Genomic DNA, 288358 nt, shown 5'->3' on the forward strand with positions numbered 1-288358 from the left:
AGTTTTTGAACAACTACTTTCAGTATTTTTTTTTTAGTTATTTAATTAATTGAACATGTCAAAAAGCTAGTAAAGCAAGCTGAAAATGGGACTGCTGCTATGATAGTCAGAAAACAACGATCCTGTAATTTAAAAAGAAGCAACAATCAACTGGGCTTGACAAGCTGATACATTATAGCACTTCCTGTAAAACAGCTACATCAGATAGCCTAGATATAGATATAAATAAAACACTACATTCTACATGTCCGCAGTGGGCGCCCTTAGCACGCTGTGTGACCCAGTGATGACGGGCAGGGCTTTGTTTCATGCCTGCGAAGCCTGTGGGACTAACATCCCGCAGGAAGACAGGCATACCCTGTGTGCTGTGTGCTTAGGCGCCGAACACGCCACCTCAACCCTACAAAGCTCCTACAGCATCTGCACAGCTTTTTAGCCCCGAGTGCTCGCCAATCGCCTGGAGAGAGTTGCATGGGAGCGTTCTTCATCCCCTGTAGCAGGTCCTTCCCAGCCTCGCCTCTTGACGCCGTCACAGAGCCCCTCTGGATGGATTCCTTGTGCGCAGGCGCCTGTGTCCAACCGCAGCCGATTCCCGTCGTCTACGGCGAAATGGGTGAAGAAGTCTCGGCAGATGCAGGACATTATGGACATGAAAGCCCAGATTGCTCATATTATGGAGCTTCTGGAGAGGCAGCAGGCCCTGGCGGCTCAGACCGCTGCCCCGATTAAGGCTCTGCCCTCAACCCCAGTGCCATTGAGGGTCCCTATACTACCCCCTGATCTCCCCGTGGAAGAACAGGGCGAGCAGGAAGACCGAGCGCTGTGTCCTGACGAGGACGTTCTTTCCATCGTGGCCTCGTGGGGGGAGTCCGCCTTCCCAGCGGAGATGGAGGTCGAGGCACAGCCCTAGTTCCTGACTGAAGCGGTTCCTAGTTCTAAGGTGTCCTCGGTTACTAGTGCGTCACTGCTGTAGGGTCAGTGTCCGCGCTCATGGGGCACGCGGCAGCATACCTGCAGGTCCCCTGGGCAGCAGCGGCAGAGCCACGTCACTCCATTTTTCGGCTGCATGATGTGGCTCCTCCGCCTCAGTCCTTCTCCGCCTTCCCTCACTTTATGGAGGAGGTACGCTCCTCTTGGGAATGCCCAGCCACTGCGCCTAGTCAGTTGAGACATGCTTCTCAACTGGCCTCGTTGGAAAGGGCGGAGAAGCTGGGCCTGGCGGGGTTTCCCCCTGTAGAGTCCACCATTGCAGCCTTGGTGAAGGCTCCACTGGTGGGAGGTCTGCCCAAGGACCCTATATGCCCGAACCTGCAAAGCAGGATTACGGAGACACATGTCTGTAGGGCGTACATAGCGGGGGCTCAGGGTACCCGTCTGGCGAATACATCCAGTATGCTGGTTGCATACATGGACGGCATATTGCGTGACTCCCGCTCCCAGAGCCCGTGGCCACGGAGTTGTGCTTGCTGTCACATACGTTGCTCCAGCTCTCCGGCTATAGGGGCAAGCCCTGGGAAGGAGCCCGGCTGGCCTAGTGGTTGTGCGCAGACAGCTGTGGCTGGTGCGGGTGCCTGATGCGGATAAGGCTGCGCTTTTGGACGCGCCTATATCGCCAGGCCATACCTTCGGTCCAGCAGTGGAGGAGATCCTGCAGCGGTCTCTCCAAGAATGCGAAGCGTCTAGGCAGATGGCCTCGTTGCTCCTGCCTCCCACTCCGGTGAGGGGTAGGTCGAGCCGCTGGCACGCACCTCCAACACGGACAGTCACCAGGATGGTGTCTGTCCCCACAGCCCCTCTTGGTGACCTTAGGCGTCGCCTACAGGCCTCACCACAGGCAAGAGACAGGGTTCTCCCTCAACGTGGAGGGCGCACAGGCCATGGCCAGTTCACACAGCAGCACCCTAGAAGAGGCTTCCAGGGCAACCACCCTAGGCAGCCACCTCAGTCAGCCCCGCCTCAGCCTCAGCAGCCCTAACAGGGCCCCTGAAGGCTTGTGACACAGTTCACGGCACAACAGCTGCACTACTGGCGAGCTTACACCTCAGATGCTTGGGTGCTCGCGACCGAACAAGATGGTTATGCGCTTCAGTTTCACTTGGGATCTCCTCCTTTTCGCAGCATCACAACTATGTTCATGACGGATCCGCTCCAGGCCTCGGTGCTCCAGACCGAAGTGGCAGCCTTGCTGTGCAAGCGCGCCATTTGTCTTGTAGACCCCACCTCTCAAGGGGAGGGGTTCTACTTGAGTTACTTCCTGGTGCTGAAGAAGGACGGCAGCTTTTGCCCCATCCTGGACCAGAGGAGGTTCCAAATGCTGACTCATCGTCACATACTCCAGTTTGTCCGGCCAGGCGAATGGTTTACTACGGTGGACTTGCGGGATGCGTATTTTCACGTCCCCGTTCATCCAGAGCACAGGAAATACCTCCGCTTCGCCTTTCAAGGAAGCATTTACGAGTTTTCCGTGCTGCCGTTTGGGCTTTCCCTAGCTCCCTGTACGTTCTCAAAGTACATAGATGCTATCCTGGCCCCCTTGCGGCTGCAAGGGATCAGAGTGAACTACGTCGACGACTGGTTTATCTGTTCCCAGTCGCGAGAGGGAGCGGTGGCCCACATGGCGCTTGTGACGGAGCATCTGGTGAGGCTGGGCCTCACCATCAACGATGCCAAGAGTCGACGGATGGCTGTGCAGTGCGCAACGTATGTGGGGCTCTGGCTGGACCCATCTTGTCATCTTGCAGTTTGTGCTAGATCTGCTTGAGGCTGGTAGATCACTTCCACACTAAAGGTATACCTAGCGGCTATTTCTGCTTGTCATGCCCCCGTTGACTCAGTGTCCCTGGGCGTGCATTTTCTGGCTACCTGGTTTCTCCGAGGCGCTTGGCGGGTGCGCCCTCCTAGGAGGGCTACTCTCCCCAAATGGAGCCTTGAGATTGTACTGGAGGCTCTCACGCAGGCCCCGTTTGAGCCAATATACTCCATTGAGTTGAAGCACGTGTCCATGAAGACAGCCTTCCTCTTGGCTATCACCTCCGCAAGCGGGTTAGTGAGCTGCAGGCACTGTCTGTGCATAGCTCCTGTATGCATATTTGGGATGGTGGTAGCAGAGTGTCACTCCGTGCAAACCCTGCTTTCCTCCCTAAGGCTGGTCACAGCCTTCCACATTAATAAGTCTGTGGAACTGGAGTCCTTTCATCCACCACCATTTACTTCGGAGGAGGATAGGAAGTTGAATTTCCTCTGCCCGTTGCGGGCATTGAGATGCTACATGGATAGGACGAGAGCATTGCGTCATTCTGACCAGATCTTTATCTGACACGGACCCTGTGACAGCCCCTCTCCAAGCAGCGACTGTTGCATTGGATTGCGGACACAGTCTCGACTGCGTATGATGGTGTTGGCTTACCCCCCTCCTGGGCGGGTAGCCGCACATTCCACGAGAGGTGTGGCTATGTCATGGGCCCTCTTTAGAGGTGCCTCCATGGCTGAGATTTGTAATGCGGCTAGCTGGGCTACGCACATACTTTTTCCAGGTTCTGTCGCCTTAATGTGATAGATCCCTCATTGCCTTCAATGGGCACAAGGGTCCTTGAGGTTGCACGCTGGCACCGCTGACCTTAGGTCAGGCAGGTCTGAGGCATCCCTCGCGTGCTGCCATTCTTCCCTCCCTCCCTGGTTCCCTGAAAGAGAAGATGGCCACCAACCGCGAGGTCGCGTCGGTCGTCATCATGGTTTTGTCGCGAAAAGAGGTCGATCCTTCCCTGCATATACGGTTTTATTCCCTCGGTAGGCTGGATCAAGGAGGTCAGCGATGAAAGGGGGGCCTATCGGCAGCTTTGATAGTAAGAGCTCAGTGACATCTACCAATAGGCAGGCGTATATCCCATAAGCAATGTTTGGTGGCCAGCTTCTCTTTCAGGGAACCAGGTTTACGGTAGGTAAACTAACATACTCTTTAATCTACAAAATACATGTGCTTTTGGCACATTCCATGGCAAGTGGTCCTGAAATTTAAATAATATAACTGACAAAAACGTTGTATTTCTTTTTATTATAACAAAAACATCCAAATTCCAAGATTTTTTAAAATTTATGTTCACAGATATGTATGTAAATTTAACTTGTATTCAACCCCTTCTTCTGTTCTTTTGATACGCCATCAAACACCTCCAAACTATATTGCTAATTCTGATTTCACATTTGCAATTATTTATTCATCTGAGTTAAAATGTGTAAATGGACATCTGTTTTCAAATTCAACATTCAGCTCTTTTTTCATTCCAAAGTTGAATTAATGCAGGACAGTTCAGTGTAACACGCATTAAGGAAACCTTTACTTCCATAGCGTAAGCTATTATAGCTTCAACACTTTTCCATTAGTTTTGTTTGTTAATGATATATTCCTGCTATAAATTAATATTAATTTAAATGCAAAAGACTGCCTTAATTTACAGACTCACTTAATTAACTTAAATACAACCACTGTCATATTTCTCACTTTTCTGAATGTAACACACATAAAAATGTACTCTGGAAATGTCCAAATCACTCCTTATGAATTTTTAAAAAATTAAATCAAGAAAATCTTCCTTTAGGATGCGTTTAGTTATATCGGCTGCTATAAACATATGTGTTACACTAAGTTTCCAGCCTACAATGCAGGAGAGTGCGCTCCAAACGAACTCACAGAACGTGAAAGGGGCCTTTTTCAAAACAACACATGCAAGACCTACATAGTGAAGGGCTGTGCATGACAGCAGAGATATATGATATGATTTAATTAACTATAACCAGCCAAAACATAAATTCAAATGTATAGCCTTGCTGACGAGTACCTAATCTTTAGTATTATAAGATATACATGGTGTATGTCTGTAAAATACGCTTTTGACCAACACCAAAACATTCTAGAAATTATACAAAGATTCCCTAGTTCAAAGATATACTAATTAAATAACATCACAACACTAGTGTTACTTGTAAATTCAAGTTATAATGGCCCAAACAAAGCAGTATCATGACACTAAAATAACACCAGAGGTCCTAATTCCTAAATACAGTAAGTTATTTATGTGTGCCAGCGCATCTATTCTTCTAAATGCACTACACTTGTTTTAGAGACTCATCACATTATACTGTATTTTATATATATATATAATGCCTATAGAAAGTCTATGCCCCCTTGAACTTTTTTTACATTTTGTTGTGTCAGTGCCTCAGAGTTTCATGCATTTAAATGAGGAATTTTTTCTACTTATCTACACACCATACTCCACACTGTTAAGGAGAAAAAAGTTTTTATTGAGAAAAAAATATATATTTAAAATACAAAACTGAAAGATCATAATTGGATAAGTCTCCACCCCCCCTGAGTTAGTACTTGGTGGAAGCATCTTTTGCAGCTGTAGATCTGTTGGCATAGGTCTCTACCAACTTTGCACACCTAGGTTTGAAAATATTTGACCATTCTTCTTTACAAAACTGTTCAAGCTCTGTCAAGTTCCTTTGGGAGCGTTGATGGACAGCAACCTTCAAGTCATGCCACAAATTTTCGATTGGGTTTAGGTCGGGGCTCTGACTGGACCACTCAAGGACATTTATCTTTTTGTTCCTTAGCCACTGCAGTGTAGCTTTGGCTGTGTGCTTTGGGTCGTTATTGTGCTGAAAGGTGAACTTCCGTCCCAGTTTCAGCTTTCTTGCAGAGGGCAGCAGGTTCTCCTCAAGGGCTTCTCCGTACTTTGCTCCATTCATTTTCCCTTCTATCCTGACAAGTGCCCCAGTCCCTGCCAATGAGAAGCATCCCCATAACATGATGCTGCCACCACCATGCTTGACTGTAGGGATGGTGTTCTTTGGGTGATGCTCTGTGTTGGGTCTGCGCTAAACATAACGCTTTGCATTTAGGCCAGAAAGTTCGATTTTAGTTTCGTCAGACCACAAAACTTTTTACCACATGGCTACAGAATCTCCTGAGTGTTTTTTGGCATACTTCAAAACAGGATTCAAGGTGGGCTTTCTTCAGTAATGGATTCCTTCTTGCCACCCTACCATACAGGCCAGATTTGTGGAGTGCTTGAGATATTGTTGTCTCTCGAGCTATTATATATATATATATATATATATATATATATATATATATATATATATATATATATATATATATATATATATATATATATTTATTTTATAAAGCACCTAAATGCATGCTTCTCAAAGTGCTGAACAAACACAAAAAAACACAGAGAACCATACATGCATACAGCATATTAAGAGTATACCTAATATAAAAAGAAATTACACAAATCAAAAACCAAATTATGATAAAAATGAACGTAAAAGTGTGTCTTTAACTATTCTTTAAAAGCATCAACGGTCTGTCCCCTGATAGATTGAGGAAGGTCATTCCAAAGTTTGGGCGCATAGCAAAAAGCCCTGTTGCCCATGAAGCGAAGCTTAGTTTTAGTACTGCCAATAAAACCGAGGATGAAGAATGAAGATTACGTACGGGTGTGTAGCGTGTAAGCAATTCAGCAATGTAACATGGAGCCTTATAGGTTAACAACAGTATTTTAAAATCAGTCCTTCCCTCAACCAACAACCAGTGCAGGGCACTGAGTTTAGTGCCAGTTAAAATGCGAGCAGCGGAGTTCTGAATATATTCTAGCCTGCTAATAGCAGCCTTGGAGACACCTGCAAACAAGGCATTGCAATAATCGAGCCGGGAAGAAACAAAGGCATGAACTAGCCTCTGCATCAGGCACAGACAACCAGGCATGAACTAGCCTCTCTGCATCAGGCACAGACAACCAGGCATGAACTAGCCTCTCTGCATCAGGCACAGACAACACAGGCATGAACTAGCCTCTCTGCATCAGGCACAGACAACACAGGCATGAACTAGCCTCTCTGCATCAGGCACAGACAACACAGGCATGAACTAGCCTCTCTGCATCAGGCACAGACAACACAGGCATGAACTAGCCTCTCTGCATCAGGCACAGACAACACAGGCATGAACTAGCCTCTCTGCATCAGGCACAGACAACACAGGCATGAACTAGCCTCTCTGCATCAGGCACAGACAACACAGGCATGAACTAGCCTCTCTGCATCAGGCACAGACAACACAGGCATGAACTAGCCTCTCTGCATCAGGCACAGACAACATAGGCATGAACTAGCCTCTCTGCATCAGGCACAGACAACCAGGCATGAACTAGCCTCTCTGCATCAGGCACAGACAACATAGGCATGAACTAGCCTCTCTGCATCAGGCACAGACAACCAGGCATGAACTAGCCTCTCTGCATCAGGCACAGACAACACAGGCATGAACTAGCCTCTCTGCATCAGGCACAGACAACACAGGCATGAACTAGCCTCTCTGAATCAGGCACAGACAACATAGGCATGAACTAGCCTCTCTGCATCAGGCACAGACAACACAGGCATGAACTAGCCTCTCTGCATCAGGCACAGACAACACAGGCATGAACTAGCCTCCCTGTATCAGGCACAGACAACATAGGCATGAACTAGCCTCTCTGCATCAGGCACAGACAACATAGGCATGAACTAGCCTCTCTGAATCAGGCACAGACAACATAGGCATGAACTAGCCTCTCTGAATCAGGCACAGACAACACAGGCATGAACTAGCCTCTCTGAATCAGGCACAGAGAAGTATGATCAGAACCGCTGTAAGACAATGCCAGTAATACCCACACAGCATTCCAAACGGTTCATTAGAATGGTGTGGTTTACGGTATCGAATGCAGCACTAAGGTCTAATAGGACCAGAATGGTCAGTGCACCCAAGTCAGCGGCCATGAACAGATAATTAACAACCTTAACAAGGGCTGTTTCAGTGCTGTGTCTTGACCTAAAACATCTGTTAACATTTGGGGAATGTAGCTTCAAAAGTAATTTACATAGCCTATTTTCAAGTTTCCTATACCTATGTTATTTTCTGTACCAGAATCTCCATGACATTAACTGATAGCCCCTAAAACCCTATGTTGCCAGCTCCTTTTAAGTACTTCCTGATTCCAGATAGATCACATGATGCAATATACAACTTCAGCATCCATCAACCTCTTTGCAAGCAATAGCATAGTCAGCCTGGTGACGTTTTTGTAAAGCACAGTTTGTTCCCATATAAAATACACTGCGGCATTCATAAATTGCATAATAATGTAGTATTTTGTTTTTCAACTCAAATTTCTAAATATAATGTTCAAGAAGATTGGCTGCTGACCAACAGGTGTGATCGAATTATTTTCAGTCCTGCACAATTTCCCTCTTTTCTCCTGTAATATCGCACCAAATTCTTGTTACCCTGTGTCTTTGCTGTTCCCTTTAATGAAATTGAACATAGGCAGCAATAATAACATGTATCCAGGCAACAAGAATAACATGTACGCAGGTAACAATAACATCACATTTTACAATATTATAAATAATATGGCCTACCATCCAGTCCACTCATTTGCTACATTCAATTGGGAAAACAGAAACTATAACAAGCCTTTGAACTTCGAAAAAGGTAATCTAGCTCCCCCCCCCCAATCACAAAGATGTGTATCTTGGGATTTACTACGCACTCAACTTGTGTGTCCAAACAAAACATATCAGGTTTCTCTACCCCCGCTTCATTCCAAAACAGCCACCAATCAGAGGCTGAAAAACGTTCCTTATTATGAATGGCTCCAATGAAAACAAAGGTATACCTCCTCCCTTTGTTGAAACAGCCAATAGGATGAATCGGAATGTTGTCTGCTGCTGGGTTACAGTGTAGCAGGATAACATTCATGGTTTAACGACTGTATCTATTGTAGTAAAACTGCAAATAGCTTGAGATAACAACAACCGAAAACCTAAAATTTCTTTCGATATGAAGAGAACATCGTTACATTTATAAGAATCGCAACAAAGGTTCTGCCAAGCAGATGATGCATTGTAGAATACAAGACTGGGTTTTAAACAAAACTGGACGCTGCAAATTTTCAAGATTTTTTTCAATGAGTCGTTTGCTGCACAAGCTTAGAATACAACAGGGTAAATACAATATTCAGATGAGCTGGTTCAATGGCGCATAAATTAAAAGCAAAACATGTAACATTTTTTTAAGTATTAGGGGGAAAAAGTACACTTTTTTTTCTTGTAAGGCATCACAGTTAATTACTCTGTGTCTGTAGTTTTTTTTTTTTTTTTTTTTTTTTTTTTTTTAATGGACACGATTTTTAGCTACTAGTTTTGTTTATTAGATGCATTTCTATACGTAAATAATACATATATAAATACCAACATGAATACATCCTCATAAATACGTATTAGAATATTAACGCGTTTCTTCGTGTTGCGAGCTAACTAATCACAGCCTGAAATGACCAGGTCCAGTTCGAATAGCACCTGCACAGCAGCTGCGAAAGTGAACAAACACGGTAGATCGAAAAGCACCAACTATCGTAGCTGTCGCGGCAGGGCCGGTGCAGAATCCGCTCCGAGTGCTTCTGCAAACAACGTGAGCAAATCTTTGGGAGGAGGAAAAGAAGAAAAAGATGGAGGAGTGCTGTTTTATGTCAACAAAAGTGGCTTTCCAATAGACAGTCAGACCTGGGAGAGGATGTGGACTCATGTGGCCAAAATTCACCCTGAAGGGAAAGAGATGGTGGACAGATTACGAATTGCTTCATACCTACCTAAAGTAAGCACATTTAAACGCTTTATTCAATACGGTATAATAAACCAGTCGTAGTAAACCCCCTTTCAGCAGTAATATATTACTGTTATAGGAAGCATGGTGACTGTCTTGTTCAACAATGTGCACTTTTACTGTAGGCTCTGTAATGTATTTAGATACATTTGTATTAATATAGATTAGTGGGGCAAAAGTCAATTTGTTTACTTATGGTTCAGACACCGTCAGAATATTGAGTTTCACGTTCATATTGGCGTTCACGAAGTCACTTTAATTCAGCAATACCTGGATTTGAGTCAGTGCACATGTAAGAGAATTAATGTGTTTTATTTGTGTGGCTGAATAAAATGCACTTTCAATTCTTGATGCAGCCTTTATCAAATCTACAGTATGTGACCACTTTTAATTATTAATTTAATGAAAATAATATTGGTTTTTCTCTGTATATTAAAAAGTAAATTGTTATAGCCCTGCTGTACTATGTTTTCTGACACACTTAATCCCTTTGCTGGCAAGCTGTCTGTCCAATTAAAGAATCAAGCAAGCAGCCATTCCAGTGATCCACAGTTTTATTTCCCTTTCTTTTATACATGGCTGGCAAACTGTGTTTCTCACATGCCCTTACAGGAACTCTTTGCTTGACAAGGTTAGTACATAGATGATTTATTCCCACAGATTTCAGTAACAATTTCTTTGACTTGTGATTCATTTTGGTGCTTGCGAAAGGCACTGAATTGGCAGTGCTTGACAAATTACCTCTATTTATTCACAGAGCAGGGATATCTCAAGCAGTTTGATTTCCGCATCTCTATACATCCTTGCCTGAAGCCTGTGCTGGTGGGACCACCCTTTTAGGGAGGAGTTCAGTCACCATGCCCATACATCATACCCAGTACCAACTGTGTTGAATTGAGGGCTGACTGTGTGATGTGGACTGTTACTGAGGGAGGGGTGGAAACCCCAAGATAATTGATTAATGGCTACATTGTCTTATCCCAGTGCTACAGAAGACATGCCGATATTGTACAGCACTTTATGTGGTTTGAGTGAAGTTGTCTGTACTAGATGGCTGTCTGCTGTTTTGATTGTAAGTTCTGTAAGTAGCAGAAGCTTGGGAAGATAAATAAAACTTGTGAGAGAGTCTTGTAATCAGTGGGTTTTTTTTATATTGGTAGTTTTATAGGATGTACTTTCGGACCTGAGCTGGCTTAGTGTCAGTCGGATTAAAAGATTTTTATCATAAGATATCTTTGGCCTATATGCATGAGCATAGCCCTTACACTGCATCAGGCCCCCCTACACTGCAGTGCGTGCCTGATGACATCGTATCGACCACCCCTTGTGTGAAGACATTTCCCCTCAGAAGTATTCAACTACAAAAAACCATACCAAAGCCATAGGGTTATAACTGGCTAATGTAAACTGGGCATAAGAGTTTCATAAACAGATGCTTTGTTTTCAGAACCAACTGCGTTTCACAGCTATGGTCAGCAGGGTCGAGCACAAGGCTGTTGGTTGCTTGCTACAGCGTGTGAGCAGTGCGATTTCTAAAAATACAGCATTTGTACTCTTGCTGTCCCATGTGTGATCCTTGACTTCACAGTTGGAGATGCAGCTGGGATAAAAAAAAGCTCCAACTGTTTAGGGCCCCACTATCATGTAAGCTCCATACCATGTATTTCAGTTATTTTGCATAGTGTTGCCTACGTTTCTAACAATGCGAAGAACTCTAGTAATCCAATAGCAGTAGGTGGAGTTGTATGTTGATGTGCTGCTGTAATTCAGTTTGATGTGGCATTGTATCATACCTTATCTTATACACCTAGAACTGGCATGTAACGTAATAGGATTTTAAGGAGCTGTTCAGTAGACATGCATTTTGATTATGTTAATTAATGTAAATTAAATACTTTAGTAATTTCTTCTTTAAATACAAAATTCCCTTAGTGACGACAGTACATTTATTTAATTTTTAGGAAATTCAATTAACATGAATTTGGCTAATTATGTTTTCCTCTCGAGAACCAAGCTTGAGTTTGTGAAAACAAGTGAGGCTTGCAGTTAAAAGCACAGCTAGGAGTTGCCTCTTGGAAGGAGGAAATGAATGGCTGGAGAATTCTCAAATGGGGAAAACAACATCAGTCGATATGTACCCACAGCGTACTTCTTTAGAATCATACATAAGTTGTGCTTTTGAATAATTTACAATATTACTGCACTGCTATTATTTCTTATCCTGCAGTTCAACATTAGGGGCAGTGTCAGGTGTTGACAGTGATATTTACACAGTTGTCCTTGCGTTGGTGACATCTGTACCATTGATTAGTAAACTGGAGAATCTTGGATTAATTCTAAGTTTTCAGCCTGGTACTCATTGTTATTCCTCTGGGTGAATATCTGCTTGATCAAACAGTATTCATTTGGGATACTCTTCTGGAGGGCTTTTTGTTGAAAGCTTCATTTTTGTATTACTTGCATCTGAGATACTGTACGAAGACTCACAAATGTTAAAGCAGCTTCATTTTTTTTCTGCCCACTTTTGCATGTTTTATGTGTGGTTATTATTTCAATTACTCATTAAACACTGTGTTTTTGTTTAGTTTTTTAATAAGTCTATATTGAGGTGCCTTTCATTTCATTTATAAAAACATCTTGGAAATAATCCCTCTTCAAGTTTTTTAATGATTGTTGGTCAGAGGGGGAAGAACAGCCGTACATGTCATCATTATGCTGTGGTGGCTGTTAAACACATCTGTTTATTTAGAGGATAAATTGTTTACCAAGTGTCCTGTTTCCCAGCTGCAGCCAGTTTATCAGGGAAGTACTGCACCAGCCTGCCTGGGTGTCCATTGATAAATCTATCTGTTTTGATCCAACTTGCACTGAATATAGAAAAGCAATTCAAATACATATAAACAAAGGAAAGACCAATACTACAATTTATCTGGTTTTGGCGGATAGATTTACTACAGGAAACACCTGTGGGATGAAAAATAGTGTAGCTAATCATAGGAAAATGTGAACAAGTTTATAATGTATTTATAATATATAAAAGAATATGCTGTGTAGATAAATGCAGTTTATCGGCATTTAGAAATGCTTAAAGATTATTTAAGATAACTCTTAGCTTCGACATTTAATGACCAATCCCACTTTTCTCCTGTGTAATATATTTTGGATCTTTGCCAGTATTGTATACTTCAGTTTAGATATACAATTATTTCAAATACAACGTTGCAGATAACTTTCTGCATCCTGGTACTTTTCCTGTAGGTCACATGGTTTGATTCCAGCTCGACCATTGAAACAAGTTTGAACTGCAGCACATGAAGTGATTAGGTACCAGGAAACGGCAGCAACTTTTCATCTAAAGTGTTGTCTGAAATATTTGCATGTAATTAACTAAAGAAAAAACAGTAAAAGAAGCAATAGTTAGAATGTTAATAAAGCTAATAGGAAGCATGAACATTGGTCAACACTCTATGGTACAGTATTTAGAGTGTTTAAAACCTATTGACTTCCCAATAATGCATTGTTGTTGTTTCAATTAATATTATGATTCTGCATATGTGTTGAAGGTGAGATGAGTAATCAAAGTACACACTGATGATGCAAAATACCTTTGTGTGGAATTCATTAGAAATATGTTTTGATGCAATGAATGTATTGCTATTAACCATGCTGAGTTCACCCTTTTTAAAAATGGCTTTCAAGGAAACAATACAAGAATTGGAAGAGAAAACAATTACATTTTGTACTCCCTGTTTATTCGACCTTTAAAATAAATCATTTGAAAGTGTGAAAGCTACTGTATGTTTTTAACTGTTACTTTACTTTTAATGGATCTGAACTGGATATGATATTTGTCTACCATTGTTTCACTAATGTTAAGGAAATATATTTAGTCCAAAATAGTAACTGTGAAGTAAATATCCCTTGTAAATCTGCAGGGTATTTTTTTTTTTTGTCTTGTTCCTTGAATTACTGAGTTAGTGGCCCCAAGACAGTCTGGCTTCAGTACACTGTTAAAGTGGTGCTAACAGTATGTTTGCACAGCAGAAACCCCATTAGCAGTTAGTGTTATTTCTGTCTGCAAGATCATAATCCCATACTGATGTACCGAACTCTGGCATTTAATGGGATTATTCTTTCCTTCCAGCCTCCTGTGCAATTAGTACCGAACTTGAAGCCATCGATGTCTGCCCTAGACTGGCTCCTGGTGATACAGAACTACATGAAGACACTGCAGTATCTTTTTTTTATTTGCTTACACCCCTCCCTGTTGAGTCAACACTAGCTTGCATTGCTGTTTTATTTTCCGAGGACCGAATCCAGTTTCTTAAAATGGTTGTACTTCATGGACTAGTGTCTCCTAATACTATGCTGGGGCACTGTCTGAGTTCAAACTCATAGGAGAGACTCCCACTGAGCCACCCAACCTAGATCTAATGGAATCAGAGCACTTCAAAAACACACCAATTGGTGCATCCTCTGTAAATCTATTATTGCAAGTCTATTGCACAGACCAACACTTGTCTTACAATACACTAGTAACATTAATTACAAAACTTTTTTTACCGCAGTAAGCCCTTTGTGAAAAACATGTATTCATATAAATGTTGTATACAACTCCCCAAAAGCATTATACACTACAAAGGCTGAGAATACTTGTATTCATTATTTAGTTGAAATGCAAAACAATTCTTTGCACTAATAAAAAAAATAAAGTAAAAAAAAAAAAAAAAAAAAAAAACTAAACTAGAAACTTGCAGGTTATAAATGTGTTAAAATAAATGGTAAATCCACAATTTTTGCCGTCTGAGGTACACCCATCAACAGACTGCACTTGGCTGCCATGGCAACAGGGTTGTTCCTTTGAATGATACTGAATACTACATCTCTGACTTCATTCCTGTATAAATAAAATAAGAAATGGAAAATCATTTTGACACAGACTAAATGGTGAGAATTAAATTGAACTTGGAGTGCCACCTTAGATAGAAAAGAAAAAAAAAATGCAGGTTTGTGGTGATGCCTGGGTTTAACCAGGATGCCTAAATTGGTGCCATTTACTGTAGAATGTTACTACCCGGTCACGTTCCAGGTCTTCATGTGGAATTGTTGGCCCTATTAATCCTGTCTCTGTCCCTGTTGAATCTCCTAAACCTTATTAATGACAGATACAATCATACAGGAACTCAGTTCTTTGAAATTAGGAAAACCAGACCGTTAAGTGGGTAAGTACCACTGAGCATGACAATTTTGCTTGCAATAACTGCCCTTATGGTTTGCTGTACATATTTGGGAGAAGGAGGCGTTTTAATTTGGTTGAAAGTAAACACCACAGGGTTTCACAGTGTAAAAAACTGTTCTACCTTTATTTACAGTACAGAACATCTCTAGTCCACTAACATAATGCATCAGCCTACTTTCAGTTGGGTACCAGGATTGAAATCTTGATAAAGGCAAATGGGCTGTCACTGGGTAATAGACCAGAAATTGAAAGGGGTCAACGGGCGACTGTATATTATGAAAGAAAGTCAAAGATAAACTACATATACAGTATATTATAGGGTTGGTTACATTTTGCCTAGTGAATGTGATGTAGAATTGAATTGTATTGAATTGAGTCATCCCATGCCTGGCACTACAAACAGAGTGTACACTTAAATAAATAAGTACACATGATTACATTCTCTGATGTAATCATTGCACTCTGCAGCTAGTGCTTTATATGTATAGTTCACACTTGAAGCTATAGCTTAATAAATATAGTATGCTAAACTATGTCAGAGAGGGGCATTTAACTCCTTTAGAATAATCTTTAATCAATAATGTAAACCCTGACATGTTTTTAATAAACAGGGCCAGATTAATCAAGGCCTTAACTCCAAAGTGCAAAACGTATAATATTAGTAACTAACACTTAAAACAGTTTTGTGTTCCTTGTTATAATGTTTTTGTCATCTACAAAGGGCTTGAGACTTAAATCTCATCTTAACATCATCAAGTTACGGAATTCATGTTTCCATACGCTCAGTTCAGCAAGCAACCAGCCTCTCGTGTGTTTGGCCCACCATGGTTTATGATGGTCTATTCCAACACTGTTAGAAATGGTATGCAAAAATCAGTTGTCATAAATGCCAAGCAGTGTTGAAATGTATTTATATTCCATTAGCTCTTTCAAAATAATTATTTAGAAATCATTTCTATCAAACAGATATTGATAGTTTTGTTCATTCATAATGTTCAACAATACATTTCTAAAATAAATAATTAAATTAAACTACAAAAAAATGGCAGAAAATTTCATGGCGAAGTCCGCTGGGGGCCCTGTTTTCACAACCAAGCTGCTGATCCCCACAGCAGAGGCGAGCGATACAGAGACAGGGCCTGTTGAAACAAGCATGTGTGGGCACAAGGGTTCTGGGCTGTGCAAGCAAGTGTGAACAAATGGCTATACTGTCACATTGTCTATCTATGGCACTACTATATAGAGACTCATGTGTTCCAAGTATAACATCGCTGGTCAAAACCGATAAGTCTAGAGTGAAATGCCGCCATTCACAATACTGGTTTCTGTTGTATCTTTTTAGGTTGATGGAGACCGCGAGAGAAATGATCCGGGAATCTCTTCCTATAAAATGCCTTGAAGCTGTGATACTTGGAATGTATCCTTTTAATGGTGCTTGCCTGGATTACTTAATTCGTTATTTCTCCCAGGGGATGAAATCCCGGACAACAGGGACACAGTTGTGGCGGTCATCCGTCCATATGTACGCATGTTTGTCACACCAGCCGTGGCGAGGGATATATATTTTATTCACATACTTGTGGTCATTCTTGTTATCGCGTTGTACTAAGAAGAGTATTCTGTATTTTGTCAATGTCTTCCATGGAAATCGTGAAGCAAGGTAATATTTACTAAATCAACCTATTCGCTATGTTCTTTAACATTTCTATATGATGATGTTCTTTAACATACTTTATATTTCGGCCTTACCATTACAAAGGCAACAAGCATTGCTGTGGCAACAGGCTAGCAGTTAACATGTTAGAGCCTAATATGCTGTCGGGTTGTCTTTTTACCACAGATGCGTGATGGAGATGGATACCATCATTTAGACAGTTTGTTGATACCAAAATATCTTTAGTTTAATATACCTTTGAAAATGACATCAACAGACAGCTGGAAATAGCATCAAATGCAGGGAGACGTATTTTCCCTCCTTTGTAAATGCTGTAAAAATTGAGAAAACAATTATGACTGATTATAATGAGGCTGAGGAAGGTGAAAAGAAATGGCATAACAAAAAGAAAGAGGACAGAGGTGCATTCAATAGCAGAGTGCTGTCTCATGACATCCCGTACCATATCTTACCAGTTATAGAACGGTCTGTTAGGAGCGAGCAGTTTCACATTAGCAGGCAAGAAATCGCTGTGTATTAAAACTGTTGCCTTAAGAGAGTTTTGCAATTTTTGTATATATTTTTTTTAAATGTAATTACTACTGCTGTATTTTTGTATTGTAAAGTTACTGACACTTTTTTGGTTTAGTATTTTGAGTCACGAGTCATATTTGTCAAATTATAAATAGAACATGTTTCCTTTTCTAATATAATCCTCCTTTTAAAAAAAATATCAGTTTTAAAAAGCCAAAACGACAACAGAAATATTACTTATAACCAATGTATTGGTCATACAAATCCATATTTGAAAAAATAAATTTGCAGCCACGGCACTAATAATGCAGGTCGGTCATTTTGAACCTCCAGCGAGGCAGCTCTGAGCTTGACTCACCACTGTTAGGAAGCGCTCACGGCATACACAGAGCTAGTATTCCAAGGCATTTATAGTCGACTACCCAAAGTGCAACAGATTAGTGAGTTGTCGTTGAAGGCAGGCAAGCTGTCGTGTCTTTCCGACAGTTGTTACAGACATGTTTTATATTGTACTTGCCTTTCTGCTTGTTTTAGATCAGTTATGTACTGTAGATTCAAAGTGGACAGTGTTGAACTATCGGTGATGAGTTTAAGTCATAATGGAAATCCAACTGGGTGTTTGTGCCTAAAACAAAGAAAATTAAACATAGCTAACTAGAGCAAGGAAAAGGGACAAGATCACAGGTAATGCTTTTAAAAAAAAAAAAAAAATTGTGGCTCGCTGCTTTTTTGGAGAGCTAAATATCTAAGGCTCTGAACACATTTGATTTTACTATTAAAATTTACTCATTTACACTTAAAGATCCAGTATCCTAGTGTAACTTCATAATGTTGTACATGCAACCGAGTTGTTTTCAAGAGTGTGCTGGAATAAGTACATATTTTGAAGAAAAGGGGAAGTACATATTTTTCATGAGATTGGAATTTCTGTGTAGTCTTCAGATAGGTGAATATGAATTTCTAACATATATACCAAACTAAATATATATTTAGACACATTTTGAAAACAACTGTTCATCATGAATGAATTCAAGATTTACATAGACATTTGGGCCATTCTATATAGAACAGGGGTAGGTGGCTTATTTCAAATGGTTATTAAGGAATATTGTGAAATGACCTTTACTAAATTAGAAATAAACTACAGAAAGATGTACCCCCTGTGGCTGTTTTTAAATGGACTTGCCCTGTGCATTTAGTCTTTATGTGTGATCAGACTGTACCTCACAAGTTGTTGTGGTGCTTAAATCCAACCCACCTAGTGGCAATTCTGAAACAGATAGCCTGCCAATTGTAACCTCAACCCTGGGGCTTGACCCTGGCAAAAAAAATAGCTCAGGCTGGTGTTTGGATGTTAATTTTGAACCCCTGTCATCTGAACAAAAGGAAGGCGCTCAGCTGTGTTGTGGGATTTAATGTGCTATGAACTGTTCACCCTTAAAACACCAAAGAAGCAAGGCTTGAGCTGACACATCAGAACTGATTTAGTTTCTAACACACTCAAAACAACAAGTGGCACTTTTGTGGGTAGAATGACAATTGTGATCTATTTCCTAGACCAGGGTATACGAAATCAAAATATCTGTTTCATGAGCAGTCTAATATGTCTTAATTTGCTGAGTCGTCTTACGCATAATTTCACCAATGGGTTTCACTGTGATATTCTGGTACTTGAGTAAAACAGTTCAAAAGTATCCCCTTAACCGTATAGTAAAGGTTACAAACTAAAACATTTTCATGCAAAAACTCACAATTTAAAGTGCATCCACCTATTTACAATATACTTCAGATTCTCAATGCACCATGAGCACTTGGAGGTCCATGTATAAAAATGAGTAATATATTTTTGAAAATTGGTAAAAACTGAAAGACCCTATTACTTAAGGTCTAAGACCATCTTCTTTTCTCAACCCAGTTCTCATAAGAAGACAGTTAGCCCTTAAAACTATTAAATGCAATTTGTTTTATTAACATTCCAAAATGCAAGATAGCAGCGAGGGTGTTAAAATCCTCCCTGCTTAAAAAAACATGTGAAAATGCACTTTTGGGTGAATGGGCTAAGGGTTTGTAATTGTTTAATTGTTTTATTGTTTAGATAATCCCCTGCACCTGGTGCTAATTGTAAATTGGAGCCAGGTGCAGGGTATTTAAGAGAGGCAGCCAGTCTGCTCAGGGCTGCTGCTGAGTGAGGAGCCTGACTGTGTGTGTGAGCAGTTGTTTTGAAAAGGTATCGTGTAAAAATTGTGTTGTTATTTGCGTATTTTTTTGGCAGGTAAACGGTGTATCCGTCCTGCGAGCTAGTCAGGAACCTGCAACGAATGTTTAGTCAGTGCTCTGAAGGAGCTAGGTGTTTGTTTTGTTTTTTTGCTTATTTTTTGTTATTAAAGTTGCGCATCAGCGCTATTTTTCTTTCAATCTTGTGTGTTGTCTGTGATTTTTAGAAGGGAAAAGAACCCAAGCGGGTCTGTTTGGTGAGCTGGCCGTCACAGTTGGCCAGGGTGTCCTCGGCTCGCTGCGCACCAGGGACCCCTTTAGTGTGGTCGGGTGCCTGCGGGCTTGCCTGTTAGCTGCCCGGGAGCTGCGTTGTCCTCCGACGCTGTAGCTCCTGGGTGGCTGCATGGTGAATCTGCAGTGGTAGCGGTGAGCTGAGCCTAAATAATTATTGGCCATTTCAAATTCGGAAAAAATAACAAAAATAATTGTCAACGACTAAACTAAAAAAAAAAAAATGAATTGGTCAGAACCAAACTGTAAGATGGATAAGCTCTTGTATTGTTATTCTTTCTGCTTGTTTTAAACACAGCTGGGTTCAGATCAATTTAGTACTGTAGATTCAAGGAGGACAGTGCGGGACTCCGAGTCATAAGTTCCAGGAAAAATTTGGAAATTTAACTGTGTCATGGTGTTTGGTCAGCAGTGAGTGAAACTCAATTCCCATTTTGAGACTGTTTGTGTAATTCGTTCTGGTGAAGTCCACCCATGTCCTGATGTCTATCAAATATAACCAGCAACTTGGGATTCAGTTTAATTTCTTAAACATTTAAACAGATTTTAATGTTTAAACTTAATTTTATGCTCAAAAGAGCCAGTGTCGAATGTTTTGGTAAGATTTTGACCTTTCTCAAGAGAATGTGTTTAAAATAGATAGTGGAGGAATTTGTAGGAACTTGTTTATTTATATTTCAATCCATAATTGTGATCTCAAACTTTAACATTGAATCATTGTAACCTATTAGAAGAACCCTCCATTGGAGTGCTGTTATTTTGTTATGATTAACGTGAGTACTGCTTCAATTTACCTAGCGTTAAACAGTTAGGACTACACTTTCCCATCTGATCAATGCTACAATGGATGGACACTGCACTGTACTCTTAGACCAATGTACCTCTCCTCTACAACCTTTCCTCATACTTTACCACAGTGTGTATAAGATGTGTGTTGTATGGAAAAGACTAAAATTAAACAAATTATAAAAATTAAATATAAAATTAAAAATATATAAATATCTCGCTGTTGATGGGTATAGGTGCAGCGTCAATCTCTCATGTTGTAATTCTTTTTAAAAAACATAAAATGTGTGTCTGAATAAATGAAAGAAATGCAGCAAGGACAGTGTTTCTTTTATGATTAAATGGAGGCCAGTTGTGGAATTCAATATTCATAGCACTCATTAATTTTATCTATAGTCCTTTTGCCTCCTACATTCTGAAGCATAATTATTTCATGAGTGCAGCCTAATACAATAACCTGGCAAGCAGAGTAACGATGTCAGTCTGGCATCTGTGAGGGGAGGGAGAGCTACAGAGCATGATTGAGACCCCACTAACAGATGGTTATTCAGAAGGAAATCATGTGAAAAAAAAATCCAGGAGCTGAGGAATGATAGTCAGTATCATTTTTCATGTGCCATCAACTTTGAAGCATTCTAGTGAGCGACAATATGGTCATATCAACAGCATAAAACAGTGTTGATAAAACAGAAAGGTTTAACCGTACTCCCTTTTCAGCCTATTATCAGCCTAAATTAACTACATTTAATGAGCCATGATTTGTACAGACCAAAATTTCTTGAATGTTAAAATAGTCTAAAGGGCAAAGTATACGTTTATTCCACACCTTTTACAGTGTATTGAGGAAATAATCATTCTATTTCTAAACAATACTTTTTTTAATAATTAAAACTCAATGTTGTGTATCAGCTCTCAGTAACAGAAAAAAAATAACTAAAAAGCATGTTTGTGTTTGCTTTGGCAATTAATGATAAAACAGCTATTAGGAATGTGGCCTGTCACATGGTTGTAAGTAAATATTGGTGGACAAATATAACATGTAATACCCCAATACATGAGAACTCAGATTTGGAATTGCATCTAGAATGTGAGTATATGAAGGGCATGGTAAGAAAAAGATGCCATGGTCTGCTGAACACTTGTTGATACACTTGGTACAAACAGAAATATTTTTATTGCCATGGTGCTACTTGTTCAAAGAACTTTGGTGTAAATTTTTGTCTAGGTACAAGCTCTGACCTTTCAATTATTGTATAAGATAGCATGTGAAAAGGGCACTAAGTCTTTGGAATTGTGTGGCATTCTGTAGATCAAATGTTGTGGCAGCTTTTTGTCTTTGTAGATTCTAGTGTTTTTATTCACCCTTGGAGAACGCATTCCCAGATCTTGGGAAACTAATAACACAGTCTTAGAACATTTCCATTGTGCCAACATTGTAGCCATTCACTGAAACCAGCTAAAATTAGTCTGTGTTGGAATTTGAATTCATAATTATAGTAAATGTTTGGAAAAATGCAACATCTATTCTTTAACGTTGTCCTGCTCAGCTACCTGACCAATGGGCTTACCTCTATGGAGCGCTTTCCCATCAGCTTCAAAACGCAGTTCTCAGGGAACTACTTCCACCACGTGGTCCTAGGCGTTTACTGCAATGGGCGATACGGCTCTCTGGGCATGAGCAGGAGGCCAGACCTTATGGACAAGCCGCTAGCCTTCCGGACCCTGAGCGAGCTCATCTTCGAGTTCGAGGACTCCTACCGCAAGTACCTGCACACGGTGAAGAAGGTGAAGATCGGGCTGTATGTGCCTCACGACCCGCACGTGTTCCAGCCCATCGAGTGGAAGTACTTGGTGCTCACCTCCAGCAAGATGGCACACGAGGAGATGCGCAAGGAGATGGAGAAACATGCGCGGGACATGAGAATGAAGGTTAGTGAGCTTTCAGTGTTATGTTACTGTAAAAAAGTAGAGCTTTACATAAATACACAAAACATGTCCTACCTTACGTATATTTACAACTGCTTCTCCAGTTGTGAGCTGTGGAGGGCTATGTATTTTACAAAACCCTGCTGGTTTCTGATTAAACTATGTATGGCTATTTCTTATAGCTTCTGTTTCACTTGCTTTTTTCTTTAAATGATTCCTCAAATATGGTGTTACAGTCCTTGGTGGGGGGTGTATGCTACTGATACCTTGTTCATATGTGTAAAGCTGTTGCTAAGCATCACAAGTAGACAGTTGGATGGCAGGCTGATCTGGTTGTTAAGTGACAGTTGTTCCTGTGGTTTGAAACTCTTCTCAGCAACCAACTACATTCTTTTGGCAGTGTTCATGTGGGTATGAAGTTTGACAAGACAACACAAACCAACAGTGAATACCGATTTAAGAGGTGCTTGGCAAAACAATAAAATCTTGCACCAACTTATATTACTATTTGCATATTATGTAATCTCAATATCTAACATGTTATGCAAAAATAACAAAAGTAAGTTGTTTATTTCTATTCTGGTACACTTCTAAGTTCTGTATATGTAAACTTTAAGACATACTGAGGACAGATTATATCATCACAAATACTGTACAGTTGTCCCTGGAGGTCTCGATTGCTTTCCCTTTTTTAGAAAGCAAGATTTAATTGCACTGTAAGCAAGCAAGTACAACTTTCTAGTCAAACACCTCTCAAATGGTAAAATGCAATCTGTGAACAAAATTTGGTCGAATCCAGCAAATTTGACATGAATGCAGTCTGTCTTAGACAATCTCTTCACTTCCAACTTATTCCCAAAGCAAACTGCAATACTGTATCACATCTGGTTCTGTAATGTTCTGTATGATTTGCGGACAGAACAGCTTGTTTTAGACAGAGGATGCAAAAATCCTGCCATCTGCCATACTATATTTATTTGTTTTCCATTATAGAGAAGGATTGAGGTTTCAGTTCCAATTCAACCCTCCTTATTCTGGCAAATAGCTTTTTTTTGGGGGGGGGTGGGGTGGGGGGTGGGTTACCTTATTCAATTAGTAATACAGACTATCATTGCTTGAGGTATATTATTCTAAAGCAGCAGTATATGCAACTTAGTAGAGCTTTCATCTTTTAGCTAATGATAAAGACTTCATATTTATTAAGCATTAAATATTAGAGGCCTGTTTTAAAATACCATTCCCTCCTCATACCTTTCAATTCTCTCTTGAAATGCTTGAATCCATTTCATTTTTATTCCCTCAAAATTCATAAAGCAGTACAAGATTTAGAATTTTGTTTCTTTTGTGACCCAGTCAAATGTATTTCTTTTTATCGGTTCAAGTTTCTGAAAAGTACAGTGTTTTTTTTTTTTAAATATACTGTATATTTAAAAAATTGTATCTAAAATTGTGGTTTCAGTAGAAACAGTTGATTCAAATAAGAAGAAAATTAGATTCTCAAGAATTTCACCAGGAAATGAAAGAGACAGATGAACAGTACATTTCCCCTCTGGGAGGACCCTTGTCTGGCTATTTACATATTATACAGACATAAATGCTCTAAAGAGAGGCAAAATTAGATGTTATATTTTCATAATTGCCAATTTTATCTCAGTAGTGCGATTTGATCCATTATTGAATTTGATTCTGTTTTTCAAGTTTTCAAGGCATTTTTTTTTTTTATCAAGCTGCAGCACACCTGGCATGACTAAGTCATTCCCTTGTATTGAAAACAAAACCCTTTAAAAATTTATACTGTGCCATTGTGAGCTATTACATTGTGAGTTATTACAATGGTACAGCCCAGTAAACTTTTAAAGGGTTTTGTTTTCAATACAAGACATTGAAATGCCAGGTGTGCTGCAATTTGGTAAAGGCCTTGAAAACTTAAAATAAGCATTGTAATATAAACCATTATAAAATGTACATAATGTAGTAGAAGCTAGGGGAAAACTACTACATATTTACCAAGGGAATACCTCAATATGGTTGCAGGTGGTGGCTAAAACTCCATACAGTAGGCCAGTTTAGTGTTCATCCAAAGACATCGAATTTGGTTCCAAATGTGAAATGAGTTTGGGTAATCTTCCTGCTCAACTTGGAGAAATGTCCACTGCACTTTAAAAATAATTACTACCATCTTTGTTTGTAGAAAACAAGAGGCCAAGGACAAGGTATACCTGAACACTTAACTAAACTTGTACCCTCTACAGTGTGTTCCTTAAAGTGCTTGCTTGATGCCAGTTCTAGCTGTGGGTTAAACAGAGGTGATTATGTAAGTCTGCAGTGCTTTCAGTCTGCCACCTCTGATGAGCAAGACCATTGATCACATGTTATTATGAAGCAGTTTTCGTTATATATTTCTTTCACTTTAAACACTTTTTTCTTTCCCAGATACTGAAGTCCTCAACAGCCCAGTCTCCTATTAAAGAGCGAACAAGAGGCAAGTCGTTGTCTCCACGTCGAAGGCAAGCGAGTCCTCAGAGACGGCACATTCGCAAAAGAGATCAATCGTAAGTACTGGAGCAGCATTTTAGTTTTTAATAAAGAGTTTGAGCTAAAAACGAAGAGTGCTAACAAGATGTGTCATCTCCCTTGAGCACTCCCTGGTATTGTCAGTGCAATTCCCATCAGTCCATGCTCTTACAAATTTAGCTATTTTGGTTTTCTGCTTTGAAATGTATTCTGTCTAACTAGGTGAATGCTGCTTTTTTTCTCAGTTTATATGTGTAACACCAGTATTCCTTAAACAAATGCTTTGCTATGGCAGAAATGCAGTAGCTAAGTAGCTGTGTGGTGATGGGAGGTGGGTAGATACAACAGAATTGAAAAGGGTATGGCCTTATCAACTCTGTAGATGCTTCCTGTAAAGTGCTACCTCAAACTACCTCATGCTTGGTTATAGCTCCCAACTGAACTTTACATGTGTGCTAAATTCTGGATTAATATATTAGATGGATGTCAAAGAGTTGTATTTGTTTTTAGCTTTTTAGTACAGCTTTTGAAAATATCAGAAACAAAATCAAAACTCAAACTCAAAATGAAACAGAAATATTTTTCTTATGGCTGTTATGACAAAGTGGTAATTAGTGCGCAGGTGCAGTAATCCAATGACACAAACAGACCATAAAGTATGGGTGAAATTATTTGTTTATTTGTAATCCAACAGTCTGGATCTTGCAATCCACAGCAATGTGCATTGCACAGTAATGATAAAGACTTGCAGTGCCCTAAATAATAAACACAGTCCAAAGTGAGTGCTGTAGTGCTTGTGGTGAAGTACAATTTATTACGTGCAACAGTGGTGAACAAGTAGTGCAGTGTTGTCTGGGTTTAGTGCTGTCTGTGGCCGGTCTAGTCTAGTGAACAGTGAACATAGTTTTAGACAGACAAACAAAACGAACAAAACACTCACAGTTCTCTATAACAATAGACATGTCCTTCCGGTTTCAGCGAAATCATAAGTAAGGAACAGCTCACCTCACTATGTCCCCTTAATATACCATAAACCATGACCCCTTGGTTAACGAGTGCAATCGCTCCTCCAGTCCACGGATGCCACACCATTAACATTCTTGGTTAATGATTTAGTGTACCGTAGCTCCGTCCCCTTTCTAGATGGCCAACTTCCGCCTAACCCTGGGACTGAACTGTCGGGCCATACAGTCCAGGCTACTCTCTTCCCTGTAGACAGCGCCCTCACAGATTGGGAAAGAGATCTAACACAAAGAATCATTCAGTCTCTGTCACACCATATACATAAGGGCATATGTACATATAAAATGAAGTACACAGCTGACAGGGAGGTACTGAGTTCATTGTTTTGTTTAGTATCTGCCTACATATCTGGGAATTGTCTTTACAGTTTTAAAAAAAAAGTTACTTTGTTCCCAGTGGGGTAAAAAAACATTATAAAAGCTTTGGCATAAAATAAATACATTGTTTTATTTTTATTTTTTTCATCCTAAGAGAAAGCCTGTTTGTCAAGCCTTTGGAGGACTTCCATGTGTTTCTTTTCAAAGGACTGTGCTTTCATTGACGTGACTGTCTTGACTAATGCATGCCCTGTTTAATGAATAGCTTCCACTGGTGTATCTGCAGCTGTTAATTCAATTAGAAATAGCGCCCGATTGCAAGCTACAGCAAGCGAACTGATGCTGCCTGTTCACATTCAGTGGCACACAGCCTTCCTGTTTTATTCAACACAATTCTTTACACAAGTCTTACCACTTTTATGAGGAACTATTACGAATTAAAGTAGGCATGGTATGCAATAGAACCTAACCCAGTGATTTGTTGCACGATCGACTGTGCAGTATAAACTGTTAGTTGACTTTAAAATGAAAAAGTTTGTAACAGTTTAAAAGGGGTATAATAGTGAGTGCTTAACTAGTTTTATATTATCTGTTCAAAAAGCAGGATTCTCACAGTTGGTGACACCTCATAGAAAAGCTTAATACGTCATGTAGGACTGCTGTGAGCGAAAGGCGGTCTTTCTTTAGATTTTTGTTGTGCTGGACAAGCACAGTGTTTCACTTTGGCACTTCATCTGCATGTTGGTAATGAAATGTTGTCATACACACCAGCATGTGGGCCATATTTATTTTAAACAAATCTAACCTCTTTTCCAGACTACAGAAACCAATAGTGCAATCACATTAACAGCCATGCATTAGCACATGTAGTGTGAATGCAAAAATCAGTATCTATGAAATGTTATCCCAATTTCACTGAGGATAAATAAAATGCATATTCATATAGACTTGTTAAAACACTATTTTATTCATATAAACTACAACTCACTGTAGCATGTCAATGTCTTTCACATTCTGTTAGTAGTCTGTTATATGGGTTTCCTCTCCTCACCTCTCTTATCCATACTGTTTTATAGCCCTGCTGTACAGCAGCGCTATAAGTCCATACAAAAAATGCTCATCAGCTACGTGGGGGCACTTGCTGTATAAAAGCAGTGCTACAGTGTGTTACTACAGAGCTGAATATTAGGAGCCAGTGCGGTCCAGCGATTAAAGTCCAGGGCTTGTAACAGAAGGTCACCGCTTCAAATCCCACCTCTGCCACTGACTGACTCGCTGTGTGACCCTGAGCAAGTCACTTAACCTCCTTGTGCTCCATCCTGCAGATGAGATGTTAAATCAGTGTCCTATTGTAAGTGGCTCTGCATATAATTTGTGACAGTGGTCCACTATGAAAGATTAATGTAAAGATATTATATATTGTTATACATCACAGTGTTTAGTTTGTTAATGGTTTAGTTTTATGAGTTAAATGCCAGGCATGTAGACATATAATTACTAGCTCAGGAGGAACATCTGTTTGGCATTCTGTAATGATCCCTTGGCTACTCACAAGCACACTGTAATAACAGGGACACCATTAAAGAAACCTTCTATGACAGAGGCTCCCAAATGTTTTTTTGATGCGCCCTCCACCCTTCCGAGATGCATGCCCCAAGTGCACTTCTCCCTTCTAATAAACAGTACAGTATTTAGAAAAATAGGATTCTCCCAAAAGATAATATCATCTTTTTCTGAAGACAGAGAGCAACATTGCACATTACCACATTCACATGTATAAAATAACACATAATTAGTCATATGTACCTCTGTGAGTAGGATGAGCCTGCTTCCTAGCACATAGTTGGTGGTATATCACTTGATTTCGGGGAGTTTCAACCTCAGATCTGTCTCTATATTCAAGCGATTTCTGTACTTGTTCTTTATCTTGTTCTTGATGTAAATAAGTGAAGAAAAGCTTTGCACAGATATGTTGAGGCAAAGTATTTTGCCAAGTAGTCCAGTAAAACCTGAAAGTGCTGGTCGAATAAGTATTGGTGAAGTGAGAATTCATCAAAAACATACGATGAGCTGATGTATCGAATGTAAACCATTATTTGGGCTCCATTGGTGCTGTCGGTACTCGATTTTGTAGCACAAAAAGTAGCACTGATTCAGCAAGCTGCTCCTCAGTGCCTTTTTCCATGTCTGCAATTCTGCGGCTAACTGTGTTGTCATAATGCAGTGAGACTGATCAGCAACTTTCCTTCAACATACTATCGATTGTCATTTCAGTTGCTGCTGACATCATCACCAATTGCTTGAGCTTTTCCACTTCTTGCGGTTTAGTTTGGTAGGAGACAGCATACGATGCTTCATGTGTAGCGTTGCTTTCTTCGATTAACCTCCTTGTCTTGTGGCTTAACTTTGAGGGCAGGATGTTTGGTCTCTAAATGATGTTTTAGTCTGTTTGGTTTCATCATTGCCAAGAACATCCGCACAAACAACACATTGTGGTCGCTGATGTTCAGAAGCAATACATTTAAATCCCAAGTCCAAGTGAGAGGATTGGTATTTCCTGTTCTTTTTTTGCCCGGTTTTACCTACTCCTTCTTCTGGATCAATATTCTCAACTTTACAGTTTAAAAAAAATGCTCCATTCTTTCCTATTGTTTGCTGTTTAACGTTAGCACAACTGATCGCTAACAAGAACAAATAACATCCGAGGCACGTCTCTACGTTTTCTCGTCGGTTTGGGCGCTAGGGGACGATGACATGCGTCCAGAATATTGTTCAGTTTGAAAACCTCTGTTCTATGGTAAAATTAGCGGGCGATTCGCTGCAGAAATCCAAAAATGGCATGGAAGTTGTAACTTGGAGTCCTAATTTGGAGAAAAGAGTGGAGATATGTTTATTTATAGGCAAAACATCTGTTCCATTTGTTGGATAGATGCAAGTGTTAATTGCTAAGATTTGATTTACCCTTTTAATTAGAAGTATTTCAACTATGGTGTGAAAACAGGTTGAAGGTGTATGTTATGCTGTAGTCAAGACACCTGGTTTAAAAAAAAAAGTGTCAAACATTCTTTTTTCAGTTTTCAGATTGCTTAACTCTTCAACTCCTTTTTAAAGTACAACGAGGATCGCCATAGCAACAACATCTGATAAACAGAATAGAGCTGTCACCAGCCAGTCTTGCTTGGTAAAGAGGTCAGTAGTCAGGGTTGCAACTTGATTGCAGGTTGTTCTAACTGGCATGTGGCAGATTACGATTCTTTTGTTTGTCACAGATTTTGAAAGGCAGCTTAAATAAGAAGCAAGTCAACCACTCCAGTTCATTGCATGACTGTATGTATGATGAAACACATCAATGGATTTTTTCCTCTGTGAGGACCTGATCAAAGGTTGTTGGATAGCAGCAATTTTCCCATTTGTTTGTATTGGGGCTATCAATTAATCACAGTTAACTTCTGCGATTTAACGCAATAATTTTTGGGAGATATTAATTTTAAGGCACATTAATTGCACTCCTGTCTTATCCCTCTTAGCATACTGTAATTCATTTCCTGCAGCACCCTTTTAATGCATGCCAGGATTGAATGAGTTTAGTTACATTTGAATATAAAATTAGTCACCGCATTATGTAGCAAATCACTCAAACTGAAGGACTTGTGAATGGGATGTTTATTTTTTAAAAACTTTCTGACTGTTCATTGGATAGAAAGAGGGTTACTTTTATCTACTGTCAAAGAGAGTTCCAGTATCACAGAAGTGCATCTTGTCTGCTGTACCACCTACATACTAAACATGCTTTCACTTCTCAAAATACACTCTAGTAGTTTTTTCTGCTACAGACAACAATACAAAAAATGAAACCCACCAGTCTCGACAGAGTACTCTTAGAAATTGAGAATCACTGCAAACCCATGAATCAAGCTAAGTATGATACTATAACCAGTGTTGTTGGATAGCTACCGACTGGAGACAGTCATATAACAAATCTAGTTAACATGTTCCAAAATATCTTTCTCAAAATTAACTTCCTCAAACTCTGTGGTATTAATTCACTTTCATATAGAGACAATTTGGATTTTGTAGAGGATCTTGTTGCGTTTCTTCACAATAACCCACAGAATGGTCTTCTTATATAATGGGAACTATTTAAAGAATATCTACTTGGCAGATTCAGCTGAGACTAAGATAGATTTGGGTCGCTCATGAAACTTCCCGTTTAAATGAAAACATAATTTTGTGTGTTTGTTTAATTTCCAAACTGGTTAAGCATTCTCCATGGTTTACAAAAAATATCAGTGCTGATGTAAGCTAAAATGATACCAAGAAAATTGGTTTCAGGCTACAAATTTCAACAGCCCTCCAGTTTTTTTTTTTGCTCTTAAGAGTGTAAGTATTTAAGTTAGAAAAGTGTAGGGAAAAGAAAACCAGCACTCCCAAGCCCTAATTAGAAATTTAAATGCAGGTTGTAGGCAAGATGGCCTGTCAGCAGTATTTGCCTGCAAAGCAATTTTCACTTTCAGTGAAATGTTGTCACATAAATTGGGTTAGAAAAGTGCTGAGAATTGTTTTCAGAATGTAAGCTCCTAAATATTGTTGTAGTGTTGAATTAAGAAGATAAAAAAAAAAATGTAAAGCATAGTCTTAAAGAAGAAATATGCTGCTCAACGTGATATTTGTACTTAAGTGATAGTGCCTGTTGATGAAGGCTCTACCGTGTGGAAGTTGACCACGATGAGAATTGTGTCCGAAGACAAGGTCAACTATCACATGGTAGAGGCGTCATCGAGAGGGCAATATCGCTACTAGAAGGTTATTTTTACCATTGTTGTCTTTAAAAAAAAAAAAAAAAAAACCTTAAAACCTAGTTTTACCTAGAACTTGTACTGATTCATCGGGTACAATTGGCAAAGCGCCGCCTTGGGGGGGGGGGGGGGTCTGCTTAGGTCAACCAGAGTGTCCTCGGCTCACCGTGCACTAGCGACCCCTGTGGTCTGGCCGGGCACCTGCGGGCTTGTCTGCAAGCTGCCCAGAGCTGTGATGTCCTCCGGCTGTAGCTCTGAGGTGACTACATGGTGAGCCTGCAGTGTGTGAAGAAGCAGGCGGCTGATGGCACCCACTTTGGAGGACAGCGTGTGTTCATCTTCAACCCTCCTGAGTCAGCGCAGGGGTGGTAGTGGTGAGCTGAGTCTAAAAATAATTTTTCTAAATTAAGAGAAAATAAAAAAAATAATTGGTGACTACTAAATTAAAAAATAAAAAAAAGAAACAAGAATGACATACATATAAAGAGAAAAACAATGAGTTTTTATTTTATTTTTATTAACTACTTAGGATTTTATAATGTCCCTATTTATAATCTGGATATTGCCTGAGAAATGCACGGAGCAATTGCTGAACAGTCGGTGTACGATGGAGTCTGAACTGCTTGTTATTGGAGCGTCATTTGAGCTAACAGTGGATTGGCTGGTGCGGGAGTGACAGGAACAGGATTCACTGTTTGATTGGTTGGTTTTGAGTCTTATCTGGAGGATCCAGCCGAGGATAGTAGACCAATTGTGTTTTTGCTGAACATTTGCTGTCCAATTGTTGCGAATTGAGCTTTCATTAAGGTGTCCTGCTACAGACATGATTTCTCTTGTCTCCAGATCAACGTCAGATAGAAGTTGAACAGCTGTTGCTCTCACACAGTGATTTGTGTACCTTTTGATGAGATTTGCTTTTTCACTGATGGTAGCCATTAATTTGCCAAGCGTGCTTTTCCCCAGTGATTTATAAGTATACCAAGTAGATGGCAGCATTTGCAGGAGAGAGCAGCTTTAGTGGCTGAAGGACAAAACATGGTGAGCTAGGAGGCATTTTAGGGTGGTATTTAATGTAATTTTAAAAAAGCTGGTGTACACACGGATTAAGTTTTAATTTGGAGATGGTCACAAGTATAAAAGCCTGCAGCTTTTCTTGTTCAGGGTGGGTATACCGAGAGGAGGTACGTGAGAGCGAGAGAAACCAAAGTAAAAACGAAACTGAAAGAAAACAATTGCAACACATGCAGGAAGCAAAGTATGTATTTGGTGTCAGTTTGTTTTCGTGATTTGTTTTTTATATTTTTGCTCTGCGAGCAGTGTTTTTGTTTAAATATTTATTTTATTTTTCCTTTGAATAAAAACGGCGCACAAGCACTTTTTCACCCGTAGTACCTGTGTGTGTGTGTCTGTCAGCTTCCTGTTATGGGGATGCCACTGCTCGGCTACCCTGTCACAGGGCCTAATTTAACTTGTCGCTGTGGAAAAATAATTTTAGGAGATATTTGTTTTCTTATTCAACATCTAAGAGGCATCAAAATAAAAATAGTTTATTTATTTAAGTTTATATTTTCATGAAATGCTTTTTTCCTAGATACATTTTTAATTGAATTGGGATGGTATTTTGTCCAAGCACGATTCGACAAGATGTTGTTTGGATACCAAACTGTGTAGCAGTAGAGATTTTGCAAGGCCATACAAAGTAGGAAAAAAAACCCTGAAGATGAAAAATAAGTGGCTACAATGAACAAATTAAAGAATGGATGCCCTTCTCCTGATTTTAATTAAGTATTAGTATATCAAACCTTTCCACTGCTATGATTTTGAGCCATTATGATAACCTAATAAATCAGGCTCTTTTTATGCAGAAGCAGTAACAGATACCCCACTTAAAGAATCACTTCTAGGCTGGACAGAGGCCCAAAAAAGGTGCAACATTAGCAGATAGATGTTGCCTGAATTCATCAGATGTAACACATATAGGTGAAGTAGACTAGCGATAACGCTAGTCCCCAACCAGGCACACGAGCGGTATGCACTACGAGACTGACTTTCTACTACAATATTGTAGAAAAATGTAATGGTAATTGTCAGTACCACACAAAGCATTCCCTAAAAAGTTGCTAATAGCATTTTGCTTGTTTAGTACATTTCTCCCTAGACTCATTTGCGACTATTGTAACAGGCGCAACGCTTTAGTACATCTACCCCTCAGTGGTCTAAAGCCCCTTTCACACTGGCACTTCTACCCGGGTCACAGTTCCGCATGGTGTGAAACCACATACCTGGGCTATACCCGGGTTAACATGAGTCCTGGCGACCCACCTCAGAATGTGGGTTGACACGCTTTGACTTGGTTGAGCGAGACAAAATGCTTAACTAAATAACAAACAGCCATCCCTGTGTGACAGTTTCACTTCCTCAAGGAACATTTTTGTCTATTCAGTTTAGCCATATTTTTGTTGATTGAGACACAGCATGAGCAAGACTGCAGCAGGGATGAAGTAACATTTGCTCTAATCAACATTTGGGCTGACAGTTCAATCCAGAGAAGGTTGGAAGGAAGCGTCTGTAACAGGCTGCTTCCAGGGCATCGATACGCACATTGTGCACTTGCGTCTGTCACCCAGGTCAAGCCCGCTTTATCAGAAGCAGTGTGAACTCTCATAGCCGATCCGCATGACTCTGGTTCACAGAGGGAGACGTTACATTCATGTAATTGAACAGGACATGTCTGTGCTTGTCTTTAAATGAGAGGTGGGGTGGATGTATAAAGAAGGGATTAAGAAAAGAGTAAATTCATTAAATGCAAACTTTCAGGACTGAATATTTGTACTCTGGCAGTACTCTAACTTTCCCCTGAAAATTAGGGTTATTGCCTGCCTGAAGCAAAGTATGTGTCCTTCTCATCCTGGCTTGAGGCAGTGGCTGGCCTGTGTGTTTCGAAACATCAGATTCCATTAGTTGTGAGCTTCTTCAAGACTAGCAGTTGCAAGGTCAAGTCACGGATTTAGATATTACAATACCTGTTATTTTGCATTCCATATTCAGTTAATTATAGTTAAAATTATTGATGCAATTAAAAAAAAAAAAAAAAAAAAAAAAAAAAAAAAAACATTTATTGACTAGCTAGCTCTAATGCAGACTACAATGACAACAATAAAATGTTTACAACATGAAAAACAGAGACATAGTTAATGATTTTAAGATTCTTGGTTTAACAGCAAAAGCTGCTTCTCCTTACAGTGGTAACCAGGGGGAATAGTCATAGTAGGGGAAATTTGGATCAGTCCCAGGTGAACAAACACAGTTGGAACCTCCTACAACACAGCGATCCATAGCACCATGCTGGGATATTTGTTGTGCTCAAGCTCTGAGGGAAGAGTGCCCTCCTACTGAGCCACTGACACTAGTTTGGTCGTCAGGTCACCTTAAGCAATGTATACGTCTTTTATTATACTGACAGTAATCTGTTGTGTATCCCTCCCGTCACATATCCGCCCTAACCGTTTTCCGCCATGATCAATCTCTTCAGCAATGTTACCCATGTTTTTTTTTGTTTGTTTGTTTTTTTTGTAAACCTATGCATATTGCTACTGTGTAAATTACCCGACACTAATGTAAGTGTATATAGCACTGTGGCAGGCCAGGAGCCCTGCGTATGAAGAGGAGTTTTTGTGTAAATGTATACTGTAAATAGTGTGTTTATTGTAATTAATTAATGAAGTACCTGACACTCCTGGGAGAGCCTACCTGTTGTGTGTGATTTACCAGGTGTAGACTCTAATCAGCAGATATTCACCTCACGGCTGTTCACCTCAGAGCTGCTGCAAAATTAAATAAGCAGTTTATTATAGCACAGTGGAAAATAAGTAACCTCAGGATAAATTCAAAGAAATGAACAACTGCAACTGACCTTCTTGCAGTTATTGGTCGGAAACATTTGCATTTGATTTGTTATCTGTCCCAGTAGACTAAAGCAGATTTATAAGCCCTTAGCCTCATGAAGTCTAAAGGAGTCAGAAGATGCCTGTTGGCCTTCATTTAGTGTTTCTGCTGACTGGGCCCTGGAGTTCTCCCTGGGGAAAGTAAGAGATTACAAGTGAAGATAAATTCTGTATCTTTTCTCCTCCTTCAAGTGCACTGGAGTAGAAAAGAGAAAGAAATATGTTTTTGAAATATGAACTCTGCAGGATAAAACTGCAGGCTCCAAATACAGAGTTTAATCTTTTATGAGAAAATCATGCTTGTGAATATCAACATAAAAAAAAGCATGCATCTTGCGTTTGAATTGTTAAAATAGCTGCTTACTGTGATTGGAGGCACGCACCAGGATTTATTGACTTTATCTCATTATACCAGCAGTGACATCAAACAAATTGCTGTACAGTACAGTATATAGATTTTGACATATGTTTCCAAAATGATATTTGTAAGTAAGATGTTAATTATTCAGTAGTGTATTGCTGTAATGTTTGATGTCAGAGAGAAACAGCTGAGCCATGCATACCTAAGCAGTTTTCTTTTCATCACATTTACCTGCTATATTAGTAATCCTGTCATATTAAATCACAAATTGATGAAATATTTATTATTTGAAGCAAACGTTTTACATTGGATAGTAGACTATGTAATTGTCAAGTAGCCTATACATCAAACTGTAACTTATTGCTTTATAAGTAGCCATGCGACAAGACAGCCGGTTTTGTTCTTGTAAAATATGATGTCAATCTTGCGGTGTTTTCAGTTTTTCATACACATTATATGAACATTGGCATATATTTAAACCATTTCTTTGAAGGAGGACTACATTGCAAATTACTCCTATGATTTTGAACAGATGATATGTTGTTGTATTATTATTATTATTATTATTATTATTGTTGTGGGACCTAGAAAGACAAGTCTGGGAAAATCTGTGATTTGTGTGATGTAATTAGTGGTTTTATATGTAATATCTAGTAATACAAAAATTAAAATCCGACTACATTTCACACAATTCAAAATCTATAATTTAATCAACCCCTTTTCCAATGCAAAGAAGTGTTAATGTTCAAAAAAGAAGATAACTCAGAATGTTAATTTAATGGCTCAAGTCAGCCTATGCTGTAGGCTGTTGTTTATGCACTAACAGTTATCTTAAAAAAAAAAAAAAAGACTATGGTGTAAAGACCTATATTAATCTAGTCCAATATATGTATAGCTGATACAGCTAATGACTATTTGTTATTTGTATGCCAAATCTACAGTATAGTGTAGAAAATACTTTATGTACCATGAAATGGTTCAAAGCAGGGTTATTGTCTTTTTCTCAGAATATATGAATGCTTTTAAATAGTTAGTGTGTCTAGGATTGTCACCTCTGTCTACATTGTATCAAATTGCATCACCATATAAGGGAGATAAGAATTATTATTTCATATGAGAAAATAAAGCAGCCTACTTTTGTTAGTTTTTAAGGGTTCAGTATTAAAAAACTAAAAAACAAAAATCTGTTTTTATCTGTTCTTTCAGGCCAGCAGCGATAGACAAGAAACCGGCAGAACTTAGCACCTTGAATGACGTGGCCTACCAGATCCGGATCTGAGGGGAGACCATTGGGCAGAATCTGTGATCTTCCATGGTGTGCCTACTTGCACTTTACCTTCCAGTCAGTTTTAAATCTCGTATGACTATTTTATTGCTTATGGTATGTGTACAGGAGGTAAGGCAACACATTACACACGAGTCAAAAAAGCACCAAGGAAACTTTAAACTTACATTGAAGAAACTCCTTGGTTGGCTGTAATGGCTGTTAACATTCTCAATTAAATTGTGCTATAAGGAGGCTGTGTGGGCTATTGTATGTGTTTCAGCATAGGGCTGGGAAATGGCTATATTCCACTACATTACATTTCTAGGTTAAGGCAAGACATTGTCAGACCTTCTGTTTCTGCCTCACTGTAAATTACGTGTGGCATAACTGTTACAATACTGGAGGTAAACAATCAAATAATGGTATCAATTTAAAAATATTTTATTGTTAGTTAGTATAAAAAGAAGCTTTTGTATACAGTAAATGGCCAACAAATTAGTTAAAAAGTCCTTCTGTAAACTATTCAGATATATATGGTCCTGTATGAGCTGTTGGGAGTTTTGTGTTACAAACATGTGAAATCAGAAGAATCTCTATGCGTCACATGATAGTGGGTGCCTGTGCACCCAGCTTGTCCATCGATACTGGGTCTGCATTTTCCAATAATGTTCATCAGAAAACCAGCACCTGAAAGCACAATTCTAGTCCCAAAGGTCATGACATGAAGGCCGCGGACATGTGACAAACAAGACATGGTCCAAATCACAAACCTTCAAAATTGGACAGGACACACAACTACGTGGTCCTTCCCACTGTTAAGGCCATTCTATAATTTTGTGGCCAGTCCGTATACAGTATATTGAGCTATATTTTAAAGAAAGGTTGAACAGAAATTGTCTGAAAGATGTAAATCAATGTCAACAGTATAAACCTAGCTAAAAATTTGTGGAAGGGATCTGGTACACTATTCTAATTTTCTTGCTAGTTTTATACTGTTAAAATTATTCAGCTCGGACAATTTGCCTGTTCCTTTTTCACTTGCTTCATTGTTGCTAAAATCACTTGCCGTTTAAGGTATCATTGCTGTTGAGTAATACTAATTTAATCACACAAATATTGTAGTTGAACTCTTATTGTATTATTTATTCTATTTACTGTAATTTGTTGCTTCTAAGCAATGTTACCGGTACATTAGACATGATATTCCAGTTAGGCAGCCTAATTACTGAAAGGTCTTGTTTATGCTTTCTCTTAACTAGGATTTTGAAAATCCGGATCAAATAATTTGTCTCAGAGAATGATGTAGCTGAGCTGAGATTAGAGCACAGGGTCTCCTATCTCCTTGTTTTCAATTAGCCCTTTATAGACAACACTGTCTCCTCTATTATCTCAGACAATGTTTTTATATGTTCAAACAATTCAAGAGGGTGGGAGAAAAAAAACTGTCCATACAATCCTCACAGTTTGTGTGTCCAGTTAATACTTATTTCATTGCTATTTACCTCTATGTATTTAAACAGTGACATTTAACAGTGTGAAAGAATCTTTGTCTTTGTAGAATGTGTAATGTGTAATTGCATACAAGGATTGTTCTTGTTGAAGCAGTTCTAGAAATGAAATGGGTCTTAATGCCTTATTAAACTACATCATATCAAAAGCAAATGAAAATAGCTGCTTTTTAAATCAAATCTTTTTAAACAAGGGAGCAATTTTAAAAAATATTTTGTTAAAGGAAAGTAAATAGGTTTTCAAATTGGCAGCTAATAATGATAAAGAAAAGACTTTCAATTTGAGCCATTGCCCACTGTTTAAGCTAAAATGTGTTTTCATTTGACTTTTAAACAGGAGAAAACAAGTGGCTTTCTGAATTTTTTTTTTTCTTTTTTAACGTTGAAAAAATGAAATAGTAATGTGATGTTTTAGAATAAACACTTTAAAATAATACCAAAGTGCTTTGCTCATTGTCTGGTTCTGTCACTAACAAATTCCAAAGCAATGGCTGCTGGTCAGTATTTTAATGTTATCTGTATAACTAGAGAATTCAGCTAAGTTATTAATGTTATGATGAAAATCTTACAGTTGTGAATTTGCAGCCAGTGAAGTCGTCTAATTGATCTACTGCTATACTCTTTAGATCATTAAAATAGGGCCCTTTATATACCAAAATTATGAGAATCAAACATCTAACCATGCAGACTCGCTGGTGTATTTCTGTTTGTAAAAATATGTAAAATAAATTAGGCATTTAAACATGGGCTTTGTTTACTATACACACCAGCATTCAGGTGAATTCAGTAGCCACATTATTTTAAAGTGTTATGAAAATCAAACACATTTTCAGTCTCACAAGAAAAAGTAAGCATAGCTGCAGATGTTGTCTGTTATCCGATGAAGTGCTGGCATGCAAAATGGAATGCAAAACTTTGAAATAGAAAGCATTACATTGTGTTTTAGTTAGTATGGCATATAAATACTGGATATGAATTAAGAACCATGGATTAATATTCACACCCATGCACCTTCCATTAGTCTGACATACTGTGAGAGTTTTGAGTTCAGTAATGTGTTTAATTAAGTGGCATCAGCAAAGCATGAACTGTCTTCATTTTCTTAGCATAAATTGCACGTCGTGAGAAACAAATAACCAGGAGATGCCAAGAACAATACGATATTGTGCTTAGCATTTAGGACCTTTCATTTTGGATGTCCTGATATTGCAGTTGTAGTGCAGAATGTGTGTGTGCAAAATTGTGATTCAAAAGTAGCTTTGTTTATTATTGAATTTTAATTACAGGACTGCCTTTCAGCTTAAACTAGGATGTTACAATTAAGCAATATTTGCAAAAAGTCATATGTATACATTTTAAAAATAAATATTAGTTACTTGAAGTGAAGAATGACCTTAATAAGCCAAGACTGCAAAAACGGATTTTGTGAAGTAATTGTTATATCTGTTTGTTATATATGTTTTTAGGTCGCAGGACACTTTTTAATAAAATATTCAAACTAGTTGTATGTTGTTTTAGTTATTGTTAAATTAAACTTTTTTAGTGCGACTAGCTTACACTATAATTGCCAGTATGCAAATTGCAACTGAATTGCAGTGTAAATTACTGAGTAAGATTGCCACAAGGGTCATATAGGGTCTGAATAGGAAGAGAAGGTGCGACACGAGAAATGTCGGCAGCACAGGTAAACACACGTGAGTTTAAACAATGAAGCACCATAACATTAGTATTGAAATGAGGGAATGTTGCCCAGTCGTATCTGAATATCTGCCAGTATAAATCATTTCTGCTAATGCTTTCCAACCCCAGGACCCCCCTGAAAAAGATGATCGAAGCTCCAAGGATACAGTCCAGTAAACCTAAATGGTGAATGCTGCTTGTGTCTGGAGTCCCAAGAATGTACCATATTGTGACCCCTCTGGCTTTCTCCATGCAGTCTGATTTAAATATCACCTCGACATCCTACATCCGAGACCATGTGCTGCAGCTGTCTGTGTGAGCTTTGTATTCAAATACACCTTTGTCACCATCTGCTTGCACACACTTAAAGTATACGAAGTTTAATAACTTCACTCAACATAACAATTTGAAATGCCCTACTCTATCTGTGAATTCAGTATTATTTTTCTACCCCTTAGTACCCTAATTATAATTTCAGGAATATATTGGCTTTTATTAGATTTCATTTACAGGCTTCAAGTGGACTTTTCTTATATTCCTTTCTATGATATATTTACCACTTATTGTTTCATATTTTTATTTTAAAGATAATCTGGCTATAAAAAGTTTTCTAATTAATACAACCAACTCACTGAGGTGTGGAAATGTTGTAAGGAGTGGCACAAGTGGCAGAGGCTTCCACTTCAGCTATTTTCTATTGAATAAATCATCTCGATCAAAATGGCAAACATAATACCCAGGCCTTACAGAAGTGGTTCAGCTACACTGTAGTGGGCATTTCCATTGATTTACCTAACTGACATTCAGAACAATATCTGACTGGAGACTACACTCAACTACATCCTATTGAAATGTTGATCATAGGTAGGAGAGGTTAATTCTATCAGAAAAAAAAAAAGTACTGCAAACTGCTGATAAGAATAGGACAAGCTTTTAGAAGTAGGTAGTTCCACTTTATATATTATGGAAATGTGGAAATCTAGTTTCCTAGATACTAGGTAAGAATGTCTTTTAGTGATAAACAGGAATTCATTACCAGGACATGATGAGGACACACCCCTATATTTTACCACTGGCAGAACATAAATAAATTGTGTTAACCGCAGATTAAGGAATCTGTTTGTTGATCTAAACTGCGGCAGATATTTGAACAGTGCCAGAACGTGCAAGTCTGCTTTTTGGCAGATGTTAACCAATTGTATTACTATTGTTTCTAGTAACATTACTAAGGGGGCCAATGTCATACCTGGTGTAAAAAACACAGCAAGACTTATATAGCAAGAAGGCAGTAGTATTTAGAAATGTCACTATTTAAATCATTATAATAGAAACCTGCAGGCTTTCATAAGGTGCATTTGCACAAGATTTTGTGCTTGCCATGTAATGTCTGCGTAGAATGCTCTGCTTTTTGCAGTAGACCTGAATGAATAAAATGATAAAATGTTATTCGTTTGTCAACATGAATCAACTAGAAATGGAAGTTTCTGTGAGCAAGGGATCTGCTTAATGAACAACGACCAGTTGATAGTTCTATGAAATAGTTTAATATTCTGAGAATTGCCTTTCTAGTTGTATAGTTAAAATAGTTTTATCCTCTCTGCCTCTGTACTTCCTTCAAAGTAGTATCCAGAGCTCCCTGTTTAGTCATTAAAAATTGCTATATAATATACCCCACATTAAGATCCTGCTCTATATCACTCAGTGGATGATCCTTGGGCGACCCAGTGTTATTGGCAGTGTAAAAGAAGCATAATAAGAGTTAATTGCTCTGTCAGACTATATTTTCTATTTATAATTAGTATTAAGCTTTTATGCAACACAGCTCTTCCAGTGTGTACACAAAAAAACAACAGTAGGTGCAATCATAAGATCCATCTCTGTTTACAGAAACAAAAAAGAGCATATTGTAACTACATCAGGGAGTTATGCAAGTACTGTGCAGTACACACACAAACTACAAAACCTGTATGCTTACAATAAAAAAGCAATCAAGAAAAAAAACCATTTCAATTAAATCTTTTACATCTGTTGTGTGGATAAAATGTGAAATAAAGTCATTATACTAGCAGGGAGACTTGTCTCCTAGTACATAATATGCACTCTGCCGTTAGAGCTGCAGTACTATATATTTAGGGCTTGAACTTTTCGGTTTTTATTTTGCACATTTCTACCTCCCTTTAAATGTTAATTAGTAATTGTTAAGCTGTTAAGCTCTACACCCTCAAAGAGAAAACTATTAATTAAAAACTGGGTTTAAGATTTGTTTTTTCTTAGCTACTTGCTGTCAGTACACTGTACTGGGTATTTTATGCTGAAAAAAAAAATCTATTCTGTTAAATGATTGAAAATAAAAGCACAACGATAAAAGTAGACGACTGCAAGAATGAAATGCAATTCGGATCAGCGATGAGCAATTCATTTAATTTGTCACGGCTGTTTGATATAAATCAGGATCAGTCAAGATGTGAAGGTAAAAACAAGAGCAATTGTTTTTTTAATGATCAGCTTTTTCCGAGTTTAATTAGAAAACAAAATTGGCTCAAAATAAGTTTAATGGGACGTCATGTAACCAAAAATAAAACCTGAAAACCTCAAGCATAGATGTTTTGGTCTTCCAAATTTATGGTCCTGGATTTTAACTAAAAGAATCAGTTATTTGCAGATTGCATTGACCAAATCTACAGGCAGGTGTGGCTATAGACTCATCATAAAGTTTGTTGATCTAAACTGTACCACATCGTGTTATTACAGAATAACTGGATTTGGAACCTCAAAGAAAGTGAATGGCAGAGATTCCTAACAAGTCATAAATGGGCAATACAAAACCTAACAAAAACACATGCTAGCATTAAAACAGAATGACCAACTGAATATTAAACTGTTGGTATCGTTTGTGACCCTGAATTTATTAAATTATTGTATCTATTAAATACAAAAAAAAAAAAAAAAAAAAAAGTACTAGTTGCTGCTAACCAACTTTTATTAAACACCCTTGGCGCAAAATTTAAGTGGTACTTCTTGCACCATATGCATGGGTCCACTTCAAAGAATGGACTTTTTTTTTTTTTTTTAAATAAAAACAGTATCTGTGAAACATACGTTCCTCCTTGCTAACTGGGTCAGGAAAACAAAGGTCATGGCGCTACAGTTCACTGCACTAATGAGTTGATGTACTGATTCTGAATCTGCTGCTTTGCAGTGAACATCTTGGTACCACTATCTGTGGCACACTCAGTGTCATGCCATGGTCATTAAATTCACTAAGCCAAAAGGAGATCCATCAGAACCTCTGGCTAGGATATCCTGTCGTTTACAACAGGGAACTTAAAAGATCCAAGGGTCCTCAAGATTAAACAAAAGCATTGAAATAAGGTCTTAATGGCTTTAGAGATTAATGTTAAAATTAAAAATCTTGAAATTATAACTAGCAAATTACAACACAAGGTCAAATTTATTGAACTAATTTACAAAAGAAATGTACAGTTTGATTTTCTCTTGTTACAACATATTCATGAAACATCAAAGCAATTTATTACTGGTAAAAACACCGCTGCAACCCCCGGGCGACCTCGGGGAACAGAGGATGAAACGCGTGTCCTCCGAAAAAGGGTTCCTGCCAATCCATAATTTTTCGTACTGCGGATCCTTTAGTGCTGGAGGACAACACAGATCTGAATGGCTCCACTGCAGACGCACAGGCGCCCTATCAGCCACGGGTAGCTGGTGCGCAGTGAACTGTGGATTGTCCTGCCAACCTAAGCCCTCCATACCCGGGCGGCGCTCGGCCAATTTGTGCGCCACCACTAAGGAACTCCAGGTCAAAGTCGGCAATGACAGGATTCGAACCTGCGATCTCCACACTGAGCGCCTTTATTGGATGCACCACTCAGGAGACCCTAAAAACACCATATTTGACACAGTCACATCTTAAATTAAAAACCTGCACTATTATTCAGCTTCCAAGACCACAAGTGTTCAACATTAAACAGTCCAGCTTTATTGTGCTCAAGGTTAGTCTGTTGTATTTATCCAGTTCATAACAAGCTTTTAAAACAATTATTTTACATAATTTTGTCGTATGTGATTGGACAAAACCTGGACTGTGTGGATCACAGCTGAACATCCCAGCTTTAGATCATTAAAATAGGAGAGGTTTTACACAGAATATTTTTTTAATTTGTTTTTACTGATACATCCATGGTCAGCAATTTTATCTTTGTGGTCTGGTTTTAAAGTAAACCCATGTTTGGTGGGTACGTATTATAGCTCTGTAGCAATAGCTAGGGCAGATGCTGAATTTACACTTTTTAAAAGTAAGTCATTGCTCATTCATATAAAATCCACAGTAATGCATCGTCAGAGATCAGGGAAAAATGCAACTTCACTGGTAACAAATCAAACTAAATTATCAAACTGCACTGCACATGTAAATAAGAATAGTTTAAGGTTTTTATATATACACTTTTTTTTTTTATAAAAACAGTACTTTGATATATGGTTCACTTCTTAAATGACAACTTATTAAAATTATCCTTTTTTTCATTAAAAATGATTGCTTAATTTACTAGGCTACATTCTAGAGTGGTAGTTACACTCCCTGATATTTTTGTTTTGAAAAACAAAAAGCAGCAGTTTTTGTAGCAATAATTACCAGATTGAATAGTTTTGATAAATAAAAACATATTGGCTACTGTACAGGGGTTTAGCCTATGGAAAGTTTTTACTGTACATTTTCACAGCGCAGCGGTAAAACAGACACATGCATCTACAATGAAGACATAAACAAACCGAAGTCTACCTTGACAGTTAATCAAAGACCAACAATTTCTTAACCTTCATGGTTGGTTTCAAAAAGCATGATTATCACTAGTCTTGGACTACCTACCGGATAGAATATTGGTAATGACATAAAATTTCAAACATAGGATCACCAAGAAAAAAATGTAATGTTGTGCAGCTTAAAAATCACAGGAATCAATATTCTGTCTAAATATACCTATTCAAACCAAGTGACATACTGTTAATATAGGTTGGATTCTTAGAACCAGGTTTCAAAATAGCGTGTCTACCACTTGCTTCTAAACTATGTCAACTCTATATTCGTGCATCTTTAAAATTACCCACAATATATTCAATAAAATCTTTAACAAATACTGTACAAAGTAAAAAAAGTAAAACAAACAAAAAACCCAGAAAACAATAACACAAGAACACTTTACACTGTTTGCATGGTTTTGGTTAGTTGGAAAGTACAAAGTAAACGCACAGCATGAGGCTCATTATGTTAGTGCAGCAGTCTAAATTTGGCCAACAAAGGCAGGTGATCAGAGGAGTTGTGCTCATTCGGCAGTCCATTAACAGGCCACAATTCATTTTCACTGAGAAGAGATAGCCTGGCAAGAACTTGCAACTGGCCATTGTGGTTTGTGCTGCCCCCTGCTGGAAGAAAAAAGACAGCTCAGTGATCAGTGTAGTATTTTTTATTCTGTTACCTCTCTATTCTCATCCTTGGCACTGTAATCTGTTTATCAATGAGTAGTTCACATTTACAGATAGTAGCCACGAGGTAAAAGGGTAAATCATGAAAAAAAATAAAAACTAACAGGGTGAACATGTCATTATTACAAGAGAGAGACAGTGGAGGTGTGTTTCCCCAGTGATAGCTGCTTACAGGTAAGCCTCTTACAGGTTTCCTTTGAGTTTGGCAATTATTCCATCCACATGCATTTTATACAGAAGCCAACTCTACACACACACGCCTTATACACTATAGATATTTAAGTTCTTAAATTTTTAAAAGTAATTCTTCCTCTCAATCCTCAGCAAATGTAGCAGAGATGGACTATTGTGGCAAGTGGCATGCCTACAGCCAAGTCATTGCTTTCCAATATCTGTTACTGGTCACCTTGCTCCCGTAGCTGCGTTTACCAACTGGACATAAAAATCCTTGCTTACATGCCCAGCAAGCACTGACACCATCTTAGCCAGCCTGTGCCATTATTTCTTTTTACCTGCTTCTACAGGGAGATCATCTTTGGCTGCAGAGTAGAAAATGTAATCCACAGTAGTGGCTGTCTTGGAGTGACAAGTTGTTATCTCTGGCCTCCCGCCCTCTGACAGGTAATGGGAGTAAACTGAGGTCAAGTTAAACTGGTGTTCAATACTTGACCGAACCCTTTAATACACATAAAAAGAAACAAAAATAAATACTATATGTGTTATATACCGTTTTATCCAGACTCTTAAGGCTTGTAAGATTATTTATCATTAAAAGATTCAAATCAAGCAAAAAGTAACAAAATGTTTACGAGCAGTACTTCTTCTCAAAGATTAAACAATTCAGTGAATTGCACTGCAGTCCTCTAGCTTCCCACAACTGTTCACAAGCTGTTCACAATGTGCTTAACACAATATAAAACTAGAAATGAGAGTTTGTGAACAAGAACAAACCATCCCCAGTGTCACATCAGATCGACATCAATCCCCAGTGTCACATCAGAGCGACATCAATCCTCAGTGTCACATCAGAGCGATATCAATCCTCAGTCATACCAGATCAAATATGACAAAGTAAAATGTAAATGTGAAAAAGAGGTTAAAAAGACAATGAGGCACTAACACAGTTAAAAAATGCTCACTGGACCACATTTAATGTTTAAAGCTACTGGACAGCACTAGTAATGGGTACAGTGTGTAGCATTAAGACAATAACTCAAAGTGTACTGTCTCTGCAGCTGTAACATCAAGAGTCACATGACCTCAATATGGAAGCCATATTAAGTCAGATGTCAATTCCATGGTCAGGAACACATTTAGCATGAAGGCTTTACAGTCAGCACTCGCATATCCGACCCTATTATGACTTTGGTGACGGTTAAAAGAGTGTGACGCATATCTAATTATTTAATTTTGGCCTGTTCCAATCCTTTGCTGTTTTTCAGGGAACACAAAAAAGATATAATGTCAACAATGCACAGCTGAAAGGACTATTTTAAAATAAGGTAGGCTTCCATTTAGATGTACTGTTGTTGGTACAATACTATATTTTCAACAGAAGTAGTATTTTAATTCATAACGATCTGATTCTGAAAATATCACTTGCCAAGAGACAGTGGACATGTGGACTGTAATACAGTACATACTGCTACAATACACACCGGATTTAAAGGATGTAAAATTCCCAATTAAAGACCCAACAGCAAAATTAAACCAAAAGGTTACCCATGCACAGAACTGCGTAAAACATAAAAAGCAATGCAACCTAACAAAAGAAAAAAAAAAAAAAAAAAAAAGTTTCCGTAATTAAAACAGTATCCAAAGTCAGTAGTCAAAATTGCAGAATATAGTGATTGATAAGGCCCTAATGTCACAGTTCACTTACAAATGAAAATGCACAAAAGCAACTAAAGATCATAAATTTTAAATACATCACACTATCTAAACCGGTTTAATGATTAACTGTTTTACATTACAATAGTTGGTCTCGCTCGCTTTGTTGTTGCTGCATTTCATGTGAAACTAGATGCAGTGCTGTGTTAACTGCACAATAAAGACAGACTGATCTGCGCATGCATGAAGAAAAAAAAAACACGGGCTGTGATAGTTAAACAAATAAATGTTAACATTGAAGAGATGGGCTTTGTACTAGAAAACTGATGACGGAGTCTGAAATCATGTGTAACAAGAAAGTGCGTTAATATGTTGCACAATAATGGGAACTGATTTGTTCTTAACACAAGGATGGTAAAATGCGCTTGACGTGTACCTGAGTGTCGTATACCCAAGCGCTGAGTGTATATAACCTGGTAAATATGAAGTCCCTACCTCAAATGGTCTCTGAGGCGTCATTGCAAAAAAAAAAAAAAAAAAAAAAAAGGGTCAGGAAAGGGTTAATTTTTCTTGCATACCACCCACAATTAAACCAGATAAGGAATCACAGAATACATGTGTGTACCAAGTATGAAGCCAATATATTGAGGCATTAGGTATTTATCATCTGGAAACCAAAAGGTCATACGACCCCCAACATGGTGGCCATCCTGGTCACAAGTCAACATGATTAGATATCAAAAAATTTGCACATAAGAATAAGAGGCACAGGTTATGTGTAGATTCCCAAATTCATACAGAACTGTTATATAGCAATATGTGGCAAGGTTGAGATTACATGGTCAAAGTTCACAAGTGCAGTTGACATATGCAACAAACTACAGTGTTCTAACAACAAATTCATTTAAAATACAAAAGGGGAATATCATTGCTAGACCTAAAAATATCACTATACCAACTATACAAACATGCTAGCATTGGGAAAGAAGTAAAAAAATAAAGCACATTTGACATTCCAAGTTTTTTGCTCAATGTCTTTTCCCCCTATTCATTACATAAAAAATCATGTGTTCCAATTTCCCCTCTTCACCATAACATATTAAACAAACCAAAACCTACTTTTCACTTGGAGATGATTTATCTTGACTGACAGCTGAAGGCACATTAAAATTGTCTACTGTATCTTCAGTGGATTTGTCTGCAATGATGAGAAATGTGCCATTAATAAAGGGTGTGTCAACAAAAAGAAAATGACATTGTATTTAGGGCAATAACAAACCAACTTGGCTTATGAGAAATGCAGCCATACGAGTGGTACATTAAAGTTATTATTAACCTGTATTGCTATTGTATCCAGTTTCATATTGACAGCGGCAAGATATCCCAAGGCTTTTAGGCCAAAGGGGCACAGACAACATACGCTGGCCTCGAGGAGTCTGTTCTTGTCCAGAAATCTGAAGGAAAAATAAATAATTATACGATAAGGTCTATACAGTAAACCACTACAATAGATTTGAGAATAGATTAAGGTAAATGGTTTGGGAATTGGATGAAAAAAAACTGGTCGGCTTTTATACCCAAATGTTGTTGGTATGATTTGGAATGTTAAATTCCAAAATGTATCGAATCCTATGTAGGCCCACATGGAGAGTTTTGCTCATTTTCCCTACCGCACATTTCATTTATTTATTTATTTTTAAAATGTGAGCACCATTATCTTGTAATATTTATCAGTTTATAATGGTAAATAACATACTGAATACTGAAGTTGTTTAAAGAGGACCTTAATTAGCAAAACTGCACATGTGGGCCTACAATGGATTCTACACACTTGGCAAAAACAACAAGTATGTAGCAACTGACAAGTTAATCTGTGCAAACATACCCTATTGTAGTTCAATTAAAGGTGAAACAACTTCAATAGTAAAGATTTTTGGATGTCACATAGGCAAAATTCCCCATACACCCTTGTCCATTAAAAAAAAAAAAAAAAAAAAAGTTACCTTGCTAATAAGAAGTCCTTCATAATCCAGTTTCCCTTCTTTCACAAAACTGTAGAGCGGTGAACCTGGCACGGAGTTGAAGTCACCACAGAGGATGATGGGGCAGCAGCTGCCATCTTCTTGAACAGAGACTCGACCGATCTCTGCCAGCAGCATTGCTAGCTGGGTCAGCTTGATGTCTCCTCGTCTGGGGTTATACAGCAGATGAGTGTTGGCCACACAGATACTGGGGGCAGGGCTCTGTGTAGCTGCAGGTTTCAGCAGCAGAATCAGTCCCACATTGTCCCTGTCTAACAGTGGGATGCCATGACGGAAAAACTCAACCGGGTGACTTGATACAAGGGAAAATTTAGATTGCTTGAAACCAATGGCACAGCCATCAGGTTTTCTACCTGTCCGCATCTTGTATTCGCAGTGGTAACCTATAGTGGAAAGAAAGCCAAGCAAGTTATCTTTCCAAGTACTGTATTTTAAAATCACAAAATACAAAAGCTGCTCTAAGCAGATGAAGCTAAACATATTTATCAATTTACTGATTAATCCAGTACATATGAACAGGTAAAATAAAACCTTTTGATAGTGTACATAAAAACCTCAAGAAAAACCAACTGCTCCCTCTAGTGATCAAAATCTACAGAATCTAGTGCCCATCTTGATGGCAATCAGATATAAACTGTTAGTACTTCTGAAATCAATAACATTTTCACAATGATTTGAGATGCGCACAACAAATGTTTCAATTTGAGATGTAACTGCAAAAAAGGATTTTGTTAATTAAAACAATTATCCCCATTTCCATGCAAAACTGGGTCTTTGTTACCATGCAGACCTTGTTTGATATCCCAGTTTAAGGTGTGATGAAGATCTTTATTCTGTATATTATACCTTTTTTATTCTATGTTTTTATCAACATACATTCTGGGAATGGGTTGCCAAAATAGTCTTGGCAATTTAACCGCTTAGCAATATATAACAAGGAGGTACCTAAGGACTCTAGACTTGGTTTGATCTGGGTTTCGTAGTGATCCTCTTGAACTTCTTGCAGACACAAAATCTATGAAAAAAACAATTTTAAATGCTGCATAATTAAAAGCATTGTAAATAAACATTCTGCAAAATGAAACCACATATCTTAAAAAAAATAATAATAATAACCTGAATACTAAACAGTAGATGTTTATTAGATGTAGTTAAATTATGATACATCCCTAAATCGCATTCCTGCACTGAAGAAAGGCACATTTTAGACCAGACTGGCAACTTCCGTCCTGCAGAGTTTTCTCTTGGAATGACCCAAATATGAATACTTTACTGCAATTAAATATCCATAACTATTAAAACATGAATAGTGCTTAATTTAGAAATACTAAAATAATCCAATTTAATTACAAACATCTAGATTTTCAGTCTTTTTTAATGTCTTCATTGTTGAAAGAGACTTCTTGTCAAAACACTTGTCATGAATTTCTCTTGGTATTTCTAAATGGTTTTTAATATTAAAATGAAGTTCAGCTCAGCCCTCGATTCAGCCCTGCCAGGAAGCATCTGCCAGACGACACCTGTCCACGGGCCGGATTTAGCCCACAGGCCGCCATTTGCCGACCACTGTAGTAGAGTGCGTTTCACAGACCCTGACACACTGAGGTAACATTGTGTACAGGTGCAGTTTGTGAAACCGGAAGTATAGGTCTGTGGGAATGTTACACAAGGATGTTTTTTTTTTGTTTTTTTTTTTTAAACTCACATCTGCATTGTGTTGTTTGAGTTCCTGCTCAATGTTGGGGAATCTATGACCCCAGTGTAATATTGGACGTCTGCAGTGCTTGTACAAGTGTGCATTATCCTCCAACAAGTGTTGAGAAAGGATGTTGTAAGACATGACTGTAAAGTCAAATTCTTCCCTTTTTCCCCCGTCAACAATGTACACTTCTGCATGCGGTCTTGATTTTTCTTTGTATTGCAAGAAATCTTCCCAGTGTCTTTGTATTCGTCCTGGAAAACAAAGACAGAAAATTACAATTACAGTTGCAGACAAAAGTATCCGCACCCTACACTTACTATAAGATCATTCAAGAAAACATGTTAAATACAGTCATTTAATGAACATTATCCACCAAGTAATATGACAAAGACCAAAATACAATTTCTGATAGTTTAATCTTTATAAAAAAAAAAAAAAGCACTTAAGTAACTTGAAATATTTGTTCATAACAATGTCACCTTTACATTAAAAAATTAAAAAAAAAACATTTTAAATAAATTTTTTGGATTAAAAACCCTTACCCAGTAATTAAGCTGCATTGTAAAGTCAATAGCCAGAAAAAGAGGTAATTATTTCCAACATCTGTTGAAGAACATCACTTTGGGAACACAGCAAGTGTTCAAGATAAAGGAGTTGGATTCACGTTTGAGAAAAACAATAAAAGGAAATGCTACAGAACAGTATCAGAGAAATATGGAATACCAAAATCCACAATCAGAGAAATAATCAAGTACCACCACAGGACAAATTGCACTAAAATGCTTGAAAGAAGTGGATGTCCAAAGAAAATTACAGCTACAGCAGGTAGAAGAATCATCAGAGCTAGATCCTTGTGTCTGTTTTCTAATTTATTTTCAACTAAATATTGGCATTTTCAAACATTAATTTAATTGACTATAACCTTTTGTTGATGTACAGTCATCAGTAAAGTCATAAAGAGTCAAAGCCCTCTGGGTCCTGACTCCTAGCGTTATTTTTATTACATTATGTATAAAAATCTGTTGTCTTAACAGTTATAGCATGAGCATATATATATATATAGGAGAGGCTCACCCCAGCTAATCTGTATTCCAATGTACTATATTTACTTATTTTCATATGCTCAATTACTGGTAATGCAGTAAAACAGGGCAGGCTGGATCAACCAGCTCCATTTAGAAATGCTTTTAACCCAACAGTGTAGCGATTTGATTTGGGAATAAGACAATTTCTAAATAAAAGTTCTGCAATATCCAGACGTATCCAAGCTGTCTGAGCTGAAGGAAATAGGCAAGACAGAAAGTGCCCAGATTTCACAGACAAGACGTCACATGCTAGTTAAGAAAGCCGTAACAGAAGCAAAAGTAGAGCACACTAAATATTAGATCTGGGGTGCCAATACTTTTGTCATGAACAATTATTATAAATTAAATACGTTTTGTTAAAGATTATTTGTTAATTACTAGAAATTGTGTATTTTGCCTTTTGTTTTATTAAGAAGTGGATAAAGTTCAGTAAATGCATCTCCTTAATCTGTTACTGAATTATGGTATAATAAGCATAGGGTGCCAATACTTTTGTGACTGCATTTTCTATTAGTAGCAAGCTTTCTAGTCCCCTTTATGAATAAAGCAAACAGAACAGAAACCAGTTTCAAATGTTGTCATGCCTGTTAATAGTAAGCAATAGCTGCTCATACTGGGGACCCTGACAAAGCAACACACACGACATAAAGAACTCATAGGATCTTTTACAACTACATTTCTTCTTAGGTTTCACAGTACTGTAAATAATTTAAACAGCATTTAATCCGCATTATGTTTTTGTTGAACAGTATTGTGATATTTTGTAAGATGTTTGAGTGGGTTTGTTAGGTTTAAGATGTACATTTAAAAGAAAACTGGCATGCTGCAAATTCAGGTGAGAAATACAAAATGCTTTCATTATGCCAGAGTAAAACATAGAAAAAATATATATTAACAAATGTAAACAAAAACTACAGACACACCACAAAAACAAGATTACAGTACAAGTTGGACAGTTTGTGTTTCATACAGTAGTTTTTGTTTACATGTGTTGTCTTTTAAAATGTGCACTTTAAACATCACAAGCTCTCTCGACTACTTTACAAGCTACTGTAGAACACAAAAGACTACACAATTTATATAAGACACCAAATGGTACAGAAGCTTTGCAGCCCCTATAAAAATAACCTGCATATGCGTAGCCAACAGTTCCTCTTCTTTTCCTAATTTGCTCTGGTGTCGTTTGACTGTTGCCTGAAGTAATTGGTTCCGCAGGTCCATTCTGAGAAAATGAATGGAGGTTTTGTGTTCGGCTGTCTGCCCTGTAAGAGGAATTCCATCCTCTGTGTCCGAGTGCCTCCCTGGGCCTCTCATCCTTGCATCTCCTTTTGAACTCGGGTTCACTGTCCCAAAGCTCCATAAGACCACTGGAACTGTGAAAGGGTGCCACCTGACAAAATTTCTGTCTGGGTGATCTGCTCCAGACAGAGCCACAGCTACAGCTCAGGGGCTTGAAATTCATAGAATGGGATCCACTGTGGTATGATTGTTGCATCCAAGGGGGCAGGCCAGTCCACCATGCAGGGCTACACAGGTATGGGCTCCTCCAGCTGTTATGGGAGACCTCTGTTTGGGTGAACCAACTCCTGCCCAGGAGATTCAAGTTACGAGTGAACATCGGGCAGCTGAAAAAGACGTTACAGACATATGTACAGATTTGTAAATTTACCAGTCAATGCACCAGGCATCATTTACAAATTACCTGTTTAAACCTTACTACTTTTAATTATTTTTATTTATTTATTTATTAACATCTTAATTCATGAAGTCTGTGATGGTATTAATGGGATTTCCAAAACAGCTGGCAATTATGAACCTAGTTACTAGTATACACTGTGGTGTATGTACTACCTTTTAATTCAAATAGACCAAGACCATTTATTGCATATATATTGATGGTTTAATAAGATTAAAGTATATTTAAAACACTACTTATCCAGCACCGACACAGCATACATTTTTCCTTACAATAGATCCTTGGTTAGTTGATTTGTGGCTAGCTTTTTACATTTAAGGACTGAGTGACTTTCATTTTGTTTTCTAATACATATGAGACACCTAGTGGAGACAATTGAAACCTTGAATATCCCTTGGAGCCTTACCCAATTATGATCTTTCAGTTTTGTATTTTTTATATATATTTCCCCTTAACGGTGTGGAGTATAGTGTGTAGATAAGTGGGAAAGAAAATCCTCATTTAAATGCATGAAAAAAGTTCAGGGGGGTATAGACTTTCTATAGGCACTGTACAAGTCATTCTTTAAAAAAGAATGACTTGTAAAGACACCTTTCTTTCAATGAAAACAGTTCATCACCTCGGTTTAATAACATGTTATGCGCGGAGTATCGATCTGTCCTGTGTGCTTAAGTCAACTAATATTTAGTCTCTCTAGTTCTGCATTTTAATCTAAATATCTGAGCTCCCATATAAATATAATGTAAATAAAAATATTAAATGTGCATTTTACTATTGTATCGTCATGCTGCCTCGTGGTAATTAAGCAACATTATCAATGTAACAAAGGTTTAACACTTAACTTACAGATTCATTTCTTTCACTTAAGAGTCAATGTTACAAACATGTAATTTTACTACCAGTACGACTATACTGCGACGACTACTAATAGCAATACTACTACCATGAAATCAGTGTTGGGCTGAGCAAAAAAGAAACGCATATTGTTTAGGAGCACCTAAATATCCACCGACAAATTTTCAGTCCAACGTGATTTTAACCCCTTAAATACAAAGCCAATCATTTAGTTTGGAGCAGATCAAAGTCTGAATAAAAAAACAGGCGAATAAGATGCCAACTTCAGCCTCGCGTGTTTTGCTTCAGTCTTCATCCAACGCAGTCGAGCTATTTGGACAACATTATTTACGTATGTTTTTCAGCCTCTCAAAGCAAAATAAACAACTTATCGTGAATGTGTTCCCAATAACGAGCATACTTACCGTGCCATAAAAAACCCATGACAAATTGTAAATAAATTGCTATAACAAATAAATAAAATACAACCAATAATACTGTTTTAAGTCTCGCACTGCACAACACATTAGTCATACAAAAGTGGCGAGTTTCATTAAAGTCTGAGAAACATCACAAATACGCTTTACTTACCATGCGAGAAAATACTTGTATGCATTTCTTTTACTGTATTTCAAATAAAATCCCCTGTCGTTTAATTAATGTTTACGGCAGTCGTTTGCGTATATATAAGCAATTTATTGTTACTCGGCCATTTTAAAAAGTTTAAAAAATATTCAGTAAACAGCTCCCATATTGGTTTGTACGAGAATTTTTCACCAAAGGCCTCAAGCCAATCCCCAGTATGACGTTCCTCACTGACCAGGATCAGGATAACCCGTGCTGGTCTCAGTGTTTGAAGAACTGCGGCTGCATCGTATATTGAACCAGAAACCGGCTAATCCCCGATTTCACTCTGGGAGATGTAGTTTTTTTTTTTTTTAATAAACATCAATCGCCAACATTATCAAAACGATTCGCATAAACTACAATTCCCCCCACGCCTCCCCACCTTTTTTTTAAAATAAACAACTACGGCAAACAAAAGGGTATAAAAAGAACAAACACCGTAACAGACTACAGATCAATAGATCATATAAGAACTCAACAATAACAAATAATATTTAAAAAAAAAAAAAGTTGCAATATGTCAATTTTGACTAGAACACACACAATTTAACCATATGTAGCTAGTGTACAAAATAAGACAAAAGGTTAAGCGTTCGTAATTTTGAAAAAAAAAAAAAATTATTACTAAAAAAACAAAACAAAACAACTCTACATACCTGTACTTTAGATAATCAGTTGACTTTTTTTTATTACCGATGCCTGCTTTTTCGACATAGATTAGGTGAGGCGACTGTGAATTACGCTAATGATTTGCGTTGCAGCATTCATACGCTTTCATACGATTTCTCCCCCAAGAGTATCCGCCTTCTTTTCAAAGCAGAAATGCAATTACATCAATGGTTTGTGCTGCACTCGTTTCAAAGAGCATGAACGATGTTTTAAGCAGCAGAAGGTTTTGTGATATTACTAGTTAGACCCCACTGAAGTTAAATGAGCTGAGCAGAGTAGACAAGGTCATTCTGCTCAGGACATCCAACAGCTTCCGCAGCCTGCTACCATGTAGACTTCATGTGTTCGCCTTTGTGATAGTGATCACTATCCAAGGGAAAATATACTAATGAAAAAAAAAATACTGTTTTTCTTTCTTTTTTTTTTAATGCATTGAATGAGCTGTATTTACACGAACACAAGGTCTCCTGCTGTTCCATCAACATCCACCCACAGCTGTTGCTGTCTTATTGTGTGGGTTAAATCTTTTTTTGCAGCAATAGAAAAAAAGGTTGGTTTAATATACAATTAGTGCCATTAATATATAACGGTAATATGTAAGGCTCACATAATGCATTTATTGTGTCCTTACTGTGAGGTAATTTCCCATTAATGTCCTTAGAACATATCTTGTGAATGTCCTGCTGACCACTAGAAAATGCATTTATTCGTTTCTTGATGAACACACATATGGTATTTAAAACCTCCAGTACAGTTTTAAACCAATAAGCTTGACTTTATAATTTTACATTCAAAACATTTACATTTTGTGATTTTATTTATTTTTTCTTCTCTAGAACCAACATGACCAATATGACCCAACATCAACATCACTATTAAGAGCTCTGACCTGTGCTGGCCATTTCTGAAATTTTCAACAGGGTGAACAGAGATTTCCAATGATAACGTTAATTAAAATAGTACATGTGAAAGGGTAGCGTCACTGGCAAGGCTAGTTACTGGCAGGAGGGAGACTCAGAGACAGAAAGCTGCAGTTAAAGCGTGTGGGTGAACATCTAATTAAAAAAAAAAAAAAAAAAAAAAAAAAAACCTCACAGGAATAAATAAACAAGGTACAAGGACCAAAATAAAAGGGTTGAACAAAACACAGCAAATCAAGCAACAAGCAATGGAATGGGAAGGCCAGATTCTACACATGGATTTTGGCAGGGATGGAATTAACCCCATCCCTGCCAAACTTAAATTCAAAATAATACATCTTTATTAAAACAAACAAACAAAAAAAAAAAAAACTATTTACAGGCAGGGCTTCTGTCTTGTCACAGTTTATTTCCAAATTAAACAGTTATCCAGTACCTGAAAACTCATTATCTCACCTGACGTTTACGAGCAAAGGATTTTGAACTAGTATTGCATAGAAGTTCTGATAAAATGCCAGTGGTGCTGTTATTATATGATAGTATGCTGCTGGATTACAGTACCTGTGTTCCTACTCCTGGGAAAGTATGTCAGAATATGAAAGTGTTACCCTGTAGTCCGAAAGCCCATGTACCAATGTAACAGGGAAGATCTGTGCTGACTGTCTGATGTAAGCATGGTGCTGCAGGAAGAGGGCAGCAGCACCTGTCAGTCATGGCAGTGACACGAAGAGGTGGGGATGAGGGTGTGTTGGGTTTCCCTCTCTCTGAGTGGTTGAGAGACAGGCCTTGGGGGGTTGCTCGGCCCATAAGTACTGCACTTGGTTGTGCATTTGGGTGGCTGTGATTGAGAATACATAGAGACGCTGGCAGAGAAGGCTGGTAAAAACATAGACCAGGCAGGAACGCCAGTGGTGGAAAGAGTGATCAAAATCAGGCAAGCTTGGCTGAGGAAGACAGCCAGCCTGAAATAAACCGTTTATTAAAATATATGGTTACATACCCAAGGGGACGTGTGTAGTGACAGGGGAACTTAGACCACCAGTGCACAGCGAAGTTTAGGACGGAAACCTGGCTGACCGGCATAGCGGCAGTGGGGGCACGGCGTAAGCAGCACTTTTGTTTTTTACTCTGTTTTATTTTCAGCCAGCATTAACCTGACTGTACCTGAGTTGGTAACCCTGTGGTCCTGCTTACCATTGCCGGTATTCAGGTCATGGACAACAGCTCCCTCTGCGGGCTAAAATAAATCACTGCAAAAAGAAAATATAAAAAGAAACAAATAAAACTGGGCACCTGTGCGGTGTTTACAAATACACTTCTGTCTCCCGTGTCAGTGAATACCCACATCCTTCCATACTATCCTTATAAAGGTTTACTATAATGAAAGGTGTAATAAAGTATAATGAAAAAATCAGCAACTTTAATTGTATATAAAGCTGTTTAAGCCTGTTGTCTACTTAATTATATTTTGCTCACGCTAAAATATAAATGATTTATGTCTGGGAGTTATAGTAAATTTGAAAGCAGTCCAGGTTGTTTTAATCCCACTAACGTTGATTTACTGTATCTCCAGTGAAGCAAGTTTCCTCAACTTTGAAACCTGCTTTCTACTCCATCAGTCTTTTTAGCGTGAAAGAGGCATATCCTGCAACAGTACTTGCAGCAGTAATAATAAACATTAATTTTATTTCAGGATACCCATTAATGAAAACTGTGTGGTACTTTTTACTGTATTATATGTTTTTTCTTTATCGCTCTTAATGATAATTTTGTAATGATATCGTAATGATATTTAGATTTCTAAACCAAGAAAACTGTAAAAGCAAACATGACTTGTTCAAAAGTGAACAGTGCATTTCAGACTGTGCTAAAGAGAAGCTGTTTCATGTTTGCTGTTCATCAAGAACTTGGATAGTGAACTCTTAAGCCTGAATCACCAAGGACTTGGGGGTCAAAGCTGTCCATGCCTACTTAAGGTAAATCAAATATTTTACATGTCCCTTGTGGTACATTTTTGTGAATTGCTTGGGATAGTCAAAGGTGTCAGTCTGAAGGGTGAACTCCTTGCTAAGATCTGGTATAATTAGGGTGGGGGCTTTGCACAACCTCTTTATCATATCAAAGGCCCCCTGACACTCACCTGTCCACTTTACTAAATTTGGTTCATTTAGGTGAGATAGACCAGGGGGTTAACTATGGTGGAATACAGGGATAAAGCAACGGTAATAGCCTGCTAACCCCAACAGTGATCTCATCTGAGACTTGTTTTTCGGAATCGCCGCCTCCACCAAAGCCTGGACTTTAGAGGCTACTGGATTTACCTGCCCATTACCGATAATATAGCCCAGATATTGGGTCTCTTTTTTGCCAAATGCACACTTACCCAGACACTATAGGACGGCCGAAAGTCTAGCAAGATGATCTCTCCAGGTAGAGCTAAAAACCACCACATCATCAATATATGTGGCTGCTTTCCAATGGGGGTATAGAACCTGGTCCATCAGTCTCTGGAAGGTTGCAGTCCAAACGATGAAATCAGGTGTGATAAGGGTGGGGGCCTGGCAAAGTTTATGCTTAATAGTATCAAATGCCCCCTGACACAAAGCTGACCACTTAATTAAATTTGGGGGACTCTTTTTGGTGTGTTCTACTAAAGGGTTAACCACTGTGGCATGCTCAGGGATAAAGCAGTGGTAATAACTGGCTAATCCCAGTAGTGACCTCACCTGAGTCTTTGTTTTGGGGATCGCCGCATCGACCAAAGCCTGGATTTTGGTGACAACAGGTCTCACCCTTCCATTTCCCATTAAAAATTCCACATACAGAGTTTCTGTCTTGGCAAACGCACATTTTCTCAAGTTAGCTGTCACCCGGGCTACCCTTAGAGACTGAAGGATGACTGTAACCCTAGCCAAGTGCTCTTGCCAGATGGAGCTGTAACTCACCACATCATCAATATACGCTGCTGCATGTTCATGATGTGGGTGTAAAACCTGATCCATCAGTCTGTGAAAGGCAGCGGTGCACTATGTAGCCCAAACAGCATGGTTTTAAAGTGAAACAGCCCTTCTGGTACTGAAAAATGCGGTTTTCTCTCTAGAGCTGCGGATTAAGGGGATCTGTCAGTATCCCTTTGTCAGGTCCATAGTAAAGATAAACGTCACCTTTTCCAGGATATCTAGAAGTTCGTGGACCCGAGGCATAATGTATGCATCGAACTTAGCAATAGCGTTTAACTTCTGAAAGTCCACACAGAAGTGGTTGGTGCCGTCTTTCTTGGCCAATATGACAACTGGACTGCACCACTTGCTCCTGGAAGGCTTAGTCACCCCAAGTTTGAGCATGTCCCATACATGTTTGTGAATGCAACTTCGTCGATTTTTCTGGGATCCGGTAAGGTCTCTCTTATACTATGACACCTGAGGGAGAGACAATGTCATATTCAACCAAATTAGTCCTGCCTGGCAGTCAGAAAAAACATGGTTGAACAGCAAGCTTATACAGTTCCTGTTGCTGATCTGGAACCAATTATTCCCCCATCGAAATTATTTTAATGCTAGGAGTCTCTGGAAAGTGGCCTAAATCATCCTCTATATTGCCTGGGACTATAAATAAGACCTTCCTTGCCTGCCAGGGCCTTAATAAATTTATATGATAAATGCCCCATTCATTTCAGGGATCGAGCTGTCTAATTTCATAATTCACCTTTCCTATAGCCGAATCACTTCATATGGCCTCTGCCATTTAACACGTATACCCGGAGTCAGAAGGTATGAAAGGACCCACTATGTCTATTGCAATGCGTTCAAAGGGAGTGGAAATAATCGGCAGGGGAACCAAAGGGTTGGGTGCATTTGACCCGGTGCTACTCACTGGAATTCTGGGCATGTGGCTACATATTTCAACACATCAGTATGAATTGAGCCAATATCCGTTCCCTTGTCTTGTCAGCTCCAAGGTGCCCCGCAAAAGGGATATCGTGCGCCAGCCTCATGACCTCGGTCCAACAAGACGAGGGAACCAATAATTGTGTTACCCGCTGTCCTGTGCCCGAGGCTAGATTTATCCTATATAGTAATTGCCCCTTGATACTGAAGTGTGGACATATTAGTGCCCCAGCGCCATCAACATCCTTACCTTCAATAGATTGGACCTGCCATCAAGTGTGCACTACTGACGGGTCATTATGTTGGTCCCACACTATGTCCATGCTTGAGTATCACATATCTGGTATATTGAGAGGAGTGGGAGTAGCATCTGCCCTATATGGCCAAGTAACCTCGCCCTCTCGGTCACACTGCATTCAAACTCCCTTTGACTGGCGTTTGTTACCATCCAAGTGCTCTCCCACCAGACCCTAGCCTTGTCTCAGTGATGCTCCCTCCCATTTTACGGTCCTTCTTTCTTTATTCATTTTTCTAGGATGGAAAATAGAAGAAAACATTTCAGCTTGAAAATGTGTGTATATCCAGAGTCAGAGGGGCTCAATGGACCCGCTATGTCCATCACAATGCTTTCAAATGGTCTAATAAGGGGCAATGGGACCAGCGGGGCTGGGAGAAACTTCCCCGATGCTATCTGTTGGCAGTCCAGGCTCTCCGCCACAAATTTCCTCACGTCCTCAAAAATTCCCATCTGTGACAGGATGACATCACAACCCAGGCTGGTGAATATCAGGAAGTAGACCCAAATGTGGCTTTTAATTAAACAAATAAACAAAAACCAACAGTACAAACCTTAACAAAACCACACTGGTCAAAATAAAAGGCATAAGGGTCAAAACAAAAAGTTTGACAAAAACCTCACGAAAATAAACAAACAGCAAAGCACAGAACACGGAACATGAAACACTAACCTTCACCACAAACACCGACATTAATTCTCAACACTACCATTTCATCACCTTATTTATACACCTGTGGCTGGAGCTGTAATCACCTTATTTATATACCTGTGGCTGGAGCCTTAATTAATCATTTAAACATGTATTGTTTATGTGTGTTGTTACAGGGAGGATTTTAACTCCCCCCCCATACCCATGCACTGCCACACTGCCACACCATCCAATAAAGTCCAAAGTCCAATCCAAAGTCTTTCCATAACCCAAGTGTCCAGAAAAAGGAATATCATGATCCAACCACTTGACCTCAGGATGGAAAGACTTTGGAACTAATAACTGGGCTTGCAATACTTTATACAATATATGCCCAGTTATAATAAAATAAGGGAATGTGAGCAGTTATCTGAACTCAACTTCCTTCCTCTCAATAGACCAAACCTGCCCCCGAATGGTTCACCAGAGAGGGATCATTATTCTGCTCGCACTCCAAGTCAACGTTCCGGTCCCAGAATTTCAGTATACTGAGCTGGGCTATAGTAGCCTGTGCACTAGGAATCTAGGTAAACGTTTGATTCCAATCCCCTTCAGTGATAAAGAGAGAAAGATTCCATGCTGTAAATCTCCCTCCTGACCAGAAAGGACACTGTGAAAGGTTGATAGTACACTTCCCCATAAACAGGTCGTCTCAACAGTGGGCGGAAATAGGAAGTCGGCCATCTAGGAGGAAGCACATAGCTGCGTGTACTTGAAACGATTCCCATACAAATCAGCTGCGGGCCAGGCATTGATTGGTTACACCGGGGTGCTGGCTGATTGCAGGGAGGAGTTGACCAATACAAAGGGGACACAGCTATGTGAGTACGGCCCACTTCCACTAAAACGTAACTTGCAGCCGGAGCCTTGTTTCATTGACATTTCTTCCCATTTTTCTACCCTTCGCTCTCTTTTTGTCTTTCATGCGAAATTGGGAATGGAACAAATCAGCATGCAGCAGGGACATGTTCCCAATAGCTTCCCTCGCTGCTCCCATGGTCTTACCGGAGACAGTCTTTACTGTTTTATTATTCGTTTCAAAGTGAGGCCAGTCTCGACCTAAAATCACCGGATATGGCAACGTTGCAGCCACTGCCATGATTACACAGCGGGTATGACATCCAACAGCCAAATCTAATTTAATGAGGGGATCCTTGTTATCCCCATGAATACAGGAAATGACCACTACCCCGCGTGACCACCAAGATACCCCCGTCAACAGAACTTGTTCAATTAAAGCGTGCCCACACATTGAGTCCACTAATGCGTGGGTGCTCACATCACCAACCCGTACATCAACAATGCAAGGCCCATTCCAATCATTTCCCCTGGCCTTACCTGGTGCTGATAATTCATAGTGGGAGGCCACACCACATTTCATTGCCGCCGGTCAATTCCTGGTGAGGTGGCCGACCTCATGGTACTGGTAACAGGTGGGGTGAAAGGGCACCCATAGAGCACCCATGGTTTGGCAACGGGGAGGGGTGTTCTGCTCTTGCCCCACTTTTGGTTGACCTGGCTCTCCATTGTTGTTGAGGACGGCAGCCCATGGGGCATCGATGAGGTGTCGATCTGTGAAGGGAGGGGGTGAAGTGCAGTGGTGGTCATGTCCTCGGGCCCATTGGAGGGAGGAGCAGGTGTGACGATCGGTGGGGTGGGTGGTAACGCGTCCTCATACCCTTCAGCCAATCAGTCTGCCGCATCCAGCATGGTGGGACAATGTTGGTGACCCAATTCCGTCCCCAGCGTCTTCACAAATTGTTCAATTGCAACCAATTTGGTTACTTTCTCTGCAATATTGGTGCCGGTGCAGAGCCACCGGGTCACATGATCTACTAATTTTTGCATCACCACGCAGGGTGAGTGCAATACTCAGCTGTTTGAGCTGGCTACATGGCTGCAGCCCCTGGTTCCTTACTCCTCCTCTACAAGACAATACGTAACAAAACAAACAAACAAAGCTCCGGTTGTAAGTTACATTTCAGCGCAAGGGGCCGTACTCACGTAGCTGCGTCCCTGTTGTATTGCCCAACTCCTCCCTACAATGAGCCCGGCATCCTGGTGTAAACAGTCGCTGCCTGGCCCTCAGCTGATCGCATGGGAATCGTTTTGAGTACGCACAGTTACATACTACCTCCAAGATGGCCGACTTCCTGTTTCTGCCCACCGTCGAGTTGACCAGTCTACCAACCGTACACAGTGCCTTTTCTGGTCGGGAAGGAGATTTACAGCATCGATTCTTTCTCTCTTTATCATGTGGCCCCAGTTAGAGAAAGGTACAAGTACCCCTGAATTTGTATCAGAAAGTGCTCTCCCTTTTGTAAGGAATGCTGGGATCCATCTGGGGTGGTTAAAAAAAGTAGCAGCCCCCAAGCTGCTCCAATAGTGTTGGTCCGCAAGAAAGATAGGTTTGGGGTTTTGCGTGGACTACCTTAAGCTTAATGCCATAACCCATAAGGATGCATATCTGCTTCCCCGGGTAGAGGAAGCTCTCATTACTCTAAAGAAAGCGCAGTGGTTTTCCACTTTTGACTTGGCCAGCGGATACTGGCAGATGGAAGTAGAGCCTAGAGTTCGCGAAAAAAGAGCCTTCCTTATCCTATTAGGTTATATAAGTTTGAAAGGATGCCATTCGGGTTGTATAATGCACCTGCAACGTTTCATCGATTGATGGAATGCTGCCTTGGGGACTTGAATACTGAATCTCTGCTTATCTACCTAGATGATGTCATTGTGTATGCAAATGATTTTGATGCCCACCTGAAAAATGCGGAGTTTGTGTTTTCCAGACTGTTGCAGTTTAGCTTGAAGCTGAAACCCGAAAAATGTTTCTTGCTGCGACAACAAGTACACTATCTAGGACACATAGTGTCCTGATAATGGGAAGGTGGAAACCATACGTGAGTGGCCAGTCCAGACAACCATTACTGAATTGGCCATTATTGTCGATTACTCTCATGGCAACCCCGCTCTGCAGGCTATTGACAGGGACCAGCGCCAAGAAGAAGAGACAGGAGTTGCAAGACTGGACAGAAGACCATAATTTTAACAAAGTTAAAATCTGGCTTATTGTCTTAATACATATGCCAGTCATTAGGGGTTGGGGTCAGTACTTGCCCAGCACCTGGAGAGGCAGGAGAGCCATTGCCTACGCAATCCAACTATAGTTCTTCTGAATTTGAGTTTTTCACCCTTAAATATGCAGTTACAGAGACATTTAAAGAATATTTGCTTGGGGCTCAGTTTACCATTTTCACTGATAATAATTATCTCATTTACAGACTGCGACACTAGGAGGGGCGGAGCAATGCTGGGCAAAAGCCAGGTAATTCTAAATCCATCCTGGTTTATGACCAAGAAGAAGAGGTAGAGGATCCCATGTTCGTGGAGGTCCTGACAGCAACTACCCAGATGTGTTCTATGGCAGAAGGGGAACCTACCTGTAACAATCCGATCTAGAACTCTTTCTAAAAATATTTAAAACGTGTGCAAAAATACCAGGCTTTTGACCTGTATGGCTTTTGACCTTCCATTAACTAACCTTCAATTAACTGCCAATCCTCATTCGTAGCATAACTCATTTATAGCATATTTATATTTATATCTCCATTTATTTATTGTGTACTGTCTGGGTAATGTTCTTTTTTGCTTTAGAATCTTCACCTACCTCTGCAGAAGAATGCATTACAAGAACTCATACAATAGTTAGATGTGGACAGGGATGACAACATTGACAACAAGTGAGGAAAATAAATAGTAAAATCTAAAAAAGGCAGCTTTGATCTTTGGTTTGTATGAACCTGTTCGAAATACTTATTTTACATTGGGGAATTTTTGGTCAATATAACTTAATGCTGCTGCCAGCTGACAGGAAGTAGACACTAAGTAATATGGTACATCTCAAACACTGTACAAATGGCTCTGAATACATAAAATAAATAACGCCTTCTGTTGTAATGCAAATGTTTATACTGCAGCTGTGTACTCTTTTTTTCTAACGGAAACAGTACAAGTAGAAATAGTACAAGGAATAGGGAATCTGTCAGAAATGTATTTTCCCAAGTATAAAGTGTTGTAGAACAACAGATGTTTGCTTCTTATGGAATTTGACTAACTTCTTGGCATTATTCCAAGAAGCATATAATTATATGTTGGTATACTTTTTTCAAGTTTTTTTTTTTTTATACATAGTAATATATAGGCTTTTTTAAAAGTTTGTTCATGTTTAGTGTACCTGTGCTCAGACAGAAAGTTGATGCCACATATTCCTGAATTCTTTCACAATTTAGCTAGCATAACCAAAGAAATGCTAAATTTATGCTTTGTCCTAGACAAGGAACTCTTTTAATACAATATTACATATTTTTACGGTTGTTAATAATACACGCTGCTTCCTCTCAATTTCAGTGAACTGTTACAGGGCCAAAATGATTTCCTAGGCAAATCCCACCACGTGGAAAACCAAAAACAAAACGTTAGTTAGTCAGTGGATAAGATGGTAAGTGAGCTCAGTGGCAGAGTGAGGAACATGATTCCAGCAGATCTCAGACATGATTATCTGCCTTCTTCTAAGACAGTTTTACCCCAGAGTTGGCTGATATCAAAATAAAAGCTATAGCTACTATTTTTGACAAAAACAATTCTATTTTTTATATCAAAAAATCTATTTTTGGATATCAAAACATAATATTGGGAATTGTTCAAATCAAAAGTATTACTACTGAAATCAATAAGAGAATTGTTGATGTCAGAAATTCAGAATTACATTTTTAAACGGTTTGTCATTAATTCTACACATCAATGAACAAGTAGGGCTGGACTTCCTGTATCACTCACGGAACAGAGCCGGAGGATAATCCGGAAGTGACTCCAGTGCTGGGCTTCCACGGTAAAAATAATGTAATGGCTTTGCAGTAAACAGAATGATGTCTCAGCGAGACAGAGGGGAATTTGCCCGATTTTACACTGTTACGGACCCCAAGAAACACCAGAAGGGATATACTGTTTACCAAGTCACTGCCAGGGTAAGTGTCTTCCTCAGATTTTTTACTATAGTAAACCTTGGTGTCATTATAGACAGCCAATATTAATGTAAAATATAATTTGTCATTATGCAGAATAAACGATCATTCAAGACTGTTTTTTTTAAATTTTATTTCTGTGTAATTAATTGCAAAATCAAGGAAGTAATAGACGAGAGCCTGTGGTACCGAAAGCCTAAATCTTCAGTGATGCCGGGTTTCTGACACAAACACAATCCCTGTCTAATTCAGACCAATAAGAGTTAGTGCCATCTGTACTACAGTACGGTGTTGTTGTTATACTGCAACGATTTATTTATTTATTTTTAACGCTGGCACTACTTTTAAATACCCTTCAATGTAAATACAGTACAGTAACGTTTTGTTTGGTTGGTGTCGATGTCACTGAGTGACAATTCACATGTCTTATAATTAGCTATAGTGTGTAAAAAATTATGCCAGGAGAGAGATGCTAGCTTTCAAGCGAGGACAGTATGTTTTAATTGGTCAGCTAGAAAGCATTTCTGGGTGATGAAACTTGTACCTAAAAAGACAGCTGCTAAACCAGAGAGCAGATGTTTTGAATTATCACTGCATGCTGTAATACAGTGTGGGAGAGAATATGTGAATTACTATACTGGAGTAGACCAGATTGAACCATTAGTTAGACACTAGAATAATACTAAGTATTATAAATCCCACCCAATCAAATAGTGTATTGTGGTGCATTATTGGTGATTCTAATTGATTTAAAAAAAAACAAAACAAAACAAAAAAAACAATTACCAGTGCAGTACAAGTTATATGACATGGCAAAATCATGTTAAGTCCTAACTGGCTAACTGCCAGGTGCTATGTTGTAATGTTCAGTGAGATGTAATGCAAGATTCCGAATGATTTCAGTTTATTTTTAGGTGAAACCAGAGAACACCCCAGCTGCAATGCTACTCAAATTAAACTGAAATAACAATTCCAGATGCCATCATTCAGTTATTTATACAAACAATGCCCCTACAAATCTAGATGGGTTAAAGCTACTGTACAGCCCCACGATTATGCTAATTTTCTCTCTCTCTCTCTCTTTACAGACTTCCATAGTTTAGCTGCCTGTGCATTCTACTTTTTCAAAAGCCAGACCATGTTGACTGTTCTGTTTGTTTGGTAAAGAAGTAAATGACACAAGTGTTTTCCTCCATGGAACCTACTTTCCTCACATCCTCATGCTACTGCAGTATAGGAAGCTCAGATAACAATCAACAGCATACACTGATATTTCGTTATACCAAATAATGGTTTCAAGTAGTCTGTGTTACATTTTTGTAAGTTAAACTTTTTAATACTGGTTTGTGCCCTTCTACAGTGGGGATGACTAGTGTAATATGTTCTCTTTTTACAGTCATACAGTGTTAAGTAGTGCTGAATATTTGAATTTTAACGAATATTACAGTTTATAAATAAGGCCTGTAACCCATCACCTATGAGGAATGAGAGAAACACTGTTCTGTACAGCATAATATATGTTTATTTGAAACAGTATTTATGCATGAGCTTTCTTTGCATATCTTTGATACAGTAATTTATACATTTTTTCTGTTATAATAACAAATTCAAACATGGCCATTTTTTTCTACCGGATACATTTCAAGCAGTGTTTATCTAAATATTTGTTCCAGCTCTAGTATTATTTGTTATTTGTTTTAACAGCAGAAATGGCAGCTTGACTATTTCGAAGCTATTCTATTATCAATTCAAGAATTGTGTTTTATGATCACCTAGACGTTCAGCATTTTCATGATGCCATTTCTTTTTACACTATAAATAGAAAGAAATGCCAAAAGATCCCAAAGGCAGAAGAAACTATCTTCCTGCATAGCACTTCCCTTTGTCCAAGATTTAAATCTGACAAGGCTGGTTTTCACTGTTACTATGAAATCTCTCACTCCATCTCTATCAATCTGTATTCTTCTAGGTTCAAACAAAACACTCTTTGTGCATGATATTTGAATAGTTATTTCAATAGGCTAGGGATAGTATAGTAAAGTATAAGATACATTATAATTATGCATTGACACAGCAGATCATAATTTTGCTTTCAAATACTGATGAAGCCTATAATTAAAAACAGGGCTTGTAAGCGAATGTGCTGCTGATAACTTATGTTTTAATTACACATTTTCTTCTGTAAATAAAAGCAGAATTCTGGTAGTATACTTGTATTGTATTGTATTGTAGGCGGGATGTTTGCCTGCCTGTTGTTTGGTTGGTATTTATTGTTTGCTAAGAAAGAAGTATCGCTTGAAACAGGAAACGTTATTGGATCTGTTGCTATTGACTTGTTCCATATTTTCAAATGAAGCTGTAGCAAAAAAAATAGGTTGATTAGCTCACCCATCCTACCCTGTGTTCAATCAAAAGTATCCAGCTTCTAGCAAAACAATTTTCAGAACAACTTTTAGGAAACAGTTATTGTGTTCTTATTTACTGTAAACAGAAAGCAAAATAAACAGTAAGACTTCAGTTTAAGGCCTTCCCAGGATAAAGACCCCCTCACAGTTAAGGGCAATTTATTTATTTTTTTACAGTACTCCTGTTGACAGCAATGTGAAGTAGCCTCTCCTATACTTGGTTCACCACCATCACCAGTCCCAAACACACAGTATCAAGCATCTGTTAAATGACCTAATAACACTGACATGATTTATACTAACAACCACCTTTTTTTAAACTTATAACATGGATATATCATGAGGTCGATATGAGGCATCATACCATAATTTGATTTAGTTAAACTGTCAATGTAAATAAATGGGTTAAACTAATAACTTTAAAATAGTAAAATGCTTTTAATTTTAGTTATTTCTTATAAGTAATGTCCCTTCAGTACTATGGTCTACACCTAACAGGGACACATTGTTTGATCCCTTTTATATGAGACTACTCTTCTGTATCTTCATAACTAAAGGAACCAGAGCCAGGTTACAGAAATTACACAAACCACAACATTTTAAAGCATGGCCTTATACAGGTAAATGTTAACTGTGTTCTACTCTGTGTTAGTTATTTTTGTTTTCAGTTCCTGAGTTTCAATTCAGTTTCATTTAAGCCTCTACCCACCAAAACACCCCTACCATATCTATACAGGTCCTTCTCTTTTTTGAAACCGCACACAGAATTATTATTATTTTTTCTTAGCACTCCACTGAAAATACACAACAGTGTCTGTGTTAGTTCAAACAAAAAAATGAAACTAAGGCTTAAAAGTACTTTCACAATATTGCTTTTAAAGAAATAGCTGAATGTTGAGGTCAAAGGTTGCATCAAAAACATTCTTTCCAGTGTAGCAAAGAAAAGAGTAAAATGCCAGCATAGTTACTGTACCTACTGTAATACAAAATAGATGACACAACGTTGTAGTTACTGTTTCTGTCAGTATGACTAGCATTGTTTTGTTACATACAACACATTTTATTTATATAAGATTGTGTTAAAGTATTGCTTTTTATAAACTACATTGTTATTATTTCTACAGGCAAAAGTAAAATGCAGTAAACACGCTGTAAGTCCTTTTTTAAAATACCTACACAGGTAGGACACAAATTGGCTTAGTTGAGTGCAAATAAATTCTGGGACTCAAAATGGCAAACATCAGAGAGACTTGCAGAAAGTTGTTTGTTTTGGGGGGGGAAAAAAAAAAAAAGTAATGTCCACTTAAGTCAGTAGTAGGGTTAAGTGTTATACCCTGTAGTTTTCATTGAATTCCTATACATACCTATCTATATATGGTATATGTAAATAATAAAACTGTTCACTACATTGCCCTCTGGTGGCAGAGATTGGGATATCTAGAGAATGCCATGCCCGGTGGTGGCCTGAACTCTTTATTGAATGTGGAAGATGTAAAAAAAAAAAAAAAAAAAAAAAAGGAAGCAAGAACTGTAATTAAAATATTCAGAATACAGGTATACATATTTGACTTTTGTATTAGGGATGGGAATTTCGAATCGCTTCCTATTTGAATACACAGGGTCCAACATTTTTGCATATTCGATTATCCAAACTCTAGCCCCTACTCTTACGCTCCCAAGAATAAAAGGCACATGCTTATGTGTGCTACAAGCAGACAGCGTAATAGTGTAAGCTGGTAATAAGTTTACTCTTCGGGGGAGGCGGCCGGGTTCATGAAGTGTACTGTCCAAGACGAAATGTCTTCGTTCAATACTCTATTTTCTTATGCACAGGTTTTTCCTTTTGTTTGCTGAATTAAAATACAAATAACTGTGAAACATGTACCAAGACACAGTTGAGCAGCAGCGTCACAGTGCATATCTCTTCCAATTAAATCTACAGTGGCATAATGCTATGCAGTACAAGACAGTACAAAATAATCATTTTTGCTGAATTCAGAATAAAGTAACTTATCATATAGCAATCCAAATATTCTACATATGTTTAATTCTAACAAGTAACATTCATAAAATAATCTGAATAATGCAAATATACCAATAGAAAATACATTCCAACATTACAGTAGTTTGACATTACTACCAATTACAACTAGCCATTAACTACTGACATCCATTCACAGAGTCAACAGTAGATGCTTTACAGTGCACTGCAGTCCAGTATTGTTAAATAACTCCTTCCATGTGCTGTATCTTACTTTTTATTATTAGTCATTGAGTTGTTCTGCTTATCATTTGGTAGGTGTTAATAGTCATCAAAGTTAAATTGTCTTTCTAATTTCAATGTTACCCAAGTTTAGCTAAATTGTATTTATGTCTGACCATAGTTTAAGACTGACTTTTAACACTAGTCAAGTGTTGGCTTTAAAAAAAAAAAAAAAATTTATAAAAAGATGTGTTTGCTTCTACTAGTAACTAATATTTGAGGATTTTTTCTGTAATATAATATGCTGTTGAAATCATTTTTTTTTATTTTTGTGTATTAAACTACACCTACCCATTCCTATTTTGTATTGTAGAAATACTGGCCTTAGGGGGACAGAATATATAATCTGTATATAATCCCTTTGTGTTATGGGCCTGTGTTGATTTCTAATGCATATAACTAAGAAAGTTTGTCCAGACTGTTCATGTAATGTGTGTTATAGCTTACATATGTACTATAATGGGGATGTTAATGGATTGATTGATTAAATGTATGCTGGTAGGCTCTGTGAGTGCTTTGCTTTATTGTTTCTCTACAATCCTGTCCCGATTTAAGGCTAGTATATGGGATTTAGTCATATGAAACAATTTAGGATACTTACGGCTGGTTTCACAGACCCTGCTTAGCGCTATTCTTGGATTACTTTACCTAAAATAACATCAGTTAGTCCAGATGAGTGATAATCGGGATCTGTGAAACAAGCCGTCAAAGTTTTATGAATACCATGAAATGTCTCATTTCACTTCATGTGAATCTCCCATTATGACGTTCAAAAGAAAAAGAATGTACAATGGAAGTTAATTTACCCCTGAAAACCCTTGGAGGGCCCCTTCCATAAAAGAGACGTGCCTTACATCCTTATGTTACCCAGCCTCTTGATCGAAACCAAAAATCCAGCATGGAGACTGTAGCTGAGACGCTGTTAAATTATAGGGAGTTTCTTTAAAATAAACGTATTTATTAACAGTAATTTAGTTATTAACGTGGTCATGACATCATCAAAATGTATAAATACTTAGAATGTCTGATAACATCATAAACTAGTTTTGCTAAAACCAGACTTGCTAAAAGACCCAAGAAAAGCCAGGATACTAAACTTAAATTCAGTTATTTATTATAAAAATCCAAAACATGATCCCTTATTAACATTGACAAGTTATTATGGCTATTGTTTGATGAAGTCTGCGTTCCAGTTCCGCCCAGTGTCAGCACTTTCACAGATAATTTCTTTCACAAAGAACAATGCTTGCATTGTTAGGGTGCCTAAGAGCACGCGTTTCTTATCCATGGATTGCTTGTAGAAAACAGAGGACAACATTTACATTTGAATGGATGCATTAGATGTCTGTGTGACTGTGTGTGTGTGTGTTCTAATGATTTAAAGTCCCACTGGATCTTCCTGTTCTTTGTAGGTATTTCCCAGTTGGTAAAGACTGATTTTTAAGTGATTTGTTTTGGGCTTTATTTGCAGCAGCTGTTCCTCACTGATTATTTCCTTTTTTTGTTCTGTTTCCAGATCATCTCCAGAAGTAATCCTGAGGATGTGCAAGAGGTAAAGGCTCCTTAAAGACTAATTCTTAAAAGAATAACAACATAAAAGAATGCACTGTGGCCCTTACTGGACTGAGCAAAGAGGTGGATGCACATATTGCCTCTTGGGAATTTAGAACCTGAATTTTATCTTTACAGTATATGCTGCATTATTACTCTTCATCAGAGTTACTGTATGTGTTTATTCATCATTAATCTGTTTCTATAATGTTTTACCATGTGGTGTGGTATAACATTTACTTAAGTGTTACAGGACCCCCTGCAGTGCTTGGAACAAACGCATCATCTTTACTGTATCCCGTGTTTTCCATATCGCAGCCATATATTTTCCAATGCCATCCTGATTGTTTTGATATTTCATAAATCAACTCTGGGCGGCACAGTGGCGTGCGTCCTGGGTTCGATTCCGGCCTAGGGGTCTGTCTGTGTGGAGTTTGCATGTTCTTCCCGTGTTCGCGTGGGTTTTCTTCGGGTACAACGGTTTCGTCCCACAGTCCAAAGACATGCTGTTCAGGTTGATTAATCACTCTAAATTGCCTTGTGTCTGTGTGTGTGTATTGTGGGAACAAGAGGCGTTGTTTCTTGAGAGAGCATTATCTGGATGCAACAAGAAATTCTCTTTCTCCTGAAATACACCCCCAAGTAAAAGAGCGATGTATTTCATTGGTGATTTATGTCAAAACAGTCTAGGTTTTGTCATATAAAAGATTACATTACATCAAAGGTAAACTGTAAACTGATCTGTAACACGTTGAGGGGTAAACCAAGGGTTTTGAAAACCTTTTCATTCCTTTCATAAGCAAAACACAAGTCTTACCATTTGTTGTAAATAGTTTTGTTTTTCCTGACTTTAGATTCACTTTAACAACTTTTTAGTTTGCCACTACTCTGAAATTTTCATTTGCAAGCAAGAATTGGAACCTTACTTAACCTATGCAATACACTGGTGTCTGTGGCATGTCAGGTAGGGTCCTAATACCTGTTGCACAGGAAGTGAAAAAAAGAATTGCAGCAGCCTCCAGCTAGAATCTAAGCAGGTGGAAAGTCACAGTGTGGCATGCACAGTAAAATTATTATGATTGTTGTGATTATTATTATTTTTTAAATACACATTTTTAATAGCATCGCTCTGTTCTTTTCTGCTTCACTTGTGTTGTTTGCATGCACTGGGAACTTGACTGGCATTCTGGATACTTGCATGACTTTTTTTTTCCATCAAAACTTAACATTCACATCATTCTTTGCAGTATCTTGGATAACTGTATCCAGAATATGCAGAGTCGTGTGTGCAATTAGGCATTACTCAGAGTACCAAACCCATTCTAACCGATATCCAGGATACGCCATAGAATTCCACATTGCTCCTGTGCAGCTCCAACTCCTCTGCACAATGTTTGTGTCAGTGGACTGGGAAAAAAGTTGGACATGGGACATTCTTTTCTCATTTAACTTGCAGTTCAAAATTTTAATGTCAGCAGTATACTGAAGTATTCAGAATACTACAGTAAATACATGTAAATGTAGTGGGTTGCTGCTAATACAGAAGAACTAATTAAAGTGGAAGCAAGTATAGAAAAAAAGGGACTACAATGTGTCTAAAACTAGCTGTTTAAATTCAAATCTAAGTTGCCACATATATTTTAACTTTAAAAAGTTTGCCTCAGTAGACATGCCGTACAGTATATATAATGCAATTGTAAAGATATTACAAAAACAAAAAAAAAAACTTTTTGGGAAAACTATTTTTAACAGATTCCCTAATGCAATAAAAATAATACATCTTGACAGAAACAGTGTGATAACATCACTGTGGGATGGATTCCCAGTTCTGTGGTGATATTCAAACTTTCCAGAGGTAATTTGTGTTTTCAATTGTTGATGATGAGACTTGGTTTTGCTTCAGTGAGCTGCTGTTTAACATTGGGATTTACCAGTAGACCTGATTCTTTACACTTCAGCACCTTCATAAGGCTCATGCTAGTGAATCTGGATAAGGTGGTATAAGAATGTATATTGTACCTATCTATTTGATGCAGTCAGCAGTAAACACAAAGTAAATCCAGATGTAAAAATCCGATGTAATGGGTAAAATATACAAGGTCATTCTTGACTATATAAAACGGAGAGCTTGTTTCACGGACCCAAATTTATCACAAGTCTTGAATTTTACTTTAATGCTTATTCTATGAAACCAGCCGCTAATGGTAGGTTATGTAGTAAAACTAAAATAACCTAATTTCAATTATTTGACATTGAGAAAGAAAAAAATGTACAAGAGACTGGCAGTTTGAATTGTTGATTTTGGTAATGTCTGGGAAGCTAGGCATGTAGGATGCAAGTCTGGTGAAGGTTTGCTGTGGTGCACAATCAAGGCACTTTTGGTATTCACCATGAGTGAGATGTACGGATAGATGTAATCCATGTAGAAGGGTCTGCATTTTTAGAATGGGGATTGTTAAACCCAGAATGTAAAAATGTGCTGACTGCACTCAGCAGTAATAATGTCCTTGTGACTGAGATCAAGGAGGTTTGTTGACTGAGTAATGAAAGTCAGTTATCAGCCAAATAAGATAGAAACCAGTGCTGTAGGATTTGTGGTGGATTTATTAATTATTAGAGTGAGGCTGGACATATCCCAGAAAATCATTTTCAATTTGAGTGTTTTTGCTTGTTATCCATCTTCATATGAACTGGAAAGTCAACGGGGGGAGATCCGTATCATCCTAGATATTAATTCATGCATATTTATTTATTTAATATGTTCATTTAAGGTATAAATTAGACACACTTTACAGTGACAAGTCCTTGTCTTACATGTTTGTATTCATTTAAACTGAAGCCTCATTGCAAGGGTATCCTGGAAAGACAACAAATTCACAAGCAAACTACATTACAAACCCCACATGAGAGATAAACAGTACATTATCATACACTACACGTTAAGTACTTGTACTTTTTATTTACCAGTGAAGTCCTCAGCATATCCAAAATACATATTCATGAGCGCTGATAAGAAAAGGAGAGTTCTTTCAGCTGTTAAAGGTTAAAAAAAAAGTTATTTTGAAATATGGACATTCAAATAATATAGTATTGTATGTGTGCATTTAAGGAGTACAATGTACAGTATGGAAGAGAATGTTTAAACCTATGTTAAACAAAAATTGTTAAAAAATAATAACTTTTTGATCAAGATACACATTTGTTTAGGACCGCGGCATACTTTGTGTTCACTGACCCCTGTTCATCATGCAATTTGCTGTATTTTGCTGCACTGTAGGTACAACAAGCACTTTGATTCCTATCTATGCTGCTACTTGATTTGAGCAGTTATCATAATGCCTCAATACATCAAAACTCCTGAACTAACTTTTTAAATACATAAATAAATTAATAAAAACCCTGATAAACACTGATTTTGGAACATTATACAAAAACCACAACTTGTCTTAAAATACAGCCTGAATAATAAAAACCCTAAGTATAAATACATTACAGTACAGTGCTCACTTGCTGTAACATGGGTCTCGGGGACACACACAATATGAGCGTTATAACTGAAGAGCGGTGGACTCATGAAACAAAAATGTAACTTACCGTGAATTAACCATGGATAAAGCACCATGTAATCAATGTTATATTTTTTACAAAAAAAAAAGGTAACATTCCCACTTGTGGATCATTTTAATTAGCAATTTTTAAACTATAAATAGCCTGGCTAAACAGCGGTCGGGGAAGCAACAGACAAGCAAACCAAGTGCAAGAAGGAGAGCGGGTCGGGAGAGGGGAAGAGGGAATGGGTTCACCCCAGGTTTGGCTGACGGAGTGGGTCTGAAGCATCTTGTCTCCCAGAGAAAGCTGCAGCTCCTCTCACAGCAAAAAAGTGAATACATTAGGAAAGATAACTACGTGATAGGCCTAATATATTTAGTTATGAAATGCATTCTGAATATGATGTCTGTGTTATAACGTGCCAGCGCAGCTTTTCTTCAGTTCAGATACTCTGAACTCAGACTACTCAAAAGGGAGAGACATAAACGGAAGTTAGACTGAGAAGTTGTTTACAGTTTGAACATCACCGGTACTGTATTTACTGTAGAAATATTGCATGAATCACTAGTAAAGGGAATTTGGGGGCATGCTGTAGGAGCATTATATCCGAGGCGCCTTAACCAATAGCCTTATGGCGAGGGAGCACTATATAATGAACATGACATTGGTTAATTGGAGAAAAATAAAAACACAAGGTAGTTAAGGTACAGTAACCTCATAGGGCCAAGGCAAGAACTTGAGAACACCTCACCACCGTGGTGATTAGCACAGTACTGTACAGCAGTGGGGGTTGTTTTTTTAGTTCTTGTACTCTACTGCAAATATTTCAAAGCTGCTTCGACACTCCTTTTAACTGGTGTTGAACCTGACCTTGGAAGGAGATAAAATGCTGTCTCTTAGTAACACAATCTCTGCAATTGATTACATACTGCAGCAGTGTGTCCCAATGTTACATCACCGGTGTTTCCTTCAACAGTCACTGCAAAACCATGCATTCTGCAGGTTTAGGTTTAGGTTTCTGCATGTGTAGTCAAAGTATGCAGCCAAAAGCTGTAAAAAAGAGGTGCACCTGGAATTCCTGAATCAGAAGCTGGTCAGGCCTGATCATGTCTTTTCTTTCTATTTCAGATAATTGTCTGGAAGAGATATAGTGACTTTAAGAAGCTGCACAAGGACCTTTGGCAGATACATAAAAATCTATACAGGCAATCAGAACTCTTTCCACCCTTTGCCAAAGCCAAAGTTTTTGGTAAGATATCTTGCATGTCTCTTGTCTGAATACAGTAATGCATTAATGTACTGGACTATTATTATTATTTTTTAAATTTGTTTACAATATTATTGGTTAAAATGTATTATCCAAGTTATTTTACGCTAACTGTTTAACGTTACTGTTGCCTTAACAGCACATCAGTTGTCATGCTGCAGAATTTGCATTTACGTACTGCACTGCACAAAGAAACCAGTGCAGCAGAGTGTCTCAAGCTGTGATCTGTGAACTTAGTATCAAATATCAGCTAAACTGATGACTTAACAAGGAGACCTACAGGAAAGGCATTTTTTGTCCTTGTTTGTCCATTCCATTCAGTGGTATTCCGTGCTAATAGGAAACATGGAAACCTTTTCACAAAGCATTTACCCCACTGCTGAGTTTACACCATTTTTTTTTTGTTAAAGGCATAACAGACTGTTAAAAAAGTAGGAGCAAATCTCTAACGAAAAATCTCTATCTGAAGCTTTGTAGCATCATCATTTTGTTAAGAAATTTGGCACAGGGCTAAATGCTCTACTATAGTCCAGCATTATCTAGCTCTCTACACCAAAATGCAGTTTGGACCTAACTACAAGCAAACAATGTTGGCCCACTTTTTGAGTCCTTATCTTAAAGGCACTTTCACACCTAGTTCACTTGCAAGTGATTCGAATCGCAGCTCACTTGCAAACAAACACATTTTTTTCAGGTTTGTTTTGGTTCGTTTCACACCAGAAAAATTTAAGCAAACTTGAGTTTCTTTTAAAGTGCATTGAAATTAGTTTGTTTGGTTCACTTGCAACTCGCTCGGTTCTCTTGCTGATGACTAGAGCGAAATTTCTCTCTGGAAAAACTTTTTCCATCATGTTCAATATGGAGAATACTTTATGTGCTGTGGCTGTGCTGTTGTCCATACTCTCTTGGTTTACTTGGTGCACATGAAATCATTGCGAAAGAAATGTAACATGCTGAAAGAGCGTCAAGTATTTGTCGGGGAAAACGCTTGTTGGATTTGAGGCAATTATGAATATAAAAAATATTTACATATTGTACATTCAACCAACTGGAATTTAGCTGTTAATAATAATAATAATAATAATAATAATAATAATAATAATAATAATAATAATAATAATAATAATAATAATAATAATGTGCACGATATATAGCCTCTGTAGCCTGGATGTCGCCACCATTTCAAGTGATCTCAGATCTTGGTGTGATTTACGTGATTCTAAGCAAACCGAACCGGGCTTCCTTCTGCATCAAAAAGTCAAACGAACTAGGTGTGGAAGTGCCCTAACCTGTTGAGTGCTTATTTGTTTCATAAGATTTTTTTTTTGTTTTTTTTTTTTACTTTAAAAAAGACTTAATTGGATGATAAATGCCAAATGTTAACTGTAGTGACTTGATGCAGTGAATGTTTGAGTGTTTTTTCATGGAAACATTGTTCAGAGGTTGTTATTGTCAGAATAATACAAAACATGAAAATGTGGTTGTAGAATCTAGTTCAGATGGCAAATGATAAACACAAAGGCTTCAGTGCTTTTAAATTCAAGGCTGTGTTGTGCCGCTTCAGGCCGCTTTGATGAGACTGCGATTGAGGAGAGGCGACAGTGCTCTGAAGATCTGCTCCAATTCTCTGCCAACATCCCTGCTCTCTTTAACAGCAAGCAATTTGAAGACTTTTTCAAGGTACACAACAATATTGATCTACAAGACTGTGTGTGTGTGTGTGTGTGGGGGTGGGGTGGGGGCGGGGTTCAGAGAAAATTCTGTTATTTTGGATGCATGTATAAGCTTGTGCGCCTGTATTTGTGTATAATAGCCCCCAGAGCTGAAGACAAGTACAAATGCAAGCTGTGGGGGCCAAGATGTTATTTTAAATCAGCATTTTTTATATATGACAGACCACTTGGATAAATGACCACATTAAAGATTGTACTTGGATTTCTAAGTAGATTTCCACTTTTTACTTGCTCTGCAATTCTAAAATAGTCCGGCATACAAGCCAATGCCTATAACTAGTGTATAAGCCATCCCCAAACACAAGTGCATACTTTAATACAGCCCCTAAATTGTTACAACCCCATTTTCTCTGTTGCTTAAGCCCCACGAGGTCCTAAAAATGTAATGCTTGGGTTGTAGCCAAGTTTAGTATATTGTCACAAACCAAAGCAGAGAGTTCTCTTGGGCTGACTGCCTGTCCAGTTCTGGTGAGGACAGTACCGTCAGTGTAAACCCACCGGAAGCATATAGAAGCAGATCAAAGACACAGTGAGTAGCAACATTTCCAGCACCATGTAAGCTATGTAAAGCAAGTATTTGCTTGTTGAGACACAGAGATGATGATCATTTTAAAACTTTAGAAGCACTTACTTGAAATGTTTTTGTGTTTTACTTGATTAATCTCTGGGTGTGCAACCCATAGCCATCACAACTTTGGGTTTGTAATTAAATTAAGTAATGTTTCTTTTAAACACTGCCAAGCTCACACTTAGTCCTCTTGTGAATCCTCAGGAACTTGCACCATTAGTAGCTGCTGATTGTGGTTAGTGTTACGTGCTAATGTGTCTGATCTTTGCGTTTCAGGGTGGAGAGGTTCATGATGGCTCGGAGTTGATTGGCCCTGCTGAGCCCTTTTTTGACTTTGTTGCAGACAGTTTATCAGACTGCAGTTCAGAAGGTTTGTTAGCATTATAGAAGTAGTCTGCTCTTCCTTTTATTGCATTCCAAGATTGAAACCTATAGTTGAACAGTAAATTAACATTTACACAAGATTATTAATCAGATATTGTACAACAACCAGACACTGCTCTCCCATTGTTTTCTATATGGGTCAATCATTCTATTATTTCTCAATAATGGAACGGCAAATAAAGCATGACTGCGATGACACTAGTTATTTTCTAAAACCATTGCTTACTTATGAAACACTTTACATGGACACTCAAAAACTTTTTCATTGGACTGTAATGGCATTATTGTGGCTTGTTCCTCAGTAATAATGGAACCCCTTGTTCAAATCATGCTTTATTGACTACAGAGTTCCATTATTACCTTGTATCAGGTGACAGCAATGTTGTTATATATCACAATGTAATACAGTTTCTGTGGTTGACAGTAACTCTTTAAAGAGGTTACAAGTAGTTAAACAATTACATACATCTCACCTGTCTTGGTCCTCCCTTTTTTATGTACACTGACTGTCCAGACTCTACTCTCTTGCTTCAGTGTTTTATATGTTTTGAGGCGAAGGCTCCACCCACCCCCCTGGTTGCTAGGGAACAGTTTCATGCAGAATTACACCAAGTGTGACAAGGCAGGCGATTAAATATCTTATTTCAAAAACTGTTTCAAACTACACAAGTTTATTAAGTTGCAACTGTACAAAGCAATATAGTTGTATGGAAGACGGCAATGGTTTTATTTTGATTACATTTCATGCAGCATATAGGAAATTAAGTACTGTGAAGGCTGATATATTGTTAATGAAAAAGTCATTTCAGTGCCCAGTTGAATTTATAACTACATAAATATGTAGTTTTATAGTTAATGATATGAATTTGAATTAATGCACTTAACAACTCCACCCAGCGAGTCTTTATGGACAAGTCAGTTATCTACAGGAAGAGAGAAGAGCAAAACATCTTGGTAGCGGTCACATCATAAGTTTTGCCTTTATGATGATTATCGCTAAGGATCTTTCAGTATAATAAATAATTAAGACAACAAATCCCCATTGATATCACAAGAATCGGTTGTTTTAGCCCTAGCTAGACGTATTAAAGTTAAACAAAACAAACAAAAAAAACCCCAACAAACAGAGCTGTCTCTCTTTTATTAGTTTGGAGAGTATCAGAGAAACAAGAAAATGACTTTTTAGTATGGTACAGATAACAACCAATACTCTGTGTAATAATAGTCTATTGTGTAAAATTTATTTATTTATTTTCTAATCCCTGCTGTCACCACTTGATGGCAGTATTGCCAGACCTTTGTAATGTCTTCTTAAACTCATGGGCAGATATTAGACATGACTGTATGTAAAACTATGTTTTCTAAAAATGAAATGTATTTTACCCAATGAAAACTGCACTAGAATGTTGCAATTTGGGTCATTGTTTTAAATAACGTTTCTTTAATTCTAATAGTTTCTTTTTTATTTTATCATTTTAATCATTTTAACATTAGATGCAATCTTTTTAATTAACATAGCCACTTGCAATATAAATACAGGGCATCAAACTCAATTTTAAGTGATCAGGTACTTAATTTGCTAAATAGGCATAATTAACACATTTACAGTCGCCAAAACAATTGTCACTTTGTAACATGTAGTCATTAAAGCATTGTATAGGAGAATATTTTGCAAATATTTGTTAATTTTCCTGCTTCCTGCAGTTTAGCTGTTTGGTGATTTGTACGTTTTTCTATTTTATAGGTTTCATGCATTACTAAATGTATGCTAGGAAGATTAATGCAATACACATTTGAATAAATTAAGCATTAAAAAAAAAAAAAAAAAAAAAAAAAAAAAATATATATATATATATATATATATATATATATATATATATATATATATATATATATATATTAATGTATTTTATTTAAATTCCATTGTAAATCTGAATATGGTAAACAACAGTGGTTTTATGATGATTAAATGATCTATTATGAAATACTGACTACACATGCCTATGCATTGTTATACATAATATTATGTCCATTTTTAATTAATTCATTTAACATTTTCAATAGTATGTGTGGCTAAGATTAAATGTACAGTATTTGCAATTATTTTTAACTATTTGTTTTTTGATGCAAATGATATATTTGAATATAGCATTGATCTATTTTTTTTTTTTGTTTTAGTTCAGAAAGATTTAAGTGGCATTGATGATTTGACATTTACCAGTCAATCAGAATATGGAGGTAAGTTCCATTACATAAATTGAATGTCTTGACCGTACAGTACTACAGAAATATTTATTATTTTTAAAAAGTAACATAATACATTGCTAATTGTCAAAAAAATAAACAGAGCTTCAAATTATATTTATAATTATACCAGTTATTTTAATGTTTATTATATCTAGGATGTTGTATCGTTTCTAAGCATGCTAGTAGACATGTTACAGGTAAGACACATACCTGTATTCTAAATTCGTGTTGTTGTCGAATGTTAGACACGTAGAACACTAAACATTACAAGAAAAGTGCACTAGGCTGTTAGCATGGGAATCAGAGGGCTGAGTGTATGCATTATTATTCATGTTGTTATTGATGTGGTTCCTAAGGAAAGTGGTAGTGTTGTAATGACAAGAAGACTCATTTTCTATGCTAGTATGTAGTCTGTTAAGAAGGGCTTTGTAAATGTTTATTTTTATTTGTGTACAAAAGGATAATTAAAAATGAATTACAAACCAAATCTGTATTTTTAAAAACTAAGTGTACACTGTATAGTGTAGCATCCTCTGAGGAATGAAGATAATTTCCAGCACCTTTTTGTACATTGTATGAAGAAAATATAGCCCAACAGTACATTTGTTTTTAAAATGTATTTGTTTTTTATATACTAACCTAATATATTTATTAAATTACGTTTGTGAAGTACCTTACCTCTGATTAATAACATGTGCGGTAATACATTTATGGCATGGGTTTGTATGATGTTGGCCCTGGTACTGTGTATAAAAGTATAATTATAGAACTTGAGAACATTAACATCATTTTTGATAGAAAGTGCCGCCGTGATCGGCTGTTGCTTTTCCTGTTGCAGAAAAAAGCTTTTTATCTTAATGGGTGCTCAACTGGTAAAACCTTTACACAAACAAAGAAAAAAAAAACACAATCCTGTCAAAGTTCTGGGCAGTAAATAGGAAATTGTTTACACAGAAAGATCCAGATTATAAAAAATAAATAAATAAATAATGGAATGAATGCTGCTGCCCTGCAAATCCAGTTCCTGTTTCTCAAGGTTGATTAATTCCTAATACACCTGTCCTAGACAGCTTGTGCATCTTCTACATAATCTTTTCATCAGTAGAATAAGGATACAAATACAAGAAAGACAAAGAACAAAAGAGAATTGGAAATAAAGAGAATTTGATTAAATAACCGAGTTCCTGGTAAATGCTGCAAATCCACTGCTTCTTTTGTAGCAGTTTTTTAAAGAAATTTGAAATAAGATTCCACAAACAAACAGTGTGACTGTTGTGTAGTTTACAGTGTATTGCAATTATTCTGTGTATTGTTTCTGCTCAGATCATTATTTACCATGCTTACGAGCTATTCAGATATCTCCCTTTTTAGACACTGGGTCTTCTGAAAAAATTCCTTGTGCTGCAGTTTTGAGGGGTATAATTTATGTCCCCTCTAATTTTGTATTATATATTTATCATTCCACAGTTGCACTGGGTGCTGAAATGTCAGTTTCACACCACAAAGTGGTCATTTTTAAAACTACCTCAGAAATCTAGCTTCCAAAAATACTTTTCTAAATCCTGCTCTGTGGTTGAAAAACATACATTGTATAAATGTTCCCTTTGAATTTAGTAATTTAAATGCACAAGGTAAACATAGCTGATATTAATAGTATGCTAGTAAAAGGATGTTTACAATAATATACTAGCAGTGAGCTACTTCTTTTAGGGCTTATTCCAAAATATTAGGGGGGAGGTGTTTATTAAGTGAAGTCAGTGATTCAGTATCCCTCTTTAAATGTGTACTGTTGCTGTATATACTGTAAATGTTCAGGTGTTTCCAAAAAGTATATAAAACTTAATTTGATCCCTGTACTGTTAACTGTTTTCGTTCAGGATATATATATATATATATATATATATATAATACACACATATGTACACATTATATATATATATATATATATATATATAATATATATATATATATCATATATCTATATATAGCATCGTATCGAATTTTAAATCAAAATTCAAATTCAAAAAATTTTCTTATTATTTGGTGGTAAAACGGACGACTTCAGTTGTGCTTTGATGTAAACCTCCGTAAAAAATAAATATTTATAACGAAAACTTAATCAAAAATTGCTTTTGAAATAAAAAATACTCCACGTAAATTTATTGTACTGGGAAGATTGTGGTAACACAAAATTCCTTTAGTACAGTCTGATAGGACAAGCATTGATGGGCTGAATGGCACCCCAAAATGTTCTCCTTTTTTTAGGAAAGCAATATAAGCCATAGTGCTGAATTTGTTGCCTGGTAACCACACTCAGACTACTCATAAGGTCAGCGGTACCCTAAATATGATCAATTTACTACCAATGATTGTGTGGACCATTTGTTTTGTGTGTTACCCAAAAATGAGTTTCCTGAATTGTGACTGCCAGGAGTAGCGTAATATTTAATGTACTGTTGTCCTTGGCAGTCCTTAGCCAGTTTTTATTTATTTTTTTTTTTTTTAGAAACTGTTATAACCAGTCTTTACATTGCAGACGGATCATTAAAATATATTTAAAAATACCAGGATATTTTGTGAGTTATTGTTGTTACTTTGAGCTCGGTATTGCTTTTATTGCATTTATGAATGTATTCAATGATATTTACAGGATAGGTGTGATGCAGTATGGGTTGTGTGGTTTGGTTTTTAATGTCTGCTTTTTTTTTGCTGAGCTCTGACCCATAGGAAAGGCCAGCAACACATTTAATGCACTGCACTCCCACATTCAGACTCATTCAGACAAGTACAGACAAGACCCGAGTATGATAAGCTGCATACTATAAAAGATAAACTGACTCATAAAAACATACATAAATGTTTGTACAAACCAACCCAAAAAGATGGTGCTGCTAATTGTACTGTCCCTAAGAATGAGGTTAAAAGGCTGTAAACCTATATATCAGTACATTTTTGTTTGATCTCTTGATGGTTACTGTCTGCAACATCTCTTTAAACTGTTTTCTTTTCAAGGTGCTTATTTCCCTTAATATTAAAATCTGTTGAATAACGGATTTCAGTCTTGTTTTGTGACATCGTAGTTGATGATAATTTAGTTTATCCCTCCCACAGTGTCTCAAGCGGCTATCTAAATAGATTATCTTGATCTTTCTATTATAGAACGTTTTTGTGTACCTCTTTCTCTGTCAGTGCCATCAAGGTTACTGCTGCTGTTTAGCATACAGTTCTCCATTAGCAAAGATACTTCAGTATATCATCTGGTCAAACAACTTATTTTACATTGCTGGCACATTCAGGGGAAGGTGGATTTGAATGTCAGCCACTGTCAGGCAGGGTTTTCAGAAACAGCCAGCATGCTTGCCCTTAATGCATACTTTCCTGTAGGGAGATGTGAAAAATAAACCTGTGTACCATAGGGATAGTCAGTGCCCACTCAGATTATAGAGAAAGTCACAGTAACTTCCTGAGGTGATTTTCCTCACAGGCCTCTGCCTTTGTCTTGTAGTACTTGCCCTGTGCAAGAATATAATTTTAGCAGAGGTAATTTTGACCAGAGACAGGTTGCTTGTTGAAGCATTTCTCTCAATCTTCAACAAAAAAGTTTGCATTTCTTTAACCCTTAGACACTATTGTTATTCAAAGAGTTTGGATAACGAATACAGCTTTTGAACAGCAATACTTGTTTTGGATTGTAGAGTTCTAGCTGCCTGGCATAGACATGTGTAACATAGGCTAGATCATATAAGTGTCTATTATAGCAGCTCAATAGTGCTGCTATAAGTTATGGTTTCAACTGTGTTTCCATGTTTCAACCATTAACATCTCGCTTACATCACAAATACTGGTACTACTAATATTTACAAAACTCAGATAATGAATTACAAAAAACTTTGTTAAATATAGTTATGGTTTAAGCTTAAAGCCACAGAAGAAAATTACATATATTGGTATAATTATGAAGTAGGTCTCTGGCAGAATATATCATAGTCAGGGGTTCAGTAGGTCCTTTCATTGTTAAAGGTGTTGCTAAGGTTTTAAAATTAATTTTCTTTCCTCTGCCATTTTTACTGCTGCCCTTGTCACTGAATTCTACCCTGCCCATCACCTGGATGCAGCTCAGTTATGGTTGGTATGGCATTTACTGACTCATGTGGCTTAATGCTGCACCATTGAAGTAAAGTTAATTGTCATTTTTAAGTAAGGAATGTTCTGACCTTTGTGGTTTTAAGCTTAAATCGGAACTGTTCTTCTTCTAATGAATAGGAATAACAGTTGGTGCCATCAAGGGTAGCACCGATCAGTCGACAGGTCAGTTAGTCGAATAGAACATGTCAGTCAATCTCAGAAACTGGTAGTTGACTAATCGCATGTCTCATGATTGTGGAGCTTGCACTTTCAGATGGATGAAAGTGCAGTTGTGGTTGCAATCCATTAACATATAAATGACATTTCAGAATATGAATAAATAGTTTTTGTTTTTTTTTTTAACTTCCAAACAGTGTTAAAATATAGTGCACAATCAGGAAAAACACTATAATCACAGAGCACCAGGCAGTATGAAATAACATTATTTATTTATTTATTTATTTATTTTTAAGTGGCAGCTAGTCAACCTCTTCAACTGTTTTTACCGAATCAATTGTCAAATTAGCAGTCATTCTACCCCTAGTGCCATCTAGTGATCTGCCCCTTCCTGTAATTTTGCATACCCTGCTGTGCACTAAATGATCCTACTAAACACAAATGTCTACAGCTATTTTTATGATCTGATTGCTGTAATGCAGATATCTGACATTTTGTGCCCTTTAGTTCTCACGTTATTCACAATATGTATTGAATAGATTATGCAAGTATTAAGAGGTGAAACGGCAGTATTACAGCAGCGTTTTCCAGCAGGATTCTGGGAAAAATCAGTAAGTAGCTCTCTTTCACAGCAGTGAACCATGCTGTACACATTAACCCAGAGTAAAAAAAAAAAAAAAAAAAAAAAGTGAGAGGGATACCAAAAAAGAAAAAAAAGTGCATATTTAACCAAATGAGCTGACTAAGAACAGTACTTTACTGATATAATCCAAGATGAATCAATTTGGTGCAGTGATTAAAAATAAAAAAAAAGATTTTGTACAAGATTTTAGAAGCAGCATTTTTTCATTGCTTTTTGTCTGTTGTATCTTCATTCTCAAAAACAGTTCTCAATCGATTACAAATGCGTTGAAACAAACCATATATCAAGATTTTTAAAATATGTTTAAATGAGTGCTCTTACTGTCATCAGTGTTGTCACACTGTTACAAAAATGCACGTATTTTTCACTTATCCGTTTCACTTCTTGTGTTCTTGGCTTGGGAAGCTTTCTGTTTGGTCACCCTCGCTGTTACTGTTTCAGTAATGTATTTATGTTACGACCCCTCTCTAAAGGCGTTGGAGATTAAATAAGTAATAAACAAGACCCTAAAATCAATTTTCTAATTAGTGCCTTGTTTTAAAATGAAATTTACCATATGCAAGATGTTCCAACTAAATATTTATTTTTAACACGGACAGTATATAGTAAAGGCTGGTTCATACTTCAATTAATTTTTCTCAACATGCTTCAGTCCTGCGAACCACTGTCATGCAGCCCGACCAGCTAGAGTTCACCGTTCAGCCAATCATTATGGAAATATGCTTCTTAAGATTTCACACATAACCACATAGTGGTATGCATGCTTGTCACAAATGGTTCAAAAGAACACAGGAACAGAAATCTAATGTAATGTAATTTTCCAGGCCTCTCGAGTGACGGTGATCTGATATCTTTGCTAGTGGACACAGACTCTGTTGCTGAGCTTGATGATGGAATGGCCTCAGCTAGGGACTCTCCAAACAAGCTGCTGGGTGGCCCGTCTCCCGAACCTGCAGGAAAGGAGTCTGTCAGCTATGATCCGGAGATGAGCAGAAACGGTGCAGAGGCAGGCAGCAGGGGGGCACTCTTCACTAGCAGCCTGAAGACCAAAACGGGGAAGAAAGACTACCTAGATAAGGCGGACGAGCTGATAAAGCTGGCTCTGCAGAAAGAAGCTGAACAAGACTATGAGGGGGCCTTCTCTTTCTACAGAAGTGGAGTGGATCTGCTTCTCCAAGGAGTTCAAGGTATTAAAACTTTAAGGGGTAATGTACTAAGATGGGCCAGTCGTAGTGCAAACATACCGCAGTTTGCATTTTCGTTACGACATTTCGCAAAGTGCACATTTTGTCGTATGTAATAAGAAGAAATATGTTAATGAAGAGAGCCGCAATACACTAATTTAAATATTATTTGCGTCATCTTAGCCAGATCTGTAGCAAGAGTTGTGCAACATTTTTTCAAATCAAATAGGGGCAGTTGAGTTGTGTTTTGCTGCAGCAGAGGGTGCCTGAAGGATAACGTCTATACATGCAAGGGTGCAAGAATCAAAATAACATTGTTTTTGTTAAATGTAAACATCATCTGTACAATGCATTCTGTTTTGTCTTCATTTTACCTATTTTAATACTGTCACCTTCACCCACAAAAAGCTTTTCATAACCCCTTGCTAAACCGGCATATGCAATACAATAAAATAGCACACACATACATTTATAGTGCTCAATGCATTTTAAAAGTAAATCGTTGCACTGAAATAACACTAACGTCTTTTGGGTAGGCTACACGTTACATTATGTAAAAATATAAATTTGTACAGTAGGACAATACAGTATACTGTACAGTAGTAAAATCAAATGAATACCTAGCACACTTTCTTTTTACTTTAGCCTATTGGTAACACAAAATAAATCATGCAAAATAAAAGATTATTTTAAATTGAAACTAAATCATTGTAGCATTTTATTATATATTTTTTGAAATGTTTTAGTTATTATTTTTAACTTGGCCTACTTAGTAGCCTAGACAATTAACACACAATAGATCATGGTCTTATAAAATACTCAGCTGGAGGGGTTAGTGGCACATGTGTTCCTAACACGTTGGGGAAACCAGAAATGCCATAGAAATTTATTTTCAAGGCTTAAGTACACCCTGACTTTAGTGAAAATTAGGTAGTTGGGTGTTTGCCTCAAAAATGCATTGAACACTGGCAACACGTGAGAAAAAGTGGACTGGGAAATGCCAGCAACAATTGCGATTGTTTAAAACATGCGTTCTTAATAGATTGATGCAATTGTAAGTGTCGCAGTTGTCAGCAGCTTTAGTACATCTCATTATAATGTTTGAGAGTCCTCATTTGCATTGTCTCCACCCCCTTTTTGCTAATTTTTGCAGGAACGTCCATAATTACATATTCATCTGGTTGAACCGCAAAGAAAAACTGCTGTCACAAAGCATTTCCTAAAAAGCCGCTAACAGCATTGCGCATGCTTAGTGCATTTCACTCTAGATTTCCAGCTCATTTGCGACTATTACAATAGGCGGAACGCTTTAGTACATCTACCCCTCAATGTGTTACAGATGCTCTAGACCCAGTATTGTTACATTCACGTTGTTTACTGTGTAAATGGCAAGTAATGTATTTAATTAAGCATCCTGGTTCACTCCTGTGTATCCACGAAATTGATTTTCTGGGGAAAACATCTCTGGTACTATTCACAGTGTTGTAATCATGTAACTTTAATGTACACCCATGGGATATTTGACATCCTCTTATTCAAAATGGCTTCTCTTGACATTAAAATGGCCACTGTTGTTTTGAATGCACTTTGTTGTGACACAGGGCTTTGTTTTCATTCACAAAAATACAGATTTCCTGTTTATAACTAGACTTTTTCCTTGTTTACACTTTTTTTTAGGGGCTCACAAAATACTGAAATAAATCACTCAGCTTTTAGAATACATATTTTACTGTGATTTTTAAAACATTGAAAGGAGCAAGTCTGTCCATAACTATAGCAATACTGAGAGAAACTAGTAAAATGTATCTACAGAAGTTGCTTTTAATATTGGCAATTTTCTGTTTACCAGTCTGTAACCTTGTAGTAGATAATGCACAATTTTATTTAATAGAGGAATTTGTCCCAAGGCCATGAAACAGTTGTATTTTGGGGAGATATGTGAACTGTGGTGTTGATGAAACCTGATTAGGTAGCACAAGTTAGTCACAGTAACAGAATATGCAGATATGAGGAGACACCCTGCCTGTTGGTACTGTATGTCACAAAATGTTTTTGCATGTGCATATGATAGATGTGGGTCATGAGTGTTTTCTTTGTCATAATACTAATAGCTACAATATTGTATTTGCAGCTGTAGTGGGGGTTGTATTGAGACTCTAGGTGGTTAGGGATTAAATTACCTTGGTTTTACTATCTATCTGAAATAGATCAAGCTGGAGAGGACAAATACCTAAAATGGCACAGTTCTGTGTCTGTTGAATTAAATAGCCCATACTGTGATGAAGACCAGGATTAAAGCTTTTCAGAATCGCCCTTTTTTATATATAGAAGACACTCTTCTGACACATCTTCTGTATAAAATGACTAACCTCTAATAACCTTGTTTCTTTATAGCCACTTGTAGTAGTGTTATACATAATACGTTGCCTTGCAGGACTGTGGAGCTGCAACTGTGTTTATTCTTTCTTACCTGCTTTGAGTTTCTGTAACATTACAGGTTTGTTGAAGGGTAGACAGCAGGGTTCCTGTTTATTAACAAGCACCTGTACATCTTGAAGTACTCTCAATATGTATTGTATGTCAGCACTCCTGCTGAGCATGTGCTGTGAATGATTGGCTGCCTTTCACTATTCAGTATACGTCTAAAAACACAGCAGAACTCCTCAGAGGCAGTTATTTGAATGTGGTTGCGAGTTGAGTCAATGCAGAAATTGGAAAGCTCCGTATTTAATTTGTCATTTGCCAGTAGGCATTGCAAAAGCTGACACACACACGCCAGAAATCTACACTGCAGCTTCACGAGAACTTTGTGTTGTGTTTTGTGTAAAATTCTCAAAATCACAAATTTTGAAGTTGTATGGAGCGCTCGTATAGACAAAACATTTAAAGAAACCTAACTGGGCTTCAGAATAGTGGATCTGAATGGCATATGTGATGTGATTACAAAGCAATAGACAACCAGACAGTGATAACTTGTCAGCAGCTCTAGCAGTCTATAGTTTTATGGTTTTTCAAAATGATTTTTTGTAGTAAACTAAACAGACAATAACATGCTTGAAGATGGCAACCTTAGCTTTAAATAATGAATATGCAAGTGACATTCCACAAAAAAAAATAGTAGAAATAAGGGTTCAATTACCTATTTAATGCTCGGTTTCCATTAGACACACATTTATTAACTGTGATTCTGCCGTGAAATTAAGACACTTTTTGGTCCTGTTTCCAGCTGGTCAGTCAACGTTTGTCTTGCCCAGATTTCACCTTCCCCTGGTGGTGAAGTGACCCACATGTTTTTCGAAATGTCAGGAGCTGCCCAGCTTGCCTTCTAATAGTGGTATCTCATTTATTAACAACATCATTAAATGAAGCAGTAGGTCTATTGTCCGTTGAATTTAATTTCTTTCCTTGTCTGCATATCCTCCATATTATATTGCAGCCTTGTGCTTGGCATGAGCTAGAGAGAACAGCTTTGTCCTTTTTTAATTTTTATAACATTTTCTGGAATGCTGGTTTAAACCTATATTAGTGAAAACACATCTTTACCTTTAAACCACTTCGCTACACTGAACCTTGCTGATAAGCAAAGTACCATCTACTTTCTTACACTGCAATGTAAAACAGCAGTTCCCAAACGCAGTATTTATTTATTTTTTATCTGCAACTGAATCCGTTCTGTCCTGCTAAGAACTGAATTTACTGTTTTACATCCATAATAAAATAGGCATTGATCAATTTCCTATCTGTACCATGCAATTGATATCAGCATGGGTAAATGACACATGCAAAAAAGAGGTCCATTGGTGAATAGTGGGTATCGTATCTTACAGGATCGGATATGATAGGCTTAGCTGTATTAGACTTTAATTTGCAACTGCCAGAGCTATAACCAGGTCACACCTTTTGAGCCTTCCTGGTATGTGTTATTTTGGTATGTCTGATTTATCAGTAAATAAACAGCTAATCTCTCTCTCTCTCTCTCATTAATAATACCATGTGTAAAGACTGATACACGCCAGATGAGTTGTGACAAAATGAATAGAACCTATACTTTTGATAATTACTTTTCACACCAGGGTAACACTAGAGCAATGCAAAATAAATAGAATTGAATCCTATTTTTTGGAATTTGTCGTGCGACAACTACGTAATTGACCAATCAGAGAGCAGCTTCAGTGCCTGTGGTCCAGCAGGGTAAAGTGTCCAGAGTGATATAGGAAATAATTTTGTAGGCTTGTTCGCTAGCCAGGAATTCAAAGGTAGTTTTAAACCTTCAAAGGTTCATCAGGTGGCATTCACTATTGACAGTGTGTGAATTCTATAAATCCCACATTAAATGTCACTCACATGCAAAATTAGATCTTTTGATTTGTATAATGCATATTACGTAAACAAAAATTATTGTATTAAAATCCATTACTAAATCATTATATGTAACAAATCTTAATTATGCCCCTACCATGTATGTAGAAAGGTATAGTATGCCAAAACTCTGGGGGGTGGGGGGTTGTAGTGTAATGTACTGAATACATACTGTACAAGACAGTGTAAGAAGTGCTATTGTGGAAAATACAAAATATATGCTAACAGTAATAATTTTAATTTCGTTAATAGCACCATCCACAACTCCCCCTCCAGCTCGTGTTATCCAGAGGCAAACCTTTAATTTCTTCATTCGCCATCTCGACAGCAAAGCGTTGTAAAGCGTAAGCTGTATTAAATGTAATGTCTCTCAATCACTCTGTTGTTTGGGATTTTTTTGTTAAATGCCCAGACGACCATAAAAAAAAAAAAACAACTGCGATGACTGTTGATGTATCATGGAAGCACAACCAATCTCCGAAGTCACTTGAAAAGCAAAGTTATTATTATTATTATTATTATTATTATTATTATATTATTTGTAGTAGTAATAAAATGTGACTGTGCCTGATAACCTGCTTGGAACGGTGACTCTAAATTATGCAAATTAGTACCATCGAAGGTTTGAACCTTCCTTCGGTAACTTGTTCTGAACCTTCGAAGGTCAAAAGGTACCCTTCGTCGTAGCTTTAGCAATAAATATGCAGTGGTAAAATACCCAGTTTTATGACAAAGATTATTATAATTATAAAGATACAGATTTGAAAGGTATGGGAGTTCATTGCGAAGGCATTGGATAAGCCTGGTTTGTATGATTTATTGCCAGATATGTTGAAATACCATCAGAGAAGGCACTCATAATTACTACATCATGTTGATGAATATATACCAGTCTTGATCATAGTTTTGTCAAAAGCAATGTTTATAGTTTAATCTGGCAGTTTTCAAACCTTTTGCATCACTTCAGTGTCGCTTCTGGAGTGTGTGGTCATGTCGCAGCGAAAGTATCTTGTCGCCAAATGGAAATCAGCATCGTGTCTGGTGTGTGGCATCCTTAAGAGTGGGTTACACTGACAAATGATCAATTCTTTGACTTTATTCCCTAACACTTTCTCTTGCGGCAGGGATGTGTGTGAATGGGTAATGTTTGAGCACCATCTATAATCTTGTAAGAAGTGTCACAACTACTACACGCTATGTTGCCAAATCTGTTTTGTCCGAAAAACCACAACTAAGTCGGAACAAATTAGTGTTTAAAGGCCCAAAATCTGAACTGTCCAGATGAAATTGGGATGGGTGGCCACCCTAAAGGAAGTAGGTGTTATTGACTATATTTACATATCATATAAGAATTGTCAGGTTTTGTGTGTATCTGTCATAGTTCATCTAATAAACAGTATGAAATATTTTGTCACTAGTACCTTGGTTAACAAGACAACCTTTTTTATTTTAACAAATATATAATGTGTTTTTTAATAATGATATGCCAAAATATGCTGTGCATTTAAAATGTAGCACCAATATTCTAGTAACGTAATGATGTTAGGCTAAACAAAAGGATTTATACATACAGGTAGTCTATCCAGGCTATAAAATATGAATACTGTATAAAATGTCAGTACAGTATATAGTGGGTTGTGGCGAAGCACATATTTTAAACCTACATACCTGTATGTGCTCTGGAATACTGTTTACCTGTAAATACGTCACTGTAAAGCAATGAGATTTTTTTAAACATAGTACTGACCTTTGGCAAAGTTTCATGATCATGTAGAACAGGGGTTCCAAAACTTTAACTAAAAGACACAACTCTACTGTCAACTATTCAAAAAGGAAAAACAAGTGTAGTAAATAGAAAATATGAATAAAACTTACAGTCCAGGAGTGCTCTTAATGTGATGGATGTGCCTGCTTCTCATTGCTCAGTTTTTCCAGCTGGTGGCATATATCAGCTCTAAACACTCATTTGCTAAAGTTTCACAGCATACAACACACTGGGGCAAAGGAAAATCCAGACTTTAAGTATGCATCGTTATATTTTCTCACCACTTTCACTGGCTCATTTTGAGTAGATTTAGAAGGTCCAGGCCAGTACACCCTTGTCATTTTCAAACAATAAATCAATCCCATGACAAATTCAAAATGCAGGCAGTTACTTTTTAGAGTTGTAAAATTGACGACTGTACTTCAGTAGCTAAGTTACCACTCACCGAAGCATGCCTTCAAGCTCACATGACCAGAGCTGGATTTTGGTATCATGGGCCCCTGGAAAAGGAACCAGAACAGACCCCCCCTACCCCCCCCACCCCCAACTTTTAATAACTGGATTAAAGTGAAAAGAACCTTTAAAAGACAATGTTAGGAATATTAAAATGTTAGTAAGTAATAACACAATACCACAATCTATCTGAAAACTAAACAGCATGTTACTTAAACTTTCCTAATCACCTCTGTTCTATGTAAACATACATCACAGAGTAATTAAATCAGACTTAAATTAATCATCTTCTTGATTTAATCTGTGCAAAGTCTCTAATAATGTAATTAAAATCCAGTTTTCTGAATATATCACATTTTATGGACATGATGGCAAAGCTGTTTAGGTGATCCTGGTTCATGGTGACTCACAGTTCATTCTTAATGAGTCCCAGAACAGTTAGTGCACATTAAGGACAGGTAAAAAGCGCAAAGCAGGGGTGACATTCGGAATCGCGGAAATCACTTGAGAATTCAGGATAATTTGAAGGTGGTCAAACGCTGTTCTCTTGTCCTTGCCAGAAACAAATTTAGTAAACTGGAGCGTTTCTAATAGGAAATATTCATCCAGATCTGAAGGATAGGTTTGCAAGAGTGTAGCATCAGCTTTGATGTCATATTCTGACATGTTCTACAAGTCGGTAAGGAAGCCAAACAAGTTATACACAGTAACATACGCTTTTGATCGGTGCAAGCAATCTGTTTAAAGAGTAACCAGAATCTTTAGGAAAATATGGACACGAAATCTGCTTCTGTCCTGTAGTAAAATTTAAGTTACACTGGGGCAATCGTGATCCTGCAGAGCACTGAGTGGTCGTCTCTGCCGTCACTCTTCGGCTCTATATTTCTTCTTCACTGCAGCTTACATTGCATGATTTTCAAAATCATTAATATGATCACAAATCTCATCCAGAAATGTTTTCAGAGATGTTTTGTGCTTGAATGGATTTACTAGTTTTGTCAAATCTCTCCAGAATGTTGTTCCACAGGTCTGTGGGTTAAAGCGAAAGGCAGATTGAAGTTACCTTGATGGTTAATAGGCGATGTGGGCAGACTGGGTCAGACTACTTGTTCTACTACTTTCTAATTCTTCAGGCCTGTTATTTGGAACAGTAGTGCAGCCAAAACGCTTGTTGACCAGTTATTCAGGTTAATTTGTTGTTGTCGTTACTTGTATTTTATAGGATTTAAAACCGAATTTGAGAGTCTCGGAACGTTTTCCAGCAGGCATTTTTCACACATTACAACTTTGTTTCTGTTATTACCCAGTCCCAGACACCTTGCAGATTAAAGTGTGGGTTTCATGAGCCTTTTGCAGAGCTGCGACGTTGCCGATTTTGACTGACCGCAAATCCTGTTTTAGGACATACCATGCTGCTCATACAACTAGCTGGCTGCCCGTGTCACAGATAAAACTCTGTTAATAGTCAAGCCATCTTAGATGCCAAAATGTCTGCGTTAGATGCTGTCATTCAATACCCTGGGAGTACAAACGGCAGTTTAATTTGGGCAAAGTCTGATATTGCCGATTGCTGTTGGGAGACAGTGTAAGATACTAATAATAATGCATGTATTAACAGGTTGTGTAACTTAAAACTTATTTTCATGATTGCTTACTTAGATGAGCAGCAGGAAGAGCTTCACTATGTGCTATTCTTTTTTTTTTTTGCTTATTCCAATCCTCAATAACAGCAGCAGCTACTTCACCAATTATATATTTATATTTATCGTCTTCTCGTTTGAGGTCTTTTTCATACCTATCATTATATGTAGTTGCGTAATAGATTACAGAGATACTGATTTTTCTCAACGCAGATCACAAAAGAGCGACAGCACTTGCCACGTGTTTCATGAAATGGTCGCAGCGACGACCTCTGCGTCCTCGCAAGTACAATACAACTTGCTAAATTACATTCCTTTGTCTTATATTAAACTTTTACCTATATTAAAAAAAGTAGAATGCGGTTGTGCCTGCAGACAACCTGGGACTGCTTCACGCACCGCAGTTTGGGAACCCCTGATGTAGAATGATATTATTGAGAATATTCTAGACAAATGGAATTTGACTACAACTATCTCATGTTTTTAAAGATGAAAATAAGATAAGCATTTCTCAGAATCGAAATAAAATTAAAATATAATTTAATTCCTTTTATAACATTGAAAAGGAATTTGCTTATTACAGTCCTTATGATATTTTTAAGTGAATTAGAGCTACATTTTATATTAAATCTTCATCATCACTCTGAACTGAAGCATGCAAATGGCTGAGCAGAATGTGTTGAAGGAATGCCACTTACATTTTTCTGTTTAACAAGCTCTTGCAACGGTAAATAATGCATTTAAATACACAAATAACCACTTGCATGGTACATCAAGCATCATCCAACAAATAATCATTTACAGAAAGAAAAAAAAAATCTGTTATAATTACAGTTGACGAGAGCATGGTCTCCATATAAAATGCATTAGTTTGGCTTGACACATTAATTACCTGTTTTTGCAGATGTTTTCCTGTATTGTTGTGCAAGCAGTTTACCGAATAATTACAGGAAAGTGAGACGAAAATAAAATAAGTGGGAGGATTGTTGCCTGTGCATTTTCATTCATGCAGATCAGTATGAGATGCAGCTGCGCCATTGCAAATGGAAGGGCATGAGAAGGTTGTCATTAGGACTTTATTTGTTGTTGTTCAGAGCTATATGTTTATAATATTTGTTTTGTAAAATTAATTGTTTGTGGTTTTGTATTCAGCCTTTAGAAAAACAAAAAAAAGGAAAATGTGTTTTTTCTAGACATAAAAGCATACATTTACTGCTTACACTACATGTAATATTAGGTCTTCTTAATTAGGGTCTTTGGTGTCTGCTGGTTGTGTTTCTCACCCACATACAGCATAAACACATTAACATCTTTTTATTGTTCATGTGAGAAAAAAGTGCCTTTTAACAGTTATACTCACTGGCAATAAGCCATTAGGAAAAACCTCCAGAATTGTTCTCGTAATAAATCTGGATTGTATAGATTCTGTGTATGTGTTGCAAAAACTGGGAGAGATACTGGTTAAGTAATAACATGAAAGAAGGCATTACATTAGGTTGGGGCCTTTTCGTTGTTTCAAAACTGCACATTTGAGACCTACATAGCGGATGGAAGTGACCGGCTAACCGTTAAAAAAAAAAAAAGAAAAAAGGTTGTCTTAGTTGAGGCAGGCAATCAATTGGAGACTCTCTTCCTCCTCAAGCTGTGATGTCTATGATTAGAAGTCTAATTGAAATGATAATCCATGCACACATCTTCTGGCAATTTACACTTATAAATACTTTGTTCTGTTGTCCGAAGGGGAAAAAGGACGCATTCTTATTTTATTGTTTTTATGGGGCAAAAAATGTTTTAATTTTTTTTATTTATTTTATTTTTTTTAATGTGCAAAACACAACAAGAAGTAACCACATTGAAGTGTATTCAGTTGGTCTGAGCAGTGGTTGATCAAAATGCTGTCATTGTTTTGAATAATGTCTTCCTTTTTCTTAATTAAGGTTTCTAGTAGTTCTGGATATTTGAGAGTTGCATGTAGTCATACCAAAGTGTTTTTGATGTACTCTGTGATAGGTGTAACAGCAATGTGACATAACCTACAGAAAAGATATGTTTTATTTATGCTTACTTATACTTTATTTATACAATAACATGTTTTTATCAGGTAAATGTATTCTCCGTGCATATTAATAGTGCCTGTACTGGATAATGGGTTCTGTTAAATTGATCCAAGCAAGTTGGAGATTTAAATACTGCTGTTTTAAATCATAAGATAAAAACAACAATTGATATGAGTCACTTTTTTATGGTCTATAGAACTAAGTAAACAATTAGTTATAATTTATTACAGTGGCTGTATTTAGGTTCTACACTGTTAAGATCAACTCACTATACCCAAGTATTTCCTTTTGTGTCTGTGTCCTTCTACTCTGTGTCCTTCACCTGTCCTGTAGTTTCAGTAATGCAGGATGGCATAGTGTGTGTTGAGGAGAGTTCTAATTCTGCCTGTCCAACAACGGAAGCATGTGATACTGGTGTGAAGTTTAGGGTTTATTAACACAAGTCAGTCTGTGCTACAAGATATTTCCAATGTTGTTTCAGGTGAGCCTAGCCCCACACGACGTGAAGCAGTGAAGAAGAAAACATCAGAGTACATAATGCGAGCAGAACAAATCTCCAATCGGTACCTAAAAGCTTCAACAGAAAATGGATCAATAGAGACCACTGTAAGTGTTTGTAAACTCATGCTATAAAACACACACTTCTTTTGATTTATCTATTCCTTGCAGTAATGAGTTTTGATAGAGGGTTGATGATAGATGCTCAGTTGTTAGGTGCTTCCATACCCAAGGCTGCATAAATAGATGAAAAGGAATTACTCTGTTGGCCATCCTAAAGGACAGACATTGCTTCAGCGGGGGAAAAAAAAAAAAAAAGTTTATAAATAAATACACTAATTGTTCATTTAAAGTTTTTGTGAGGTTATATGTATTGAGACTGGGGAAACTCAGTTTTAGCATTTTATTTTAATGACAGAAAACTTACATCCCTAATGATGACAGTAAATCCAAGCAATGTACAAGATACAATCTTATAAACTACATCAATTATTTAACACCATTTGTTGTCTTTGTTGAACAATAGTTTTTTCACAGTTGACCAAGCTGTTTTCTTATGACTACAAAAAGGTGGACAATAAACATTATATTTTGCGTAGGCACTATAAAGCAAAATATCAGCTAAAGCATAGTTTGCTTCAAATCAAATAGGGGACCCTTCTGATATAAACAATTGATGAATAACAGAGATGGACATTTGGTACATAAATGCAGTTTATGCTATACTGGTTTTCATTTTTGGCTATGTAGATTGTGTACCTTATTATAAGAATTACAATGTTTTCTCACGTTATTTCTGCTTTTTTCTTGTTTTTTTATATTGCTTTTACTCTGCCTTTTGAAATAATCTGAAAAACAAAACAAACAACAACAAAAAAAACAAGCCTTAATCTTTCATCTGTGCCATCTGATTCATGATAAATTTAGTTTTCTTCAATCTGACATTTGCTCCAGTAGGCTATCTTCCTTCAAGTGCCTCTCTGATTGATGTTTAATCTTTGATATCTTCCATTAGCCTCCAGGACAGCTAAGTTCAAGGCCCACTTGGAACCTGAGGAGCCCTGCAGAGGAACTGAAGGTCTTCAGAGTCCTCGGGGTGATTGACAAGGTAATTCTTCCACTGCTCTTCCAGAGTTCAGTCATAAATCAACCCCACGCCGACAGGGTAGCTTTGAAGTGGCGGATCTTTAGGATATGAAACAAAAGCAAAAGGACTGAAAAGCATCTGCTCTTAGTGAGAGCAACCCCCACCCCCCCTTTCCAAAAAGTAGGAGAAAGCTGCCTTTAATCTAAGCGCGTCTTGTAAGGTCATGCAAAGTTTGTGAGCTTTAAAAGGTTAGGCCGAGGGTTATATTGATTTTAACAAAAAGGCTAAGGTTTTTTTTAAATTGATATCCTGTAGGTTAAAGGAACTCCTAGCCACTTTATAAATATATCCTACAGGGTAGCTGTGTCGATTAGTATAAAGCTAGCCTGTATATTTTATATATATATATATATATATCTCGATATAAGTATATAATAACATAAATAATAGATATATATATATATATATATATATATATATATATATATGACACACACCCACACACACTCTGAACAAAAATATAAACGCAACATGTAAATTGTTGGTTCCATGTTTTATTTCATCTTATGAAACATCCCAGAAATTTCTCTCTAATTTTGTGCACAAATTTGTTTACATCACTGTTACTGAGCATTTCTCCTTTGCCAAGATAATCCATCCACCTGACAGGTGTGGCATATCAAGAAGCTGATTAAACAGCATAATCATTACACAGGTGCACCTTGTGCTGGGGACAATAAAAGGCTACTCTAAAATGTGCAGTTTTGTCACACAACACAATGCCACAGATGTCTCAAGTTTTGAGGGAGCGTGCAATTGGCATGCTGACTGCAAGAATGTCCACCAGAGCTGTTGCCAGAGAATTGAATATTAATTTCTCCACCATAAGCCGCCTCCAACGTCGTTTTTGAAAATTTGGCAGTACGTCCAACTGACCTCACAACCGCAGACCACGGGTAACCACGCCAGCCCAGGACCTCCACATTCGGCTTCTTCACCTGAGGGATCGTCTGAGACCAGCCACCCGGACAGCTGATGAAACTGTGGGTTTGCACAACTGAAGAATTTCTGCACAAACTGTCAGAAACTGTCTCAGGGAAGCTCGTCACCTCACCAGGGTTTTGACCTGACTGCAGTTCGGCATCGTAACTGACTTCAGTGGGCAAATGCTCACCTTCGATGGCCACTGGCACGCTGGAGAAGTGTGCTCTTCACGGGTGAATCCCAGTTTCAACTTTACTGGGCAGATGGCAGACAGAGTGTATGGCGTTGTGTGGGTGAGCGGTTTGCTGATGTCAACGTTGTGAACAGAGTACCCCATGGTGGCGGTGGGGTTATGGTATGGGCAGGCATAAGCTACGGACAACAAACACAATTGCATGTTATCAATGGCAATTTGACTGCACAGAGATACCGTGACGAGATCCAGAGGCCCATTGTCGTGCCATTCATCCACCGCCATCACCTCATGTTTCAGCATGATAATGCATGGCCCCATGTTGCAAGGATCTGTACACAATTCCTGGAAGCTGAAAATGTCCCAATTCTTCCATGGCCTGCATTCTCACCAGACATGTCACCCATTGAGCAGGTTTGGTATGCCCTGGATCGACGAGTACGACAGTGTGTTCCAGTTCCCGCCAATATCCAGCAACTTCGCACAGCCATTGAAGTAGGACAACATTCCATAAGCCACAATCAACAGCCTGATCAATTCTATGAGAAGGAGATGTGTTGCGCTGCATGAGGCAAATGGTGGTCACATCAGATACTGACTGGTTTTCTGATCCACGCCCCTACCTTTTTTTTTTTTTTTTTTTTGTTACGGTATCTGTGACCAACAGATGTATATCTGTATTCCCAGTCATGTGAAATCCATAAATTAGGGCCTAATTAATTTATTTCAATTGACTGATTTCCTTATATGAACTGTAACTCAGTAAAATCTTTGAAATTGTTGCATGTTGCATTTATATTTTTGTTCTGTGTGTGTCTATATATATACTATTTATAGGTATGTGTTTGGGTAAAATGAACATTTTTGTTTTATTCTATAAACTACTGACAACATTTCTGCCAAATTACAAATAAAAATATTGTCATTCAGAGCATTTATTTGCAGAAAATGACAACTGGTCAAAATAACAAAAAAGATGCAGTGTTGTCAGACCTTGAACAATGCAAAGAAAATAAGTTCAGATTCATTTTTAAACAACACAATACTAATGTTTTAACTTAGGAAGAGTTCAGAAATCAGTATTTGGTGGAATAACCCTGATTTTCAAGCACAGCTTCCATGCGTCTTTCACATTGATGTTGGGTGATTTTATGCCACTCCTGGTGCAAAAATTCAAGCAGCTCGGCTTTGTTTGATGGCTTGTGACCATCCATCTTCCTCATGATCACATTCCAGAGGTTTTCAGGTCTGGAGATTGGGCTGGCCATGACAGGGTCTTGATCTGGTGGTCCTCCATCCACACCTTGATTGACCTGGCTGTGTGGCATGGAGCATTGTCCTGCTGGAAAAACCAATCCTCAGAGTTGGGGAACATTGTCAGAGCAGAATGAAGCAAGTTTTCTTCCAGGACAACCTTGTACTTGGCTTGATTCATGCCAAAGCTGCCCGATTCCAGCCTTGCTGAAGCACCCCCAGATATCACCGATCCTCCACCACATTTCACAGTGGGTGCGAGACACTGTGGCTTGTAGGCCTCTCCAGGTCTCCGTCTAACCATTAGACGACCAGGTGTTGGGTAAAGCTGAAAATTGGACTCATCTGGGGGTGCAATCAGCAAGGCTGGAATCGGGCAGATTTGTCTTTGTGAAGGGTGCATGAATCAAGCCAAGTACAAGGTTGTCCTGGAAGAAAACTTGCTTCCTTCTGCTTGAACCACATGAATGGATTGAACCACAGATATGAAGACTGTGGAGTAAAAATGAATGCTATAAAATTATTCTGAGATCTGTTCATTCTCTGGCTAAAGCATGATTTCAGCCATAAGATAAAACACAGTCTGAGTGGGTAAAACTTGTTGTGGACTGGTAATGTATCACTGGTAGGCCGAGACATGAGATTTACTCCAGCCTGAAGAAGTTTGTCTCAATGGCCTGTTGCAGTGCAGCTCTATTGAGTTTGGAACTGTAATCTGAGAAAGAAAGTTTAGCACTCTAATCTAGAATAAACCAAATAGATAGCATAAACCAATATAAATACATTCCTGCAAACAAGATGCATCTCAGAAACTCAGTTCTCGGAATTTGTCAGCCAGGGCCATTACTAGATGGCATGGACAGCATCAGGGATACTTCACTTCTGTACATAGTATGAATGCTGTCAAATTATCATAATCTTGGTAATAATATTTAATGCTGTTAAAGTTTAAAAGTGTGAAAGGTACCAAAACAATTCACTGCACTGATTTTTGCAAAAATAATAATTAGTAGAGAGTTTTATCATGTACAGTATCTTGATACTTGCAGACCACTGTACTTTACCACTGCATGAAAATAATATAATGAATAATTTTTCAACCTGATTGCTGTCTGGGTATGTATGAATAAAGTTGGGCCATGTTCATTAAAACCCTTTGTCAGTTTAGGAGCTAGTTATGGCACCATATTTTTAGAGGGATAAATGCCTAATTTTCAACCAGCACATCTTGAAAATTATACTTGCAGGTTAAGTGCTATATCTGTCCAAGAGTTTTGGTCCTATGAGGCATCCATAGATGGCACCATTTTGCTAAATAAGTGAGGTTTTTTTTTTTTTTATTCACCATTTTTTGAGAAATCTGAAAAGTTTGTAAATCAGTGTCATTGCTTCTGTTTTTTCATACATTTCCTCACAGGTAAGCAAGTTTAAAAAAATATCTCCTTAAAGCTGAAAGTGCACAGATTGTAATGGTGATAAGTTTCTTTGAATTCCATAAATATTTTAAAATAGTTTGTGGAATGTAGGGAGCAAATCTGTCTCAGCCTAGTAAGGGTACTGTTTATCCTAGCAGTTCTGTGAATACAACATTATACACAAATGTTTTCTGTAACATACTGTGTAATCCATTTCTATGCAGTATTCCACACAATGAAATTTGTTATGTTTATTATTATTATTTTTTTTTATGCTACTATAATAGTTTTTGTTTGAATTCTGTTTTTCACTAACAAAACCCTCTCATACACCTCCTATATATTTTTTGCATAATGTTTTTGTGAGTGTGTAGCCCAGTTTTAGATTTTTTTTAGTATGAAGAACAGTACAGAACTACGGTTGTCTTACAGGGAGTGAACAATCTGTGTTTAATTTAAAAAAAGAAAAAATAGTATTTATTGCAAGTTAACTACAATTGATCAACAGCCCTATGAATGACCAAGAGAATGGCTAAAACACATAGTGGCCATGTGGATTACAAAAGCAGTGATGACATTATTGCGCTCAAGTAGCATGACAAGAAGTGTGTCTCCTTCCTTGCCAGTGCTGCAGCAGGTGTGCACCCTATGTCAACTGTTCTAAAATACAGCAAAGAGGAGAAGAAAAAAGTCCCCATTATCTGCCCTGGTGTAGTTTGTATGTACAATGTTAATATGTGTGGTGTAGACCTAAGTGATATTCTGACACACTTGTACAAGACCCCAATGAAGTCCAAGAGATGGTATTTGCCTCTGTTTTTGATATGTGCTAGATCTAGCAGTTTGTAATAGCTGGTTGATATACAAAGTGATTGTGGACTACTTTCAGAAAAAGCTGTTCCTTGAAAGATTGCCGCCTTAGCATTACTGAAAGTTTGTGCAAGTCTGTAAAGATAGTTGGATGTCCATCACTGTCACCTGTCCATGTAAATGCAGGGAGACAGCGATCCCCTAGGTGTGGTAGGCCTTCCAGTGAGACAAGGTGTGATGTTTTTGACCATTTTCCAGTGTACGAGTCAGTCAGGAGAACATGCCAGTTATGTCCCACAAAGGTGAAGACTTACTGAAGGTGCAGCAAATGCATGAAAGGTCAGTTGAAGGGACAGTTTTGTGTTGTATCATAGAAAATAATGATGCCTCAAAATAATGATGCCTCAATAATTATGCCTCAAATGTCTTCAGAGATGTGTCAAGAAGCTGAACCAGTGGCCTATGAATAATAAGTGTGCAGCTCGACGAAGTGCCCGCCCCTGTGTGTATTTTCTGTTATATGTTGCGTGTGATGTGTTAAATGTTGGTGTGTAGTCATTGGTACACGGGATATAAATGGGTCTGTGTAACACGAGTGTTTAAAATGTATATGTGTATTTAGGCACGAGGATTGCACAGCACTTCACGTGCAAGTAAAAAGTAATAATATGTGAGCACGGGGAATTGCACTTTATTAATTCACGTGCAGTTGTACCGAGACTCCAATTGAACGATTGATTAGCAATCGAGTCTTGGTACAGCTGCATAAAAACAGCATGTTTTCACCCACTCGCGGTTGGGTGTTCGATGAGTGGAGAACGGGATAAAAAGATAAAAAGCATAGTTAAAGTTAAAAAGAATAAAGTATCTGCTCACCATGTTTGTCTGTCTAGTCCGTTTTGTTTGTCTTTTTGTTTTGGCGACGTGTGCCGTGTCCTGTGTTTGTGTTTGTTTGTACAACCTTTTTATTTTCTGTTCCGTTTATTAAATGCTGAGCGAAAACATTCGCTCAGCTCCACCAAACCACACCTCTCTGTTGCTTATTTCCTGGCTCTGGTCTGACTCCACCCACTCCGGCTGTCTTTGTGACAGACAGTTAACATTTAGGTTTATGACCTATCGTATAATGCCACCAATGTCAGTTGTGTGGCTGCACAGTCATCATTCTGGAGGAATTATGTTTTCAGCATTTATGACATATCCTGCTGTTAATCCAGTTACTGGAGTCTCTGGAGACCTTGTAGGTCTATGTGAGGGAACTCTAAAGGTGGCCACAATGACTTTGGGCAGCAACAGATGGTAGACCTTCAGGCTTCCACTGGCCCAACTGGTGTTAATTTCCTAACTTTGCATTTGATGAAGAATCAGCAGTGCGTAACAAAGTCTTCTGCAAGGAATGAGCAAAGAGATGAAACTACTAGTGCTCTACTGGACTCTGTTCTGGCCAAGATGTCTCAAGGCACTTGCAGATGCAGGACCTTCAGGCTGCTCTCAGCATTGCTGGTGTTCTGATACTTTGTTTTATTTTGACTGGAAGTAGTGCATGTGAAAGATAGGAATACATGTAAATAACACTAATAATTCTACGCAAAATATATTTGTGTATATTCAAACAAACACGGTGCTGCTTTTTTTATTGCTGCCCTAAATTGGTTATTTCACAATAAGGCCATGTTTACAGTAAATTGTACTAAACTGCATAAAACAGCCCTTAACCAATGTCCTGTTTTTAAATATTTCATGGTTGTGGTGCAGTTGTGCAATTCTAGCAGATGTATTGAAGCAAGAGGGAGTTATGGAAAGCACTTAGAAAAGTAGTATTATCATTTTAAATTGACATCACTCCTGTATTATTATTTATATCAAAATAATGTTTATCACTGCTTCTGAAACCTGAAATTGTTGAATACATAACACAGTTATTCTGCAACTCAATTTATACATATTACAAATATTTAACGGTATACATGGTTAACTAATCTTTCAGTTATATACCCTAGAAACAGCTTTACTGTTTAATATAAATGCAAGCACCATAATTACTTTGAGGTGTTTAATCAGGAACATTTAATTTAAAATCCATTGTTAATTTCCCTTTGAAAAAGAGATAATTTTGTTGATGGGATTCATTAACAAATAATGGTACAAACAATTAAGTGATTGCAAATGGCAATGAAGAAGTTGCTCTCACTTCCAGGCAATTTAGTTATTTTCAAAGATGTTTTAAAAGTATAGGCCAGCTGTGCTTCTGAAAGCATTATCCGTCCTATCAGATAACTTGGCAATGGAAATTGACACATTTTCTTAAAGTTACTCCTTGTAGACTCACTAGAGATAACTAAATGGGATTGTCAAACAGATGGAATACCTTCACTGGCCTGATGTTTCAGTTCTAATTATATTAGTGCTTGGCTCGCCTGTGAAATGTTTATCCAGGGGCCGATTTATAATCATTTAGCCAACACCTGTTTGGGGAAAAAAATTGTAGTCAACGGGCATGCTAAGAAAAAAAGTCACATATGTTCCTTCCTACAAATGCCTCTTTGTGAGCCTTTTGTAACAAGGTTATCAAGGTTCAGCATTAACATAGCATTAAACCAATGTAATCGTTGTCATTTCATTTGTTGTATCTATAAAGCAGCCCTCCACACATACAGTAAAACATCAATAGCCTACTACAGGTAGCTAATAAACAAACAAAAAAAGGTATAATGTTCTTATGTAGACAAGTGTGCATATGGTTTAGTTAACCGCAAATAATTTATTTTCAAAGAAAACATTTAAACAAACCAAGTGTGAGAAGGAGAGCGGGTCGGGAGAGGGGAAGAGGGAAAGGACTCGTCCCAGGTTTGGCTGCAGGAGTGGGGCTGAAGCGTCTCATGTCCTGGAGAAAGCATGAAAAGGGAGAGATAGAAACAGAAGTTAGACTGAGAAGTTGTTTACAGTTTGAACAACACAGGTACTGTATTTACTGTAGAAATATTGCATGAATCACTAGTATAGGGTATTAGGGGACATGATGTAGGAACGTTATAGCGAGGGAGCACTGTATATATATATATATATATATATATATATATATATATATATATATATATATATATATATAGGAAAAAAGATGTATCTCAAAGTACAAATTATTCTACATTGTGATTTATCAGTGTTTGGTTTTCATGTCAAACTGGTTATGGTCTTGCACACCTAGGCACGCGATTCTAGACTATGCAGAATGTGTTGTTCTTTGAGAAAAGCAGTTTTTTTCAAGGGGCAATTTTTGATACACCAGGAAATTACATCAGAGGTAAAAATCAGGTTTTAAAAAGATAAACAAAGCTTGCAGTAAGAATACTGGTGTGGTTGGACGCCTTTCGTTCTTTCAATATTTACCGGTACTTTAATTGAATGAGTTCCACAACAAACTTGAACTGAGAAAGTGATTCCCTAAATTTCTGTGATTGTAAGCCAGCCATGTGGTTTCAGAATACTGTTACTTGATTAATCCACTGTAAACCGTAGTTACAGTACAGCAAATGTTTCTAAACCATGTTTTTTTTCTTTTAATTAACATAAATAAACTGGAACACGGTCAACTATATTAACCAATCCTGCTTTCTGTCAACACCCTATTTTTTTAATTTCTTTTTTCTTTTCTTTTTTTTTTTTTTTTTTTAATTGTGCTACCCCAAACATTGGTTTCTGTCTCCTACAGCTACATTTTACAGGAGGATGTTCCCATAAAGGAACATTTGGCAGTGTAGGGTTAAACACAATTGACACATGAACGTTTCAGGGACTCTGTAAAGATCAATAAAAACATCAGAATGTATACTGTCCATTACAAAACAGGACAAGCGGTCCCAGATGATAATGAAACCCTCATAATTCAGATTTTTTTTTTCACTTCTTGCCCATTCTTTTTTAAACTATCTGTCAATGTAATATTCCGTTTTTGTTCCTAGGTGTTACTGGTCATGGATAAAAGAACGCATGAGACTTTTATTTTAAAAGTAAGTACCATATTATAATTATACATTTTGTAAATCTCTGTACTATTCTTCTGCTGTTTAATAATTTTATGTCCATTTATCTGTTATGCATGCTGTGAAACAATTTAAAGAACTCCAGCACTGAATATTTGTTACATAGAAATACGGTTGTATTCAGATAGTGATTATGCACTTATTTTTTAACAAGAAAAAAAAAGTTCTAGTTTGAAGTTTAATGTTATTTAATTGTAAATTAAAATAAAAATAATTATATTTTTTAATATATATATATAATCTAGTTATATATGATATATATATAATATAATATAATATCTATATATATAATATATACATACCATATACACACACACACACACACATACAGTACCAGTCAAAAGTTTGAGTACACTTGCTGGAAACTAGGTTTTTTTCATAACTGACAATGTTTTACGTCGTATACGTTTTTGTAAATACTTTAAAATGTAAACACATGTTACAATATACAAAACAAAACATAAGGAGTATCAAAGCAATGTTCAAGAAAATATAAAATTGTCTATAAATCCTGGATTCCTCAAAATAGCCACCCTTTGCCTTAATAACAGCCTCACAAACACGAGGCATTCGGTTAAGTTTCAGCAGGAAATCACCCGACATGTCTTCCCAGCTCTTTTGCAGCAATTCCCAGAGATGTAGGGCACTTGTGGGTAGCTTTGCTTTGACTCTTCTGTCTAGTTCGTCCCATACAAGTTCTATGGGATTGAGGTCTGGAGCCTGGGCAGGCCAGGTCATTAGATTGAGTTGTCCTTCACGTTCCTTCGTCGCCAGAAAGTTCTTGCACAACTTTGAGGTGTGTTTTGGGTCATTATCTTGCTGAAGAATGAAGGAATGCCCAACTAGCCGTAATCCTGATGGAATAGCATGCCTCTGAAGTATGCTATGATAGCCATGCTGGTTGAGCTTGCCATGGACTTCGTAAAGATCACCAACTCTGTCACCAGCAACGCAACCCCAGACCACGACACTGCCTCCTCCATTCTTGACAGTGGGAACCACACATGCAGAACTCATGCGCTCACCTTCTCTGCATCTTACAAATACTCCGCGGTTGGACCCAAATATTTCAAATTTTGTCTCATCAGTCCATAAGACCGACTTCCACTCTTCAAACGTCCAGTTTCTGTGTTTTTTAGCCTGGGCAAGTCTCTTCCTCTTATTCTGCACTCTTAACAATGGTTTCTTTGCAGCAATTCTTCCAGTTAGGCCAGCTTCACGCAATCTCCTCTGAACAGTTGATGTTGAAACATATATAGGCTTATATTTCAGGGGCAGTTAATTGCTGGTTTCGCAGACTTTTTTCTTTGCTTAGCTGAGCGTAGTTTGCCATTTTCTGCTCCCTTACATTCAGGAATGACAAACCTGTGCCTGTGCTACCTATATTTATAGTAATCACGGACCCTCACCTGTTAACAATAATTGGTGACAAAAGGTTAATTAGGTAATATGCTAGTTAACTCAGAGAACAGTAGAACAAAGACACTTTTATACTTAGGCCAGTGTTCTAACACCTTGTTATACACATTTCAGACTTTTAACTGACTTGGGCTTCAGACGGAAATCCCCTTGCTTTGGGTGACCAATTCATTGAAATTGACAAGATTTACATTTTCATTTAAAAATAAAATTTTTGAATGCAATTCACTCTTGATTATCAGCTTATATAAGTACACGTATCATATAATGAAATATTAAGTGCTTATAGAGACGTTTATACAGTTAAAAGCATAGATAATCATGAAAAACCTGCACTGTAAAAAAAAAAAAAAAAAAAAAAAAAAAAAAAAAAAAAAAAGTTGATTTTACAGTAAAAAAACTGGCAGCAGGTTGCCAGTAGCATACCTTATAAAAAACATCATCACAGTACATCATATTACGGTAAGATTTTTTTGATAACCGTTATTTGTACAGTAAAGAAATGTTATCTGGTGAGTGAATTACAGTATAAATAATGGTTATTTGTCACTTACTGTACTTTTACTCAATAAAACTGTTAATATTTTACAGTAAAAAACTGGCAGCTGGGTTGCCAGTAATATACCATATAAAAAACAGTATCATACTGTAAACAAACTAAAAAACTAACTAAAAAAACTGTAACTAAAAAACTTTAAAAACCATAAATTTAAAATAAAATACTATAAAAACAAATGATTAGTAAAGTTTAGCAAATTAACTCTTAATAAAAAGAGCTGCTGCTCTTACAGCAAGTTTGAACCGGCAATAATCGCACCTCGGATTTACCTCATAGGCTACGATACTACCAGCATTAAGCAGCTGCACAATACATTTAATACACAATAACGCAAATAACACAGTTAAAACAATACTATTTTCAATCAGCCCTGGGATTCCATTTTTAACGTAATTAGATGTAATATCTACAGTATTTAACCGTCTTAAAAATGTCTGTTTTTTAAGGAAGTGTTTTTAGTATGAAGGTAATTTGCTGTTAAATTTAAGGTAAATTGTCATTTCATAAGAGATGGCAATTTAGCTTCACTGTTTACTCTAATTTACGGACATTTTTTACTGTTTGGTTTCAAGCAGGTGTACTCAAACTTTTGAGTGGTGTGTGTGTGTGTGTGTGTGTGTTCTAATATATATATATATATATATATATATATATATATATATATATATATATATATATATATATATAGAAAAATTGCAAAAATGCAATAAGAAATATATTAGAATGTATAGGGTGATTCAGTATTCACACATCAAATGGTGTTTCAGAATTTGCACCACTTAATAGAATATCTTCTAGACAGCATTGTACTTTATTTCAATACATGTCAAGACTTCAATACAGTTAACAATACAATGCATATTGGAACCAAAAATTCTATTGACATTTTGACTCTACTTAAATAACATGTATTATGATGCGCCATTTCTAAATCATCATTTCCTAAGATGTCCAATTCTAATTCACCCTGTGCCTCATGTTCTTTAAATTATTATTTTTTTTTTTAGTTGCTTACTATTTTATGATGTTCGGTATCATTCTGGTAGTTTGTGTTGCTCTAATATTAAGTTATTATTTGTTCTCTAAATCTGCTTCACCTGTCTTTATACTTGCAGATAGTTCAAGTAAAACATTGACCTTTAATGGCCTTGGATCTTACTCTCCTTAAACTTTTGTGATTTAACAAGGTCTTTGTGTGGAAAGGTCACAGGAAAATAACAGCGAGTGCCATCCTGATGACTTAGTTTGAGAAATACTCTAATAAAAACATTGACCCATGTAATTGATTTTAATGGCAGCTTTGTGCCATCTTCTGTACGCTGGATACCCGCCAGATGCCATCAGCGGGCCTCAGGGGACTGAGGGCATGGTGCAGCAGATGAGTGGTTTCTCTGAAGCCGAGAGTAACAAGAATAGATTAGTTTGGCTGATAAACATGGAGCGCAGCATGCTCCAAAGGAAACTGAGGGTACAACTGACCTTTTTGTTCTCTGTCAGGGTCTGAGGAAAAGTAGTGAGTGCAGCAGGAACAAAAAGACTGTCATCCCCCACTGTGTGCCCAACATGGTGCGTCTGCATAAGTACATCATCTCAGAGGATTCCATATTCCTTGTGCTGCAGCACGCAGAAGGTCTGTCAGTTGTTTTAAGCAGCGTTTTATTTTTTCATTATTCAGTGTTTGTTTGGATCAGTTTAATCCAATGGTGTTTAGTTACACCTATTATCTGGGGGGAGGCAAGGGTTTACGCACTTGCGTTTCTTATGCTTGCTGCCTCACAGCAGCCTTTAGGCAAAGGGAGTGGTTGCAAGAACTGGGCTATGCTGTCACGGCTTTAAAGTGAGAATATGTCCTTTTTAAAATGAAATTCTTTACTTACCATCGCAACTGATGAACTGTGCAGTCTTCTTGTAGAATTAAAGCCACAACTTTGAAATTTGTAATTTTAAAGATGATTTTTCCCTTTTTGATTTTTCAGATCCTTATGGTTTATTCATTTTTCCCCACTGGCTTTAACTAACTAACTAACGTTTCTTTTAAATTTGGTGCTGTTTAGGAAACAGGCATAGTATATTATAATATGCTGTACTATGTTATTGTGCAAAATAAGCTAATAGTGTTTTTAAGCCTCACTTGAGGGAATTAGGAAATCAAAGATGGGGGCAATTAGAAGCAATGCATTTAGCTGAAACACAGTAGAAGAGGAAAAACACAAACTTTTAAATTAGGCTGTTTACTGTTTTAATGTTCTATACTATTATCCAATTGAGGAATTCCTGAGACAAATAACAATTAAAAAAATACTCAAGTGGTTAACTTTCTTGTTTTCTGACAACGATGTTTTAATCAGTGCGTCTGTACTGGCATTTCTGTGACCTCTACTGTACAGTAGGAGGTGGGACAAAGATGCAGGTAAATTGTTTTGCACATCTTGTAATGTGACTGGAGAAAATACGATTGATTGCTATTTAGCTTCAGAATCACACATCAAACGAGAGGCTGCTAAACAGAACGTAAAACAAATTTCAGAAAACAAACTTGAACATCAGAGCAGACCAAAAGTATTCCTGTCGGATATTGCCAGGTTAAATCAGTACTGCAGGTACGATCCAGCACAGTTACCTCGCTTCAAACAGCTTGCTGCTTACTTTTTAAACGCAGTTAGAATTTTAGACCCGAATAGGCACGTTTTCTTTCTTTTGCTTCAGTACAATGTATGGGCAAGTCTTCACACCACAGAGACAAAGAATGTCGACAACAACAGCATGCTTGCCTTCAACAAATGACAGCACATCGTTTTAGTAAGGAAGCAAGTACCACTATTTTTAGGCTTTTATATGCTCTGAAATATTATCTACTTAGGTTTATTTAATGTTTAAACAGGTCAACAAAATCCTAATTTTATTCCTTAACCTACCAGGGGAAAATATGTAAATTCTCAGCGATTTAAGTAGACCCCTAGTCATAATATACCTATGAAAACAGGAAACAATAATGGTCTTTTCTAATTTCTAGATTAAGCACTGTAAATTGGAAACTGCTGTCAAAATAATAAAATTAACTAATAACATAAAATGTTATTAGTTAACAATGGTGTAAATGCACCAACTAAAAATGTTATGTTCAAAAACAGGTTAGGCATTTGAAAAACAAAACTAAGGTTCCAAACAAAATATAAAAAGCAATTGTAAACAAGTCATGCATTTCTTCAAACAAGTGCAAATGCAGATTTTTTTATTTTTTTTTCCAGTTGAACTCAAATTTTATCATTGAACACCTGAGCAGGGACAATGTAAAATGCTATGTGTGTCTTGTGCGGTAACGAGTCTAGCCTGAATAAGCACATTGTTTTGAAGGGACATAATCCCGATATACGCTCCTTGCAAAGGAGACAGCTCCTGTTCCTTTAGGCAGAGCATTTACAATGGGAAAAATCTGTTTCACCACAAGGTTGTTCTCTTAGCCAAAGTGGTTTCTTAGGCTGTGTTCCTATATGTGGACTACCGTAATAATACAAAACTACAGTGCCACTTTCTGTGGAAGTTGCTTTTGGAATAGCATGGCTAGAGCAAAGCAATTCAGATTTCAAAACCTGGCATGCTGGGTATAAAAATAGATCATAGATAATGTAAACATGATCTTAAATGGGGTGGTCAGATTTTTAAAGGTTTTATCATTCACAGCGTTTTATTTTAACCTTCATTTTAATCTCAAGAGATTTTTTTTTTTTAATATAGATAAACGCATTAAATGCCTAATGTCCAAGTTACAAATTAGTGCATTCATATTCGTATTGGGAATTAACTGCTGGCCTCATTACAAAACCTTATAGTCTTTACCTACATGTGCGCTGTTGGATTAAGGTCTCAGTGAACACAAGCAGAACAATACCCTTTGCGGTAAAAATGTGCTTAATTGTTTTAATTTACTGCATCAACAGCATTGAAGCAATAGGGGAAAGCACAAAGCCAGACAGTACAACAGAAGGGGTCACTTCTGCAGATGTGCTGAGTTATTTGGGCTTTTCTTATTCCAGGCTAGCAGATTTTTATTACTGCCCTTCAGATAGCCAGATGTTGCAGAGGAATGTGGTGTGTGACTAATATTATTTTGTACAGCAGGTGATATTGCAGGTTATTATTAGCTGAAGCACATGGGGTTGTTATGATCTGGTTATGAACCGACATGCATTTCTGAAATGCAATTAGATGTCGAGTATTTGCTGATAAGATTTCTTGCAAGAATACCTACATAATACTGCTAAATGAATTGGAAGGAAAGAGAGAATCAAGATAGCTTAACTGGTGTTATATTAGTTAAGTGACATGAATGAAGGAACATTGAGTGCCTTTGCTGAAGGCATCTGATAGTGGCGACGACTGTCGGCCATTCATTTATCAACCCAAAATGATTGTTTTCTGATGCCCATAAACATGGCTTCTGAGATTGCCTGTAAGTGAATGTGAGAATCAAACTACTTGTTTGTTGTATGTTATTGCTGAAAGAGCAAGGGTCTAGAAGAGTGGTTGGCAATTAAATGACCAAATGACTCTTGGGAAAGCCACTTGCAGTGCCCCCCAATAATTGTATTTGAAATGGAACAAATTTTGAAGCGTGAGATACATTTCTGGGTACACTGGCTTCAAATGAACTTCCTTTTACGTTAACATTGGAGTTTAACTTAGAACAAACCAAGCAGCAACATTAAATAAAACAAAAGCAGAGCTTCTAAAAACATCATTTAGTTGAGGCAGAAAATAAATGACTAATGTTGTGTCAGTACTTCTGATTGGCAAGATTGTACTGCCTAGCTTTTAAGGACTTTTAGATAGTGAAATGGTATTTAAGTAAATTGGAAACCAGGAACGCACATTTAAATCTGTAATATAGAGCCATTTATAAATCCATTTACATATTTTGTATGAGTACTGGCTAATTGTAAACCCAGAGAAGTCTATTAAAGATTATAAAGAAGCCTGAATAGAATAATACATTAAATAAGAAAAAAGGTTTTAATTGATTTACATATTTATGTACACAGTAGCAATTCAGACATCATTTCTGAGTGATTTTAGAGCACAGCTGAGGCATGAAAATAATGTATAGTGCACAGGCCCTATTTAAAACTATGTTGCTAAATTGCATTAAGTATAATTTGCATATGCCTGCATAAGTATTTAAGGTTCAGGATGCTTTAATGAAGATAATGTGCTAATAGCTTTTGATAGTAAGGAGTGCAGTAAAAAAAGGAAAGCATGTTTGTGTTTAAACAGATATACTGTATTTTACTAAAATACAATAGTTGTACCAGAAGTAATGATTGCTCTAGGAAAACGCAATACAAAATTAATTTGTTTTCTCAATGCTCTCACTCATTTGTTTTATATGATGTAAATGTTTTGTTTTTTCTGAACCCTAACATTTGGATTTGTGCCTCTAGGTGGGAAGCTATGGTCCTATGTGAGCAAGTTCCTAAACAAAAGCCCAGAAGAAAGTTTCGACAACCCCTATGTTGAAAGATCCCATCCTCCAGTAGTCCATAGTGTTGAAGAATTATTTCCTGGCTTAGAAGTAGGAGGCAGTAGCATTGAATCAGGAGGGCAAGGTGATGGCAAAACATTGCAGGTGCTGCCCATAAAGACCAGCCTGACTCCCAGCTCCCAAGAAGACAGCAGCACTCAGGATGAGGATGGCCAGGACAACTCTCATGGGTTACTTGACTCAGGGGCCTCATCTGAAGAGGAATGCACTAATAGTTACTTAACATTATGTAATGAGTATGAACAGGAGAAGATAGAACCAGAATCATTGTCTGAGGAGCCACTGCTGAAATCCGAAGATGACAGCGAAAGCTCACACGTAGGGGCACAATGCTCAAGACCTCATTCCCTGCTCAGCAATGACAGCCTGTGTTCCCCAATCACGGCTCAGGAACTTAAGTTCTTTACTGAAGATGCAAACCCTGAAGTGTTTAGTCCAACCAAGACCACGGATTCACTGAACCAGTCTAAAAAGAGCCCTATGGAGTTTTTCCGGATAGATAGTAAAGACAGTGCCAGTGATCTTGTGGGTCCTGACCTTGGTGACAAGCTTCCAAGCTTGAAATCAGAACCAATAAAAAATATCCATCCTGTGCCTGATGCCAAATCAAGTGGAGGTCCTATTGACACTGTTGAAATAAAAGGAGGCGTGGCAAACTTTGTAATTGTAGATAGTGATAGAGGATCCAATGAGTCAGTTCCTGTTATCTCATTCCAAGATGCTGCTTTTGGAGATACAGGAAGTTGTGATGAAGGCAGACCTGACCTCCTAGTGAACTTGCCAGGTGTTTCCGATTCTTCGGAAGAAAAACCGACTTTGTCCAAAAGTTGCCTCGTAGATGAGGCGAAAGGATCCCTTACGTTTGGAAAGCCTGATGTTTTGCAACTTAATCACAGTTTAGGCCAAGAATTTACTCTTAAAGGAACACTAAATGACTCTGGCAGAGCAATCTCAAATAATTCAGGTACCACTAATGAAAAGGACTTGTCAAGTAACTGTGGTACTGGTACTACAATGCAATTAGAGAAAGATCAGTCTCCTCTTTTAGGTTTAAAAACAAAAAATGAAACTATGTTTGATAGTTTTGATTCTTTTTCTCAGGAACAGGTCACACCAGCTTCTTTAGAACTTCATACATCACACATGGACACTCTGACCGTGGACGTCTGTGAAATTTCCAGTGTGCCTCCACTGAGTTTACGTAAACCAACTGGTTTAGATGGAGATATAGGAAATTCTGAAAGTCAGGTCCTGCTTTTTGTTGAGGAGCGCCAGAATAACATCAAAGATGAAGAGTCAAATGCTTCAGGTCCCTGTAAAGAAAGAGTGGCTGGGGACAAAGAAGTTTCTCAGATCTTCAAGGATCTAGATGAACTTTTAGTGCTAGCTTCCCAAGCGCACATTCCAGAGATGCTCATTCAGCGCTGGGCAGTGGGCTTGGTTGTCGCCCTTGATGCACTTCACAGAGAAGGAATTGTATGCCGTGATTTGAACCCAAACAACATCTTATTGAATGACAGAGGTCAGGAACTTTTGCTAATGCATTTCTTTTTATTCGCTGTTGCTTCTAATTAACTGAGTAGGCGTTTTGTCCTGTAATTAGTATCTTCATTTCCTGTCTGAAGCCTCATTATCAACGAGGCAAATTCACCCGCAGTAATAGCTTCTAGTACTTAATGATGCCATTATTCTTAATGATACTGTTTTTTTTAGCTACAAAGGAATAATTACAGTTCACTTCCGCTGAAAATGTAAGGGAAAAATGTTTAGATTTCTCCTGTCGTTTTTGTTTTTAGGAGACATTCAACTAACGTATTTCAGCAAGTGGAGTGAGGTTGAAGAATTCTGTGACTGTGATGCCATAGACAGAATGTACTGCGCCCCAGGTTAGCACAAGCAACTTTGATTTGTTTGAAAGATTTACTGTAAAGCTTCAATCAGTTACTATTTATGTAACCAGCATATTGCATGCTATTCATTGAGTTCATGAAGTATAGTTGTTATTGCTGTTAAAAGAAAATAAAGGAGAATCATCTTGTCAAACACACTTCTTCAACATTAATCTATTGCAAAAAAAATTTTTTTGATGTGGGTGTTTTTAATGAGGAAAATTGAGGAGACTCATTACATAATTTAGATTTTTGACATGTGATTCTCTGAATTGACTTGCATTTGAAAGGCTGCTGGTATTATAAAGCAGGAATTCCTGTATATTAAGATAACCACAAAACATAATATTATACAGTATAACTGCCTTGATATTTATATTACAGTATTTTTGTTTTCTAAACAAAAGCTACGGGAAACTAGTTTCTAAGTAAAATAATGATTGTGTATTACTGCCATCATTGTAGTATTTAAGACTAGAAGTTTACCTTGGTTTTATTCTAAGACTTTTTGAGGATGTCATATGTTTCGAACTGCTAACATCTAGCAAAACTAAAAACACAGTTATTGTTTATATAAAGATGTGCAGTTTTTTAATGAAATTGATCTGTTTTTATCATTCGTTATTCTCCTTATTTAAGTGTTTTCAGTAAGTAGGACAAAGCCTTAATTCATACTGGTGTTTCATCAGCTAAAGCTGTTTTTTGCTGAATTACCAGATTGACTCTGTAAGACACATAGTTACCATCATTAGCATATATCATACACCTCACAGATTTTCTTAGCTAGGTATGTTGTGAGTAGAGTCGTATTTATTCTGTCGTAAAGATCCAAGGAATCTTGAAACTTTTATTGTCGTGATCAATTATCTAATACAGTCCTCAAAACTGTAGCCCAGTAGAACATAGTTCTATGCCTGTGTCACAGACTTGATATGGAAAACTCATGGAATAGTGGGGAACTAAAAATTGTGTGTTTTATGAAACAGCAAGTAGCTTCAAATTGTAATATTCCTATGATGATTTTAATTTCTCACATACATTTTTTTTCTTGGTAAAAGTCTGTTCATTTATTTTACGTATATGTACATGGCTGCATTTTAGTGCAAGTAGAAGTTACTGTGTGTTTTTTCGTTTTTTGAGTAGCATACTGTAAAAACCAAGCTTGGCATCTGCTGAACACACTGTACTTACTTTAGCCATTGATAACAATTTAACTGAAAGAGAACTCTCCTTATACAGTTTATCTCCTCTTGGGTGACAATGTTTGTCCCTGATTGGCTGTTTCCTTTTTACTCTCGTTATGCTTAGTTCCAATTATTGATCGGTGTTGTAGTAATATTTTGATCCAGTGATTCCCTCGTCATTCTCTTATCATTACATTTTTTTTTCCAGAGGTGAAATTAGTTCACCCGTTTTAAAGTGGGACCCTGGGGCATAACCGCACATACATCATGTTAGCTTTGATTTATAAGAATTATAAGTTTTGTCAACTTTGACAAGGAAATTAAACCATCCATCCAAATTAAACCATTTCCCAAAATAAATTAAACTTGAGTAATGATTATCATAACTACTCAGAAAGATAAGAAAATGGAAAAATATCAATATCGCTGTGACAGGGGACTTATTACACATGTTGGAAAGAGTATTTGAAAGGATTGACTGATTGATTGAGTTACCTGGATGCGTAGATGCATGTTTGCTGCTTCATAGACAGGAGACTAGAAGGTTGGGATTGACACGCCCTGCAGGCACGCAGATTTATTTACACAGTAGAGGAACCCCATGTGACACTACCAGCAATGGTAGCTAACAGGGATCCCGACCTACAAAAGGCAAAATAAACACTGTACAAAAAAAGAAAGACTGCTTGTGCTACTCCACTACAAGATGGAGGTCCCGCTTCCAAACCTGTCTGCTGTACTGGGTGGGATCTACTATCCCGAAACTAACTCCCTCTTCCTCGTGCATTTCACCCAAATCCAGCCTTGGATATACACACTACTGTTGATGCGTTGTAGCGTCCTTCTCCCGGAACAAACCCCTGACCACCTCCCAACCTCAGAATATACACACGATCCCTGTTAGAGGCGGTCACTTTGTTTCCTGAACCCAGTGGTTCAGCAGCACAGACGGACCGATGCTTCAACAGCAGCAGCGCTCTGACCCCTATGGCTTACAGCAGCCCTGATCTGTGTAATCGGGACCCTTTTATTCCTGGCGCTCTGCTGCACCACACCCATCTGCTGATTAGGAGCTTGCAGCTGGTAATCACACACATGCTGCTCCATCCCGCAACTAAACACAGCAGGTGGACTGCTACACACAGAGCATCGGCTTCCTAAACTAATCCCGTTCTTATTTATACAATCACAACACTCGTATTCACGATAAACAATTACAGAATCCCCCTCCTTATATGCAAACACTATTACATTATTACAGTTACATACACAGCTATTATACACTATTCAAATAGTGTTCTTGCTTTAAACGTTACACAAGATACCACACAAGTGTATAACATATAAAGGGTAACTTTGGCAATCCAATTAATTTAACTATATTGTCGTTTTTAGGACAAATCGGAAAATCACATTTATTTGTACACTGTTATAAAATATTTGAAAACATACAGAAAGTGGGCTTCCTCTGAGCGTGTTTTAATTAAATAAAACGGTTGCACTCCCACATGAAGCAGAAAGACGTACTAGAAGGCATCAGACCTGAATGTGAGATCAGCAACTGCATTCTTAAACAGGGGGTCTCTGATTGCACTACTCTGTCTGTCACTGATTGACTGGACAACTATGTTTCTCATTGGCTGAGTATCAACAGTTTGTAAGTGTCTCAGCTTTTCTCTTGCAGAAAACTGAAAGATAAAATAACCAAAAAAAAAAAAAAAAATGTAAATGTAGTTTTGCATCACCCTATCGAATGATATATTTTTGCTTCATAAAGTCAAATGAAACCTGCTGAATAATATTACATTAACATACAAAAAGAAATTGACATTTCAGAAACACTGTACTTCTATTATGGTTTTCAGCAGACTTTTGCAGTATCATTTTGTAGTTTCTTTTGATTCCATATCTAAATTATGTTAATATAGTTAGAGCTGACTAATCTAGAAATAAAAGCTACTTTTTTTTACACATCAATTAGTTGCAATACTAACATTACTACAAACAAAAAAATATTGAATAATATAGAGAACTGCAAAAAACTGAAAAAGAGTTTAGCAATCCAACATGATTTTTATTTTTTGTATAAACGCATACAAAACATCTACAGGAAGATAATAAAATAGATTTAAAAGTTCATAGTTCTTAGAATAAAGCAAGTCTGAGATATTTAAGTAAAAATCTGCTTATTAAATAATGCATTTCTGGTTTTTGGAGAAATGTGCGTGCATTTATTCTTCGTTGTTCCAGGAATAGATGTTTTGGCAAATTTTATAATGTGTTTTTTTTTTTTTAATGAAATGGACTTTATCGTGCTACTTGTGGGGCTGGTAGATTTTCAGCATCTAATTACTTTATTATCTAATGGCTGAGAGGCATTATTCAGGTTTGTTACATAATAAAATTGAATGTAGTTTATTCTGGATAGGTTTGAATGTGTTGGAAAAGTACCCTTTTTTACGTTAATGTTTGGGTTAAAATATCTGAAAGCTGTTGTCTCAATACTGAAATTATGATGTATAAAACGCTTTGACACTCGATGGTCTGATGGTAAAAAGGCAGACATTATTCCTAATGTTATAGTAAGGTTTATGTGTGCATTTTAAATAACAATGGACAGCCATCATTGTATGTGGATGTTAGTTTTAGCAATTATACCAAGTTTTTGTTTTTAAATATGTATATCTGTAGCTTGGTGTATTTGTGTAAATTCAGTTTTTTATGTCAACTCAATCCAGCTGATGGCGGCAATATTTATTAAAGGAAGACATACATTCATAAGTACATACATGCAAAACTTTGTAGTTAATTATTAAATAGTGAATAATCAAAAACTCTTGAAGCTCTTTTTATTTGACTGGTTGTTTAATGTGGTTAATTTTATGTGGTTTACTTTTAGGTGTTGGTATGTGATGAAACATTTGTTTATAAATGTTTCTGTACATAACTATATACTAAAGTGGTTTACATTCTACACTTACCATGAACGTTTATTATAATGTAATAAACTAACTATAAAATCGAAGGTAAAGTAGAGAATGTTTTGTCTAACTTCAGGAACACTCTACAGTGTCAGAGGAATGAGCCAAAACCTTTAACTAGATTTAGCAGTAGCATTTCATTACAAATGGAACAGGCATTTTTAAATCTGGTATGCACTCTTTCTTGTTTTTTTATTATTATTATTATTATTATTATTATTATTATTATTATTATTATTATTATTATTATTGGGGGTCCTTCCATGCCAACTCAACTAGTGCTGTTGCTCTTCCATCTCAGATTTTCCTAGAAAAATTGACCTGGGGGTTTTCTGACATGCAAGTTTTTTTTTTTTTTTTTTTTTTTAATGTCCCCTTCGACCTGTGACCTTGCAAAGGTCAGCCTAAAGTGAGAAAGGGACCTTGACCAGAAAAAATCACCCTGGGTGCAATTTAGATGCTACCATCATGTGTATCACCCTGTTCTACTCATATTGATTAGGGCTTTTCAGAAAGAAATTCCAGGAGCACCCTACTAACTTCTGGCAAATTGCCAGATGAGTGGTAACTGGAGAGTTTTATTCAAACTTCAGCCTAACCCTTTACCCTGTATGGGATGTAGGTCCTAAAATGTAAGTATTGCTGTAAGACCCTTAGGTACCAGTCTTCCAAATTCTGTGAAAAACTTTTGGTTTCAAGTCCCACCACTTGTCATTAAACCCCTTTGAAATTAGAATTTTTGCTATTTGTATCAAGATTAGGCCGTAAAAACTTGCGTAGGGGGACTCCAAAAAAATCATCCAAAGACATGTTTGGATAGATGTTAATGAGATCTACAAGCATCAAGCAAAATATGATGGTATCCATCCTGCATTCGAGCATTGCTTATGGCCACTTTGGTAAGGCTAAAGTACCTCATAGTTCTTTCCAAACTGGCTATTTCTTCAATTGTGCATTCCCTTAGGATTGATCTAGAGGAAAAAGTAAGAACGTGGGCTTCCAATGGCACTAGTTTGGAGCTGAGGGGTTATGAACTTACATATGGGACTTGGGACCTCTTTGTTATGATGACATTTGAAACTACCAAAACCTTGCATAGATGGATTTTAAAAACCAAAAAGTGATAGTAAAGTTTTTTGTTTTTCTTTAATATATTTTTAAAGTCCCCCCATGCAAGTTATTACGGCCTAAACTTTCAAATTTCAAGGGGGTTGAGTGGTGGGACTTGAAGTTTTTCACAGAATTTGGTACCTAATTTGGTACAGACTGGTACCTAAGGGTCTTAAGGGGCGTTCACACCGGACGCGGCGCGGCAGTAGCAATTGTTTTCAACGAAGACGGTCACGCGCAGCTGCAGAGGGAAGCGGCACTTGTGCGGCACCGCAGAGCAGCGCGCAGGAGATCAAATATTTTCAACTTTTGCCGCGCCGCGTCGTGACGTAAACTACCAGCAACCAATCAGGGGAAAGTAGGAGGCTCCTTTGCGAGGAAGAAGGAAAAAAAAAAGTACAGTGGAGGAAAAGCTTATGGTTCTGATTTCTGATTTCTGATTTTCCAGAGCTGTATGATACAACATTAAGTAGGTTTGAAATCTGCCTTCTTCAAACCGGAGCTCCTGTACCAGCCGATGATATTCGCCGTACCTTTTTCTTTTCTTGAGGATGTCATGGACCCACAGTGATCTTACATTTTTTTCTTTCTCTGGTAGAGCAGGGCGATCACAATTATCTTGTTTTGTTTGCTGTTCATTGCTCCTGCTATTGTGTTGTTAAATGCAGAGTACCACTAAATCACTGCAAGTTAAGTACTAGGCTTAAAAAGACGAAATTGACAGTTTTTGTGGGCCTGTAAAGCAAAGCCCTGTATTGTATGTTGCTGATTTAATAACTTGAAAGCATGTTTTCTATTAATCCAATATGGATTACAAATGGAGTTTAGAAAAAGGGGCATTCAGAACAGAAAATAGGAGACACTTTTTTACACAGAGAATTGTGAGGGTCTGGAATCAACTCCCCAGTAATGTTGTTGAAGCTGACACCCTGGGATCCTTCAAGAAGCTGCTTGATGAGATTTTGGGATCAATAAGCTACTAACAACCAAACGAGCAAGATGGGCCGAATGGCCTCCTCTCGTTTGTAAACTTTCTTATGTTCTTATGTTCTAATATCCTAAACCTAATGTTTTAAAACATCTCAGCATTTTCTTTGCTACTTAGTTTAAAAAAAACAAAAATACAGAATAAACTAAAAGTTAATGGCTACAAAATATGACTATAGTAACACATGACTGCAATCAGATTTAAGATGCTATCCTATGTTACAGAAGTCATCAAAGTGTTGTAATCAATTAGTTATGCAATAAACATTAAGTAAAAATACAATTTTACAAAACTACCCATCTGGAAGTATCAAAAATACATTTGAATATACATGTAGAGTAGATTGGGTTAGCAGTTTATTGTCACATAATTTGAATGGAAATGTGTTCATTGCCGACAGATAGGACTTCAAAGTAAACAGATATAGAGAAAATAACAAAAACGTAATACTGGAGCAACAGAACACAGAATCACTCAGGATGATTACCAACATATGAAATACAGTACATACAAAACAAAAGGAAAAATAAACAATTCAAATAATGTGAAGCTACTTCTCGTAGTTTCTCTGTGTAATGCAGTAACTCCCAGAAAATAAGGCTTATACTCTGTGAACATTTTTGAATAGAGAAACATTGGAAGTTTTATTAGGTATAACCATCTCGTTAAATGTGAACTCTTTATACATATTATTAATAGACAGAACAGTCTAACCAATTTCACAATCACGTAAAGAGCCTCTTTATTTTAAATCAATATACCATATGTAAAACATACACATTCAACAGATCCTGCAGGATGTCTTCAAGTGCACTACAAGATAATGACCACCAGGTGATGTAGTGTGCCACAGTTTTTTCTTCTTTTGAATTAGTTCCTTATGGTCTGGTTTAGGAAAAATCTTTTTCAAGTAAATATTTAATTCGAATTAGCCTTTCTTTGTTATATGTTTCTAGTGTATGTGGATTTAGCACAGCAGAAAATAGGATCTGTAAGTAATTAAAAAATAATTGTTCAAATTAACTAATAATAATTCAAATATACAGTATATAACAGTGCTTTGATTTGGGTTCCTTTTTAAAAAGACTGCACTCAAATTTATATATACTGCTATATTTGTTTATGTATTTATTTTGCATTGAATTGATATCAGATTAGAGTCTTCTGGAATATGGAGTTTCAGATTCATACTAGGTGACTTAAAAATAAATAAATTAAAAAAGCAAATACAATGTTAAAGTTGTTCCCATGTGGTTTGCCTAGCCCTAAAAGGCCTACTGGGAACTACTTTTGTTGCTCATTAAGCATTTTGATCTTTGAGTGCAATATCTACACTTCACTGGAGTCTGCAGATGGGCAATATTTTGATGAGGAATTATCACCAGTGTGTGACAAAAATGATTCACTTCTGTTTGAACAGGCCTTTGCTCTCAGTAGCCCCAGGGGAATCCTTATCATGTTTGTCCCAAAAACATTACCCACCTGCACTGCACTTTGCATTATCAACAATGTATCTTCTTATCTTCTACTTTAACGTCCCTCTGTATTTTGAGAAAGAAATTCCAGTAACAACCTAATTTACGATGACAGAAATATGAACTGGTGCCAAAAGCTAGCAGGGTGCCTATTGCCATCAGTCTATAAATAACAAACCCATGAAACAACATGTTTTCAGCAAAAGAGATTGGAAAAGTATGATGATTAGAAAAAATATACTGCTCTTTTTTATTTATTTATTTATTTATTTATATATAAAAAAATGTTTATGAACTTCTAATAGAATCTGCACAACAATATGAACAGCTTGGGTTATATTTTGTATGATGGGATCTTAAAGCAGCCATAAACTACTTCTGGCAGCTCTGGATAATGAGTTATCAAGTGCAGGATCTCCTGGATTTAATAAATTACAATATTAAGCTGACTGTCTAGAATGGAGGGGTCTGGGGATCAAAAACTATATATCCACATATAGTATTAACTACATAATGAGCAAACATCCCCCCCCCCCCTCATTACTAGGTACCAGAGTCCAGGTTTAAAGAAAGGGGCGAGAGGGTAATTGATTTTTAAACCTGTTCAAGCAAAGTTTATCTGTGGTGTTTTGCTCCCAATTTTGCTGTGGGTTTGTTACATTAGAGGTAAGGATTAGGAAAGGAAATTAAATTAGACAGTTCCAGTTCTGCCAAGTTTGATTTAATTTAGTTTCTTCGTTTGTTCTATATTGCTGCTGGTTTTATCAATAACAATACTGTCCCTACTTATTAAGTTCACTTATTTGCTGGTCCATCATAAAAAATTAAAGTGTGATACAATGCGGTGTTTCTTTTTTTCAGTTCAAAGAGCCAATAGTTTTCTGTGGGAACAATACCACTTAATAACTTTGGGGAAGCTAAATGTAGCCTCAGTACCTTTAAGGGAAGAAAGGTAGTTCCCTTCATTACTTAAAACCTATTTCTTCTTATAAGACAGGGGAACTCCTTCATTTGCAAAAGGGGAACAAAATATGTAATTTGTAAACTGAAATGTATCACTTCAGTTAAAAGCCTTCCCCTTTTAAACTTTATTGGTGACACTTTTTTTGGCAGCAATTCAGAGTGTATGTACCTTATTTTGAAATCTGAAGGGTATGCTTTAACAAAACAAAACATAATAATGGCAGGTTGTTATGCAAATGGAAGCAGGAACAGGTTAATTACACCTTTTAAATATGGACGTTTTATTTGATTTATGACCGTGGTTGAAAGAGATGAACGGTCAATCTCTTTGAAAAACTTCGATAACACAGTTACCAGTATTGAGAGTTATTTCATTTCATTATTCCACAAAAACTTGGCTGAGAACTAGGTGAACTAATTTTCATGATGACACATTCAATGGAAATCCCTTTTGGTCACTGCTGACCTTGGCTAAAAACTGCCAGCTTGTAGGCAAAAGATTTCACATGCCATTGCAAATCAGCTGAGCCACCTAGTCCTACCAAATGCAGAAAGTCTGATTTTACCAGCTGAAAGACTTCAGGCCATTGCTTCTTTTTCCTTTTGTTTCTGCTGAAAAAGGGCCATGTGGTGGCCTGAGGAGCCACTGAGCTGACCTCCTTGTCATTCTGACTGTCTGTCCTATTTCCCTAAACAGTTATGCAAGATAGAACCGAAGGCAAAGAGCCAGGGGAAGAAAGTCCTTTAACCTTGGGAAACAGTAGTCAGTGAGACCTGACAGTTGTAGAGTTAATTTCTACCTCTGTAGAATGCAATCTGCACTTCGGCAAGAATAGTATTGTTTGTCAAACAAATGGAGCCCACTGCAATTGAAATAAACCCTACAAACAGCTCTGGGTAAGGAATCAGCCTTTTCTTTGCTTATCCTTTTGTGTATTGTGAAGGACATGAATATGCACAATGTACATTATCAAGAAGTCTGAGCAGTTGTGCAGATGGCACTAAAACGTTTACTTTCAGTCCCTTTGCATTTTCAAATTTGACTATTTTTTCATGCAAATGATTCTCCTTACTGTGCTGGTCTGTCTTGTTATAATGTCAACAAGGTTAATTTGGGTAACCACAACTTGCCAGTTAACCTTACTGTGTGTGTTCAGTGGAAATAATGTGGTGCCCCTAACATTATAGATTTCTAGAAAGAAAAAAAAAAACATACAAAATGAACACAACAGTTGTGTTTATTGTCTTTTTAGAGGTACAGGTGTTTCATTTAAATGATACATTTAGCACTATACTTTTTTCACATACTATAACAACTTTTGTATTTGGAAACTAAGAAATTTCAGCAGGAATTGTTTATTAATATGACACTAGGTACTCTAAATTTGTTGAGGCTCATAATGAATCTTATGTCTCTCACACCACAAGCAATCAGTTAGATCTATGGACACGTTCATCATTAGTCTACCAGGCACAGCTGGGTCTTGGTTAAATAACAAGTGCTGTCTTGAAGGACCTGAGGCTGGTGAGTGATCTAATGTAGTGTGTCAGAGTGTTCCTGTACAGTGTGTGGGGGCTCAAACAGAAGTTTAGTTGGGCTATGATGGTTACCTGACCTTGACAATTATGCAATGTTTTTGCTGAATTAGAAGTCCTTAAGCATGCAAGCATTAGGTGGCTCTGAACTGACCAACAGTCCCCACTACTACAGTATGACATTCATGCTATTAAATGAAGCATTCATCTGCATAATAGTTATAATGTGGTTTGTATCCTGTAGCACAGTGTACTCTACCGTCTTTGTTATATACATGTGCTGAAGAGTTTAAATAGTAAGTAGCAGGGTTCCGAAAAATACAGCGTTCCACGTCCCCACGTGTTGCTACAACTGTTTAAATAATGTACCTGCCATTTCTCATTTCATTGTTAACATCCTGACAACTTGTCACACGTAAAGTTTGTTTCAAAGCTTGTTTCTAAATGTCCACTGTAGTGTTCTGATAGTGTAAGGATTATTGCTTACTAAGGATTAGTGTCAGTCAGGTAGCACAGCAATAACGGAAAAGTACAGAACAGAAAAGCCAGAGCATTTGTTATGTATGTTATGTTATTGTATTTATTATCTCTCTACCTGCAGGGATTTAGAGGACAGATCTCAAACCCCAGTGCACTAGAGCGGACATTTGGAAAAGAGCTTTGAAACAGACTTTAAAGTTGTAAGTGTGAAAAGTTGTCAGGATGTTAACAATGAAAAGAGAAATGTCCAGTGCATTATTTAAACAGTTTTAGCAAAACGTGGAGACGTATAACGCTATATTTTTCGGAACCCTGCTACTTACTCTTTAATGGCTAAAATAATTAACCCAATCATTTTCAGTTTTTTGTTTATTTATTTATTTTTTACCACAGACTGTATCAGTGGTACAGTATTAACAAAGCAAGGATTTGAACTATTTTATTTTCCACAAATGTTCAATGGGAAAGAAAATGCTTTGACTGAGATTCATACAATTAAAAATAATTTGAAGACCATCAGACTGTTGTGGGTTAAATTACCTGGCTAAATGAGCATTGCAATTTTACAATAAAAATATTAAACTTAAATAAAGTTACTGTACATTGCAGCCGACTCAATGTTTCTACTTTTAAATAAGAGTATTTAAAAGAAAAAAAAATCCATTACATTTGATATCTAGCAAAACTCTCAATAACAAGTTCTCTCCAGGGTCCTTGATTCTTTGTTCTCCCTGAAAAGTGAAATTTGAACCTTTACTTGCCTCAGAACTTTGAACTTGAGAAGCTGACTGTTTTTCAATGTTTTACTTTGTTTTCTGTGTGACTTTCACTTTTTTTTTTTTTTTTTTTTTAGGAAACATACTTTATAAAAAAAAAAAAAGATATACCTTTCTATTTAATTTTAAATATTTTCAAGATTTTTTTTTATGAGGATATATTAAAAAAACAATAATAATAATCTTGTGGTTACTATACACCGACTGAACTGCTCTTCAAAGTATGTACACAGTTGGGAGTCAGTGGTTATTTTTTTTTAAAATAATATGATATATATATATATAGATATATATTATATCTATAGCTCGAATATATATATATATATAATATATATATATCTCACGTAACAGCAGATGGAGGTAACTTCTCATGTAAAGCATAAATGAGGGTTTCTGTTTCTTCCACTGGTAGTGCTGCAATTTCTGAGAAAGTGTTTTACACTGGTAGTGGGTTAACAGGACCTTGTGATGAAATACCAGTCCTGTCACATGGGTTGTTTGGTGTTTGCAGTCTTACAGTTGGCTGCTGTTTTGATACTTTATATAGTAGGGAGACACTGCTTAGGCTCTTAGCTTTAGGGTACCTGCTTACCACAAACTAAGCTAAAACTTTGTAACCTAGTGGCTTTGTGTTCTATTTTTTCACTATATTGTGTTATTTTCCTTCCCAGCTTTTCAGGCGACTCAAAAGTACACATGTTTTCCTTTCAAATGTCTTTAACATTCTTGCAGTCACATTTGGTGTTTTTAATACATGGTGCCATTTGGGCTGTCTGGGGGAATTATGGAAGGAAAATGATACAATTATCTGTTTCCTTTCTTTCTTTTTTTAAGCATGGCTTATAGCTTGACTACTTTTCATTTCTCTTAATATTCAATGAATTACAGACATACAGGCTTGAATCTATGCACCTTTAAACAAGTCTAATTTAACTCCGTAATGGCTGATGTATTTACATTTTTGTGACATATTATTAGTTTTACCTAAACTAGTTGAAAAAAAAAAAAAGAAATAAATGGATCGGTGGCACTGTGCGGCATGAGACAAAGTTGAGTGCCTCCAACCCCCGAGAAGACTGAATGTTCGACGTATACGAACACCATGGAGGGCCTTATTGCATTTATAATCCAAGTAAAACAGTGGATTTGAAGAATCGGCAATAAAATAGGCCCATTTATAACTTTGAACTACACACTAAGTTTAGCTGAGTAAATTAATTTAATTGGAACATGCAAAAGAAAGTTATCGTTTCATGCTTTGTTATTTTTGATATTGTGCACATTGCCATTTAAAAGATCCACCAGGGGGCGGAGTTGAGTTGAGTATTTTTTTCCTCCACACTGAGCAGAATGGGCAGGAGTAATAAAAATAAATTCAACGATGTCTGGGATTTCAGTAATTTTTTAAGGTCTGTGTTGGAGAGGGTAGCTAATGTGCTTAAGTATCTTTTTGTGTTTTTCTACAAATACATTATTTATTTGAAGTGACAAAGTCGGGGTGAGTGAGCATAAAGACAGATTTTTTTTTTTTGGTATTTTTTTCTGTTTTGGTATCTTCCAGTCATTGTATTGTTCTTCATCCAAATCACCATGTCTGCTTACTACTAGTGGGATTTTTTTTGCTGGTCACTCAGTTTTATAGCTATAGCTGTACATCTGTAACTGTAAACAAGGTAGCTACCGTTACTTTAAATTCTGTGAGACAGCACAGTGATTTCAGTTATATGTGATAAGGCTCCAACTGTCTGTATCCATCCATGCGGACAGCTTGAACCTTGCTCAACTGATTGCATTACTTGCTTCACATTCCATTGTAAACCCTGGATTATAGGTACACTATGCTGGCATTTTCAAAACTAGATTTTTCTACAGAAACATAATGTCAATGATCAGTTCTTTTTTTATTTTTTTTCAATTTGGAATCGTCAATTTCTTTTTTTTATTTCAACACTGCTCACTGCTGCCACCCCCGCACTGCCTCGGGAGAGACTAAGATGGATGCACGCGTCCTCCGAAACGTGTGCTGTCAGCCGTCTGCTTCTTTTCACGCTGCAGGCCTGGAGGACCACGCAGCTCTGGGCAACTTACAGGCAAGCCCACAGTCACCCAGCCAGTCTACAGGGTTTGCTGGTGTGCGGTGAGCCGAGGACGTCCTGGTCGACCTAAGACCTCCCCGTCCACGGTCGGCAGTGGAATAGCCTGGACTCGAACCGGCGCTCTCCAGGCTATAAAGGGCGCATCCTGCACTCCATGCAGAGTGCCTTTGCCAGATGCGCTACTCGGAGCCCCAGTTGATCAATTCTACAGTGAAAACACACTTAGAGTAGCCATCTGTTAGGAACAGTTAATTCTAGTTGTCTATTAACCTATGTTAGACTTGTGCAATAAATGCCAGTTTTATGACCATGTAATCATAGTAAGTGTAAAATAAAAATACACTTACACTGTTCTGGTCCTTTTTGCATCCCTATTAGGATTTTGCAGTTCAGCACTGAAGTCTTCTTTTCCAATGATTTTATCGACAGGCTGTATTGGACTTACCAGTATTGTTGGTACAATTATCTCAAACTCCCAATTCCCACTAAGGAAGCTCTGTTGCTCTTAATTTCAGTTTAAGAGGATGAGTGTGCCACAATTGCATGTTTAGGATTGTTTTCTCATTGCAGAACTGTAACTTGCCCATATGAAGAAAACTCACTTAGGGAAGGATTTAATAGAGACCTTGGGGGCCTTTTAAATGGGATATCACTTCTGTCTAAATCATGTTTACTCATGCCAAGACAACATAACCCACACTGAGTTATTCTGTACATGCATTAAGGTGTGGAATATGTGATTTGTAAGAATGAGTTTTGCATAGCTCCCCTGGAAATTCAACTTTGCAAATATAGAATTACCCCCAAAAAACATGTTAAATGGTTTTTAGATGTTTCTATTATAGTAGAAAGGCCTTTTTTGTTGTTGATTTGTAGTGTGCGTATTTTCTGGGTAGATGGGAGTATTCTTTTTTGTAGGTGGTTATATATATGGTTAGTTGCTACTAAAAGGTTCTAATGCAGACTGCTGTGTACCAAAAGGAGCAAAATCAAAAAGGTAATGTAATGTAGGTACACAAAAATATGAATAATATGTATTTCTATATATAGATATATATATATATATATATCTATATATTTATATATACTATATATATATATATATATATATATATATATATATATATATATAATTATATATATATATATATTATATATATATATATATACATATATATATATATATATATATATATATATATATAATATATCAGGGTGTTTCAGACTAAGCAGCACTGCTAAACCAGGAGTAGTCAAACATATGCATGCAAGTCCTACATCTCTTAGCATGTGCTGTTATTAGGCCAGTGGTGTTTGAAGAGACCTGCAATTTGGAAGGTTATTAATCTGTGTGCTTTTGGCATCTTTCAGATTGTTAAGCTGGCATTTGGTTAGTGAATGACACGATGTGGATATCAATGCCGCACAAACCGATTTATTTGATTGTTCGGATCAAGCTCTCCACAGATGGGGGTTATTGCTGTTCTTCACAGGGCCTAAGAAAAGCAGCAATCATCACAATTCAAAGCAGTTGTTTCTTAACTATTTCCAATTGGAATGTTAAATTAGGCCAATCAACACCAATGACCCTTACCTGATTGTCAGCACCTAAATTGTGGAAAGATGTATAACCTCTTGTTGGAAGGGGTTCCCTACAACTAAAACAACCTTTTCAAAATGTAAACAAACTAGACAGGGCCTGCTATATAACAAAAATTGTAGAGAGCACAGCAGGATTTTTTTTTTCTTATGTCCAAGGATAGTTCGTATCAGGTGAGAAATTAGCCCCTGAAATGTTAAAAGTCGAAAATCAACAGACAGAATTGGTGGTCAAGATATAAAACTTTAGTTTTATGGTAAACAATCATTACAGGTATAGTCACAAGGATTAAACCCCATTCGATACAATATATTGCACTGCTCTCTCGGGTAGACTTCTCATATTTCGCAGTTCCAGCATCATTCCAGGTAGAGAAGAGAAATATTGTGAAATATTGTAACAAAATGAACAAAGATACAATTGCAGAAATCGTTCTCCAGTGAAACCTTTCAGAGGGCAATTTCCTTTAATAAACACTGAAACATTGTAGCTTTATTTCTCTGGGATTGCCTAGTGTTGTTTACAGTAATAGGCCACATTGTGCTAAAAAGACAATCAAGACTGTGCTTTAGCCACTACCTTAGTATCCCAACTTAAAAATATAAAACAAAAAGTATTTTGTTCCCTGATTCTCTGGTTGTTACTTTTTTCTCCATATTTAGAAGTTGGAAGCATATGTGAAGAAACTGAAGCATGTGATTGGTGGAGTTTGGGAGCCCTTTTATTTGAACTCCTTACTGGAAAGGTACGTTGTGCATAAGCAATGATTTTGAAATGAGACAAAGGCTGACCAGCCCTCCTAAACTTGTTCTTGAATGCCATACCAGGTGTCCAGCCTTATGATTGGCTTTTCCTCCCTCAATAAAACAACCGAGTGAAGAATTCAATGAATGATATGAAATTCAGTCAACAGATTGCTAGTGAATAATAAACTGATTTTATTTCACACTGGGGCAGACTGCCAACTCCAGCTAATGTGCTGCTTGAATTAACTACCGTTTGTGAAGTCCCCAGTAATATATAGTTGGCAGTTTCGTTGACAGGTGGATTGGCAAGTTGCTTCTTTCAAAACATTGATCTTTTTGTTAAATATAAATAGAACTTTGCATGTACTTGTGACAGGACAGCGTCACTGGCAAGGCTGTTGTTTACCATGAAGGGAGACTCAGACAAAGAAGTTGCAAGTTTCAAGCACTAATGCAATTTAATAAACATACAGAAACAAAACACTAAACAGAACAGACATGAACAAAGTACATTAACAAAATAAACAGTAAGAAAAAAGGTCTACAAAAACACTCACGGAGACTTAAATAAACGAGACGGGACAGCACAGCACGCAACACGAAAACCTCCACCTCCCACCAACATCAACTCTAACACTAACTCCCTCTAACACCCGTGATCACCTTTATTTGTACAGCTGTGACTAATTAATTATTTAATCACTTATTCAAGTCACAGTTCCAGCCACATTCCCACGTGTTTTTGCAGGGAGGATTTTAACTCCCTCCCTGTCACCCATTATTTTTGTACACAGTAGACATAAACAGATCGGAGACACATTAAAGGATATTAAAACCTGTAAGAGCACATGTAAGGTATGCAAATATATTTGTAAAGGTAAAATTGAAATCACAAATGGAGAAAAAAAAGCACTCAATCTTAACAAATCCGTCATGCAAAACTAGCAACTTTGTTTATGGTACATTTTGCCAAAAATTTTATAAAATTTAATATGTAGGAGAGACAGGTACAACATTGTATAAACACATACAGAATGACCTATCAACCATAAGAAATACAAAAGTAAATTAACCAGTGGATCAGCATTTTATTATATATACACCGTCCACTTGATATATCGTGGGTGTTGGGGTCCAAAATAAATCTGCTATATATTGAAGGCCGCGATATAGTGAGAGACTCACAGAAAAACAAATAGGCTAATAACAAATACTGTACAACCACTCCCTCGTTTTATTAGGTGCGTCAGGGCCCAGTATAAATCCTCTACGCAACCGGCTTTTTCTCGTTTTTCATGTAAAAAGCAGCACACCATTTTAATTCATACAGCGAAGGGTTTGCTTCTTATCAACTTTAGTCTCCAATTAATTTCATGAGTCTTCCTCTCCTTTCGCAAATGCACAAACCCGCTGCATTGAAATAATCCATTTCCAACAGCAACCTAGGAGGCTTGTTGCTAGGGAGCTGACATCACTGCCTTGTGGCTTTTGCTAGTGCATTGCCGCCACCAATGAACACCTCGTTGTCTAAAATAAAAACCGCTTCTGCAAGTAGATATTTAATTTGATTTGTGTTATTGTGCAAGACGTGTATATATGACACTAGTACGATATGATTGCTTTATTTTTAATAGTTTTGTATATTGTTGTTTGTGATGCGCGGTACGAAATAAAATTCTAAGTGCCTATGTATTGCAGCTAAGACATACACAGTTAGACGGTAAAAATGGGGAGCCAACTCCAGGACCGAGATATATCCGAATCTGCAGTATAGCGAGGAGCGATATAACCAAGGGGTCGGTGTATATCTCAGTCTTTTCATTTTTATTTAAAGTAGGAGGCTAGAAATCCCAAGTAGAAGGCAGGGTGGTATGTGGGTCTCCCCTAGCACGGGTGCAAGTGGCAACACCCACCACCGAAAACGAATATCGGGGTTTGCAGGGGTCTAAAACTGTACATCATGGGGCTAAATATGTGCCTAAATATGTGCCTTAATAGGGACCCAAAATTCAAAATAAGTGTAACTTTGTTAATTTTTTATGATTTTAGGCATCGAAATTTAAAGAGCAAGTAAAAGTTACTTTTATATGTCTGAAAAGTAATTACAAAATAATATAGTTATATTACAATTTTAAAACCACAAACTTGTCTTAGCACACAGTAAATTTCAAAGGAAGCAAACTCTGTTTGGTTTTGCAATAATGTATTACACACAGAAAAAAGAGGTGAAAGACAGAACCAGACACCAATCAAACAGAGAAATTATATTTGAGGCACAAAAACAAACACATTAGGTAGATACCATAATACCAAGTGAGACAGATTGTAAAAATGTGAAGCAGTTTCTAAATTAAAGACATAAGATAAAATGCAGTATTAATTGGTAGTAAATTTGAATACAGAAAAAGTAAACAATAAGCTGTGTTTTGTTTTCTATATTTTTTTTTTATGTATTCCATTTTTTCTTTTGCATTTTAAACAAAAAAACAAACAAAAACAAGACACATTTTAAGTTTCCAAAAATATTAATGGACCCAACCAGTCCTTACATTTATTTTCAGTCTTCCAAGATTCTGAGTATACGTACTTGTAAAAATATTTAAACAAAGAAACACTGCTCACAGAGCACAAAAATAAAAGAGAAAAACAAATCCCAAACACAACAATAACTGTTAAGGTCCGGCTGGGCAGTAGCCTTCACGGATCCTTTAAGCGTTTTTAGTTCCGTTTCCTCTTATCGCTGTGCTCTCGTTCTGCCTCTCGAACACCCAACCCAGAGCAGGGGGAGCTGCAGGCTTAAATACAGTGGCCAAGGGGTTTAACTAGTTCATAATTATTCTATTACCCCCTCTGCCACAATTTGCACGAGCTTATTAATATGTGTGACTGCCAGCTAGTTTACCAATGCACTAGCCGACAGCCACACATTAACACAAAGTTTTTAAATAAAATGCAGAACAAAACCAAACGCACGGCCACGCGGTCATATATACAAATACAAAACAATAAACAAAACGCACGGTTCGCCGTCATCTATAAATACACAAAATAAAACACAATAAACAAATACAATCATAATACATAAATAACACAGGGGCAGAGGGGGAGACCCCGTTCTTAAAATAAACAAAATGCATTAAACAGCAGGGCTTTCCTACCGCCCTGCTATATGTACATGCTAAGTTTCAGATCGATCTTCTAAGTCAATGCATAAGACATTTTACAATGCTATAACATATACTCACTGTGTTTCATACACTTCGAGTAAAAAAGACGGTCTAAAAAAAAAAAAGTTACACAACTTCATAACTGCTATATGTTTACTGACTCGGGTACAGTATGTCTGTGTTCCTAAATTAAACGCTGAGAAGCAACAATTCTCATAATTGTTTCTAAACTCACCGTTGAGAGCTAGTGACGCGCAGTGTTGGCGTGACGCTGACTCAACGAACTCACCGACTCTCAGAGCTGGTGAGCTGCTCAACAGAAAGATGGCGGCGATCAAGCTGCTATATAAAAATATTATTTAAGATTTTGTAATACTCTTTTTAGATTTTTAGCTGCAGGCCAATATGCAGAGTTGCTCATTTTAAATTTTACCATTTTAGTTTAGGAATGCAATGAAGTGTTCCTAAATACCCAGAAGTGTTGTGACAATAGTGACGTTTTTGTTGAGTCAATGCTCAACAGTACTGTTGAATTTAGTTATGCACACTATGATAAAAAAATACTAAAAAAAAAAAAAAAAAAAAAAAAAAAACAAAAAAAAACAAAAAAAAAAAAACACAAACAAAATACAGTTTGGCCTTCATCACCAACATCGTTCGAAATTGGTTGGTCCATCGTGATTCCACTGTGTCCATGGAAAAATAAGACCAGAAACTAAATGCCCTCAGAGAAGGAATGTTACTTGACTTACGTACGTAATGAATTGTGGAAATTGACACTATTTTACCGTTTTAGGCGGCTCATCTGGCAAAGTAGACAGCAATTTAGCAGGCTCCCAGCTGGAAATGATATATATATATATATATATATAATATATTATATATATATATAACCCTTTGATATATATATATATATATATATATATATATATATATATATATATATATATGATATATATATCTAAGCATATACTGCTGGTATATGTTTGTATGTGTGTAATGAATACTGACAAAATATGGACAAATCCTTTTTACTGTAATTAAATGAAACAAATTTTTTTTATTTTATTTATGCATGCGCTTGATTATTATGAGTACAGCGTACAAACAAGCTGAAAGCTATATGTTTGTATGTGTGTAATGAATACTGACAAAATATGGACAAATCCTTTTTACCGTAATTAAATGAAACAAATAAATATATATATATATTTTATTTAGTCATAGGGAAAGGATTTTACTAAAAAATAACATGTAGGCAATAAACAAACAACGGGGTGGAACAACCACAACAACACGTCATAACAAAAAAAGAAGAGATGAATAAACAGGTTGTGGGGGCGGAGGGAGTGATAGCGCCGCCTCTTCACTGTCACATGATTTTGATGGTAAATATTCTTTGCTTATGCCTTCACTGATACACTCGCTGACATCTGATTCAGTGGAAGAATTGTATGTATTTAAATTTAAATCAGAATCTGAATTCAGTATTACTACTAATACTTCTTTGACATTGAGCGATTTTCGCCAGTTTCCAAACACTGTTGACATTTTTGTGACTGGGATAATTATATGCAATTCAGTCAATATCTGGCAGAGGGTGCAAGGGTCCAGTAAAAGGTGTTACAGAAACCTACTGTTACAATATCATGTGATCAGGAGTTTTGTAGACTCAGTAATTCAAGTTTAAAGTTGCAGAACGTACTGGTACATTCGTACTCCCTGAGGACCAGACAGCAGTAAACGTACCGGTACGTTCGTACTACTCAAAGGGTTAATGACATTGGCTATAACCACTATTAACTGTAACTTTAATCTAATGTTTACCATCCCAAAAAGTAATGTTTTAAAATTCTGTAACAGTGTTTTGGTTACCAATAGGTTTAGGAGCCCCTGTTTTATAAATCGGAGGCTAGTTTGTGCTGGTAGTTGATTGCAAGTTTTGTGTTTTCAGGTAGCTAAGAAATATTTTCTTGTCTTTGTTTTCTTCTCTAGTCACTGTATCAGTGCCATCCTTCAGGAATCAATAGACACACATCTCTAAACATGCCAGACTATGTTTCAGACGAGGCCAAATCTTTGGTACAGCAGGTAAGTAAGTAGGAATACAGAAACATTATTTAAAGATAAGCTCCCGTTGCTCATTTCATCCAATCATTTTATTTTTTAGTGATTATTCAAAATACCAGACCACGTAAGAAACATAATTTACACCACAAAACAAAATTATCATTAGCTATCATCTAATTGTAAACGCTGTGAACGTAAAGATGACGGCGAACTTTGTTCTTTATGTTTGTATTGCTACCCTACACAATATAAGATAGTTCAAGAAAATGTGTGAAATACAAGCATTTAGTGAATTTCTGGTAGTTTAACATACGTACTTTTATACAAAAACAAAAGCACATGCAATTTGAAATATTTGTTCATGACAAAAGAATAGGCACCTTTACAATAAAAGTCATTTTGACAGTAACCAAGCTGCATTATAAAGTCAATAGCCAGCAAAAGTCATTATTCCCAACATCTGTTGAAGAAGAACATTGTGGCAGCACAGCAGATGATGGTCAAGACAAAGGAGTTGGATTCACATTTGGGAAATGTACTCGTATCATACTACAACAAAGGAAATGGCTACAGAACAGTATCAAAGAAACAGTATCAAAGAAATATGAAATACCACAGAACAAATTCAACTGAAATGCCTGAAAGAAGTGGACGTCCAACGAAAATTATGGGTACGGCAGTTAGAAAAAATGGTCCATGCAGCAAAAACAAAATCCAAGATTAACAACCAAGGAAATATTTAGAAACATCAGGCATAATAGTGCACAAAAGAACTGTACAAAGTTTGTACACTTTTAAACAATTTGGATTATGAATGTTTATGAAAGGCCCCTTACTAATTAAGAATAGAATCCCCAAGGATCAGACATTTAACTAATGAAAGCTGGATTCTAATAAAAACGACTCATTCAATTATAAGCAATGAATAAATTTCCTGGTGGTGGTGTAGGTGAGGGCACCTCATAATCAAATAAAGGGCCATCACTTTAACCTGCTCACACACACACAAGACACACACAGACACATACAGAGACAAAAAAAAATAACCCTACATAATATTTAGCACATTATGCCTGTAAAACATTCACATAACTAAAACAAATAGGTTACAAATATGTAAATATGAATTTGTGATATACAGTACTGAAGCCACTTCTTTAAGGGATGTGTGTTATTTATTCACAACTCAATCAATAAGCTTGCTATAACATGTGATACTGATGAATACATCAACTATCAGAGTGCAGGTATTTAATACAGACCTAAATACCTGCCTAAATACAGACCCTAGCTGTTAAACTTAATGATTGATCAGGATCCTTTTAGGATATAGCTAATGAGCTAGCCAAGAACATTACTATTCAAGCTAAAGACTTTCGCTCTACCACTTCTGTTGTACTTTTCTTTAAGTACAGTATAGCAGAAACACCAATAAGAGCGCAGCTAATAACCTGCTCCCTACTGTGTAAGAAATGCTCCATTCCTGCAGCTGTACAGCACGTGGAGAATATACATGAAAAATAAATCTGTAGAAGCAACATGGAGACTTTTAAACCTGGATATGATGACTGAAACAGAAAATGATATACAAAATATATATATATATATATATATATATATATATATATATATATATATATATATATATATATATATATATATATATATCTACTAGCTGACTCTGTTGGCACAAAACGTGGTTGTTAGTCCTTAATCAGAGTTGGGAGATTTTGAACAGAGTGTTTAATTATGAATTTGTGTACATTTTGTATAGACTGTGTTTCATGATACATGATTATTGTTGTGCCCCGAAGTCACATACTATACATGGCAAGCTCACTTCTCACGGAACTATTTGTTTCATTTTCCCAAAGCTTTTACAGTTTAACCCCATTGAGAGACTTGGAACAGGAGTAGCCGGGGTGGAGGAGATTAAATCTCACCCATTCTTCAGCACGGTGGACTGGCCAAGCTAGCTGAGTGGATCGCTTGGATAACAGTGTATCATTAGCCCCAGCTGATGAACTAAGCCACATAGAAATAAAACCTGCCATACATACACAAGAGAACACATGAATACCGTAAAAACCGGTGTATAAGTTTCCCCCCTTTTTAGCACCCCCTAAAATACATAGATAATACTTATACAAAGGTTTTTACAGTAAATATGCTATTATCTGTGTAATTGTAATATTGCATCAATAATGATAATGATTCATGGTTTTGCTTGAGTTCTGAAGTAACGAATTGTACTATTTAAATACATTTAAATTTCTGCAGAAAGACTGTGCATACAGCTCTGTATCAGGTGCAACAACTTGCATACTTAGTAGACATTATAGATTTAAAAATACTTATTGTGTGCAGACATGCTAAAATCAGATCTTCATCCTAATACCAAACTTTTTTTAAAAAATAAATTAATATAACAGCCTATAAACTGAACACTCTAACTTTCTGAAATTGAGTTTACACAAGTTACTATACAGATTAAAAAATGTAAACACAGATGTTCACATGCCACTGGCCAACACTATGCCATTACTTAAAGGACTGGTATCTGCCATGTACATTTTCTAATGAGATTAATTACCCTTTCATATCTGTTCTGTATGATTCTGTATTGAAGTTTAAAGACTGCAGAGCTCATCTGAGAAAGGCAGACTTAGTTTTACAGCAATTGTAAAGTAGGCCACATCAGTCACCAGCAAAGTGCTGGTGCTAAGAATCTTATTGTTATTAACTTAATGAAATGATTGACTCCCACGGCTGGTTTTTTTCCCCCCACATAAAATGGTCCCTTTCTTTAGTTGCAGAGAGCACTGTATAGAGAGTACATAATTTTCATAGGATTGTTTATTTAAAAAAAAATCAAATGTTATGAAATTACCTCAACTTTATATTCACTTATGAACACAATAGGGGCACTGGGACGTGTAGCACTAATTGAAATGTGTGGTCGTTTTGGTAACTAAGGTCTACCAATATGTTGCTGCTTCCTTCAGACGCTTTGATTCTTATAGAGGTTTGCCGTAGGGGTGAAGTTAACTGGAATGTAAATGAAATTACATTATCTTCAATATGCAGTTCTGAAGGTGCGCTTTGAATTAAAATGATACTTAACAGCCTATCAATGTGTACCACTCTTATTTTATCAATCGAACCACAGGTATTTTATCTGTTTAACTAAATTGCCTCCGTTTCAGAATCTAGAGCCAAAAGACCTTTCAGCTATATTACTCTCTGGAGTCAGTTGTGAGTATGAATGGTCATTTATTTAGTACATCCCTCCAATAATCTGCTCAAATGGCAGCCAATTCAACCAACTGATAGTGTAAAGTACCTTAACGCTAGCCTGCACTCTGTAGAGGGAGGCGTAGCCATCGTCTGATTGGTATACCTTGGTATATACAAAAAAAATAATTGTGTGTTTGTATATATGCAGTTAACCAGATTCTTTTAAAATATCTAAGGGGAGAAGTCGCAAATTGGCACATTCATTGTACTGAATGACACTGATCATGTCACAGGACCTTTTATAAAAATGTTGTGCACCTTGTACATGACTGTATATAACTTATAAGAGTGACTGTGCAATTGACATTGTGACATAGCTGAACTTTATAGTAATTCACTAAATATGTATGTACTGTAACAGTGTGGGGAGAAAAGTATCAGTATTTTATTATTATTTGTGTATTATTATACTAAACACACTATATGGAGCAGTAGTCAGTCTTGAAAGTTAAAGTAAATCTTAATAAATTTATGAATGAAAAGAGTGTGTCCGTTTTGAATGGGAATGGAGAGTGGCGGCAGTCTGGTGTTAAAGTCTGAGCCTTGTGACCAGTGGCTGACTGGATTAAATCACAGTGACAGTGATGCTGACACTCACAGCTGCTGACAAGAGCACTTCTGAGTATCACTGCTTGACTGTAACTGGCAAGACAGAGTAGTGGAGCTGCCCTGGGGCCTGGATAATACTACCCAGCATTGACAAGCTGCAGTTTTTCTTGGGGTGCAAGCCATTCTCCTGGTAAACTAGTCTCTGGAAGACAACTAACTTGTGCATATCAGGTGTTTCATCATATAGTGAAAATAATGTCATCCATCCTAACATTTACCAGATATGTACAATTGCTACAACAGTTAGCTTTTCAAAGTGTGCTACAATGTACTTTTAATGATCTTAAGTAGCGTTTCATCTCAATACCACTGCCCTTTAGAAGAATATTACATTCTGATTTATTGAAGACCCACTCCTATAAAACCTACTGTGTCTAAAACCACTATCGAATCATATTTAATAGAAATAAAATATGTTCTTGCTTAGTGATTTATGACTCGTATGCAAATATGAACTACTGACTGAGTAAAAATGCAATTTGATGTATATGTTAAGGAATCTTGATAATGAAGGTTGGAGCAGGAATGCTGCCTTTCACAAAATTGAACGGATGTACCATTTGCAGAAATGAACCATTTTATTGCAGCATTCTTATTTTTTCATAAATGTCGAGTCCTATGTAGGCCTATCTTTAACAACTTCTGTTCTCTGTATGTTGTTTAGCATTGAGATGTGGTAAATATTAAAGTCTGACATTGTTTAAAGATGGCACTGACATAAAAAATAAAAAAATATTCAAAGTAAGAAAAATTATGCGAAAAACAGCAACAGTCTAGTTCATTTCTGCAAAAAATACCCTATCGTAGGTACATTAAACATGAAACAACTTCTATAGTAAATACATTTTTGGTTGTCATTTGTAGGCAAAATTCCCCTGTTAAAGACTTGTCTTGCTTTTGCACTTGCTTCAAAATGTGCCCCCCCCCCCCTTTTGCAAGAGTGTACTAGGGGGTGTACAGTATATTGAGCCACTAATTATTGGAAAGATATACAACAGATGTCCATATAAATATAACAGTTTTTTTCTGACAGAAGAAATTAGTTATACTGCATGAAATAAAGTATCTGAGAACCCCCTGCTGCTGCTTGATTCACTGCTTTCATAAAAATACCCATCATACCTGTCTCAAGATACCCACTGCCTGTTTTTTCTGTCTGGAGGCTTTTTACCCTTCTGTGGGGAGTCTTAACCTGGGAGCCATTGGAGGTCTCATTGTACCATACCTGGTAGTACACCAATGTGATTAGATTTGACTTTTTCCTCTTTCTCATGTATCTATTGATCACTTTTCCCAGTTGGAGCTGCTCACTTGAAGTATAGCTCTAATTCATTTGGTGTTTGTTTTCCACTAATGCAATTCAGATTCAACCTGGACTGCTTCTAAATGACTCAAGCAGTGGCTAGGGTTTTCCTGGCTACTTTATGACATGTAGTATACAGCTCACAGATTATGATTCGGATACAGTATATTTAAATCAAATTTGGGATATCTTTTTATTTGTGTATTTTGAAAAATAAAATTGATTCAGACCTGTAAATGTGAAGCCAGAGCCAGTCAAGAAAAAAAGAAAGGCTGCCTTGGAATTGCATAATGAAAGGGCATTTAAGTGCCATTCTGATGAAAAAATAAAACATGGCAGATAACCACATCTTTTAAAATTTATAGAACAGCTTTTTTAAAGTGCCTTCATTAAGATCAATCGGTGCTTTCAATAACTAAAGTTTGGTGAAAGTCTGCGCAATATGTAGTGTGTATTATTAATAGAAACATACTGCTGTTTTCCATTAAAAATGCAATACACCTTAATCATAACAATATGATGTCACTTCCTCCTTGTCTTGTGGTCAGAACAGTGTTTGCAGGTTATACAGGAAACCAGTACAGACCAGACCAACAAACAACTGCTCTGCATGTAAAATAGGTAATTGATGCTCCAGTTTTTGTTTTACTTGTTACATATATTATACATAATTTCCTCTATTCATTAAATCATCAAGTTTTCTTCTCGTAATTTACAGTAAAACGGGTGTCTCCTGGAGAATTAGATAACACGATGGCTCTCAACTAAAGTAGTGTAATGTGATCTCTGTTGATTATCCACACTCCAATGTGGTGATTAGGCTCCTTCTCCTGTTTTTGAAATGAAGATTCTAACATTTCATGTTTAATAGTAAGGACTGCCAAGTTATGTATACCATCACAAGTAAATATTGAATCCCAAGTGAGTCTGTCTTTTAATCTCATTATTCTGCTAATTACTTCAGCTAATTACTGTGAACTCATCCTGTTGAGATATATTGTTTGCTGCAAAAGGCAGTTGCTGAATTTGATCGAACTTTGCATGGCCTTGTGTTAAAATACATTTTTTTCCACATTTTTACACTTAGATCACATGACAGGTGTATTAAGGGTTATTGATATTTAACTTATTTATATTCATATTTATGTACTGTGTGTTTCTTTCTTAGTTTATGTTAAGGTGAATTTGTGAAGATACATGTAACATGTTTTGTTTGTCAAATAAATACAATACAAAATGTCCCTGAGGTATTCTTTTAAATTGAATTGTAGCCATGTCCAGGAAAATTAGCTTCAACGTTCCTAGCAGCAAAGACAACACCCTGGTTTTGCATATCCATTGAAGAAGGGTACCATCAGCACAGTGCTCTTGTACACTATGACAGGGTGCTGGAAGATATAACAGTATGATGACAGAATGTATACAACAGGAAGTTGACCTGAGGCAGGTATCAAACCTGTGACCTCGTGGACCCCAGAGGGGGGTGCTATCACTGAGCCACCAGCACTTTGGAAAACTTGTGATTCACATAGCGTTTTGTCACACGTGTTGTATGACCTTTATATCAGATGGCTCACAGACATAATTTTGTTTCTCAGATGCTCTGTATACAGTACAATAGCTTAGCCTTAAGTTACCAACAAACTCCGTCTAAGAACTGTGGGCATTGTCTGCAGCGTCTGTCATTGCCTTAATGAGTATAGACTAAGGCTTTTCTTGAGTTTATCCTTTTGCCATGTAATTAAATTAAACGTAAAACTTGACTGTAAAGGCCCACAGCCAGGACTGAAGAAAAGTGTCTTTTGCAGACAGGTGGCCGTCACATCCAGGATACACTGCATGTAAGCACAATGGGCCGAAAAAGAAAGGCAGTTACTATGCAGGTGCTTTCAATGAATAGTCAACTTCATTGAGTTATATCTCCTCTCAAAACAAACCAGTGCTTTTCAATTTTCAATTCCTTTTATAGAAAGCAACAAGATTGTACAAGTAAATGTTTTGTTTAAAGAAGCATGTGGTGTGAATGTCCTTTTGATAAGAACATAATTTGTTATTTTCCCTCCATGCTTAGCCATGGTGTTGGATGTGTTTTCAAAGGACAGTTGCGCAATAAGCAATGAAATTACATTGGGAGCAGGTAGAATAAGGTCAGGTCAGTTAAACATCTATACACAATTAAAACAGTATTTCTCTGTATTGACTTTATATTAAGTAATTTCACCTTCTGTGGCCAGCCATTGAGCAGTACCATCTGTGAACTACATTAGGACAGCCGTAAATCAGCTACAGATATCTTAAAATGAATTCCAGATATCGGCAATTCAATTTAAAATATCTAAAAATTCGCTTACAGATCTCCCCGTTCCCCCTTTCAGGATATCTGAAAATCATTTGTGGTTATCTTATATTTCTCCAAAGTACTTTAAGGTAATCTGTAAGCCATTTTAAGATATTTAAAATTCAATTAGAGCTATCTTAAATGACATTGAAGATAGAAATATTAAACTTCTTTAAAGACATCATAAATTGACAAAAGGTCAGGTAACAAATATGTAGAAATAAAATATCACAAAGCAAATAACAGATATAATGTCAAGATAAATTAATTGCTATATTGAGCAAGTTTTAGTTAATTTAATTTGTACAGCCATATAAAATTGGCAAACTTATGTAACACAATTCCTTGAATTGACAGATCCAGCATGGAAAATTTTATTCACAGTAGAGTCTGCTGAATGATTTTAAACTGGATTTAATTTTTTAATCTTGCAATTAATAAAATTGAAACTGAATGGCTGGGTGAGTCACACTGTTTGAAATTCACGCATTGCTAAACAGATGCAAAATTTGACCCAAGGAAAATAATCATCTGAATTGCTGTTTAATTTAAGTTTTCAATAAATTTTATCATCCATACATTGTACTTGTTACAGTAAACAAAGTAATTTGGGGGATCTTGAGTTATTTAGCCATCCTCTATACAGAGGTGGTCAAGCTGCGGTTCACAAGTCGCATGCAGCTCCCGATGAAATACTGGGTAGCTTGAATAAAGCTTGAATAAACTGAAGAAAGAATATTAAACAAAAATGATAAAGAAAAGAGAGAAAGCAAAAATAAACACAAGAAGTTTATTATTTTTGTTCTCTGTATTAATCCGTGTTTATTATTCTTTCTTCTCTCCTGTTCTCTCTCTCGTTACTTTGAGCCTGCATGTTCACTGCAAGGACATTTAGTCCACATGTGTATTTCGATCACCTTGAGTGAAAGCTGGATGTGCAATTGAAAGCGAATTTCATCATTTTGAATTAATTTAAGTGCTTGTTCCTTATGTGGAGACAATGGCACTGAGCAAACCATTCACGAGTAATAAACAAAAGTATGAGGCTTTAAGCCAGAATGGAAGGAAGTGTTTGCTTTTACTGAAAACAGTGGTAAACCTGTGTTTCACCTGCAACACATCGCTTAGCCTGTACAAGGTGAGCAACTTCGAACGCCATTATGAAACAAATCACAACACATTTCCATCTGACTATCCTCCTGGATCAGACTTGAGGAGAAACAAGCTAGCCTCTTTAAAGGCACACTTCAGCAGTCAGCAGGCCCAAGATGTTCATGGACATCAGAGACGGGAGAATCGCCACCAATCAGGGGCTGTGCCAGTGTCACCAGTTGCAACAGTGTTGGCAGAATCAAGGGACGAGGTGTTGCAACTTCAGGGGATCGAGAGTGGGAAGCCGTGTCTGCTTGGGATTGGTGGCTGGTGCACCTGGGGCATGCCCTGGACACAGAAATAAGTAGTGGACTGCTGCTGTTGAGCTATGAAGAGAGAGAGAGACACTAGCTGGAGAGTTAGAGAAAGAAAGTGAGAAACCACGGGAAAGAGCAAAAGAGAAGCGGGATTAGAAAGTACCAGAGTCTGCATTTAATGGTTGTAGCACTCGGCTGCAACAATATGTTTTGGGACTTGCTTTTATTTTTTTTGTAGTATTTTGTCACAGTCTGAGTAGCACTATGCTGCTCAGCTATAATTTTACCATTGCACGCTTAACCTGCCCAGTGTAGGGTCCCGGCTTAATAAACCGTGAATTCGAGAACCTGGAATTCCAGAGTGAGCCTACTTTATTTCCATGCAACGTTACATTATATTTACATACCTTACATCTCGTCATGAGCAGGTACTGCAATCCCTTTAAAAATAAATACAGTGCATTTGTTGGACACAATGCACCCAAAGTATTTCATACACGCAGCAGATAGAAAAGAAAAAAGCTTATTTTTTATGAAAACCGAGCATTCAGATCTTCAAAGGAAGAGCTTGCCAAAAAGAATCCTTACAGAAATGTATCTTTTATGTGGTGTTTTTGGTGAAATCAGGGCAGTATTTTGCTGCCATTAAGTGATAACTGTTGTACATTATAATGTTCGAGAGAATTAAAACAATGCTAGTATTTAAAATGTCTGGCTCGCAAACATTTCTTGTTTTACAGAGTGCGGCTCTCGGCCATATGAAAATGTTGGTATGTGGCTCATAGGGTCAGGAAGTTTAGCCACTCCTGCTCTATTAAAATAAATGTTCCATACAAAACAACATTTACAAACATCTATCAAAGGACCACTTTTATATAGGTTTATATGATGCAAAATACATTTTACATACTGCATAAGTAACATGTACTGGTTTTCCACTTGGGAGGACAATACAGCAAGTGCAGTTGCAGACATCTCTTATGATTTTATGCTACGACAAAGCCACCTTCCAATTCATACGTTTGTCCTCGTCTATGCCTTATAAGCCATTGGCCAGAAGCAAGAACTCAACAGCAGGTTGATTTTTGCAACTATGAGCCAGGCTTGACTTTGAGGCGTAGTCCTTGGTTCCAACACCATTAGATCACTTCTACTTCTTGTGCTGCTTGAGCTTCAGGTGCCTCAGGCATCTAACGCCTTTTAAGAGCCATCACTAAAAATGCAGGATTAATTCATTTCCTTTGAGGCTCTGTGTTTTGGCATGGAGAAAGCACTGTAACAGCTTGCTTGAAAAAGGTGACATTTCTCAGTATGCAAAGTAACAGGAAAAATCCTTCCGGGAAAGAAAAAGTTCCTCAAAGCCCTGCACCTTTTGACTTTGCTTGGAGTAAAACAGATGCTAACAGCCTTATTTATGGTATAAATGGCAGTGCTGCTGAAGTTACTGAAAGATTCCTAATGAATAGTTTGTCAAAGTTACTAAGCGAGGTTTTAAAACCATGTCCTTCTGAAACCCTAGAACTGTCAGAGCCAGTTATTTATAATGGCAGCTGACGTTTGGCAGGTTAATGAATGATCGAATAAAGTCGATGGCTCTGTTTATGCCAGTGGAACACAAGCAGGACACTGTGGTACAGCTTTGCTTTTCAAGAAAATGAAAGTAGGAGAGGGAGGAACTGGTTTATTGACGGGGCTCAAGGTGAAGTGATACTGAAACGATTCCCCTGTGCTGCTTCTTGTTCAGTTAAGCTAATTGGAATTTGGCTTTGCTTGGGAAGCCATGCCTTTCAGTCAAACATTGTATGTTTGTAGCCTTCATACAAACAGACACAAATAATAAATAACAGGTGCACCAGGAGAGGATTTAAATTAATATTTTAGTACCAATAAGCTCTGCATCACAGATACATATCTATCTCTTTTCAGACACATTTTTTTTTTAATTTAATTATTAGAAATGTTTACTGTAGGGTTCAAGAAGCCCTACCAATGCTTTTAATAACAAGTATCCATTATAAAGTATAGCATAGATGGGAAATGTAATATGGTACAATGATACACGCAGTGACAGAGGGGTCATAAAGTCAAGGGGACCTCTACAACCTCTTCATATGGCTGATACATTTATTCTACCTTAGCTGTTTTGGTACATAAGAAAATAAGAAAGTTTACAAACAAGAGGAGGTCATTCGGCCCATCTTGCTCGTTTGGTTAGTAGCTTATTGATCGCAGAATCTCATCAAGCAGCTTCTTGAAGGATCCCAGGGTGTCGGCTTCAACAACATTACTGGGGAGTGGGCTCCAGATTTCCACGATTCTCTGTAAAAAAGTGCCTCCTATTTTCTGTTCTGAATGCCCCTTTATCTAATCTCTACTTGTGACCCCTGGTCTTTGTTTCTTTTTTCATGTCGAAAAAGTCCCTTGGGTCGACATTGTCAATACCTTTTAAAATTTTGAATGCTTGAATCAGTTTGTCTTCTTTGATCAAGACTGAATAGATTCCATTCTTTAAGCCTGTCTGCATATGACATGCCTTTAAACCCGGAATAATTCTGATCGCTCTTCTTTGCACTCTTTCTAGAGCAACAATATCCTTTTTGTAGCAAGGGGAACTGAACACAATATTCTAGATGAGGTCTTACTAATGCATTGTAAAGTTTTAACATTACTTCCCTTGATTTAAATCCAACACTTTTCACTATATATCCGAGCATCTTGCTGGCCTTTTTTATAGCTTCCCCACCTTGTCTAGATGAAGACATTTCTGAGTCAACAAAAACTCCTAGGTCTTCTTCATAGATTCCTTCTCCAATTTCAGTATCTCCCGTATTATATTTATAATGCACATTTTTATTTCCTGCGTGCAGTACCTTACACTTTTCTCTATTAAATAATTGTTCTCTACAAATTTGTTTTGCCAGATTAAGTTAATATCAATTAGAATCCTGTTATATATGACTTATTGGGTAATAAAGCAGAGGTATTTGTCACTTTAAATGTAAACATATTGCCGTTTTCAGTGGATGTACTAAATTGAATTGAAATTCTCCCACGTATACAGTAGGGCAATACAGGGATATTCACAACACTGCAATCTATTTAGACTGATCTACAATCAGTAGTGTGTAAAAGTGTTTAGTGCATTGTGCTATGTGTTGTTTAGTTCACATATTTTCCTGATGAAATCAACTCTGCTCGTTGTCATTTATGTCCATTCCCCTTTAAGTAGTATTAAAAGAGTTTGATACTGCCCACACAGTGGTAGCCATGACCAGCTATAAAAAATATAGCTTTTTTTCATTTTTTTGTTATACAAAAAAAATAAAAAATAAAACAATGTCATTAAAATATTTAATTGCATGCAGGTTATCCTTTTCATTAAAAAGTACACAAACAAGAGTAATCTAACTTTAAAGCTTTGGTACAACATACTGCTGGTTAATTTTTCAATCTGGGAAGTGGGTGAAAGACGGACCTATATAAAACAGCCTGGACAGGGCACATTTCGATCAATGCTGATATTTTATGTCTTTGTGAAAAGGAATATGCGATATATCCTATGATACAGGTAGGTCTCCCTTTGTTTGTCAAACTGTGTCACAAACAAATCTAGGCTTTTTAGATCTCTTTACCCCATTCCCTACTTGCATGATATTGTAAGGTACTAAAAACAGATCATTCGTCATTTAGAAAATAAAACGCTTCCTTATGTGAAATTCAATTTTAGATACAATGCTGATAACTTTGTTTTTTTAATTGTAGGTTTTTATTGGTTTAATTAGACTATACAGTAGAACCTGTCATGTCTGATCCTGTAAGATACCTTACCCTCTATTAACAGATGGACCTGTGGCATGTGTAATTTGCACATGTTGTTACCAACTGAACGGTACTGATGGAAACTGATCAATGCTATTATAGGTAAATTCAGCTCAGCAAGACAGAATGGATTCAGTTGCAGATAAAAAAAAAAATAAATAAATAAAGATGGTGTATTTGGGAATTCAGTTTCACTTTTTACATGCTGTCACTTCCCACAACTGGCCAGTTTATCTATGTTAAATAAAGGTAAACAAGAAAGCAAGGGATTAGTTACTGTACCATTAAAAAGCTGAAACAAGATTTGTTTGCAAATACTGTATTACAGTACTTGTTTTACAATAAGTTCCACCGATTTCCTTTTATAGTACGCGTACTCGTACTTCATAAAATGGCTTGGATAAATTAAGTGCTGTGATTGGCTGAACAAGATCACATTACTGTGCGGTAATAATTGTCTTACCGCACAACTATGACATCACAGACCAACTTACTTACTTGATCTATTAATATTACTATGCCTTAATAGTAAGAATTATTTAAACAGTGTTTCTGTAGGTAAAAATGTCAACATACAACTGAAACAACATTTAAATCACTCAACAATCTGTTTTTTTTAAATCTCTGGCACTAAGAATTACAGAAAAACTAACAAATATACTGTGATATTTATTCAGTCAGAGAACAGAACAAAGAAAACTCAGAGGTAAGCAGTAGCAGTAACACTATTCAAAAGCCATCTGAGAAATCACCATGCAAGTCTTACTCACATGTATACTGTATATGCAGAAGTGGCATCTACTTATTAAACTAAATAGCACCTTATAAAACTGACTAGCGAGTGTGCAATATTTAAACTCGACACAACCGATACATCTAACCGCTACTCTCCAATTTCAGAAACATTTAAAACATTAAAATCTCTCCTGCTCTCTGCTGACACAACCGTTTGGCTTTTAAACATGGTTGGGTTCGGCATAGAATTCTATTGTGCTCTCCGCGGACGGCAAGGACTGCGGCACTGCACAAACTGACACGGAAGTCGTTTAGTCCACATATCATCTAATGCTGGTTTACAATTTTGGGAAATTATCCCAGTTACTGGCATCAGTGTGAAAACAGCCTCAGAAATTATTGATCAGCTTCTCTTGAAGACCGCAAAGCCTGAGTAGGATCATTTCCTACAAAAAAAACAAACTAAACAAAAAAAACACTCTGAAGCCCCTCCCTCGAGTTCTAGTGCAGTGCAGTGTTTGTCTGTTCCATGAATCCTCCCTCAGATGTGGGAAATCAGTCTGCTTTCAATTCACAAATGTCATTTCATCTTGGAAAATCTAACTATAAATTACAGTATTCAATGTAATGTTTACTGCAAATAAAAAAAGTACCAAATAGATGTTACAATCATGGCCGTAACTAGCTATGAAGACACCGAGGTAGTGTCCTCGGTTGTTTTTTTGCATCATCAATGCTGATGCGCATGTAAAAATTCTGGTAAAGTACAAAAAAGACTCCTTCATTCTCTCTGTTGGTTTGCTGTGTAACAGAGATTTGCAGTCTGAATAGTAAATAACAAGCAGTCATCAGCTACAGCTTGAAACCTCAGTGTGACCTCGGTACAATGGCAGCTCTGGTTACAGTCAAACGGTCTTCAGGGACTATTTTTTCTCAGTGGAAGGATACATAATATATATATATATATATATATATATATATATATATATATATATATATATATATATATATATATATATATAATAAAAAAGCAAGATTCGTAATATTTAAAAATTATTTAAAAAAAAAAAAAAAAAATGTAGCCATTTTATAAGCGAAATAACCCACTCCAGGGTGTGCGGCAAGAATTGTCATACCGCACACCCTGCCGTGGGTCATTTCTTACATATCTAATGGACCCCTGGAACCAATTCAACTGGTCTTTAAGTCCACAGTGCTCCCTGCTGTTTTGTTTATTGTATTTTCTGCTTTGTTTTGCTATCTGGTGGCTTGACTAATGAAGAACAGCTGATCCAATGCTGGTCAGAAAAAAACAAGATTGCAAAGCTGTGACAGTTTTGCGTTATCGTACTGTGACAGTCTCACGATAGGTAAGTAGCTGGCTATGGCTACCACCGTGTATGAGATACCGTCTAGTTCTTACTGATACAGTACCAACACAGAGAAAAGTGTTTGCCTTTTAGGAGATCTGTAGGGGTGGTCGGTCTGCTTCACTTACACATACATATTCAATTTGAGCGTCATGTTTTCCTCCAAGGAACTCATTGACCCCCACTGTCAAATGCAGCCCTGGCGGAGTATTTTCTTGCTTAGCTCAAGTCATTTCACTTGAGGTAAAATAAGGCAAGTCACACTTACCTCATTATTTTTGTCGGAATAGCCAAAGGCTGAATTGTGAGGAGGTAATCCTCTGATACGCATTACCCAGTTATTTACAGGAAGATGCACAGTGTGGACCTGCACCCTTGACCTCTGAATCTCCGTTCTCAGTGACATCTACTTGAATCTAAATACAAAGAACAAGTCTTCAGTCCCATGCCTACAAGACCGGGCTACATTAGCGACATAAAGCAAACTTTTAAACAGTGTACCAGCAACTACTTTTGTCAGTCTAAGTCCCAGGTTTCGCATTAGTAATTATAAGACATTATTCTGAGATACTGGTAGATTTTTTTTTCTTGTATTACATAGAATTCCATAAAAGGATTCTTGATTTTTGTTAAAGGGCAAGTAGCTTCAAATTGCATTATCTTATCTTTCTACGGTTCCCTTAACTTTCATGTTTTTTCAATCATTCTTAGTGATTCGTATTGCGATGACTTAAATATATAGACTATGAGTTCAGAAGCTGCTTTTCAGTTCTAATTGTCTGCCATAGACATATGTAATGTTGACTAAATCACCAAGGTGTCTTATATTAGTAAGTGCGAGTGCACAGCACTGTAAGATACTCGAAGTACCATATTGCCTTATGCACCACACATCTATGTGATTTTCTGTGTTGCCCTTATTATATGATACAACTTGTACATTAATATGATCAATACATTTGCTGCCCAGCATACTCAAGTTGCCTATTTATTTTAAAAACACCCTGCTTTGTTTTTAAATGTTAATATATGATGGCTGCGTATCCCTTTTAACTATCTTGAGAACCATTCTTTGACACCAAGGTCCTGAGGGTGGCTCTGAAGTTAAGTCATGGTGACTAAATTATTGCACTGGCTGTAATGGGTTACTTGTATAAATGGTAGAGGATATTAATATACTCTTGATCTTGTGTAACATTTTAGTAAAAAAAAAAATCCATCCTGCTAAGAGATGAATTAACTTTTAGAGCTATAATAAAATGTGCATTGATCAGTTTCCATCTGTACAGTTCAGTTGGTAGCATCATATGTAAATGATGCCTAACATCGGTTAATAGAGGGTGTTGTATAAAGCCCCTTTCACACTGGCGTGCTCTACCAGGGTCAGGACCTGGTGTCATGCGGGTCGGCTACACGATTTCACACTGCTTTTCATAAAGCAGGGTTGACCTGGGTGGCAGATGCTTGTTACATGGAGTGACATTTAACATTTTGACCACTCTGTAAACTTTTATCACATACAAAGTATTACTGAAGTTTATGTTTTGCCATACAATGTAAATAAATTGCTCTTTCGATAACATACTGCAGCATAGGCCATTACTTACTATAATTGCTCACAACGCAAAACAATAAAATAAGCAGCATCTACTCTCAAAATAAATAAATAAATAAATGCAATTTTAAAAAATGTGGCTGGGTAATAGGGTTAAACATTAAGTTTTCACCTTTGCAACTTCTTCCATTAGCCATATGAGAAATAATTTAAGACCCCAATTATGTGGCATTTTTACATTTAATTCTTTATTTAACCTTTTCCCCATTATCTGTGTCTTTTGACGTTGCTAGGTAGCAACAAAAAATGACAGGTTTTCACCATACTACAAGTCAGTCCAACTGCTTGATAGAGTCAACTGTACTAAAAGCTACTGATGGCTCATTACCGTCCGCATCCATGAAGATTTCCTCACTGTTTTTAAACCCTATACAAAGATTTTAAATTTCATTATAGTGGGTTTACAAAACAATCATCACTATTTTAAATATAGGTATCACAAAGAATCTTGTTCCAGTTTTGTCAGTTACAATTACTAAACACTTTTTTGGGGATAAATATCCATCCCAGTCATTCTGTGCTCAGTGTGCCCAGGATGTGTTCAGGTTGGAGCCTACAGAGCTGGAAGCAATCATGGCAGCTGCCACCAGCAATGTAGTGAAGTGCCATTCACCTTTCACGAACACGAAAGCCCCAAAATAAATAAATACAAACAAGCTTGTTTGAATAAACGTTTTTGTTTTATTTTCACTGGACTAGCAGCTGTTAAACCATTGAACCGTTATGTTCTGTTGACAAAAAGATACCCGAATATTTTTAGGAAATATTTATTTAACCTGTATTTAGATTGCATATTATCCACCTTTTAACTTGACGAAAAGCTAACCATTGCTGTTACATGATGCAACAATGCTGTGTATGTATCTCTTACTATCTAGCACGTGGACCAGTACCAGTACGGATAATATGCAGCTTCATAGTAATTAAGAGAAAAAGAAACTGTTCAGTCAGTAAAAACCAAAAAAAAAAAAGAAGTTATTCCAGCTCACCTCTCTTTCTATGCTTGACAGAGTTGACAGGAGATCCTCATTACCATAGAAAATATATGGTTTGAAGTAATTACTATCTGAATATGAATGGGAATAGATCTAGGCACAGACTGCAGTGGCCTTTCACTGACAAGGTAAAACATTCTTCGCAGTTCTTATTATGATTAGTGATTATTGAAAAACTGAAAAGAGGCAACTTTAGACTGCCAGTAAACACCTGAGTGTTATACTCCTTTCAATCCTGCTAGTTAGGTATGAAAGATTATTTTTATATGTCTGAAAGGCTTAAAACCGTTTCCAAGTTATTGGATACAATGGAGGTTTTGACATCTCTTTATATGTTGAAAAAATCTCTTTTTGCATGATAAAAAAACAGTGGGTGTTTATGTCTTTACCAGCGAGGCGCATTTCCTCTCTCTAGAAGACCTTGTATTCAAAGGCCTCCCAATTAAGGATGTCAACTTTTCCTTTGTAAGGCTGTCAGACAGCAAGATATTCTATTCCTCATGATACAAAAATGAAGGCCTGTCATTTCCTAAATGTCCCATTGAGATTTGATAAAAAAACACAACTGCCAGCTCCCTTCACCCCAGTTTTGAAACATTGCTAAAATGATCAAATATGAGCGGTCGAAACTGTGGATGCTGCCAAAAAACTATTCATATATTAAATAAACGATTATACAGTAACAGCATTCTATATTGTTTTAAAAAAAAATATGTCCTGCCTTTTAAGTGATGTGCAACACAAATGGTTCTGCTTAGGATTCTGATTATGAGGAATAGCAGAATTCCCCAGGTTCTGTTTATATATTTTTTTTTTTTATAGATGACAGCTTCCTTGTACACTACATCCTGAAGTTTTCATATTTTCATAACCTGATTGAGTTGTGCTTATAATATTGTTAATAAAGTGTCAATAATAAGACATCAGTTGATTTTAAAGTATTAGTTAGCACTTATTTAACACTGTGAGCACCCTTAAACTTAGGGCCAGATATTCAGTTGTGCCTGCGAGTTACATTTAAAATGGAAGTTTTTCCTCAACTCTGGAGAAGGAAATGTATAACTATGCAAGTCCACCTACAAGAGTGAAATTCAAACAATGTTTTCCGTAAATCAGAATTTTGTTGAAAAAAAAAATTGTTGCAGGTTTTTTTTTTTTACACGTTGGTAGGAAGAGACCAGCTCCTCTACTTTTGCGCCTCTAACTGCTGAGCCCTCTGAATACGTATTTCCAAAAGCTTTGTGTTTGGTTTCAAAATGGCTTTTCACATTGTATTCCTCAACTACTCACACACATTCATTGCACAATAAGCACACTGGCTTTGCGTTCGGTATAGTTGGTAAAACAAATTATTTATTGGTCCACTCCTGTTGAATATACAATTTTCACCATCCTTTTCTCTTTTTACTAACTAGAGCAGCGCAAGACACGTTTATATCACTTAAAAAAAAGAGACTATATAAAAAAAAAAAAAACTTTTAATAGTAACATGAATAAAAAGCTAAAATTGCCCACAGAGTATGCAAGGGGCGGTGTGATCCGCACACTGCTTTGTCAGATACAAAAATAAGACACGCCTTAATCAGATGTTATACAATGTTATTGTTTTTTTAAATTTTATTTTTCATACTTATTTTAGTTCATTTTTATCCGCGGGCCTCCAGTTGAAGAGCCTTGCTCTAGTGGATATAGTTTTAGTTATATTGTATGTTTCTGTCACATAAATACTAGAAGCCAACTGATACAGCAGCTGCAAAAATACTAATTACAAGATATATGAACATATATTATGTTATACTATATCTCTTTCATGCACAAATTATCTTTAAATGGTTAAAAAAAAAAAAATCCTCTTGTATTATACCGCCAATTATTAATTTTTAAAAAAATAATAATTCTAGAGCGTGGTTAATTAAATTATTCATATGTCCTCATTTGAGGACACTGCGCAATTAAGGTTGTAGAAATACTTACATTCTATGCACAGAACACGTACACAATCAGTATTTTAGTAACATGTATTTAATTACATAAACTATTTACATCAATGTCAGTGTGGCTGAGTAATTAAGAAACTGAACTACAGGGTCATGGGGTCAGATGCAAGGTGCAGATACTACTGCCGCTACAGCCCTGAACAAAGAGCTACTTTACCCTAAAAATTGATCCAATAAAATACAGCCAACTGTATTAACAGGAACCAGAATCTATGCATAAAAAAGAATTCATTCCCAGCTGGGACACTGCTGCGGCTGTACTCTTGAAAAAGGTACTCTGACCCAAAATTGCTCCTGTTTACTTGTGGAAATGTCCCATGCATTTTGGGCAGACAGGTACTCTGCATTTCCCACATCAGAACGTGGTCTCTTTGTTTGTCTTTTCTAGCCAGTGAGTGCCAACTTCATGGTATTGCACTTCTCTTGCAACTGTAATGGCTGGTGTTCTCTTTATTGGGGGTGGTGTTATGTTTTCAGCGGGGTGACCTCTTGTTTGCTTCTCTACATTGCCCATGTTGATCAGAGAATGCACAATTGAAGCCTTGAAGTGAATCAGGTCAAGTGGTTTGGTTGAAGCATTCCACTTGTGGATGACCCACAGGGTAGGGAAAGGCCCGCTCTGATAGGGGATAAAACACGACTTGGATTTCAGGAAACACAGTATTTCCTAATAAGTGGCCAGCCAGTGTTCAGCATCTCAATGTGATTTACAAAACGAGAAATATTTAAAATATGTCGGTACCACATTTCCCTGACATTTTAACACTTATTCACATTTTTCGTGTGTAAAATAATTACGAAGAGGCCACTGAAACAAACGCGCATAGATTCCAGGCTTCATGTATTTATACCCACTATCGCGCAATGTTCGCAAACGAGGACACATGTGAATACGTTTGTTCCTCGTAATTAAAATTGAATAGACAAATAAAACTATTAACACTCTCTATAATACTTACTCAGGTTGATCAAAATACTCAACGTTTCTGTGTTGTTTGGAAAGCTATTTGATTTATGACACAATACCAGCATCACAAGCTTGCGTACAAAACAATGGCGATTGGCAGCTAAATAGCTAATACACGTCCTGGAAAGTAATGTGGCATGTTAAACACAACGGGGCAGAAAACCGCTTTCTGAGGTTGTTGAGTAAGCACTAAGAACAAGAACAGCAAAAATGATGCATTTGTGAACGAAGAAAAACATAATTTTGTATCTGTCCTCAAATGAAAGGGATATTTTAATATTTTTCAAATCGTGCTGCTGTAAGGTTTAAGTAAAATTAAATGTATAACCCATAACAGCCATACTAATTCACAATTAGTTTGTATTAGTATTGTTTACGGTATTATATATTATGTAATACTATGTAATGCTCATGAATTAGCTGTTCCCTTTTAATTCGAAGATGACCAACAGCCAATACTTTTGGGATATGCCTGTCACAGAGCAGGGGTTTACTGAGCATTTTATGTCAGAGCTGCTGATAGGTCCCTCTGAGGAATGACATCCTCAGTCCCTCCTACCAAGGGATTAAGTAGTCACTCCGTGGAGATCATGTTCTCTTTTGCTTCTCACAATCAGGTAAGTAGGGTAGGTATAACTAACCTCTCCAGTTGCATGATTGTATCTTTGTACAATAGCTCTCACTTCAAGTTTTCTGCTAATTCCACTGAAAATATTGCTGGAAGTCAGCTTGCCACTTCCCAAATTCAGTAACTCAGCTTCTGAGGACTGAGCAAACGCTGAGCAGCTGTGCTCCATTAAAAAAAAAAAGTGCTTTATTTCAACAGCCTACATCGCTCGATGATTTAAGGGCTGCTTTTTAACTTACTGCATTTGCTGTTTGTTTTTTCCTCTGCTTTTTGCAGCTAAAAATAAATAAATAAATAAAATAACAAAGAGAAAAGAGAGACGCTTCCTCCACCAGCACCCGGCGCTGCCTCACCCGCTGTCGAGTTGACGCCACTGGGCTGACCTTGCCCTCCCACTCAGTGTGTGTGGCCTAAAAAATAAGACTTTCTGTCTCTCTCTTGTTCCTGTATACTGTCTGAAGGCAGTGCTCTGGGGTTGTGTGACTGCACACGGTCTAGACTAGATACTGGCCCAACAACCACGGTGTTTTAGTCCCTGGTGCTTGGTGACTTCAGTGCCCTCGGTGTCTCTGTGCCTCAGAGCCTCAGCGCATCGGTGCCTCGGTGCTTCACTGCCCTCAGTGCTTGACTCTTGGCACTAGGGGAAGTACAGTCTTCCTGGCACCGGCCTATCTCAGCGCAGAGAGTATCAAAGCACACGGCCCCGCTGGCCTCCTTGGAAGGCGCAGGGGCGCTGGAACTGGTGTAGTAGGAGGTATGGCCAAGGACCCTGTATGCCCTAATGGCCAATGCAGGATCACAGAGGCCCACCTAAAGAAAGTGTATGCAGCTGAAGCACAGGTAACACGCTTGACCAATACTGCAGGTCTCCTATTACCTAGATGGCATCCTACGATCGGCACCCGTCCCTGAGCTGGTAGCCTCAGAGCTAATGCAAATTTCAGGCTTCCAAGGGCAAGCTATAGGTATAAACCTGACGGGGCCTGTTCCTACAGGGAGTGGGAGGCATCTGGACAGGTGGCTTAAAACCTTCCTTCCCATGCTCTGGCATGGGACAGGATGAAGCACTGGCATCAGGAAGTGACTACGGTAAACCAGACAGTTCTGATCCCCACTGCATTGTGTGCCGACCTGAGGCCACCCACAGGAACAGGGGAATGCCGGACATGGGGGCCACTATGCATCAGCATGCCAGGAGACAGTTCCCAAGGAAGCGCCCTAGGAAGCGTCCAAGACAGACTCCACCTCAGCTTCAGCAGATCCAGCAGGGAGGGATTCTACTCGATGACCTTTCTAGTGCCAAAAAAGGACAGTGGCCTTCGCCCCTTCCTAAATCTGAGACACCTCAACCGGTTCTTGAAGGACAGGACATTCCAGATGGTCACACATTGCCACTTCCTCCAGTGAGTCCACCTGGGCGGCTGGCTTACCACTGAGGACCTAAAGGACGCATATTTTCACATCCCTATTCGTCCCATGCACAGGAAATACCTCCGCTTTGCCTTTCAGGGAAGCGTCTTCAAGTTTTCTGTGCTGCCACTTGGCCTCTCTTTAGCCCCCCACAAAGTGGGAAGGAGCAGTGTCCCACACAGTGATTGTGACAGAACATCTGGCGAGACTGGGGCTCACTCTCAACAAAGCCAAAAGCCAACTAATACCAGTGAAAAGTATGGTTCAATGTAAGCCTACCAGTCAGACGACAGAGTAGCAGCTATTCACAACTGTCTAGCCCTGTTTCAGCAGGGGTCCACAGTACAGCTGGTGTTGTGTCAGAAAATACTGGGTCTGATGGCCTTAGCCATATCCGCCCGATGCAAGCGTGGCTCAATGCCTTCCAGCTACACCCCAAACTCGACAGACACCGTCAGCTGACAGTGTAGTGTGTATGCTGGGAGGCCCTACGCTGGTTGAGGCATACCCCTCACCTGTGCTTTCCTCCCTAAGGTGGTTATGGCTTTCAACTTGAATCAATCAGTGGAACTAGAGGATTTCCTCTGCCTGGTCCGGGCACTGAGAAGTTATGTAGATAGGACAAGAGCACTGCGTCAGTCTGACCAGCTCTTCATCTGTCATGGTGAAAGGACCCTGGGTCAAGCCCTCTTGTGGTTAATATTTTTGATATTGTAAACAATTTAAATGGCACACATAATTATGCTGAAATGGGAAGGAAATGCTGACTTGATAAACATTTACAGTACAGACCATTTTGGATAACTTATAACAACCTTGCCAAATAGAAAGTAAATATGTGTGTTTCCGAAGAGATTTCCAAATGCTGGTGTGACCGGCTGGCGAGTGGATAGAGGCCCAGAGACAGACTGCAGTTCAAAAAAATAATACTTTTTTATTACAAATAAACACAAAATAAAAGGGCACAAGGGCCAAAACAAAGGGATTTAAACACAACTAGAAAGACACAAAACAAGACTTACAAAAATAAAGGTTTCCAGGCTGGGCATGCCTTTACTGGATGAAAAAATTAAAAAAAAAAAAAAAACTCACAAAACCAAAAACAAACACAACCGTCTGCTTGTCTGTTCAGCTCCCTCCTCTCCCTAATGGGAAGCTGAGGCCTCCTTTTATGTCAGGTGGCTGGGTGCTGATTGATAGTTAATTACTTTAATCAACCCCAGCCACCTGAACATAATAAACCCAGGCAGGTAGGGGAATTTAACCCCATAACTGCCAATTTATAAAGGGCAGAGCTCTGCTCTGCCACAGCTGGCTTTTGATTCTGGGCATCCAAAGTTTTAAGAATTAGACAAACTGTTCAGTATTCTGCCCTAAACCAGCCATTTGTCAGTCACAAACTGCTGTAACGGTTTTTATATATTAAATAGACATACAGAATAAATGTGTTAATTCGATTATTCTGCCTTTTATTGCAACTGTGGTACCATTCAGTAGAGTGAAAATTGTAAAGGGTTACTTGAGCTGAAACCTCCAGACAGAAGGGGTACAGTTCTAAAAAAGGTTGAAAACCACTGCCCTAGTTTATTATTGAACACTAACACAGTAAATATACAAGTGCTGACAACTCTCTCTCAGTTTTGGCACCAGAATAATCCCAGTTGGGAAGCAATAAATATGGGTGTGGGATGAATTAGGTTTTCACGATAAAAACACGCATCATTCAACTCAGGAGGCCGATGATAATATGTTTGATGCATGTCCAAAAACTGTAATTTTGTCTCATACATAATATTAATATTTAAAGTACTTAAAAGTGAAATAATAAATGCTGGTAATGGGAAAATTTATATTTATAAAACATATATATATATATATATAGATTACAAATTTATATATATGTATATACACACACACACACACACACACACACACACACACAGCGCCTATAGTAAGTATTCACTCCCCTTGGACGTTTTCACAGTTTTTTGTGTTACAACCTGAAATCTTAATGCATTTAAATGGGATTTTTTCCCCTTTGATTTGCACAACCTATTCAACACTTTCAAGAGGCAAGAACATTTTTATTGTGAAACAACAGTTGATGAAAAATAAAAAAAAAAAACTGAAATGTCTTGGTTAGATAAGTGTTCACGCCCCTGAGTCAATACTTAGTAGAACCACCGTGGCAGCAATTACAGCTGTGAGTCTTTTGGGGTAAGTCTTTACCAGGTTTGCACATCTGTATTGTGCAATATTCAGCTATTCTTCTTGGCAAAATTGTTCAAGCTCTGTCAAGTTGGATGGGGATCATTGGTGGACAGCAATCCAAGTCTTACCACAGATTCTGAATTGGATTCAAGTCCAGGCTTTGACTGGGCCATTCTAGGACATTCTTATTGTCCAGCTGAAAGGTGACTCTCCATCCCAGTCTTAGGTCTTTTGTAGACTGAAGCAGGTTTTCCTCACAGATTTGCCTGTATTTAACTTCATCCATTTTGCCCTCTACCCTGACAAGCTTCCCAGTCCCTGTCGATGAAAAGCATCTCCATAGCAAGTTACTGCCACCACCATGCTTCACAGTAGGGATGGTGTTACCTGGGTGATGTGCTGTGTTGGGTTTGCGCCAGACATAACGCTTTGCATTTAGGCCAAATCAATTTTTTTTCACTGGACCACAGAATCTTTTGCCACATCTTTTCAGAGTCTCCCACATGCCTTTTTGCAAATTCCAAGCAGGATTTTACATGGGCTTTTTTCAGAAATGGCTTCCTTCTTGCCACTCTTCCATACCGGCCAGATTTGTGGAGTACCTTAGCTATTGTTGACACGTGGATAGTTTCTCCCATCTCAGCCATGGAACGTTGTAGGTCTTTCAGAGTTGTCATTGGCCTCTTGGTGGCTTCTCTGACCAATGTCCTTCTTCCCTGGCTGCTCAGTTTGGGAGGATGGCCTGCTCTAAGCAGATTCAACCAATATGAATTATTATATATATATATATATATATATATATATATATATATATATATATATATATATATATATATATATATATATAATTGCAGTATCATGGCATGGGTACCAAATTAACACCGGTGTGAAATATTTTGTTCCATTGTGTTGTCTTTGCTGTCAAAGGTGTGGCCAAGGTAATACACTGTTATTACCATCTTATCCCAACAGTATCTTGATTTTACTTTTGGGTAGCTTTTAAGATTACAGTGGTTTATAGCCATGGTATTACACTGTAATAACTGGGTACCAATAGGCCCTGGTTTTACACGATAGCTATTGTATTATTGCAAGGAAAATGGCTTGGTGAACAACACTGTGCTACCTGGTGTGAATACAAGCTACAGGCCAGTGTAATTACACACTACCAGTAGCTTCTATGTAAGTTCAGAAAATATTGGTAGTTATTACCATGTTATTATCTATGCATTGCAATTTATATTTGTTGGAGTGGTTGTTATTGGCCATATGGATCAAAGACAAATACCTGTGGTTACAAGTTTAGTCTATATTTCATAGCTTGTTCTGTTTAGGAAAAAAAAGCCTGAGTTGCACACTGCTGTGTGTAATGGACCACTGTGATCTGAATCACAGTCTGGTTAATCACATTAAGAAGAAAGTTTAAGAAGTTTATCACCAGTGAGAGAATGAGAAACAGCTTTGACATGACGGTCTGCTTTGTTTTTCACAACAGTAGGTAATGTTGCTTTCTCAGTTCAAACTCATTTTCAGAAAGTAACCAATGGCACATTATCTTTACCCATTATTGTCTCCAATTTGCCACTTATTGTCCCTCAGTAATGGGACCCAGTTAGCCACTAATGGCTACTAACACCTTTCATACTATGGTATTAGTGGTCTTTTCTGTAAAAAAGAAAAACAGAATTTTCCTTAAAAAACCACAAAGATTAGAATTGGTGTAAAGTACCGGATTACACATTATTTATTATTGAAAGTTCCTTCCTTGAATGACCCCAGTTTGTTTGAGTTAGCTCTCTTTCTCAACTGCACCTTATGTTTTAGGAACACTTTTGTTTTTCACAGTATAACTGAACCATCCAGAGAATGTGTTGATGGATTTAATAAGGTCCAATTTCAATGCACTTCACATCCATTAGTAGCAATTACCTTACCTGAGGTAGTTTGCATTAGTGCTAATATGGTATTCTTGCAGACAGGGATAATGAAAATAATAACACAGTTATGTTTGAATTCCTTGCTAGATGTGAATTAGAGCATTATTGTTGGATTTTTTTTCAAAGGTAAAATATAAAAAAAAGAATCATGTTTTCCTTAAAGCCTTTTATATATTAGAATGTTCTCTGCCTTTCTGACTTCAAGAGCCAGTTATGTGCTATCAACAGGCTTTCTTTCTATAAAGGTTATTGCTACAGATAAAAGATCACAGGTTACTAGCAACACTGGAGTAAATACAACAATTCAGCAAGTCAAACAGACCAAGTCCTTATTACTATTCTGAAGGTCAGCTATTAAACTTCATACTTTAAAGAGCAGAGCCACATCATTTCTTGTAAGAAAATAATAGAATAGAATCTTCATTAATTATTAGTTTTTATATCTGTCAAAAACATGTCATTATTTGTGGTATTGCAAAAAAAAACCAAAACATTTAACTTGAAGTTTCTCATGCTTTCATAAATCTAAACAGATGTAAAACTTGGGTTTTGAACATCTCTTGCTCTGATAAACCAGTGCTCAGGCTTGTTGACTGAAAATGACTGAAAAAGAGAGAAAACTTTACGGCAGACATGCCAGGGCCAGATTTAAAGTTAAATTTATTTAAAGCAAGTTTTTTTCTGTTAGAGTTGAATACACCGCAGTTTGATGTTTATTTTGTTCTAGTCTGTTCATAATGGGCAATATAGTACAGTTTATTGACTATCCAACGTTATAAAACAGACTTTAAAAAGGAGAAAAATGTCTCTCTAAATATATCTGAGTCAAGTGAAAATAAATATTAGCAATACATCAATACATGGCATAAGCAGGTTGTTGTGTTAATTAGAGGTACAACAAAGCTTTTTAAAGCTTTGGTTATTGCACCCTTAAGACTGGGCTTGACCGTGCAAGACAGGCAGTAAATACATACAGTATACTAAAGCTTCAGGACAGTACGGGCTCCATGTGTATCTCTCAGCCCACCTAAGGGAATGTGGTAACAGATGAATTCCCCACTAAATTAACAGTGTGATTTAGTCAGGTATATTTGCCATGAAGAAAATGAGGGATAATTAATCCATTGCAGTGAATGCAAATTGCACCCACTGCACTTATCTCATTTCTAATTAGCACAAATATTCCAGCACTGTGGGCTTGTTAGAGTCCTACTGTGCTTTCAGTAATTAATTTCTGCTAGCCACATATTAGACACTTGATAATGCAGTTTATTAATAAACGTCACCTGCGACAACAGCTTGGTAGGAGAGGCAAATTAAGTGTTTCATCTTTATTACAATTCAAGCGCCTTTGTATCTTGCTGTGGCTGTCCACAGTATCCGTTTTGTATCAATCAATCAATCAATCAATATTTATTTTATATAGCGCCTTTCATAGTGGACCACCATCACAAAGCGCTTTATAAGATAGTGAGGCGCTATATAAGCGGTTCTGATAAAACTTGGCACTGAGCAAGCCAGTCAGATTTAGAAGACATTTTTCATGCATTTATATTTTTATATCTGAATGCAGAGACATAAAACAAAACTATTTAACTATTTGTTGCTGAGAAGGAGAGCCTAGTGTGTGAGGACTCCAAATCCCAGAAGCCTCTCCTTCGCGCTTTGGTTTCCCTTCTCAGTTTCTCATTTTCAGTGTCTCTGCATGTCCATGTGACTTCATTTGGAGGTGCAGGACTGAAAAATGTACACGAGTCAAGCCTTTTTTGTTCACTAATTGGTACTGTAATGAATCTTAGTAAGTAAAATGTAAAAAAGTAAAAAAAGGCTCTGCCACTTTAAATCTAAGAGGCGTAAAAAGTTTCAATGGGCAGCAGAGTTACTGTAAGAACTAATTGGGCATTATAAAACCATGTATCTTACAGAATGTAAAAGTACTTCAGTGTTAATACTTGTAAAGCATTTTATCTTGGATGGCTTCTTCATTGCCTATACTATATTGACTGAATTTCAATCAACAATAAGAACAATATTCTATAAGAAACACTCTCTTATTTGGGTTATAAGATGACAAACCTCTAACAAAGAAAAAATACATGTTTACCATAATGTGGACCAACAAGGTGATGGTAATTCATATTAGGGAAGATTTACTGAAATTATTATATTCGCTCTATGGGGTCTATTTTAATGATCTAAACAGAAGTAGGTCTGAATACTGCCGCTGTGTATTAATCCTGTTAATGTTTTCTCCCAGGGGTGATTTATCGACTGTCTTAGAAACATTATTAAATTCAATACAACTGATGGTTTGTAACCGCAGCCTGAATAAAATGTCATTGGTGCCTAAAATGGAACTGATGCTATGATGTATGATGTTTAAAATGTACCTACAGCATGATACAGCTGGTCTATTCAGTAGCATCAAGCAACACATCACAGTAGTTTTTTAAATAGTAATTACAGACATGTTTTGAACCTACCAACTACCACACATCACCATAACTATGATGTCATATTCTCACAGAAAGGAAAAGGAAAGCCCTTTTGTTGCACCCAGTGGCTAAGGAAGTAAAACAGATTTGTGAGTTTTTGTAATGGTTAAAGTACCTGTTGAAGAAGGACACAAAAGATTCAGTGGATTCATTTGCCACATAATACATTCACAACTGTAGAGGCTGTGCTTCAGAGACAGTTTAGTACCAGCAGTGCAGACAAAAACAATTCATGGTTTAACCAACAAATATAAAAAATAACTGCATTTTGTATACCAAGCATCAGGTACATATTTATAAATGTATCTTTGATCAATTTCTTTCTCGACTCTTTTTTTCTCGATGTATATTATATAAAGCTACAATCTGGCATTTATCTTATTGGAACAGCTGGGGGAAAGGGTTTCAGTTTACAAGTAGAGCATCTGCACCAGATCCCTTTGCGTTCTTATTGAAAGCGAACCTTTGCAGCCATTGTCTTATGCTGCTACACTCTACTTACAGCAGCAGCTGAAGGCAGATGCCGAAGCACGCTGGCCACAGACCAGACTGGCAAAAAGCATGGCACTATCTTTAATCTCTAATCTGGAGATTTATTCTCCCATATCTGTAAATGGACCAATCTGCTGTGATTTCAAATTACATTTATCCAAAATATGTTATTAAGTCTCAAAGAAAACTGATTCATATAATACACAATCACACAGACAAGACAACTGCTTTTGTTGTGTGTTTTAGCTGGCTACTGGAAGTGTACCTTATGAAAGCTTTGACAGTGAGCCATTGTCAGTTTCATTTGTTTTTTTCTGAGGTAAGCACAATGTTCAGTCAGACATGCCGCATATAGGAAGGGGAAGGTTACATGTTTGTTTGTCAACAAGTATGCATAAATATGATTTAAAATTGCTCTAAAATGACAGTCAAAGGCAATCAAATTTGTCTTCAATTAAAGCAAACATAAAAATTCTGGGACAACAAAACCACTTACATGTAGAATCAATAAGCATTTTCCCTACATAAATTTTGAACAAGACAGATCTGAATCTTGCATGATGAAGACATAATGTGTCATATTAATTAGGAACACAGACAAAAGGATGACTGATCAATATGCAAATGTATGCAGCTCCAGCATTTCAGATGAAGCAGATTTCTACCTCTCTTTTTGCTCAATTCATCTTCATTGCTAATCATCTGAAGGCTGCCAAATGTTCACTGACACTAATGTATTACAGGTCAAGAGAAGCAGGTCTTCACCTATTCCCCCCAAAACAATGTGCTTCCCTCCCGTTCCCACTTCAGCATTCGCAGCAATTAATGCCAGATGCAATCAGGCGCCTTGAATAGAAGCTACTGGGGCTTGTTTGTGGCTTGGATTCATTAAAAAGGAGGGCAAAGAAAGGAATAAATTACTTAATTGCACAAAAAAAAAACAGCAGCCAAGAGATGGGGAGTATGGCCTGCTGTGTGAATGGGTGGTAGTTCACTCCTGGAATGGGGCATTCTGGGATAGCTAAAGTATGGCCTTACACAAGATTTGGGTGTCCTCCAAAACAGATGGCTTCACATATCATCCATTCTTGTCTTTGTCAGCTCACTCAGCTGTTTTGTTCTTCCCAGCTTTGATGTGAAGTTCACAAAGCAGAACCCTAAAGAGATTTTATTTTTTTTTAGGGTTTGATCTTAATGTTTTTACCTATCTCTGAAAGGTTTAAGAGCTGTTTTACATTGTTGTTACAGTGTGCATTGTATTGTCATAGCTGTATCTAAGCAAAGTATGACACATATTTTACAATCAAAGCAAGCAGGTTCGAGAACCTTGTATAACGCACAATTCACAATTAAAGGGTCAAACTTTACAAAGGGAAATCATCCGGCTTCATCCTTTCTGACATTATATAGACTTCTACTTTCAGGTTTTTATTGAGAAAATGACCAGCAATGAGAATCCAATATTTAATAAAACACAAAGATTACATTTGTGTTAAACAACCTTATTTTTTTAGATATAGCTGAGAAAACACAATGCAAATAATATGGATTGGATTCTCAGATTTGTCATTAGCAATATTTTTTCAGATAGTAAAAATGCACCCAATATATTACCAAAAAAAGAAATCAACAACTTAATAAGTATTTAATTTATGGTGTTTATTATTTTATCTTTTATGAAGTATAAATAATGTTTTTTTCTTTTCTTTCAGAAAATGATGATTTTGAGTAAATGGCTTTGAATTTAACCCTATGTGTTTTGGTAAAAACTGTAATACTTATATGTGTAATTACATATTTTTTTTCCAGACTCCATTTTCTGTGCTTCCCTTGGAAAACAAACTTACAATAAATTGGCTACATAGATTTAAACCATTTATGATCTTTTGTATTTCAATTTGGGCTTTGACTCTACAGTAGCTCAGGTCACAAGTAAAATTAGTTAGGTGGTCTCAGCTTAGCACAAAACCAGCACACAATTCAGCGCAATTGCTGTTTGGGAGAGCAGAGGTTGATTTGTACAGGGTCTTACTGGATCTCAGATCCAGTACCTTCTTGTCTAACAGACTAGAATCATACAATTTACCAATGAACTGCATGAAAAAAAAAATGTTACAAAATATCTACATAGTATGTACAATAAAAAAACACTTTCCTGTTCCATGAACTGAATGGCAAAGTGTACTGTGATGACAGATTTTAAGACATGGCATATATGAATAGGAAAAATACTATTTTTTTTACACCCTAAATGATGAAACAGCTCCTGTTCATCAGATTAGTTAGCTCGCCACAGATGATCAAACCTGAAGATTATACCAACACCAACAATAAGGCACAAAACCTCTATCTGTAAGCAAATGAGAACATGAAGCATACATGAAAGCTACTGTAAATGAAGGTCAGTACATTAGGTCTAGAAACAAAAATGCTATCCCTCTTATTTATAAGATTTGGTACTTTGTTTATTTTTTTACGTTAACCCCTGGCTGGAGGTGGTCAGATTAGGAAAATAAAGAAGCTGTTTTTAAGTATGAACTACTTAACAGACAGGATCAATTGAGCAATTTCCATGGAAAAAGAAAAAATAAGTCTCACCTTTTTCTCACTCCATTTTCGTAGTACCTTGAATGTGTGTCCATGTAGATTTTTTTTAGCCAGAGAAATTGTCGTTCCAAATGCAAATAACCTCCTTAATATTAAAATACGAAAATATATATTTAAATGTTTGTGTCAGTTTCAATTTGGCCTTGCGTGACTTCTTATATCAGCTTTCTTAAACTGGGTTTCCACAAAGTTTTTAGGTTGTGTTAAAATACTGAAAGTACAGCCTGCACACATGTACACATATATACACGTGTACATATAAACAGATGAACATGCTTTATATCATGATTGCTGTGTGATATAAAGCGGGTCATGATACAAAGCGGGTTTCACGTTTGCCTGTGAGAGCACGCTATGAGTGTGAAAAAGAAAACTAACAGTGAATTAAAGAGCAGCGTTTTAATACTGTATAGTTAGTCATAATTTACATTTAAAGAAATGCATGTAGTTTACAACATGACAAATACATTCTATATCATTAACTGGAACAAAACAGTTTGTGTTTGTGACAAAGAATGAATCTTGGTTATAAATCTCTCCACCCCCTCCCGTTCTGTGAGAGCGCAGTGCAAAGGGAACAGAGTACCACGGACTGAATGGTCGGACAATTAATGCCAAGGGTGAGAAAGGGGGTGGAGCTACGGTACACCAAGTCATCGCCCCAGAAGGGAAGCGAAGTGGCAACCGCGGATTGGAGGAGAAACGGTTTTACTTGCTAACCAAGGGGTCTTGACTGACGGTGCAAAAGGGGACATGGCTAGGTGATCTGTTCCTTTTGTTATGGGGAAGAGCGAACGGAGAAAGGAAAAACTGTAAACTAACCGTGCTTGTTTTGTTTGTTTGTCGGGTCTAATAATACTCGTTTGTTCTTGTGATACGGCTAACACGATCCGGAGCTGTCGCTCAAGGCCAGCACCAAATCTGGACAACACTGCACAACTGTTTATGAATAAATTGTACTTCACCACTTGCACTTTAGCACTCACTCTGGACTTGTGATCTTGTGTGTGTCTTGTGTGTGTTTAAAACTGTGTTTATTGCTTTAGGACTGAACCCCGTGGATTTAACCCAGTTCTCATTATTATTTACTGCTGTCAAGTGACTTTGGATTACAATTAAAACCATAATTTCACCATTAACTTTGTTGTTTGTCATTCAATTGAACACTGCATCACCTCTACACCTTTGCACTGCAAACCACTTTGCCACAGTGTAATTATCTAAAAGGCATGAATTTTCGACTGATGAGAGCTATCAATTAGGCGTTGCACTTAGTCATTTATTATTCACAAAAAAAATAATAAAAATCACCATGTTAAAAAACTAAAATGTGGTGGCATTGGTGTTTTGTAAATGAACTTTATACCGTTAAGACCACCCACGCAGTACCTGGCTGGCCATGATGAAAATACAGTACCACTGTCTGTAGGAAGTTCGGCACACAACCTGCCACCTCACCTTCTGGTCTGCTGGCTCCCTCTCTTGCTGCTGTTGTACCCTGTTCCTGGAGGCCAGACTGCTCCACTGTGCCCACAGCCCCTTCTTTAAGCAGCTCACAGTCCTGACTGTACCACCCTGTGATAGTCAGCGCAAGGCTTGGGCCTCCCTGGAACCAAAGAACCCCCTTCTGTAGATCTAGCTAGCTGCTGGTAAGTCCAACTCCAGGATACAAGAGTCCTGGACTGCTGCAACCCATGCCTTGTGACTCATAGTCAGACCTGGATCTTCATGGCCCACTTCCTTCCCTCTCATCAGTGACAGGACCCCAGTCACTGTGCAGAGCTGCACGGTGGTACGCTCCATGCGGGGCTGCTGACTCCCAGCAGTTTTCTGTAGATATCAAGCTGCACCAGTGTCATGCTTGACAGTGTCCATCAGTGCTGTACAGGGAACCCCTTTGATTGATACAGGGATGTGGCATAGGTCCACCCTAGTCGTCCTCCCCACAACTACGGCTGAGCTTGATAGGTTGGTGTCCGTTGGGGACACAATGTCAACTACTACTGTGGGGAGCTGGCCTCCACTCCCCCCGCTGTACTGCTGGGCCCTTACTGATTGTGGTGTCTGGATGCGGTATGCGGGTCTGCTGTCAGCTGTTTCTGGGGTGTGCTGTAGCCGGGTCTGCAGTCCACATCTATGCAGACCCGGAGTCACTTCCTGACGGATGGCGGGGCGCTGGGACCCAAGGTCAGAGAGGCTGCTGCCAGGCACTGCAGGTGACCAGGCTGGCCTCACTTCCAGTAGAGCTAGAGCTCTGGTGGCCTCTGGTGGTAAGCACCTGCACGAGGATGACAACTTCGGGGAGCCAGGGTGGTGTAGGTGTGCACTGTCGGGTTCCCCTTTGCTGAGCTGGTATCAGTGCACTACGGGTCGGCTCCTTGTTGATTCCTCCTCCACCATCACCTACTCCCACTCCTGTGCCAATCAGAGTGCAGCCTGCAGGGTCTGAGAGTGTTGCAGGTGTTTGCACAGCTCTCCGGTCCTGAGTGCCTCTATAAACCTCTGGATCGACCAGGCTCCTGTAGCGGAGCGTGAGAGGCTGTCACGGGGAAGATTTAAAAGGACCAGCTGTGCATCACCCCTCAGCACCCCGGTCAGACGGCTCGCCTTCTCTACCTCGCGCCAGCTGTGCAGTTTGGCCAGTGTCTCCAGGTACACCACAAAGGCTTCCCAGCTGCTGTTGCCATCGAATCCCGGGATCTTGGCTGTTCGTTTGACTAAAGTATGTGAGGTTTCGACCAATCAGCGCCCACTGACCTTTAACTAACAACAATGTAATAGATTATCACGTTCCTCACCCAATCAGAGTCCTGTACAGCTGCACGAGTTTCACATGTAGACTGCTTGATCCAGTGTCAAGTCCCGGCATAATGCCGCATGGTGCAAGCAACCAAGTCAACGTAACAGTCCTGGAATGAAATACAGCCACAGACAAAGCCAGTCCATCTGTACCCGCCGCTACAATAATAATACTACTACTACTACTACTACTACTACTACTACTACTACTACTACTAATAATAATAATAATAATAATAATAATAATACTACTACTACTACTACTAATAATAATAATAATAATAATAATACTAATACTACTAATACTAATAATAATAATAATAATAATAATAATAATAATAATAATAATAATAGTATACATACTCCTGCTAATCTGTGTTTCAATAATTTTGTTTAGATAATCTGTGTGTTTTAATACAGTACATTATCAAAATGTATCAGTGCAGAAATCATCTCTTCTACGCAGAAGAGGGTATTTGCACCTTTTATTAGTGCATAAATCAGCGTAACTGTGTGGAAGCTGACGATCATCATTTAATCTTAAAAGCAGATTTAAGACTCTCTTAGCCTGGCAGTCTGAATATGAAGAGCAGTTATGGCAATTAAAGACAAGAGCAAGATCAGTGACTTTTTTAAACCAGCTCTCTCTGCCTCTGAACAACGCTGATTGTGTACGGTATATATTTTGACCGTTGTTATTTTATTTGTATTATTGCATTTTTCGAGTTTTCAATCAATAGCGCAGGGATTTCCCAAACAGTAAATTCATTTCGGCTAACCCATATTGTCCACTAATTCGGACTCAAGATGGTCCCAATCTGCACGGATTAACGGGAGTCTACTGGAAGAAGAAGAAGAATCCCACAGTGACAGTGCAAGGATCTCGCCAGTAGAATGTGGTCGACTCATTAGCGCTACTTTTCTTCCAATTTACATTCCTGGGTGCACGCTTTCCTGCCCCTACCACAGCGGATCACAGCTGTTTTTACCACAGAATCTTCCGATTTAATACGAAATGAAATGAAAATCAGCCATATTCTCAAACTACTGGAAGCAATGAACTAACCCTAAACCTAACCCTAACCCCCAAATTTCTTTCACCTTCGATATACAATTTGATTTAAATCTTAAATACATTAAAAACTATTTTGATATACAGCATAATGCCATTGTGAAATCTAGCTACGTGCACCCCCCCCCCCCACTCTCAATTTCATGTTTTATTCATATTTGACATGACATGTTTCGACCAAGCCTTGGATGATACTCTCATATACAATTTTGAAAAGAATATTAATGAGATAATTAATTAAAATATGGACTATGGCTGATTTTGGTTTCATTTCATATTAAATCAGAAGATTCCATGGTAGGAACAGCCGTGAGGCATTGTGGTAGCAGCAGAAAACGTGCACCCAAGAACGGAAACTGGATGAAAAATTGCCCTACTGAGTCAACGCTTTTCTAGTGAGACCATGGTGAACACAATATATTTTGTTCTTGTTGTTATTGATGGACCAGTATATCGATAGTCCACGAGTTCAACACATTTCATACTACTGTCCACCAGGACTTCTGGAACTTCGTTATGTAATATATTTGTCTTGCAGCAAGCTCCTCAGAACTCTTATTTGTCTTTTTTAACAAATTCATGGAACCATATATATTTTTTAAATGTTTTCGTACTTTAAAACAACGCTAATTAATACATATTTTGGTCAGGGATTTGAACTGGATTTTGGACTCTGGTTCCGAAAGTTCGGAACAGCTGATCTCGTTCCACTCCGGTTCGAATATAATTAAATACCGGTTAACACTGGTTCAATTTTTGGTTTTTTTTCTAGTCAAGTAGGCTATTGTATTGGTGTTCATAGGTCTTCATTTTCTCGAATTAAACAAAATAGCATGAAATGCATTAAACTGCAGATAACTCAGCACTGTGTTGAGCTGAGCGTGTTGATAGACAAGAGCTTCTCGAGTCGATTCTGTGGTTCAGGGGCTATGTGTATTGCTCAGATACACCCTTTTCGGCTTCTCTCTACACCTATCGGTCTCACTCGGCCATTGAAAGGTTTTCTTGGCTTTTTCTAGAGAAAAAGAGACTGGAGCCTTGTGCTTGACGTCTTTTTGATGATAAAGACTGGAAAGGGAAAATTGTAATGTCGGACCTGGAAAGGGTTAAAAAAAAAAAAGTAGATTTATTTTCACAACATTTATAAATCTGGGGGAAAAATACAAGATTTAAGTAAAATCCTGGAAAAAATACAAGATTTAAGTTAAATCTGGGAAAAAAAGAACGTTTTTTTTTTTTTTTTTTTTTTTTTTTTTAAAAAACATGGCACCCCATACAAGTTTCACCTCTGAATGGTAAGTTTTAAACTTTTGCTTTTTTACATGAATTTTAATGCTTAATTTGTGGGTGTTGTTGCTAAATATTTTAGGGCAAACTGTAGCAGGGAAAGTACTGGTATATCTGTCATACAATAGGAGTGTGATTTCTCTACCAAAATATGTAATTATGATATTTTTTTTCCCTAAACATATCTAAGCTGTAAAAAGAGACGCAATACAGGATATAACTGCTCAAATTAACATGAACAATGGATTTTAACCCTAACCCAAATAAATACTTTTTCAAGCAAGATTTAAAAGATTTAAAATTGTGTTAGCATTCCTGATATGAATCGGAAGCAAGTTTCAAAGACAAGGGGCTTATAACTTATAACTAAATTCCCTGGCTCCGACAGAGTTCAAACAAAGTTTAGGGAACTGTCAGAAGATTAGCATTTTCTGATCTCGGGGAACGACCAGGGACATATAAGAACATAAGAACATAAGAAAGTTTACAAACGAGAGGAGGCCATTCGGCCCATCTTGCTCGTTTGGTTGTTAGTAGCTTATTGATCCCAAAATCTCATCAAGCAGCTTCTTGAAGGATCCCAGGGTGTCAGCTTCAACAACATTACTGGGGAGTTGATTCCAGACCCTCACAATTCTCTGTGTAAAAAAGTGCCTCCTATTTTCTGTTCTGAATGCCCCTTTGTCTAATCTCCATTTGTGACCCCTGGTCCTTGTTTCTTTTTTCAGGCTGAAAAAGTCCCTTGGGTCGACACTGTCAATGCCTTTTAGAATTCTAAATACTTGAATTAGGTCGCCACGTAGTCTTCTTTGTTCAAGACTGAACAGATTCAATTATTTTAGCCTGTCTGCATATGACATGCCTTTTAAACCCGGAATAATTCTGGTCGCTCTTCTTTGCACTCTTTCTAGAGCAGCAATATTTTTTTTATAGCGAGGTGACCAGAACTGCACACAATATTCAAGATGAGGTCTTACTAGTGCATTGTACAGTTTTAACATTACTTCCCTTGATTTAAATTCAACACTTTTCACAATGTATCCGAGCATCTTGTTAGCCTTTCTTATAGCTTCCCCACATTGTCTAGATGAAGACATTTCTGAGTCAACAAAAACTCCTAGGTCTTTTTCATAGATTCCTTCTCCAATTTCAGTATCTCCCATATGATATTTATAATGTACATTTTTATTTCCTGCGTGCAGTACCTTACACTTTTCTCTATTAAATGTAATTTGCCATGTGTCTGCCCAGTTCTGAATCTTGTCTAGATCATTTTGAATGACCTTTGCTGCTGCAACAGTGTTTGCCACTCCTCCTACTTTTGTGTCGTCTGCAAATTTAACAAGTTTGCTTACTATACCAGAATCTAAATCATTAATGTAGATTAGGAATAGCAGACGACCTAATACTGATCCCTGTGGTACACCACTGGTTACCACACTCCATTCTGAGGTTTTTCCTCTAATCAGTACTTTCTGTTTTCTACATGTTAACCACTCCCATATCCATGTACATGTGTTTCCTTGAATCCCAACTGCGTTCAGTTTGAGAATTAATCTTTTGTGCGGGACTTTGTCAAAAGCTTTCTGGAAATCTAAATAAACCATGTCATATGCTTTGCAATTATCCATTATCGATGTTGCATCCTCAAAAAAATCAAGCAAGTTAGTTAGACACGATCTCCCTTTCCTAAAACCATGTTGACTGTCTCCCAGGACCCTGTTACCATATAGGTAATTTTCCATTTTGGATCTTATTATAGTTTCCATAAGTTTGCATATAATAGAAGTCAGGCTTACTGGTCTGTAGTTACCTGGTTCAGTTTTGTTTCCCTTTTTGTGGATCGGTATTACGTTTGCAATTTTCCAGTCTGTCAGTACCACCCCTGTGTCAAGAGACTGCTGCATGATCTTGGTTAGCGGTTTGTAAATTACTTCTTTCATTTCTTTGAGTACTACTGGGAGGATCTCATCCGGCCCAGGGGATTTGTTTATTTTAAGAGCTCCTAGTCCCTTTAACACTTCTGCCTCAGTTATGCTAAAGTTATTTAAAACTGGATAGGAACTGGATGACATGTGGGGCATGTTGTCAGTATCTTCCTTTGTAAAAACTTGTGAAAAGTAATCATTTAATATATTTGCTATTTTTTTTCTTCATCTACGATTTTGCCATTTGTATCTCTTAAACATTTAATCTCCTCTTTGAATGTTCGCTTGCTGTTGTAATATTGGAAAAACATTTTGGAATTGGTTTTAGCTCCCTTAGCAATGTTCATTTCTATTTCTCTCTTGGCCTTTCTAACTTCCTTTTTGACTTGCGTTTGCAGTTCTGTGTACTCTTTCTGCGTACTTTCTTTTTGGTCCTTTTTTAATGCTCTGTAAAGTGCCTTTTTGCTGAATATTTTTTTTAATTGATCTATTAAACCATTTTGGCAATTTAGTTTTACATTTAGATTTGTCTACTTTAGGGATATAATTGTTTTGCGCCTCTAGTACTACATTTTTGAAGAACAACCATCCTTCTTCTGTGGGTGTTTTCTCTATTTTACTCCAATCTACTTCTGTTAGTCTCTGTTTCATACCTTCATAGTTTGCTTTTCTAAAATTGTAAACCTTAGCTTTAGTCATTACTTTTGGGGTTTTAAAAAACACTTCAAATGAGACCATGTTGTGGTCTGAGTTTGCCAGTGGTTCTCTGACCTCTGTTTTAGTTATTCTATCTTCGTTATTTGAAAAGACTAAATCAAGGCATGCCTCCCCTCTAGTCGGTGCCTTGACAAATTGTGTTAGGAAGCAGTCATTTGTCATTTCCACCATTTCTATTTCATCCTTCGTGCTACCCACCGGGTTTTCCCATTTTATTTGGGGGAAGTTGAAATCCCCCATTAGTATGGCTTCTCCTTTGCTACACGCATTTCTAATGTCATTGTATAACAGATTATTGTGCTCACCGTCTGAATCTGGCGGTCTATAGCATGCTCCTATTATTATGCCTTTTGAATTTTTGTCCGTTATTCTGACCCATATTGATTCGGTTTTATTTTCTTTGTCCAGGTTTAACACCTGGGCTTCAAGACTGTTTCTTATGTATAGCGCTACCCCTCCTCCTCTTCTGTCCTGCCTGTCTTTCCTATACAGTGTATACCCACAAATATTATATTTGTCCCCATCACTCTCAGACAACCAAGTTTCAGTAACACCTATCACATCATAGTTACTTGTTAGTGCAGTAGCTTCAAGTTCTAGAATTTTGTTTCTGATACTTCTAGCATTTAGATAAATACATTTAATGGTTGTCTTACCTGAGTTGTTGTTCTTGTTTTGATGCGGTCTCCCTTCTGTTTTTTTGTTGATTTCTCCCCCCTTCCTTTCTAGTTTAAATGCTTCTGAACCTGCTCGAGGATCTTTTCTCCGAGTAGACTAGTTCCCTTGTTATTTAAGTGCAGTCCGTCCCGTCTATACAGATAGTCCTCGTTGTAGAATGTGGGCCAATGATCAAGATAGGTGAAGCCTTCCCGTGTGCATCACGTCTTCAGCCATGCGTTTTGATTAATTATTTCCAGCTGTCCATATGGTCCTTTGCAAGGTGCCGGTAGTATACCAGAAAATACCACAGTTTTGGTTTTCTCTTTTAATTTCCTTCCTAGCTCTCTGAATTTGTTTTGCAGGGATTTTGGTCTGTCTCTTCCAATGTTGTTTGTACCGATGTGGACGACTACTACCGGGTCGTCTCCTGTTCGTTCTAGGAGCCTGTCCACGTTCTCAGTGATGTGCTTGACCGAGGCTCCCGGAAGGCAGCACACTGTTGTAGTAAGGGGGTCCAAACTGCGAATTGAACTTGCTGTGTTTCTCAATATGGAGTCCCCAACAATCATGACCTCCCTTCTTTTTGCTGTCTGGTCACCACTGTCAATAGGGTCCTGGATGTTGTTCCTTTCATTCTCTTGTTGTTGGTTCTGCTCATCAAAATTCTGAAGTGACTCAAATTTGTTGGTTGTTTTGATTTCTGGTGGTTGAGTTTGACGAAGTTTCTTTTTTTCCCTGCTTCTACCTACCTGAACCCAGCTGTTCTGACCTTCTATCTCCCTGGTGGCTTTCAGTCTGTTAGGGGTGATGCAGACTTCCATGAATTGTGGGTGTGCCAGTTCCTCAAGATCCTGTTGCTGTCTCACTTCTTCCAGCTCCATTTCTAGCATACTTACTAGTTTATGCAAATCCTGGATCGCGCGGCACTTTACACACATGATTTAGCTCTGTGGGGTTTTCTCGGATTTCCCACATCAAGCAGGTGTCACAGATTACTGGCTTGAAGACCATGTTGAGGGTTTTTTTTTTTTTTGAAGTTTAGATTCTTCTGCAGCTGTCAGCCTGCTTTCAAACTGCTTCTAAACTGCTCTGTACTTTTCCACACCTGTACTTCTCCCACTCGCTGTCGCTGGGAAGACTGCCTCGTTTAACTGCATTGTTCTGCTGTGCTGTTGGCTCCTTCCCTCACCCGTGTCTCAGAACGGCGCTGATTTTGAATCAGCTGCTCCGAGTTTCAGCTTGTTTGTTATCTAGAAAAACACACGCGGCTGTTTGACTTTGAGCTGCTGCTGTGTTTCCCCAATGTCCTCTGTTTTCTGATTAAAGCAATTCAAGATGCAATTTCTCCTTTCTGCTTCTAAACTGCTCTGTACTTTTCCACGCCTGTACTTCCCCCACTCGCTGTCGCTGGGAAGACTGTCTCGTTTAATGGGGTCAGCAGATCTTGAAGCTAGGGCAAAGACCTTGTAAGGCCTTATAGGTAATAAGAATAACTTTAAAAATCACAAGACGGAATCTTGAAGCTTGATTAGTCGTATTAATAACAAAAAATAACATGAAGATATTAGGGTACTAGACCTTGTAATCCCCACGTATTAATTAACTGGATAGGTAATAATTATTAATCTTTTAAAAAAAATTAATAATAAGAATAACTTCTAAAATAATAATAATAAAAATGAGATGGATGCAGTAACTGTATAAATTAAATATGTGTATAAATTAACTAAGACTACAATTTTTAATCGCAAGACTAATCACGATTCATTTTTTTAATGGCTTGACAGCCCTATTAATATATTTATATATATATATATATTATAAATTACCGATTCATTTTTTAATGGCTTGAAGCCCCCTATTTGTAAATAAAACATTTTTTATATATATATTACATAAAGGTATAGGTAAATAAACATGAGTTTGTAAAACCAATACGTGGCTAATAACCTTGGAAATATAGTAATCGTTATACAGTAAGTGTACTGTGGCAAGCCGTGTTAAATATAGCAAATTGTATCGAAGCATAGTAAAAGCAAAGCTAGGTAAGGTTTTGCAAAAAATAAATGTAAACATGGTAAATATTTGGGTAAACTCCAAAACTAACATAATCAATTTTAATTGTAGAATTATTAACAAAAAACATTTAAAAACACAATGGATCATTCTACGTTTGCCTGTACTTGTGAGTGTGTTTGTATTTAAAGAAACGTGTCAGTATTTATGGTCAGTATGTACAATAGATCAGCAATTGTCAAGTTTTTTTCTAATGGAAGTAGGCCCAAATCCTGACTAGGTCATTCATATGTATATTATAATCAGGGCTGTGTCTGCCCTTTTCGGCTGTCTCTCACTCCTCAATGTGTCTTTATGTAATTTTGTAAACAAACTTAGGTGGACTGCGTGAGTCTTGATGCAGTCCGGTAATTAACAAAAGCACATATTTTATTTGAAAGAGACCTCATTAAGAGTATCTGACAAAAGTGAGCCGAGAGCTGCATCGATGTGTAGGGCCTATCTGCAGCAACCGATACTAGAAGCCTCAGGCAAACACCGGAATTGATGAATGGAGCACCTCTTTTTCCATAGACTGCCACGGGACTTTCTCTCAGGGAATGAGAGTTTAGTCATTTTTGCCCTTGTAGCAACACTTAATCAACGTTCTAAGCTAAAAAGGGGTATATTCAATTGATCTAAATGGTGATGGATCTAAATACTACTGTTAATCATTTAAAAAGTCAGTTTCTGAAAATATCTATAACAGTGTCTATTATTGTTTTAAAAAATAAGTAAAAAGCCAAGTTTGGACTTAGATGTAATATTTAAGCAGTGGTGGTATTTAGAAGTCAAGCATAAATACATTGTGATATAATCAGATATTGGCTCCTAGCAGGCCTGTAGGGTTCAGTAGGTAGTTTACAGATGTGCTTCCTGTATCATGGCAACCCTTGCCCCTATCCCATTGTTAAATCCCCTCTGAGGCCATTTAACAGATAGGTCATAGTTGTTACTTCACAGGTTGATGGATGTGTTTATGTTCTACCTACATTCTATGTTTTAGCTATTACTAAGCTACTTTACATTCTATACCCTACTTATTTCTTTACAGTGTTGTCATTTAATTGTACTGTGTAGGGAATACATAAACTGATCTCTAGCACTCTGTTTTGTGGCTTCTTCAACAACCATGAGGAAAAGCAAAATTGATTTAAAAAAATGGAGGATCTGATGAACGTTTCATTTTGGGTTGATTTGGAAATAAAGCTCAGTTTGGGAATCTTGCATGTTGGATTAAGATTTGGTGCACTTTGAAATGATTCATGTCAGAATGATTTTAAATAAAAGTTTAGCTTCAATTTGGGATTTTTGCTTTTTGTACTGTATTTTAATTCTTAAACAAATTGGATAAAGAAAAGGCAGAATAATGCATACATGAGGCAAATAGATACATGTAATTCTACTTGCATTCACAACATCATCTCATTAACTTACTCCAACAGTGTATCGTTCATTTTGATTGTCCTTTCGCTATAACGAACCCTTCGATTTGGTTTAAATTACATTACATGATAAAACATTTATGTAATTGTCAAAGAAAGCATTTGATAATATGCCAGCAAGCCAGAAAAACAAAATGAAAAAGAGCAATGCCTATGATCTGTCAAATGACTGCTAATTTTTTTTTCTTAATAAAATAATAATAATTATTATTATAAATAATGACACACACACACATATATATATTGTATATATTGTAACTCTAGGTCAAAAGAGATCGAAAATTGGGACAGGACAATGGGGGTGGGGGGGGGAGCGCTAATGTTCATGTATTGAGTTTGTGTGTGCTGTCCTGTCTTTCCTGCGGTCTGTGTGTCGCCCCGCATGAGTCTGTGAGTGGAAGCGCGTTTTGTGTCTAGGCAGTGCTGGCAGGCTGCCTGGGGTGTCCCGTGTACAGTGCTGCTGTATATAGATAGGGGTTTGTGGTAGCTGCACTGTGATTTGTGTTTGGTTCCGCCAGTCAGCTGCTTGTGTGGGACCGAGGGTCTGAGTGATTGACCCGTGTGTATGAAAATGAGTGTGTTTATGTTAATGTGTGTGAGCCAATAGGGCTCGAAGGGAATCCCTATTTAAGAGCCGCCTGTGCACAGCTCGGGGTTGTGTTGTGGTTGTGTTGCTGGCGCTGCCTAACTGAGCTAATAGCTTTTGCTGAAAGAGAAGGAAATAAACACTGGTTCTAACTGCCTTCAACCAGAGATCTGCCTACAGTGTCTTTCATTCTACATCTGCTGGGAACCCATACACACGGTCATTACAATATATTAAAGGAAACTGATAACAAAATATACAGTATAATTTGAAATGCATTAAGGTTAGTAATAAACTGACTCCATTGTGATCTAGCAGTTGGTCCAAACAATTTAACAGCAAATGCTGGAATGTTTCTGTGTAATTCTATGTAAATAAATCTAAAACTTTAGTTTAGGAAATTATTTTTTTTTTTTTTTGGATAATAATAATAATAATCAGAAGAAAGTTCTAAAAATGATGGCAAAATTTTAGGGACTGTCAGAAGATTAGTATTTTCTGATCTCAGGGAACGACCAGGGACATATGGGGTCAGCAGATTTTGAAGATTAGAAGGTCCAAGATCATGTAAAGCCTTCTAGGTAATAATAACAATTAATAATAATAATAATAATAATAATAATAATAATAGCACCAGTAATAAAATAAACAAATGAGATGCATGCAATCATTGTATCAATTAAACATCTCTTAAAACCAAGGTTAACTAAGATTTAAAAAAAAAAAAAAAAACATTTTATTGACAGCCTGTGGCAGAGCAAAGCTCTGCCCTTTTTAAATTGGCAGGGATGGGATTAATTTCCCCTACCTGCCTGGGTTTATTATGTTCAGGTGGCTGGGGTTGATTAGTTGATTAGGTGAATTAATGATCAATCAGCGCCCAGCCACCTGACATAAAAGGAGGCCTCTGCTTCTCATTTGGGAGAGGGAGTTTGGTTGGTTGGTTGGTTGGTTGGTTGGTTGGATCCATCCAGTGAAGGCATTGCCCAGCCTGGAAATTGTTATTTTTGTTATTTTTGCTTTTTGTCTTGCTTTATTTGTGTTTAAATCCCTTTATTTTGGCCCTTGTGCCCTTTCATTTTTGTGTTTATTTATATTTTTTTGAACTACAGACTGTCTCTGGGCCTCTATCCACTCGCCAGCCTGCCACAGAGCCCTAAAAAAAGATTGATGATAATATTAGCCAACATGTTTACTTACTTGAATTAGTTTCTGATAGTTTCATCTCAAATAACGTCAAGTGACTCCCAACGTCATGTTTGACTTGCACACTCTTCTATTTTATTGAATTTAGCCCATAGTTACAGTGCTTCTATTTCATATCTTTTAAAATAGTTTAAACCCTAAAGAAACACGAACAATACCATTAGCAGATAATGTCATTACCAGCAGTGACAATAAAATGGATTTGGAAAAACCATTGCATGAGGTCCTGCTACAGCTGTACAATGCTACTCCTATGATATCACGGTATTGCAATGTACGGGCTACCAGTGTGATACTATTACTATGTAAAAATGTGAAAATTATACCACCATTTTATGAGTTTCTCATACTATGCCATTATAGTTGCCATTTTGTTGCCCCTAGCAGCTCCATTGCATTCCCAGTATAGGGCTGCTGCATTGTCATTGAAGCAAACTTGGCAGGTGCAGCATTCAGAGTTGATATAATAAGGATGGTAGTTTCCATGAACGTCTTCCCTTTTGTAAGCTGATTTTTTTCATCAATGAGAAAATTGGATAAAATGCTGAAGAAACAAAATATGTCATATAAAAAAAAAAATCTTTGGCAATCCAGTTAATTTTTAATCAGTTTATACTGTTCAGGGCTGCAACAGCACATGTTAAGAATGTTCTGAAAGCACCTACTTTCTCATGGTATATGAACAACCATTATACAATTTATATTCAGACACTTATGAACCACTTCTGGTAAACATGGGGGCACTCAGATAAACAATTCAGTGTGAGATGGAGAGTTTTCCAAACTCGCGATTGTCAAGTATCTCACTGCGAGAAGCTTAAGGAACTGTCTTATACAAAAGGCTTTGTCTAGAGGGGATAAAAGTCGTCTGATGAAGATACAATTGGCCTTATTGTGATTGAAGATGGAAGACAAAGAAAGAACACCTAACGGCTATCTATAGTGTTCTTTAACTGGCTTTGAGCTTGCTTATAGGCCTTATTGTTAGGCTGTGTATGGTATCTGTGCTTTCCGAGTTTAGGGAAATCATGTGACAATCTGACCTTTAATCTCTGTGGGGTCAATCTGCTTCTACACTATATTGCAGAGCAGTTGGAGAGTTGAAAGGACAAAAATACCACTCAAATATAAACCTGAAACCTAAACTACTGAAACCAGCCTAAACAACAAAATATGATTGGACACAGTCACAATTTAAACAATCATTTCAGTAACACACATTCCCCGCTACAGCAGTAACATGAAAAAGAACTGTAGATTACCATAACCTACATGCATTTGCACTTGTAAAAATCTAAGTTTGATATACGTAAAGACATACAGATGCCTCCATATACATCCAGATTATGATAGTCTCAATAACATGTGGTAAAGAATGTCCCAACAATGTTTCATCACTTTTGGATAAGCAGCTGTGTAGATATGTTTTAAAATATAAATATGACATACAGACGGATGATCACACAAACAGCTACTATAGAACCCCAACTAAGATACTTACTAAAATACTAAGACTCTTGAGAAATCACAGAATGAGAAACCTGAGGCATTTAAACTTTCACTCAAGAAAAATATTTAATTCAGTAAAGCAGCTTTCACCTTTGTCTCTGTTGTTTTCTGATGCAGGTTTATAGATTTTTAGCCAATAAGTTTCCATCATGTTGCTATTTAAATCACTATAACTGATATAAGATTGAATACAGCATTGAGAATATCAGGTATTACTTTCACAAATAAAATGATCCTTCAGATGGCTATTTAACACAAAGGCCCATTGAGACCAATCATTTACTGACCTCCATTTATTAAAATGAGCTTATGTTATGCATAGACTAAGAACTGTTATATGCAACATTTTTGTGGCTAAAGTGATTTCAAATACATTTTACATAAATTGCATGAAATGAAATCGTTTGAGTGTTGTTAATGAAACAATCACTCTGGCTGATGTTAACAAGGGGATAATGACCCTCAGGGTACTTGGTGACCAAATGTTCCCCCCATAATGCCTGAGGCAGTCGGCTGTTATCTTACTGTGCACTTAAGGTGACCAAGCACCGCCTAAGGGTCACTATTCAAGTGTTGGCCAAAAGAAAAAGTGGTTGTCTCATTAGAACAGATTATGGTTATAAAAGACCATTCGCCTGCACAGTGTGCCACTGATATTGTCCATTGCATATCCAAAAAATAATCATTGACTCCTGTATTTTATCCTGTTTCAGTAGGATCTCCCAGTGAACAATGTTAGGAGTTAGAGGGAGGTTTCAGTATTCCATTACGCTACATCAGTGTCTTAATTCAATCCAATTTTCCCAAACATATAGACTGTTAATGGTCAAAATTTCAACAAATACCTATTCAGTTTTGATTTTAAATACCAAGTTTTGTATTTATTTTTTATTTACAAAAGTTATCTCGCTAACTTTGCGGTGATGACTAAAAATCAGCATTGTCTCTCAGCTTTATCATGGTTTGTGCTACCTGCTCCCAAGACATACAGTATATCCACAAAAGTGAAGTCCACTATGTGGTACGTTGGTGGGTAGCATTGCTGTTAAACATACCTCAAAGCCATAGATTGGTTTCTTTTGATAGTATTCAATACAAATATGCACTGAAAATTAGAAGATAAAAGATATGATCAGCACTTCTTTATTGTGATAATAATAATTAGGGACTGAGTTAACATTGAATATACTGTACTATATGTGAATTCCTTATTCCAATACCCATCAACAGCTTCGCAAACATAAGCCCTATAGAGGTGATAAATAGTACAGAACCAGCTGCAATACAAAACAGAACATCACCTCTAAAAGTTTATCATATTAAAAGTATTGTATATCAGTCTAATAAAGCCTATGAAAGCATGGTAAAGCTTAGAAAGGTGTGTTAAAGAATATTAAACCGTGGCGAATGCATGGTATAACCATTGAAAATGCATATAACCCTTGGAAAAATAAGGGAAAACTGCAAATTTAGTGTTACAATTTAACAATGGTCAGCAGCCATTTCAAGGTGATGAACATTGTAGTCAGGGCCATATTAAAAAAAATACTTAGTAGTTTAAATGAATAGCTCATACTTACTTTCACCTAAATCATTTCTTTCTAGTTCAGTAATATTAGCAACAACAAAAAAATAGCACTGTGTTAAATGTTCTGTGAATATGACCCAGGTTATCTCTTGTTTCAGACATTCAGGGATAGATGTACTAGTATGGGTCAGTCGCAGCACAAACATACCGCAATTTGACTTTCTGTTGCAACAATTTGCAAAGTATACATTTTGTCATATGTACTAAGAGAAAATATGTTATAAAGAGAGCCGCAATATACTAATTGAAATATTTGTTGCATCATCTTAGCTACATCTCTAGCATTGTGAGCATTTTAGCATTTTTTTTAATAAGTAATGAAAGGCAGTTTAATCACATCAGATTCTATAGTGGGGCCCCCACCTTCACCCTCAAATAAAAAATGTGTTTCTATCAAAAAGCTTTTCATAATCATACAGTTGAAACCGGATATGTTTGTCTGTCATAAAGAGGCGTCAGGTTTAAAAAAATACAATAAAATCGCACACACATACATTTATAGTGTTCAATGTATTTTAAATGTATAAATCATTGCACTGAAATAACACTACTGTGTTTTGGGTAGGCTGCACATTACATTATGAAAAAAAACATAAATCTGTTCAGTAAGCCTATACAATAAACAGTATAGAAGTAAAACCAAACAAATACCTAGTGCACTTTCTGTTTACTTTAGCTTGTAGGCTACCGGTGTATAGTTAGAAAGTGGTATATTGTCAGAAAGTGGTACACAAAGCACAAGTAAAACCTAAACCATTGCCGGTTACATTTTAAGCCACAACCTATCGGATACAAATCAAAAGTTTTATTCAAGCACGTCATATAAAACATCTGCACAGCCAAAAACATCGTATTTAAATGAACAATTAAACATAAAAGGTTGTATTTTCTAACTTACCACATTAAAGCACTACTTCAAAAAATGAAAAACTATAATAAAAGAAACATTTCAAAAGAAATTAGTGTATAAACTAGTGTGTAAACAGGTATATGTACATACAAAACTGTAAAAACAAAATTATTCTTTAATTTAAAATTAAAGTAACATATGTTTTCTCTTGCACATGTCGCTTGGTGCAGCACTGAATCTAGGTTGAGCTGCGGCAGCCTGCTGCTTTGCAGTTTTCTGATTGAAATGTTTCTGCTGAAGCACTGCGGCTAGCTTCAAGATGAAATCTCTCCTACTGATATTCTCCCCGGTACATTCCTTGTACAAAACGAAGGAATTGATGGCTGCCAGGTCCAGTAGAGATAACAACAGGCTTGTATATAAAAAAATAGAATATTGTAGGTTATATTAAACATGTATTGTAAAAGGCTGTCAAATTGACTGCTTTGGCGGTTCTAGTGTTAACTTGGCTTACATAGTAGCCTAGTCAATTAACACAAAATAGATCATGGTGCTGCATTGACAAGTTATGATACTTACAGTAGGACAGTCAAATCTTGTTAATACAAATTTCAAGGGACCAGAAACAAATTTAGCATTATACAGCATCCACCATTAACACCATCCAGGGGTATTGCAGCCAGCCGTTCAGATCAGCTAAACAGCATTTTTCATTTACCATTCCCATTGAGTTCAATAACAAAGGCATCGTTTATACTTTGTTAAGCATGCCATATATTTCGGGCAAACTCAGCTGTTTGGATCTCGTTATGTGCCATTCACATAGATTTAATAACAAACGCACAGCTTATACTGTAGTAATCGCTGTTACTAATCCACCAATCAGCTGCTTCCACCTCGTTACCTTGCCATTCACATAGATTTCAATAAAAAAAGGCAGCACTTGCAGTAGTGTATTTTAATAAAGATTTTCAACTGCTTACACACTTACACAGAGGCACATTTATTATTATTATTATTATTATTATTATTATTATTATTATTATTATTATTATTATTATTATTATTATTATTTTACAATTAAGAAGCTCTAATAAACAAAGCAAACCTTGCAGTTGTGAAGTTACGGTTTTATTAATTGCAAGCCGACAAAATTGGGCAGGTGTTTCAGCATAAAATGTTCAATATGTATTTACTGAGCATGCATTAATTACAAATCCATGCAAGTAGCACCAAATGACACAACCAGTACCAATGGCATCTCTGCACAGAGCTACACCTAGAATTCCCACATGTAGTTTATTAAAGGAAAGTGTTAAACAAACAAAGAAAAGCAAGTACAGCACTGTTGTTTTGCAGGTAAGTATTCCCTAATTAAGGCAGTTGAAAATACTTGCCGTAAGCACTGGTTTACTATATAAAAAGATTGACTTCATTCTGCTGAATAAAACAATCTCAACAGTACAAACTTAGTTGCCGGAAAGACAAGTCAAGAGTTATTTCTTGTTTTATACCATTAAAATGGTCTTAGTCTTAGTCCTGTAAGAAATGGTGTCTCTGCCCTTGTGCTTGTTTAGTTAGAGGGCAAAGTTTGCCCATAATAAAATAACTTCAAACAACAATGTAACTTCTGCTAGTCATTTCTTGCTAGTTTTAAAATATTTATTTTTTACTTTAAACATTGGAGCAAGTTTTGCACTTGCTTCTGCTCAGGTGCGTTATTATATATATTTAACAAGGGCTGACAGTGTGCAGAATGATGGGGAGACTAATATAAGCAACAATACTTTAATTACCTTATGATTTCAGGTACGTGCCTTTAAAACAAGATGACAGTGGCTGCAAAAGAAGGACTGCGACTATTGGTGTCTTTGATACACAAATAAGCTTACTTGGCTTGAATTGGTGTTGAACTTAAACCCGGTCATAGCCCCGCGGCAACGTGTTTAAAAATAAATAAATAAATAAATAAATAATAACTAAATGTCTGGTTCACTCTTGCCCCCCCCCCCCCCCCCCATGAATGTAATTTAATTAATAGAGAATAAAAACAAACTAAACTAACAACTACCTAACAACGAGGCAGTCTTCCCAGCAAGAGCGAGTGGGAGATGTACAGGCATGGGAAAAGTACAGAGCAGTTTAGAAGCAGTAAGGAGAAATTGCATTTTTAATTACTTTAATCAGAAAACAGAGGACACTGGGGAAACACGGCAGCAGCTCAAAGTCAAACAGTCGCATGTGTTTTTCTGATAACAAACAAGCTGAAACTCGGAGCAGCTGATTCAAATTCAGCGCCGTTCTGAGACACGGGTGAGGGGAGGAGCCAACAGCACAGCAGAACAACGCAGTTAAACGAGGCAGTCTTCCCAGCGACAGCGAGTGGGAGAAGTACAGGCGTGGAAAAGTACAGAGCAGTTTAGAAGCAGTTTGAAAGCAGGTTGACGGCTGCAGAAGAAACTAAACTTCAAAAAAAAAAACCCTCAACATGGTCTTCAAGCCAGTAATCTGTGACACCTGCTTGATGTGGGAAATCTGAGAAAACCCAGCACACTAAACCAAGTGTGCATGAAGTGCCGCGCGATCCAGGATTTGCATAAACTACTAAATATGCTAGAAATGGCGCTGGGAGAAGTGAGACAGCAACAGGATCTTGAGGAACTGGCACACCCACAATTCATGGAAGTCTGCATCACCCCTAACAGACTGAAAGCCACCAAGGAGATAGAAGGTCAGAACAGCTGGGTTCAGGTAGGCAGAAGCAGGGAAAAAAAGAAACTTCGTCAAACACAACCACCAGAAATCAAAACAACCAACAAATTTGAGTCACTTCAGAATTTTGATGAGCAGAACCAACAACAAGAGAATGAAAGGAACAACATCCAGGACCCCATTGACAGTGGTGACCAGACAGCAAAAAGAAGGGAGGTCATGATTGTTGGGGACTCCATATTGAGAAACACAGCAAGTTCAATTCGCAGTTTGGACCCCCTTACTACAACAGTGTGCTGCCTTCCGGGAGCCTCGGTCAAGCACATCACTGAGAACGTGGACAGGCTCCTAGAACGAACAGGAGACGACCCGGTAGTAGTCGTCCACATTGGTACAAACAACATTGGAAGAGACAGACCAAAATCCCTGCAAAACAAATTCAGAGAGCTAGGAAGGAAATTAAAAGAGAAAACCAAAACTGTGGTATTTTCTGGTATACTACCGGCACCTTGCAAAGGACCATATGGACAGCTGGAAATAATTAATCAAAACGCATGGCTGAAGACGTGATGCACACGAGAAGGCTTCACCTATCTTGATCATTGGCCCACATTCTACAACGAGGACTATCTGTATAGACGGGACGGACTGCACTTAAATAACAAGGGAACTAGTCTACTCGGAGAAAAGATCCTCGAGCAGGTTCAGAAGCATTTAAACTAGAAAGGAAGGGGGGAGAAATCAACAAAAAAACAGAAGGGAGACCGCATCAAAACAAGAACAACAACTCAGGTAAGACAACCATTAAATGTATTTATCTAAATGCTAGAAGTATCAGAAACAAAATTCTAGAACTTGAAGCTACTGCACTAACAGGTAACTATGATGTGATAGGTGTTACAGAAAAGTGGTTGTCTGAGAGTGATGGGGACGAATATAATATTTGTGGGTATACACTGTATAGGAAAGACAGGCAGGACAGAAGAGGAGGAGGGGTAGCGCTATACATAAGAAACAGTCTTGAAGCCCAGGTGTTAAACCTGGACAAAGAAAATAAAACTGAATCAATATGGGTCAGAATAACGGACAAAAATTCAAAAGGCATAATAATAGGAGCATGCTATAGACCGCCAGATTCAGACGGTGAGCATAATAATCTGTTATACAATGACATTAGAAATGCGTGTAGCAAAGGAGAAGCCATACTAGTGGGGGATTTCAACTTCTCCCAAATAAAATGGGAAAACCCGGTGGGTAGCACGAAGGATGAAGTAGAAATGGTGGAAATGACAAATGACTGCTTCCTAACAAAATTTGTCAAGGCACCGACTAGAGGGGAGGCATGCCTTGATTTAGTCTTTTCAAATAACGAAGATAGAATAACTAAAACAGAGGTCAGAGAACCACTGGCAAACTCAGACCACAACATGGTCTCATTTGAAGTGTTTTTTAAAACCCCAAAAGTAATGACTAAAGCTAAGGTTTACAATTTTAGAAAAGCAAACTATGAAGGTATGAAACAAAGACTAACAGAAGTAGATTGGAGTAAAATAGAGAAAACACCCACAGAAGAAGGATGGTTGTTCTTCAAAAATGTAGTACTAGAGGCGCAAAACAATTACATCCCTAAAGTAGACAAATCTAAATGTAAAACTAAATTGCCAAAATGGTTTAATAGATCAATTAAAAAAAATATGTTCAGCGAAAAAAGGCACTTTACAGAGCATTAAAAAAGGACCAAAAAGAAAGTACGCAGAAAGAGTACACGGAACTGCAAACGCAAGTCAAAAAGGAAGTTAGAAAGGCCAAGAGAGAAATAGAAATGAACATTGCTAAGGGAGCTAAAACCAATTCCAAAATGTTTTTTCCAATATTACAACAGCAAGAGAACATTCAAAGAGGAGATTAAATGTTTAAGAGATACAAATGGCAAAATCGTAGATGAAGAAAAAAAAATAGCAAATATATTAAATGATTACTTTTCACAAGTTTTTACAAAGGAAGATACTGACAACATGCCCCACATGTCATCCAGTTCCTATCCAGTTTTAAATAACTTTAGCATAACTGAGGCAGAAGTGTTAAAGGGACTAGGAGCTCTTAAAATAAACAAATCCCCTGGGCCGGATGAGATCCTCCCAGTAGTACTCAAAGAAATGAAAGAAGTAATTTACAAACCGCTAACCAAGATCATGCAGCAGTCTCTTGACACAGGGGTGGTACCGACAGACTGGAAAATTGCAAACGTAATACCGATCCACAAAAAGGGAAACAAAACTGAACCAGGTAACTACAGACCAGTAAGCCTGACTTCTATTATATGCAAACTTATGGAAACTATAATAAGATCCAAAATGGAAAATTACCTATATGGTAACAGGGTCCTGGGAGACAGTCAACATGGTTTTAGGAAAGGGAGATCGTGTCTAACTAACTTGCTTGATTTTTTTGAGGATGCAACATCGATAATGGATAATTGCAAAGCATATGACATGGTTTATTTAGATTTCCAGAAAGCTTTTGACAAAGTCCCGCACAAAAGATTAATTCTCAAACTGAACGCAGTTGGGATTCAAGGAAACACATGTACATGGATTAGGGAGTGGTTAACATGTAGAAAACAGAAAGTACTGATTAGAGGAAAAACCTCAGAATGGAGTGTGGTAACCAGTGGTGTACCACAGGGATCAGTATTAGGTCCTCTGCTATTCCTAATCTACATTAATGATTTAGATTCTGGTATAGTAAGCAAACTTGTTAAATTTGCAGACGACACAAAAGTAGGAGGAGTGGCAAACACTGTTGTAGCAGCAAAGGTCATTCAAAATGATCTAGACAAGATTCAGAACTGGGCAGACACATGGCAAATGACATTTAATAGAGAAAAGTGTAAGGTACTGCACGCAGGAAATAAAAATGTACATTATAAATATCATATGGGAGATACTGAAATTGGAGAAGGAAACTATGAAAAAGACCTAGAAGTTTTTGTTGACTCAGAAATGTCTTCATCTAGACAATGTGGGGAAGCTATAAAAAAGGCTAACAAGATGCTCGGATACATTGTGAAAAGTGTTGAATTTAAATCAAGGGAAGTAATGTTAAAACTGTACAATGCACTAGTAAGACCTCATCTTGAATATTGTGTGCAGTTCTGGTCACCTTGCTATAAAAAAGATATTGCTGCTCTAGAAAGAGTGCAAAGAAGAGCGACCAGAATTATTCCGGGTTTAAAAGGCATGTCATATGCAGACAGGCTAAAAGAATTGAATCTGTTCAGTCTTGAACAAAGAAGACTATGTGGCAACCTAATTCAAGCATTCAAAATTCTAAAAGGTATTGACAGTGTCGACTCAAGGGACTTTTTCAGCCTGAAAAAAGAAACAAGGACCAGGGGTCACAAATGGAGATTAGACAAAGGGGCATTCAGAACAGAAAATAGGAGGCACTTTTTTACACAGAGAATTGTGAGGGTCTGGAATCAACTCCCCAGTAATGTTGTTGAAGCTGACACCCTGGGATCCTTCAAGAAGCTGCTTGATGAGATTTTGGGATCAATAAGCTACTAACAACCAAACAAGCAAGATGGGCCGAATGGCCTCCTCTCGTTTGTAAACTTTCTTATGTTCTTATGTTCTTAGCCTATATTTAATTAATTATTTTTTGTAGTCTACAAACTACCCAACTCAAACCAATGTCTTCTAGGGTGCGTTTTATTTTTGTTTTTTATCACTGTCAGATTTCTGACGTCTTCTGAATGATTTTTTTTTTTTATTAGACTCATTTGCAACCAGTTTGCAAGTATTGCGACAGCCTCACCACTTTAGTACATCTACCCCTCAGAATGTAGCCTTCTTTTGCCTTGTGCGTCATTATCTAAAAGATACAGGAGGTCTTGAATACTATAATTATAGTTGTACTGATAATAGGTTTGAAGTTTTCCCATACAATAACAGGTACAGTATTTTAATTTTAAAGAGTTCGTCTACTTCCTGTTGTGCTCTGTCTTGAATTGCACAAAGACAACATCAAACTACGGTTAAGTGTTCACATTCAACTGACCGTCAAGGATTTTGATGAAAACAATATGCTTGGCCAATAGACTTTCTGGATGCATGTTGCTCAAGGAGAGGGTACTTTTGTGATGCTCGTCCTTTTGATTTCAGGATAAGCGTATTCATTAATTCAAGGTCTTATTTATAAAGTGTAAATTTAAAAGGAGCCAGAAGAATGAAGATAAGAGCATTTATTAGAACAGTAGCATAAAAGAAGTAGTGTAACTACATTAATTAGGCAAGTCTTGCATAAATATGCAATGTAATTATATATTTGAGACAGTTAATTAGTCAGCTACTTGCACATTTCAGAATATAAATGTAATTACACACAAATACTGTAACCATTAAGGGTACCACTATAATGAAACAAATAACTAATTACACAAATAAAAGAATACTTCTGTCTTTCATTATTGACACCTAACATCACTTTTTATCTTTGCTATGCAAATGCAAATGCAAAAAAAAAAAAAATCCATCTATTTAAATTCACATACTTGAATACACTGAATACTAAATTATTATTATGTGAATACTTTTTGTTTTCTTTATAGAAACCGTACCAGAAAAATAAACCTTGCAATGTTCAAGCACCTTTTGTTTAAAGGATAAAATGGTATAAACAGCTATGGCCAAATGTTTTGCATCACCCTACAGAATTAACACATTTTTCTTTATAAAGTTGATTAAAAACTGCTGAATAATGATACATTAACGTATTGAATTACATACTGCTTTGCAGTTATATATACCTAATGAAAAACTGACAAAATGTGACATTTTTAAATCTAATATGAATCACTTACAAAAAAGTACCATGGTACTAGCAGTGTACATCAAACCATGGTACAATTATGTATATAATGCCAGGGTACTAGAATGTATATAATACCATGATGCTGGAATATATATAATGCCATGGTCCTGGCATGGTACCTAATGCCATGGTACTAGCAGGGTACATAATGCCATGATACTAGTAAGGTACATTTTAACATGGAACTGCCATGGTAACACAATTTAAATACAATAGAACTGTTATGGTACATAATCCCACGGGATTACTATAAAACTACCATGATTTAAAATCCTATGGGCATTGTACATTATACCTAAGGCTTCTGTTTTCCTGGTTTTATTAATTGTATTTTTTGGTGCTTATTTTTAGCTATATATATATATATATATATATATATATATATATATATATATATATATATATATATATAAAATATTATATATAAACCTGACAAATAACCAACACTTTAATGGTGGTGAAATTAAATTCTCGCTGGTAATAAAATAAAATAAAGTACTGTGACCCCTCTCAAAAAAAGAAAATTGAATAAAATATTATTTTCCCACAGTGATGCGTAAGCTTTTCTTCATTGCTCAAGTTCTGCCATATGGCTTTCTTCACTTCTGCTTCTGTGCAGTTCAATGTCTTTGTGGTGTAGCCTGAAAAATAACAATATTAATGTTTAACATTACAATAGGCACACATGTTTTAAAAGTTTACTTTTTTTTAAAACTATTTTGTCATTTTTTTTGCAGTATAATGCTTACTAAAATAGATTGCTACTGTGATCATATGGAATCTCCATTGGTAGCCTCCCTCCCTATTGATTTTATTGAGTATCAATAACAAATGGAAATGTGATCATGACATTGAAACCCAAATGGTATGTTTTCCAAAGTACTGCATTTTAAGAGATTCCTGTGATCAATTCTTTATAAATGCCAGATCACCATCCTCTTCATTTTAAACTTGTAAACTCACAGAGCTTGTGGTCTATTATGATTATTTTGAATCTTCTTTTAACCCTTTTTAATTACAAATCATCGATTCCCTTGACATCTGTTTCCCTCTTGTAAAGTGCACAATTTTGCTACTACTTACAATCAAATTATACATTAAATCACTTTATAATATACAGTAACTGAGTATATGAAACAGAAAAAAATCTGATTGCTTTACTCTAATTTACTCTAAATTATATTAAATTATTCTTATTAAATCTGAGGAAGCATCATTTGCAACATTTTTGAATATCCAGTTTGTAACAATCTTGTTTAATACCATATAAAATAATAAATCCTTCAAACCCGAGGATTACAGTTACGAGTGATACATGCAGCTGCATCGCTCCGGCATTTATTATTTACAGGTGTTTGTCTTAAGGCTCTGGACATTGTTATTATTATTATTATCAATAAACACCCCTGCACCTGAAAGTAATTGTCTGTGTGTTTTGTACCTGCATTGCACTCACCTGTATTCACTCACCACTTTGCCACAATGTTTAGTAGAATATTTGGATCAATGAAGTAATTGAAGTACAAGATGGAACAAAAACCAAAATACCGTGACCCTCAAAGACTGGAATTTGACTAACGTAGAAAAAATATAAGCTGCATGCATACTCCTTCCCATGTTATTATAGTAAATCACATTCCATTTAGGGATATACTTATCATTTATAACCTGGCTCACTGTTATCCTGCCTAACTCCAGAAACTGAAAAGGGTGCTTCATGTGATGGTGACTTGTAGAAAGATTTCACCATATCAGTGACTCCCAAACCTTCACCTCTTATTTTTTTAACCTTTCGTAACAGATGAGGAATATCTATAAAGAAAAGTTTAATACATCTAAATCAATATTTTAAAGTTGATGTTAATTTTAGTGTGAAACCACTGACAGGTGCGCAATTTAAACTTCTTTTTCTGGCCTGAGAACTAGTGATGTGCAGTTCGAGTCTGTTTACTGGCTTGATTCGTTTGATTCATTCAGTTTAGTGAATCAATTCAACAGATTTGTTCGTTTGATTCACTGATTCACTAACGCGAAATACATACCTCTTGCTGAATTACTTGGTTATGAAAATTTATTTGAATGGATAAAGTCCAGAAATGATCAATAATTGTAGTTGTGCTTACACATGAAACGGTATACAGTTAAAATAAAATAAAAAATACTACAATTTAATAAAAACCCTTAAGGAGAAAACTTTAGAGTATTAACTTTATACTTCTTTTATACTATGTAATTACTATGTAATTAATCTAACTGCAACCTATTTAATAACCTGCAATGTACACACAAAAATAGGAACAGCTATAGTGTATGAAATTAAGAATAGTCAAATTCTTACTTTCCTTTTTACAGGATTATACAGAGAGGATTGCACATATAGCAATAATATGTGTTATTTTATCTGCCAGTTACAATTAAATACATAAAGATCTTGTATGTGCCTGTCGTGGGAGCAAGTGAGACTTCTAGGGTTCTGATACATTTCTATCTACCTTGTATTCATATTGTAAAGATCTTTGCATCAGTCAGTGAAGTAAGACTCAGGGAGACCAGATGGGATTCCAAACTAACTGGTTAAATTTCTATTAATGTCTAGTAACACAACAATTCCCTGTTTGGACCAGGTTCAAGCCAAAATAATAAAACTTCTATCTACTTGCTCTCCCAGTCGTCCTTTCTCTTTCCCTAAGTCTACGATCTCTTCTTTTCATCCAGTCACTCATGTTCCTTCTCCTTCACTCTACAGACACCCTTGGGGGTTCTTCACCCTGTTTCACAGCTCAGGCCCTCACTTTCAGACTCCCTGTCCCTCACAGTTGCACAGCAACCACTCCAGTCAAGTCTTCTCGTGTTCTCCTTGAGGCTTGTCTCTCCACCCCCCTACTTATAGCCTCATGCCCATACACACACCTCATACGCACATGTACATACACCCTTACTCTAATGCATGCACACACACACACGGCGTGCCCCATTCCCTTACAATACACATAACGCTAAACGAGACATGAAAACAAACAAAGCTGCACCCAGTACACTCCCTACCCAGTCCACTCCAGGACCTGGCAGAGCCGAAGCCAGTGGCTGTCCAGTTTGGGGCAACAGCCCCTCTTCTTCTTGAGGCTAGAGACCCAAACTAGCTCTGCTGCATCAAAGTGGTGCCCTCTAGTCCTGAGGTTGTAGTTCTGTTTCTGTCTGACCCCAACAGCATGCAATTGGTCCGGGGCAAAGCGGTGGGCTACCTCCAGCTGGTCTTTCCATGCATATTCTGGGCCCAGGGGCACACTGAGGGCATCCGGGGACTGGCCAATGACCATCTCTGCAGGTGTGCGAAGATCCCATAATGAGCAAGGCAGGCATACCGGCAGTGGAGTATTGCACCACAGAGCGACAGGCCAGCAGTACCAGAGGCAGGTGGGTGTCCCAGTCCTTTTGATGATTGGCGGTGGTCACACCCAGCTGCACGGCCAACATGCAGTTGAACCATTCCGCCAATCCGTCACACTGTGGTGGAGTGTGGTGGTCCTGGTCTTCTGGATCCCCAGGTGCTGGCACATCTCTGCAAAGACCTGGGACTCGAAGTTGCTCCCCTGGTCCGAATGGAGCTACTGAAGGATCCCGAACTGGCTGAAGAACCCCTCCAGCACTGCTTCAGCGACAGTCTCTGCCTCCTGGTGTGGCAGAGGGTATGCCTCTGGACATTTGGTGAAGTAATCAAGGGCTACCAAGACGAACCAGTTCCCCTCTTTATGGGTTGGCTGACCTGGTACTGCTAGAGGAGGGCTTGCGTCCGGCCTGGGGGATCTTCTACCTCCCGGCTGCACTGCCCCCATTAGAAGGACTGGCAGCCGATGTAGTGCCTTCATCACCCCAAAGTGTCAGGTACCTGGGGTTCCATGGTGGGATTACCTCCCGGCACAGTGCTTGGGGGACCACTACCTGCCACCTCGACTCTCCCGTCGCTGGCTCCGTCTATGTAGGTCTGTGTCCTCTTCCTGGTGCCTTCTCCACTGTCCTCTCCACCAGTACCACCATGCAGCATTGCTCCTCCTTCCCTTTCGGCAACTCGGCCTCCCTCTCCTCCTTCTTGCTGCAGTGTGCGCAGCCCTCAAGGGCGCAGGACCAATGGGACAGGGCGTCTGCTTTCCCCGGCCTGGTATTCTCAATCGGGGCAATTGTGTCTGTAAGACTTTCCACCTTTATTTTAAGCTCATTATTTTCTTTCTCTCATGCTGAGAATGTCAATTTTGTTATGTAGCTGTTTTTTTCCTACCCTGACACCCATTTCGCAATCACTCTGTAATAGGGAGAATTCATTCAGGTTTTATTTTTTGTCATACATTTTTACATTTTAAATACGTAATAATAATAATAATAATAATAATAATAATAATAATAATAATAATAATAAATTATATGTACGCCTGGACTTGGACCTTTTGACTATCAATAATATGCAATAATAATATCTCGCTGTCAGAATTCAGGAAACAATCCTCCTCAGGGGGATATGTCTTTTCTTTTTCTTTCTTTTTTTCCTTTCCTTTGCTGTGTTCTCTTTTTCCAATGATTTCAATAGTTCTAACAGATCTTCTTTGTTGTCTAAATGTAAGGATAATAACATTAGTTTTGTAGCTGTAGATGTTACTGGAAAGGAATAACAAAATAACATTGATATTTTTAAGATTGCATGTTTTTCGCTGATATATTGCTCCTAAATGCTTTAATATTGGTCTTTCAGCAGGTCTGCCCATTTTCACATTTGGCCATCTGTCACAGAGAAAGCTATACTTGGTGTTGAGTTGTTTTTAAATTCCCTCAGTTTTCCATAATAACGTATGCAGGCAAGAAACCCTTTAGAATTACTGATATATTGGTATTGGTATATACACGGTACTGTTTTAAATTTTTCATGAAACATTGAATCAGCAGGTCTTAATAACACAGTGAAAAAATAACTAGCAAGCCAATAAAAAAAAAAAATAGTATTATATATAAAAAAAGAATATCTTAATTTTTGTTTCATAGTGAAAACAATTCTGTTTTATTTTGATTCTGTTGCTCTAATCCAGATTACCAATGAGCTTTTGTTTTTATGATTTTTATGAAGTCCTGCTTTTGAAACTGAAGATGCAACTAAACAGAAGTTAAGTGTGAAGTGTAAATGTATTGTTCAATCTGTTATTTGCTACAATTCCCCTGTATAGTGATTAGTAGGCAGCCTGTGCACTATTGCCTATAGCAGCTCCTGCAAGGTGAGGCTGGGACTGGCTTCGCTGCAGGCCTCCCCGTAGCCATTGTACCCTAGTGTCTAGAGTAGCACTGCAGTGATGTGTGATTCTATTTATGTTGCTAATATTGAACACATTTTTCGAGTACTGTTAACTTTGCTGGCTGCTTCCTCACTTTGTAGTTGAGTTATATCCTCATGGGTAAAGCCCTGTAAAATGATAGGACTCTGTTTTCTTCTTCCATGATGTGTTGTCTGTCAATCAGTGAATACTTTGAAAAAAATAAAACGTTCACAGTGACCAGAAACCACAGGGTACACGAGACAAGAAATCACGGTATTGGATGAGCTAGCTCTCTGGCACCTGAACCCAAACAGCATGTCAATAATATACATATATAGCCATCAACATTATTCTTAACTGTATCTTTCACACTGTTGCTTAGTTCATGTACCACAACACAAAATAATTTATTTCCACTTCCCTCAGCAGTGGCACGTTCACAATCATTCCTTCCAATGAAGTAGCCAGGATTTTGTTTTTAGGGGAGTTGCAGATGGTTAATAATTAGGGCTGTCAATTAATCATAGTTAACTTCTGCAATTAACATGTACATTTTTGGGGAGATTAATTCACACTTCTGTCTATTCTTTATTTCATTGGCACAGGTTTTTTGCTTTTAGTTACAGTATTAGAATACAGAGCTCAATGAAACTTGCTCAAAGTATCCCGTGGTAACGATCTGTACTTTTAAATCCAGTACGTCTTAACTGTTTTATATAACAGCAACTGGTTTCATTCGCTTTGCTGTTGCTGCATTTCCGTTAGGTCAAACTGGAGGAAGCACTGTGTAACTGCACAATAAGGAGACTGATTTGCATATGTGAGTAAAGAACAAAATGTGGGCTGTGACGGATAATCAAATAAATTGTAACATTGAAGAGATGGTCTTTGTATCAGAAAACTGGTGACGGACTCGGAAATCTTGTGTGACGGGTAAGTGCATTAATTTATTATATATATATATATAATGGGGTGACAGAGTACACCTCTGCCCCTGTGTTTATTAGTAGTATTTGTGTATTAGTAGTATTATTTTTATTGTTTAAATGTTTTTTGTATTGTTAGTGTAGGTGTGTGGCAGCATGTCAGGGTATGTGTTGTGTGGGGAGTATTGGGTGGTAGGGAGGGAGTCCAAATCCTCCTGCAAAGTCCAAAGCACCTTTGACCATTGTTCCATAGTCCAATTTCTATGTTCTTGTGCATATTTTAGCCTTTTAGTTGTGTTCCCCTTTCTTAACAGAGGTATTCTTACTGCAACACATCCTTTAAGTCCTGATTTTAAGAGTGACCTTCGTACTGTTGATTTGATGGACAGCGACACCTGTGCCTTCTGACAATTCTGTTGTCAATTCAACACTTGTCCTTCTTTCTATTCCTTAAGGATATTATCTTCAAGTTTGGCTCATCTTCGTTTGGCAGCATTTTGGGTCTTCCAGTCCTGGGTTTATCAATTATAGGTGATGTTTCTATGTGCTTGATGATTATGCTTCCGATACCACACCTTGAATATCAAGTGATTCAAGCTATTTCACTCAATGTTTTTCCTTCTTCATGCAAGTCAAGGTTGTTATACTAGTAGAAAACAATAGTGGAGGTTTTCAGTATATTTCTGATGCTCATTAATGCATCACAGTAGAACAATGCAACATGTCTAAGACTTTTGCACAGCAGTATATATATATATATATATATATATATATATATATATATATATATATATATATATATACACACACACACACACACACACACACACACACACACACACACACACACACGTTTAAAAGATTAAACAATATTTTAAAAATTCAGCTGTTTAAAAGAAAAGTAAACACTGCAGTAAACTTGATTGTTATTCAAGAATTGTAATTATACACAAATTCTGTGGATGGTGTCATGATTATTAGAATAGAATGTTCATTCCCAGAAGTTCCAAAGTTCAGTTTGAAGACAGATAATATGGTAGCCGTATTAGTCCAGAGATGATAGACAAAGAGAAGGAAAAGTGAGACCTTTTATTGGACTAACTAAATAATTATTCACAAGCTTTCAAGACCTCAAAGGTGAAAATAGGAAAGAGAGATTGGTGTTTTTTACAGTTTGAAGATAAACTCTCATTCCTTTTGTTTCCGAGCAACATTTGTTCCATAGCACTGATTGATCACACAGACTGTGATGTCTCCAGCAGTTTGATCATCACTGTTTGGCTACTGGAAATGCATTTGCTGTTTTGTTTATGGATTTATTAACTTTGTAATGTATATTTTAAAATCATGTTTCACTGTTGATACTTATTTTTCTCTTTCTTTCACCTTTCATCCATAATTTGATAATTGGCTAGTCTGTTATAACTCCACTGACACTGGTAATCTTAATCACTATTACTGAAGTGGAATGACACTTTTCTCTCTGTATTACACTGATCAACTACCAGATGCTTTGAGTTATGATGAACGATTTCCCAGTGCTATGTTCCTATGGCCAGTCTTCGGGGAGCATTTGTCATGTGATTAGTTGTGTCATCAGTGATGTTATTGCTGATGTCATACATATGCCTAATGGTGCAGAGTTAAGGTTGCATGTCAACCCTAACTGGCAATTTCCTCACCTTTTTTTCCTGAGTACCCGTAAAGTTACTTTAACAAGTTTTTGCAATGAATTTCCTTAGGGTGTTTTTGTTTGTATTTAAAAAAAAAAAAAAAAAAAAAAAAAAAAAAACACATGTAAAAAGTAAAGAAAGTTTCAGTTAACAATCCTTATTAAAATGACAGGTCAGGTTGAAACAAAGTCCTGCTGTGAAATGGATTGCAAGTGCCAAACTTGGCTGCCCGAGTGTTAAATATAACGAAAGTATATTTATACTACAAGAGTTGACATATCTAGCATGGCATAACATGTGGAATAACATGCTTTTGAGATATTTATTTATTTATTTATTTATTTATTCACATTGTGTCTGTGCTCAACTCTGTCTTAGAGAACACTTCAGCTAAGAGAACACTTTGCTTGCTTCCCGAGACTACTGTGTATATACAGTGCCAATTTTCTCATATTACCAAATTACAAATGGTACACTGAAATGTCGTTCTGTTTGATATTTTATGTTTAAACCCTGAAACTCAGAATCAATTATTGTAAGGTGACATTGGTTTTATGTTGGGAAATATTTTTAAGAAAAAGAAAAAGAAAGAAAAAACTGAAACATCTTGCTTTCATAAGTATTCAACCGCTGTGCTGTGGAAGCTCCCAGTTTGCACCGATGAAAGAAATTGCCCTAACGAGGACACAGTTACTTTACCATTGGCCTCCACCTGTGAACCATTAAAGTTGCTGTCACCTTTTCTGGATAAAAACCCCACTGTAGAAGGATCATTGGTAAGGCTGTGAATCTGAAGGAAAATGAAGACCAAAGAGCATTCTACAGAAGTTAGAGATAAAGTAATACAAATGCATAGATTAGGGAAAGGGTACAAAATAATATCCAAGTGTTTGGATATCCCAGTGAGCACAGTTGGCTCAATAATCAGGAAGTGGAAGCTGCATCACACCGCCCAGGCACTGCCAAGAAAAGGCCATCCCTCAAAACTCAGCACACAAACAAGAAGGAGACTTGTGAGAGAAGCCACAGAGAGGTCAACAATTACTTTGAAGGAGCTACAGAGTTCAGTGGCTGGAAGTGGAGTAATGGTGCACCAGTCAACCATATCAAGAGCTCTGCATAACACTGGCCTGTATGGGAGGATGGCAACAAAAAAGTACCATCTGAAACTTGATTCATGCGTCCTTCACAAAGACAAATCTGCCCGATTCCAGCTGAAGCACCCCCAGATGAGTCCAATTTTCAGCTTTGCCCAACACCTGGTCATCTAATGGTTAGACGGAGACCTGGAGAGGCCTACAAGCCACAGTGTCTTGCACCCACTGTGAAATGTGGTGGAGGATTGGTGATGATCTGGGTGCTTCAGCAAGGCTGGAATCGGGCAGCTTTGGTATGAATCAAGCCAAGTACAAGGTTGTCCTGGAAGAAAACTTGCTTCCTTCTGCTCTGACAATGTTCCCCAACTCTGAGGATTGGTTTTTCCAGCAGGACAATGCTCCATGCCACACAGCCAGGTCAATCAAGATGTGGATGGAGGACCACCAGATCAAGACCCTGTCATGGCCAGCCCAATCTCCAGACCTGAACCCCATTGAAAACATCTGGAATGTGATCAAGAGGAAGGTGGATGGTCACAAGCCATCAAACAAAGCTGAGCTGCTTGAATTTTTGCACCAGGAGTGGCATAAAGTCACCCAACATCAATGTCAAAGACTGGTGGAGAGCATGCCAAGACGCGTGAAAGCTGTGCTTGAAAATCAGGGTTATTCCACCAAATATTGATTTCTGAACTCTTCCTAAGTTAAAACATTAGTATTGTGTTGTTTTTAAAAATGAATCTGAACTTATTTTCTTTGCATTGTTCAAGGTCTGACAACACTGCATCTTTTTTGTTATTTTGACCAGTTGTCATTTTCTGCAAATAAATTCTCTAAATGACAATATTTTTATTTGGAATTTGGTAGAAATGTTGTCAGTAGTTTATAGAATAAAACAAAAATGTTCATTTTACCCAAACACATACCTATAAATAGTAAAACCAGAGAAACTGATAATTTTGCAGTGATCTCTTAATTTTTTCCAGAGCTATATATATATGGGATATGGGATGTTGAATTACATCTTTGCTAGTTGTACATGTATTACCAGCACTTATATCAATTCTCTATCCATTATAATTTTGTGCTACCAGAATATTTTGGTTTAAGGAAAACAGAAAGGAGCAATAGTTGGGTTAGAGTATATACATATAGAGGTTAGAGTATTATAAATAATACATATACAGTCAATTCTTGTTAAAACTCTCGGTTCAGATGAATTTCTTGATACTACGAATTTTCTACATGGCCCGGGACAAATTTGTCGCTTATTGTAAATTACTTCTTATAGCACAAATTCACTTGACACAAATTTCCTGTTTGTGCAAGTCTTGGTGCAGTCTCCTGCTGCAGAGGCTTGTCCCTTCTATATATAGCTTCAGAGGGGGCCCCACCCACCACCCAGATCAACCAGTCGGATCCATTCCCTGCAACCCTCCGGCTCCTGACAATTCTGGCGAATGGCAAAGAATGATTCCTACTGATGCACCCCTTGGCAGTGGACCATCTCTAAAGACAGGACAGGGTGGCTAGGGTGTCTCACCACGTACCAGCGATCTGTGTAATGTGTCCGGGCACCTGCAGGCGTGCCTGTAAGCTGCCCTGAGCTGCGTTGTAGCTATGAGGTGGCTGCATGGTGAGTCTTCAATGTGAAAAGAAGTGATCAACTGACGGCACACGCTTCGGAGGACAGTGTGTGTTCATCTTCGCCGCTCCAGAATCCGCGCAGGGGTGGTAGTGGTGAGCTGAGTCTAAATAACAATTGGATACTCTAAATTGTGAGAATAGTAAAACATAATTGGCGACTGCTAATTAAAAAAAAAAAAAGAAGTATGTGTGATTAATTTGTAACAGAGAACAGGTGATTTTTAAAAGGGAGAAAATAATCACATTCTAAGTTTAAATGCATAATCCATTATAAAAAAGGAACTAAAAGTATAGGAAGAGCGCACGTGGTTCCAGGGGAAATCGAACGAGGAAGTCAGCCATCTTGCCAGACAGACCTGTATGGTAACAGCAAGGATTATTTGAAACTCTAACGGGCATACAGAAGGATAAAGACATGGCAGCCCGATGGAAGGAAGGACTGGTCAGAAACTGATAGCAAAGCAAAGTATTTATCCTTGAATTATACTGTTGAAATGGCTCTTCTGGATTAAAACAGGACTGTTCATATTGACTGTGTGGTGTTTGATAAATGATTCAGAAGAAAAGACACTTGGCAGAAATATTTAGATTTACCAATATTAATTGTTGTTTATGACAACGTGTTGTACTGCTTGCGTTCAAGGCACCCCCCTCCATGACTGACGCCTGGAGGAGCGAACAGGCACCAACTGAGGGATGGACCGCCAGCCCCCTGTACACATCCAAGATATGAGGTCTTACTCTACTTAAGCTAAGTACCAGTGGCTAGGTCGGAAGACCAAATAAGAGTAGGGAGAGCCGAGATCGGGATGTACATACGCAATGACCAGGAACACAAAGGGAGTGTGGAGATCAAGAGCTGTTCTTCCGTTGCAGGATCCTGTGTTGTGGTGCAAGAGAGGGGGGATCGAACCTGAAGGGGGCTAAATACAAGCCTTACACCGGGACAAACCAACAGCTTAGGAGGTTCTTAGATTGGTCACCTTCAACCTTACCTTTCCTGGTTGGTGTTTCTACTGGGACAGTCTTTGGCGACTTGAATTAAGTAGAGGACTGACAAACTGACCTTCTGAGGCCCATATGAATATACTGGAACTATCATTGCACCAAACTACTTCTTATATTGCTAGGAACTGTGTTGTGGTAATATATTGTTTGGAGTTGAATAATTGTAATAATAATATAACCCTGAAGCCACAAGTAGCCTGCTAACAATGTTCTATGGAAGGTTTTAGTGCTTTACTTGGTGCACAGTTTTAGGCGGTTTTAGAATGGGTTTTGTCTTGAAAACCATGTAAGGTGATTTGAAAAGGGGGGATTTTGCAAACTGTCTTATAAAATAACCAGAGGTGTCGGAATTTGAGTTGGTGTTGGCAAGAATGGAAAGGCCTGCACCACAGCGATAGTCACCTGCACTGGAGCAGGAGTTGCTGCTGTCGGAGCAGGAGCTGCTTCTGGGGGCAGACCCAGAGGGAGAAGCTCCGCCATCTGCAGAGCACGAGGATCTACGGGATGGGTGAGAATAGGAGTAGGGAGAAGAGAAAAAAAATGTAGTCTTGGGGCTGGAATAAGACTACAGCGCCCAGAATGCCACGGGATAGAGTCAGGATGAGGTTCATCTGGCTAATTTTAATGTGAATCACCTGAGGCTGATTACATGTAGGGTAAACTCTTTTATTTGTGTAAATAGTAAAAGTGCATGAAACTGCTATAAAAAGTATTGTTCTGTATCTGGGTGCTGATTTTAAAGGGCGCAAACGAACATGAGCCATAAGGCTTTATTACAGTGGTTATATGGTTGGTAATATAGACAGCAAAACTGTGTTATTGGGGGGCTAGCTGACATAACAGGATAACTTACCAGCTCTATTATGCTTTTTACCTCTGGAGGCCTGGGTTTGAAAATGACTCATGTGAAAGGTCACATGTGAAAAAAGCTGTACAGTCTAAACTTATCCCTCAGTGAATATTTACCCATTTCACACAACCATCACACAAAATGGCAGAATTGGCAGCCTATGAGAGAGGCACAGCCCTTAGTGGCAGGGGTGCTCAGTTCAGAATTGTACAACTATTGCAGAACTGTGAGGGCAAGCTCTAACAGTGCCTACTGGAGCAATGGCGAACGGTATTCAATGTTATTGCCCCTCTACTTTTATGTGGAATAAATTCACAAGTTAAACACACAAATAAATAAATAAATGTATGTTATATAGAAATTATCCACCGTACGTGTAATCTGGAGGATACCAATACCCACATTTAACAAAATGTTCACCTAGTGAGAATCTTTGTATCATTTTTACTGCTCAAAATTCCAGGTTTAGTTTGTCTTTATTATAAATATTGTTTATCGCTAGCAACATTGTCTCATAGCAGTAAAATGTTAACTCCTTTGCTGTGTTTAGAACAGAGAGTTAATAATAAAATGTGTAAAATACAGCAAGGTAGCAGCATAGAACCAAACTCTTTCTATATAAGAAGAGCATTATCTGTAACAGACCCTTTTGTCTTTTTTAATGAGGGATTTTTTCTTTCTCCTGAAAATAATAGCGCTACTTCTGTCATTTTGTTTGCAGCGCTTGCATTAATAATTATTCTTTATATAGCACTCAACATTAGGATAAAACATGCATAAGCTTCCAAGTGTGAACGTTGACATTTTTTATGGTGAGGAGGCTCTTAGGTGCATTGTTTGGTAACAGTATTCAAGTGTTCCCGTTGAGGGGTTCTTTTTGTGACAAATAATTTCTATGAAGGCCATTTGACCAGATAATGATACTTTTAACAAGCTTTCTCCACTAACAACTTTTTTTTTTTGCTTTAATTGGTTGCTTTACCTTTTATGTGTGTTAGCCTCAGAGTGTCAGATAATTAAACTGAGCTACAGGCGCTTCAAAATATTAACTACAGCTTTTAGATTTTATGAAAATTCAGCTCCTTTCTACTTGTTGAATTCCCAGGTAGAAAACTTCAGAAAAAATAATACTGGCCCACACTATTTTGTAGTATACTGTAGTTTTCTTTCAAATTGTTTTCACAAATACAGTAATCCATCATGTATCCGTCCATCACACCATGATCAAACTCTTCACCAACGTTAGTTTATTATTGAACAGAGAAGATTAGTTCAGAGATTGTAGAACCTACCAAAGTTTTCATACACTGTTGTATGTGTTCGGTGTGCTTCCATTCCTGGTAGTGTCACATGAGTTGTTCAGTGTGTTGACTTGATATGTAGATAAACCCTGTTCACCTGCAGGGCGAATCAGTTGTTACAGCTGTGTATAACAGTATTTAAAACAGGATTCATTTATCCGCCTTTTTACATGTCCACCCTTACTCTGGTCCCTCCACAGTCGGATATGCTAAGGACTACTGTACATACTATACCTATACCTTTAAATGTACATTTATTTAGATTATGCCCAAGCCAGCATCAATCCTCAGGCTGAACATGGATGGAACTTGTCCATTGCTGACTTTGGATGGAAGAAATATATTTAAAAGGCTGAAATTTAACCCTACATTGGATATTTAAGTATATTCAATTGGTTGGCAGTGGAACTAAATACTGCCACTGTTACATAATTAATAAAGTTATAAAAATCAAACACCCAACAGTATATAATAGGCTCTTTGGTGTATTTTTGTATGTAAAAATGGGCTCAGCATAGTTTATTAAGTCTGTTTTATCAGGGGTTCACATACTGTTCCTTGAGGTCCAGAGCACCCCTGAACTTGTTTCCCACCTGTTCCAGGTCTTAATCAGTTAATCATTTAATGGTATATCCAGTACAAAATCTCAAGGACTCAAGCCAAGTGTTCTAGCATTCTGAACTTGTATATCAAACCTAATTGTGTTCATAAAAAAAGAGTCTAAGTTTCTTGTGAGTTAAAGCTTTTTGACTAGAGTCCCATTTCACAAAACGGCCACACAATTTGGGCATCATTTGATACAAATTTACAGTGTCTGCTTAAGAACAGACCTAAGACTCAATATAAAGGGTAACCTTAAAGGTCAGGATTGAGAGGCTCCACCAGACATGTCTGGGAAAGCTGAAACAAGACCTTCTCTCCTCCTTCTCTATTCTGCTGGCATGTACTTGTGTATTAAATTCAACATCGTTAGAAAAAAAAGAGAAGTACTAAGATTTAAAATCAAATGTATAGCTAAATTACACACATTTAGAAAATATTTCTCAAAAAAAGCAGTAAAGTCAAATGACTTTTTGTTTATTAACTGTTAACAACAAATTTAGTAACACTGAGAAATGCTTGTATGTGTGTAAATATACACAGCTCTGGAAAAAATTAAGAGACTACTGCAAATTTTTCTTAAATCAGCATCTCTACATGTATGGCAGCCATTCCATCCCAGTGTCTGTTGAATTCCAATACAGGCACACCTCATTCTACTGAATGAGGTACTGATTAGGGGATCACCTGAACCAAATCTTATTTAACGAGGAAAAGCACAGAAAAAAACCACTCCTGTGGTCATCACTATCCTCTTGCAATAGGACCAGCTGGATGGCAAAACAGTGCTAGCAGTACCTCAAAAGTAATTGGAATAAAAAAGTAACTATTGACCATGCCCAAAGAGTTGAAAAGGAAAGTTTTGAATGAGGAAAAGAAGGGTTCAATTCTGGCTTTACTGGCAGAGGAATACAGTGAGCATCGGGTTGCTTCCATCCTTAAAATTTCAAAGACGGCGGTTCATGAGAACAAGGTCAAGCAGCACACATTGGGAACAACAAAGCTACAGACCGGCAGAAGGCGAAAACGACTCTCCACTGACCGGGATAACCGCCAACTCATTCGAATGTCACTCAGCAACTGTTGGATGACATCAAGTGACCTACAAAAAGAATGGCAAAAGGCAGCTGGGGTGAAGTGCACGGCGAGGACGGTTCGAAACAGGCTCCTAGGGGCAGGGCTGAAGTCGTGCAAAGATAGAAAAAAGCCCTTCATCAATGAGAAGCAAAGAAGAGCCAGGCTGAGGTTTGCAAAAGACCATAAGGATTGGACCGTAGAGGACTGGAGTAAGGTCATCTTCTCTGATGAGTCCAATTTTCAGCTTTGCCCAACAGCTGGTCATCTAATGGTTAGACGGAGACCTGGAGAGGCCTACAAGCCACAATGTCTCGCACCCACTGTGAAATGTGGTGGAGGATCGGTGATGATCTGGGGGTGCTTCAGCAAGGCTGGAATCGGGCAGATTTGTCTTTGTGAAGGACGCATGAATCAAGCCAAGTACAAGGTTATCCTTCTGCTCTGACAATGTTCCCCAACTCTGAGGATTGGTTTTTCCAGCAGGACAATGCTCCATGCCACACAGCCAGGTCAATCAAGGTGTGGATGGAGGACCACCAGATCAAGACCCTGTCATGGCCAGCCCAATCTCCAGACCTGAACCCCATTGAAAACCTCTGGAATGTGATCAAGAGGACGAAGGATGGTCACAAGCCATCAAACAAAGCCGAGCTGCTTGAATTTTTGCACCAGGAGTGGCATAAAGTCACCCAACATCAATGTGAAAGACTGGTGGAGAGCATGCCAAGATGCATGAAAGGTGTGATTGAAAATCAGGGTTATTCCACCAAATATTGATTTCTGAACTCTTCCCAAGTTAAAACATTAGTATTGTTTAAAAATTAATCAGAACTTTTTTCTTTGCATTATTCGAGGTCTGACAACACTGCATCTTTTTTGTTATTTTGACCAGTTGTCATTTTCTGCAAATAAATGCTCTAAATGATAATATTTTTATTTGGAATTTGGGAGAAATGTTGTCAGTAGTTTATAGAATAAAACAAAAATGTTCATTTTACCCAAACACATACCTATAAATAGTAAAACCAGAGAAACTGATAATTTTGCAGTGGTCTCTTAATTTTTTCCAGAGCTGTATGTATATATATATATATATATATATATATATATATATATATATATATATATATATATATATATATATATATACACACACACACACACACACACACACACATACTTAGAAGCTAATAAAGAAACTAATAAAAACAAATTAAAAAGCATGATAAAAAACGATCTCATTTTAAACAAGAATGACAAAATGCTTTTTATTATTAAATAACTTAATAAACTAAAAACAAATGCCCCCTTAAAATATAGCAAAACAAAATAAATAAAAAAAAAAACACATATACCTAATGGGATTCAGGGGACATTGTTGTAAAACAAATAATGAAGTGTCTATGTTGATAAATCTTTTGAAAACTTTAAACAAATAACTGTAGCCTATATCTAAAAGCCTATATCTGGTCTCAGCTGCAGAGTGTTGTTACGCAGAATTTGAGATCACTCGTCGCATATCTGTCCCTTTCTTTCGAGTGGCAGACAGCTTTAGCTGCAATTGACCATTGGAAAGGAAACTTCACAATAAGCTGTTGAGTATTTTGTTGGTCAGTACACTTGGGTCCACTTTAAATAAAAAGATAGTGAGGGAAATGTTCTGTTCAGATATTTAAACAAAAGCCACTTCATTTCGCCTTTGTTGATGTAGTGCTACTGTCATTTCATTTTGGGAAAAGACCAAATGGAAACTTGTTTTTTGGTTTGCTGGGATATGGCTGTTTTTAAAGGTGAATTGTGTTTGGTTGAAGGTAAAAGCTGCCTGTCCTCTAATTAAATCAGTTTTAAAACCTACAAATATAAAATTAAATTAACATACGTTGTTTTATAACTTGTTGATACATTGGGATCAAAAATGTATTGTTGTTCTTAAATCTCTCTAATAAATGTACCATACTGGGAAAACTTTCTTCCTACAAATATGTTATTATGAAACCCAGTAAAGGATATATTTTGGCATCGTTTTACAGATGCTTCTAGTATTTTAGTATTATGAATTAAACAGTTTTATTAATAGCTTGATTGAAACGGGCCTCCTGGTTACAAGCCCTTTTCTTGAACCACTGGACCACACAGGTCCTGCACACGTATGTAACATCACCCTGTTACAGCCCCATATACGTTTTTTTGATCCATTTACAGACCCAGCAAATCACGCTAGTCAACCTGTGGCAGGTTGAGAGCCCTGCCGGTGCACGGGTGTATGGGGAATATTGGGTGACAGGGAGGAAGTTAATTTCCTCCCTGCAAAAACATGTGGGAATGTGGCTGGAGCCAAAAATTGAATAATTCCACAGGTGTATAAAAGGGTGATCACGGGTATTAGTTTGCAGTTAGTGGTGAGAGTTAATGTCGTAGTTGTTGAAGGTATGTGCTGCGGTGTTTGGATGTATGTAAATAATTATTGCTGGTGTGTAGGGGAGTTTTCTGTAGCTGTTTATGTTGTGAAAGTGACGGCTTGGCCTACAACCGCGGTCGTTAAAAATATATCTGATTTGTTTCAACTGTTTGTTTTGGCCATTGTGCCTGTTTGTTTATTTTTGTTTATTATTTTATCATTAAAGTGTGCAAAATCACTTTAAACCTTGCAAGTTCTGTCTCTGATTCTTGCTTACTGCCAGTTAACATCTTGGGCTGTGACGCTACCTTGTCACAGTTGATGTTAACAGTGGGATAGCCCTAGAGTCAAAAGGTGGATACACACAAGCACCCCTATCGAATATCTATTGAGAGTTAATTAACATGAACTTCAATAAATGTATAATGTATAATATGAATCATTTTTATTTTCGGCAGAAAAAATTGTCTACAGTACAAATCACATATTTAATTGAAGTAATAATAATAATAATAATAATAATAATAATAATAATAATAATAATCATGTGTTATTATTTTATAACATTTTCAATCCTTGACTAAACAGAAAAAAATGCACAGCTAGTTAATGACTGTCATCTCCTTTACATTACCATAATGTGAAAAACCTGATCCACACAACTCACATGATAACGACCTGTTAAAATCTGTTAATTTTTAGGCTAAGAGATTAATTGAATTTAAACAGAATATCCCACCACTATATGAGCTAAACAGGAAGGAAAAAAAATGCAATATAAATGTGAAATCTGACCACAATATAGAATGAGGATGTAATGCTATGAATAAAAACAGGCTATTGAATTTAAAACCAAAAGGGCAAATCAGAATATAACACATATAAAAGAAATATAATGGATGCCAGTGCAATGCTTATGTTTAAACTAACATATTGAGTTTTTTTTTTAATCCTATATGTATGGGTGTTCCAAAGTATTTTTTATTTCCAGAAATCAATGGTAAACTTCTGATTGAAAAATATGTTAAAAACCCTAGCCAGCCGAGTGTTTTACATGTTTCGTTTGCAAACATTTGTGTGTCATTTGTGTCACTGCTAAAACAGAAAAGTCTGTTTTTATAATGACATGTTGATTTTTGAGCAGGGAAACACAAAAATATTCATTTTATGAGCAAAAACAGAACAGGTCATGTCTTCTATCAATGGTTATTTTTGCGTATCCACGACTGTAGTTCCATGAACATTTTGCGTTCATAGCTTTTCTATCAAAGCTGTAGTTTTAAATGAAAATCAATGGTAATAAAACTTACAAATAGTTTGCATGAATCCATGAAGTAGCATGTTCTAAAACTTTAGACATGGGAGTTGTTTTTGTACAATCATATGGAAGCTCATTAGCACCACAAAGAAAAGAAAAAAACTAAGATTGTATTGCGTTATTTTGCAATAATCATTGCATTTTATGAGAAAATATTTAACCATGTTGTTGGAACCATATTATATTATATCCAAATTCAATCGGTCGTTTATCATAGAGTGTGACAGACAGATGGACATGATCAGTGCATAAAGGTCTCCATTTTGAATGGGGCCAAAAAGCATCACACATCATGCTAGTATAGTTTATAATAAAAGTATATGTCACTATGGAGTAAATAGCAACTCAAATGAACTGTTTGAAAAAACATTGCTCAAATATGAATTGTAAATGCTATCTCAGAGGGATTACATTCACAAAGATTGCAACAATAAAAAAAGAAGAGCAATAGGTTGTTGCACCTTCAGAAGATGCGTTTAATTGTAGTACTTGGTTGGCTACAATCAGTAAAATGTTACTTTGCGTCTTAAAGTTGTGAAATGTATATATTAAAAACAGACAAAAGACCCTCTTAATAGAACATCTACTCCAAATTAGGTGTATCCTTAAGTTATCCACATGTCTGTACAAAACAGAAAAAAAACTTGCCAATTTCTCGTATTACATATTGTATCCTTATAGTCTGCTGCTAATAGAGAGACACAAATGTCTGTCAGTAAATATAACAACAGCAGCAGTACTCCAACAAAAGAAGTACACAATTATTACAATTATACTGTCCTTCATTAGCTCCCATGCATTTTAATGTAATTGATGTTGCAGGTTGACATACCAGACATGAAATATCCCAGCCTGTCTCCTCACTCTTTTGTTCGGGCCCCTGATTTGCATTTTGTGTGCTTTTGGTATTGAAGACTTAGCACTTTTCCTCCATTATAGAAAATAATCTGCAACTCGGCACTTGTTTAAGGATTCTGACCCTCAAAAAAGCCACTTTGCTTCACACATTAGCTGCTTACAAAGAAAGAAAGCTAATGTATCATCTAATTGGGTAAGCCACCGCATCTGATTTCTCTCAATCACACTATTAGTTTCGTAATTACCCATCTGCCTCGGGTGGAAAATGGCAAGGCGAACACCCAGCTAATAACATTCTCAAGAGCTCTCCAGCTCGACAAGATGAGCCTGATGTTGTGGGATGCAGTCTCTAACTATTTCACTGCTGAGGTGAAAGCATAATAGAGGAGAGTTTGCCAACTTATAAAATTGAGTTTATTCGATTATTTACTTTAACACAGATTGCATTTCCAGGTTTCTGCAGCCATGTCTCTTTGAAATACAGCACTGCAGAATATCTGTATTACCAGCTGTTTTTACATATAGTACTGGAAGAAAGACTGTATCAGTTGTACCATTTTATTTTACCCTATGTTGCATAACATTTATTGGTTTGTTATAGCAAGTATGTTTGATTTCTTTCTTAAAGGATTATGAAAACAGGAATTCTGAATCGGAAAACAATAAACTTAAATCTTCAAAACTATCTCACCCGTCCCACCCTGTTTTTGTTTATAAGAATATTAATTCTTTCTTTCTTTCTTTCTTTCTTTCTTTCTTTCTTTCTTTCATGTCTAGACATCCAGTATGCAATTTGTTTTAGTGGGGACAATGAATATTTCTTTCAAATGATTTCCTTTTTTTGTTAGACAATTTTATATATTTTGTCATTGTGTATGCAAACCAACATTTGTATGTCTAACACACTAAATTAATTTTGCTAGTTTAATTAATTCATTAATTGGGATCAGTATCTAATAAGTTTTAAAAGCCCATGATATCATGAAAAACAATAAGAGAACTGATGCCAGAAGCTAATAATGGAGCAAAACATAAAAGGGCACACTGGGGGAACTGGAAATTCACAATTCCTGTGGTGAAGGAGTTAACTATAACAACACTCGCTGTAAGATATGTAGCAATAATACTAAAATAAACTTTTTCTGTCAAAGTTTCTTCCAGAAGTATTTTTCGGGGTCTGCTGTACATTTTTTTTTAAATCAGTGTAATAAAATTGATATGAATCAAACCTCCCTTGGCTGTCACTGACAGCATCAAGCATCATGAGTGTAAAAGTTTCTGCTCCCTATTTCCTGTTGTATTATTGTTGTATATATTTTATTAAAGATACTCTAAATGGGTTTCAATGGTACGATTATACAGTGACCATTGGGGTTATGTATAGCGGTCTACTTAAATCGCGGTAAATTTACGTATTTTTCACTGGTAGGTTGTGGAATAAAACTAGGATTTCTGGGACATTTTGCGGACCTGTTTAAACATTGAATAAATTAAGTAGACAGTATTTCAAAACACTATAAAGCCTATAAAATAGTGGTACTTGCTTCCTTACTAAAACAGAATGCTGTCCTTTGTTAAAGGCAAGCATGCAGCATCCCCCTGCAGTTGACTTGCCCACACATGAGACTGCACGTTCTGCATCCACTGAACTGGTTGGAAGTTAAGGCAATGTAAAGTGGAACTCGATTACAAACAGCCCCAAAACTTGTTTCCCTAAGGGCATATGGCATACTTTAATAAAAGCAATGTATGTAGCACATTCGTTTTCATGTTATTTGTCCCATCCAATCATTTATTTTATTAGTACCGAGTGAAAACAAAGAAAGCGAGGTGACTGTGCTAGATCATTGTAGTACTGATTTAACTTGCAGACATGAATACTTTTTGTCTGCACTGACTTTCCAGTTTGGTTTCTGAAAGCTGTTTATTTTACATTCTGTTCAACAGCCTCTGTGAAGCCTTTTGTTTAATGTGTGATTCTGAAGCTAAATAGCAATCAATCGTATTTTATCCAGACACATTAAGATATGCAAAACAATTACCTCAGTCTGCATGTACAGTTTGGGAAAAATGTCTTGAAACAATTATCAGACGAAATATACTTTGCTTTTTTTGAGGTCCATTTCTAATATTTTACCTCCAATCTGAAAACTAGATTTTAGCAACCTAAATGCAGCACCAACTTTGTCCCACCCCCAACTGCACATTACAGGTCACAGAAAAGCAGTAAAGATACACTGATAGGCTGATCAAATGACAGCGAAGTTTTAAATAGTAAATAAGAACATTAACTGCTTTGGAGAATTATTTTTTTTTGTAAATGTTATTTGTGCATGTTTTTTGTCTTTCTTTTTTGGTTAAGTGCAATGCACACAGGATGGCGAAGGAATAAAAAAAGGCTATCTACAGAAGGAAGATACGTAGTTTGCATCGCTTGCATTGTACAGTAGTTCATTTAAACAAGTTTTTTTGTTTTCCTCTCCGTACTAGTCAGCTAGGCTTTAATCGTTGCTAATTGCTGAACTAGTATTAATAAAAAGACCTATCAAAAAGATATTGATCTAAATGATATTATAAAAACCTATAATATCAAATGGTACATTATTTCAGGGCCACTGTAAACCATGACGGGCCGTGTGGTTTCCATAAAATATACGCATGTCTGGGTGGTGATTAGGCCTGAGGCGAAGCCAAGGGTCTTTAACCACCCAGGCGGGCATATATTTCACGGGAACCACTTGACCCAAAGTCGTTTATATCTCTTATAAAGCGACTAGTTAAGTATCATTTGGGGGAAGCCATATCATTTAAAAAGTTATAAATTAAGAAAAATCACTTATTTTAAGCTGAACATTTAAATGTATTGTGCATTTCTGCATTGAAAGTTAAAAGTAGAGGGTAGAGCACAAGCTGAGAGAGGAGGTGGAGCAGCTCTGCACTGGACAATGAAGGCAGCCAGGCCTGGCGGGCATGAAACCTGTAGGTTTTCACATTCAGGAGCAGACATTTAAACTTTTTTATGGCCTCATTATACACATATTCAAGTCCTTTTTCATCCTTTCAGATCTCAAAAGATGTTTTTGTCAGTTGTCAGACACTCTCGCGCCAGGTTAAGCTGAAGATCAAACTACACCTTGTGTACCAATCAGACAGCAGTGCCCTGTGAAAGTGCTTCAAATCCAGTTCAGTAAAGCGGAGTGTGTGTGTGTGTGTGTGTGTTTGGCTTTGTCTTTACTGGCTTTTCTGAAAGTTTTCATGACTGACAGGAAGACATGATTACTGGTATTAAACTTTGGTAACCCTTTAGTTTAGGGATCTGTTATAATGTGGTTATAAACAATAGAAAAAACAAAACAATGGCGACAGTGTATAATAACAAAAACAAACTGGTGAGACAGACATTAAGACAGGCAGATGTCCATTTTAGTGGGCATCGATATGAAAATTGTATATCAAATATCGAAGTCTTCCAAAATACAGAAAAATATAATAACACAATTCCAATATGAAACATAAACATACAGACGTTAACAGATATTTACATAAGAAAATCAATAAGTTACTTTAACTTAGCTTCACAATATCTTGTTATATTGTTTTACTATTCCATACTATCATCAGCCACCTCAAAACCGAGATGCACAACACATCTAAAAGTTGTAAGTACTCTGTCATGCTGAATGTTGCATTATTGTGAGATGTGTTTTGATGTTTTAAAACTACATATCATTTATAATACCGAAAGTTCACATTTTAAAAGTAGAGTGTAAGTAACTGCAGGGGGAAAATGCAATGAACCACATTGACGCATGCGCATATCTCAACATAATCTCAACAGTGCTTAATGCAGCATGCAAATAATGTTTGGTACCTTGTGAGCACATTCTGAATGGAACAAAAATATATATATACATAGATCAAATTAAGCCGATTTTCCTGTTATGATTTTTTTGTGTTAAATTTGTTTATAGGTGTGTATCTGTGGCAGGCTGGCGAGTGGAAAGAGGCCCAGAGACAGACTGCAGTTAAAAAAAAACCCTAATTTTATTATAAAAAAAAAAAAAACACAAAAATAAAGTGCACAAGGGCAAAACAAAGATTTTTAGACAGAAATAAAGCAAAAACAAGACTTACAAAAAAAATAAGGTTTCCAGGCTGGGCAATGCCTTCACTGGATTCAAAACTTTCAAACTAACAAACAACCACAAACACCAACCTACTTCCTCAACTCCCTCCTCCCAAATGAGAAGCAGAGGCCTCCTTTTATGTCAGGTGGCTGGGCGCTGATTGATCGTTAATTAACCTAATCAACTAATCAACCCCAGCCACCTGAACATAATAAACCCAGGCAGGTAGGGGAAATTAACCCCATCCCTGCCAATTTATAAAGCTCTGCCACACACCTCACCCCATGTACAACGTACACCGGCCACAATTGGCCAACTCCCCCCTTCCCCCCTCGAGTCCAATTATGTCCCCGGGGTTGATGTCGGAGCCCCCAAGCCTTCTTTAGTTGAGGTGGCCCCGGATCTCCAAGGTAGTAAGACAACGGCAGCCCGGCTCCCTCTGGTGGCGGAGGCGGCGACGACGGCGGCCCGGCTCCCTCTAGTGGCGGAGGCGACGACGGCGGCGGACCCTCGGCAACCCTAGAAAACAAAAAGGAGACACTAGCAGTCCCAAGCGATGCGGAGCAGCAGGCAACCCCAGGCGATCCAAATGAGTCATCCCTGAGTGGAGCGGGCGAGGCATCCCTGGGCGGTGCAAGGCAGACATCCTTGGGCCATAGCTCCTCCCCTCTGGGCTCTGAGAGCGGCTCCTCCTCCCTCTCTGGCTCTGGGGACGGTGGCTCCTCCTCCCTCTCTGGCTCCCGGGAAGGCGGCTCACCCCTCTCTGGCTCTCGGGAAGGCATATCCACCCTCTTTATTGGAGTGACTGGGGCATCTCCCATGTCTACCGCCAGGTAATTAACCACCATGAGGGCAACCTCTGGGAAGGATGCTGGGTGGTGGTGTTCCTCCCACTGTTCCCACCTCTCCCCATCTCGACACCACAGCGTGTTGATAACTATGGGGAGATTGTGGACGAGGTCTGCCTCAGGGTGCATCAACCAGTCCCAGATCTCCTGGGACGGTGGTGAAGGTGGTGGTGCTGAAGGTAGTGGGGTGGCCCCTGATGCCCAGGGTGAATATTGCACCTCTTCCTGGGCCTGGTTGTAGGGGCATCAACGATGGTCCTCCTTCCCACACCAGAAACACCAGGGGAAGAGGCTGGCCGGGTCCTCCAGCGGTGGTTTCAGCAGCTTACATTTCTTCAGCTGCTGCTTGTCCTGCCTTTGCCGCTATCTGCTCTTCTTTCCCATGTTTAAAAAAAATAATAATAATTATCCCAAAAATTCCACAAAACAAAAAAAAAAAAAAAAAAAAGAGTGCTCTGAGCCTCTAGGCAGCGCTATCCCACTCCTGACACCAAATGTGGCAGGCTGGCAAGTGGAAAGAAGCCCAGAGACAGACTGCAGTTCAAAAAAACGTATCCCTTTAAAAAAGACGGTCCTGTTTCTTAATTAGTTGATGCACAGACTTTTTGAAAACAGGATATAGTTTCCGGTAAGGGATTGGCCGAAGAGGAAACAGGTGAAGAAACGGGAGTAGAACACACGAGAGGGTAAACAGGTGGTGGATTTGTTGTTTTTCTTAATTTATAGCTGTTGAATATTTGAAATACATTTGTTAATCGGGTTCTTAGAAAAATGCCAATCAGTGGAATAAAATGGTTAAATAATATTTTAATGTATGGTGTTTGCCTAGGAGACTACAATGATTAGTATGTATAAAATGTGTTGTATCTTAATATAAAATAAACTTGATTATACTGTGTTTGTATTTTTAGCAGTATTAGTGATTATAAAATAAATAAAACAATGACACAAGTGTATAATAATATGTGTATTATTTCTATTCATATTTTATAATTGTTAATAGCATAATTAATAACATGTTTATAGATTGTTTATAAATCACTTATATTGGATCCCAAAACTAAAGTGTTACCAAAACTTCTAATGTTACAAAATCTATTTATTCCAGCTCTCAGCGTTAAAAAACTTGACACTGAATTATGCAAGCTGTGTAGACACTATTTTTCCAGCGGTTATGTGATGCTGTTTAACCAATCAGAGGTTATTATTTTTCCAAGCCATTTTAGAAATATAAATTGATATACTAAAGAGTTGATAGCAGATTATTTTTTTATTTACAATTTAATCATACACAAGTTTATTTTCGTATATAAAATAAAATCAGCCCATAGAAGATTTTTTCTGCGGTAGTCCAATCATAAACGAGTGGAGGCGGGACATAAACAGTTGAAGGTATTCTCTGCCTTGGCTGATGGTCTTGAGTAAGTTTAACCAATGGGAGAGTCAAAGATCTGCCCTGTGAATTGTGAACAGTTAGACTGCAGTATAATTCCAGTTTATATTAACCCTTACAAAGTAATAATATTTCTAATAGGATCCCAATGTATGTAGATTATAGTTGAAACAAAAGGTTCCAGACTGGTACTGCTGTCTGTAAATTGTACAGCATCAGAACCCAGTTTGTGCTGCTGTGTCTCACCAGATTTAATAAAAATGTATAACTAGAGAAGATAAAACTCATCCAGAAACATAGAACAATTCATTACCTGGGTTTAAGTACAGTCCATAATACCCTACAACGATGGAATAATATTATGTATACAGTGCCACATGAAAGCACCCAGGAAGTCACCAACAGCACCGCCAGGGTGATAGAAACCTCTCATTTCCACACTCTGTCTCATTATACAATGTTGCGATATCAAAAAGGTGGAGGTTAATGCAACAGTGCATTCTTTAGAACCATCACTGTCGGAGTCCCTTCGAATTTCAGTATGACAAAACATCAACACATATTTATAGAATCTCTATCTCTTTCAGTGCATTTGCATGACTGGCACTGATTTAAAAAAAAGTTTAATGTTCATAAATATTACGTTAAAAGTTGGCATTCCTAACTAAATACTGCAGATGTCAAAATATCACACTCCTTCTCTCCCCTGAGGCCGTCGTGAAATATTGTGTAGTATTAACTGAAGATTTGCTATGCTGATTGATGCCACAACCATTTGACTTTATACAATTGTATATCTGCAACTAACATTGAAAGATTGAAGTTTGTACATTTTCAACTATCAGACTGGCTAGTTTCATCTTTCACAGATAGATAGTCAATGCAGTTTTTTTTTTAATTAATTTTTTTGTTGTACAAGGCAATAAAAAAATATCTTTGACTTATCTTTGTGTAGATGGATGTTTGATAAATTGACTGCAAAATTAAGAAAACTATTGGCTGTCATACACAGCAAAGTTTTTCTAATAAAGTGGACAATGAGGAAAATCTATAATGTGTAACTGCCCAAGCATGTTTTTGGTCAATTCCGGGAGCTCATTTCAGTGGATATTGACTGTCACCTTTTAAATATCAGAAACTTTGTTGTTCAGACTTAGATAAGAGAGTTTTGTGCCTCAATACAACTTACAGATAACAAGGTTTGTCTTTCTTAAGTCACATTCGTCTTCAGCTTGGTACACCTACATTTTGCCAGAACCTGTCATCTACTAGGAAAATGACTACTGCTTTGAACATTACTACAAAAAAAACATAGAAGGGTGCTCTAGGGAGTAGTGAAAGCATGTTATAGCATAGGCAAGTACGGTAAAGTTTGGTACAAACATGGTAAAAGAAGGTAAATGCACGTTTGAAGGATGGAAAACTGCAAAATGACCATGCATATTACTTTGGTGAATTTATTAGGTCTGGCGGAGTTATTTATAGCTTCCAAGCTATGATTACTTGTTCTTATTCTACTGAGTACTGTTTTATAAAGCCAAGCCAGATTGTAAAGGGTCCGGATGATGATACAATCAAAGCCCGGCATTGGTAATATATACAGTAAGAGGGACTAAATCAAATGATTTATAGAGCCTTAATCTGACGATTCTCTAAGCATTTTCAGAGATTTGAGAGATGACAGTTTAGTATATATGACTTATTATACTTATTGTATAAATCTGCTGTGGTGCATTTTCCTGCAAGACAAGGTACAAAATAAGGATTAGCAGAATCTGTCAAAATCTGATGCTGCCTTCACAGACAACATACTACATAGTTTTTTTTTTTTTTTTTTTTTTTTTACTCCAGAAGTCAAGGGCTAAAATATGGAAGCCATAAAAAGCTAACATAATGGATAAGGGGTTGGACAAAAAATAGAAACATCTGGCAGAGCAAATAATTAAATGTGATGTGTCTGTAGGATGTTTAAATTCTTTTGGATGGATACTTGACCATTCCTCACTGGTGATGACCTCAGCTACAGGCATCACATTGGAGAACATCGGTGTGCTGTTACCAAAGCAGCCGTCTATAACTGTCAAACCTGCTGCCTTGCCCTTTGTGACTGAAACTGACTTGCAATATGGAGCTTTCTTATATTACACTATACAGAAGCCTATTTACGGGAAAGTGTATGATCCAATCCCTGAATATTTATGTGAGCCAGCTGCCAAATAAGGTCATGTGTCTCCAACAGATCAAACAGTGTTACTTTATACTTTGTCTACATGCACATTATCTCTTCATAGAAACCATATTATTAATATGTAGTAGTGACCTATGTCAGCTTAAAGTTTAAAGAGATTAAGCAACTCTATTGTAAATCGTCAGGTATCTTTAATCTTTGGTGGGAAGCAGCTCAAATACCAACAGCAATGGAGCAACACTTACACTGCATTTTATTTATTTCCAAAACAGCAATAAAAGTTACCAATAAAATCTACTAAAACAGGAGATTCCATTTCTTTAGAATACACATTACACAATAAAAATCACCATAAGCATACATGTATTATAGGTGACCTCACCTCCTTACCATCTGCACAAATGAGGCTTAGAGTGGTGATAGCACTGTTCCTACCAGCGCAGGCTCTCGGCTACTCTTACCCCAATTTAACTATTAAATTGAATCCCTCCCCCCTCCCACCTTAAGAGCACCACCACCCCTTCCCTCAATCAGCATCACTGATACCTTGTCATAGAAGAGAAATAAAAATACTATAAACGGGGTTACTAGCATAAAACACACTAAAGTTTTTTTTTTTTTTTAAAGCAATGGGAAAATCAAAAGTCTTTTAAACAAACATAAAAAAAAAATGGATATCCAGAGAGGTCCTCACTCCTAGTATCAGTCTCTCCCAAATCGGACCTCGTAGATAGATCCAATAGGGGCTAAACCATAAAGAACACAAGCTGTATGAATATAAGGAGAGGCAGGGAAACACAACCACACAGGAAAGTATACAGCTAAACTGAGTGATATAGTAAACTGTAACAATGTACTTAACTTTGGCTGGGGAGCGAATCTCTCCATCGCTTCCTCTGCTAGTAGTAATCAGCCCTTCACACAGTCAGTAATCACCCTGGGACAATCTCTCTCTGGCTCCAGCAGTATGCTTGATTTCTTTGGCTTGATCCACTTGCGCTCACTGCAAAGTCTCGTCCTGTTGTTTTCTTGCTGCTCTCTGTGGTTGCGTTTCCCTTTCCTGTGCTCTCCTTTTTCTCATTTCCTCTCTGTGTGTCTTGCTTTCCTCTCTTTTCCTTGTTTTTTCTTGCTCTCGTCTGGTAAGCCTGCTAGCTTTTTAAACTATGCAGGCAGGCAGGCAGGCCAGCCTTCATTAGTCTCAGGTGTTGGTCCTTAATCAATTTCAGTTGCAGGGGTGTGATTAATTAGTCAAAACACACAAATTATATACACAAAACACAAATAATTAAAAAATGAAACAAATAAACACATTTTTAAATGAATGTATATCCCTAGAGAAAGGAAGAGCACTGCTGGCTTTGACTGAACCTGAGTCCCAAGTCACCACTTATGAGAACTCTTCTGCTAGTCTAAAGAAGCAACTTTTAATAATTCAGGTCAGCAGTGATTCTTCATAGGAAGCTTTAACAGGCATGTATGAAAACAAATGGCAACTTTCCAAAACAGCAGTGTTTAGAGAGCGCATACATAATGACATTTCACTTATAAATAATGTTTATCCAAAGAAGACTGTTGTTGATGCTGTACCTATACAAACAGTAAAAATAAGACATAAATCAAAACTTATAGCTAAGCTATTTTTTGCCATCTTCCATACTAGTCTGTGCCATGTTGCATAAATATTATTTTGGGCCCTGTCACAGACTGTGGGAGTGTGGGGTTCGCTACTGAATAAAATCACTTTAGGCAGTATTGAGTTTCTAGAAAGTTCTATTTTCTGATTATTATCTTTCACAAAATCTTCATAATTTCGCACGCTTTTTTTTTATTCACATGTTCCTTTATAAATTCCTTCTTATTTTAATAACTGAAAGTTCCTTTAAAGATTATACTTTCTTTACCTAAATCACCAAAAAATCCTCCCCTCCTACCAACACTGGTATTTTGGTTTTGGTTATCTTAAAGTTAAGAGAACCACTAACCAAGGAGCTAAAAATAAATAAAAGACTGTTTTACAGTTTTTAAAGCTTTTTGGATACCTTGTGGGAAGAGTCAGCATCCCGATGGGTTTTCTCTCCCTCTCTTCTCTTGGTCTGTTTTATACAAAGTCAACACAGAATGTTAGTGTCCTTTTTAACCAGAGTTCTCTCTTAACAAGTGCCAGTGCAAACAATTCGCTTCTCTCTTTCCAAACAAAAAAACAACCCCAAGCTGTCACAACCCGGGCCCTATATACACAAGGAAACACCCCCCCAATCAGCAGCACTCAATCATTTGCCCATTCGAGAATGTTCCAGCATGTTTCCGGGTTGCTGCCCCCAACAAAGATGGCGACCGTTGTAAATGGACTTACAACTCACTTTAGCAAATTTTCACTTTGGAAGCAGGGTTATTTTCCATGTGTTCTTCTCACATACCGCAATGCCTGGCAAATGCATCCAAATGGTGTAGTGGAGCAAAGACTGAGGTATGACGACAGTCACACTCATCAAGGTTCGTTAGGGGCTACCAAAAATGCAAAACCTGAAGCTGATGCCAACGCCTCCTGAACCTGAAATAGTTTCCCCTCATTTTCAGGGGTATCACTTTTATTCCTGTGTGTTAATAACCATGCCATCACATCTGAGGCAGGGACTGAGCACAAAATGGCAGCACCCACAAGGGGGTTTATTTTATTGCAGAAAATGAAAATAGTATAGTTTGTGAAGAAATTCTAGGAATACTGTCTGTCATATTTTTCGTTGACTGGTTTTACAAGCAAGATGCCAAACAAGAAATGATGCCATAACCCCCTATAATTGTGAAGAAGGAGATAGATGCCTTTCATGGATTTCTGCTGAAACTGAGGGGTGAACAGATAAAGGAAGTTGCACATTACTGGATACTAGTACTAAATGGAAGGGGTGGAAGGGTTTGGCTTGTTTTTTGTGGTTGTAGAGGTTTAGGTTGGATTTATAAACTATACCCCCTGCTTTTCTCTTTTTTTGAATTGTAGACCTCTGTTATGCATTATTTTCTATGGGCTTGGCCTTGTATAGCTCAAAATGATTATATAATTATGCTCTAAGGTGTTTGGAAAAATACTAGCCAATTAATTAAGCTTATTTGATAGAACTGCATCACAAAGAAACACAATCATATTTGATATTCAAACCGTGCAGCTGAAAAATATGATAAAATCACTTGAAAAAAATCATTGATTCTACTTCAGAACTGTAAGTACATCAAATTTGCTGTAATTGATCATCTCATACTTGCAAATCTTGTTTTTGAATTTGAAGTATGAAAAGGTCAGGGTTACATTCTGAAAAAAAATGTACAGGAGAACAATAGGAGCTCAGGAGAAGAGATACTTAATGATCATCTCATTTACAAAACAAAGCTGAATGAACTCAGTTTATCAGAAGATGTGAATTAACCTTTTGTATTAATAGGTTATTGTTCTGCATCAAAAGGGGGTACCAGATTGTGCATTGCAATTAGTAAAAAAAATTAATCTTAATCTATTTTAAAACTCTTCTTATTTTTCCCCCACAAAATATTGCTCGTCTTTTTACGTTACGCAATAACCATAAGTGCTAAGTTATATTCTAGCATTGAACATTATATTCAAACATTTTATAATATTAGTAGGTTTGTGATTTTTTTACAGGCCTACTTTTTAGGCTACTTTCTTACAAGACAAGATAAACCAAGAGAAGCACAGGCAATGCAGATTGTGAAGAATACATGTTTAGGTACAATGAAACACATCCAACAATGATACATGGATTCTAAGGTAAAACTATCATGAAACATATGGGCAAACCAATAAAATGCTTATATGCCAAATGAAACTAATTAAGCATCATCTTATTTGTTTTGTAACTATCTGTAAATGCTAAAACATACATGTGTGTGTGTATAAGTTAATGATGCTGTGTGCAAATATTTGTAATGGAAATTAAAAGTATATATATATATATATATATATATATATATATATATATATATATATATATATATATATATATTAGTGCCAAGAAAAAGTTTGTGAAACCCTTAGGATTTTCATATATGTCTCATAGTTAACCTAAAATGTTATTAGAACTTAATCTAAGTCCTAGTAATAGATAAAGATGATTAAACAACCAAAAACATGATACTTTTCAACATTTATTTATCCACAAATGAGTCAACATATAATATCCATGTGTGAAAAAGTATGTGAACCTTTCAAGTAAGCATTTCCTGTAACTGTTGGTCAGTCTCTCACATCGGTTTTCAGGAATTTTGGCCCATTCCTCCTTACAGAAAATTTTCAAGTCGGTAACATTTGAGGGCTTCCTTGCATGGACAGCTCGCTTCTTGTCCTGCCACAACATTTCAATGGGGTTTAGGTCCGGACTTTGACTAGACCATTCTAAAACGTGGAATTTCTTTTTCTGCAGCCATTCTTTTGTAGATCATCTTGTATGTTTAGGATCATTTTCTTGCTGCATGACCCACTTTCGGTTCAGCTTCAGCTCACGGACGGATGGCCTGACATTCTCCTCTAGAATCTTCTGATACAATGCAAAATTCATGGTTGTGTCAATGATGGCAAGCCGTCCAGGTCCTGAGGCAGCAAAGCAGCCCCAAAACATCACACTCCCACCACCATGCTTGATGGTTGGGATGAGGTTCTTCTGTTCGAACGCAGTGTTTGGTTTTCACCATTTTTCATTGAGGCCAAAAAGTTCTACCTTTGACTCGTCTGTCCAAAGAACATTGTTCCAGAAGTCTTGTGGATCACTGTGATGAAGTGCCCGCCCCTGTGTGTATTTTCTGTTATATGTTGCGTGTGGTGTATTAAATTTTGGTGTATAGTTATTGGTACACAGGATATAAACAGGTCTGTGTAACACAAGTGTTTAAAATGTATATTTATATTTAGGCACGAGGATTGCACAGCACTTCATGTGCAAGTAAAATGTAATATGTGAGCATGGGGAATTGCACTTTATTAATTCACGTGCAGTTGTACCGCGACTCCAATTGAATGATTGATTAGCAGTCGAGTCTCGGTACAGCTGCTTAAAAGCAACATGTTTTCACATACTTGGGATTGTGTGTTCGGTGAGTGGAGAACAGGATTGGAGTGATAGGAGTAAACGTATTTAAAACATCTGCTCACCGTGTTTTCTGTAGTGTTAGTCCGTTTTGTTTATCTCTTGTTTTGGCGAATGTGCCGTGTCCTTGTATTTTTGTTTGTTACAACCTTTTTATTTTATTTTATTTTCTGTTCTGTTTATTTATTAAATGCTGAGCGAAAGCATTCCCTCAGCTCCACCAAACTCCATCTCTCTCTGTTGCTTATTTCCTGGCTCTGGTCTGACGTCACCCACTCCAGCCGTCTTTGTGATACGTGGTGTCAGACCGGGATTACCAGCGCCCCCTAGATGCAGACCAGAGCAGGAACAGCAATTTCTTGTTTAAAAAAAACAAAAAAAACAAAAAAAAAAAAAAAAATGTCAGAAGACGCCGTCAGGCTGAGGGACTGGATCCGGGACAACGCTGGGCTGGAGGCACTGTCCATGCCCATAGCTATCTGGGTCCTGTGGCTGATGGACAGGGAGCAATGGGAGGCATACGAGAGGGAACACACCCCAAACTCCCTGGAGGAAGGTGTGGAGTTGGTCCTCTGCTACCTGGAGGCAGTTATAAATAGAACAGCAGACCAGGTAGCAGGGTCTCCAGCGCCCAGGCGGGGGGACCGCGGGGATCCAAAGCCCGAGAGGGAGCTGTTCCATATCATCTCCACCAGCAGAGGGTGAGTGCCTGCTGGTATCACTTCCCCTACCATCACCACATGGAGGAGAGGAGCAGGTGCTTCCTCTGCCTCCATCACCTTCCCCTGCAAGTGAGGGAGAGCCGCACCAGTCCCCTGCAAGTGAGGGAGAACCGCACCAGCACCCTGTAATAAGGGTAGACTACACGCCGCTCCCACCTCCACCGCCAGGAGACTACACGCCTCTGCCACCTCCATCGGCAGGAGCAGAGCAGCAGGAGCTGCCTCTGCCTCCGCCACCTGCACCGGCAGGAGACTACACGCCTCCGCCACCTCCATGGGTTGCCAGCGGCTCCGCATCGCCTGGGGTCGCTGGAACTGCTTCGCCAGAGGTTGCAGTCAGCTCTGCTTGGCCGCAGGGGTCAGCGTGGCCGGAACCCCACAAGAGGGAGCTGCCGGCTATGAAAAAGGGGGGAGAGGTCAGGAGACCACCTTCCCCCGCAACAGTTTCGCTGCCGGAGATCTTGGGGGAGGGCTGGAGACCACCAACCCCAGCAGAGTTTCCGCTGCTGGACTTGCCCCGGCTGAAGGAGTCAGTCTGGGAGCTGTCAGCACGTCTGCTGACAGCTGCACCATTGGTAGCATTTCCGCTGCCAGTGGTACCGCAGGAGGAGAGATTCGCCCCACTGTCAGCACGTCTGCTGACAGCATGGCCAGTAACAGCTTGGCTACTGGCAACATCAACCCCTTAAAGTCCCTGTTCTTGGCCCAGGACTTTGAGCGAGACTTTTGGGATTTTAAGGGGGGAGGTGGCCATTGAGGCCATGTGTGCTTTGCACGGGGGGGTGGGTATATGTGACGAAGTGCCCGCCCCTGTGTGTAGTTTCTGTTATATGTTGCGTGTGGTGTGTTAAATGTTGGTGTGTATAGTTATTGGTACACGGTATATAAACAGGTCTGTGTAACACAAGTGTTTAAAATGTATATTTGTATTTAGGCACAAGGATTGCACAGCACTTCCTGTGCAAGTAAAATATGTGAGCTCTGGGAATTGCACTTAATTAATTCACATGCAGTTGTACCGCGACTCCAAATGAATGATTGATTAGCAGTCAAATCTTGGTACAGCTGCAAAAAAGCAACATGTTTTCACATACTCGGGGTTGTGTGTTCGGTGAGTGGAGAATGGGATTGGAGACGGAGGTAATAACTGTGATAGGAATAATCATATTTAAAATACCTGCTCACCGTGTTTTGTCTGTTAGTCCGTTTTGTTTATCTCTTTTGTTTTGGCGAAACGTGCCTTGTCCTTGTATTTTTGTTTGTTACAACCTTTTTATTTTCCGTTCTGTTTATTTATTAAATGCTGAGCGAAAGCATTCGGACTCACATTAGCCAAGGTCCAGGGGTTTCTAGAGTGTGACTTTCTGATGGATTTGCGACCCGATAGAGACTTTGAGGAGAACTAATACTCTCTAAAAGGCGGAACTTGTTTTTGGAGAGATTTTGGTAGGACGACCGCTCCTAGGTAGAGTGACTGTGGTCTTGAACTTTCTTCATTTGTAGATCTGTCTGACAGTGGACTGGTGGAGCCCCAAATCCTTAGAAATGGTTTTGTAACCCTTTCTAGACTGATGAGCATCAATAACTGTTTTTCTTAGGTCCTCAGGGATTTCTTTTGATTGCAGCGTGACCTGTTTCCACACACCTGTATAGTGAAGACCAAACTCACAAAGTTTCTGATCATTATATAGGATGGGGCCTCCCAAACTCACCCCTGAAGATCTGCCTAATTATTTAAACAACTGATTCTAATTATCCCCTTAATTGAGCTGATAAAACCAGGGGTTCACTTACTTTTTCACATACCCTGAATCTTAATTACTCATTGTTTTTGTAATTCATGCATAATTTTGTTTCAAAATACATGGAATTGGTTAATATAAACCCTATTGGATATTTAAGAAAAGACTGGTTTTGATTCAAGAAGGCTATCATGGTAAAACTATGGAATTTCCATAATTATTGGGGTCCACAAACCTTTTCTCAGCACTGTATGTATATATATATATATATATATATATATATATATATATATATATATCATAAAAACATCATAGAATATGATGTATATCATGGGGTTTCCATGCAAGTTTTTCCGTGCAACTCGAGACATTTTTATTTGGTCAGTTCAGAGAGAGCATCAACAACTTGTTGCATGTTGTTGCGCTGTTTTGGGCGATAGAGCTGGCTCATGACGTCCAGTTCACCAACTATATTTACTAACGTGGAGGGCAGACACGCTTTGCCTTTGGACAAAGCTGGGATCAAAAAAAGGACGGCAATTAATTCAGTTAGACATTTTAGCAGCAAGGGTGTTCTCCAACAGCTGCATTAAAACTATGACACAAGCATAACGCAGTTCATGGTAAGTGCTTTTCTACAGAATTGTAAACCCACAAGAGGTATACAACATTACAGACCAGACACAGCAAAACACAATAATAAAAAAAAAAGCTGCCTACATTATCATTAAGGCGAACTACACCACTGCTAACCATAAAATTGCCCTTCAGCCATTACTTTCTGTAGTCTTGGAATCCACTGTAACAACTGACCTGCTCCATTGCAATATTTATAGTTAAGAATAAATATGTTCATTAACATTTACACGTGAAATGCAGATTTCCATGCAAAACTGGGCATGGAGTTTCCTGTGTGTTTCATTGTTTACAAGAGTAGATGAGTTTTATCCTATCTCTCTCCCGTTTTTTTTCGGCCACAAACCTGATTACCTGAGTAAATGTGCATGTACATTGCCATTTCACGTGTAAACTGATCCCGCATGGAAAAATGCTTCTTACATTCCTAAATGCTATTAAATACAGTTTTGTTAAGTACGATTAGCAGGTTGTCAAAGTTTTGATTTGGTCCCAGCCATAGTATATCTTATTTTATGTGATAATAACATAAAGAAAAAAACAACAACATCCAGATATTTGCTGTGACAACCAGGGAGAGGAGTTTGATTTGGTAGAGAAGTATTTAGCAACACAATAAAACATTAGATTTTGTACAGAGATAAATCTACTATCATGACCCCCCTTTGTGGTGTGAAGTTAGACCGACATTTATACTCTTGCATTTTTAACAATCAAAAAAAACTATAGTCAATAAAATACTTATTTTTCTAGATATTTCTTCTGTTGTTTTTATTTTTACAATCTGCATATGTTAGGCATAGCTGTAACCTGCTATTTGATTACAGGTAGACGTTTCTTTTTCTTTTTAAATTTGTTTCACATTTTTCCTAACCAGGATAGCATTATGATATGCAGCTCTCATTGGCATGAGGGACTCTATAGAGACAGCAAGCACACATTCAATTCTATCAAAAGTATATTATAGCACAGCATTTTACAGAAATGATAACACAATAAGAACAGTCTTACGCCTGGACTGGCTGGCATCTCAATATTATAAACATCAAGAAGGTGACACGTTTACATTCTCACAGCCACCAGGCCACGTTAATGAACTTCTCTCAGCTGCTCTTGTTAGTCAGATTCGGCTTTTCAGTTTGTTTGATCACCCCCTGATCTTTCCCTGGTGGTTTCCACTCTGCCCACTTTGATATACCACACCAAAGGACATACATGTTGTGTCATTGCTCAAGTAAGACCTATGACTTGATAAAGCTCTTCCACTTATAGAGCTGAAGCTACTGAGTGTAGGATTGTTTGGGCAATAGTTTTAACCTACATCAACAACTGTATCCAACAACTGTATATTTATTTATTTTACAATCAGTTCCTCACATTTCAACTCCGCTGAAAAATCTATACAGTAATTCTTAAAAGCTCTTTAGAATTTATACAGTTTTTAATCTGAAACCTTTTTTTTTTAGGTTAAGCTGGTTTTGGTTAAGAAAAAGAGACAACCCCCTTTTTTTTTACTAATCAAACTTTTGAAAGTATCAAATTAATCTTCGACAGTAGTTTAATTCTCTAACACTGTATACCTGTTGATCTTACCTGCACTTTTATAAAACTATGTTTTAATTGTCTACATAATGTTTACATGTAGTGTACCTCAAATAACAGTATACTTAATATAATATACAAAAATTAGATATTTGCTTACTAACTTGTTAATTTACACAGTATCTAATGCCTTTATTTAAACAAGAAATGTAGAACATTAGTTTACTACTACACAAATCATCCAACATCCCATAGATACTTTGCAAATTAGCAATTTCTTCAGTTAGGTAATTTTAGACACTATGCAATGAATTCAACAGCTCTTAGTTAATTTGAATAAATAAATAAATTGGCTAGAAGTAGAATTATATTTATTAGCTATAGACATTTAAGAAAGTATGCCTATAGTATTGGAAAAAAAAATCTAATTTCAGAGTTTAGCTATAATATATATGTCTATATCAAGACACAATGTCTTTATACAGAGTTGTTGTTAAGACACATAAATACATGCATACTGCACATACAGATATTATTTGTTTCAAAAGCCCATTTTTCTGCAGCTGAGCTATTCAGTTAAATGACCTCCAGATTCAAAGCAATGAGATTTTAATATAATTTGGGGAATGCTTAGGGTAGACAATTACTTGTAGAAAGATTAAATAGGACACAGCTTCTTGGTTCAGGGAGGGAATCACGAGAACAAGTCCTTTGCACATCTTCGAATGTGCATTCAAGTAGCCATTGTAATTAAGTCAAATAGGCACCTGGGAGATGTCTACTTGCTGGGGCATCACAAGGTTCTGAAAAGATGTGGGGCCTCAGCCGAAGATGAGTGTCCTCAATCTACCAACCAGATGCACTTTTAAAGAACTAAGGAGCCCTTGTGTGTATCAATACCAGACTACTCCACTTAGTCAGTCCCAACAATATGCAGCAAACATCACTTCAATAGCATGGTCTTACCTGATGCAAAGCAACCAGTTGATAAAGGAAACCAGCAATTTGCCAGTTCTCTTGGGTTTGTATCTACTGGTAAATTAGGGAATCTTACTAAGAGCTTTATATTGCTCATTGTTGCAGTAAGCACTTGAACGATACAGGGGTGTAGTATTCTAGACATCCACTGTGTAGAATGGTGGTCCTGTCTAGGTTTGTTTGTTTATTTATTTATTTTTTATTTGGGTTGGTGTCACAACCAGAAACAGGAAATAAACCAGAGAGAGGTAGTGGGTGACTGAGCGATTCAGACCAGAAACAGGAAATAAACAACAGAGGTGGAGTTGGGTGGAGCTGAGCGATTGGTTTCGCTCAGCATTTAATTCCCCGTGCTCAATGAATTTTACTTGCACAGAAGTGCAGAAATACAAAATATAAAACCCGTGTACCAATGACTATACACCAACATTAACACACAACATATAACACAAAATACACAAGGGGCATTCACTTTGCCATTTATTTATTTATTTATTTGTAGTTGCTTTTTAATATTGATTAATTTTTTAATTTATTTAATTTAAAATAGTTTTTTTTGCATTTGTTTGTAAAATCACTGTTAAGCAACAGGACCTAATATGTTATTTTTATATTATCTAGAATATGTTTATAGAAATGGAAAATGTTATTTTTATATTATCCATAATATGTTTAGAGAAATGGAAAATGGTACAGTGCTCCACCTCTATACCGATTTAGTCAAGAGCCATCGTTACAATGTGTGCTGTTTGTGTTCTTATAATAAGAGTGGAAGTGCCAGTGAAATGGCATTACATGGAAGATTTGTAGGTTCACCATGTACATTAGCTATTATCTTGGTAAAGGGATATTCCAGGAGCATCATGAAGAAAGAGTGGATGCATTAGTGGAGTTTTTGTGCAGAGGGCTGTTAGATGCTCATGGAGGCATATGTGCTCCCGGAGCAGAAAGTTTAAACACCAACATGTTCAATTTCTGTTCAGATTCTCTTGGACGGCCAAACAACCTGTATGAAATTTTATTTTGACACTACTCACAACCAATACTGGGACAAAAAGACTTAATTGCCCCATCTTCAAAGGCATACAACACATTTTTATGAGCAATCTGTCCTACAGTGGTAGCTTGGTGGAACATTGATTCTTCATGAATACAAATGGTATTTAATTGAGGAGTTTTTGCCAAAATGTTTTTATAATAATCAAGTAGAAATGATAGGAAAGCACGTTTTGTTCCTGAAATAAAGATCTGTTAGCATCTCTATTTTAGTCCATAATGTCAAAAAATGAAGCTGAGAGCAGCCTAGCGGAAGATACAGTGGCTCTCTAAATTAATTACAAATATAAAACTGATCAACATAAAAAAAGTCCATAATGTCAAAGTGAAATTGTTCTAAATTAATTACAAATATAAAACTGAAAATAATTGATTGCATAAGTATTCACCCCCTTTGCTCTGACACACCTAAATAAGCTCTGGTGCAACCAATTGTCTTTAGAAGTCACATAATTAGCTGAATGGAGTCCACCTGTGTGCAATTAAGGTGTTTCACATGATTTCAGGTTAAATACACCTGTCTCTGGGAGGTCCCACAGTTGGTTAGTACATTTCCTAACAAAAACTACATCATGAAGATGAAAGAACATTCAAAGCAAATCCAGAATAAGGTTCTTCAAAAGCACCAATCAGGGGTAGGATATAAGAACATTTCCAAGGCATTGAATATCCCCCGGAGCACAGTAAAGTCCATTATTAAGAAATGGAGAGAATATGGCACAACTGTGAATCTGTTTAGAACAGGCCGTCCTCAAAAACTGAGTATCCGGGCGAGAAGAGCACTAGTCAGGGAGGCCACCAAGAGACCTATGACAACTCTAAAGGAGTTACAGTCTTCCACGGCTGAGCTGGGAGACACTGTGCATATGGCAACAATAGCCCGGGTGCTTCACAAAACTGGCGTTTATTGGAGAGTGGCAAAAAGAGTGGCTTAAAAACAAAAAGGTCAATGTCCTGGAGTGGCCCAGTCAAAGCCTAGTCTTCAATCCAATTGAGAATATGTGGAAAGTGTTGAAAATTGCTGTTCACCAAAGTTCCCCATCCAACTTGACAGAACTTGAACAATTTTGCAAAGAAGAATGGGAAAAAATTGCAGTGTCCAGATGTGCAAAGCTGGTATAGACTCATGGCTGTAATTGCTGCCAAAGGTGCCTCTACCAAATATTGACTTAAGGGGGTGAATACTTATCAACTAACTAAATCAACTATTTTCTGTTTTGTATTTGTAATTAATTTAAAACAATTTGTAGATTTTATTTTTCGCTTTGACGTTATGGACTTTTTTGTGTTGATCAGTAGCAAAAACTCCTTATAACACAATAATGTGGAAAAGTCCAAGGGGGGTGAATACTTTTGACAGCCACTGTAACAACACAAAGATGCTTACTAGTGGGTAATAAAAAATATTGATGTCAAAACAGATGCTTAGAATACAAAGAGGTGACATAGGCACATGTAGGGTGCGAACTGCTATTAAACTGTGAAGGAAATTAGTTTGTTAATTTGTAAAAGTCTGGAGTAATTAATGTGAGGAAAACTAGAGTGTTTAATTTGACCCCATTAAAATGTTAAATAAAAAGAGAAAGCATGCACAGAACGCGTTAGTAGGTCAGATTAGAGCTGATAAAGCACACTGTTAAAACAGATGCTGTGTATAAAAACAAGAGAACATGTGTCAAATGGAGCAGTAAGATGCTGTAAGAGACTTGAGAAGTAACACCATTTACGACAAAAACGTTAAGCCTTTTATTAAGCAATTGTGTTTTGACTTAAATCTTAGAACTTACTTAACCTCTTTTCATTTTCACATTAGAACAAAGTTAGCTTTTTCTGTGAACTGGAGAATAAGTGATTTCTAACCAAGAGTAAACATGTCCTAAGGCTAAGCAATGTACTCCTGTAGGGAGTTGTTAAGTCCAATAACATACTAGGCACAAATTGCTGTACATCAATGTTTATGGCACTGCCCAGTTTTTATTTACTGTGTTTTCAATAGCTGTCCTTTAGCCGTTTGTTACAGGAACCAGCAGAGATTAGCTAAATAGTACCTGGGCTCAGGGACTATATTATTAGTATTTTTAATCTCCACATGGCGAACTGATTCACAGACCTGTTACATCAGTAGGCTGCCAGGAAGCTGTTCAATGTTTCAACACACAAACTGATCTTGTGAAGTTAGTTCAACTAAAGCAAAACTATTTCATGAGGATGCTCTTGGAATTGTTTCTATTTATATAATTAATGAACTTAATCTTATTGTTAATGCACCTATTTTTCTTTCTAAAATCAAATGTTACAAAATCACTGCGCTTTCAAAAACAAATTAAAGCATTTTACTTAAAAAGAATCAGTATCTCTCAAACCAGACACAAACCTTATTTTACACACTGTAAACCAAGGTGACCACTCAAAGCCATTCAAAGGCTTTTGGAAACAACAGAACATAATTATAATTAAGCTTAAATGTATGAGACTGTCCCCTTAGTGATATAAAATAAAGTGTAGATGCTTCTGGAGCTGCCAATGACCCCCAGAGTATTTATAATAGTATTAACTGACAGCCTGAAATACAACTCTACAGCAAAACATGGTCCCCTCCCTGCACTCTCCTTTACACATATCTCTTACCAACACATGGAAACACTGTATGGAAAGGATTAACATTACATTATTAACACTGTTTAATATGTTTCAGTACTAAACAGTCTTCAGGGAAAACTAAATAAATACAAGAACTATCCTTTAAAAGTTGTATTTCTACCATGAAAGAATATTTAAAAGCTATCATATAGTTAAACACAGTCCTCTAGTAAATGGGATTGTTGAATGTAACTGCTGTCACCACTGGGACTAATAGAATTGGTTAACCTTTATTCTTCACACCCTAACCCTACATCAAAAAACAAATTAATAGATAAGTGACTGAGAGGGTTTGCTAATCAAGCATGCAATTTGATTTTGCCTGGCATGGGTATCTAAAATCTGTGTCAATGGAATTTGATGTACAAAAACATGGCTAATTTATTTCCTATTAAAATATGTTTATTCTGCATTTAAAATAAAGCCTAAACCAGAGTAATCAGAATTGTGAAACCAGCCTTTATTAAAAAAAACATAACTGTGCTATCAAATGTATTGCCAGTAAATGCCTTTAAAATTTCACAAACAAAAATGTAATCTACAAAAATAAATATTATATTGTGCATGGAAAATCAACATGTACAAAATCTAGTAAACAACCAAACAAACAATCTGTCAACACATATGATGTTGTATTACCCATATAAAAAGCAGCCTCAGTCTTTTTAGCTAAGAAAAAAAATTAAAGACTCTAACCCTTGACTCAAAGTAGTGCTGTCTTCTTAAATGCTAATGCAAAACAGACAATAGCTTGTGTGTACAAAGTAAATTAATAGCAGCGTTATTTTACCATCACATAGTTTAAGTATTGTCTGTGTGTATACCTGTACCAGTGAGACTAGTGCAAAGTTAATTTGTACACCTGATCTCAAATATAACGCAAAATATATTAAAATACAGCCATGAAAAATGCCACCTTGAACATTATTAAATTATTTTGGTTTAATTAAAAAAAAGAACAGGACAAATAAAAGTATATGACAAGTAACTTAAAATATATCTTACTATATAATAATAATAATAATAATATTTTATATAGAACCTTTCATAGTGGACCACCATCACAAAGCACTTTACAGAGGTAGGCTGTGAACTGTGCATTATACGCAGTCACTTACAATACAACATTGATTTAACATCTCATCTGAAGGACAGAGCACAAGGGGGTTAAGTGACTTGCTGCTCAGGGTCACACAATGAGTCAGTCAGTGATAGGATTTAAACCTGTGACTTCCTGGTTATAAGCCCTGGACTTTAACCACTAGACCACACTATTGTTTTTTTTTTTAAAGTAAATGTATAATGAAACAGTTATTTTTTTGTGCACAAAAACTAGCAGGCTAAAGTGTTTACAAAACAGACAAAATAGATGCTGTATCAGACATCGTATCTCAGAACAAAAACAATTAACAACTAAAAACCAAAAAAAAAATATTTTGTTAAGATATGCATGTCTGATGAAAATCAGTGTTTGGTAAAATTAAAATTGTTTTCCTTTAAGAAGTGCACACACAGAAAATATCTGCCAAATTTTTTTTTAAAAACTGTCCTCCAAAAGGCGACTGCTTTTCAACAAAGCAGACACAACTTGTGTGTGCAAAAAAGCTGAATTATTACTTATTTTATGTATAGTAAAAAAAGTATTTTCTTCTGTGTAAAAAATATAGCAGGTTAAATGGCTATTCTGGCAGGACAATGAGAATATCCAAAAAAACACAACAAAAAAATAATGCAATCCAACACAAAAACACCTTATACACTAGTTGTTTTGTTTTCTCTGAAAGATGAAAATACACTTATTTGACATGCACAAGCTGTACGATGCTTCGTTCTACTGTTTGAGAGGCTGTATCACACTGGTCCCTCACCCTTCAACTGGATTGCCTCTCTATCTTGTGACTTGAGATTGGCAGTCTTCACTGCCCTGTTGGAGCTAGGAGCTGATTCAATACAAATATGATAATTATTAGGGATGTGCTCAAACAAGTATTTGTAATACACAAGTAATTTTGCTTTTACTCATTATTCGTAGAACTACGATCCAGTCCTTTTAGATGTGTTGCCCCGTTTTCAATCAGGAGCCTCTCTTCATCCTCTGTCACTTCAGTTTTGTCAGCCCTTTACTCAGGACCTAGAACAAATATCTCAACAGCCACATAAACCTTTCAGTCAATGCCTACAAAGCCATCAGGATGTGATCCATTATTCCAGCACTGTACAGCCTCACCATGTTCTGCAGTGAACTCCTTTGAGCTTTTCACAACCTCTCCCCGTGCATTGACACTCCTCAAAGGCTTTGGTAGCAATCAATAGTTCCCTGACCCCCTGCAAACGTGATTGCTGCTTTTGACGGGCTTCGCTCCTGTAATCTGTATCACGTTCCAGATTCTCATTTCATCCTCCATCTTCGCATCTTGATGCTTCTCCTGCCACAACTGCTCCAACCCCTAAGACACCCTGATCACCAGCTCCAGCCGCTCAATTATCATAATAAATGGTTTTATTCCCATCTCTCTCCCTTGCTTCCAGAGCAGGACTGCCTTCCCAGTTCTACATCCCACACTCTCTCTGTATACTGGAAGGAACAGAAAGATTGCAAGTATGCCCGATGTGGGGGTTGTCTCTCAGATGGGACCACCAGAGGTTTCCTACAAATATATATATATATATATATATATATATATATATATATATATATATATATATATATATATATATATAATATATCTCCATTATATGTGAGTATATGTTAAAACTTCATGCTTATTTAAACTCGGCTCTCGCGAAGATAAGCACCAACTAAGATGTAGTTTTACAGTAAACTAATGTGATCCATCTGCATCTCCATTCATTTGCGTTTGTTTCCATCCAATGTTGATATCCTTCTGCCTGGTGTTGATGGCTAAAGTGTATTGCTGGCTCCGGGTATCAGCTTATTTTGCCTCTGCAGCGCATCAGCACACACAAAAGCAGCGATGCTTGCTCTGGGTATCAACCACAGTGCGGTCTCCCCAGTGCATCAGCATGACAACCGTCTGGATTGAGCTAAGTATGGTACATCTCTGGGGTCTTCAAGTGGGCACCTTCCATCCTCTGTGTTTCGTCGAATAGACCACAACCTCAAGAGGGCTCGACAGTGATTCTGGCGTCCCATCATCACCCCCCTCTGTCCCCCACTCAACTCAGCCCAGCTTACTTACCCGTACATCAACGTTGCTTTCTTTCTATTGTGCTTGAGATCCACAGTCAGTGGCCACAGCATTCTTGGCAGTAGACCAAACTGAAAGCTCCAGAGTTTCAGTTTGCCTGGTAAAGCGTTGCTGTCTATGCTCTTTAAACCTTCCACTGCTTGTTGTCCAACTTCTCCCAACCGAACTGTGTCCTTTAGATCCTCGTCGTAACATCTCCCAAGACTTTTCACTGGCTTCTCAGACACTGTTGGTATTGCCTCACCATTAACACTAGAACTACTGGGGGTACATACATACCTAGAACTACCGCAGCTGTCTTTTTAACATTGTATTAATACTGCAGCGTAAACAAGCTACGAAACCGTTCTGTGTTAAATGTGGTCAAAACAGTATGTTTAATTTAACATACCAAACATAGTGCTTATCTTTAATTCCAATTTCCTCACTTGGATTTTCCCATAATTTCTTAGTAAATCAGATGTTTTGATGTTATTGTATGTTTTCCTTCAGGATATTGTCTGTGACAGTTTTTGCAGCCTGCTTGTTACATGTGAGAGAAACCTGTTACAACACGACCACTGACACGAGACTTGGGGGTGGTGTTGGAATGCTGGGATATAAAACAGAGTGGTTTTAGTAGCTCAGAGATGACTTTGACATGCAGCAGGAGCTTACGACATTGAAGCAATAGAGAATAGTGCCTGAGATTTGTTTGTTTGACTGTTTTATACAAGTATTTTCTGTTTACCCTTTTATTTTAAGTTCAACTCTGTTAGCTTTTCAATGGTAATTTCCGTCTCCAGTCTTGCAATAGCTGGTTTGGTACACCATTATTCAGTAACTTTTTTTTTTTTTCAATATAATCACGCATAAGACTTGCTGTACAATCCTGCATTGTATTGGTATATTCATTTTAACTAGAAAAGAAGTATTTTTAAATTGTAAATAAGTATTTTTACAACTATTGATATATAAATCATGTCTGAAAGTGTCTTCTGTAGCTATTTAAAATAAGAGTGACGCTCTCAAGTTCAGCAGCACTGAACCAAACCCACTGTTTTTACTATGATAGTCTAAATGACAGCTGCACTAGTTCTAGGTATAACGTATTATATCTCCAAAAGTTTCTTTAACCCTAGGTCTACTGATATATATTTAGGAAAAGTCAAAAAGCACAAGTGCCTAGCTGCCAAATCAGTGGATAAAAATGCATTTAAAAAACATGATGTGCCAAAAAGACCTCTCCAGTAGTGCTAGTGTTAATGTAGAACCTTTTATCTACTACTTTACCTTTAAATTATAGAGATGCTCCTTGATTTAGTGGGCTTGAATTGCATTCGTGCTCATTTGATGTTATTAGTTAATTTGCCCAATAACCGATTAGTGCAGGCTACTGTTGTAGTCATGGTTGTCATGTCATCCATGTATGCTCGAATTAGTGGTAGTCGCATTCCAGAAGCCAAGCGCTCTCCTCCCACTACCCATTTTGATGCCCTAATAATTGCTTCCATTGCCATGGTAAAAGCCAGTGGAGAAATGGTGCATCCTACCGTTATTCCAACTTCTAGACATTACCATGTAGTGCTGAATTTTTAAGTTGAAAAACTAAATTGCAAATCTCCAAATTATCACTAAATTTGTTATTGTCATCGGTACGTTGAAAAAATCAAATGCTGCACAGAAGTCCATATGGCACTGAACCATATGCATTAGCCATATCAAGGAATGTCACATGGAGCTCCTTCCTCTCCTTTTTAGCTGTTTGAGTTTGTTGCTAGATTATGCTCAGATGTTGTGTCTTTGCATAGGTGGCATAGGTGCGGTGGAGCCGAGGGACTTCCTTGGGAGCAGTAAGAGTTCTCAGCAAGCCAGAGGGAGACACCTCTATGTCTACACATTTTTACTTAATATACTATTAAATTACAACAACAACAAAAATGTATATTACCATACATTTGAAGGGATTGTTTAAATTAGTATTAAAGGTAATAATTATGACCTGTATTTGTTTTAGCTCTGCATAAATGTGATCAAAAGAGCTGAAGATCCTTAATGGCATAGAAAGTAAAATTTAAGTGAAGCTTGGCAAGCATATCTCATTGCAATTGTCACCCTTCCTTGTTTGATTACTAGTTCTGTTAAGTTTCATAAATATCCTTTATGGCACTGTTTTTTATACTGTTCATTGACTCCCTTCATTGTATGCACATTTGTGCTGAGATACTGCTGTACTGTATCTGCTAACAGATGTGCACTTTCTTCAGCTCTTGAAAATCGATGCTGTTGGTGGTTATATGGTGTCACCTAGGCCACAGTGTAAACACTGCTCTTCGGTGTTGAAAGGATCCAAGATAGGATTGGACAGAATCCTTTTTCAAATGCTAAAAGAAGTAGAGAAAAGGTTAAGTTGAGTGACCCCCCCCCCCACCACCACCACACACAGAGGTACATGTTCTATTTAAGGGGTGCAGGAGCCATTCTTCTTATTAACTCTTTCCAAACCAGGTTTATTTGTTCAACCCCCATCTGAGAACAGCTTCTTTTCCATAGCTTTTCAAATAAAATTCCCTAAAGAGGCATCTTTGACTGAAAGACACGTAGTTGTTTATTATTTTCTACCTTGAGGTAAAAACATGGTGGGCAGCAGTGACAATCCCACTATTTCTTACTCATTTATTAAGGACACCTCTTTCACAAATCAATAAAACACTTTATGTTTTGTTATTTTAATTATGTTTTGAAACATGCAGTTTGTATGTACCATAACTAGACTTTATTTATTGTTCCATGATTTGGTCGATATTTTAGCAGTGATTACCAAGGTTTTAAAATACATTTTCATACATTCAGTGCAATGCTGAAGGTAATTAAAAAAAATTAAAATTAAAAAACACGGCATCCAAGATAACTGTCTCTCCCGCTGGAATTACCAACTCAACCTTGTGTTTCGGTCCTGAACTCAGTTGTCTCCTCTTACACTCAAAGCACCAGTTTTCCTTAAATGTAGTCATTAACATATTTAAGCTATAGCTACAAGGTCCATTGAGTGTATGAGAAGATATTGTAGCAGTCTTCAGAGTGGATACAATGATGATGTCAAAGTGAGGAAGACTACAGGGAGATCTATAAGGAGATCTGTCCTCTAATTTTAGCAATTACATGACAAGTGCTTTTGTCTTTATTTTTTTTTTTAACTTCCTTTTTTTTAAATAAAAAAATAAGTCAAGTGCTGCTTCCATTGTACGTTTGACAACAACCAAATCAGTCATTCTGCAATGTGTTGCTGTGCTGTCAGTGGAAGCCTTTGCGTGTCTTGTATATCACAGAATAGAGGCCGATTTGAAAGTTAATAATCTATTGCAATAAATTAAGGATAAGTGTATTTTCTGGGCATAAACCATTGCTATCCACTGGCTGAACCTTTTGTTGAGTCCTCCTAAACACTGTCTATCAAGTGAGGCAGGTGGTAAAGTCTGTGTAAAAATGGTATAACAGAATAAATGCTAGTAGCAGTTGCTGAGAAGAACTTAAATTAAGGATGGAATAAATGAGGGCAGCAACTTGCTAAGTTGCTCTAATTATTATTTTCTTGTCATTGGTGGGTGTGTCATTTTAGATTTTACAGCATTAGCTGTGAAACAATAAGTTACATATCTATGCTTTTTTTTTTTTTCAAGAGAGCAGCACACAAGTAGTGCATTGTTGTAAATATAAATGCGCCTCAACAATTCATGTAAATCACAGCTCTGAACTATGTTTCAATTATCCTTCTATTATCCAGCTGGTATTTAAGCATGTTTATTATTCAAATCAGAGGAGAATGCACAGCCGTTGTGTAAACAACTGTCAATTGCTGAAACAATGATTACAAGGCACCGTCTCTTTCAGGTGTACTTAGAGGTACTTATACCTCAGCCACTTCTATTTGAAAATCATCTGAATACAATGCTTGAGTGACTACTTTCACTCCTGCTTCCCAATACCTCATGCCAATTCTATTACATTAAGAGTGAAATCTATTATTTTTTTTCATTTACTCACATCCGTGCACCATTTTAACCAATGTGTTGCTGAGGCTTCATGTAATAAATGAGACAAATGAGAAATATTGTGAATGCCTATTGAAAACAAAAGCCAATTATTTTGGAGTGTGAATGTCATATTAGTACAATGCAAACAAAATTATCAGGCAAACAAAATACTTTCGTTAATAGGCCTAGGAGAGGCAGCAAAAAACAAAACAAAAAGGCTATGGTATTTAGGCCAATATCAGAAGGCCCTTTGTATTTGTATTAGTTAATGCACTTATCTATAGTTGCTCAATTTCAAGAAAAAGTCTTTGTTGTTAATATATTCAGACTTTTTAAATCACATTTTCCAGGAACAATAAGGAGGTTTAGTGCATTTTATTTTATTTGTACTCTATGCCTTGCTCCCAAAAAGTGTTGGCAGCTATCTGTGTTTCAGCTACTAATATGAAGCAGAGCCACGGTTGCATTAGGCATCTCAGACTCACCTTCAATTGTACTTTTATAAGAATTCTAATAAAAGGACACTATTTATCCCCCCAAAAATCAGTCAATTATACACAGAATATACATTGTGAGGGTTTACTACATTCTTTCATTGTTTAGCTTTCTGATAATTTTACTTTATTACAAAGCATCCATAACTACACAACTATCAATGCTAGAATATGTAGTGATATTTATCAAACATACTGTTAGTAAATTGTTTGTCAATAAATTTTTACTTAGTTGGTTTTGTATTACTTCATATCTATTAAAAAGCAAACCCTGGTTTTTCAGCTGTAGAGACATAGGCTTCCTTCCCCTTGAAACCTGTTTGCTATTATATCAGGGCATGAACAAAATAGCCATGCCCCTGCATCTACTTGCACAGGAGACGACTTTCAATCATCAAGCTTTATTATAGGCCCCCCCCCCCCCCTGCACTCCACTCACATTGCGTTGTTGCTAACTAATAACATTTTACAGGAGGGACCTAATGTATATAATAAACTTGTACATATGATAGGAACTTTCTTTAGTATGTGTCCAATTTTAAAACTATAAGCAGATTTTAAAGCAGAAACAACAACAGATTTTCAGATTTTATTAACTAATAATAAAAGTAAAAAGAAATAGAAACAAATAAGTAATATAATTCTCTTTCAAGTTGTTTGTTTCTCATTTTTCAATCTCAGTTTCTCAATCTCCTTTAAAAAAACTAGCAGTTAATTAAAGAGTAAACTCTGAGAATACCCCATAGTATTCACAGACTACATTAGATAATGAACCATATTTACTTATTTTTCTTCACTTGCCTTAATGGAATGATAACACTATGTAACACAATTTTTGTTCCTGGGTAGTTCCAAAAGATTTAGAAGTGAGTAGTTTTTTGAGATTTACGATTATACTGTAAATACAGTATAATCGTAAATCTCAAAAAACTACTCCCTTCTAAAGCTTTTGTAGTCATTTTTGTATTACTTTAGTATAAATACTTGTTAATTTAGATTCATATGTTATTTTTTTCTGACTTTATGTGAACGAAAAGACACACATTTGCCCGTTTTCCCATTGGAAATTGTGATATTTTGAAATATCACTGTCCTGGTCACAAAAGCAAAGTTTGTGGGGAATAATAGCTATTTTCTATACTTTTGAGGCATAAGCAATTAGGAAATAACACTTACTACCCAGGAACAAAAAAAAAAACAAAAAAAAATTGTTACACTGTGTAATAGACTTATTACAATGTTTTTCTTTTCTCCTTTATTTTGAATGATACAGAAACATATTCTGGAGCCTTAGGCAGAAATCTTTGTGTCTCGAGTGGAAATCTGTTTCTTAATTTAATCCTGGGAATGGGCACAATGTGCCTTGTTAAGAGCTGGAAATTGATTTTCTATGCTAGATATTTTTGCACTTTGGAAACAATACACAAAATAATGGGCCTGTGACAGAGACAGAATGTTGATGATAAATCTTGATGAATCTTGGTGACAAATCTCCTTCCCAACCTGTGAGAAGTGCTGTGTAAAGGGAATGGCCAGGCAATTCATTCCCAGGGTTAGGCTGAAGTCGGCCATCTAGAAAGGGGGCGGAGCTACGGTACACTAAATGGTCGACCCGAAAGGGAAACGATGTGGCAGCCGCGGGCTGGAGGAGCGGTTGCAATCGTTAACCAAGGGGGCGTGAGCGATGGTATATAAGAGGACATAGAGATGTGATCTCTTCCTTTGTTATGGTTAACACTAACCTGGAAGGAGAACCGTGTTAAAATATTTCGTATTTGTTTGTTTTTGTCCTGTCTAATACTGTGCTTGTTTGTGATTTATTAGATGGCTAAACACGATCCAGGAGCTGTCGCTTAAGGCCAGCACACCTGGACAACATTTCACCTTTGTTCATGTAATGATTTGTATTTCACCACTTGCACTGAAACCATTCACTAGGGACTTGTGATTGTGTGTGTATTTGTGGGTGATAAAGCAACTGAGTTATTATTTGGGACTGCAACCCATGCTTTAGTACAATGCAATACACATTACTGTTATTATTAGGATTATTATTTGTGGTCACCAGATCTGGATTAAAAATAAACACCATTGTACCTGTATTTTCATTGCTCACCACACCACTCCTGCACCTGCACACTGTAAACCACTTTGTCACAGGACCATATAAACATATACAACTTCTATTTATTCCAGTGAGCCCTGTGGAAACTAAAGAGAGTTGATGCTGATACAAAAAAAAGAGCTAAAGAACAGAGAGAAAGATTGGACAGAAAAAGCAGAGCCAGAGAGAAGCGAGACTAAAGAGAGCCAAGTAAGAAACCAGAGACTGCACTTAGCTGGCCGTAGCACACGGCCAAAATAGTGTGCTTCCTTCTTATTTGATTTTTTTGTCACAGTCTGAGTAGCACTACGCTGCTCAGCTGTAGTTGTACCACTGGCTGGAAAAGCAGCACGCTTAACCTGTCAAGTGTAGAGTCCCGTATTAATAAACTGCTACATTTGAGAACCTGTAATACCTGTGTGAGCCTGCCTTTATTTCACAAGCAACGTTACAATATATATATATATATATACACACTCTGCACATGTATTTTTTATCACACTCTAGTATTTGTAGATATGTACCTGTGCCTTGTAAGCACAATCTAACCAAAAAACCCATTACGCTTGCCTTTTGTAGTTCACTGCATCCTGTGTTTAGTACTAAATCTGTCCTCCCGCAAAAAGACAAATTGATAATGCCTGTGAAACCAGGTAATATAAGGTAATACAAAATTAGTAGTAATCAGGTTCTGTGAAACCAGCCGTCAGTGTGGAGGATATTTGAAACCTTTATATATTTTTAAAATCAATAGTACAGTGCTCCCTCATTATATCCCCACCAAGCCTCCTTAGTACCTGTCTGTTTTTTTCACTGTCTATGGAAAAAAAAAAACAGACAGGTACTAAAATTGCACCATAACAGGGGCACAGTATAAAGAGGGTCATTAAAACTTACAATAAACTAAACAGCATGCTAGCTAGCAAACCTTTTTTTTTTGTTGCTCAGTAAAACAATGTCAGTAGTGTGTTGTGTACAAGAAACAACATGGAATTTAACGTGTCAAAGATTGAGCAGGTATTTTCTGATTTCTAATTGGTATGAGTCTTCAATACATTTCCTTGGCTTGCTGCATTGGCAGATGACAGACAGTGAAAAAAATAACATTGGTTAATATTGGTGCAGATCAGTTCAGAAGTAATATATGGGGTGGAATAACATCGGACAGTACAATGTGTTCATGACAGAAGCATTGCGTTATCAAGAGGCTTGGCTCATGTTCATAAAAATCTAATCTAGAAAACTGAAAATTGGCATAATTATTGTTTACCATCACCTAACATTACATAAGCTGTAAAATATTTTAGTGTTATTTATTTTTCATACTGTCAACATGAATGTAATTAGGGATCTCATATTAGAATTGAGCAATATAGACTGATTTTATTTAGAAATTATTAAGGATATGATATACATGTTTGAAAAGTTTCACTATTTTGCACATTGTTTGATGGCTTCACTGGAAATAAACATATACAAACCTTGTATCCTAATTTTTTTTTGATATCTAAACATAAAGATGATATACTACCTGTCAGGTGGATGTGCCCTTGTCAAATGCAGCGTCTCAAATGTTGATGAATTAAAATAGTGCTTGATGATGTGAAGGATTCAGGTGATGTGAAGATGACAGTGATGTAGCACCTACTAACTAGCTGCTGGTCATATGACAGCTGTTAACTGATTTCTCAACATTTCTTAACAGATGGCTGTGTAAAAAATATATATATATAAGACCCACTCACAGCATGTTAAACACACAATGAGAGTTAACAAAAGTTAGTTCAAGCAGTTCACTAATGAGTTCTGACTCAGCTATGGAAAAGCATATTTTGTATCAAAGTGCAAAAAAAAAAAAAAAAAAAAAAAAAAAAAAAAATTTGATTCAGAAACAATTGCTGTTAGTAAGCATTAGGAGTGTACGGATACCGGTACTCATATTTTCCAAGTAATTCCCTTTAAGGTTTTTGTTGGCAGGTATTAAAGAAAACCAAATATGGCTATTAATTATGATGTTTATTTCACAACAATAAAAGCTCCCTCAATATAAATAAGTTCCAATCAATGAGGCTATACACTGGAAATAAAATATCGCAATTAAATATCGTAAAAATAACTTAAGAGCTACTGTAGTGCATACTAAGCATGTGCCGAGGCATGGGCACAAATGGATATCCGTAACAATTATTGTCATTTTTCCAAGTACAAGTAAACCATAACTAATTTTGCTATTACTTGTTATTTAGAGAAATGGTTTTAATGGTTTGAAACAGCTCCTGGCTCAAAATAGGGCAGTGACAACTGTCAAGACTAGAACCAATCTGGGGAGGAAGGAGGAGGGATCATCAGTACAGCAGTCTTTCATTCATGTTTCATTCACACAGCGCACAGGGAGTAAAGAGTTTAGAAAGCATGGAGAATCAACAAGCTTTGGCTATTTTTCTGAGTGTACTGTTTATGTTTAAAACTTTTCTTGGGCATATCAAGGTAATGTTTATAAATAAAACATACTAGTGTATATCATGTGTGATCATTTTAATGGCAAATGTTATACACTACCATTTGCCATTAAATGAAAATACAGATAATTGTTCAATGTAAAAAAAAAAAAAAATCGTTTGTGTTCTAATGTATTATATTACCAGTATGTTTCATTGTGAATCAGATTAGAAAATTGTGCAATTTTATTTATTTTTTTGTTGCAAAAATATAACCCCTTGTACTAATTAACAGGCATGTTGCTACCCAAAATATACGCAATATTCTTGTTTAATGTGCTGGTTTATTATTATTATTATTACAGCCCATTATTATATTTTACATATAACTTTGTTTATTATGCCCTTGTACCCTTGTACGTGTAATGCAGAAAAGGTGATCAGACAAACTAAACTAATTTCATTTTTTGTTCAACACATGCATAGTAAAAAAAACAACCTTTCTTAAACCTTAGCAGTCCATTTATTCAGCGCTTGTCAGGCACGTCAGATGGCGTCAGGTCCAATTTATTTTCAGACACGCTGTTTATTTTACATGCGCTGTTTAAATTTGTTTTAAAAATCAGATTAAAACAGGTTTAAAAGGCACTGCATGGCAAAAGGACATCCGTACTGCATCTCCAGCCAAGCCCCACCCCTTGTTTGCTGTATTTCACATACCTCTTCATAGTCGTGCATACTGATAAATCCTTTCCTGATCACTTGTTTTATCATCAAACTCCTCAATAATGCAATCCAAGTCATTATTTTATTACTATAACATCTCAAAAAACTCTGCAAATGTCCATGATATTCTTTGATCGCTGGATGCAGAAGCAGCTGTCTTCTTTGTTTGTGACCATGTTATCTCTTGTGGTGCAGGGGCTGTATTGCTCAGATACGCCCCCTTTTTTCGGCTTCATTCGGCTCCTATCGGTCTCACTCGGCCATTGAAAGGTTTTCTCTGCTTTTTCCGGAGAAAAAAATGACTAGAGACCTGTGCTTGACAGGGTCCAACATCGGACTGGAAAGGAAAAATTGTAATGTCGGACCTGGTCCGACATAGGACCACAAAGGGTTAATAAAAAAAGAAATATGGATTTACTGTAAAGCAGTTTCCAGACATTTGCACTAAGACTTCACGCAGTAGGCTAGAATACCCCTTGAATCCAGATGCTAATTTTAACTAATTTGGTAGCAACCAGGAGTTAAAATAATATCCAGAAGTTACTGTTTCTAATAGATCATCTAAAATATCTGTCTTTTTAGATTACATACTGTAAGCATTGGTCGTGTTATTCTGTTCTTTGATTATTTGGTTGTAGTTTTTAAGAAAGAAAGTTGACACAATAGGAGTTATAGCGTTCACCATGTCCTCCTGAAGTACTGTCAGATTTTCTATTCTTTCTAATCTTTAAAATGTAGTTCTTTCCTTTGAATTTACATGTAATGTTTTAATTGACTTGTAAATGGACTGGTAATTAAGCAAGTGATTCAACTGCACACAGCACTCAATTCAAGTGCAGTCATTCTCTCACATCTAGCATTGTGCACCTTGCTTCCATGTGGGTGGGGATACAGAGGTTTTTTAACAAAGGTTTTTCTTTTGTTTTATGACTGCCTGTGGCAGGCTGGCGAGTGGATAGAGGCCCAGAGACAGTCTGCAGTTCAAAAAAATAACAATTTTATTATAAATAAACAAAATAAAACGTGCGGAATCATATTGGCGAATGTGATTAGTTTTATTCGGCGTCGGGAGTCGAGAGATATCTAGGAACACAAGTTCAAAGTTAAAATAGAGTTCTGAGAAGCAGTTTTATATCATTCTCTCACATCTAGCATTCCAATTATGTCCCTTGGGTGGGATGTTATGGTGGGTGGTGGTGGGCGGGTTTGATGTCGGAGCCCCCAAGCCTTCTTTGGTTGAGGGGGCCCCGAATCTCCAAGGTGCACCTTGCTTCCATGTGGGTGGGGATACAGAGGTTTTTTAACAAAGGTTTTTCTTTTGTTTTATGACTGCCATTAATGACAAAAGCCTTTCTTACTCTGTTTAGTGTTGTGTAGGTGTCACTTTCATTTCTTAGCGCTATTTACTTATTTATTAATATTGTGCTGCTAAGAAAAAATCAAAGCTGACTTTACCAAAATGAAAAATAACAAGGAATTAACTTACTTTATAACAAAGTAAAAAAAAAAAAAAATTAATAGAATGTTTGTTTTTATTTAACACACCAGGTGGTGGCATTTTTTAAATTATTTATATCCATAGCCAGTCATAGTCAATGTTGCTGAACAGCCTGACTTTGTTTACACTGGACACAGAAGCAAGTGACCTGTTGAACTGATGCTGACATTGATTAACTTCATGAAATGGTTACACAATTGAATCACTTTCGCAATTATACTCACTTTAGATATTAAATAGAACTGCCAGGCAGTTTTATGGCTTCCAAGCCCCAGTACCACTACCAAACACTTAAGCAATTACTGGAAGAAGCAGGTTTAGTTCTTGATATTTGCCAAGTTTGAAATCAGTTCCCCAGAAAAAGATTTTGAAAGTTTTTTTTTTCAAAAAATGTGCCAGGCAGCCATCTTGGTTCATCCAGAAACACCAAGTTAATCAAGCAAACTGTTTTTAAACTGAAGCAGTTTTAAATTTCAGAAAATGTAGGTCCGGTGGCCATCTTGTTTTACAAAAGAACACCATTTTGCCATATTTGAATTCCATTGTCCCCAGGATGATGCCTACCAAGTTTAGAGTTAGTTGGCTAAATGGTTTGCAAACAGAAGCAGTTTGATGTTTGGGGCGCATTTTGGCACATTTGGTGTCAGCCATTTTGATAGTAACATTAATCGCAACAACTTTTGTTTCGCAAACTTGAAACAGGCTTGGTTGCTGATGATGTATGCAAAGCTTCAGATCAATCCGTTCACTGCTTCCCAAGAAGAAGATTTTGAAAGGTTTTTCCAAAAAATGCAATCTATGTCTATAATCTACACAGGATGATACCTACCAAGTTTCATGTTGATTGGTTACACCACGTGCGAACAGGAGCAGTTTGAAGTTGATGGAAGAAGAAGAAGAAGAAGAAGAAGAAGAAGAAGAAGAAGAAGAAGAAGAAGAAGAAGAAGAAGAAAATCCTAACAATAACAATAGAAAAGTCAGAGTAAAATAAATCAATTAAGTTGTCTCAGTCAAGGGGTTAACATGGCAAAGAAAAGGTTAAGGCCTTAGTGATGTAAGTGCATTCAAAAGACACCGTTGGACTGATTCACAAAGCTGATTATTATGTCATGCTTACCTTCATACAAAACATATTCTTCTGATTTTCATATTCATTCCTCCTTCACATTTAAGATTGAGTTAACTATCCATAATGAATATATCATTAGCATTAATAATATCAGATTTAACTCTGCAGTCTAATACCCAATCAAATCACTTTAAAAGTAGGTGATTGCCATTCACAATCACATTTTCAAAACATGATGATAGTAAACAACACTTTAGAATGTGATTTTTGATCCTATCTTAAGTGACAAAATGTCCATGGCCAACTATTAAGGATTAACACATGTTTAATGTTACATTTTTGCCTAAAGAAATGAAAACATTAATTTGAATGCCAAACTCCTTCATGTTTGTCTCAAGCACCTACTTGTTTTTGTTTATTTATTTTATTTAGGATGCTCAGCTATTTCTCCCCAATTTAAATGTCCAATTATGATTCCTCTCACCACACAGAACAGGAAAACTGAAGGTTCAGCGGGCGTCTTCTCATCCCACAACCATGCCAATTTCCTTTATACACCGAGGAACTTGAGAGTGAATGCCAGCGAGATACCACCCTCTAGAGGACAAATGCCAGACTTGCAGATGTGCCCCTGAGCTCACCAGGTTCCTGACAAGTAAGGTCCGCTGTAACTTGATGAGGAGAAACAGACCCTACTGATGTTGCCTCCCTAACGCACAGGAGCGAAGACCTCCGACTCTGCAAAGCGAGGACATAAACCTGCGCTCCACTGACTGTATGACTCCACATTACTGTGCTTTTGCTAGGTGAGCACCCCCCCTTCCCCCATCTAGTTATTCTTTTTTTATAGGAACATTTTGGTTTCACTAGAGGTGTATACAATGTTTGATTCAGACTTTAAATCCTATCAAAGACAAGCTTTTAAAAAAAAATAAAATAAAATATGGGTGGTTTAAAATTCTATAAAAAATACTTTATTTCCCTGACAATAAAAAAACAAACAAACAAACAAACAAAAAATCTGGTGTTATTATTACATAAATCAGCCTTGAGTTTTGATTGTATAACATTGATAAATAAATAACGTGAAGATAGGAAAAGAGGTGACAACCACATACTACTGAAAAGCAGCTGTAATGAAAGTCAATTATAAGACAAAAGAAAAACCTTTTGTGAATTACCAAATCTGCTAACCCAAAAATAAAGATATAGAAAATAAATAACAAAATAGACAAAAGACATTTTTGAAATTGGGCCCAATGTTTACAACAAATATCTCTGTTGAAAACAAGTTTCTCAGGGGAGACAGTCATAAATTGTATCTGTCAGCGGAGCTGGTGTTTAAAACAACACTTCTTTAATACTTCCCAATGACCTTGGCATGCTGCGACAGCTGCTAAAATCGATAACAAGCATCATAAAACTTGATTCTTAAAAGTGTCCAACATGGCATAACAAAGAGGAACTGCAAACCTCTCACAGTTGACATGTGTCTGTCTCAAACATAGTACCAAGGCTCTTTCAAATTAGCAACATGAAGATTAGGTGTGTTGACTTAAAAATCTGATCTGCAGCCAAAGCAAGGACTTTAGAAATATCAGTCACATGGAAGCAATTAAGTGCGAAATTGAAACAAATCAAAGAGCTTGTTCAAACTATCAGCTGGTCAGAAACTTTATGAACTCCGAGTCTTATCAAACCATAAATCATGGCAATAGGTTTCGGAGCAGGAGGGAATGCATTTCTCTATTTAATGTGAACCTCAACAGGGCAGTACATTGGCAAGGATTTAAAAAGTCTGTCAAGAGGTGGTTACTGTTGTATGTCCTTTAAGAATAGATATTTATCATTGCAGGGATTGGGTCTCTGCCCAAGTATTTCAGATTAACCAGGATGGGTAATAGTTTTTTTTTTTTCCCACACAGAGTCAGCAGCATTCCTCATGTTAGGGACTGCATGATTTACTGCTGGACCAACTGCAGGCTTGACAATAACCATAGTTAGGAAGGCTCCTTGCTTTTATACCCTCTGTCTTTCAACAGTAGTCTTGTCTTGGTTAATGGAAAGATGTGGATAATGCTTATGATCTGTGAATTGAAAAAGGGTAGATTAGTCAGCAATAAATTTCCTTTCCTCTCATAATTTATCTTTATCTTTTAGGTCTTATGACATTGGTCGTCAACCTATGGCTCGCGAACCATACCTGGCTCTTCAGGTAACCAAATATGGCGCTCAAGTCTCTAAGTCATTCACAAATACAGACAGACAGACAGACACACACACACACACACACACACACAAACAAAAAAAAACCCAAACATACTATTAGCTACAAATGACCAACTTGGGACTGGATATCTTGCTTTATTTATTTTTACATCCACCTACAAGTACTGATTAGAGGAGAAACCTCAGAATGGAGTGTGGTAACCAGTGGAGTACCACAGGGATCAGTATTAGGTCCTCTGCTATTCCTAATCTACATTAATGATTTAGATTCTGGTATAGTAAGCAAACTTGTTAAATTTGCAGACGACACAAAAATAGGCACACACTGTTGCAGCAGCAAAGGACATTCAAAATGATTTGGACAAGATTCAGAACTGGGCAGACACATGGCAAATGACATTTAATAGAGAAAAGTGTAAGGTACTGCACGCAGGAAATAAAAATGTGCATTATAAATATCATATGGGAGATACTGAAATTGGAGAAGGAAACTATGAAATGTTTTTGTTGACTCAGAAATGTCTTCATCTAGACAGTGTGGGGAAGCTATAAGAAAGGCTAACAAGATGCTTGGATACATTGTGAAAAGTGTTGAATTTAAATCAAGGGAAGTAATGTTAACACTGTACAATGTATTAGTAAGACCTCATCTTGAATATTGTGTGCAGTTCTGGTCACCTCGCTATAAAAAAGATATTGCTGCTCTAGAAAGAGTGCAAAGAAGAGCGACCAGAATTATTCCGGGTTTAAAAGGCATGTCATATGCAGACAGGCTAAAAGAATTGAGTCTGTTCAGTCTTGAACAAAGAAGACTACGCAGCGACCTAATTCAAGCATTCAAAATTCTAAAAGGTATTGACAATGTCGACCCAAGGGACTTTTTCGACCTGAAAAAAGAAACAAGGACCAGGGGTCACAAATGGAGATTAGACAAAGGGGCATTCAGAACAGAAAATAGGAGGCACTTTTTTACACAGAGAATCGTGAGGGTCTGGAATCAACTCCCCAGTAATGTTGTTGAAGCTGACACCCTGGGATCCTTCAAGAAGCTTCTTGATGATATTCTGGGATCAATAAGCTACTAACAACCAAACGAGCAAGATGGGCCAAATGGCTTCCTCTCGTTTGTAAACTTTCTTATGTTCTTATGTTCTTACCTGCTGCTCTTATTGGTGCTTGTATTCTGTTTCATCGTGTTTTGATTGGTCGAGAGATCAGTGAACAAGCAATATGCACACAAGTCACAATCTGTAACCCCGCTTTTACTGCATTTTTTCTGTTTCTAAGTGTAGTGTAGAGCTCTTTAGTTCCATTTTAAACATGGCTAAATGAAAGAAGTCGGATGAGGAATACCGTTCTTTTCAGTCGGAATGGACTGACATGTATGCCTTTGTGGAGAAGTCAGGCGTTCCACTTTGTCTCATTTTCAGTGAATGACTGGCTTTAAACAAAAAATCGAATTTACAATGACATCTCATGACAAAACATGCTGCATTTGCCAGAAAGTGAGGCATGGAAAAAGGCCTGCGAGGAGCGGCAAAGAAAAATGAAAGCAGGGCAAAGTAAACTACGGGTATGGTCGAATAAAGATGGAAGTTTAAATTCAACAAGTTTTGAAGGCTCTTTAAGATAGATTGTGAATATTCACTGATAGTGAATATGTGAAGATCTATATGCTTAATATAACCAAATAGCTATTTGAAGAATTCTCCAACAAAGACAAAATCCTGCAACAAATACAAGATATGCCTTTATCTGCAAAAACAGTTCATGGTCGAGCTGTGAAAATGGCGGACCAGGTTGACATGAAGCAAATGGAAAATATAAGATCTGATGTATATTTTTTGTTTGCTTTGGATGAGTCACAAATATCTGTGACAACTATGTATTCTCGGGCGATATATATGCGGCAACTTAGTAGGAAAAGAAATGCTTGCAATTCTGCCAATGAAAAATCAAACAAAGAGGCAAAGACAAACTTAAAACTGTTGGATTTTGTTAGCGAGAAGCAGATCCAGTTAGAAAAGCTTGTTTCAATGTGTACTGACAGTGCACCCACCATGATGGAGAAACACAAGTGATTCGTTGCTCTTTTGTCAGAACAACAGAAATGTCCCATTTTAAGCTTTCACTGTATTACACACCAGGAAGTGCTTATTAACTTGTGGACATTACAGGTCATTTGAAACAGATTAATGTTAAACTTCAAGGCAAGGAAACACCGCCTTTGTCTCTACAGCGGGCAGTTTTTGCATTTGAATCCAAATTGAATCTCTTCATCAGAGATATTGAGACTGTCAGACTGAATCACTTTGAGATGTTATAAATGTTTCAAGATTCATGCATGGTAGAGGATCCTAGCAACAATCTAGATCTGCAACAGATTGTGAAGTTTACATCTGATCTGCTAATGTTGTTCAAGCCTCGTTTTGTGGACTTTTGCAGAGACAGCAGTTTGTTCAAGTTTATGATTTGTCCCCATGAAACATGTGTGGAAACACTGGACTTGACGGTGATTCTGGGCATCTCAATTGGAGATTTGGAGCTGGAAGTTGCCGATTTCAAGGAGTCCAACATTTGGGTTAAAAAGTTTCACACTCTAAATTCAATTCTGGAAAGCCTTGCTTGGCAGTGCACAGAACTAGCAAAACTGCACAAAAGGACTGATTTGAAGAAATTGGAGCTCATTCTGCAAACTTGTAATGAACTTCCACTGCCATACGACACGATGCAGAATGTCAGTTTTGCTCTCTTAGCGATGTTTGGCTCCATCTATATATGTGAACAGGCATTATTCCACTTGAATCAAATCAAAAACAATGTGCGCTCAAGATTAACAGAAGAAAGCCTGAAAGCCTGAAACAGACTTCAAAGAAATGAGGAAAAATACACAGCAGCAGAAGTCACATTAAAGAAGTGCACTGTAAGTACAACAATCAATTTGCATTTATTTTTTGTGCACTTTAAAATACATAAATTGTGTGTTTATGATTGTCTCTTTGCAGACCACTTGCTCTAAATTTCCATTCAGTTTGTCTCTCTTGCAGAAAAAGGTTGTTGACCTCTGTCTTAGGGCATCTCCTTGTTTGACATTATCTCTAATGATGCCCTGCGGTGGATGCATATAGTAGAGACATATGTTTGGACAGTCATTAGCACATGTTCTTCTGCTAGAGTATCATAATCAAAATCTATCTTTTCTATGGCTTTTATAATTTGATGGGTTCAAAAGTCTGTATCTTGAGAAGCAATTATATTATAAACTATATATGTGCATTTATTACAATAAGTTATTCAACAAACAATACAAAGGCAAGACACATTAATTAAATGAAAAAAATAACTTGCTAATGTTTTGAAGTAAATCTCCTCGGTAAAGCTGCAACCTTCGCTTTCCTTTTGCATTAATTTGTTCATTACTACTACTCGTTGTGGCCCATTCCAACCCTTGTATCTTTTTTGTATTCCCTGAAAAATGGACAATATCAAAAATACATATCCAAAAGGACAGTGTTTTAAAATAAGTAGGCTTCCATTTAGATACACCGTATTGGTTTTGTTGGTACAGTATTATATATTTGACAGAAGTAGTATTTTAATTCAGAAAGATATGATCCTGAAAATATCAAGTGTAACTGTTAACTGCTCATTGCTCGTCTCCCTTTGGTGCTTCGCCAACCTAGGTTCCTCAGAGCCTCGGTGCACACAGTGCCCTTGGTGCTTCAGCGACCTTGGGGCCTTGAAGCATCAGCACACTCGGTGCCTCGTTAATTCGGTGCATCGGTGCTTCAATTCCAGACATTCCTCGGTGCTTCGCCACCTTTCAGAGCATCAGTCCACTCAGTGCCTATGCTCGCTCTGTGCTTCGGCGCCTTGGTGCCTCAGCCAACCTGCACTCAGTGTCCTCGGTGCTTCTGCACCCTTGGTACCTGAGTGCTCCAGTGCCTAGTCACCCTCAGTGCATTGGTGCCTCAGAGCATTGGTGCCCTCGCTGCTTCTGTGCCTTGATACCCCAGTGCTCCACTGGTTAACACCCTCCGGTGTTTAAAAAAGAAAAGAAAGCACCTCATCCTGCAAAGGAAAGCTCCCTTCAGAGGACAAGCACCTCCTTTGTGTCCAGTGCCTGGGCATACAGCATGCCTCTTCTGCCTTGGGAGACGAGAAGTTCTGCAAGATTTGTGCAGCGTTCCAACCACGGGTTCTACGCAGCAGACTCACTAGATTGACAGGTGAGTTTCTCAAGCTAGCTCGGCTGAGCCATCCGCGGCGCTGGGAGCCCCGGCCTCCCCCATCTTCAATCTTTCTCTGAGCCCCTCGCAGAGCATTCCCTGCGCTCAGCCAGTGCCTCAGTCTTGCACCCTCTCTGAGTCTCCTGCACTCAGTCTCTGAGCGTGCTAAACACTCGAGAGGCACAGGACATCTGAGTCTCTAGTATTTTTTTTTATCAACTGTTAGTTAATTGAGATTAATGAATGTTATGTTTCTAGTTAATGACTAGTTTTAATAATAAAATGTGAATGAGTGGTTGGAAACACATTTTTTGCTGGACTTATTTGAGGGGAACCATTCTGGGGGATAGTAACTGGGCAAGGTGTGCTATCTTAAGAGTTCTCTTTACTCTAGTATAAATAAAGAAAGTGTGGAGTAGTTGAGTCTGCCTATAGGTGGGTCACTACGCATAGTTTCAAAGACAACATTCAATGTCCTTTACCAGAGATCAAAGCCCTTGTATTGACCAATCCAATTAAAGGAAATCTCTTGAAACATTTGTTTATAATTTATAGTACTGTATTTGTAAATTAATTTTAAAAAGTAATCAAATAAGTAATGTAGGCAATTACACTAATTTGTAGAAGATTTTAATTATTTTTCCTTTCTCTTTGTCATAAGTAACACACAAAGTAATAAATCCAAGAAAATGAAATGTATCCTAATTATTCACAATTTACATTACATGCGACAACTTTTAATCACCTTCAAAAATAATGTACCATAATGACTTTCTAAACCAAAAAAACTATGAACTAAAATGCAGGTTTTGTATTTAAGCAATGGAACCCTGAAACTACATTGTTAGGCACCAAAACCTTGTTTCAAATCAAAAGTGTCAAGTTACATTTAAATAGCTAGACTGTATGTATTTTTAGCTTAATTTACTACCTCTGGTTTAAAATGAAGTATCTTGTTGACAAGGGTGTCCCGAGGGACATAATTATATTAATCCAGCCTTATCTACCTTTAAAATATAAAGCATAACAATTTAATTATGGTGATATAAGAACACTGAACCACAAATGTATTTGTAGTTTAGTAAAGGAAAAATAGAATGCCTCATTGGAATGTTAAGAAATGAAGTTCAAGAAACATGTGGTCACCTAGGTAAATAGAATGTAGAGGGTAGTATTTCAAGCATTTCAGTATTACATGCTGTCATTTCCCCCAAAGCATGAATGTCCTTCAACTGGGTCACAATGAGTCTGAAGATGAATGGAAGACTTGAACATGGAATAAAAATAGAATGTTATAATTGTCTTAATATAGAACAGAATCAGCAAACAGTGTGAGGAGTACATTACGTGAGGGAAACAGTGGCTTGTGCCAGCTGCATGGGAAGAATGGCACTAAGACTATTCTTCCAGTTCTGTAATATATCACGAAGCCTATCAAAGAAAGTTTGCGTCATAAGTCATTTCACACCTTTCAAAGTGCTCTTTATTTGGTGATTTATTGTGTACACATGCTTGGGCTATGGGGCTGTGGGGAAAAAGAGATTCTTTTTTTGTTTTACTTTGTTTTTTTTTTTTCCTGACAGGGTTAGTAATATTAACTAGAAACGTGATGTGGTGGGGAAAACCGCTGTAGCGTATCTAAATATTCAAAGGGATCACAAGTCACACTAAATATGTCTCGTAATGCCCATTGTGTAGATATCAATCAGTTGAAGCTGAACCCGGAAGATTGTTGCCATTTACAGCTGTGGGACCAGTTCATTACGAAAGAACAGTGATGTGGAACAAGCAAAGAACTTGGTGCAAATTGGCATGAAACTACATCAAGTTAGAAGATGAAGTTCCCCATTGGGATTTAAAAGTAACATGTTAAAGAAGGTTGTTACCTTATAAGACAATGTCAGAAATATTTTCATTAAATGGAGAGCAGAACACACATCAAAGAACCTGTTTCATAAAAAATAATACATAGTAAAACTATGAAGGAATGCAGTAAACAGACACCATGGTTTCTTTCTTTCTTTCTTTCTTTCTTTCTTTCTTTCTTTCTTTCTTTCTTTCTTTCTTTCTTTCTTTCTATTTGTGCAAGCTCTTAAATAAAAATAAAACACTGAAACCTGTCCTATTTGTTTTAATTTACTTTCTATTTTACAGAAAAAAAGTCACAAACACATACTATTTTGGCATTAGGCTGACAGAAGCAGGAAGGTAATAGTACAAAATTCCATGTGCTAATACTGAGCTGATGAGATAAAGCAAAGGTGGAGCTGACATGTACAGTGGTAGGAAAGTCAAAGCTGTCCCCTGCTCTACGTAGTTTGCCTAAGGATTATCTTTATTGTTTACCTTGACTTGGGCCACTTCAGTTTTTTCCAAAACAGATGCAGCCCATTGATTAATGGCAGACTGCTTTAAAAGTCAAAAATGTCAGCAAGTGTCTTACACGCTAGTGTCATTCTCTGCTAGAACAATAAGCCTAGCTGAGAAGCAGGGACCCGTGCCAAGTATTCTTGACAATAGGAGGTCATGTGCCACTTTCCGTGCATGACAATCTGCAGAAGAACTATCCTCCAGATATAAAGGACGTACTATATATATATATATATATATATCCTCCTAGCATATCATATAGTATATATATTATATAGTATATATATATTATATAGACATTGTGGCTGGTGACACACACACACACATATATATATACATAAGGACAAGGGGAAGCAGCAGTTTAGGGGTTGGAGGGCTCAATGTGAGCTAATAATAGGAGATCACATGGAGGATAAGTCATCTAGAACAAGTCCTTGTTTGTGGAGGTGAATCAAAGTGCTAGGAATTAAGGACATTTCCTCAGCCGTCCTGTGACACTTAAAAATAGGCCAAGGGGTATGCACATGTGATGAGAATGGGATTGACAGTCTAGACCAATGTCCCTGAAAGAACCTTCAGATTTCAATATCATTGATTACCGTGAGGAGAATAAGCCTTCTGACATGAACCCCACCCTGCTTAATGAGGAACGACCACTAATCAGTACTGCACTTACTTAAGCGTAGTGTGATTATTGAGATTGGCAAGAGTTTTCAACTATTTAACGTAGCATTTTGCCATGTGGGACAGGCCGTGGAAACGTTTCAGCTGGAACTGTAGTGTATGCTCACTGTGTGTGAATTGCCCTGGAGAAAAATTCAATTAAATATTAATTGCAGATTGTATTGTTGCATGTTGTACTTAAAAAATGTCAGGCAGAAAGAAAGTGGCTACGCTTTGTCTTAATGTAAATGTTATTTTTGCAAAAAAAAAACCGAACTGGTTCTGCAAATAAGCAATTTTAGGTAGTACATGTGTTTCTACAGGAAGTAAACTGCTTCTTAAAACAAACATTGATACATTGTTAAGTAGAAACTGTTTCTTAGAGTGTATGTTAGTCATGTTTGAAATAAAATCATATATAGTTAGGTTTTAGTTGTTAGTTGTAGTACACACAATAACCATAGACATCTCTATGTTTAGCTACAATATTTGTTAGTTTGTAGGATTTATTTTTAAGGCCTTTGATATAAACTGATTACATTTTTCTGATGAAAAAACTACAGTGTATGCTATTGGATTGTATTGCATGCAATGTTTTTAAAACATAGCAAAAATTAAGACAAATAAGTTGTTGACTTCTTTACTAGTAGCATTAAACATAAAAGACTTACTGTTGAACTATTTGTCTACTTTTATTGCTAAACCAGGCAAGGATTAGCGCTGAAAGTTCTGGATTGAACTTCAAGTTCATTTTGTTATGTGAATTTGAATTTGAATTTTTTTTTTTAAATAACATGTAGTATGCAAGGTTCATTCCTCTTAATATCAAAGTATTCTCCTTTAAAAGCACATTTTCACTCCTGCAGCTCATTTACATTTGTTTAATTTGACCTTGGTCACTGGTGAAGAGGCCTAGTTTCTTGCCAAACCAATCAATAAGCCAAACAGACAGAAGATGATTATTTAGAATATGGGAAGCCAAACTCAAACACAGATAGGTTATCAGCCTTGCGCAGAGCCCACTTCTGAACAAATATTTTATTAACACATTTTTCATGGCAACTTGCGTGTAAAAAAAAAAAAAAACACAAACAGAAAAAAGGGTATGCATTGGTCAGACTCTGCTGGAGCCATAAGGCTTAGCTGTTGCATAGCAGTCTGTAGTTGCTGTGTCACACACAAATGCTCCCAGGGGAGCAGTAAGAGACCAGGCTGAAGAAACAAATATAGTTTTCACCTTCAACTTAAAGCTGTCCTTGAATTTTGTTAGTGCCTTTTCTTAAAGCCACACCTTTCAAATACAGTTGTCATTCTAAAAAAAAAAGATCAGTTCTATCTTTTTTAGATATAATCTCTTCTTTTAAAGGGCTTTCCATTATGTATTTAACTTTGCCAAGGAGCTGCGATTTACTGGTTTTGTTAGGGAAAGAAACTCTAAAAGGCAATTCTGTCTGCTCAGACAATGATTTCTGTTATAATACCCTCTGGAGGGTAAAGGCCAGCCTGCAGGTGTCTGCTTTTTAATTCACTGGGTGCCTGGCCAGCAGGGTTTGCTGTAGCACGATGGGAAGAAACAGAACCTGCTGGTTTTGACTGTCCTGTGTTGATTTATTTGGTCACTGAAATATTTTGAGATTTTGTGCCATGTCCCATTTCGCCACTACATAAATAATGGTACCATGTTAAATTACTGTATTTTATAATGTGTATTTGGTTTTTCAAACTCTTGGTAGGGCAACTTATTGTACCCGTAGTGTTCACATAAAATATTAATTTAAAAAATGGAGGCTGAAGGAGATATTTAACACCATGAGACAGTTGTACTTAGGGAAGCAGTAGTTTCACAATTTTACATTTCTAAAACATTTTGGTTATTCTGTTTTGTAACAGCTGAGGCACATGACTAGAGAGACTGATTCTAACATTTGCAATACACTAGACAGGTGTACATACATGCTTTAACAAAAAACAGACAACTGGCTAAACAGATTTCTCTTGCTCTCTCCACAGAGCAGTGGAGCAGCTTGCCTTTATTGCCTAATTGCTGTCACATGATCCAGTTAGGCACTTTATATGTTACCTTTACAAAATAATATTTAACCCTATATTGACTAATGTTGCGTTCAGCCCCATTGGTGTCTGACTAGTTAGGTAAGGTGTTGATGAGCTGTTAGTCAGTTAGTTCATGGCCCATATATATATATATATATATATATATATATATATATATATATATATATATATATATATATATATAAAACTGCACATACGGTACTTTATGCACTGCATTTCAACAAATGCTGTATTTGAGGTTGAAGAACTGTAGCATGGCTGAGTGAACTTTTTCTTTAATATCTTCATATCCTTAAATAGATTTAAAAAAGCTAAATATGTTGACATTTCTTGTAGTAATAGTTATCAATTTTATAGGCATGCAGAATAACAGGGTCAATTAATGGTAATTTTAACATCTAAAAATGAGTTTCTGCAATAGTGACTACCAAGACTAGTATGTCATTTGAGTAGCGTGGATATGTTTTACATGTTGTTGATATTGAAATGGCATCTGGACACTTTTAAATAGGCATTTAAAGATGATCTCACTGATAAATTACTTGCTTTTAAATACAAATCTTCAGCTTTTTTTTCCTGTTGATATTGCTTGTGCTTTTGTGGCTTTCAAAGATTCTGTGGTGGTGGATAGTTTACTGTTTACATGTAATTACAATACTTTGAATACATACTCACAGTATAGGGATTACAACACATCACTGAAAATGTAAGCATGAGGTATCCACCACCATATGTTTACCATAGTACACATTTAAACAAGTATTTATGTTGAACTAATATGGGACTTACTCTTTTGCTTTTATAGTCACCAATACATAATACTGCCCTGTAACGTTTCTGTTAGTTTTTCATGTGTTCCAATTTCTCCTGTCTTTGTTACTTCCTTGTGGGTTCAGTTTACTCCAGCTGGATTTTATTTTCTGTTCAATCCTTTCTTACCGAACTGGCTCTTCCTTCCATACCCTTTTCTTGTCTTCGATTGAGTGCATTTATCCCAAGAAATGAGAACCTCTCTAGCAATCAGATCACATGGCACCCCCTTATAGCATATGGATATCTTTTCTTTCCAAAAGGGGTTGCTTAGCCAGGTGAACATCTGTTACTTAGTGCTCTTATGGAAAACACATCGCCAGCTCTAATAAGATTAAGTCCACTTAACTGTACGGATGCTGGAAAGATACAGAATCTATCAATGTGGAAGAATATAGACTGTACAAATGTTATAAATAAAAAAAGCCATACATTATGTTTACATAGGGTTTGCTGTACCTATTTTCAACTAAAATGTCTTTACATTTCACACAGTTTAAGAACCATTCTTATCAATAGTACTCTGGAATTAGAAATAAGTCAAGACAGTAGGTGTAAGTGTAACCTCAAACAAAAACGAAATTTACTGTAATATTCTTAATGGCTTTCACAAGTAAGTGAGGTGGGGGCAGTTAAAATAGATTCTATTATCATTAAAAAATGAACAGTAACTTTGTAAAAGCTAATTAAGATGAGAAATGCTGATATTGCATCATAATGTTTAAATTTTTTATTTTATGAGGTCAGACAGAGAAAGTTGTTGTAAAATCTTATGCTAATATACCTTTAATGCTAGTGTTTACAACATATTGCATGTCTGTATTTTAAGGAAGCATTTTAATAGTTTGCTTACATCTTGTTTGGTTATATTTCCTAAGGGTAGTTTTAGATATAAATCTTCCTCACCCATTGCATGCAAACAGGTGTGCTTTGGTTGTCCACAACATAAGTAGGAAGTTATATTTTTTATTGTATTGTATTTATCGTATTTTCATCCACAACTTTAAACACTCAATTATAAATCCTACTTAAAACTAAACTAAACAGCAACAGGAAAAAGTCAATTTATCAAACAGTTGTAAAATCATCTGTCCAAGTTTACTACCTTATTCTGCACCATACAGAAAACATACTTTCCTTGTTGAAGTTTTTATTTCTACTTTTCAATTCTAAGCCCAACGTATATCTGAATCGCAAAGCAAGGTGTACACTATATCATTGCTGAACATCAATCTCTACCCCTAAATAACATTTTTGTTAGACAGGGTAGAATACATTTGGATAAGAAGCTGGCGGAATAAGAAGCCAACTTCAGCACTGTTGCATTGACTTTTTTATTAGTCTCACTTTGACACGAAGGGATGGTCGGATCTTCTTCAGATCGGCTTAGTAATGAGAATTGTGTTCATTGCAATACTACTGATTTAGTAAGACCTCATCTAGAATATTGCGTTCAGTTCTCTTCGCCTCGGTACAAAAAGGATATTGCTGCTCTAGAAAGAGTGCAAAGAAGAGTGACCAGAATTATTCCGGGTTTAAAGGCATGTCATTTGCAGACAGGCTAAAATAATTGAATCTATTAAGTCTTGAACAAAGAAGACTATGCTGTAATTTGATTCAAGCATTCAAAATTCTAAGAGGTATTTACAGTGTCAACCTAAGGGACTTTTTTGACCTGAAAAAAGAAACAAGGACCAGAGGTTACAAATGGAGATTAGATAAAGGGGCATTCAAAATAGAAAATAGGAGGCACTTTTTTACACAGAGAATTGTGAGGGTCTGGAATGAACTCCCCAGTAATGTTGTTGAAGCTGACACCCCGGGATCCTTCAAGAAGCTGCTTGAAGAGATTGTGCGATCAATAAGTTACTAACAACCACTCGAGCAAGATGGGCCGAATGGCCTCCTCTCATTTGTAAACTTTCTTATGTTCTTATGTTCTGCTTGGGAACGTAATACACAAACACACACACAGAGACTTGCACACACACACACACACACACACACACACACACACACACACACACACACACACACACACACACACACACCTGCTTCTGACATAGGATCCATGTTGAATGCCCACGTTGAATGCCAGGGAGACTCCTCTGACTTGCTGTCACTGTTTTTTACATGCTGAAGCAGGCGGAAAGCTAACTGGTGGAAGTTTCCATTATCCATCTCTTTCATCTTTAGAAAATAGACATATATTCTTAGATCATTACGTATTTCACTAAAAGAAACATATTAACCAAACTAGCGGATAGAGTAGCGTCGCGTTTTCCCCAGCTTTAGAAAATACTGAACAGGTGCAGAAAAAAAAACAGTCGAAATAATGCAGTCTTTTGAAAATATCCCCCTATGTCAGGAAAATACTCAGTTCTACTGCTTAAATTAACTGGACAGTGCAACTTAACTCAACTGGGCTGTAATTAAATGCTTGTTTGTGTCACTGCATAAACTAATTCCATTCAACCCATGCTAGAGGATTAATAAGTCATTAATCCAAGTCCTGTGTCTCACTCTGTCAATAAGTCAAGGTTTATAGTAATCTTATGCAAGTGCTGGAAAGCCTTAATCAAGCCGTTAGGAGCCAGATGCTTCTGGGAACATGATTCCTTAATAGTGAAGATATGATGGAGTGACTTATGTGATTGAGAGTTGAGATTAGACACAAAACTACTTATATGCTTCCGTTTCTATTATCTTTAAAGCATCCATTGCTTTTCAGTAACCCCTTTACAGTCAAGCAAATGCTATATTAATATGAGCTTATGGTCTTTGGGTTTTTACTGAATTATTTCTTCTGTTGAAGATTGATGTACTACTCTAATACTGAGCTAGACAGAAGGCTCCACAAGATGCAAATTTTAATAGGCACTTCTGAAACAGAACAAAATATTTGATATGTACACAATTTCACCTGTTCTGGTAATTGTGAACACCCTCATTCCTCAAATTCATCTTCGCCCCTAATTGGTAGTTGGTGAGATACAGCATTTTTGTCATCCAAAGAAAGAAACATGACCAATCGTAGATAGAGACAAGAACAGTCTGGATAGCTAGGTCACACTCTCATGTGGGAAGAATCTATATAAGAGCTTTTCTGCTTTAATACGAAGCTTCACTGCTATTGAAAGTACTTTCTCATAATGCAGGTATAACATCACACAAGGAATGATTCCACACATTTCATATCAACTATGCTTAAATAAAAATAATATATATATATATATATATATATATATATATATATCTATATATATATATATATATAGATATATATATATATAATATATCTATTTTATTTGCTTCTTTTACACATTCTATCCCGTCCCCGGGCCATCACTTGCGAGGGGCACGTGTCTCAGTGCCAACAAGTCGGGATTATTGGACACACGTTCAGCTCATTATGTCAAAATGAAAGGAGTCGCATCACTTGACTAGCTACATGTTAGAGACCGTCCCTTACAAACCGATACAGGGATGGAATGTGTGGCTATGTGTGTGAGAGTTTGGTGGCTGGTGGCCATCTTAGTGAAGGGTGCTGGAACTAAGATGGCAACCCTTTGCACAGCCATGTGGCATTGATTGTTTGATTAACTGTTTGATTGATGTTTGAATGGAAAAGTGTGGAATGTGGCCAGGTAGTGATTGGATGATTGATTGAATCAATCAAGGCCTGGGCCACATGGTAAAAAAGGGAACAAAGGTGTGTGTTTGATGAAAGTGTGCAAGACAGAAGAGAGCCTGGAGCAGAGAGAAAAAGTAAGAGAGAAAGGAAAACACCACAATAGCCATAGCATGGGTATGGTATTCTGTTTATTTTGAAAAGATTGTAGGGTTTTATTCCAACCTTTATTTTGTTTTTGTGTTTTATTTGTTTTGTTATTAGTGTATAATTAAAGTGCGCCAAGGTGCTTTGTGTTTTCTGTGTCTGGGTATGCCATTTCTGACACTGACCAGCCTTGACTGCCCACCACTTCCCTGCTCTAGAGACCAGTGTGTGATGCAGTTCTCAAGTCTGCGCCTGCTGGATCCCATCGGGCCCTCCTCAGTTGTTCTGATGGTATTAATATACTGCCCCATCTACCAGTAACATCAATGATGGACACAATACCAAACCAAGAGGATTCCATTTCCGCAACTATTATCTCTTAAAGGAGCATTAGAGATAAGACTGTGAAAGGGGTGTGTGAGTGAGTTGAGACACCCCACAGGCGCACAGTTTTATTTTTAGTGTTACCAACAATGACATTTGGGTCTATGTTTATTTTTTTTATTTGTCACAATTCTTTTGAGCACATACATGTGCCAGCTGAGTCCAACAGAAAGGTGCACAAAACAAACGATGAAAAGAAAAAGGAAAGCAAAACATTTTTAACAAAACTACAAAACAAAGACTGCTTTATGCAGGTCCTCTATCCCTCACTATAGACTATGGGGTCCCCTCTGAGACAAACTACTTCACGTCCGCGTCTGGGTGAGTAATAATGGTGGTTTCAGCGGCTGTCTGCTGTACCCGCCACCGCTGCCTTCTAGTCCGCCTGTTGGTATTCTGAGCCCAGGCACTTGGTGCTGGAACTCCCCCTGTACCCTCTCAATCTCTTTTTTATTCCAATAATCTGACCAGAACTTCTGCCGGATTATCCTGTCAGGACTAATCCAAAGAATAAGAGAGTGTAATCAATATAGGATTAACTTTCCGCCAAGATTTGCCCCAACCAGTCAGAGAGACACACCCTTACCCAATCTCTGTGTCATAACCATGTTTGGCAGACGGGTCCTTCAGGGCTTTCAACCCCCCCACTCCCCTGCAGGAGTACGCATGTGCCTCATAGCCAGCACAGATCTCCCCTGTTACCAAAACCAGGTTTTAAGTGAATGCTAATTCAAGAGAATTACCAGAATGCTATTTACAGTAGGTGTAGGTGTAATTGTTAGTACTAAATAGGCTATTATATAAAAACTAGTACATTATTTTTCGGAGCTCTCCGGCAACTAAATAAATTATTTAAAAAAATATAGTCCCTTAATTCCAGCTGGTATTTTAGAATAATTCTATTATTAGCAACATTAGGAAACTAACATTTATTATATCCAGTTTATTGCTATTTGTTTTTGTGTATTGTGTCATGCTGTAATGGATCTATCCTAGTGGCTGATGAGTTAATAATACTGACATCACCATAAGACACATACTTACCTCTTGAATAAGAGCTTGCTCTTTAGTTGAATGGTAAGACTTGCAGTACATCTCTGAACTGTGAGGTTTATGGTTCATGTCCAGCCTTTGCCTTTCAATTCATTTAATGGGCTGAGATCCCAAGTGGGGCCTCAGATCCTGGGGGGGTGATGAGTGGTCACAGTGATGATATTCAAACTCCCTGAGCCTGGGTGGACTTGAGTATGAGCTTTGATGAGAACCGTGGGAGAATGTAGTGAAACTCTTCCTAGCGGCTGATGAGTTAATAATACTGGCATCAGCATAAGCATAAGATGTACTTACCTCTGGACTATGGAGCTTTAGTTGAAAGCTAAGACATTCATCTTTGAACCGTGAGGTTTAGGGTTTGCATCCACCCCATGCTTTTCCATTCAATTCAGTGGGCTGAGATACCTAGCCATTCCAATTCCCTGTTAAAACGTTTTCAATCAACACCATACCGTAATTTGTATTTGGTTGCTTTTCAAAATATAATTCTCATTTTCTCACACAACTCCAGATCTTCCAGAACAGCTGTACCAATGCTATTTCCATGTGTCAGAGTTTTGAGAGAAAACTGCTTCAATTTGGAGCCTACAATGAAAATAACGAGATAAGATTTACTGGTATATTAGATTGAATTAATCATATTGATTTAATATGTGATTCAGTAGTTCGGGACAAACACAAATCACAAAATGTTTTAGTACAAATATTTATTGTGGAGAATGCAGAGTATGCAATTTTACAGAGAAGTATGTTGTATATACATATTAATTTGGCATCAAACCTAACTTGGTTTGGGCTCGCTGCCTGGCCGACTGGACGGGGCGGCGACCCCTATAGACAAAACCTAGAAATTGTTTTTAAGAAAGGTGGAGATGGGGAGGTGTGAGTTACGATGAAATCGAAACGCAACTGAGAGGTAAATGAGGTATTTATAGTGCTAACGATCTTAATTAGCTAATGTGTAAATTGAATGATTCAATTTGGTGATGCAGAGATTGGTGTCTCACCCTCCTCCCGAACTTTAGTTATGAACTTCCTACCGGTATATTTTCCATAATAGCACAAATGACAGTCCAGCAAACTTCAGATTACTATAGAATAACATGTATGGTGTATGAAATGATTTAATTGTATTTTCAATTGCAGGAAGATATTGTACAAGAGGGATGCAAGGGACTTAAATTTATACTTTTCCTTACATTATTTATGACTTTGGAAGAGTATTTCTGCAAAAAAAAAAAAAATAAGCTCCTATCACTTTATTATGTGACAAAGATCACATAATTGTGTAAAATTTAAAAGTATAATCAGAACAGGCATATACATTGATGTAGGGATCTATTTTAACAATCTAAAAATTGGAGGATCTAAATACTGCAGCTCCTAAACTCTATATTACCCAGGTGTGAGTTATAGACCCACTTCTCGACATGACCACAATACATGCAATAAAACAACAGTGAAATGAGGTCCACCATAAGTCAGGTTTATAAATGTTATTGTATGTATTAGCACTTTTTAAAATAGACCTTCTTCTGTGAAACAACTGCCAACAAATCAGCAGTTGTCAATTTCTCCTACCTAAAAGTCAATTACATTTTTATACTTTATGACTCAATTATTAAGAGGTGAACAGTCAAAGGTATTTTGGCATTTGGCAATGGCATCTTGAATAAATTTGAGCTAAATTAGAATTGTTTTGTGAGATAACCCTATCCCTCACATACAACCTTGGTATCATCAGTTCTGCTACCTTTTTGCTGGCAAGTTCATAAATACTGTATCAGGGGCTACTGTACTCCTGAGCAAGAAATGTTGCACAATCAGCTTTAAGAATCCACTGTCCACACACTGGCCACCTCATTGCAGGGAGTAGGCAGTTGAAACAGCAGACAGCCTTGAAAGCAGCCTATAATAAACATGAGACGTGCAAGTAGCTTGACTTATGTTTAGCAGTTTAATGACACTGGGCTTATGTTTGTTTATAATTAATTATTAAATGGGAACCCATTTCCTTAAGAGACTACATATATTTCTACAAATCTTTTTCATCTGGTAGATTGTAATATCTGACTGCTATCTTGTTCACTCTTTGTGTATGAGCATAATTTAATACATTCTCTCTCCAGATTGTTTAAGGTATTTGAACTTTTCCCTTGTTGGGTCATGTCTCTAAGTATGTAAACATGCTATTCTTTCTGGCATTACCACATGGATGAGTTTACTGAAGGTAAAAGGTATTTTGTGCTATGTGTTTCTTTTTATAATGTATAATTGTTTTATAATGATATTGAATCTTGTATTTGTATTTTACAGGTGTATTGCTGGATGTACTGTCCTGCACTCTAACTCAATTCTAATTCTGTAGTTTGTTGTCCCTTTATAATTTGTTGGAAATGCACACTCAAATGAACAAATCATCGCCTTTTTAATGGGATTCAGAGGGTAAGCAGTCCGCTACAACAATTGTCGAATTCAAGCCTTAAATTGTTCAAAGTTTGCAGTGTGCAAATGTCAACATTTATCAAGTTCAATGGAACAGAGTATGCAAAAGAACAATTGATTTCTTCACCAAAGGGATTTTGTAAACTATTAAAAGTAAACTTGCCTTTCATTAACTGTCAACAGTGTCATAATTGCTGTCCATCAACAGTCATCAGTGTCATAATATTATGATTCTCTTTGGTTACGTATAATTTTATCTTTTACCATCAAATTGCCTACATGATTCCTCCCTGATTTCGGTCTTCTGGTTCTGCTCATGCAGACCATATTGCTAATTTGTTCAGTGCAAAATGCTCCAGGGACATCCATATCTCCAGAAGCATCTACACATAAACCTAATCCTTTCCTTAAATCTTAAACTTACCCCCATTTTCCATTGTGTTCTAATAACTTATTAAATAAGGTTAAAAAATGCTATAGTCACACTTTATTTACTGATGTTGTATATGTTCCTTTTAATCTTAAATTACATTTGTTTTCATGTGACATGCTCCTTAAAAACTGGGATTTATACCTTAAAACGAAGGGGCATTTTCAACACAACTTAATAAGGCAAAGTTATTTGACATGGGGGATGCAGTAACTAGGAAGTTTCAACACATACTTCTTACAATGAATACAACAGAGCATCATAAAATAAATATTACAAAGCATCAGTTAAAACATGCCTAATACATTAAATAAAAAATCCAGCCTACGTTAAATAGTATTAAAAACTCAAATCAACACAATTCATACATGTTTATGTAGTATATCTAAACATCTAACTTAACATTATCTCAGGCAACAGGTTGTCTTTAGCTCATTCTCAGCAACATTTTTAAATGTACTTGAATTTGTTGTAGACTTTATGAGGGAGTGCTTGTTATAACTGCTGCCTAAAAACTAGTATTCCTCTCAAAAGGTACTTACATACATTTGAATGTAATTTTATTTGTTTGAATAAAATAACTAGAGAAGTACTCAGGTAACATCCTTTGAATGAGTTTAAATAAAACTTGCCACTAATTTGACAAACAAAACTAGTTGAATTTATGACATACTGAGTAAGAGGCTCACAGTGCAATGTAAATCTGCATAGGCTGTAAAGATATGGGTACTTATGGGGAATTTAAAGCAAACTTTTGTAAAAGCTAATCACAGTAAATCAAATCAAACTCTTTTGTTAAGTCAGCAAAAACAACTCCTGGTTTTTCTTTATTTGTCAACAGAACAGCATTTGTGATTTTAAGTGCAGAGGTGGCAGAATCACTTGATCTGAATGTGTATTGGTATTGCATAAGTAATTCATTTTACACACAATCTATATATTGCATGATCATCACATTTTGAAATTGCGATAGTGGATGAACAGTAATCACATGGTTTCAATGTGTGTTTATAGCACATTATACATCAGTGGAATTAAGTGCATCAATTACTTCTATAGTGATTCCAAGTTAAGTACATCCTATAATAATCATATCCGGATAAGGTAATTTAATTAGATATTCATTTTCAAAACTCAGAGCTTTTACTTCTAAGCAGATTCTACTGTTGACAGGGGCTGACACTGATCACATCCTTTTGGCAACAAAATTTCAAGTATGTTGAAAACACTTGTCGCATAACTGCTATAACTTTAGGGCAGGTTGTGCATAACTCAGGAAATCCTTCTCCCTCAATAGAATAAACAGCACTTGAAAATGACATTTATCTGGTGTGTTTATTAAACTTAACCAGCACTAAAGTTATTGCTTAATTATTTAGGCATCGTGGATAGGGTTTGGATTATTATTTATACCATGAGAAGACATCTGTGTGCATTTTCTGCTGCATCTTCAATAACACAAGCAGTACAGATACCGGTCTAAAATTGATTAACTAAAAGGTATTCCCCCTTTGTGTAAAGGCGTGACAACAGCAGACCTCCAAATGAAATAGATTTTGCCAGTTTGTAGTAAAAGTAAAATATTACTGCTCATTTTCATCATGACATAGCACAAACGAGTCTGCTTTTAGTCACGCAGACCCATGTTCACAAGATCTGCGACAGTATCAGGTGACAGTGCTACACCTAAAGATCAGCATTTACATAAATCTGGTTGGTTATTTTATTGCGATAAAATGGCTGCCGTTTTTGTAGTTTTGTATTAGTTATTTTTTTCTGGCAGAAATGAACATAGTATCTTCAGTACACTTTTGACAAATTGTCCAGATATACTATGTTAAAACATATGTATACAAGGATGCCGGGCAAGAGTAAAAGTATTCATTTTAAATTCTGCACAGAACACCATTTATTTGACTCAATGTTGTTTATTTTTTGTTGTCGCTATGTAAAAAAAACCTGTTCAAGAGACAAGCTTGTTGCAGGCTTTAAACATGCTGTTGTATGATCGTTTAATTCCACACATTAAGGGCTTTGAACAAATGTATTAATTTTGGCTAAAAGCTTTCAAAACAAAGGGCAAAATCCATCCTCAACACACAAGTGTTGGACACAGATAGGTACTTATGTTTTGTTTCATCTTAAGCTCTTTACATTGTGGTATTAATTTCAACAGTCAGGCTACATTTTAAGCATGTAAAAGCTTTTGTATCCCAGGAGTGAAACTTGAAAAAGAAGTTAAAACATCCATAAACTTTGTAGGGAGAGTGTAACCAAAATGAATAGATGGCATTCATCTTTTAAGTAAGCCATATAAGATCAAATTATATCGCTGGAATAATTAAATTTAAAGCTTCTGTGTCTCACAGTCCATATATACATATATATATAGTCCCAGGAGGGTTCATAAAACAGCGAAGTTCAGCACAGGTGTGAAAATGTCTAAAAATGTCACCCAATCCATATAAGGCCTGTGTCAAAATTCTGGTTCAGAGGATCATTTGTCATCCATAACTTAAAACTTACCCTGAATAATCTAGAAAAAACTAAATATCTTTGATTTAGGAAGCTGGTAGTTATAAACAAAAGACTGTCATTATAAACAAAACACTGTCATTTTCAGTCTCTGACTGGACAAGGTTAATATTAACCACCGTTTTTTAAACAAAATGTAAATTAAATTTTTCACAACTTCTATACAAAAAACATAATGCCAAATAATCGATTACTGTAGAACCAGTTGCTTCCAGAGCAATATGCTATTCACAACAGAAGATCTTGCCATTAGATTGTTGAATTGTAAAATGTTCCCTATTTACAGCACCCCACGGTAATGTAAAGAGCCAGATTTACTCCTTTATTTAATACACTACTTCTTTGAGAGGAGAACAAAAACTGCAAATTTGACAAAAGACACAACCAATTTTTGTAGCATTAACATTGGTTTTCCTCTATAGGAGATTTTTGAACCATGAACATTTTGGAAATAAGTCCCTATGTGAATTAGTACTATCTCTGTTCAGCAGATAATCACACACCACACAAAAAAAGTATTGCTTTAGGTAATGATTTGTAATCAATTTGTAACACATCGGTTGTTATGTTTAATATAAAGAAAGCATACACAAATCAAAATGATAATATGGTTTCATTAAATACCGTCTTTTTTGGCCCCTCAGACATTAAAGACCATATTATTTTTTTCTTGTTTGTTACAATAGTATAATTTTGACATTGAGCTTAACAACAGAAGAAGCACTATAAACTTGAAGAGGTCAGTAAGGCACAACACAATGACATCCTTAACAGAGGTTTCAGCTAGGCCTATAGATGAAAGAAAGTAATGATCACAATTGCATTTATAGATAGAGTCAATACAAGTTAAATGTGTTTCTTAAAGGCCACAGCCCTTCTATACAGCTGGATGAAAAGTAAACTTAGAACACCTGCCTTGTTTTCTTTTGTTGAAGAGAGAGTGTTGAGCATACAATACTAAGTAAAGAAAGAAAAAAAAGCCATGACAGCTGGAAGGATTCAAATTCAGTAGCTGTGCTTATCTGAAATGTACAGATAATATTTGGGCACAATAACTTTTTTAGCTTTTTTTTTGTATTTCCCCTGAGCATAATATACTTTAAATAGTTAAGCGAAGAAAGATCTACAAGAAATGTATTGTTATCGTATATCTTTTAGGAACGGTCATGAATCATTGTATTTGTTTTGCTTAAAATGTAACATTGTTTATCATATGACTGATATTTCTAACCCGTAAAAGTAGTTATTATTCCTTTGTCTATAAAATATATAGGCTGTTTTTTGTTTAAGCAATTCTATGTGCTTAGTGTTGATATGGTGCTATACCCTTTGGCTCCTTCCTCTTTTCGTAAGTGTGATGCACTGACACTACTGCTGAACCCTGAGTGGGACAAGGTGAGATGTATCATTTTGTATTGGATTAAGAAGCATGCCTGGGTTCAAGCCCTGCCTCCATCTGTTAAATATAGTTTTCGCAAAAACCCATATCAGAAAAATAGGAGAAAATGTGTTTAAGAGGAAACCCTATAAAGTGTTCTTTGCCTATTAAAATGTCATTTGATGTGCCTGGAAAATCAGTAGTGCCTTTAATATACATTTTATTGTCGGTATCACTAGTGCAAACGTTTGTCTACTTGACAGCTTTGTCTTGGTTAAAACATACATTTCATTTCGAGTTTCGCTAGAACGAACTGGAGTAGCAAAGAACCAAACCTCTCATGCAGTGGAAAGAAACTCCTAAAATCATAGGCCAACGCTCTGATTACAAGTCTGTAGCAAATCCTCTGGCAGTTTAGTATAAAGCTTCCTGTTCAATTCTCTAGAAAAAAAAAGTCAAATAAATGTGTTGATTTTTATTTATAGTTCTACTTTCAGATAAATATTTCCAAGGAAAACCTACTAGGCTCGGAGGTTGTTTGGGAAAGTTTTTGTTTACCACATTTACTGGAAAGGCCCCTGATAACATCTGTCTATCTGAAAGAAAATGATTAATAGAGCTCTACGGTAGACGTTTTGTAGTCTGAAATTAGACATTTGCTTTACCTTTCTGTTATCAGTTCAATGACGGGCAGATGGAAGAAGGGAGTGCACTGACATCTCTTTTATAGCCTAATTACTCTTTTATCATAATTTTTCATTCCCAAAAGTAGTTTTGTGAATTTTAAAAATGTATCATCACAATAGAAATGGTTCCAGGTCATAGTAAGATGTTACTAGCTCCATTTGTATTAATTATGAAATGTTTTTTCATGTTCAAATTGTAGACGCATAGATGGAAAAACTAAACTGCTGATGAATTGTGGATGTATTAGTTTAGTGCTCTGGGTTGTCTTTTTTAAAAGTATATTGGTTACCCCCCCATCTATTGCTTTTTTTATGTTTTTATTTCCCTCACTAAGAAAGCCTATGTTGATGCACCATCTTGTTTTTGTGTGGCATTCAAAAAGTTTTTTGTTGTTTTTTTAGTGCCCTTTTTTCTCCCCTATTAAGAATATCCAGTAAGCAGCTACTCCCCACAACCTCACAGGAGAACTGAAGGTCAGTGGGAGTCCTCTGATATCCCACTACTGGCCCCTGGAGTCCAAACCTGCAGGTTTCCGCTTAAGCTAAATGAGAGTGCTGTTATGTGTTGAGGTGACTCACTCAGTCAGTCTGATTTTTCCTATCTATCATGCAGGAGTGCCAGAGCCAAAGCAAAGGACCCTGTGGAATCCCTAGCAAAGATCAACAACTTTGCAAACCTGCTCTCTCCTGACTGTATAACTCGCTCTGCACTACACACTGCCGTGCCTTGACCAGGTGAGCCACTCGGGGACCCACCAAAGGTTTAATATCCATAGTTTTATACAGTATGGTATTCAGGTCCTCTGAGCTGTGCTCTAAATGGCTTGAAAGATTATTTAATACCAATATCTTTCTAATATGCCATCTAAAAACTTTGTTAAAGACTTTTCTTAATTTTTTTTAGTTTTAATCTCTCAATAGAGATTTAAAAAAGTTTAACTGTTAAAACACAGGCTGGGCTGTACCTGAGCAAAATGATACAGTAGCTGTTATCTTACAATTGTGAAATTGGAAACTGTCCAAATGGCACAGCTTAACATCAAGCAAAATAAGCAGAAGAAAATGTTGTGTTTTTCTGCACTGGTGACCCCAACCTTTGTTTTTCTTGTGCAAGCAGGTGCAAGTGCCCCAAGTCAATCAGTTCTATCCGCTTGCACTGTCATCCATGTTTACTTGCAACACTGGACTTTAGATTCAAGGTGCCAATCCAATAGATTGCCAACATTGCCAATGACAGTCAGTCTGAACTATAGGATTCTTCTGATCTAAAGAGGTTAATGCACTGAAGTAAGGATTGCTGTTAGAATTCTAATGTTTAACATCATCATTAAAAAAGTAACTAGTTTAACAGGAGAATACGTCTCATTCTGCCCACTTCAGAATGTGGCTGTGTACTTATGTAAAAAATATTCATCAGGTTAGCGTGATAGACACCTAGTCAAAAAAGGTTCAAGAACTGGTCCTGAAATTACATTTTTTTTTTTGCTTTATTTTAACATTTATAAATATCATTAATAATTATGTAACTACATTATGCTTCAAATATCACAACACATACATAGCTATGACAGGTCAAGTTTACATTTGCACATTGTAGTTATGTCCAGTGACAAGTGCTCCAGGAACATCAACCTTAAATCATAATTTAAACCCAAACTTTCAGTTTATTCAGTAACTATCTGATTTGTGTTAGCTCTGTGCACGTTAAGGGTCAGTAAATTAATTGAACTGACGGTTGAATTCTTTATGATGTACACATCTTTAATACAAAATTATATTTAAAAAGCATCCATAGGCATTTTAGAAAAATGTCGTCACCTGGATAATACATTTTTAACTCATGGGGTTTATCTGCATTTGAAAAAAAAATCAGGGCTGAGGGGAATATAAATCATAAATAAAAAAAAGAAAACAATTCCCCTTTGTATTAATGCTTGAGTAATATACAATGTTTTAGTGATAGCAATGTGCCGAGTAACTAATACAAATAAATAACTGTTACGAGCATGCCGTTTTTCCAAGCAAATCTTACTTTCAATGTTTTTTTATGGGCATATCTGATTTTACACACACCCACTTCCGTGGTGAAATACCCGTCAGAACTTCAAAATGATCAAACACAACCTCAAATGATGTTAAAACACTGTTTGATAACTTTCTGAGTGTATCGTGTGTTTACACGGCACTTCAGTTTTATCTCTGCAATGTGCAAGAAAACAGTCTTAGTATGAGCACCGATATTAGTGTATGAATACGAGTAGCACATGCTTGAATTATGACTGTTAGAGCAGGGCTTCTCAAACTGGGGGTCGCAGGGATGTCTGAAGGGGGTGGCAAAGGATTTGGTACATTCAAATTATTTTTCTTTTTTTCCCTTTTTTATTACCTTTTTGCACATCAACTCCCTGTATTGCTATTAATTAGTATTTTCTACTTTCTTCTCTGAGTCCCACCCATATTTTTTGGTAACCAGAAGTTACTTACAGATATACTACCGTTTTTGGAGGTTACACACTAAACTGTGAATGGTGAGTCTCTTTAGAATTGGATATGATGATTATGTGGTCCTTTCCTTGATCTGAAAAAACAGCAGAATGTCATTTTTCAAGCAAGCAGTGTGAATACTAAAGCTCTCTGTACATCCTTGTGACAAGGAGCAAATGAATCTGAATGAACAATCTCCCTCTCGACTGGTGAGAGCACTGTACAGCAGGAATGTACAGAATGGTTGGGCGGTTCATTCCGGGGGCAGTAAGAAGCTGGACATTCAGGAAAGAGGTGGCGTCACGGTACCAGGAGTCATTACCCTAGTACGGTAAACAAAGTTTCATTCATGAATTGGAGGAGATGTGATTGAACTAGCTATTGGAGGGGGTGGGGCTATGGGTACTTTAGGGGGACGTGACGCCGTAATCGGTTCCCTTGTTGTGGTTGATGGGAGGAAACGAGGACTGTTGGGAACTTGAGTTGAGTGTTTTTGTCTTGTTTGCAACCGTGTGTTTTGTCTTTGCCAGACTGATTAAGCACGGATCTGAGACCTGCAGCCTTGGGCCAGCGATTCACCCGGACTTCACCACACCTGCACTTAAACAATATCACTGTTTCCAGCACCGCCCCTACACTAAGAGCACACACTATCCTGAGACGTATCTGTGTTTGTGTTGTGTCTGTACTTTTGTAATTATTATTTCAGGACTGCAACCCCTTGTTTGACGCTGGCAATACCCATTGTTGGGTAGAGCCAGATTTATTATTTAAAACCAGTCAAGCAGACTGTCAGGAAAATTAAATAACTTGAACCGTAAACTCTGTGTTTGCCCTTGTTTGGAACACCTGCATCACCCTTTCACTACGCACTGCAATCCACACATTCACAATCCTACATGGTGGCTTAAAGAGAGCAAAAAGCGGTAAGTCCCACACCATTGCTGAATCATTAAAGTGCCATATGCTGCTGACATGGCAACCATTATGCTAGGACCTGATTCTGCAAGTGAATTAAAAGTTATATACCCCTTTCAAACAATTTGGTTTTCACTTTACATGAAAGTGAATAAGTGTGAGTTTTTTGCTCTCCAACTCAAAGAATCAACTGATGTGTCAGAGGTTGCACAGCTTTTAACTTTTGTAAGATACATTTGCAACGGATCCGGGCAGGATGATGAATTGTTTTGTCATCCATTTTCAGGTCGAGCTACCGTGGAAAGCACGACACTTTTTCTAAGGCATTTAAAGATGCTGGGCTGGACTGGGAGCATTGTATTGAGGTATGTACTGAACAGTGGACTGATGACTCGGATTCAGCATACTGCACACAATGCTACATGGACTCATTGTTCAATACACTGTGAAGCTTTAGCTGCTAAAAATATGCTGGTCTTCACATGGTGCTTGATGAGGCTGTAAAAGTGATGAACTTCATCAAAGGTCGACCAACTAATGCACGTTTATTTGCCGTGCTTTGCGAAAAAATTGGTTCTGTACATCAGCAATTGCTTTTTCATACTGAAGTATGATGGATTTCCCATGGGAAGGTTTTGTCACGTTTGTTTGAGCTGAGTCGAGAAGCAGTGGTTATTCTGAAGAAACAACAATTTCCTTATGCTGGACTTTTCCAAGATTCACAGTGGCTTGCAATGCTATCTTATCTCGCTGATGTGCTTGATTGGCTCAATGAACTCAACAACAGTCTACAGGGACATGATACAAACCTTCTTTTTCTATGAATGACAAGATCAAAGCATTCATTCAAAAGCTTAATATTTGGTGTTCACATGTGCAGGATGGCAGTTTTTAAACTTTCTCACTCATGGCAGATTTCATGACAGAAAATTAATTCTAAGAGTTGAAGATAAAAGACATCGTTTTGTCGCACTTGCAAGGCCTTCAAAACCAGCTGTGGCATTATTTTCCTCAAGTTGCAGCAACAGGTAGCCTTTGGATAAGAAACCCATTTGAAGAAGATGCTGTTAAAAATGAAGCCTTACCCCCAGCAGTACAGAACAAGCTTGTGGATTAATCATGCGATAATACCCTGAAGCTCACTTTTCCAAAACATTTACTTTGTGATTTTTTTGGTTATCTCTGCGCATGTAATACTCAGAAATAGCATGCAAAGCCATGAAACTGCTTGTGCCTTTTGCATCGACATACCTTTGTGAGTCAACATTTTAGAGTCTGGTTGCAATCAAAATCAAATACCATAACTGTCTCAATGTTGAAGACGATCTACGAATATGTATTACCAGCATAGAGCCTTGGCTGGAAGTCCTTTGTTCAGAAAAGCAGGTGCACCCATCGCACTGAAAAGGTAGGATATATTGTGCATTTTAATGTTTTTTGAAGTTGAAAATGTGTAGATTTGACTGCCAGTGCACCTATAAAGTGTGTGATTTTAAATGATTTGAAATCATAAATTTGTATAGCTGTGTGTAAATTTTACTTACATGGAAATTGGGGGTTTTGAGTTGTTCACCCTCAGAAAAAAGGGGTCCCAGACTGGAAAAGTTTGAGAACCCCTTAGAGGAAGGAATTTTGAAGTGGATGACTGTAACAATAAGAGAAAGTCATAACATAAGAATTTGCCCCATAAATACATGTAATAATTGTATAATGCAGTGATGTAAAGCTACGTGTGATAAGTGATGTAAAGCTATGTGTGATAAGTCTGATCTCAGCTTAGTCCCTGTTCATGACTGGTACCTGAAACTATTTTCTGATGTGCTGTAACAACAAGGCATATCTTAGGTAAAAAATAAATAATGCTGTAATAGAACTTCCAGTAATTGTACAGTACACTCCCATTTATTCATGTTTTGATAATCCGTGTAGTTTCAAAATGTCAAAATGTATTAGTGCAGAAATCACCTGATCTATGCGGAAGCTGATATTCGCATGCTTTATTAGTGCGGAAAACAGCATAACTGTGTTTAAGCAGATGGTCATAATTAAATTAAATTAAATTAAATTGAGCCAACGGACAGTACTGTGTTGTAGTTACTGAAACCAGTGACAAATGAGCAGAAAGCAGACTTAAGACTTAAGACACTGTGGGTGGTGCTGTCCGTAACTGAAATAAAACGATATTCATATTATTTGAAAACATTCTTCATGAATAATATTCATATAGTCTTCAAACCTTCTTGCTGTTACTTGAACACAAGTTGAGGACTATTCATTATTCTTACAGGCTGAAAAACATTATGTTCATTTGGAAGAAAAAAAAGTATTCATTCATGCAAGCCAGAAAATGAAAATTACGTTTTGGTTTAGTCTTTAAAGTAATGTTATGCTTTGTAACATCTGTGTTTTCGTAACGTTTATATTTTACCAGTTTAATATCCTATTATATGTGTACTTGTTGTTTTGCTGTTGCTTATATTTTATTTTGCCTTGCCTGATAACTATTCCAACAAAATGTTGTTCTTAAAAAATCATCAATGCTAGCTGTGGAGAAGGTGCTTCACCTATGGGCTTCAGTGCACAGTAAGATGTTTATAAGCTTCCCCACCACACTTCTCTACAGTCAACATTGAGTCGTTTCTCAAGCAATTATTGCTGGAACAGTTGGTAAACACAGAGAATATTGATCTACACAGAAATTTGCAATATAGTCATACAAAACTCATATATTAGTATATTAATTATTTAAGAAGTAAATACTCTGAAAATGTAGATAACCTAAAGTATTCCTTTAAAAATGCTTACATTTTTTTTTATTATGTCACACCTCATCTTACAGATTTTGTGACTCATGTTTGTTCAATGGTAACTTTTGTGTTTTTTTTTTTTTTTTTTTTTAAGTTAAAAACCACAATGTAATTTGAATGGTGAGGGGAAGTGAAGGAGGAGGAGGTCACAAGCAAGAGAAGTGCAAAGTGCATATGTTTGGCAGGACGGTAGCACCAGGTGGAGGGAAAGCTTTGGGCGTCTTGCTCGACTGCCATAAAATAAAGAAAATAGCGTTTTCTGGAAAAAAACGCATATTGAGCAGAAATGTGCCACTGCTATAGGTAAGGAGAAGTGGTAAAAAAAAAAAACAGTTCAGTTAGCTTTCTTGTACTTGTGTTGAATTAATCAGTAACTTCACTGCATCACACAAACAGTCAGAAACAAAATCAACTGATGTCACATGACTTTGAAAGGCCACGACCTATGGCTATGAGATGATAAGAGGACTTTGTGTTTTACAATATAAGGTACAATGGCAGGCATAAATGGAGGGCGAAATACTTTTTTTCAAGCTATATACTGAACAAAGAAAAACAAAGAAGAAAGCCTCTATAGAGACAATTTACTCACAAAGCAGGAAACATTATAAAGCAGAAGTATGAGCAGCACAAAAGCCTCTGTGAGGATATGTTGCTTAGGACTGCTGGCAAGAACATTTCCTTACAGGTGAACTCTTAAATAGACAATGACAGATATATGTTTCCTGCGATTTTTAAAAGCAATCGAACTCAAATCATGCTTCTGCTAGCAAGGCTAAGGAGTTTCCCTGTTCTACCAAGCCATTCACATCTTATTAAGCCCCTGCCTCATACTCATGTTTAAACACTATGCGACTTATTGTAGTTTATATTATCTTGAGACACTTCCTTTAGAAAAGTGTATGATTGTAAATTTGGTGTGGTAACTTTACACTTTTCATTGCTTCAGCACTACAGTCTAAAAGCTCTTTACTCTAGGCTGTTTCTTTTACAGAAAGAAACATTGCAGTTTTCAAAGCAGACATAACTAACTGGCATTTAATTTAGTGGCTTGCAACTAGTCTTAATCTTTTTCTATCTTTCTAAAAAAGTAGCTCATAACAATTTGGAGCAAAAAGCCTTGAGAATTCGAGCCGTTGTCCTAGTTTTACTATTATATACTGTTTGTATACTAAATCCATAAGGGTAGCTTTGAGATATTATGAAC

General features: G+C 37.2%; 3 protein-coding genes, 1 long non-coding RNA gene and 1 pseudogene across 9 annotated transcripts; 2 read left to right on the forward strand and 3 right to left on the reverse strand.

Annotated features, from left to right (window-relative positions):
• Positions 1-9242: 9242 nt before the first annotated feature.
• On the forward strand, positions 9243-39574 carry LOC121317095 (tubulinyl-Tyr carboxypeptidase 2-like). The gene is made up of 7 exons (XM_041252691.1): positions 9243-9706; positions 13860-13948; positions 14881-14937; positions 16297-16371; positions 21981-22362; positions 24793-24911; positions 36521-39574. The coding sequence occupies exons 1-7, from the start codon at positions 9386-9388 to the stop codon at positions 36591-36593; spliced, it is 1116 nt and encodes a 371-aa protein (XP_041108625.1). The 5' UTR covers positions 9243-9385; the 3' UTR covers positions 36594-39574.
• LOC121317096 lies at positions 31225-35610 on the reverse strand. The gene is made up of 3 exons (XR_005950480.1): positions 34923-35610; positions 34760-34833; positions 31225-31409 (listed from the first exon to the last, which is right to left on the reverse strand). It is a non-coding gene; the product is annotated as an uncharacterized LOC121317096 (long non-coding RNA).
• A 3643-nt stretch (positions 39575-43217) lies between the features above and the next one.
• On the reverse strand, positions 43218-56048 carry angel2 (angel homolog 2 (Drosophila)). Of its 4 annotated transcripts, none has more exons than XM_041252693.1 (10): positions 55741-56048; positions 53056-53552; positions 50846-51093; positions 50086-50155; positions 49102-49523; positions 48435-48552; positions 48218-48296; positions 47594-47605; positions 45781-45944; positions 43218-45208 (listed from the first exon to the last, which is right to left on the reverse strand). In XM_041252693.1, the coding sequence occupies exons 2-10, from the start codon at positions 53543-53545 to the stop codon at positions 45054-45056; spliced, it is 1758 nt and encodes a 585-aa protein (XP_041108627.1). In that variant the 5' UTR covers positions 53546-53552; positions 55741-56048; the 3' UTR covers positions 43218-45053. The 4 variants fall into 4 exon arrangements, with proteins under 4 accessions (XP_041108627.1, XP_041108626.1, XP_041108630.1 ...); XM_041252692.1 differs by lacking the exon at positions 55741-56048 and adding an exon at positions 55049-55392; XM_041252695.1 differs by lacking the exon at positions 55741-56048 and adding an exon at positions 55049-55392 and having other exon boundaries at positions 43219-45205.
• Positions 56049-66408: 10360 nt separating this feature from the next.
• LOC121317098 (ribosomal protein S6 kinase delta-1-like) lies at positions 66409-146244 on the forward strand. 3 transcript variants are annotated; one of them, XM_041252697.1, is made up of 16 exons: positions 66409-66570; positions 72752-72787; positions 77464-77584; positions 79167-79282; positions 80180-80273; positions 82466-82525; positions 88304-88666; positions 99419-99543; positions 100451-100543; positions 109138-109185; positions 112694-112826; positions 116635-118257; positions 118532-118621; positions 134476-134558; positions 139722-139817; positions 141671-146244. In XM_041252697.1, exons 1-16 carry the CDS (start codon positions 66469-66471, stop codon positions 141770-141772), a joined length of 3285 nt encoding a protein of 1094 aa, XP_041108631.1. In that variant the 5' UTR covers positions 66409-66468; the 3' UTR covers positions 141773-146244. The 3 variants fall into 3 exon arrangements, with proteins under 3 accessions (XP_041108631.1, XP_041108632.1, XP_041108633.1); XM_041252698.1 differs by having other exon boundaries at positions 88340-88666; XM_041252699.1 differs by lacking the exon at positions 88304-88666.
• LOC121317753 lies at positions 111372-111497 on the reverse strand (annotated as a pseudogene).
• Positions 146245-288358: the final 142114 nt, after the last annotated feature.

The sequence above is a fragment of the Polyodon spathula genome, chromosome 6 (genome assembly GCF_017654505.1).
Source record: "Polyodon spathula isolate WHYD16114869_AA chromosome 6, ASM1765450v1, whole genome shotgun sequence".
Lineage (NCBI taxonomy): Eukaryota > Metazoa > Chordata > Actinopteri > Acipenseriformes > Polyodontidae > Polyodon > Polyodon spathula.

Coding starts and splice junctions, on each gene's coding strand:
- LOC121317095 (XM_041252691.1), top strand. CDS start 9,386: ATGACCAGGTCCAGTTCGAATAGCACCTGCACAGCAGCTGCGAAAGTG. Junction 13,949..14,880: donor AACTACATGAAGACACTGCA/GTATCTTTTTTT, acceptor TATTAATGACAG/ATACAATCATACAGGAACTC. Junction 22,363..24,792: donor CGCGGGACATGAGAATGAAG/GTTAGTGAGCTT, acceptor TTTCTTTCCCAG/ATACTGAAGTCCTCAACAGC.
- angel2 (XM_041252693.1), bottom strand. CDS start 53,545: ATGTTCACTCGTAACTTGAATCTCCTGGGCAGGAGTTGGTTCACCCAA. Junction 48,553..49,101: donor AAGGACTTCTTATTAGCAAG/GTAACTTTTTTT, acceptor TTTTTCCTTCAG/ATTTCTGGACAAGAACAGAC. Junction 45,209..45,780: donor TGATCTCCCTGTAGAAGCAG/GTAAAAAGAAAT, acceptor TTTTTCTTCCAG/CAGGGGGCAGCACAAACCAC.
- LOC121317098 (XM_041252697.1), top strand. CDS start 66,469: ATGATGTCTCAGCGAGACAGAGGGGAATTTGCCCGATTTTACACTGTT. Junction 77,585..79,166: donor TGCCAAAGCCAAAGTTTTTG/GTAAGATATCTT, acceptor GTGCCGCTTCAG/GCCGCTTTGATGAGACTGCG. Junction 82,526..88,303: donor CAGTCAATCAGAATATGGAG/GTAAGTTCCATT, acceptor GTAATTTTCCAG/GCCTCTCGAGTGACGGTGAT.